Genomic DNA, 252,469 nt, shown 5'->3' with positions numbered 1-252,469 from the left:
CAAAAACTTTGTTTTTAAAACTATTTTTTCTTGTTTAAAGAAAAATACTCTAAAAACTGAATTGTGACTTTTTGTCCTGTGACTTTTTTCTGTGACTTTTCGTCCTGTGACTTTCTGTCCTACATTCGTTGGATCATTCCAGAAATGTTGATTAAAAAAATGTGCGCACTTGTCGACGTATCATTTATACGCCCGGATAGAAAGTTACAGAACTACAGCGCAATTTAAAATATATACATGTATACATTGAACATAAGAAAGAAACATACATTTTGTGCAAATTGGGGTAAAAGTTTTGTAAATAGACTAGTCCACGTATACTAACTATACAAATCCTTGCGTATACTAACAGTATGTAATCATCCAATTCGATAGACTATTGTATACCAAAAGAAGAAGAAGAAGAGGACCAATTTGATTTAAATACAGGTCGATCTATAACTTGCTTTGGTTCATCGAAGTTATGAACATAGTAAAATCACAGATTTATATATCAATTAGATTGTTCTTGAATAAAGAAAGAAATTCGTCATCACCACAATTGTTCCGACATATGCAACTGGACGTACACTAATAATCCCCGAGGGATGTGAATATTTTCTAGGAAAGCTATTGAGTATTAAAGTTTCAAATCATTTTCGGGATTTATTTTCTTTCTTGATATTCAATGACAGCAAATTTAAAGAATAAACTGCTTTTCAGATATTTGTCCGCTTTAGGGGTATTCTTGCCAGTTGAACAGACTTATAATTACATTCAAAAATAGGGAAAGATGACATTAAATTCGTTGTCTTTTGTTTTTAAACATCTTTGGTCAAATAGTTATTAAGTATTATACGTTGTGAGACGAAGACTATTTTAATAAGGACGTCCCCGATTATGATTAAATTTGGTTGACGTTTTTCACACTTGATAAAGAATATCTATTCGTAATTTTTCGATTCCATTCCAAGAAGACCTTAAATTTGCTGTCAATTTTTAAAAACTTCTCAAGTAGAAAAATATTTTTTCTTTATTCGTTCATATTATATTCCGCTTCGGTAGAGTTATCTTCAGTGAGTTCCAGTTATTAATTTATACGTGGCTTTTAAAAAGTCTAAATCTAAGTGTTCTCATTCATTTATTTGCCTAATAAAAAAAAAAAAATACTTTGGTAAAGCTATTTATAATTCTAAGTTCTTTTTATTAGACATCAATCAAGGACAAAAGGTGTAAATCATTTCAATCGGACATATGATTTAAGTTTCCCGTCTTTAACCGAAAATTGTGTATTTCTTAGTAAATTAACTTATTTGAATTAAAATAAATAATAGCACCAAACATATTTAAATAATTCCACGGCGATCAATTTTTATTTGTCACCAACTTGAATATATATTTTAAATATGTATATTGAATGCTCCCTTGTCTTATAATTCACTGATCCGAATAGACAGTCACACCTGGCAAGATGTGCCCGAGAGGCGTGGTTAAATACCGAAGTGCAAATAACAATTTACCTTTCAACAAGCCATTTACGAGTATTGCCACAGAACCGTGAATACACACATCATATCAACCAAGTCATAGCAGAGATAGTAAAGGTCAATAAGAGTACACCAACATATTATTTTTGTACTTTGTTCTCCTTATCAGTCCGAAAATATATTAATTAAAAAGAAAGTACTTCTATTTATCAGCAAAAAAGACAGATTAAAAAGACGATCGATACTTCAAAATCCTTTGGATTTACTTTTTAATAAATGAAGAAGCTTCTAGCCAAAATTTCACGAGAGTTTGACCATGGAAGTATGATATTGATAATATCATACTTCCATGGTTTCAACTTTGACCAAACTATTGATGTCTTCTAGTATGACCCTTTATAAATAAAAATATGTAAATATGTGGAAACACATTTCCTTGATTACAAAGAAGCTTCTGTTTAATTTTCATACATGAATATTTGACAAATTTAGTTATTGTCTAAAATAGCATACTGATGAAAACGCCGACGTCGCAATATAGGTACGATATTTCTAGACTTGACTACTTTTATCGCAGACGAGAAAATTAATTGGAAGATATGCAATCGTTTGAAGATTTCTGACTTTCGAAAAAAACCAATAGTGAATTATAAAGTCTTGTTTCCGATTGCCGTCAGCTTGTTAAGTGTTTGTCGGGTCTGCGGTACACGATAACAAAACATGTTGAACTACCAATTTCAATTGTGTATTTTATTTAAAAATAATAATGGTTGTCGTACAGGTCATCTACAAAGAAACCATAAATGTGACAAATCCAACTGTAGTTTTTAAGAAATATTATTCAATTGATTCACCTCTGTTCTTTCGGTTGTGTGTACTTTAATATATTTTGCTTTCAAATTTTCTTAATTAAATTAACTTATTTCCCATTTTTATGTGTTCGTTGGTGTTCTTTATTTATTAAATTTTTGTCAACCTATATACACTTATTTTCACGAGGATGGGGAAAATGATGAAAAGAGGGATATGCATGAAATGAACAAGATTACATAAAATGATTTGAAATAGAATTGTACTGCTTTTTAAAATACAAGTCCTTACATTTTTCGTTCATCCTTTGCACATAAATTAGGCCGTTAGTTTTCTCGTTTGAATTGTTTTACATTGTCATTTCTGGGCCTTTTATAGCTGACTATATGCCGCGGTATGGGCGTTGCTCATTGTTGAAGGCCGTACAATGACCTATAGTTGTTTATTTCTGTGTCATTTGGTCTCTTGTGGAGAGTTGTCTCATTGGAAATCATATCACTGTTTTCTATTTTCTCTGAAGTGGTAGTGTATATTACAGATAAAAAAGAAGAGACGTGAAGAATAGCACATCTATCAACTATCCATAAAAGACTATAAAAATACTTATAAATATTGAAGGGACCCAATGTTTTCCTTGCAATTATTTTCTGAATTCAACGTATGAGTGTAGTTAAAATTCAAAAGATCCATGATTTTTGTTGGGAGAAAGGGGGGGGGGGGGTGTAATTTTATAAAACTGTATAATTTATTATTTTTTTGGACGATTTTATGATAAAAATTATATGAATTGTGGTCTTTAATCATTTGTGTTTTTGCAAATTCTACTACCCCGCTAGATCCGCAAGCCAACTAAAATCATTTGAATAGTTAGTTATAAATAATTATCGACAACTGACACCCAGGTTAAAAAACAACCGTATTTCCGTTTTTAAGTAAACATAAAATGTTTTAACACATACTCTATATATGTTTATCTTTCCGATCTAGATATATAAAGTTTTACGTAGTCATTCAGTTAAGACCACAGGAAGGTGAAAATGTTTTTCACACAGAGTTACAAAAATAATCGCCATATTCAAATGATTTCATCGGAACTGAAGTAACACAATATCTAAACAAATGTCGACTGAGGAAAAACAATGCCCATCTCGGATATGTACGAGTCCAAAGAGAGACACAGCTATCGTCCTTTCTTTAGGATTAGTTTGTGTGTGTTCGTATATTTGTTATTCGCTACCAGCACCGTTTTTCACAATTAAGGTTAGTTATTTTACTTCTTTTTTTATATATTAAGAGGAAGGATTTTACAATAGTCAAACGGATATCAGCATTTGCCGATTAAAATATGTATTTTACTTTATTTTATATCTGTAGTTTTTTTATATATGATATGAAATCATATTAGTTCAGTTTGTACTAAAGCAGTCTGGAGACAGCCTTGACAAGACTATGATATGGGCATGGGTTGAGAAGGCTGTCACGCTAGTGTAAGCATCCCCTTTTGTAAAGAAATACTCTCGGAAATACTGCAGCAGTTGAATGATATACTTGTAATCGGGTGTCTGATCTGATATGTCTTTTCGTAAGATTGTTAATTATTTTCTTTTTACAGGCAACCGAGAGGGGGATTTCCAAAACTGTTATTGGTATTCTGTTCGCGATGTTCGAGTTCGTGATATTCATTTTATCGCCATTGTTTGGAAAATACGTAAGTTTACTACAAACTAAAAATAAGGATGCTAATCAGACATCTCTCTCTATTTATGTATATCCACCAAAAAAATCAAATGAAGTGATATAAACAAACACTATAGGCAAATGTATGGCCGTCAACAATGAGAAAAAAGGCATATCGAATAGTATGCCGTGAAAGGCACCGATGGAAAAAAATAACAATTTAATTTAGAAAACTAATGGAAAAATCGTGACAAAACAATTTACGAAAAAACAAATATGACAGAAATGAACCACCAACGACAACCACGGAACTACATGTTCCTTACTTAAGACAGGCACATATAAATAGAATGTGTAAACTTGTCCACCATTCCATCTATATCTTCGCACCGTCAGTGTAGCGATAAGTGAACACAACAGGGGTCCAGTTTAATAGAATGTGATGGGGTGAAACTTCTTTGAAGGTGTTAACCCCTCCTTAACTAGATTCATAAAACAATCTGCCATATAAAAAAGAAGATGTGGTATGATTGCCAATGAGACGACTATCCACAAAATAATATCCACAGAAGAACACTGCCATATACAGTGATAATTTCACAATGTTTACCTTAAAAAAACAAGTGCAATATAAACAGTATTACCACCTTAAAAACTCATTAGTAACTAATAAACACAAAATTGACAAAGATGCATTCAGATATTTCAGGTTTTATTGTCAAACGTGAATATATAGATTCAACACTTTGATTCAACACTTTGCATATAGATGAATATTGTAAATTGCTTTCAGAAAAATGATTTTTTATTATTTAGTTAACAGAGAATATTATTCTCAAAAACTTCCTTAAAGGAAAACAGCGGGATATATATAGATAAAGGGAAAAGAAAATATAGAATATAGGGAATCGACGGCATACTTACTTATTAATATTACATATAAAAGAGAATAACGAACACATCAAGAATAGAGAAAAATGGTCTAATTAAAATATAGAAAAACAGAAATGAAGGCCCCCTGGTCATCCTTCCTAATCGATACACAGTAAAACACATACCAAAATTGTTGAGAAATTTATAAAATCAAATTGGCTAAAGGATTCAAAAACTGTTATATCATTAAATTGTTATTTTTGAATAACTATTTTGATAAAAAAAAATGTAATAAAATACAAGTACTATTATTTTTCAGCTTTCAACACTGGGTTACAGAAAAGTATTCTTTGTTGGTGTTATATTAAGCGGAGTAAGCACGATGGTCATTGGGTAAGAAAGGGAACAAAAAATTGTTTAAAAGGGACAACACAGTCACATCTTTCAAACACAACTTCATTTTCTAGTGAATGTTTGAATTATAGACCTTTATCACGGTCGATCCCCTTTCAGAATCTCCCCACTGTATAATCTGTTTATTTGTTCGCGTCCTGAATATGCATAAAAATATATTTAACACGAGGCGTTAATACGAAAGCGACATTCAATAAATTGATCGATTCTTTTGCATCTAAACACAGTTTGGTCTTCAGGTCAAACTACTGCTCTTTATAATTCAGTGTATGCTATTTCATTTCAGAGTACTTAATTATATACCGGACAAGACCGTTTTTATAGTTTCTTGTTTTTTTGTTCGTTTTCTCGAAGCTGTCGGATCGGCTGCCTGCTTGACATCTGTCTATGCAATAGTGGCCAGAGCTTTTCCAAAGAAAATTCCGTCCGTTATGGTGAGTTCTGATATGTTTTTGTCATGCAGTAAACACAAATAAAACACTTTTTTTTTAAATAATTTTATTATTTTTTTAATTTCACTATATTTTAATCGGTGTTGATCTGTACCAATAAACTCATTAATAAACCTTAATTTTGTATTTACGCCAGATGCGCGTTTCGTCTACAAAATACTCATCAGTGACGCTCGAATAGAAAAAGTTAAAATGCCAAAAAAATACGAAGTTAGAAGAGCATTGCCTGAGGGCCAATTATTTCTAACAGTTTGTCCAAATAAAGGTAAGGTAATCTATTCCTGTGGTAGAAAAGCCTCAAGTATTCAAAAAGTACTTTCCAAGTTTTTGTTTAAGTGAAGAAAATCTGTTAATTCTACAAGAAAAAAAACAGGACCAAATTTTCCATATGGGAATCCCTAGACTCCCTTTCTAAAAATTGCTGGATCGGCGCCTGAATGCTCTTTCTTATCTTAGACGATAGTTCTCCAGTATTGACAGCCTTGTTAAAGAAACCAAAGCACATTTGTGCTATGCTTAGTTTAATCAACTTCTAGTGCAATCTTATTAAAATTCAGATGTATCGTAACTTGCGTCATATCAGTATAACGAAACCAGATATCTTTAGTTTAATTGGATTGCTTCTAGTGGTGCTACACAATGAAACAAAATTGAGACGTAAACGAAAAGGAGTTTGATAGAAATACTTCACCTATATATATATATATATATATTGTATTTCAAATTATATTGAGGTATATTAGTTTATTATTTTGTTTTCGTGCCTGTGAGTTGAATGCAAGTCATCCCTTCAAAAAATTTACGGACCCTCTTTATACCGTAAGTTGGTTGACCTTTATGTAATTTCTGTTTCACAAATAATTTACGACTGATTTGTTCCAATTACCATAACCACGACCGGCATCACTGAATTACTTATCATCGAGTTTGTATAATAAGACAGGTGCCACATGAGTCTCCCCCTTCCGGAGAATGTGAGATCGCCCCGGTTTTGGTTGATTTCTCGTTGATCAGTCTACAGTTTTCTCAATCTGTGTTGTGTTTTGTGTACTGTTGTGTTTTCGAAATTTGTTATGGCATTGTCAGGTCTTTTTTTTTATTGACTTCTGCGTTTGAATGTCCCTTTGGTATATTCCACATCTCCTTTGTAACCATAAAGTTAAATTTTCGAGGATAAGGCAGATGGTATTAAATGATGAAATTTAAGATGGAATCATTGTCTTAACATGAAAAAGATTATGAAATCCCGTATGGATTAATCAGAAATAGAATGTGTGCTCCTTATAGTTTGAACTTGCCCGAGATTACTCTGACGTCCAACGGCTGTTTTGCCAGACAAGCTGGGTTTGTGTCTGACAAAACAGCCGTCGAACGTCAGAGTAATCTCAGACTAGTTTTGAACTTGCAAACCATTACAAGCATTATAAATGTGTAAACACAAAAGTCAAATTGAAATTTTCTGCGACCAACATATTTTTTTATGAGAAATGTGAGTTATTTGCTATATTAAAAAAACGATCCAATTACCTTTACAGGGTGTTATAGAAATGTGTAATGGCCTCGGCCTGATGATCGGACCAGCTTTGGGAAGTGGACTCTACCAGGTTTGTTACACATGCGCTAAAACATGAACTTTCCCCCTTTTCTGTGTTAAATATCTTTTCAATAACATTTGTTTATGAGTTGTTCTTATTCTATGTATTGTACTTGTTCTTTCTTGGAATTAGCTGAATTGATAAAAAAAAATGTGCCACACCGTGAGTTGTAAATGGGGTGCCCCTTTCCTCAACGCACCTGTTGTAACATGGATTTGTTGTGAATAAAATACTACTTTTTACTCAATAAGAAAACAGCCAGTCTGAGACTAGAGCTATATATATGTCCATCAACTTCACGAACACGATAATCACTATATATACACGATAATCGATATTTCTTCCATATTAGTATAGATAATATGCTTCAGAGTAACGACAAAAACACACACTGTCAGATAAGCGCTCAAAATACTTTTTTAAGATTTTAAAGCCATAAACTTTACATAAGATCAGTCAGGCATTGTCCTTTGACATATGATCAATCCATATGTATATACATGGTATAAAGATTGTCTTTGATTGACAATAATATATTGATCTTGAACTTGCAGTCAACGTTAGCCAAAAAGAAAAGAGAAGATAGTGGAAAATGTTATCCAATTCAACTTGGGCAAACTGGATGAATCAGGAAACGATTGATTTATGGTCTGTTTTTATCCTTGAGGGGTTATCTATTGCTATATATATGTGGACAACACATAATTTTGGCTGACGTTGAATGCAAGCGCAATCCGCTTATTGCTGTATTCATTCGCTGCTCTAACTAACATTTTGCCTCCTCGTTTTGTTCAGTAAGGTGAATCAGATCTAAATTGAATTTATACTTGATGCAGATATCGATTCAGTGCGATAGGTGCACCTGTAACTTCGTGAAATAGTTTGTTATTTTTCGCCGGTTTGATTTTTTTCTCTCTCTTTAACACTGTGTATGACTGAATGCAGAGAATAAAATAATTAAGAAAAAGGAGACATATTATTTAATGTAAAAGAAAGACAGACAATACTACAAAAAAGCGAACGAAATTACATAGAGGACATTTTTATTTGTATTTCAGATTGGAGGTTTTGGGTTGCCATTTTACACAACAGGAGCAATGCTCATTCTAACGGGAATATTTTGTTTCTTCGCAATCCCGAAACCAACAGGTAATCAGGCTATCTTTATATCAGAATACTATAATTAATGTACTGCTGTATGACTATCTTAAAAGAACAAGTAATCGTCATCTTCGCTAGCCAAGGGATCAATTCCCCTCAATTTGAGGAGGAAATTTGAAAAAAGGCAGAACAAGTTTTGAGAAGAAAAAAAAAAGACAGGATGAGACCCTTTGCAAAAAAAGACAGGATGGGACACTTTGTAGGCGGGATGCGACAATAAAAAAAAACCAAGACCGAATAGAGTGAAAAATAAAAATGCAGGACGGACATTACAAAATTACAACAACAAAAAAAGATGCAGGACAAAAAATTTCATCCTATTCCCCCATCCCAATAAATAATCAAATGTATATAGCTCTCTAATGTCTTCATGGCAACGATCATTCTGAAAAAATGTAAAGGACGAAACTCATTTTATTTTATATTGTAAACCAAATAGCAAAACTTAAAACTGCGTTTTCCCCCTTTTTACCTGTTTTGTTTTTCTTTTCATATTTATTTGGTCATATATTTTGTCTGTGTTTGTGGAAGGTATTTCTACAGTTGTTATCTCTTTGCAGATAAAGAAGATACCAGTTCTATGTCAGTGTTCATTCTCCTTAAAAACCCGTCCATAATGATTACAGGATTGATGATATTAATAGCTGCTTCAGGAATAGGGTTTCTGGAACCTACTCTAGCAATTCAGTTGAAAGAGGTTTGTAGCAACCGATCGCAATATCATTTATTCGAATACAAACATTTACAGAAAAATCAGATTGCATGTTTCGCTTTAGACATTTTTCAACAGGAAGGAGCAAGCCAAAATATGGGGAAGATTCAAATTGCATCTTTAACTCGGATAATTCAGCACAAATGCCAAAAGGTTTTATTCCAATTCACCGATTTTATACTTACCATTACAAGATATAAAAATTATAAAATAAGGTATTATTGCCAATGAGCTAGACAACTCTTCACTAGAGACCAAAATGACGTACTACAGAAGGTTAGCAACTATAGAATTGTTTTGTTTGTTTTAGTTAGATTTATCAACAGCCGAAGCTGGTGGATTTTTTGTCCTCCTTCCATTTGTGTATGCACTTTCATCACCGCTGTGGGGATTCATTAACGAGAAAAAGGTAAACATGCATGGCTTTTTTATGATGCTCTATGTTGTTAATTTTAAATTATTATAAAGTTTTAAAGTACAACGAGACAATGATTTCAGCCTTCTGTTAACAAGTGATACAAGTTTAATATGTAAAATATTGAATCTGTTTAACATATACTAGTAGTGAAAATTGGGATTTGAATCAATAGTGGGCATAGGTTAAACTCTTTATTTTGATGATCGGAGATAACAAATATTTATATTTCTAATATCATTACTGCTGCAATTCATTTTTTTCCTCATTTCAATGGGATTTCGCGAATGTCAAAACTTTTCATATTCAATTAACACTGGGCGATTGTGAAAAAAGACTTGAATGTAGTATATTTGTTCATCATCGAAACTTTTTGGTCTAGGCGGAACCAGTAACGACGCAGTCATTCACACGCAGCTAACGTTATATATTACACTTTTTAAATAAATATAAGTATGATTTTTTTAATCTAATAATCGCGTGTCTACAATGTGTTGTTTTAGGACTGTGGTAGATGGATGATGAACATTGCACTGATATTTGCTTTCTTATCCTTCTTGATGTTTGGACCAACCCCACTTATACCATTTATCAAAAGGTAAAACTTTTATTAACACACACCATTCTATTTTCTAGAAATCTAAATCTATAAAATTGTGTATTTTAGATAAAAAAAAATAACATATATATATATATATATATACCATGCACTAAGTCTTTGTAAAATATCTGAAGACAAGTTGAAGGGATAAACCCTCTTTTTTTTTTCGAGAATTCAGTAATTTGTACCTTCTTTTAATATCAAGAATTGGTTGTGACTTTAAACAACATTTGTTTTAGCAATTCAGTACTATCTAATCTCAGTCTAAGGGGCAATAGTATCACTTGCATACTTGGGTGCTACATGTATATCAAAGCTGAGAACCATTAAAGGCTATACCAACTTACAGACCTTATATAATTTTATTTAACACTGAAAAACTGTGATAATGAAGAAAAAAAGTATGTGAAGAAATGTTTTATGCTAATGAGGTCGGGACAGTTAACTCTTTCATACAGATATACAGGATACGTCTTCTCAAAGATTTTATATACGAAGTAAAAACAAAGGTGTTTAAATTTTTATGAAATTGGTTCGAGATTCACTAAGTTTGTCACTCTTTACAGATAAATGCATACCTCAGATTATTGTATTTATATACTACTTCATTTCCTTTTTTGCAGCTCTATAGCACAGCTGACTATATCATCAATCTTGTTTGGAATGTCCATGAGCTGTATATTAGTACCAACGTTACCGTATATACTAAAATCTGTGTCTTTGTAAGTGACATCTTTTATAAGGGAATGACCATTTTTAACTATTAGGAGAATGGGGAAAAAGATAAGCTCTCTACTAAAAAATGCACAGAAAGTGATCACATGCGTTGTCTCTGGTTTTACTGAGAAACGATATAATCCGACAAACTTCAGAAAACCACGTGATCGTGAAAGGATTCAAAATAAGTTCCAAGTGCATTTGACAGACATATACTCTCCAAACAAAATCAATCGAATGATATGCAAACAAATACTGTGAAAAGACCTCATCCTTTAAACAATATAATATGACCCTTGGAATTTAAAAGTGTTCCACGTAGTTGTTTTCACGGGCCCATGCATAGATGGCCTCAGCCAGGTGGCACAACTTTTTGATATTATTTACCGTTTTTTACGGTTTTTCCACAGTGTCATTTTCAGCAAAATTTTCAAAAATGTTCAACTATATATTGTTTTCAACTAAACATCTTTCGAACTTCACAAGTTTTCCCTACCCTTAGGATTGTGTGCATCTGCTACGAATGAATATTGCCTGAGGAATTTCCCACTGTTTGTCCAGTCTTGGCAACTTCGAGTTTTCCAAAAGATGATACCAAAGTTTTCTTTTCAAACCAGATCAGTGAAACACAAAGTTTGAAAACTTTTTACGAATGTGCACCTTTCTTATTTTACAATATTTTATATTTACCCATATTTTTGGAATTTTCATTACAAATCATTCTCCATTGTTTTGGAAAACATGGTTCGGCTCAACCTGACCATATGAGTCTTTGGTCCAATTTCATCCGTTTTGATTCGAGCACCACTAATGAGTTTTATGTTCTGAAGCACTAAATTATATAAGATGGTATCTTGAATGAGTTTTTAGTTTTGTAATGTAAAACATACTCTTTACAAAGAAACGACATATTAATTAACTACTAGAATATTATTGGATTTTTTACAATTTTAGCGAAGGTCATAGCAAAGACGGCATGGCAGTATATGGAATCGTAGCTGGATTTGAATCAGCATCTTTTTCTCTAGGGTAAGTTCAATTGTCTCTGCCCTCTATTTGACGCAACTGTTCGATGTTAAATGTTCTCAAACTTTAATAATATGAGATTAACAAAACAACTTTTTCAATATTTATATTAGGAAATCTGTTTCAGTGTGCACCCAGGTCAGTCTGCAAAGTTGATCGACTTGTAGGTAGGTCGAAAAGAACGTGATCGTGAATTTCTCTCACACCGTCAACGACCCCTTGTGTGTATGGTTTTACTACCGGGTGGGTAGTTCTAAGCAATTTTAATCTATCTTACATCTTATGAACTTCTATAAATATCATTGGTTAAAACTGAACATGTTAGAACCGTCTACCATACTATGATAGTCAACCAATAATTTCGATAACACTGAGTCAACCCTTGACAGAGTCGGATTTAAGGGAGCTCATGTCCCTTTATGTTGCTTCTTATGTGTTAAATGCAGACTTTTTACAAGTATAACACCAAACGTTGGTTTGTAAATCCTCTTTTTAAACTCCTGGGTCCGCATCTGGTTTGGTCTTCAAAGCATTAATACATTAACCTAAGAATCAATATTGTATCACGGTCAGCCTATTTTTTCTCATTACAGTGCTTTTATAGGACCATTACTTGGTGGAATAATGGTGGACAATCTAAAATTTCCAACTGCATCAACAAGCTACGCATTTATGTTTCTGATTGTGGTGAGTAAAATAAAACGTAAGTTGATATACTATAGATGTAAACTGTTATAAGTTGATATAGATATAAATTGATATACGCTTTACTACCTCAGGGATTGAATTCATAAAACTTTGCTCAGTGCTGCATGGAGCACTAAAATCATGTTCGAAACGTGAAATCCAGCATTTTAATATTGGTTGATTTTGGAGTATAAGTACAAAAAATTGACTCGAAAGTTTGATGACTTCAAGGCCAGGAATCAATGTACACATATTACCTTAGCTGTCTTTGGAAAAAAACCATTTAGGAATGTTTGGTCTTCAATGCTCTTTAAATTCGAGCTTTATTTTGGCCTTTTTAAAGTTTTTTATTAAAGCGTCACTGACGAGTCTTTTCAGTGTAGACGAAACGCGCGTCTGGCGCAAATACAATTTCAATCCTGGCATCTAATAGTATGATGAGTCTTTTTTTCAGAATGTTTACTAAATAGGGTTTTGCCAAACAAATCCCATACTTGTCAAATTTTTTTTTTTAGAAATAATAAAAAAAAATGTGGAATGAAAAGTAAAGACGGCACACATTCATATTTTTGTTTCAACTTGAGCGCTCACTTATCTTGTCAACAGCTGTTATTACATTATTAGGTTTTTGAAATTTTACAGGAGTAATAGTCATACTAGTATATTGTTTATTGCATTAGCTGATTATTATCAAACTGTCTAGCAATGGTTAATAATTATAATACATGTAGGTGTATATGTTTCACAAGAATCAGGATGCATTCCAAAATTAGATTTTATTTCCCAAAAATATGCAAAATCCCTAACAATACGTGCTTGCTTATGATGACGTAATTACAATACATAGGGGGGAAATGAAAAAAAATGTAACTTATAAGTTTATTGCTGTGTAAAGCATTGAATGTAGCATGGAATCATTGAATTCTTAAATAATGTATTTTGTAGTAATTATATATTTATGAACTTCTCATTTATCACAGGCCCTTATTGGAGGAATCAAAGCATTGGTTGATAAAATAAAGTCAAAGAAACAAAGCCAATGCATACTTACGAATCTAACCCATATCGATATTAGTGATCGAACAGATATCATAACAGCGACAGTGGATAACAATATCACAGTGGTAACAGATATCAGTGATCGAACAGATATAACAACATCTGCAGTGTATAACAATAACACAGTGGTAACAGATATCAGTGGTAGCACAGATATAACAACATCTGCAGTGTATAACAATAACACAGTGGTAACAGATATCAGTGGTAGCACAGATATAATACCATCTTCAGTGGATAGCGATAACACATCGGTAACAAATCACCATGATCGAACCGATAATTTAACATCTGCAGTGTGTAACAATAACACATCGGTAACAGATATCAGTGATAGAAACGATATAATAACAGCTGTAGTGGATAACGATAACACAGTGGTAACAAATCACCGTGATCGAACCGATAATTTAACATCTGCAGTGCATAACTATGGAACGCCATCACTGCCTTATAAGAAGAAACTACTATGACATGATGCAAATGTTGCTTACATGATGTGAATTCTCCTTTATATGATGTGAATTCTTCTTTACATGATGTGAATTTTTCTTTACATGATGTGAATTCTACTTTTCATGATGTGAATTCTTCTTTACATGATGTGAATTTTTCTTTACATGATGTGAATTCTACTTTTCATGATGTGAATTCTTCATTACATGATGTGAATTCTTCTTTACATGATGTAAAATCTTCTTTACATGATGTGAAAACTTCATTACATGATGTGGTTTCCTCTTTACATGATGTGAACACTTCATTACGTGATGTGGTTGTTTCATTATCTAATCTGAAAGTTTTATTACATGATGCGAAAATTTCTTTACGTTATGTTAAAAAATATTTATGTCGTATTTCTATTACATTATGCCAAAATATATACATCGTAATGTCAAATGTGTATTACGAGGTAAGAAACACATATGACGTTATGTGTACACTTCATTATGTCAAAACATCTTTATAAGAACACGGGACCTCTCGGACGTTATTATTATTATTCAGACTCCTTGGATTTTTTCCAAAGCTATAGGGTAAAATATTTTGCCCCATAACACCAATTTTAATTTTTATAAAAATCTTCAATAGCTAATTTTGAAATCCAATTAATATCAATGCAAATGCAAGGTAAAAGTCCATATCAGCCTTTTCCCGACATTTTTTAAAACTGAAATATCCCAAATAGGGGCTCCATGACCTATCAATATTTTTTAGCTTATTTTGTTCCTTAGCTGATGCTCTTTCGACTTATAGCATCAATTTTAGTTTCTGGATTTTTTAAATTTCAACTTAGTACATTCTTAAATGCATTTAAAGGGAGCTGAATATAAAATTTCTGTAAATTATGAGTGATGCTATACATTTAAAGCTTATATACGCATGGCCGTGTCATATCTAAAATTTTCTTTTTAAGTATACATGTAAGTCATTTTTTTTTTTATATATTTATATAAATTTAGGAACCTAATTCCAAAGAATTTTATATGCAAATAGTAAATAGAAAATATATAGCAATGTTGGCAAACCCCTTCCAAAAAATATTCGAAAATACTTCTCCTATATCATGTATATCCAGAAGCTATACGGTACATGTACAATTGTCTCACTTATACGTTACTTTGTTACATATCTAACTTGCAAATTAATTAATCTATTAACTTAAATTAAAAAAATAAATCCATAAAAAATGGCTAAGAAGTGATACACAAACATAAAAAGTGTGGACAAAGACCAGTATGGATAGTATCCAGCATTCTGAGAGTATTACATGGCAATACAAAGTCCCCTACCAGTTAAAATTCATTATTCTCAAACAGAAAATTTGAATTTGATGTGTAAATTGTAATGCAAAAAGTAGATACCAAATATCAAATCAATATAACGGTAGTTAGACAAGCATGACTAAAACATGTGCAGAACATTGTGTGATTTTTCTAGGTCTAAGGATCATATGAATTTGCAAAATATCACCAAATCAAAACTAAATTTAAACTTGATCTGTAACTTGTAATGGTAAAACTATAGACCAAATTTCAAATCTAAATCTGTAAGTTAATGACAAAAAAATAGGGGAAAATGTATTTCTTGCATTATTTTTCTAAGTTCGAGGACCATTACTTTGCAAACACAATTCGCACTTGGTTTGTAACATGTCATGGTTTTACTAATAATTTTTATGTCAAATTTTAAGTCAATTTCTATAAAAAAAAAATATGTGGAAACCAATTATCTACGGAGTTAATTTTCTAAGTCCAAGGGCCATAACTCTGCAAAAAATCCTCAAACCGTAACAAAATTAAAACTTGATCTGTAACTTGTCATGGTTATATTATATACCAAATATCAAATCAATATCTTCAAGCATGGCCAACAACAGTGTCATATCTCTAGCACGTAAAAGACATCATTGTAGATTTCGAAAACGAATTGGCTAATGCCGCTACAAGGCAGCACTCGCATTCGCAAAGTGGAAAGGGATTTATATAAGTTGCAAAACGTGTTCCCGAATCCACTATAAATAAATATGTTTAAAACTAAAAAAAGCGGAAAGCTAATTTTCCGGACGGACGTTCTTACAGACGGACAAAGTGCAAACCTAAAGTCCCCTTCAACTTCATTGGTAATGGACTCATAAACGTTTAGTATATAATACTGAGGTTTCCTAAAATATAAACCTCATAATAGTGTAATAAATGTGCCTAGTTAATTCCCTTTACTTTTGGATAGAATTATTTGTTGATTCAATGTTTATTTAATTTAAAAATTTTATTTTATTTCAACTCCATAGTGAGATAAAAGTAAGGATTGTTAATTTAACTGTTTTAATATTTAACTTTTGATGTGTCTGTAATGTTTTATAAATATTAGTTTATTCAATTTGTCTTCAGTACCTTTAATGTAAAAGTTATCCGGTTTAACGACAATATAAGGATTTTGATTGTTTTTCAGTCGGAGTCGGCCTTGTACAGGCCTCCAAATACTCTCCGGACTGTATCAGTCCACTTGAGTTTAGAGTTAGTCACCACTTCGGTGCAAGTCGCTAGAGTAAGTCACCTCTTCTTGGTGCAGTTTTACTACTTAAAACACAACGCGAAGCCAATTTACTTTACTAAAGACTAACTCTGGGAACACTTTATTTTTCATTTTACATTTGAAATTACTCTATTTTTGAACTTCATTCAAGAAAGTTTTTTGACTCTCGTTTGTCCGCAATTATTGTACATTTGTGACTAAACATAGTTTCATTTGATTAATTGTATGTTTTTCAGCCATAATCTGACATCAGATCGAATAGGGACACAATACTGGCAACTACACGTCCCTGGAGGTGTCTTCACCGACCCTTCCGTTACAATAACACTACCATAACTAGAGGCTCTAAAGAGCCTGTGTCGCTCACCTTGGTCTATGTAAATATTAAACAAAGGACGCAGATGGAGTCATGACAAAATTGTGTTTTGGTGATGGTGATGTGTTTGTACATCTTAATTTACTGAACATTCTTGCTGCTTACAATTATCTCTATCTATAATTAACTTGGCCCAGTAGTTTCAGAGGAGAAGATTGTTGTAACAGATTACTAAGATCTACGAAAAAATGTTTAAAAATTGACTATAAAGGACAATAACTCCTAAAGGGGTCAACTGACAATTTCGGTCATGTTGACTTATTTGTAGATCTTACTTTGCCGACATTTATTGTTTGTTTTTTTACAGTTTATCTCTATCTATAATAATATTCAAGATAATAACAAAAAACAGCAAAATTTCCTTAAAATTACTAATTCAGGGACAGCAACTCAACAACGGGTTGTCCGATTCATCTGCAAATTTCAGGGCAGATAGATCTTGACCTGATAAACAAATTTACCCCATGTTAGATTTGCTCTAAATGCTTTGGTTTTTGTGTTATAAGCCAGAAACTGCATTTTACCCCTATGTTCTATTTTTAGCCGTGGCGGCCATCTTGGTTTGTTGACCGGGTCATCGGACACATTTTAAAACTAGATACCCCAATGATGATTGTGGCAAAGTTTGGTTAAATTCGGCCAAGTAGTTTCAGAGAAGATTTTTGTAAAAGTTAACGACGACGGACGACGGACGACACCGGACGCCGGACGCAAAGTGATGGGAAAAGCTTACTTGGCCTTTCGGGCCAGGTGAGCTAAAAATACACCACCAAGAACGTTTCTATAAAGTTTTGAACCCTTGAATGGCCTTAAATCCTATATATCCTTAACAAGCCTATGAACTGTGCAACAAAACGTTAATAGTGAATATAGGGCACAGATTTAAGTTAAGGAGTTATGGAGCACAAGAATACCGAAAACGGCCAATTCTTATAATAAAAAAAAACACAAAGCACGCTTTTATCTAGTTTTGAACCCTTAAATGGTCTCATTAAACAATTTACATGACGTATAATTATAAGGTGACGTTCACATCAGGTAATGCAGTTCTAGCATCACGTACTGCAATATTCACATCATACACTAAAGTATTCGCATCATGTACAAGGGTTTTTATTTTAACAGCACATAAGGAAAGTTTCGCATCATGTAATGAAACAACCACATCACGTAAAGACGTTTTCATATCATGTAATGAAGTTTTCACATAATGTAATGAAGTTTTCACATAATGTAATGAAGTTTTCACATAATGTAATGAAGTTTTCACATAATGTAATGAAGTTTTCACATCATGTAATGTAATGAAGTTTTTACATCATATAATAAAGCTTTCACATCATGTAATGAAACAACCACATCATGTAATGAAACAACCACATCACGTAAAGACGTTTTCACATCATGTAATGAAGTTTTCACATAATGTAATGAAGTTTTCACATAATGTAATGAAGTTTTCACATCATGTAATGTAATGAAGTTTTCACATCATGTAATAAAGCTTTCACATCATGTAATGGAGTTTTCACATCATGTAATGAAGTTTTCACATCATGTAATGAAGATTTCACATCATGTAATAAAGAATTCACATCATGTAATGAAGAGTTCACATCATGTAAAGAAGAATTCACATCATGTAATAAAGAATTCACATCATGTAATGAAGAATTCACATCATGCAATGAAGAGTTCACATCATGTCAAGAAGAGTTCACATCATGAGTAGAAGAATTCACATCATGTAATGAAGAATTCACATCATATAAAGGAGAATTCACATCATGTAAGCAACATTTGCATCATGTCATAGTAGCTTCTTCTTATAAGGCAGTGATGGCGTTCCATACATAACGATAACACAGTTATACCAGGTCTCAATACCAGTATACGTGTGATGGCAAAAGACAACAAAGTATTAACAGACAATTGTGAAGGTGCAAATACAAAGCAAATAAATGAACAGATCACGAAAAAAACAAATACAAGCTTCAAAGATAGAACAAAGATTTATAATAAAAAGGTTGAAAATAACAATAAAAAAGCACACAATGATTAAGTTTCCGGAAGCGGTATATATATCTATAGAATGCAAGCAACCAAACGAACATTGCAAAATAAGGATCTATGTGAAAAATATATATTTCCATTGTTTTCCATGTAGTTTTGTCATAATATTTTCTACCAAATACAGATACCATTTTCATTGGTGATATTTTGATCATAAGACATGCATGTTTACATAAAACAATTTTAGTGGCTCGTACAGTGCACAGTTTTAATGCATCTTTCTAACGACGAGCGAGTGCTCTTCATTTTCATCGGGAAACGATCGCTTTGAGGGGACTTCTCAGAAATGATTTTGACGATGTGCCTGAGACTCATAGCACCCTAGGCTATGACAAGCCGTTCTCGCCAACCTATGTTTAAACCTTTTTTTTGCGAAAATTTATACACTGAGAATTAAAAAAGAAAGGACACTGATATTTAAAAAACTAAATTTACTCGCTGAGAATTTGAAATTGCACACTCACTGAAATTTCAAAATTACACACCGAGATTTAAATCAATGAAAAGCACACACTTATAAACTAAGATGAAATAAACAAAAACAAAAGAGAACACACTGATATTTTAATTTGTTTTGCGTGACAAAAGGCAGATAAAGTGTTGAGATCTAGAAAAACTTAGCTTAAGCATTGATCTCATAATTATTAAAGTTAATGTACCGGTCACTGGTAACGATAAATATATATATATATAGTTTCTACGAATTAACTCATCACTTTTAAAGGCTACGGAAAAAGGAGTATGTTGGAAAGGCCAACTGAATATTTCTAGTATATCGAGCTTAGAATTCAAATTGAGATTGATGGCTGTTGTAACAATGAGCCTCGGACATTTTAAATACAACAAGTAGATAAGAAACAATTCTTTGGCACACAGTTTATAGCATGGACCATCTAAATCTCTGCACCGAAGTGTTGCGATAGGTGAATACAACATGGGTCCACTTTACAGTTAGCATCAATTTCTAAATTTCCAAACAAACCCATAGCAGGTCGCTGATTTCCATTCGTTTTCAAACACAACACGGAGCAGAGCTAGCACACACGTTAACAAAAAGATCTTGCAACATTTATAATGGTCATGCCATGATACATGTTATAATAAATATTAATTATGAAAATAATTTCAACTACATGTTTTGATATGATTCCATTGCAACAATAAATACTCGATATCTTATTTTTATTTCTTGTTATAAAGAAGCCTTGTGATTCAAGAAAGGACAATGGTAAACAAAATTAGTCCTCAATTAACAAGAGAGCACACGCTGAAATGTTATATAAACTTTACTACAAATAACACATACACAACTTAACATAATCCAAGCCTTGAAAATGAGGTCAAGGCAAGATAAATCAAACGAGAAAATAATGTACATTTTACAATCATTCAATAAACCAAAATAGTTGACCTATTGATTATAGTTTCTAAGAAAGTTTTAACAAAGAAAACTTAATACTGACCAATGAAACACAAAAATTAGGTCAAGGTCAGATGAACCATGCCAGACAGACATGTCCACCCTACAATCAATATATGCATTAAATATATTTGACCTTTTGCTTATAGTATCTATGAAACAAACTTAATCATGAAAACTTAACATTGACCAATGAACTATGAACATGAGGTCAGGTAAATTATTCCTGCCAGACATACATATAAACCTTACAATGCCTCCGGGTGCGGGAATTTCTTGCTACATTGAAGACCTGTTGGTGACTTTCTGCTGGTTTTTTTTTCTACGGTCGGGTTGTTGTCTCTTTGACACATTCCCCATTTCCATTCTCAATTTTATTCCATACAAAAAATATAGTTGAGCTATGGCTGTTACAAGCCTTACCGAAAAAATCAGCCTCCTGCACATAGTTGCTGCAGGTCTGCTGCGAACTTGCTGCAGACTTGCAGCGAACACAGAGTCTGTGTTTGCAGCGTGTTTGCTGCAAATACGCTGCAGGTCTGCTGCAAACAATTTACCATGCAAATGAGTGTTTGCTGCAGACCTGCTGCAAACATTTATATGCAAATGAGTGTTTGCGGCAGACCTGCTGCAAACATTTTTATGCAAATTAATCTTTCCCCTGCATGTTTGCAGCAGACCTGCTGCGTGTTTGCTGCAGACCTGCTGCAAACATTTTTATGCAAATTAATCTTTCTCCTGCATGTTTGCAGCAGACCTGCTGTGTGTTTGCTGCAGACCTGCTGCAAACATTTATATTCAAATTAATTTTTCTGCTGCGTGCTTGCTGCAAACTTGCAGGAACTACATAAATGATTATACAATACTAACCAATTAAGTCATGTTGTGTATACACATCACATTATCTTTATTACACAGTAAATTCTGAAAGTTTGGTTACATACATACATGTACATACAATATTTTGAATAATTAATCATTTGCATAATTATCATAGTAAAGGTTTATTCCTTTAAAAAATAATTTTAAGATTTTTTGTTGTTGAAGTACGTGCTAAAATGAGTTGAATGCATATCTAAAATACGAAAAATTTATTTGAAATTTATTTTGTAACATTTTAAAATAAGTTATAATCTCCAAACATTCTTGACTCATGTACTGTATAGTTGATACGTGTTTGGAAATGTTTTTCAAAACTTAATGCAGGTATGAGGGGACTAATTTCATATATTTACACGTCTATGAAGAATCAATTCTTACCACAAATGTCTTTAATTTCCAATCTAAAATACTCCCTGAATACTAATACATTGTATGAAAACATGACTCAAACACCTTCAACATTTTCAAATTTCAAATCTGTATCTTCCAGGAAGTTACCAATGGGCATGCTCATTCGTTTTATGTAATTCTTGCAATGTTCTTGCAAACATTTAGAATTATCAAAGATTCCTGCAATCTTGCTGCGAACATCCCTTAAATTGTGGAGTTTCCTGCAATCTTACTGCAAACATAAAAGTTTCTGCAAACTTGCCGCAAGCTTGCAGCAAAAAGCTGCAATGTTTGCAGGAGGTTCGCAGCTAGCTGCAAACTTCTGCAAACATTATTCAAAGGGTTCCTGCAAGCTTTTTGTTTGCAGCAGACCTGCAGCAAGTATGCTGCAGACCTGCTGCAAACATTTCAGTTCTGTAAGGGATATCGATCAACCGCGAACGGTATATATATGTTTATTCACATGTGCATGTATACGAGCTATAAATTTGGAGCTTGTACCTGATTTGTCATTGAACACTTTTATTTTAGCATTTAGACGTTTGATCAGTCGAAATTAATTAATATTAATACACCAATAACGCCCCTTGTTTTTTTCTTTTGTGCAATACACTGTTTAGAATGCCACCCCACATGTATTTTGCTTTTGTGTTATTTTCTGTTTAGAATGCTACCCCACATGTATTTTGCTTTTGTGCAATACTGTTAAGAATGCCACCCCACATGTATTTTGCTTTGTGCAATACACTGTTGATAATGACTGCCCCCCATATTTGAAGAAAAAATTGTCTCCCCCCAATTTTCACTCCCACTCCCCATCTTCAGACGAAGACGACGTGATGCAAATATATGACAACAAAATGTTTTTGCTGTCGTATAAAATTAGAAAAAAAAGAAAATTTCTAGATACCATTGAATGATAACTATCAGACGGACATGTACACCTTAAAACCATTCAATACACCAAATATAGTTGAACTATTGCTTAAAGCACTTGAAGAAAAAGACCAAAACATTAATTTTTAACATTGACCAATGAACCATGAACATGAGGTCAATTGAAAACTGCCAGACAAATACACCTTATAACAATTCCACACACAAATGTACTGGACTAACAGACCAAAACACAAACGCTTAACATCAACCAATGAACCATGCCATAAGGTCAATGTCAGAAGAAACCTGCCAGACTGACATGTACCCATTAGTCATTCCATATATCACATATAATTGACCTGCTTATAGTATTTGAAAATCAGGCCTTATCATAAAACTGCCCCGGAATGGAAATGTGGAATGTGTCAAAGAGACAATAACCATACCAAAGATCAGAAGACAGCTAAACGCCACCAACGAGCCTTCACTGCAGTGTGAAACTCATGCATCCGTCCAAAGAGCAGACAACAGCCAAATGCCAGCAGTGGGTCTTCAATGTAGAGGGAAACTCCCGCATCTGGAGACATCTAACTTTAAAACTTGATCAATTTCAATAGTCTGGTCGGGTGACCGCTGTCGAACGGACATGTAGACGTTGCAAGGAAACAATATACCGAATATGATTATCCTATTACTCATAATAAATGGAAATTTACACGACATAAAACTGATTTTCAAGCAGTCGCTGAGCCACGAGAGGTCAAGGACATTTGACAGACACCTTCATAAAAGATACAAAGCAATCAGGTCTTCTTTATGAAATATAAAGATTTTAACAAATAATTCACGCCACCAGATAGTAAAACGTATTGCAACTTTCAACGCAGGAGAAACAAGGTTAAGGACAATAGATATAAGATATGACAGTCAGAAAATTTGTAGCTTAAAGTATCTGCATACTGCGTATTCTACCTTCTGGAAAAAGTTCAGGTTCTTTTTCACCGGATTGCATTTCCCCATACTTCCATTCAGCACCTTTCTTCACAAGAGAGAGAACATGTGATTTTTTGGGGTTATTTGTATTTCCACTTTTTTTTATTACCGGTAGCCATTGTAATAACCCATTACAGTAAACCTATTATTACCAATGAGGAAAATTCAGCAGAAAAACAGTCATTGTTGGTTTTTTGCAAGCTCTTGTCTATCAAATATCTGATCATGTATAGGCTGATAGAGGATTAAAGGTTTGAATTTTAAAACTTGCAATGGAAAGAGAAAAGCAGTTTAATACAGAAAGTTTTTGCACATTGTCTTGTGTCAACCATTATCCATACACAACTTTACATCTTTTCGAATGAACTAAATCAAGTTCCCCAATCACAACAGATGACTGGATGCACCATTCAAATATTTACTATATTTTTTTTTGTACATATACATGATATATAATGTTATTAATTTTTTCTTGAGTAGTGGTGTTTTTGTGTAAACACCTTTTCACTATAAATTTAAATGTCCAATTGAATAAACTCTGCAGAGAACAATAGCTTTTGTATTCATCCAGTGGGATAGTTTAACGTGAATAATTTGAATAGCATTGAATTGATCCTGGGGAAAAGTTTTACTCCTTTTGCATTCAGCTTATAAAGAACATTGCTCTTTTTCATTCATTCTCTGATTTCAAATAAAGTGCAAGACATTCTGCAATGATTAAGACAATAATCTCTGATATTGAAAAGTAGACATTTCAATAAAAACTAGTTATCGCTATTTTGTGCATTTTTCCTTTGATCTTTTTTGTGATAATTTTCATATCATGCTTCTCGCTTGATATGTACAAATTATCGCTAGAAACCAAGGAGGCCATGTGGCGTTGCTAACGAAATTGACATTGAAATAGACAACGTCGTCATAGGTAAAGTAGCGATAAACAGATTATCATTGGTCATCTCAACTCGCTTGCTTTTCTCACTTTCGCTGTACCAGCTCAAGCGAGAAAACCAATCTCGTTGAGATAATCAACGATAATCTATAAATATCATTGAGATGGGAGCCATCTCTGTGGGCCCTGCTGTCAATAACGTGGGGTAAATAAGTTGTATGGATAATCTGATATGAAGCATTATTTGAAGTTATTACATAGTCTCATGTGTGATTTTAAGTTAAAACTGATAAATATTCTCATCTTACTTTCATAGTATAATAGTGATATGCTGCAAGAGGTGAACTCATTGTTGACTACTCCAAGGTGACTTCTGGATATATGGATTGATGTTTGAACAATATGTTTAAAGGTGCTGCCCAATTGATATTTGTCACATATTTTTAGAATTATGCCTTCAATATATTATGACCCACCAAGTATAAAGTATGAAATATTAACGGTTCTCGGGAGGTAGAGCGGACACAATTTGTTAAGAACAAGGAACGGATGGACAGACCGACAGACTGACCTTAGACCTAGGATGCATACATTATGACACATTCTCTGGTGTTGGTTAATATATATGTTAAGTTGAAAATGTTTGTCAGGTATAAAGTATGAAATAATAACAGCTGTCCTCTCAAAATATAGTGTGGATCAAATTTGTTAGCGATGGACAGACCTTTGACCTAGGAAGTTGTACATACATCATGACACGCCCTCTGGTGGTTGTTAAAATGGATGTCAAGTATAAACTTTGAAATCATAATGGTTATCTAGATATGGAGCGGACACGATCTTCACCACAGGACACAGGGTTGTCAACTGAAACTTAAGTTTTTGACCTTGACCTTTGACCTAGGAAGTTGTACATACAACATGACACACCCTCTGGTGTTGGTTAATAATCATGTTAAGTATGAAATCATAATGGTTCTCTAGACATGGAGCGGACAGACTGATCACTATAGGGCGACCCGCCTAAAGGCTGGGCCCTAATTACAGACAAAAAGAGGATCAAACAATGACCATGACAGGAAAACATGTTCATAGCATCAACAAACATAGGTTCTTTTTGGGGGGTTGCTGATCATTATCTACATTTATTCATATAATTTTGGAAAGTATCTAGAGACGTAAAAGAGAGAGATGTAAAGCACCATATCAGGCAAATTTTTCTACATCTTGTATGTGTATACATTATTATTTTTAAGCACTGTAAATTTATAATGTATATAATTGTTCCAACGGTTACTTAATGAAAGAATCATCTGTAAAACAGGATGTCAACAGTATTGCATTTAATGACGAAAATTAACATACCAAATTTTAAGGTTGTCTAGCACTGAAAATATTGAGATTTCATTTTTATTTTCAGTTGTTTTCAAGTTCTGGTCTTACAGCTTCTTAATTTCAGACTACATTAAGTGTAGCACAAAATTAAACATGTATCAAAACAGAGTTTTCAACAGATGACAATGTTGACTTCTGTATAAAATTCATTTTAACCAATTTCTCTTTGAATATGGCTATCCCACTTTTATATAATACTGGCTGTAATAATGACAATAGCATGAAATAATTGTCCATAGAAGTTTTATTTAATTTGGTCTGTTTGGACCACTAAATCTCTGGACTGATGATACTGGCTGGGTGACCTGTAGTCCCTGGAGGTTGCCAAAGTCCTGAAAAATAAATAAGCACTCAATAACACAAAAGTACATAGTTTGTAAAGTTTGTTATGTTTCTAACTAGAGGCTCTAAAGAGCCTGTGTCGCTCACCTTGGTATATGTGAATATTCAACAAAGGACACAGATGGATTCGTGACAAAATTGTGTTTTGGTGATGGTGATGTGCTTGTAGATCTAACTTTACTGAACATTCTTGCTGCGTACATATATCACCATCTATAATGATTGGCCCAGTAGTTTCAGTTGAAAGTGTTAGTAAAAATTTACAAATTTTATGAAAATTGTTAAAAATTGACTATCGATTTGTCTGAAATTTTAAGGGCAGATAGATCTTGACATGATAAACAATTTAACCCCATGTCAGTTTTGCTCTTAATGCTTTTGTTTTTGAGTTATAAGCCAAAAACTGCATTTTACCCCATGTTCTATTTTTAGCCATGGCCGCCATCTTGGTTGGTTTGACGGGTCAACGGACACAATTTTTAAACTAGATACCCCAATGATGATTGTGGCCAAGTTTGGTTAAATTTGGCCCAGTAGTTTCAGAGGAGAAGATTTTTGTAAAAGATTAATAAGATTTACGAAAAATGGTTAAAATTTGACTATAAAGGGCAATAACTCCTAAAGGGGTCATTTGACCATTTCGGTCATTTGACTTATTTGTAAATCTTATTTTGCTGAACATTATTGCTGTTTACAGTTTATCTCTATCTATAATATTATTCAAGATAATAACCAAAAACAGCAAAATTTCCTTAAAATTACCAATTTAGGGGTAGCAACCCAACAACAGGTTGTTCGATTCATCTGAAATTTTCAGAGCAGATAGATCTTGACCTTATAAACAATTTTACCCCTGTCAGAATTGCTCTAAATGCTTTGGTTTTTGAGTTATAAGCCAAAAACTGCAATTTACCCCTATGTTCTATTTTTAGCCATGGCGGCCATCTTGGTTGGTTGACCGGGTCACCGGACACAATTTTTAAACTTGATACCCCAATGATGATTGTGGCCAAGTTTTGTTTAATTTGGCCCAGTAGTTTCAGAGAAGAAGATTTTTGTAAAAGTTAACGCCGGACGCAGGACGACGACGACAGACGCCGGACGCAAAGTGATGAGAAAAGCTCACTTGGCCCTTTGGGCCAGGTGAGCTAAAAATAGAAGACTTAATTTACAATTTGTAAAAAAATACTATACCGATTTGAGTTATCTCCCTTACGCATGTTATTTTACAGATATTTTTTATTAGTGTATGTGCATAACTATTTCAAAAAAGTAGTTTAAAATATATTTAATATTTTTTTGCCTAAAAAACAAACTTCATTGTTGAAGGCTGTACGGTGACCTATAGTTGTTGATTTCTGTGTTATTTTGGTCTCTTGTTGAGAGTTGTCTCATTGGCAAGTATACCACATCTTTAATTTTTATATTCATAACTTGGTCATCTACAATTGATTCAATTTCAAAAATTCATACGTGTAGGAATAACAGCTACCCCTTTACATAAATCTTCATACTCTCAGAAATGACAAAAGTTCTATAAAACTAGTCAAAACAAATATTTGATTTCTGCATTTCCAACAATTTCTAATTATAAATCTTCCAGTCAATAAATTCTTAATTTCATGTATCTAAGTAACACAGTGTCAAATCTGATCTGTGATGGTATTTTTATTAGATCTAAGGGATTTTTTTCTTCTTATTTCCCATAAAATTCATATCAATTCAACTGACATTGAAATAAACACAAATTTCTCCAATCTCATATGCTTTATTGAAATGGAGATCATTTGCAGCTGTGCCTTGTGTGGGCAAATGAACATTTAGAAGTTTGCACAAGTGAAGATGAATAAAAGGATACTAATTGTGGTTCAAAATTCCTCATACAATATTAAAATTTGCTGTTTTGGACTACCATTTTAGATTTGGTGATATTGCTTTGAAGTATTTAAACATGTCTGGCAACAAATTTTTGTTTTTTGGGTTCTGTGCAATCCTTATGAAATTCAGACACAAAATTCATTTAAAGTTAATTTTATTGTCTAGTTGCTCTAATGCCTAGAAATTCTAAAGGTAAATTTAACTTACCAAAGCCTTCAACATCTCCTTGGTGTCTGGGTCAACTTCAATGATGTCATTCTGGTCAATGAAAGAGATCTGCAAAACAAAAATGTTTTAACATCAATTCATTAAACGAAAAAAGTGTGTGCACATCTGCACTAGTTAAAATATTGTTTTTCATGATAACTTACAAAGATGTATAACTGTTGCAAGTAGTAGTTCAATAGATGTTTACTTATTATCCAGTGAGAATTATTTTCTGATATCCAGGTTAAAACCAAATGAACGATAAATAAAATGGTAGAATATGGGGGCAAGTATTTATTACAACAAATCTAGATGTATTTAAATATCATACTATTTTTGTGCACTTTTGCGTACACATGTACAATGTATCACAAACATCACTTTTTAAACAGGACTTTTAATTGTTTGTGTGTCTGGTAAAGTCTGATCATTCTAGCAATATCACACAACAGTAGGAAATACCAACTGAATCATTTAAAGATCTTAACAATTGAACAAATATCAGATAAAAGAATGTAATTTTTAATATTTTATTGTCCTATCAATAGACTATCGGTGTCCCTTTTAAATCATTAAAGAATATTTCTTCCATTTGAAAATATTATAGTATACCAAATACAAATATTTTAATGGACTCAAAAAAATACAAATAAACAAACTCACTTGACAAATTTGATATTGCAATAGCAAAGGTCTTCATAGGTATAGCTAGTTTTATTGTTATCTTACCTCTGGTACATAGTTGTCTCTCCTTTCTCTCTCTTCCTCCTGAAGTTTGATGGAGATACCACGTACTGGGCCTCTCTGGATACGCTTCATTAAATGGGTTACAAATCTACAAATAAAGTTCAATAAATGACAACTTAATTCTTTTAAAATTCTTACAAGCTTGAATATCTTAGAAAATGACAACTATATAAGATCAACATACCTTAATATTCATTACTAAGAACTAATCGGGGCAAATTTCATCGATCTAACAGATAATTTTTATATGAAATTATTATTCTCAATAGCAGGTGACAGAAAATGAACATTAAATTTGGTAAAACTAATTTTAAAATCTAAATGCATTTAAAAAATTCTTGTTTGCTGAATTATATACGTTGAATCTATCAATCTCAAGTGCAAACAAACAAGGCATTTTTGTTAAAAAAAAATATCTCTGCAATTGTTCAAGTACATGCAAGATATTTTTTTTTAGCAAATTCGTATACTACAAAACACGATATTTTTAGCAACTGAATGACTACACTTTTAACAATTACTTACCCAGCAACTTTGTTCCTTAGCTTCTTGCTAGGTAAGATGGCAATCTCCTCACATACCCTTTTGTTTGTATGAAAATCTTGTGTCAACTTGGTGTAATATTTCTCAATAATGACACGTGCAGCCTTTTTGACCGTCTTTGTCCTGACACGAGCCTGAAAATAATAATGCAGTTACAGTATAAAAATCATTGTATTATGACATAAGACATTATGTCATTATACCAAATACTTGTTATGTAAAATTGATAAAATTGTAATGTAAACCACATTGTGATAAGAATGTACCAACTAAAATTTTACCAAGTCAATATACCTGTACCTCTTTATTTATGAAAAGTACTGACTACAGTACTTTTTTAATTTCATATACTACATATATGTAGTTTCTTTTTGTCAACATTTAATATTAGTTAAGTCCGAGTTTGTGATACACTGATCTGTAGCCAGAGACAACCTGAGTCTTCCCAGTCTTTATTTAGTCTGAGATTACTCTGACGAGCATGGCTGTTTTGACAGATAAGCTGGGGCTGTGAGACATAACAGCTTATGGAGAATCCAGCATTTAAACTTTTTTTAAGTGGACGTCAAGTTAAAAGAGACTTTGCACCTTTGAGATAGAAGTTTTGCAAATATCTAAAGCTGATTTTAGCATGTTTAGTATAGAACATTTAGTAGCTAACCATGATAACAGTTGGAACTCACTCAAACATTCAACTTGTTTGTATTGTAAATTAACGAGGTGTTACATTATGTATCCATGACATTGATCATGTTGATATACATTATGCCTTCCATTTTCTTGTTTATCAATCTTTCAAAATGTAAGTAAAAATGCTAGAACCAGTGGGTAACTGTGAAAACACTCCAAAATATAAGAAAATAAAAGGTGACAGGTAGATGAAACATGCATAAATAAAGAGATAAATGAACAAATAAATGCCTGAATTATGGACCAAAGGCTGTCAGTTGGCTACATAAGCAAAAAAATCCAATTTTGGACCGGCAAATAACCACTTTCTGATATGGGATGAGCAAGCTCCAACATCCCCAGCTTCTCTAGATCTGGCAAAACAGGTGTTGGATGCAGAGTAATCTGGGGACTACTATTTACAGTAACTGCTTTTGTTATGCATTCATGTTTTGATGATTTATAGTTTTTTTCAAATAAAGAAACCTTAGTTAATATAAAGTGTCAATAAATCTTCTTGGTGACAATGCTAGGACTTTTAATCTAGCTTTAAAATCATTGACATTGCTGTCATGAGTTAGGACGTCGTTTGATACGCCATATGAATGAACTATTTGGTATAATGCAAGTTACAACTAACGGTTTCAAGAAAAACAAACAATAACGTGTTCTTGATGATACTTTTAAGGGTTTATTTATACTACAAGTAAGGGAAGCAATTGTTTTCATACACATTTGTAACTTTCGAACAGTAGTGGGTATATATTGACATAAATATGACACATTACGATATAACATACTTTCAATTTAGATTTTATATAAACTAGTAGATTTCTTTTATTTAATTTAAACAAAATTCTTTACTCAATTCTCATTTAATAGGCAGATGAAAGAGGATAATATTCGTAACATGATTTTTTACTAACCATCTTTGATTTTAAAACGGAAAAGGAAGTTCTCGATGGTAAATAACAGCAAATCTATTCCGGATCATTTTCCGGTTATGTTTGCCAAAGATGTCCCAGCACAAAATTATGTGAGGTATTTTCATGGTATTTTATTTTATATGTAAACACGTATGCATTTTTTTTTATTTTATAGTTTGGTTAAATTTGACCATGAACATATTTATATGCAATAAAGCAAATTAAAGACTAGGAGTTTTGCGTAGAAACATCAGAAATCAATTTCATCAACAAGTCTGCTTAGAAGTTAGAGCCAAGCTTATATTGATATCATAGTGTATATATATACCACAATTAGAATATGCCTCAACTGTTTGGGACACAGCCACAAAAGAATCTTCTAGTATCTACAAAATAGACTGGATACAAAGAAGAGCTGTAAGGATGATAGACTAAAGATCAGCTACATGTACAATTCGTCACTATAACAAATTATTAATCAAGGGAGGAAACTAGACTAGTGATGTTCTATAAAATAGAGCATAATATGGTAGCAATATTGAAAGAAGGTTTATTACATCAGCATCTCTCTTATTCTCAAAGAACTTCACATTTAACTCCCCCTCGAGCTCAATATCAAAAGACTGGGTAGGACTAACGACAGCAGGACGCAATTCGTCACCAATATCTACTTGTTCCTCTGGTGTTAATAATGAATACAACCATGAGATTGCTGTCTCGTCCATACTTGCTGAAATGATAACTGAACAACAGAAATCGTTGTATCTAAATTTGGTATTTAAAATCACTTCACGGAAGAGGAAAATATTAGATAGTTATCAAAAATTTCAACTGAAAATTACAAATCTATATATATTCAAAACTAATGAAATAGTTGATCGACGCTTCAACTATATATAACTTCAAAAGTTCAAATCTCTAAAAAAAATTCCTTAAAACTATCGAAATCGTTGATCGACGCATCAACTCTAGCTCCAAAAATTCAAATCTATAAATATTTTTCTCTTAAATCTATCGAAATCGTTGATCGACGCTTCAACTCGAAAATAGATACAATTTATATATATAAAAGAACTAAGTGTTTACCGTGTGAAAACCAATCTTGAAGTGAAAATTGCAGGTATGTAATTTAACAGGTCAATGCAAGTGAGTAGATATCAACTGATTTTTAAATCATAAAATATATAACTGAACTTTGGTAAACAATTTCGAAACAGCGAAGTAGAATAAATCTTGCAAGAAATTAAATTCTTTCTCAGTAATTAATCATTTTTATTAAAATAAAAATTTCCACACATACAGTGTATTGATGCACACAAGCCTGTCACTGGTAGAAACAATATGTGTCTTTTATTTTTAAGGCCTTAGTGTCAAACCTCTAAAGCTTTGACAGCTCTTATTTTAAGCCAGTTTTAAAATTGCTATTTGAAGTTCATTTCAAATTGTATATATTGTTTATTCCACTGGATCACAGCACAAAGATTAATTGTTTATAGAGGTCTTCTCCTGCAATTGGAACTTGTCAGAAATATATAAAACAGAATCTTCAATTTGTTGAAGGAGGCTATTACCAGACAGACACAGAAACAGAAACAAAATATTCTGACTAGAACATAGAAAAGTTTATCATACATGTGTTTGTTACATAAGACCCATGATGGACAACCGTCCAACAAAATATAAAATATAATTTAATACCACTTTTAATTATATTATATTTACTGATACTGTGTAATATTGTAAATTTATAAATGTAGTTAATTCCTTCTTTCAGTCTTAATAAAAAAAGACAGTGACAAACAGAATCTGTGGACCTAAACATGAAATTGTACTACAAGAATGATGTAAGTATATTCTGCCTATTGTATTGATATAGATTGTCTTCACACTGAAAGTTCAAAATATCATAATGATTCACAAGCCAAAGGTCACTCTCTTACATGTAGGCAGAACCTTTAAACATTTTGATAAAAATGGATGTGTGGAAAAATAAATCTTCAAATTGTGTTAAAAATTTGTATTACAAAATGTATGTGTAGAAATTATATCATTTATATGTGATCTTCAGATCCGGATCCAGGGGCTGATCCAGTCTGAGAAAATAAAAAAAAGATTTTGTTGATCAATTGCACCTCCAAGGGCAGATTTGCATATTCTATTTTAGTGGTATGCCTTGTTATTTTATCATCCAGAAAAGGAAAACTGTCTGAAATATTTATAATGTTTATTTCATCAATTACAGGAAGTACTACCATTACAGAATACAAAACCAAAATCTGCATTCCTTGGTTTGGTGCAGTGGACTTGTATGCTGATTGCTGGGTAACTGATATTGTGAACACTAATTTAACCATATCATTATCAAATTGAAATCCTCTTTAAACTGTAATTTATGTTTTAAAGCAGACACTACTAAACAAAGTATATCCATAAGAAATATTATGAGTTTTAGACTGTAAATTTAATTTTGGCAAAAGAAATGAAACTCTTCCACTGAGAATCATTTGCAGTGTATCTATCGTTTTAAACCTTTTTTTTTCAGTTCTCTTGTCCCATTGAATAAATACAAAATATTCTATTGTTCTTTGTGTAGTTTTCGCTGGAATCTCTAAATCTTCATTGGCGGATCCAAGGGGGGTGGGGGTGGGGGAGTTGGAACCTCCTTTTTTTTTAGCCAATCAATGCATTTGAATGAGGACATATATTTTTTTATTTTTTTTGGATTAAAATCAGTTATAGTTTATAAAGGACCTTTTCAATATATATAATACATGTACTTAAACTGATAGGTTAACATATATACATAGAATAATCATACATTGTCTCAAAATATCAATTTTATTTGTACAAGGCTTAGAAACAGGTAGAAAGCAAGGCTGTGCGGAGTACAAATAACATTGATATTTCAAGACAATGTATGGTTATTCTCTATATACTGCAGCTCTTATAACTGTTTCAAATGAAGCATTTTGGGTAAAAACCTTCATTTTCTATTTACAACATAAAATTTCCGCGAACCTGTTTTTTTATTGACGTCATAAATAAAACTCCACGGAAACAGATTGTCAACGTCATAAACAAGGAGATATATGATCAGTGACTGTATATCACATACAAATATACAGTCAATGCAATTTGACTACTCTAATAGCACAGCTGCAGTATATGTATCTTTCTTCATAATTTTTTTTTATCCTACTTACAGCACATTAGCATATGGAAGTTACACAATTTTTGTCCATCTATGCGAGGTAGATGGTAGAATTCCCTTCAGTTCTGCATCATCGACTCTCATGATAGAAACATCAAAGGTGAGAGAATTATTGTAATAATATTGAATTGCATAACAAACATTATGACTCATAAAACATAAAACATAAAAATTTGGTGAGAATCTTATAACATAGTTTTCTACAACATTTAAGGAAAACAAAAGGAATGCTTTTTAAACATGTTAAAGATTATTAAAAGTATAAGGAAGTGATTGATGTGTATGTTGTGTTACTTAGTGAGAATATTGCCAGACATCCTTTTCAAAACAGGCACTGTGGCCAACACTATCCAGTCAACACTTATAGGTTGTGAGTTCAAATCCCACACACATCAATCCTAATTGACAAGGATTGTAAGTTTTCTTACGGATGGTTATTCTTTATTGCCTACAATGTACACCACCAATTAAAACTAACCGAGACGAAATATCCTTATAGTATTGTTAAAATCCAATCAATCATCAACTAATCCTTAAAATATGAAAACAGGAATGCCGGCATAGACATGATAATAGCCACTGGATGCAAATTGTGCAAATGCAATATTTGAACCATAATAAGACTTGGAATTTATTAATTCTATATATATATAAAACTGCCTTTCTAGTACACAACTGGCAATCTAATCCATACATACCAATTGAATAAGTCCATGCAACAATCTACAGAAAGACTGACATATCATCCTATCTAGACACATTATTCAGACCCTTAGTCAATTTGCCCTTGCTCTTACTCTTAACGAACAAGCCAGTTTTAAAACTTTTGGTTGGACTTTAATAGAGAATAGTAACAGAAGGTGTTCAAATTGGGTATTGCAATTTTCTCTATTTATGTTATCTTTAAAGAAAATCAACCTCATAAAGTCAGTGTTCTCCTTTTAGCATCATGGTAATGTGATGGTATATTGTTAGAATGTGATGGGATTTTGAAATGATTTTCTTATAGATAGTAGTGTAATGGATGTCAGATGCTATGATTTTTAGAAAAAATATATAATTTCATAATTTCCTATTTACCAGGATGATATAAGAAATTTCTAAGGAGAACATTGAATTGCAGATGTCTTTACAAATGTTTTCAACTGTTGCTAAAATTAATACCTAGCTTTTTTTTGAAAGAACATATTTGATCATTTTTTATTTGTTTATTTTCCAGCTTGTGACTTCATTGAGTAAATTTTGATTGGTTTATTTTCAGCTTGTGACTTCATTTTTGATTGGTTTATTTTTCAGCTTGTGACTTCATTGGTGCTTTACTTACAACAGACATCATGTAAACCAATCAGCATTCCTAAATTTACATTATGGCTTCCATTCTCAATACCAGCAATATTATATGCTATAAATAATAACATGGCAATACACATGCAGTTACACATGGACCCTACGTCTTATCAGGTAAATCATTATTTATTAAAGTAGTAGGTCCGGTAAGGACCGATTTTGGTCTCAAATTTCAGGTTCATCTGAGGAAAGATTTTGACCACTTTTTAAACACTTAAGTATCTATTTCATTTGAATCTATTAGTTTATGTAAAAGATTTTAACTGAGTTAGACATTAAAAACAATCCGATTCAAGCTCAAATATGAAAAATCTACCAAATATGCCAAAAAATGTCACTTTTCAGATGGTTTTTATCAAAAATGAAAGTGATCCGTTTTCATCCAAAACCTTTAAACATGTTATGTATTATCATAAAATACAACTTACATTTCAATATTAAGGATGAACACGAATGCAGCCACTTTCGTTTTACACGAAAACCGTCTAAAATTTAATTAAAATGCTAGAATTTTGAAGATTTCAGTTATTTAGCATGACTTTATGGTGCTAGTACCCGATATATGTGCATTGTATTGTCAAAACAGCCAATATTTAGTTAATGGACCTACTCCTTTGCTTGCATAATAACCTTGAAGTTGACACTAACAACGATTACAGGTATCCTGTCAACTCCTGAACAAAATGATACTGTATTCTTGACTACATCCGCGTGCCACAGACTGAATTTTAATATAAAAGGTCGATATGGAAAAGGCCATGTTTATATCGTTTTATCATATAGTTCGGACAATTGATTTATGTAAGGCAAATTAACAAAAAAAATAACTAAAACAGTCAAAAACTTTATATAAAAGTTAAATGACGAATCCAACAAATACACTATAATTGCCCGACAATTACATCACCTCCTCCATATATAATTGTTACTATTCCCTATAGAAGCATTTTGAAACATTGAAAATTTGGAAGAGTATTATGATCATTATTACTCCATGTTTGCTGTACTATAAAATCATTCATATAAATTGCCAATGGCATTTGTTAGCATGTACTAAACTATCCCCCCACAAGAATTCAACCGATACATAAACACTGGAAGTTACTTGCATGAGAGGCACTAATATGAGTTTTGTGCTCGAGGGGGGGAATTATGGCTTGTGTACTTCCGCTCATTACACATATGCAAAAGCTATCATATCAAAGCTAAGTATATAATAAATTGTTATAGTGTATGTTAAAACCAGTTAGATATATAGACATTGCGCCTGATAACATATATTACCAACAAAAATACCAGTTGTTACATACACACTGTAAGAGCGCTATTAGTCTTATCAAATACACAAAGGAGTTACTTAGGAAATGACACCTTTTATTGTAATATTATAGAAATGGTAAGATCGTAACTTTTTTTTCTCAGGTTCTCAGCAATATGAAAATAGGTGTTACAGCAGTATTATATAGAATCATTATAGGCAGGTAAGACAATTATGTTTCATAATTTCTATGTGAAATACAGAAATGATTGGATGCATTTATTATTGCATTTTTGAGGAATGGACGTTAAGTTTTTTTATACAGGTATATTGTATTTTCAGGAACATCTACATAATTATTATCAGAAACTGAGTTCTTATTATTTGGATACTTAACCATTCACATTAACAAAAAAACTTGTTATTATTTCTGAATCTATAGTGCATGTTCTACTAAAAATAATGGGGATGACTATTTTACCATTAAGATTGCCAAGACTCTTTGAAACCTTTTCACTTACTGTGGTTATAACTTTATATTTCAGACGTTTGTCTAAGATACAATGGTTTGCATTAGGAATTTTAACAATAGCAGGGCTTTTTGATAGGTTAGTATAAACTTCTTTTGAATTAGAAGTTATCTGTTTGTGACACACAGCTTTATTTTCCTAAAATCAAAGTTTTTTTTATCAGTGTTAATTTTTTTATTATTTTTTTATTTTGAATTGATCCCTTAACAATAAGGTCAAGTTTGTTAAAATGTAAGATTTTTCTAATCTTCAGCAAATATATTATTGTAATTTTGTATGGTTTAAAATCTTTTTATAATTTTCAAACATGTTTAAGAGTTGAAGGCTCTGACAATAGATTACCTTTACATTTGTTAACTTTCCAGTATATTTCCTATGTCACATTGCTTATATAATTATATCACAGAAAGAACTTATTGTTTAATGACATCATTTACATCGATTTAACTGCTTTAACTCATTCTTACAAAACATTAAAATTGATCTCTACTTTTCTTTTACAGCTATGGAGGGTATTCTAGTCAATCACGGTCTGTAACAGAAATCCATATAACCCTGACTGGGTTAATTATGATGATCTCATATTGTTCTATCTCAGGGTTCGCTGGGGTCTACTCTGAGTATATTCTCAAAAGACATATCAAAGTGAGTATTAACATGCATGTCATTTTGATATGGATGTCTCATTTGGTAATCATACCACATTTTTTATTTTTAAAGGATAATTCTGGCTGGTGTCTAATGGAATGTAACTTGTCTTAATCAAGCCATATGCAAGAGTACCAAAAACCAGGCTGAATCAAACCAAACTTTGATTTCAAACTAATAAAAAAAGACATAAACATCCTGGATTACTGCAAGGAAAAGATTTTTTTCTAGTCTACATGATTTGCTTTGAATTATTTAAAAAGCTGTCTAAAGTTCTAAACCCAATATTGAATTTTCCAAAAGCCTGTCTAAACCAAATTTTTAATTACTGTGGATTCATTTATTTTCTTTGTTACCAATTTTCGTGGATTGAGGAAAACTAACATGTTCCTGGATATTTGATTTCATGGTTTTGCCGAAGCCTGCATACAAGCCATGAGAAAATTTATCATTCGTTGAACATTTAATTTCGTGGTTCAACTGTTCCAACGAAATTCACAAAAATTGGTATCCAACGAATAATAATGAATCCACAGTAACCAAAAATCTGTCTTAACCCACCTTAAAGTTACCAAAAACCTGTCTCAATCAAACTTTGAAATAACCCCAAACAATAAAACTATAGATAAAAGTGGTTTGCTAACACAGATTTTATTTTCTTGGTGTATATGGAGATGTATATGATGCAGTCTACCGGTATTTGGTTCCTTTGTACATCATAATTTTTAAAATCATTTTTGATTTTGCAGATGTCCCTTCACTTACAGAATATGTTGTTATATATATTTGGTGTGTGTGTCAATGGTATAATTTGGTTTATACATGAACTAAGTAATCCAGAAATAGGTTAGTAAAAAGTAATTATTCAGGAACTTTTATACAGGTCATAATATTATAACTTAATATATTACATTTTTTTTTATAGTTAGTCATCTCTTCTAAACCTGCAGGACACCGTTTGAATAAAAGGAGATGTTGGGTATATTTCAAAGAAATAGCAACCCAGCAACACAAATTACCAAAAACATTAAGAGGGCAACAAACACCACCAATAGTCTGATATCTTTACAATAATTCAAGCTGTAAATAATTATAGAATATCTAATTGAAGAGTTCAAATAGAGAAAAATATTCAACGAGTGACCGAACAACACATTAATTCACGAATGCGTATAGCGCTGCCTAGCGCATGAGTTAATTATCAGTAATGTTTGGTCATGAGTTGAATATTTTTCAATATTTGAATTCTTTAATTAGTAATTCTTTTTATTACATTGGCAAATGGCTTTTTTTTTAGAAATTAATGTAAAACATGTAAGGAACTATATCTTTTTTCTAGGCATTCACTATTTGTTTTGATCCGCCGATATCGATGTCTTGACAACGCATATTGTTGTATGATGTCAGAAAGTGAAATTAACAGTTTTTATTTAAGTGGGAAATCAATGTTATTCATTGCAACCAATGTAATAATATTTAGTAAACAAAGCTGGGAATATTAAATGGAATATATTAACTATCATCACCAAATTCTCCAAATATCAATTTATGTCAAATTGTGTTAGGAGATTTGATTATCCTTCATCATCATCTATGTTTAATTTTATTTTTTTAGAGGATAGATTCTCATTGTTTAGAGGATATACTGGTTTAACAGTTGTTATCATTTTATCACAGGTAAGAAATAGGAAATGATAGCTATTACATCATTTTGTGTGTCGGTATGGTTGAAAAAAAAATCATATTTGATAACTGAATATTTACAAAACAATTTTGTTAGCTTACAAATTAATGTTTACAAAACCAAGAAGGGAAATTATCAATTTGTAAATTTTGAGTTTTTTTATGATTTATTAACGAAATTCCAACTTACTTGCAAAATTGGAATTATAATCGTTTGTTATTTATTTACACGAAAACAAGGCTTTATTTTCTGTTGAATATATGAGATACTTTTTTTCTTTTCAGGCTTTAAATGGTTTGATCATGTCTTCCATAATGAAGTATGCTAGTAACATTACACGACTATTTATTATATCCTGTTCAACATTGATCACAGCTGTTCTGTCTGTACTAGTGTTTGGTACAACGTTAAATATGTATTTTGTTATGTCTGCTGTTTTAGTGTGTGTTGCTATTTATATTTTTTATATGAAATAGACAAACAAATGTTTTTTAATTATTTATTTATTTATTAGGTAAAAATCAGTTAAGTTTGTATGTTGTTTTTGTTTAGATTGACATGTTCACTATTTCAAATTGACTCATAATGTTAAGAAATGCACAGGGCCAAGAAATATAAATGAAAAACATTAAGAGTTTTATCTGATGACGTCACAATTACGTCATTATATGTACTGTTTTCACGAAACGATGAAAAATACAGAATTTATGCAGTTTTCTATCTCTATTTCCGTTGTGGAAACATCTTGGGCAGCCAAGAAACAAAAAAATAATTTAACAGAAGCTTTATTATAACTATTGATATAATTTCACCAAATATAAAGTTGTTTCTTGGATGTGCACATACTTTTTCAATCTAAAATATACTTTCAATTTGATGAAAACAAAGAAAATCACAAAATTTGGGAAAATATGCAAATTAAAGCTTTATTTGTTGCCATGGTAACTTTTTCAATGACAAATTTGTTTTGTTTTTCTTAATACCTTGTATCTAAGTCAAGTTTGCAGTAGTTTAAAAATATGTATGATAACTTAAAAATTTGCAGTAATTTTGGGCCAAATAAGGGCCTTATTGCCCCTACTCCTTTGCATATCTGTTAAATCATTTGCAATTTAGGAGAACACCAAAAATTAATTATTTAATACTAAATTAGGGTTGAGATAATGTTGCCACTATTGTAAGATTAAAGTACTTTGTTCATCTTTTAAAAATGGAAAATTTTACAGACCATTATAGCTCATGATAGTTCACTGTATTATACATGTCTTCCTTTTACAATTGCTCAATATATTTTTTTATATCAAAAAAGAAAACCATTGAATATAGGGTGTAAAATTATCTGCAATAGGTATCTAGACATTACTGAATTTTAATACAAAATAAGTAATATATGAAAACACTTCTTATTATTTACGCAGTTGATGTCCTAAAGCAATATGGATTGCTTGAGATCAATGTTTATGAAAGTGGGTCACAGCTGTTTAATTTATATTTGTTGTATAATTGTGTGGGGATGTTGTTGTAGTTATTGCTGTCTATTATAATATGTCCTATAGAAAAACTTTATGGGTTACATATATTTATATCTATATTTTGAATAAGAAATCCAAAGAGTTTTGTTAGATATAAGCATTATACCTTTACTACTGTTATTTCAGAAATTAATGTGAGCATTTATTATTGCACATTAGCCAACAATGGGAAGTCTAATTAATGTGATTGCAAAAAGTTATAAAATTACTTCTGAAATTATGAATGCAAGTATGAATAAGAATAAAGAATAAAATTGTTTATTATAGTGTCACATATTGATTGAAACAAGGCATTCACACAATATTCATATACATACAAACAACAATCATTATCCAGCCAAAAAAACGACTTATAAGACACTGATCCTATTAATATTATAGGGTTAGTGCATGAATATGGGGGGAATATTGTCCCGAGTAGAATTTTATATTGCACGAGCTTGCAAGTGCAATATATGTTCTACGAGGGACAATATCCACCAATATTCATGCAATAACCCTTTAATTGTATAGCAATATAATATTTGAAATTGGTTTAAACAAAGATTTAAAAGTTGATGAAGTCATGAATTTTGAAGATTTATTGCACTAGTGCAATATTAGAATTTATTGCACGCTAACTTTTGGTTACGTTCTGTGGGAAATATCATATTGCCATACAATAATAATGCTTATAAGGCTCTTAAGATAATATTAGTAAATGTATTTACTTACTTTATTGTTGGTTATGCAATAATGAATGAACACATAGTATTATGATTTTTTTCTCCAGTACTATTGAATGTTTATTTTTGAATGTTAATGTGATAGAGTATTTTGACTGTGACTGCATGTTAAAAATCAAAACCTTCCATAGTTTACAGCTTTATTTTTATTCATCAATATTGTTTACATTTTTATAATTTCATACCTGTATATCTTTAGATGATTTATATTATATATTTTACTTACAAATAGATTTAAAAAATCAATCTCTGTAAATAGGAATTGACAATACTTCTTTTTATACTAAGAAAGGTTATCTGAAAATTGTTCAATTCTAAATTAATCATCAGTTATTATTATAAATCTTTAGTTTTACAATTTGTTTAGCAAAAATGTACACATTTAGTTGCTGCAGTCTCCACAAAAAGTCAGCCAAACATATGTTAGCCTGTAATGGTATTTTTACCAATAAAAAAATGGTAAATATTTCTATAAATTCCCAAATTTATTTATGTATTGTGCCAATGTAACGTGAAGTTGTAGATCCATCTCTTTATTGGATTGGTTGATTGATTGAAGATGTTTTTGTGTCAGTCTGCCTAAGAATCAGGCAGTGGTGAAAACATGACAAAAAAAACCCACCCAATTTGACATTGATTTCAGTTCCTAAAATGTAGTTATGCACAAAAATAACATTTACTTCCATTATCTGTTCTGGTAATAGAAGATACCATTTGGTTGAAATGCACTAGAAATTAACGAATAAGGGGAGATCACTCTGTAATTTGCTATAATTTGCTATCATTCTAACCAATTTTCTAACCAAGTTATTTGATATTACCAGACACACACAAACGAAAGACCAATTATTTTTAACTCAGGACAATGGCTAGTATTAAATAGCAAGATTAGCTCGGTGGGTTTTTTCTGATCATGTTTTAATTTTTCCCTAAATTGCCTGATTCTTACAAAGACTGACACTTAATGCCACTTTCAGCAGTCTTGGTTGAATATATATAGTGTTTTAAAGTTTTTCATGGTTGAGAATGTGCAGTGCTTGGAGAGAATCATGACCATTTGGCAAGAAAATTACCATCCCAGTCAATTAAGATCCAAGTTACAGCACCTGCCACATTTTGGGTTTGAACTCAGAGACTAGTTATCAACAGGCTATTAGAGATTGCTCTAGATGAGCTACTTAATAAACCACTCACCCATTGAGATCCTGTTTGAATTTTATTTTTGTCTTTCCATTAAAAAAATTCTAAAATGCTTCAATTTAAATAGAAGATTTGTACTACACACTTGTTCTTTATTTTTTTCAGTTGATTTTATGTCACAAGCATAAAAAATGATACCTTATATGGGTTTTTTTAACAAATAATATTGAAGAATAATATCAGACTGATAAAATTTAGTTACTTATCAATAGTTATAATTTTTAGATTTACACATAGTGCCACATCTACCTCAACACATATGGGCATACACACTATAATGTATAAAGTTTAATTCAACTTGATAAAAATGAAAAATGTACAACAAATTTAAAAACCTTGTTGGTTTTTTTTTACAATTGCTAGACTTGTGTAAGATAAGGAGAGTTGATCTCTTGTTAAAGATCATAAAAGAATATTTGTGCACATAAAAAGAGTTAATTTTTGTGTAAATGCAATACACAATGTGAGTAATTGGCTTTCAGCTGGAAAATATGAGAAATAACAATTGCATACACATTGCATGATAATTAACCTTTTTCACATTCATAAAATGATTTTACCTAAAAGAATGATAATTTTCTGTTTTTATGAAGTCATTTGATTCATGTATTTTTCAATAGTTATTTGTTTTGAGAGCTTGTTAGAGCTTGTTATATAATAGGGATTGTTTCTCATTATTGAAGGCTGATGGAAATACAGGGACTTTTTGGTGTTTAATTTATTCCCTTTTCCCACCATTATATATTTTGAATGGATGCTTCTTTTTTAAACTATTCCAAATCTCTTTATTTTTATATGATAAGTTTCCTAAAAGTTTTAACATATACTGTAGTAAAAAAGGGAAATATTTAATACATTTCTTTCATACAAAATGAATAGATAATGACAGACAAATGCCTTTATATACATGCTAAAATATATCTTGTACACTACCGGTAGTAAAATTGTTATATATGCTGAAAACAGTTATATATTTTGCATGAAACCATCAAATGTTGACTCAATAAACAAAAGGGTAAAAGAAGTCTTTTTCAATGTCTACTTTAATACTAGTTAAAAGTATTAAGAACATTTTATAATGGTAGCTTTTTTTTTAAAGAAATCTGCAATAAATTTATTTTGAAAAAGTATTGTATGTTGTCTATTTTTAATTTCTAAGTGTACCAATGAATTATACCTTATTTGTTTACACTTCTACACTTCTTGTGTAATTAAAACTCATAAGAGATTTTTTATCATGTGTTTTAAAGAAATACTGTGGATTCATTTATTTTTGTGGGAACTAATGTTCGTGCATTGAGGAAAACTTACATGTTCGTTGATCTTTTATTTCATGGTTTAGAAGATACTGCATATAAGCCTATAGAAAATTTATTATTTGTTGTACGTTTAATTTCATGGATCACCTGTAACCACAAAATCCACAAAAATTGATATCCAACGAATAGTAATGAATCCACAGTAGCCAATAAAGCTTTAATTAAGTAAATAAGGTGTATCCTTATAAGAAATGGGAAAGATACCAAATCAAAAACAAACTGACAATCACATGGAATAAAAGATCAATTGCTCTAAATAGCCTGTGTTGCTCATCTATGTTTATGGTCATATTCAACAAAAGAACTCCAACAATTTAGATGAGAAAATAATTCATGTTTATCTTGGTTTGCTGATCGTTTTGTATATAGATATAGGAAGATTTTGTATGAGTGCTAATGAGACAACTCTCCATCCAAGTCACAACGCCTAGTTTCTGTCCATCTTCTTTAGTTTTTGTTCAGAATACATGAGAGTAAAATTAATCCTAATTTAACGGCAATCACTCCTAAAAACAGTCAAACTCTACTAACTATATCCACAAAATTTAATTTAAATGTTAGTAGATCTTGCCTTTTTGATCATTTTTGTCCCGGTGAGAGTCGCAGTATGCGAAGCATTGGTATTACTACAGCAGGGAACCATAACTATTTGTTTTGATGTGGTATGAGTGCCAATGAGACAACTCTCCATCCAAATTACAATTTATAAAGGTAAACCATTGTAGGTCAAGGTATGGCCCTTCAACACAGAGCCTTGGCTCACACTGAACAACAAGCTATAAAGGGCCCCAAAATTACTAGTGTTAAACCATTCACACGAGAAAAACAACAGTCTTATCTATATAAAAAAACGAGAAACAAGAAACACGTATAAATTACATAAACAAACAACAACTACTGTACATCAGACTCCTGACTTAGGACAGGTGCAAACATTTGCAGCGCGATTAAACATTTTAATGGTACCAAACCTTCTCCCTTTTCTGAATCAATAGTATAACATCACACAACAGAGAAAAACACACGATATCCATCAGAGAGTAGATATAGGAAGATGTGGTGTGAGTGCCAAGGAGACAACTCTCCATCCAAATAACAATTTAAAAAGTAAACCATTATAGGTTAAAGTACGGCCTTCAACACGGAGCCTTGGCCCACACCGAACAACAAGATATAAAGGGCCCCAAAATTACTAGTGTAAAACCATTCAAACAGGAAAACCAACGGTCTAATCTATATAAACAAAACGAGAAACACGTATATATTACATAAATAAACGACAACTACTGTACATCAGATTCCTGACTTAGGACAGGTGCAAACATTTGCCTAACCTTGTCATCATTTTATTGATCAGTGATCAAGGTTGAAGTAACGTGATTTATAGGTCTGTTTCTCAAATAATATAAGCAGTAGGTCAACCATATGTGACATATATAATGACTGTAATGGGTACATCTCAGTCTGGTAGGTTTCATCTGAACTTGACCTCATTTTCATGGTTCATTGGTAAATGTTGCGTTTTTGTATTTTGGTTTGTTTTTCCAGTATTATTAGCACTAGGTCAATTATAATTTGTGTTTACAAAATTATAAGGTGTATATGTCTGTCTGACACCATTTATCTGACCTGAGTTTCTGTGATGATTTTAGTTAAACCTTTATCTTTAAGACTTTAGACATAAAATCAATAGTAAAGCAGGAAAGATATTTCAGCATGTGCACCCTTGTTATTTAAATTTTCTATTAATTCATTATAATCAGTATCAAGTAAATCAAAAACACAAAAACAAGTAACAGCAACAATTTGCAGTAGGATCTAATTGGGTTTTTTTCTCCAGGAAATCAGATGCAAGGTCTAGAGACCTATTATGTGTATATAATCCATTATAGGTCATTTTATGGCCTTCAACTGTTTCAAAACCCATACCCTATACATGAATATGGCATTTATAAAAAAATCCATAAGACTTAAATTTATCATTAGTCAAAATGTTAAGGCCATACAAGTACTTTTCTTTTGAGATTATTAGTGATTATGGTTGCAGAAAAACCTTTTATTAATGATTGAGTCCTGTTTTAAAACAGTATATATTGCTTGTTTGTATGAATATACACCAATTCAAAATGTATGTATATTTACCCAAATTTTTAAGTTTTCACAGGTCTCTAAATCTCTAAATATTTTACCATAAGTTAAAATTCATGAGACACATGCTGACATTATTGGAAATCTACATTTGCATTACCAGCATCATTGACTGTCTCTATTACAGGACCTGCCAATTGTATTTTTTGTTAATTGGTTCTCATTCTGAATATGCATCAAATATTTGCCACTGGACAATAAGCAACCAACAATCAAGACCACTTTCGGGTTCATCAGTAACCGAAAAAAAACTTATCAATTATGTGTGCCATTAAGAAGTCATTTACCAAATAGAGGGGATCGCCTGTATCCATGTACTATTAACGTTCATCAAGTGTCTTAGTGATCGTCATTGTGCAGTATATGTCACGAAATAGAAGTTCCTTCATAATATAAGTTCCAAATTGAAAAACTATTCTGGAATATTATTTCCACAGGAATAACAAGTGAAACTGAGCTACTGCTCACTGATGATACCCCTGCCGCAAGTGGATAATAGTAATAGTGTAAAAATATGCAAGTGTTCGGTAAACAGGAAGTTGTCGAGTGATGTATCTGAAAACGCATCACACGGTATAGCTGACTTATATAAATCCTAAAACCAAATTTCAGAAATCCTTGTATTGTAGTTCCTGAGAAAAATGTGACAAAAATTTTCAACTTGGCTATCATGTGTAAAATCATACAAGTGTTCGATAAACATGAAGTTGTCAAGTGATCAATCTGAAAACGCATCACACGGTATAGCCGACTTAGATAAACCCTGAAATCAAATTTCAGAAATCCTTGTATTGTAGTTCCTGAGAAAAATGTGACGAAAATTTTCAACTTGGCTATCAAGTGTAAAATCATACAAGTGTTCGGTTAACAGGAAGTTGTCAAGTGATCAATCTGAAAACACATCACACGGTATAGCTGACTTAGATAAACCCTGAAAACACATCACACGGTATAGCTGACTTAGATAAACCCTGAAACCAAATTTCAGAAATCCTTGTATTGTAGTTCCTGAGAAAAATGTGACGAAAATTTTCAACTTGGCTATCATGTGTAAAATCATACAAGTGTTCGTAAACAGGAAGTCGATGAATGATGAATCTGAAAACGCATCACACGGTATGGCTGACATATATAAATGTTGATACCAAATTACAGAAAGGGTGGATGTGTAGTTCTTGCGAAAAATGTGACGAAAGTTTAATGGGACAGACTGACTGACGGACGGACTGACAGACGGACTGACGGACAGACAGAGGTAAAACAGTATACCCCCCCTTTTTTAAAGCGGGGGTATAGAAAAATGTGACGAAAATTTTCAACTTGGCTATCATGTGTAAAATCATACAAGTGTTCGATAAACATGAAGTTGTCAAGTGATCAATCTGAAAACGCATCACACGGTATAGCCGACTTAGATAAACCCTGAAATCAAATTTCAGAAATCCTTGTATTGTAGTTCCTGAGAAAAATGTGACGAAAATTTTCAACTTGGCTATCAAGTGTAAAATCATACAAGTGTTTGGTAAACATGAAGTTGTCAAGTGATCAATCTGAAAACACATCACACGGTATAGCTGACTTAGATAAACCCTGAAACCAAATTTCAGAAATCCTTGTATTGTAGTTCCTGAGAAAAATGTGACGAAAATTTTCAACTTGGCTATCATGTGTAAAATCATACAAGTGTTCGTAAACAGGGAGTCGATGAATGATGAATCTGAAAACGCATCACACAGTATGGCTGACATATATAAATGTTGATACCAAATTACAGAAAGGGTGGATGTGAAGTTCCTGCGAAAAATGTGATGAAAGTTTAATGGGACGGACTGACTGACGGACAGACTGACGGACAGACAGAGGTAATACAGTATACCCCCCCTTTTTTAAAGCGGGGGTATAGAAAAATGTGACGAAAACTTTCAACTTGGCTATCATGTGTAAAATCATACAAGTGTTCGATAAACATGAAGTTGTCAAGTGATCAATCTGAAAACGCATCACACGTACGGTATAGCCGACTTAGATAAACCCTGAAATCAAATTTCAGAAATCCTTGTATTGTAGTTCCTGAGAAAAATGTGACGAAAATTTTCAACTTGGCTATCAAGTGTAAAATCATACAAGTGTTAGGTAAACAGGAAGTTGTCAAGTGATCAATCTGAAAACACATCATACGGTATAGCTGACTTAGATAAACCCTGAAACCAAATTTCAGAAATCCTTGTATTGTAGTTCCTGAGAAAAATGTGACGAAAATTTTCAACTTGGCTATCATGTGTAAAATCATACAAGTGTTCGTAAACAGGATGTCGATGAATGATGAATCTGAAAACGCATCACACGGTATGACTGACATATATAAATGTTGATACCAAATTACAGAAAGGGTGGATGTGTAGTTCCTGCGAAAAATGTGACGAAAGTTTAATGGGACGGATGGACTGACGGACGGACTGACGGACGGACTGACGGACTGACTGACGGACGGACTGACAGACAGACAGAGGTAAAACAGTATATCCCCCCTTTTTTAAAGCGGGGGTATAAATACAGTAGATGTTCCTAACGGAATAAATAGTATAGAATATTTGTTCCCACAGGTACAGGTATTATGACATTGTTTATAATAAAGTTTCCACTGGAACTTCTGTTAGGTGGAACAAATATACGTTGACAGATAAACTAGCAATTATGTGTATCTGTAGTTACTTTATATCAATTCCCTTATGATACTAGTGCTGATGGTCAATTATTAGAATTCAAATTGCCGAATAATTCATGCAATATAGCATCATAGTTTTCCAACCACTCACTCAACATGGGAAGGAAGTGATGATGTCCCTAAACACACAAGTGATGTTCACTAAAACCAAAGTGTTTGACGGAAATGCATCAAACTAACAGTTGTCTATTATTCAATCATTCAGTTCCACTACAAACTCAAATTTAGCTTAATATCTAAAATATGGACAAACTTTGGATCACTTCATGGAAAAATGGAGTGTTACAATGTGCCAGGTCCACAGGCACTTGTCTCAGAAAAAAAAATTCCTATATACCTTATTATAATAAGGTATATAGGAATTTTTTTTTCTGAGACAAGTGCCTGTGGCCAGGTCACTGAAATGTGAAGGATAAATAAATCAGTTTACTATATCAATATTTATTTCATATCAGCATTTTTAAAATACTTTCATTAATATACACATTAGTGTCAACAGCAATCAGAAAGATACATAATGCCACTCACAAAATAAATTAGTGTGCATTACATACAAAGCAGTCTGCAAGTTTCTACTATTTGTAAATGACTGACAAATGTTTTGTGAAGTACATTTCCATGTGGATAAATAGACAACCTGTCAATCAATTACTGAATTACAGAAAGTTGTTAAATCATACTATGAAAACCAAATTCTTACTATTTTTATCAGATAAGGCATGATCAAATCACCCTGTGTGTGTGTGTAAAGGGAGGAGAGAGCATGTTACTTTTTTGTTTTCAAATTGTTGAATTTTTTATTGAAAAAGAATTTGTTTCATGTTAAAAAGGAAATGAAAAAATCAAAATTAATAAACAAAATATCTGTTCCTGGTGTCTGATGAATTTATTTGAATTTTTAAATGTGTTGTAGCTCTACTAAAACTAATGTCATACAATTTTGAGATCTCTTTTGCAATATCAACATGAATTCTTAAAAAAATCAACCGGAACACACCTACAATAAAATGCTTCGCTGAGCACAGCCTGATACAACCGCAGAGGTTGAATCCTGAACAGTTGGGCCTAATTTGGACACAATATTCAAGCTTGATACTGTCTGAATTTGGATTTTTATCAATTATTTGACATTTGACATTCTGACATAAAACAAATGTCAACATCTTACAAATCTATTGTGCAATACTGTGCAATTAAAGATTTCTTCTTGAAAATTTATAAAATTTTAAAAAAAATTTGCTTTGGAGTGAAAACTGAACAGCTGTGAAAAATTTTGTAAATTTTATTGATCTCATTGAAAAAATATGTTTCTGAACTCAAATGAATGTAATTAAGAGCAAAATTCCTTTTTTGATTGTTATCTTTTAATACAGAGCTCATTAATTATGCAAAGATGTAAAGTCACTTCACAAGCCATGGCATAGTATGTCTAAAAGCAGACATAAGAAAAGTAATTATAACTTTAATTTCACATCAGCATTCAAATTAAAATTAAAATACTGTTTAAACTAAACTTTATTAAATTGAAATCAGTGGAGATGTCTTACATATTCTATCATATGCCTTTTGCCCAATCCAATTTAATTTATCAGAATAAAATACTGTTTAAACTGAATTGATTTTCTTTGCCTGATGAATTCTTTTTTTGACAGATTATCATTATCGATTACTAGAATTATCAATTTAAGTTTCTTTTCAAATTTTTATTATTTTAAAAATTTCTTCTTTTAAAACTGTCATAGATAAAAAATAGTTTATAAAAATACAAAAATGCACATTTTACATGCAAATACTAATAATGCATATAAAATAAGCTGTCAGGCTATAGGAAAACCACAGGATTGGGATTAAAATGCCGTTACACTTTTTGAATTATAACACTGTATACACTTTTGTTTCAAATCTTCTTGAAGATGTTTTTACAATAAAGACATTTAATATGGTTCCTAAGATAAACTTCCACTAAACATAGTAAGAAAATGTAAATATCAAACAGGTACATATTATGCCAAAACATGATCGAGTACCATGAGAAAAGACTCATAACCTTATGCCAGCTATAAAATGCCCCCAGTTAACCAAAAGTATAAAATTCAGGAGATAACTTTTTTGTTCTTTAATGAATTTCATGTTGATCACAATTCTTTGATACTCTCTTTTTAATTCATAAACAACTTCTTTTCTTTCTTGACAATTTTTTTTAAATACTTTGTCTCAAAATAATGCCATAATTTCCAATATGCTTTAATTTACTTCTATTTGCTACAACCCATGAAAACTCATTTCTGTTCCAACAACAAACATGAAAAAATATGTACTGTACCTTTAACGTTTACCAATCTCTAGATGTTTATTTGCTTTAAAATTTTCAAAAAACAACTTTTAACTTTTAAAGCAAGCTATAAAAAAATCAAGGTTTGAGCTTCTTAAAATATGCATAATTTTTATGAACTAAAATACAGTGCATACTTAATATAAATAAAAGCAGATGTGGGGTACATGTATAAGTCAATGAATCAAAAATCAAAAACATAACAAATATTGACAGTTTCTCACAAATCACTTTTTAAGGTAATAAGGACACACAGCAAAACAATTAGTTAATATGCATATAAAGTATCTTACACCTTCTTCTGGAGGACACCCATCTATAGACCCTCAATTAGATTGAGGAAGGGCTTATTCACCATTAATTGTTAAAAGTTGAACTTGAATAAATGAACGAACTCTATTGTCATTTTGTTAGCTGGAGTTAAGATAGACATGTTGATGCAATCAATTTATATGTAACAATCCATTATCAATATCCCCATTTAATATTTACAGTTCTGACTTTACATTGTCTTTTGTCTCTTTCCCATCCTGAGATGTTTGTGAAGTTTGTTTCTTGTCCTCTGATGGAACTGTCTCTTGTGACATTGTTCCTTCTTTATTAGTGTCTTTCAATTCAGAAGTTTCTTGACTTTCTGCATCTTGCGACATTTGCGATTCTTCATTCACATCTTGCAACATCTGTGAATCTTCTGTCATGTCCTGAGACATAGGTGTTTCTAGATTTTCTGTATCTTTGGATGAATTATTTTCATCAGCTTCCTCTGGTGTATCATCAAAGCCTTCTGGCAGCGGTGTTCCTGTTTGCTCACAATATTTTTTTGTTATAAATTTAAATATAGATTTCATACTTGTGTATGAGGTTAATTCATGCTTGTCTGTCCCTGTTTAAAAAAAAAAAAAAAAATCTATTTAGAGAACAAAAAAAAATATAAAACAAATGTGCAGTCGATATAATAAGAATTTGTTATTTATCGCTATTTTGTGCATTTTTCCTTTGGTCTTTTGTTTGTGATGATTTTTCTTGAGATGGAAAATAATTGCTAGAAAGTAAGGAGGCATGTGGCGTTGCTAATGAAATTGACATCAAATTGGTAAAATAGCGATAAACATATTATCATTGGTCATCTCAACTGGATTGCTTTTCTTGCTTTCTCCGTACCAACTCAAGCGAGAAAATCAATCTCATCGATATGATCAACTATAATCTATAAATCTCAAAGATTAAAACATATCACATGAACAAAATTGTAATAACATGAATGTATCATGTCAGGAGTCTTATCAGTGGTTATCAAAGGGCAGGAGCCTCATTAGTGGTTATCAAAGTACAGGAGCCTTATCAGTGGTTATCAAAGGTCAGGAGCCTCATTAGTGGTTATCAAAGGTCAGGAGCCTTATCTGTGGTTGTCAAAGGACAGGAGCCTCATTAGTGGTTATCAAAGTACAGTAGTCTTATCTGTGGTTGTCAAAGGTCAGGAGCCTCATTAGTGGTTATCAAAGTACAGAAGCCTTATCTGTGGTTGTCAAGGTCAGGAAATTTTGTCACATTACAAGTCTGACACTTGGGTTTAATGTGCAAGTTCCCTCTCAGTTGCTTAGCCAGACAAGAAGCACTTTAAATGATCTGGAATGTTCTTCTTTAGATTAGGCAATAACAAATCTGCATAGATTTATAACAGCTTAACGCTAAATATAAATTGTTTAAGGTTCTAAAATAAGTTTGAAAAACATGTTAAGTACTTTAAAACTTGTGATAGTTTCTTTTTTCCATTGAACAAAAGTATAGTATTTAAAATAAAATATTCCAAAAAGGAAATGCTTCATCTACTTTGATAATCCAAAGCTGAAAACCACAAATTAAAAATGAATCAAGGTTTTAACCACAAACCATGAATATTGAAGGTCACAAATAAAAGTACTTTCAATTTCTATTATCTTACCTGCTGAAAGAGTTGGGGTATAATCTACATGTGTCTTTAACTTTGTGTCTAATTTATCATAAGATGATGCCCAATTTACACCTCGCTGAAATAAATTACGGCATGGATAAGAAATTCAATGAAACAATACACAGAATATAAACTGCTGAAAAACAAACTTCAAAATGAAAACAATAATTTGTTATAGTTTATATCAAGCTTAATAAAAGTGTATACATTATGTTCTTTTAGAAGAATCACATTGTAATCATTTTACTGATTTGTTTATAATACCTAAACCTCAACATTATGAATCCTTTCTACTGGAATCAAATGCATTGTGCATTACTATGCTGGATACTGTGGATTTATCATTTTTCGTTGGATACCAATTTTTGTGTTTTTTGTTGGAACAAGTAAATCAATTCAACTAATGGCATATTTCTTATAGGTGTGCACGCAGACTTCTGCAAAACCACGAAATTAAATATCAATGAACATGCACCTTTTTGTGAATCCACGAAAATTGGTACCCACGTAAATTAATGAATCCACAGTACTAGTACATGTAATATATGTGTTATAAAGATGGCAAATATCTTATGGAAAGGTGAACAGACACTTAAAAATGCTCAATCATTACAATGCAATCTAGAAATTTCAAGTTTTTTCACATGATTTTTTTTCTACCTTCCCCCCCTTTTTATAAGTATGTCCCTGTACCTTATAATATTGCTAATAGGGAGCATAAAAACCTCTAACAATCATTAGGAAATAGTTCTTTTTCATTAAAACTGTTATCATACCTCAACAAAGAATTTAACAGTCTCCTCTGTTGTTTCTTGGTGTTGAAAACTGTGGACAGAATCGGTAAAGGCCATAGCAAACACTCTCGCCTGAAATTCCTTCAAGAAAGTGTTCACCTAAAAAAGAAAAAAAAATGCACATCCTTTTATTAAAGTTAGGAAAATACTATACTTTTCATGCAGTTTTTAAGGCTTGTCACACAGTATTTGCTTGCTAATATGATGATGCTTTAAAACAAGAGTTGTATTCATCAAAATATGCTTGTTATATTTCAACAATTATATTTTCCCCAGTCCATAGTTACTTTACTTTTCCCCATTATTTTTTTATATAATCACCTAATGTTGACATGTTCTCAACTTTCATTTGTCAAAATTCTTTTATCTAATGAAAACACTTGCTATTCACCATTTTTTACATTCATGAAGCCTTAAAACTATTGAATTTTCAAATTTCACTTCTTTGTCCTATTTGTAATTAGTGATAATTTTTGAATAAATATCAATATATTCTACTGTTAATTAAATTCATTTTGATGCTAATAATACAGTTGTAAACATGTATCTATTCCTGATATGAGGAATGCTCTTTGGCTCAAAGGGGCATTATCTGTCCAATTTCTGTTCACTGATTTGACCTAAATTCTAATATATTTGATTCATAGCATACTAAAACATGTATCCCAATTGTGATAGCTCAAACAGAAACAACTTACAATGCATGGGCTTGTTATAATGGATCAGTATGTTGTGTGTACTTGAATATAGACAACATCTAATAAACCATCGAGATGACCACGGAAAAATGCTGATTCTTATATGACTAGACATTAACATAAAGATAGATATAATACACAGCCAGGCAAGTGCAAGCATTTAAGTATTTTATTTGTGAGGTCTGATTGTTTCAAGTCATTGATTAAAAAATATTTAAATCCTCATTTTTCCTGTTAAAGAATAAATTTTGGGTGCAGAACCAATCAATGAAATAGGCTTCCCCTTAAGTTTCACTTTCTAATGAGGACATTCTTTTCTTTTTAATGACTGAACATTCTTTATGTTCTCATAGCATTGGATGAACAGCTCACATGTTATTGCAAAGAAAAGACACAAAGTGTCATTTTCAATCTGTATAGGACCACTGGAAGTCACGGTTAAAAATCAACAAAGTCAATCCAGTACTCTGCAAGACTGCATAGGTTAGTTGAAAAAACTTACCAAATTTAAAACACACACACCACCATAACTGTGAGCAACAATGGCTATGTTCTTAGCCTGGGCAGGCTGAACAAATGTTTCCCATAAGTATGTAGTATGTTTTTCTGGACTCTCACTTCCCTATAAGATAAAATGATGACCGTAATATTGATCAGTTCATCTAAAGATTATTCTATAATTTTTTTTAACATTTTCACTATATTTTACAATAAAAATAGTCATTAGCTGTCCAGGAGTCTGTTTCACAAAAAAACTTACAATTAAGATTGATCGTAAGTATACTGAATTGTTCTTAACTTACGACAATCATGAGTTTTTTTGTGAAACTGACTCCTGAACCTCAGAAAAATTGGTATCTATTGAAATATATGAAACAAGGTAAATAGTTTTAATATTTTCTATACATGTACCAGTATACATGTACCAAGTAATTTAAATTTGCGGAGACTAAATTATTTATCTTTCATACCATACGATACACTAACAGCTAAAATACAAACCCTTATTTTCTTTTTGGTTTTGCCTACTTTGGCAGTGTTAATATTGGTATTAGCTACTATTACACCATAGCCATTGGACATGGCCCATTTAATATATGGAAGCTGTGTACCACTTTCCAGGCAGTCATTCATTATCAATCTGTAAATGGTAAAAGCAGTGAAATTTACTTTCAAAGTACATTTTAATAGTTTTGTTGTAGAAAAACAAAACTTATGGCAAAAATGAGTTAACCATCTCCAAATTTTCCTTTCAAACCAGTCAGTTAATTAAATTCACTTCAATTTCTATCAACAGCTTTATTCTAAAGACTTTTGCGAGTACAAAAAAAAGCAAACATAAATCGTTGCACAGATTTAAAACTTGGATCTTTCCTTATCTAACTACATTAAATGAATTTGAAAATCGTGAAATTGAATTGTTGTGAAATAGGCTAGAAAGGGCTAAATGCAAAATGAAGTATCCACAAAAATAGGTTGCTTTATAGAAGTATATCTTTAGAGTTGATGTCCTCAATTGCTTAACAACTAAGACATAATATCCCTCATAATAATAAAGCTTAGAGTTGATGTCCCAAAAAGCAAAACAAATACAGCATAATATTCCTCCTAATAATTTAGCTTAAAGTTGATGTTCCAAATAACAAAACAACTACAACATAATACCCCCTCCCCTTCATAAATAAGGAATACTACATAACACTTTACCTTCTTGCCCATTGTCCAGCTTTCACTGGCCCTGAACCATGGATTAATATCAATAATTTATCTGTATTACTCTGTGCATCTTTTGATTGGAAGAAGAAGGAAGTAGGGTCATCTGCTTCAGCATCTAACTACAATAAAGTACATTTGTTTGTAAACACAATTTTATTTTGTATCCAGAAAACTCTACAATCTTTTAATCAGTTTAATTAAGGTCTGGAGCTGGTATGTCACTAACTGCTAGCAGTTCTTTGCTAACTTATGTATCATGTCATTTTGATTAGTTTCTTTTGCTGACATAGGACTGTGGGTATTGCTGTGTGTTAGTTTTTCTATATTGGCTACAGGTATATGGAGGTTTAAGATCTCACAAAGCATATTTAAGCCTGCTGCATTTTTGAACATGTCCCAAGTCAGATGCCTCTTGCCTTATTTGATCTTGTATGTTTTTTAATTTAGTATAGGTCAGTGATATGTTTTGGACATACATTTTCACTGAACTTTTTGTTTATGAGCCAGCTAAAGCCCCACCTCAGGTGCAGGATTTTCTCGCTGTGTTGAATACATGTTGGTTGCCATAGCCTGTTTTTTGCTCTTAGGTTGAGTTGTTGACTCTTTGACACATTCCCCATTCAATGTTCAATTTTAGGTTATCTGCACTTTAGAAAGATACAGTGACACAATAAAAAGCCATTTACATAGCTTGGTAAATTTAGTTTTGAAAGCTATACATTCAAAACTCTTATGATATCACAAAGTTGTCTTTAATTTTAGTATAATAATGAAACTTTTGAATGACAATCTTGGAAACTCATTGATGTCCATCACTTGTTTTACTTACTGGAATGCTAACTCTTTCTAAACCTTCTTTTTCTAGAAGTTCATAGACATAGTCTGTTATGATCTGTAATAAGAAATAAAGGAATGGTTAATGAGGAAGGATGACCAACATTAGGGCTGTTCCATAAAAAAACATACATGTGACCCAGGGAGGGCAATTATGGGTAGATGCGAAATATTGTGTTGTATGCAGGACTTTAAATGGCTTCTATGGATGGTCGTTCTGTTTTCAAAATGCCTTCCCTGGATACAATGTACATTTTAATGGAACATCCCTTAACAAATATGGTAATCATTGATTTTTTTTGGTTTTGAACATCACATTCAACACTGTTGTCTATTTCATGACATCCTGTTTTTATTTGATGGAAGAAGCCAGATTAGAAGGAGAGAATCAGTGACCTTAAGTGTTATTCAAACTCACAACCTGGGTGGTATATATGTAAGGGGTACAGTAGATGAACTTCTTATACCATTTGGCAACCGAGGCCACCTGTCATGAAGACAGCTATTTCACAGTCAATATAATATTATCTAAAAGCTTGCCAAGACTTGTGATGACTTAGAATTATATGTAATAATGGTGTGTGTCTTCCATTGTAGACTGTGTGTATTTGTTGATTTTTTAAATAATTATGAAAAATATATAAACAAATAAAAGACTAACATCACCAATAGCCTCATATCTTTTCTGGTTATATCTATGGTTATCTTCTTTTTCTACAAAGTTATAGCCATTGCCTGTTTCTATATTCCTCAACTGTCCATCTGAAGAAGAAAAATAATTCATTAGTTTAAGATTCACAAATTATCAGTGTGTGTCTCATTGGGATCTAATAAGCATGACGAAGGATTGGCTGATTTTTATGTAAAATGATTTGTGAAAGTCAAATTATCAAGAGAGAAATCTGACAAGACAATAAGCTGAATCTTAGATCAGTATATATAAATTTTCCTGTTAGCAGAAAATGATATTATTTCCAACCCAGTTGTTTGAAACTTTGTACAGAAAATATTTTCAATGTTTTACAACAAAATTTGTAGTGAAAAGATCAAGATTCTTTCTCAGGCATAGTAAGCCCAGATTCTTCAGCTTGGTTTAACTCTACGTTATGTTCCGGCTCTTCAGTGTTTGTTTTAGGTTTGCTTACTACAAAAAATTTACCTCATGCATCACAACTTTTTATTTTTTTTTTTCCTTTAAATAATATTTCTAGAAAAAAAGGACCATTACCTTCATTGAAATGGTATCCAAATCCTTCTAATGTCGTAGGAAAGTCATAATCTGCTAAAAAAAATAATAATTAAAAGAAAAAAAAATCATATTAAAGAAATTTTATCTAAACATTCAATGGTATTTACATTAATTTATCACGCTCTAAAGATACAAACACTAGAACTTTGCAATCTATGACTCTGGAATGTCTCAACTCTACATACATAATAAAAATGTAAAATGAAAATGAGGATTTTTTGGGGTATTAGTTTTCATGAAATTTGAAATTAATCATGAATTTTAAGGAGGTCTGCTTATCAATTTTTCAATTCTTTCCTATCATTTACTAATTTTTACTGCTGAGGTTCTCATTTTGTAATGCATTACAATAACATTTCTGCATTTATTTGTCAGTCCCAAGTCAGGAACTCTAGCTCTAGCCTTTGTTAATCTTGTGGTTTTTTTTATTTGTTAGTTTCCAGTGGCGAATCCAGAACTTTTCCTAAGGGGGGGCCCGCTGACTTAGACTGACCTAAGAGGGGGCCCACTCCAGTCATGCTTCAATGATTCCCTATATAATCAACCAAATTTTTCCCACAAAAGGGGGGGGGGGGCCCTGAGCCCCCCAGGGCCCCCCTGGATCCGCCTATGGTTTCAGAATTTTAAGTGTGGCATCTACTGTCGATTCATTTATTTTAGTGGGTATCAATTTTTGTTGGTAAAGGAGAACTTGTATGTTCAATGATATTTAATTCCTTGGTTTACCAGTACCCACGAAATCAAACGAATAATAATGAGTCCACAGTATTTTAGGAACTAGTATACATTATTGTTGAGAGGCAAGCTGAAGCGCGCCTCTTGGTTGGGGATTTTGTAGACCTGTTAATGGCCTTGTGCTGTTTTCTGCTTAGCTCTTTGATCTGGTTGTTGTTTCTTTGACACATTACCCATTTCCATTCTCTATTTTTTGTATGTTAAATACTGGTATATTTACCTTCTTCTTCATCTTCAAACATTTTCTGTAAATAAAAAAACAACACTTTTTTAATTCAAAGCATAGTCATGTCTCATGTGCCTGTCTTTTTATATTATTTTTTTTTAATTCTGATACTATTTAATTCAGAATGTCTAAAATTGCTCTCCAGGCTCATCTAGAATATGGAAGTCCCTGTTATTCTTTATCTGCATGTATACCTATATCACTAATTAAATTTTATTTAAAGTCATAAGAAACCTCAAATTAAAAAAAAAATATGCCTATGTTTTTTAAAACTCAATTGATAGTTTTCACTATACAACTTATGTACATATACTTTTTTCTGAGGAAAATTCTTTAATTTGTCCACATTTAAAAGAAGTTTACTTCTTTTTAATTGCTTGCTTCTAGAAAGCAATTCACCAACATATTTTCCATATGCATAGTGACCTGAGCGTAACCCTACTCGTAAAAATCCGGTGATCGCAATACGCATGGATCTGTTAATGTATCTGAATGCACATGTATGTTAAACACATGCTCAATACCCATGTTTTTTGTACTTTGTTTACTACAAAGTGACAATTGGTAAACTTTAGCTTCAAAACACAGCATTTAATGAGCAGCCATACTTGTTAAATCAGACAGAGAGAAAAAATATTGCAATTATACTATATTTTGCGTAAAAAAACATGCACAGAGGACTAAGTTTATGATACATACATGCATTGGTTCAAGAATTTGATAAACATTATTTTTCACCACTCATTCGTTTCATATTACTTTAATTACAATGTTCATTTGTACATTAAAAATACATTGTGCATGTGCCAACAAAAAAAATAGTGTTAATGCATGTTCAAATTTTAATGACAGCTAAATTTTAGTTTCAGTTAATGTTAGTTAAATCTCAATTTAAATTCAATAAGTCACTTTTCTAAGAATCCTTAGATTTTGCTTCATAGGATAGAATGTTAAAAGATCTTAAAAAACAACCTACATGAACTATAGACTTTTGATTTACCCTTAAATAAAAATAAAATCTTAAGAGACTGATAATCATAAGTGTATATAGCTGTGGAACCGTAGCTCTTAGGTCCTTATGTTATTGTTTACTATTTGCGGACCATAGATATGGTCCGCAAAATCAAAAAAAATCATAAAGGACCATAAGAGTTACGGTTCTGCAGCTAAAGTTTATAATGGTACCAAAGTTGTGTGCAAAATTTTACCAAAATCTGTGACAAAGACTATTTACAATTCTTTGACCTGAATTATAACAAAAAAAATATTTGATTTTTATTAAACATCAGTTTCAGCCCTACTGTGCTAATTTGTGGCTGTCAGTTTATATTCATGATATTGGTGGAGGATGTCAGAGTGCCACTAAAAAAACATGACCTTTGAGGGGGGATGGATCTTTATAGGGACTTCAGGATCCTTCAGAATTATTTTTTTTTTTGGGGGGGGGGTATTTTGGGATGATGGAATTTTAATTTCTTTAAATTCAGGACCTTAGGATTTCATGTTTTTAAAGCCTGGGATTTCAGGATCAGGATCCCTATGAAATAATATTAGGTAAAGCACACACTTTCTAAATATATATGCTGGTTACTTCTTATAAATCTGTCCTAGCATTAAGAAAGTGTGTGCTTTACCTAATATCATTTCTTTTTACTATATATAATTCAATACATGTACATATTATTAACAAGCTATATCCTTTAAACAACAGTTCATCATCTTTGAACTGGTGTACAGTAACAATATGCATGTATAATATATTCGGGTGGGGAAATAATTGCATATTATAAACTAAGGGTGAAAGTCTGTCCAACTTTGCATAAAATATTTTGAAATAAACTTTTCTATTCTAAATATATTTCACCTACATGCATACATTAATACAATATATATGCTATTACATTTCATATGAAAATCCTGTCACATGACATAAGTCACACGATCATATGTTTTCCCCACCAAAAATCTAATTTTTCATATGCTACATGTATCTTATATCACAGATATATCTGTAAATGTATTAGACCTCAAACTCAACTGTGCCAAGCAATGATCTAAAAACTTGTGTGACAAGCTGCTTGACAAGTTTTTCAGCCTCAAAAGTAGAAAGATAGAATTCTATATGGGCTAATGATGTTGTTCTTGTATAACCTGTGATTCAACGAAAAAACACAATGTTTGATTAATATCTTTTATTAAAACAATGCCCTTTTCATATTATCATATCACACGTTAAATGCCCTTTTTAAGGATTGGCACCCTGCCCTTTTGAAATCCTAGCTGGAACACTGTAATTACGAGTCCAGTGCATTTTTTGTAAATTTAAACTGACTGACAAATTAAGTTGAAATATTTGTTTATTGCACCGACATATAGAATTTGGAATTGTTGGGATGAATGTTAGCTATATTTTTTATGAAGCATGATTTCAAAGCAAATCAGCAGATATAAAATTATAAAATAAATAAAAATAGTACCTTGGTTAAGAACGAGTAAAAGCTACCCATAGTCAACTGTTTTAACTGGTTTAATCCTACAATAAATATTTTACAAATTCTTAGTTTAAACTACATAGAATGCAAATTTCCTTTATAAGTCAAATTAGTCAACACTAAAAATGTACAAGTTTGAAAATGAATACCGCATCATTAGTTAAATAGTTTTGAATAATGTGAATTAACAGGAATACTAAGTTATTCTATTAAAGGACAAATGGAAGAGAATGTACATGATTCATGGCATTAAAAAGAAGATAAATCTACCTTCTTGACAGTAATGACAATGGTGATTAATTTTCAAATGTTTAAAAGGCTTCACTTCTGGTTTGGGTGTAAACAATGTTTTGTCATACTTACTATTTACTTTTTTTTTAAAAAAGCTTTCCAGAAGTTTTAAGATAAATGTGATGAGGGTGAGCAAAGAAACCTTCATGAAAATAGTTTGATACATTGTACATAATTAAATGACTTTTTACAAAAGAAAATTTAACATTTTTTCGGAGACCACTAGCACAGCCTCTGTATGAATCAGCATACAATTTACAAACTGTAAGTGTAGGACATATTCAATGTAAAATTTACTATGTGCTATCAGTTAATTATCTTAAATTAGAAGGTTCATATAATTAACATATGTTTAAACAGAAATAGTTATAATGCATAGCAATAAATCTTTTCAAATGATTATTATTCTATTATAGTTTCATTGATATTTTGGCAAAGCATTGTTTTCTTCTTACATTAGTACCAAAATATAAATACTTTTCTTGCTATAAAATGTCAAAGTCTTCACTCACTAATGGTTCAATGAACATGAGAGATGATTGAACAATGCATTTTCCTTTTCAATTTATAGTTTCCCTACCTGCTTTTTAGGGAGGGGGGGGCTTAAAATGTATATATCTTATTGGCATTTACAAATAACTTTCCTACCTTATATTTGACAAATAAGATACATCTTTACTACCCTAGGGGAAATGTCCAATCCCTCCTGTTTTAATTGGAAAGGAGCATGAACCTTTTTTATTTGGTACTTTCATTAAAACTGCAATTTGTTAGGTTGTGAATACCTATAGCAGTTTGGGCTAGAATAGCTCAATCTGGCTATATACATCTAAATGTACATGTAAAAACAGATTACCAAAAAAAAAAGAGCAGAGTTCGATTGTTCCCTACTTCAAAGTTTTTACAAATATCTTAGAGAAATGAAGGCTTAAAATCCAATAGAATGCAATTTCCAACATAATTAATATTTCAAAGAGGCATTATATATATACTTGATTGTCACTAATTTTCCTTGAGGCCCTCACACTCCACTCACAATGCAATTCACACAAGTTATGAAGAAATTGTGTGAATTGCATTGTGAGTGGAGTGTGAGGGCCTCAAGGGAGAATAGTGTTTGTACTAATTGAGCATACCCTCTTGAAATAAAGATTATTATTATTATTATTATTATTATTATAATTTCTAATGTGTCAGAGACATTATTACCATAAACCTTTGACATATTTGATATAGAGTTGACAAAAATTGTATACTTTAGAAATAATTGATGCATGCTATGCTTTATTGTAGTTTTAACATGGGTAAGCATTATATTCATGATTATTTTCGCCCGATCGATAGTGAGGGCTAAAATAACACAAATATAATAATAATGCTTACCCATGTTAAAACTACAATAGATTATAGCTTTCATCAATTATTTCGATTCTGATAAGGACAATTAAGGAAGTTTCTATGTCTGATTTGTATAAGTTCAGAGCGTTTGTGTAGGCTCTTCCACAAATCTCCCTTTTTTGTTTGTACATGTTGTAAACAAGCAAACAACTGGCAATGGTGATTTTTCAGAGGGAGGAGTTTTAAAAAGCCAGCATGAACAGCTGTCATATAAAGGTCAAATTTTCAATTGCAAAACATTACAGCCATATTAAATGTATATTAAATGCATGCCAATTTGATAAAATTTATTATTCTGCAGTAGTCAATACACGCATGTGAAAACAAATTTTATTGGAATAAGAGCATGGGTTTATTCATAAAGCAAAAGAAGCGCATCAAATAAGAATATTAAATAAGACTGAACCAACAGTCAGGGGGAATTTCTATGCCCCCTACATCACATTGCACTGGGGACAATTAATTTATCCCTATGCCTTTAGAGAAAAATGTTCATGAATTTTGGAGATCTCCATGTTAAGAGCCTTTTCTTAAAGATGTTTTCCTTTATCTAAATAATGGATTTTAAAAATTGTAATGGATATATACATAAAATAATCCCAAAATCTACTTAAAAACATTGAATCATCATTTATTTAAAAATTTGCAACTTACAGTGTATAGAACTTAAAGGAGCACTAGCTACGATATATATAAAAAAAATAAAGTATATTTTTTTTAGATTAATCATTAATTAAATTGGAATAATGAAATAATAATTTACTTTTAGCAATCAATTTGCTTTAATTTTGTTGAAATATGCGATTATACATAATTTTTGACTGATTCACTTGCAAGTGAAAACGTCATCATCATTCTAACCGGTATTCATGTGAACTTAATTTAACCCCCTAGCTAGAGACTGACCACGCATGCATTGTACGTGAACTGGTTATTTAAAGAAAAAAAATGTCAACAATGAAAGTGAAACTACGGTAAATCATTTGATTGCTAATTCGATCCACATAAATCATTCTTATACGGTTAAAAACAATGAGAAACTTATATTTTTAATCTATAAATTCAAATCAAACAGACCTATAAAAATCCAATTGCACGTGCTGGTTTAACCTATTCATATCTTTATTTGTGTTTACATCGCTTATATGGTCATCTGAGGTCAAATGATAGTTAATTAGATGGCGTCTGGATTTAAATACACACGAAACGAACCTACATATCATCTACTCCATGCTCTGTAAACTGTTTATTTTAAACGTTTGATAGATTGGATAAATGTTTTATATTGCTATTAATCAAATATGAGAATTTGAGTCAAATTGGTGACCATGAATTTGACAGCTAGTGCCCCTTTAATATGTGTTTTGAATTGTGCAAAATGCAAAATTTTCTTAAGATAAACATTGTGTGTAGTTGAACTTTATAAAAGTATGATTTCTGTTACGGTCAAATATCCAAAATCTAAATACATGGCCATGGATTGATTCAGTATATCAAAGAATCCCAAGAATTTAATTTTTGATGAAACCAAACAAAGTTTAAGTTTGGACCCTTTTGACCTCAATGTGGACCAATTTGATAACAGGGCCCAAAAATGAAAAATCTAAATACATGGTTAGATTTAGCATACATGTATCAAAAAAACCCGTACATGTCCATTCAAATTTTGTTGAAATCAAACAAAATTAAATTTTGGACCCCAATTTGGAACCAACTTGAAAACTGGGCCCATAATCAAAAATCTAAATACATGATTAGATTCAGCATATCAATGAACCCCAAGAATTCATTTTTTGTTAAAATCAAACGAAGTTTTATTTTAGACCCTTTGGACCATAACGTGTAGACCAATTTGAAAATAGGATCCAAAATTCAAAATCTAAACACATGGTATTAATCCACATATAATTTTTTTTGATGAAATCAAACAAAGTTTAATTTTGGACCCTTTGAACAAATGTAGAACCTCATGTGGACCAATTTAAAAACGAGGACCAAATTCCGAAATCTTAATACAATGTTAGATTCAGCATGTTTAAGAACCCAAAAAAATCAAGAATAAAACCCCATTGAAATTGGTCAAGAAATAAGCAATTTAAACAAAGTATTAGAAAACTATAGTTTTGGCCCTTTTTTTTACCCGATTGATATAATTTCAAGGCCTTTCGTTGGCACCAGAAGCGACAAAGCAGCACATCTATATATAAGTAGGTCATTTCTGGAATAATGTCTTTCACCAGAAAAGATCGTCAATTTCGCACGCCTTTATGACGTCATTTACCAGAGAGAAGGCGCGCCTATATCCCTGCTCTATCAAAAGTTTCCAGCACTTTCATAATCGTCATTCTGTAGGGTAGTATAGAAATAATTAATGGTCCATGAGTACATAATCATGATTGCGGTATGAATGAATGAGTTTGTTCAACATATGTTGGAAATTTCTATGCATATATTTTTGTTATGTGGTGATGAAAGTCACATGACAGATTTGCCTGAAACCCGTATCCCAGAACTGGTATCGGGAACGTTCGCCCTAATAACATGTTCGCCCTGGGTACGTTCGCCCTTAGTTCGTTCGCCCAGAGAGTCTGTTCGCCCTACTTAAAAATATTGATATTCAGGGCATTGAATTTGAATAAACTTATTCAGATTTTTCTATGGTATGTATTCTTGAAATTTATGGAAACAGGGAAATATCTAAAAGTTTATGGCTTGTTTAGGATCATTAATTGTTCAATGACAAAATAATTCGGATCACTGATTATTGTGAAACTTGTCTTTTGATGGATTATTTATAAAATTCAAACGTTTTGTTTTGATAAAATATTCAGCTTGAAACACATACGAACTGTAAATCATGAAACGGATTTACAAGTTCATTTAAGAAATAATTCCTTCGTGTCATGCTCTATGCTCATTTTAACATGGGTTGGCATTATATTTGTCGATATTTTACACTGAGCGTTAGCGAGGTGTAAAATGTGGTCAAATATAATGCCTACCCATGTTAAAATGAGCATAGAGCATGACACGAAGGAATTATTTCGATTCTAATAGGACAAATACAGTATTTTGATAGGTCGAAGCGTACGAAAATACCATAGAAATGTTTGGCTTTTCCCGTTTCCTCCCCGAGGAGTCTGTACATTACATTTTATATTTGATAAGTTTAAAAACTATGAGCAGGGTAAATATATGTTGTTTTATAAAATATATATAATAAAAGTTTATGCTAGCTGCTTTTATGTATACATTTTAAAGGATAACGATGGAAATAACCTTAATACACACAGTAAGTTCGTGCGCATGTGTCAAACATATTTTTTATGCTCATTAGAACACGGCTTTGTTTACAAAGCGTAATAAGGACATCATATTAGAATTATTATTATACTGTGCTACTAGTCTCAGTTATACTGCATACATTCATGATTGACCGAATACAATTATTTTGTTATCAAATATCAATAAAGATAAATACATTGTATATTAGTATTCTACTCTGTAAATCAAAGAGAAAATGACAAAATGATTGCGGCAATGTAAATATTCTGTCACAAACTGTAACATATTTTGTTCAAATACTTAAAATTATGCGACTGGACAACAAATAGAAAAAATAAAAATTTGGTTGAATGGACCCTGGGCGAACAGGTAGCATGGCGAACGCGAATCAGGGCGAACGGACCCGGATTCCCCAGAACTGGCCTATTGGACAGGGAAATATCCACTTTTTGATATGGGACAAGCTCTGACATACCACGGCCCCCGCTTGTCTGGCGAAACAGCTGTTGGACGTCAGATTAATCTCGGACTACCTTTATTTAAACAAGTATTCGACAAACATGACAAGTCTGGATGTTTAAAGACAAATTGAAAGTAATGAAAATGAAAGTAGTAGTATTTTGTTGAGATTTTCTTCTATTCCCAAATACATACAGTTTGACATTACTAGCTTGGACGAGACAATTACTCGTTTAACAAATTTGTTTGCCACTTACACATTTTATTGTCCCACAGGATGCTAATAATGATGTAAACAACAAACACAGCAATTTCATTAGTTGGGAGAGGTATATAATATACAAGGTTATAGATATTGTAACCCGGACTGTAACCTTGTATTTGTGCGCATGCGCGACCGGTACTGGGCGGATCCGGTAATTTCTACTTTCACTTTTTGAAAAAAAATCTTCTATGTGGAGATAGATTTGTACGCTTTTATTTACATTTATCTGCGAAAGAAAATACACGTCGTGCTCAGTTGTTGAAGTGGCTCTCTTCCCAGTACTTCAGAGCACACATAACGTCTAAAACGTAAAAAAAACATGTGAAAGGTATGCAAAATAATGCATTGTAGCAATGAAAACATACATGATCAACTTTAAATGCAAAATAACATTTAAAACTAGGAAAGGAGGCTAACCCCCCCCCCCCCCCCCCCCCCTTCTTTTCCTTTTCCAACTAAAAAATGTGATTTGGTTCAAAAGAGTCCGACAATAAATTCTTTTTATGTGTATTTATCATGTCAGTGTGCATAGGAGGTGACCAAATGATTTCTTGCGGCGTCAAGAAAGTCTTAAAAAAAATATTGTTATGGATCGTGCATGTATGAGGGGGGATAGGGCCTTTATCAGGACTCCAGGATCTGGTGTTTTTAGGCTCAGGGTTTCGGGATCTATTAAGAGATACAGGAATTCTTTTTTTGAATTACTAGTACTGGATGTCCGAATTTAAATTTATTTAAATTCGGGATTTCATGTTTAAGGGATCAGGACCCCTCCTACCCCTGGTCATGTATGAGGGTGATACTTGTAATCCCTGGAAAATCGGGAAATCACAAATAACCGTTAAAAAAAATTGGCAAATGACGTTTATAACAGTAATTTTTGGTGCATGACTATAAAAAAGTACACATTCCTTTAGGTGATATCAAAATTAATTAATTTTGACACTGTCAAGAGTGGATAAATATCGTATTGCAAAAGATTATGTGGTGAAATCTGTTTCTCTGTCTTCATGTCGTCACAATGGGAATTTCAAATAATAGCCTAGATAGATAGATTTGTGTTAGGACTTGAAACTTGAAACCTATATGGTGAAAAATGTAACAAATCTTGTAAAACGAGAGTGGTTTGATGTTGATGGTAATTTTTCATACATCTTATCAGGGGCGAATCCAGCCATTTAAAAAAGGGGGGGTCCAACTATAAGTCACCATTCCAATGCATTGATCGTTAAAAAAAGGGGGGTTCCAACCCCCCTGAACCCACCCCTGGATCCGCCACTGCACCTTATCACTATGTGTCCACCATAACTGGATATCACACAGGTTGTAGTAAAATTTTGAAGTAAAAAAAAAACTGAAGCCACAAAGGAAAAATGATTGTCATGATTGTTGTATTCGTCATAAGTTCTATGCAGTCGGGTCAGCCAGGATTACCAATAATTAAGGTGTATTCAATATGATAGATAATTGCTATATATCTAGGACCTCACTTGATTTATCTCTTCTGTCACTTTATGATATTGATCGAGGGTGATGCGGCATGTGATACGGATTTTGCCATGTTATATACGCTTTATCATATATTTCACCAGTATTTATATATATGTCACCATACTTTATATATCTGTCACCACACTTTATATATATACATATTTATGTCACCAGACTTTATATATCTGTCACCACACTTTATATATATATGTCACCAGACTTTATATATCTGTCACCACACTTTTTATATCTGTCACCACATTTTATATATCCGTCACCACACTTCATATATCTGTCACCAGACTTTATATATTTGTCACCATAATATCTGTCACCACACTTTATATATCTGTCACCACACTTTATATATATATGTCACCAGACTCCGTCACAACACTTTATATATCTGTCACCACACTTAATATATATCTGTCACCACACTTAATATATATCTGTCACCACACTTTATATTCTGTCACCACACTTTATATATCTATCACCAGACATTATATATCTGTCACCACACTTTGTATATCTGTCATTACACTTGACATATCCATAACCACACTTTATATATCTATCACTACTTTATATATCTGTCACCACACTTTATATTCTGCCACCACACTTTATATATCTGCCACCACACTTTATATATCTGTCACTGAACTTTCTATATCTGTCACCACACTTTATATATCTGTCACCAAACTTTATATATCAGTCGTCACACTTTATATATCTGTCACCATACTTTATATATCTGTCACCACATTTTATATATCTGTCACCACTCTTTGTATATCTATCACCATACTTTATATATCTGTCATTACACTTGACATATCCATCACCACAATTTATATATCTATCACCACTTTATATATCTGTCACAAAACTTTATATATCTATCACCACACTTTATATATCTATCACCATACTTTATATATCTGTCACCACACTTTATATATCAATCAGCACACTTTATATATCTGTTACCACACTTTTTAAATCAATCAGCACACTTTATATATCTGTCACCACACTTTATATATCTATCACCATACTTTATATATCTTTCACCACACTTTATATATCTGCCACCACACTTTATATATCTATCACCATACTTTATATATCTTTCACCACACTTTATATATCTGCCACCACACTTTATATATCCATCACGTCACTGTATATCTATCAACCCACTTTATATATCTGTCACCACACTTAACATATCCATCACCACACTTTATATATCAATCACCTCACTAAAAATATCTATCACCTCTCTTTATATATCTATAATTACACTATATATCAATCAACACACTTTATATATCTATCACCGCTCTTTATATATCTGTCACCACACTTTATATATCTGTCACAACACACAATATATCTGTCACCAGACTTTATATATCTATCACCACACTTAATATATCTGTCACCACACTTAACATATCCATCATCACCCTTCATATATCAATCACCTCACAATATATATTTATCACCTCACTTTATATATCTATCATTACACTTAATATATCTGTCACCAGACTTTATATATCTATCCCCACACTTTGCATATCTGTCACCATGCTTTATATATCTATCACAACACTTTAAGTATCTGCATCAAACCTTATATACCTGTCACCAGACATTATATATCTATCACCACACTTTATTTATCTGTTACCACACTTTATATATTTATCACCACACTTTATTTATCTGTTACCACACTTTATATATCTCACCACACTTTATATATGTGTCACAATATTTTATATATCTGTCACAACACTTTATATATCTGCCACCACACTTCATAAATCTTTCACCACACTTTTAACATCTGTGACCACACTATATATATCCATCACCACACTTTATGTATCCATCACCTCAATGTATATTTTTCTATCACCTCACTTTATATATCTATCACTACTTTATAAATCTATCACCACACTTTATATATATGTACCATTATTTATATATCTGTCACTACACTTAACATATTCATGATCACACTTTATATATCACTCGCCCCACTATATCTATATCTATCTACTCACTTTATATATCTGTCACAACACTCTATATATCTGTCACTAGACTTTATATATCTATCACCACACTTTATATATCTGTCACCACACTTAACATCTCCATCACCACACTATATATATCAATCACCTCACTATATATATCTATCACCTCACTTTATATATCTCTAACTACACTCTATATATATGTCACCAGACTTTATATATCTATTCCCACACTTTACATATCTTTCACGACTTTTTATATATCTATCACCACAATTTATGTATCTGTCACTCCACTTTATTTATCTGTTACCACACTTTATATATCTATCACCACACTATATAAATGTGTCACCATACTGTATATATATGTCACCACACCATATATGTCTGTCACCATACTTCATAAATCTTTCACCACACTTTTTATATCTGTCATCACACATTATATATACATCACCACACCTTATACACATCACCACACCTTATACACATCACCACATCTTATATATCTATCACCTCACTTTATATATCTATCACCATACTTCATAAACAAATCACCTCACTTTATATTTATCTGTCACTAAATTTTATACATCTATCACCACACTGTTCATTTGTCACTATTCTGTTCATCTGTCACTACACATTATATATCTGTCACCAGACTTTATATATCTATCACCACACCTTATATATCTGTCACCATACTTTATATATCTATCACTACACTTAACGTATCCATGATCACACTATATATATCCATCACGTCACTACATATATCTATCACCTCACTTTATATATTTATCACAGTAACTACACTTAATATATTTATCACCAAACTAAATATATCTATCACCACACTTTATAAATCTATCATCACACTTTATATATCTATCATCACACTTTATACATCTATCACCTAACTGATCATATGTCACAACACTTCATATATCTATCAACACGCTGTATATATGTCACCACACTTTGTATATATATCACTTCATTCTATATAAGTAAGACCTCATTTTATTAATATACCACCTCTGTTTATATATCTATCACCTTATTCAATATATCTATCAATACAATGTACATCTTTCACTACATTTTATATCTCTATCACCTCACTTTATACATATATCACCACACTGTGTATCTGTCACCACAATGTGTATATCTGTCATCTCACTTTATATATCTTTCACCTTTATCTTTCTCCTCATTTATATATGTATGACATCACTGAAAATATTTTATTGACCTCACTGTTGATATTTTTTCACCATATTTTATATATGTATCCCCTCCACATATGTATCTTTTAACTAACTGCACTGTTTAAATCAATCACAAGACCATTGATATATATATATATATATAGACGTACTTATGAATATAATTATTTTCTGTGACTGTATCTTACATTAATTTGTAGGATCCTTTACTATAGATAATTTAGCTGATCTGTAAACAATCACATCTTCATGCCTTATATATCATGTACTGTAGTACGCCGCTAGATTAAAACTGACGTGGAAAGGTAACATATGCCCACCGAAAGCTCTTTTTTGAGAGCCCAGGTGGTCGTGTGGTCTAGCGGGACGGCTGCAGTGCAGGCGATTTGGTGTCACGATATCACAGTAGCATGGGTTCGAATCCCAGCGAGGGAAGAACCAAAAATTTGCGAAAGCAAATTTACAGATCTAACATTGTTGGGTTGATGTTTAGACGAGTATTAGAACTTCTGAGTCAGTGACAACTCTACAACAGATGTATCCATCGGATCGCTATCAATGATGGTGATACATGGCTGTGTACATAATGTATATACAACTCGTCTAAACATCAACTCAACAATGTTAGATCTGTAAATAACATCTTCATGCCTTATATATCATGTACTGTAGTACGCCGCTAGATTAAAACTGACGTGGAAAGGTAACACATGCCCACTGAAAGCTCTTTATTTGAGAGCCCAGGTGGTCGTGTGGTCTAGCGGGACGGCTGCAGTGCAGGCGATTTGGTGTCACGATATCACAGTAGCATGGGTTCGAATCCCGGCGAGGGAAGAACCAAAAATTTGCAAATTTTTGGTTATATCATCCTTTTGTTTATATATCATCACACTGTATATATCTTAATACTGTTCTGTGTATTCTTTACCTCACTGTATATACACATAACCCCACTATAACTAATTTCACACTTATCACCTATCTATATCTATTTATCACCATCTTATCATATTTATAGTAACACAATGATTATATCTATCATCATTCTGTATCTATTTTTCACCAGACTGTATACTATAACTTGTATATTCTATAAGTGAGAGAAATATACTGGTCAATGTATAATTTACTGTGAAAGGAGATATGCAGATATGCAATGTCTACTGAAAAATGTTTGTATAAGCGTGTATACTTATCATGTAGCGATTCTCAAATTCATTATTTATATTTTTTTTCTTCTTACAGAAATACCAAACGACATTTTGCAGGGATTTAGAGGTCATTGCTGAAAATGAAAGAAAGAACATGGATACATCTAATTTTAAATGAAATAACAAGAATAGTTAAATGATTTACAACCAAGCAGCACTCAGTTATAGTGATGGTAAAGTATTTTTAGAAAATGATACTTGAAAAAAGATAACTCGAAAAAAAATATATATAGTGTGGAGGTTTATATATTCCTCCATTGCTACAGTCGCTGTATTCATCACCACACTCTCCATATATATCCCAACAGTCTCAATAGGTACCCCCATACTATGATTATCTATCACTACAGTCTCAATAGCTACCCCCATACTATGATTATCTATCACTACAGTCTCAATAGCTATCTCCATACTATAATTATCTATCACAACAGTCTCAATAGCTATCCCCATACTATGATTATCTATCACTACACTCTCCATTCCGATGCCAACAGTCATTATGTATATATCATAATAGTCTCTATGTATATATCAGGATAATACAAAAGCTTCCCCTTTACTTTATTTATCAATCACCTCACTTTATATATCAATCACCACACTCTCTATATATATCCCCATACTCTCTATATCTACCCCAATAGTCTCTCTGCATATCTCCACACAATAAACCCCTATCATCTTACTTTATTTCTCAATCACCACACACACACTCTCTATATATCTATCCCCAACTCTCTTTATCTACCCCAAAAGTCTATCTGTGTATCTTTCCATAATAAACACCTATCACCTCACTTTATTTATCACTAACCTTACTGTATATATCAATCACCACACTCTATATATATATCCCCAACTCCCTATATCTGCCCCAAAAATCTCTCAGTATATCTCCACACAAAAAACACCTGTCATCTTACTTTATTTATCAATCACCTCACTTTATGTATCAATCACCACACACACACTCTCTATATATCTATCCCCCACTCTCTGTATCTACCCCAAAAGTCTATCTGTATATCTTCAAATAATAAACACATATCACCTCACTTCATTTATCAATCACCTCACTTTATATATCAATCACCAAACTTTCAATGTATATCCCAACAGTCTATGTTTATGACCACATCATAAATACCTGTCACCTCACTTTATTTATCAATCACCTCAGTTTATATATTAATCACCACACACTTTTTATATCTATCCCCATACTTTGGATATCTATCCCACAGTCTCTATGTTTATGACCAAATAACAAACACCAATCACTTTACTTTATTTATCCATCACCTCACTTTATATATAAATCACCACACACTTTTTATATCTATCCCCACAAAATAAACACCCATCATCTTACTTTATTTATCAACCACCTCACTTTATATATCAATCACCACTCACACACTCTCTATATCTATCCCCCACTCTTTTTGTCTACCCCAAAAGTCTCTCTGTATATCTTCACATAATAAACACCTATCACCACATTTTATTATCAATAACCTCACTTTATATAGCAATCAACACACTCTCTATATATATCCTCATAATCTCTGTGTCACTCACCACACTGTCAATATCTATACCCACAGTCTCTATGTTTATGACCACATTATCAACACCTATCACCTTACTTTATTTATCCATCACCTCACTTTATATATCAATCACCACACACTTTCTATATATATCCCCATACTCTCGATTTGTATTCCCACAGTCTCTATGTTTCTGACCACATCATAAACACCTACCACCTTACTTTTTTAATCAATCACCTCACTTTATACATCAATCACCACACACTCTCTATATCTATCCCCAAACTCTCTATATCTACCCCCATAGTCTCTATGTTTATGACCAAATAACAAACACCAATCACTTTCCTTTATGTATCCATCATATAATTTTATATATCAATCACCACACACTTTCTATATATATCCCCATACTCTCGATATGTATTCCCACAGTCTCTATGTTTATGACCACATCATAAAAACCTACCACCTTACTTTTTTTAATCAATCACCTCACTTTATACATCAATCACCACACACTCTCTATATCTATCCCAAACTCTCTATATCTACCCCATAGTCTCTATGTTTATAACCAAATAACAAACACCAATCACTTTTCTTTATTTATCCATTGTCTAATTTTATATATCAATCACCACACACTCTCTATATCTATCCCCATACTCTCGATATGTATCCCCACAGTCTCTATGTTTATGACCACATTATAAATACCTATCACCTTACTTTATCTATCCATCACCTCACTTTATATATCAATCACCACACACTTTATATATATATCCCCATACTCTCAATATGTATCTCCACAGTCTTTATATTAATGACCACATCATAAACACCTATCACTTCATTTTATTTATCAATCACCTCACTTTATACATCAATCACCACACACTCTTTATATCTATAACCACTCTCTATATCGACCCCAACAGTCTCTACTGTATATTTCTACATATTAAACACCTTTACTTTATTGATCAATCACCTCGCTGTATATTTTCACCTCAATTTATATTTTATTTCTATCACACCACTGGGTATATCTTTCAAAGCCCTATTTATATCATTTTAAAAGTAGATATGAGCATGATAATAATCCACCGTTTTGTACAGAAATCTGTTTATGTTTATTTAGATTTTAAACTTAAAATGACTCAATGTGACACCTCACTGTTATTATTTTTTTTCTTCAGAAAAATGAAACTAGATTTTTGAAAGATAGAACATAGAAGAAAAGGAAAAGGTAATCTTCATTGAAATTAAAAGTATTACTCATAGTTATCAAAGGTACCAGGATTATAATTTAGTACGCCAGATGCAAGTTTCGTCTACATAAGACTCATCAGTGACGCTCATATCAAAATAGTTAAAAACCAAACAAATACAAAGTTGAAGAGTATTAAGGATCCAAAATTCCAAAAAAATGTGTAAACAGGAAATTTATAAAAAATTACCAAATAATTGATATTCATATCAACACCAACACTTTACTCTTTACATATGTATGTAAAGAGTTAATTAGCAAAGTATTATACATATGATGTAAAGAGTTAATTAGCAAAGTATTATACATATGTATGTAAAGAGTTAATTAGCAAAGTATTATGCATATGTATGTAAAGAGTTAATAAGCAATTAAACAATCCTGGTTGAACTGAAATAATTTAAAAGAAATTATTTTTAAAGAATAGCTGCTCCAACATATCGTTCAATATTTTATGTAAATATCATGTCAGATATCTTTTCAATAAAAGGAGCAAATATGGTATACTAACTGTCAGTCAAAGATTCTAACATTCAAGATGAGTAAACCTTAAAAATATATTGTGTCAGTGTTATTGTACTTGTAACTAGGTCTACATAATACTTCTGCTGGCACACACATAACGTATATACCACCACATATTATATATCTAGTATAATTATGGCCACATATAATATATCTACCGCCACACATAATTAATCACCACACTACATAAATCATTCACCACAGTCTGTGTATTTATCACCACAATATTTTTGTCTATCACCACACTGTGGTCTATCACCACACTATTGTCTTTCACCACACTATGTTTGTCTATCACCACACTGTTGTCCATTACCACACTATTGTCTTTCACCGCACTATGTTTTTCTATCACCACACTATGTATGTCTATCACGACACTAAGTCTGTCTATCACCACACTATGTTTGTCTGTCACCATGTCTATCACCACACTTTGTTTGTCTATCACTTGAGTATGTTTGTCTATCACCACACTCTTGTCTATCACCATGCTTTGTTTACCTATCACCACACTATGTATGTCTATCACTTCAGTATGTTTGTCTATCACAACACTATATATTTTAATCATCACAGTTTACATATTCACCAACACATTCTTATTACCAATACTTGATAAAAAGAAAAAGTTATGATGAAGCCTTGTTTTCTCTCACATTGTCATTTCATAAAACAAAAAGGTAAATCATTTGAGTCATGGTTCTGTGTAAAGTCATTAGTAAAGAAAAAAATAATTTTAACTTTTCATTTAAATGATTGGTCTTACAAAAGAATTGTATTTCTGCATTACAAATTTTACAATTTGATACAATCTTGGGATTATGTTCTGTTTTTGCACTGATGAAACACTCCTCTTTATTCTTAGATGGAAAATAAATAACAACTGTTTGAGGCATTGAAATTCTGTATTGTATTGGACTTATTATTTATTCAACTGAACCATATATTATTTTGTAGGTTAAAGATTTAGTGCCGGCCTCACAATTAAGAAAGAATACGAACAAGCATTCTTTACAGAACAGGGGAGACTATTTTACTGTGCTTAGATCTGTGTTTTTGTTATAATTAATTAATATTGTAATTTGTTCTTGGATAAATATCTGCAATGTGGAGGACAACTGAACTGTGTTCTTATATATTGAAGACGTGCAATGATTTAAAATGCATTTAAGATGAACTTTTTACTACTCGGAAAATGGTTATCATTAAAGTAACAAACATAGAATTCATTTACAGGAATACATTTTATATTCTATGTATAAAATGTTATATCTAAAAGGTGAAAGTAAACAGATTCCTGGCTGTTTAAAATCAAATGAAAACAGTTTTATTGTGTAGTTAAGAATGTATATACGTTGTTCATGCATTTATGTATTGGAATATCTAGAATTGTACAATGTATTGAGTTTAGTGGATCTTTCGTTCTATGTTATTTAAGTTTTATTTTCATAAAATAAAAGTTCTAAAATTTAATCAATACTTTTACTTTGTATCAATGTGACAATTGTCCAGCAACAATCCTATATGATTGCTTTTCTGTATATATAATGAAATTCCTCATCTCTTTATTGACAAGAAATAAATATTGTGTCTATGATGATGATAAGAAAATGTAAACAGTCTTATGATATGGAGACTTGGAAAATCTTGAAATAATTGTATATGAAGCTCATAAAATAGAGTCATTGGTTTCCGAAAATATTCAGATTATTCCAGAGGGAACATCTACAATCTTTTATATGCACATTTTATATGTTATCGACTGTTAGACATGCATAGGTACTCTAGTCAGGGTGAAATATATCCAAAAGACACTTATAGAGTAGGCTGTATGTGTTGAAATTCTCCATGAAAATTTATTCAGTAGGCTGCAAGTGTCAACCTTTGAGGACATCTACAATGCTTCATACACATTTGATATTTTACTAACTGCAAGGGATATATAGGTACATTGGTAAGGATGAAATCTTTCCACAAACATTTATACAGTAGGCTGCAAGTGTTGATATTTGAGAGGGAAAATCTACAATTCTTCATACATTTTTGGTATTTTCCCAACTGCAAGAGATATATAAAAGAGGAACGAAATATACAAGAGGAACAGTCAAACTCATAAATAGAAAATCTGAAGTACATTAGTAAGGATCAAATCTTTCCATAAACCTTTATGCAGTAGGCTGCAAGCGTTCATATTTGAGATAGATAATCTACCATCCTTCATACACATTTTGTATTTTACTAACTACAAGACATATAAAAAACAAATATGAAATATTTCCAGGAAAATTATAAAGCTGTGGTTTGTGCTCATAGTTGAAGGCAGTATGGTGACCTTAAGTTGTTATTTTCTGTGTCGATTTGGTCTCTTGTGGAGAGTTGTCTCATTGACAATCATACCATATCTTCTTTTTTTTTATAATTAGGAGGATGTAAGTGTTGAGAAGGAACATCTACAATCCTTCATATATAGATATAACAAGATGTGATATGAGACAAATCTCAATTCAAGTCCCAAGTTGAAGAGTAACCAATTATAACATGTTTAAGTCAAAGTTCGGGCTTCAACACAGAGTTTTGGCGCACACCGAACGGCAAGCTATATAGGGCCCAAACTCATTAGTGTGAACCATTCAAATGGGAACACAAACGAATTTATCTAAATGAAAAAACGAGAAACACTTATGAACCACGTTAACAAACAACAACCACTGAACATCAGGTACCTAATGAGGACAGGCGAATAACAAATGCAGCGGAATTATTTTTTTTGATAGGTACCAAGCTTAACCCTTAACTTAACAACAGTGTTACATCACAACATAGAAAGACTCACTATGAAATATGAATTAAAATGGGTTAACTTAATCAAAAGACATATAACCACAAACTTGAATGTATACACTGAACGAATGAGTTTGATATATGCCACAATGATAATACAAAATCATTATAATAAGGGATTATATGTTAAACAATTTCACATGGATAACCATAACCTTTATTGTAAAGGATCACTGTTGGGAGTTTACCGACTACAGGAGCTATATAGATACTTGGGTATAACTGAAATCTATCAATGTACATTTATACAGTAGGCAGTATGTGCTTGAATTCGAAAAACAACACCTACAATCCTTTGAGTACATTTGATATAATACAAATTGCAGGATAATGGTCAGAATTTGTACAGTAGGCAGTATGAGCTTGAATTCGAGAAACAACACCTATAATCCTTTGAGTACATTTGATATAATACAAATTGCAGGATTATGGTCATAATTTGTGAATCTGCACAAACTATCGTATCGTTTATGTTGGCACCACCCACAAAACGTAAATCGTTAGTTCTTTATCTGTAATTTTATCTTCAAGTTGTCTTTGTGTTTACTTTTGTAGGACATGTATCTGCTCATTATATTACTCGTTGTAATTATCACCATCTACTCTAAAACTCCTAACCGAAATGAAATAATCTTTTGGCATAATGTTAACTTTCTAATGGTGTAGTGCAATTTATATTGTAGTAGATTTTTGGGTCAGCATTGTATGTGGGTTCCATTACCGAAGCATGAACGTATTTTACAATTATAGGTTTATTTGAGAGATACACAGTGTTAAGGATTTGTATAGTGAGAAGGATTTTGCGGTTTATACACATTCTTGCCAATATTTATCCATAAATTCTGAAAACCCTTTATTACAATAATTTATACCTTCTCATAATCTTAACCATCTTACCATATAATCTTTAAGCATCTCATTCTTTTATCAGATTTTTATAGCGTATACTTTATGCACTTGGAGAAACACTTATATTCCCATGAAAAGCCTGAAATTAACAGATACGCAAGCTCAAAATATAATTGTAGTTATCTTTAAGGTAAATTCGTTTTGGCATGACTTATATCTCAATTATTATATAAATTAGGTTAAATCTTAAGTAGTTAATATACAGTTACACGAACGGCTGTTCTCTCAGTCGTATTGATTTAAATCAAGAAAGGATTTGTCTTCAGAATAACCGATATTGCTTCAATTTAATACGCCGTTTCAGACTGTGTTCCTTTTTTGAATAGCAGGTACACTTGTTCCAAGTTGGGGAGTAATTTTTAATCAATTATGCGACAGTTATATCAGTTGTCCATATAGTACTTAACCCTTTTTCACCATGGTATTGAAAAAGTCCAACATTATAGGTGTAAATCATATGTTAGCTGGTGTTCGCACATCAAACTTCAAGATCATTTAAGATCGACAGGTTATAGTTTTTAAAGTATCATCATTCATCGAAACATTTAACAGAGTGTTGTAAGCAATTAAGATATTTTCTTCATTCCATTGTAAAATATGTTATAAATCTGAACATCGGACAGACGCTAAATTGATTTTTAGTCAAACAAATGTGTTAATGCTATACCTCCATTTCTATGATTACTGATAGAATAACTGAATGCAAACAAACAGAAAAATATATTGAAAACTTCTTCAAATCTTGTATCTTGTATGTTTTAACAAATAACAAAGTTTATTCATATATTTTTTTTAAAGTTTATTCACATGTATCATGACAAATGTACACGTATCAAGTTCAACTTCTAACTAATTTTACTACTGACTTCTGTGCGTGAAAGATTCGTCGCTGGGCGTTGATCATTTATTCTAAAAACAGTTGTTGGCATGACACGTATTGAAAATGCCTGTACCAAGTCAGGAATATGGCAGTTCTTGTCCATTCGTTTTTGATGCGTTTTGTTATTTGATTTTGCCATGTGATTATGGACTTTACTAATTGATTTTCCTCTGAGTTCAGTATTTTTGTGATTTTACTTTTTATGTTCTTCTCATATATGTTATGATGGTATGATACTAAACCCCTTACGGGAAGGATTGTGCCTGATGTTCATATGATGAAATCATAATCATTCAGTCAGTTTAATCGAAGTCTGGAACTGGGATGTCAGTTAACTGCTAGTAGTCTGTGGTTATTTATGTATTATTGTCCTTTTGTTTATTTTCTTTGGTTACATCTTCTGACATCAGACTCGGACTTCTCTTGAACTGAATTTTAATGTGCGTATTGTTATGCGTTTACTTTTCTACATTGGTTACAGATATAGGGGAGGGTTGAGATCTCACAAACATGTTTAACCCCGCCGCATTTTTGCGCCTGTCCCAAGTCAGGAGCGTCTGACCTTTGTTAGTCTTGTATTACTAGTATTTTAATTTTAGTTTCTTGTGTACGATTTGGAAATTAGTATGGCGTTCATTATCACTGAACTAGTATACATTTGTTTAGGGGCCAGCTGAAGGACGCCTCCGGGTGCTGGAATTTCTCGCTACATTGAAGACCTGTTGGTGACCTTCTGGTGTTGTTTTTTATTTTGTCGGGTTGTTGTCTCTTTGACACATTCCCCATTTCCATTCTCAATTTTATGCAACAGGAATCAATCAATATATATACCATAAAAAAAATCAAGTACTCAGAAAACGTGGAAAAGTTGTTCCAGCGAATGATTTAGTAACAAACAAATATGGTAGTCGGAAGAGGTAATACTTAATTAAATTCCATAAGAGTGAAATTATCTTCATTCAATAGCAAGTTACCTCTGTTAAGTAATTTTATATCACAACCAGATCTGAGCTTAAATCATGCCTTGAACATTCAACGATCCGTGTATATGAGAGAGTCGACAATTTGCTTAAATAAAATGACTATCTTCAGTTAAAAACCAAATCCTCTAGATATTTGCGGCTTCTGGTTGGTACTCCACAACATATATATTTTTTTTATCTTTTTATCTTCATTTCTATTATTAACAAATATCAGTCTTTTTCAATAATTCTAAACCACCCACGGAGAAAGATATGTTTAGTGAAGATTTTTGGTGTGGTTTGTGTTGCTAAGTCTTTAGATTTTTTATGTTTTTTTTAAACTGTTGTTTGTGTTTGTGATTTGGTCTTTTTCTTTTTTATCTCTGGCGTTGTCCCTTTATTTTCTACTTCTCAGTTTGTAAGTCCCTTTGGTATCGATCGCCTCTCTTAAGCTTAACTTCTGCGAGGTTTTGAATAACTGCATGCATCTGCTGTATGTTCCCTTCAAATCGATTGATAGTTGTGACTTTTTGAATCGCTATACTACTTTTTCAATCAAATGGTAGAAGTTTTTTTTTTATAAATAGCCATTTATTATCAGCAACTAATAATAGCATGTCCTCTTCGGTCAGGAAAATGATGAATACGGCATATATACGTGTAAAGAACTATGACGAAATCATCTTAGCTGTATATTTTCTCCATAAAACTGTATATTAATGTTCGGCAAATAAGTTAAAATGCATGACTGTAGTTTTTCGTATTTTTCGCCAGTGTCCATAGATTTGTTCGTGTGTTGTGAACAAAAGTGTATTATCAAGACATTTTCTTCATGAAAACTGTATATCAATGTTCGGCAAATAAAGTTAAAAACGCATGACTGTAGTTTTTTGTATTTTTTTCCAAATTACCCTTAGATTTGTTCGTGCACATGTGTTATGAACAAACATGTATTATCAAAAGACAGCAAAGACCGTGTAGATTCCATTAACTACAAACAAGTTAAAAATATCTACCGGTACCTTTATGATTTTTTTGCTTTGAATAATTAAGACTTGATTTTCTCAATGCTAGTATGAAGAGATCAACTCTTTCGACTAATGTCTTTCTGGATTAGATATTTCACCTTATAATAAATTTCCAAGTATTACCCAAATCATGAAATAACGTCTTTTGAGTAACAAACAAGTTTTAACTAATTAACTGTGTAAATTCTTCAATGGTTTCAGTACATACAAATATACAAAAAAATACTGAGAACCACGGCTGATACAAACTGGTTCCTAGAATTCGGAACAATACCAACTGCCTATATCTCATAACCATAAACAAAACATATACAGACTGTATATGGGATTCACAGACAATAAAAAGACTAGATGTATCTTACAACCACAGAAATACAAAGACTGTTTTAAAAACCACAGACTATTTACATTCAGATAACTTTAAAGAACCAAAGACAATACATTCACGTACCTAACAATTAGACAATACTAAAGAATACATGCAGCGCTATAAAACCAGGTTAAATCCACCATTTTCTGCATTTGAGAATGCAGGTACGACATCAGGAATATAACCGTTGTTGTTTATTCATTTGATGTATTTCATCATTTGATTTTGCCATTTGATTGCTTTCCTTTTTGAATTTTCTTCGGAGTTCAGTATTTATTTATTTCACCTCCTATGCATTATGTTTGATGTGTTTGAGCTTTTGATTTTGCCTTTGATCCGGGACGTTCCATTTCTGCTTTTCCTAGGAGCTCTGTAATTTTTTATTTTACTTCATACAAATCAAGCATATTCTTTTTGCTCTGCATGTTCTTTTTTTGTGTCATGGAAGAATACCCATATCATGTGTTATTCTAATACATGAAGAAAATCTTGAAGTAATCTTTCAATTAAACATTGTTTCACACATGCTTAGGACTTAAAAACTTGAAATGTGGTATGATTATCAAGAAGATAACTATCCAATGGAGACTTTCAACAATGGCAAAACACATACCATATTGTATAATGTAGTTCAAAAGGAGAAAACCAACCATGTCATTAGTGTAGACAACACATTCAGAAAGTGAGTAGGTTAAAATCAATCCAGTTTAGTCTGATGTATAATCATTCTGTAATTGCCAAAAGTGCATTTGATATAAAACATTGTATAAGGCAATTTCCTATAAAAATTTTATTTCCAAGGGACATTACTCATGGTGAAATAGTGGATTTGAAATGAATTTCAATCTAACCCTAATACTTGCTAAGATAAACCTTCAATATAAATTTCGTAGCAATCCTATGAAAGATGTAGATTTGAAAAGGCTTTCCATGCAATTTTTCGTATAATTTATATTTCCAAGGGGAATAGCTCCTTCAATAATAATTGTTTGGCACTGAATATGACTCCCCTATAAAAGGAATACTAAACACTAACTTTCCTAGGAGCTACATTACGTTTAAGGGTTATCAAGTATAAAGGTATATTAAAACTGCTTCTGAATTTACTAGTTGTTACAGATACACATGTTAGAAAAAGGTTAAAAAAGATATGCATTTGTCACTTTACTAAGAGTATCCCATGTTACCAAAGAACCCCAAGCATGAGAAGGAGAATTGACATAAAGTATTTTTAAAAGAACATAATATAACAGGATTTTTTGTACATAACTCTTTAATACTAATTGAATATAACTAAAACACAAATCTAAGTGCAGTACAAATAATCTCCTCTGTTCTGTAAACATTCTTGCCTCTAATTCTTTCTTAATTGTGTGGCAGGCACTTAATCTTGTTTAACCTAAAACATAACAATATGGTTCAGTTGGATAAATAATTATTCAAAACAATACAAAATTTAAAAGCCCTAAAAAGTTGTTATTTGTTTTCCATCTAAGGACAAATAGGAGTGTTTTATCCTTGCAATGGCAGAATCCCAAGACAATATCAAAATGTAAAACTTATAGAAATAAAATTCATTTGTGATACCAATCATTTAAATGAAAAGTTCAAATCATTTTTTTCTTGGGTAATTACTTTTCTTTGCTTTACAACTGTGATGATTAAAATATAATGTGTGGTGATAGACAACAATAGAGTGATGAGAGACAAACATAGTGTGGTGATAGACAAACGTAGTGTGGTGATAGACAAAGATAGTGTGGTGATAGACAAACAGTGTGGTGATAGACAAACATAGTGTGGTGATAGACAAACATAGTGTGGTGATAGACAAACATAGTGTGGTGATAGACAATAGTGTGGTGATAAACAATAGTGTGGTGATAGACAAACATAATGTGGTGATAGATGTACACAGTGTGTTGATTGATTATGTGTGGCGGTAGATATATTATATGTGGTCATAATTATGTAATGTGTGGCAGTTGATACATAATATGTGGTGGTATATACATTATGTGTGTGCCAGCAGAAGTATTATGTAGACCTAGTTACAAGTGCAATAACACTGAAACAATATATTTATAAGGTTTACACATTTTGAATGTCACAATCATTGACCCACAGTTAGTATATCATATTTGCTACTTTTATTGAAAAGATACCTGACATGATATTTACATAAAATATTGCATGCCATGTTGGAGCGGTTATACTTTAAAAAACATTTCTTTTAAAATATTTCATTTCAACCAGGATTGTTTAATTGCTTATTAACTCTTTACATACATATGTATAATACTTTGCTACCTAACTCTTTACATACATATGTATAATACTTTGCTAATTAACTCTTAACATACATATGTATAATACTTTAAATTTCAATGAAGATTACCTTTTCCTTTTCTCCTATTTTCTATCTATCAAAAATCTTTTTTCACTTTTCTGAAGAAAAAAAATAATAACAATGATAGGTGTCACATTGAGTCATTTTAAGTTTAAAATCTAAATTAACATAAACAGATTTCTGTACAGAAACATGGATTATTATCGTACTCATATCCATTTTCCAGTTGGAATAAATAGGCATTTGAGAGATATACCCAGTGGTGTGAAAGACATAATGTATAAATTGAGGTGAAAATATTAACAGTGAACTGATAGATATTCTGAGTGAGGTGATACATATGAAATGAGCAATTGATTTACAAAGTGAGGTTATTGGTATTTCCAGTAAGGTGATATGGTATATTGTGTGGAGATATACATAGAGAATTTTGGGTAAATATAGAGAGAATGGAGATATATATAGAGAGTATGTGGTGATTGATATATGTAGTGAGGTGATTGATAAATAAAGTAAGGTGATAGGTGTTTATAATGTGGTCATAAACATAGAAACTGTGGGGATAGATATGGAAAGTATGGGAATATATATAGAGAGTGTGTGGTGATTGATATATAAAGTGAGGTGATTGAAAAATAAAGTAAGGTGATAGTTGTTTATTGTGTGGAGATATATACAGAGAGACTTTTGAGGCAGATAAAGAGAGTTGGGGATATATATATAGAGTATGGTGATTGATACATAAAGTGAGGTGATTGATAAATAAAGTAAGGTGATAGTTGTTTATTGTGTGGAAATATATACAGAGAGACTTTTGAGGCAGATATAGAGAGTTGGGGATATATATATAGAGTGTGGTGATTGATACATAAAGTGAGGTGATTGATAAATAATGTAAGGTAATCTAAGGTGTTTATTATGTGGAGATATACTGAGAGACTTTTGGGGTAGATATAGAGAGTATGGGGATATATATAGAGAGTGTGGTGATTGATATATAAAGTGAGGTGATTGATAAATAAAGTAAAGGGGAAGCTTTTGTATTATCCTGATATATACATAGAGACTATTATGATATATACATAATGACTGTTGGCATCTGAATGGAGAGTGTAGTGATAGATAATCATAGTATGGGGATAGCTATTGAGACTGTAGTGATAGATAATCATAGTATGGGTATCGCTATTGAGACTGTAGTGATAGATAATCATAGTATAGGGGTAGATATTGAGACTGTAGTGATAGATGGTCATAGTATTGGGGTACCTATTGAGACTGTTGGGATATATATGGAGAGTGTGGTGATGAATGCAGCGACTGTAGCAATGGAGGAATATATAAACCACCACACTGTATATATCTTTTTTTGAGTATAATTTTATAAAAATACTTTACCATCACTATTGCTGAGTGCTGCTTGGTTGTTAATTATTCAACTATTCTTGTTATTTCATTTAAAATTAGATGTACCCATTTCCTTTCTTCCTTTTTCACTAATGACCTCTAAATCCGTGCAAAATGTTGTTTGGTATTTCTGTAAGAAGAACACAAATATAAATAATCAATTTGATAATTGCTACATGATAAGTATGCAAGCTTATACAAACATATCTCAGTGGACATTGCATATCTGCATATCTCCTTCCACTGTAAATTATACAATGACCAGTACATTTCTCTGACTTATAGGAGATACAACAAGTTATAGTATACAGTCTTGTGAAAAAAAGATAAAGAATGATGATAGATATAATCATTGTGTTACTATAAATATGATATGATGGTGATATATAGATATAGATAGGTGATAAGTGTGGACTGGGGTTATGTGTATATACAGTGAGGTAAAGGATCCACTGAATAGTATAAAGATATATTACAGTGTGATGATATATAAACCAAAGGATGATATATATATATATATACATACTGTGTGGTGACATATATATCAATGGTGTTGTGATTGATTGATTTAAGCAGTGTATTTAGTTAAAAGATACATATGTGGAGGGGATACATATATAAAATATGGTGAAAAATTATCAACAGTGAGGTAAAAAAAATATTTTCAGGGATGTCATATATATATAAAATGAGGAAATAGATATATAAATTAAGGTGAAAGATATATTAAGTGAGGTGATAGATATATAAGGTGTGGTAATGTGTATAAGGTGTGGTGATGTATATATAATGTGTGGTGACAGATATAAAAAGTGAGGTGAAAATTTATATAAAGTGTGGAGACAGATATATAAAGTGGGGTGACATATATATATAAAGTATGGTGACATATATATAAGGTTTGGTGATATAAAAAGTGTGGTGATAGATAAATAAAGTGTGGTGACAGATAAATAAGGTGTGGTGATAGATACATAAAGTCTGGTGACAGATATATAAGGTGTGGTGACAGATATATAAAGTGTAGTGACAGATAAATAAAGTGTGGTGATAGATATATAAAGTCTGGTGACAGATATATAAGGTGTGGTCACAGATATATAAAGTGTGGTGACAGATATATAAAGTGTGGTGACAGATATTTTAAATGTAGGGATAGATATTTAAAGTCTGGTGACAGATATATAAAGTGTAGTGATAGATATATAAAGTGAGGTGATAGATATATATATAGTAACGTGATGGACATATAATGTCTGGTGATGGATATATAAGGTGTGGTGACAGATATATATAGAATGGTGATAGATATAAAAAGTCTGGTGACAGATATATAAGGTGTGGTGATAGATATAAAAAGTATGGTGACAGTTATATAAGGTGTGGTGACAGATATATAAAGTATGGTGACAGATATATAAAGTCTGATGATGAATATGTGAAGTGTGGTGACAGATATATATAGTGAGGTGATTGATATATAAAGTCTGGTGACAGATATATACAGTAAGGTGATGGATATATAAAGTCTGGTGACAGATATATATAGTGAGGTGATTGATATATAAAGTGTGGTGATGGACATGTTAAGTGTGGTGACAGATATATTAAGTCTGGTGACAGACATATAAAGTGTGGTGATGGACATGTTAAGTGTGGTGACAGATATATTAAGTCTGGTGACAGACATATAAAGTGTGGAGATGGATATATATAGTGAGGTTATTGATATATAAAGTGTGGTGATGGATATGTTAAGTGTATTGACAAAAATATAAAGTCTGGTGACAGATATATAAAGTATGGTGGCAGATATATATAGTGAGGTGATGGATATATAAAGTATGGTGACAGATATATAGTGAGGTGATGGATAAAAAAAGTGTGGGATAGATTTATAGTCTTGTGACAGATATATAAAGAGTAGTGATAGATATATAAAGTGAGGTGATAGATATATATATAGTGAGGTGATGGATATATAAAGTGTGGTGATGGATATGTGAAGTGTAATGACAGATTTTTAAAGTATAGTGACAGATATATAAAGTATGGTGACAGATATATATATAGTGAGGTGATGGATATATAAAGTGTGGTGACATATATATAAAGTATGGTGACAGATATATATAGTGAGATGATTGATTTATAAAGTGATCAGGTTATAGATATATATAGTGAGGTGATTGATATATAAAGTGTGGTGATGGATTTGTTAAGTGTATTGACAGAAATATTAAGTCTGGTGAAAGATATGTTAAGTATGGTGACAGATATATATAGTGAGGTGATGGATATATAAAGTATGGTGACAGATATATAGTGAGGTGATGGATATATAAAGTGTGGGATAGATTTATAGTCTTGTGACAGATATATAAAGAGTAGTGATAGATATATAAAGTGAGGTGAAAGATATATATAGTGAGGTGATGGATATATAAAGTGTGATGATGGATATGTGAAGTGTAATGACAGATTTTTAAAGTATAGTGACAGATATATAAAGTATGGTGACAGATATATAAAGTGAGGTGAGAGATATATATATAGTAACGTGATGGATATATAATGTCTGGTGATGGATAAATAAGGTGTGGTGACAGATATATATAGAATGGTGATAGATATAAAAAGTCTGGTGACAGATATATAAGGTGTGGTGATAGATATAAAAAGTATGGTGACAGTTATATAAGGTGTGGTGACAGATATATAAAGTATGGTGACAGATATATAAAGTCTGATGATGAATATGTTAAGTGTGGTGACAGATATATATAGTGAGGTGATTGATATATAAAGTCTGGTGACAGATATATATAGTAAGTGGATGGATATATAAAGTCTGGTGACAGATATATATAGTGAGGTGATTGATATATAAAGTGTGATGATGGACATGTTAAGTGTGGTGACAGATATATTAAGTCAGGTGACAGACATATAAAGTGTGGTGATGGACATGTTTAGTGTGGTGTCAGATATATTAAGTCTGGTGACAGACATATAAAGTGTGGAGATGGATATATATAGTGAGGTTATTGATATATAAAGTGTGGTGATGGATATGTTAAGTGTATTGACAAAAATATAAGGTCTGGTGACAGATATATAAAGTATGGTGGCAGATATATATAGTGAGGTGATGGATATATAAAGTCTGGTGACAGATATATAGTGAGGTGATGGATATATAAAGTGTGGGATAGATTTATAGTCTTGTGACAGATATATAAAGAGTAGTGATAGATATATAAAGTGAGGTGATAGATATATATAGTGAGGTGATGGATATATAAAGTGTGGTGATGGATATGTGAAGTGTAATGACAGATTTTTAAAGTATAGTGACATATATATAAAGTATGGTGACAGATATATATAGTGAGGTGATGGATATATAAAGTGTGGTGACATATATATAAAGTATGGTGACAGATATATATAGTGAGGTGATGGATATATAAAGTGTGGTGATGGATATGTTAAGTGTAATGACAGATATATAAAGTATGGTGACAGATATATAAAGTATGGTGACAGATAAATAAAGTCTGGTGACATATATATAAAGTATGGTGACAGATATATAGTGAGGTGATGAATATATAAAGTGTGGGGATAGATATATAGTCTGGTGACAGATATATAAAGAGTAGTGATAGATATATAAAGTGAGGTGATAGATATATATAGTGAGGTGATGGATATATAAAGTGTGGTGAAGGATATGTTAAGTGTAATGACAGATATATAAAGTATGGTGACAGATATATAAAGTATGGTGACAGATATATATAGTGAGGTGACATATATATTAAGTGTGGTGACATATATATAAAGTATGGTGGCAGATATATATAGTGAGGTGATTGATATATAAATAGATCAGGTGATAGATATATATAGCCAAGTGATTGATATATAAAGTGTGGTGATGGATATGTTAAGTGTATTGACAGAAATACTAAGTCTGGTGACAGATATATAAAGTATGGTGACAGAATATATATACAGCCTTTTACAGAGTGGTGATAAATACAGAATGGTGATAAATATATACAGCGGTTTTAAATATAAACATATGTTGATAGATTTATAGAGTGGTGATAAATATATAGCATGGTGATAGATATATACAGTGTTGTAAAAAGTGGTGATTAATACAGAATGGTGATAAATATATAGCATGGTGATAGAGATATACAGTGTTGTACAAAGTGGTGATTGATACAGAATGGTGATTATTATACAGTGTGTTGATAGATTTTTAGTGTTGATAAATATACAGAGTGATGTTAGATATATTCAGTTTCGAGATTTTAATATATTGGTAATATATAGTGTAGTGATAAATAAAGTGAGGTGATAGATATTTATATTGGTGATATATATAAAAACAGTAGGATGATAGATATATACATTGGTGATAGATGTTTGTAATGGTGATATATATATACAATGGTGATATATGTTTACATTGGTGATAAAAAATAAATATTTTTTTTACTATGAAGATTTTTTTAACTCGTTTTATGGCATTCCCGACCTGATGATTATTTTCATTTAATCTAGGTGTGGTTAGTTTGATCTTAGTTGTTCATTGGTCAATATTTGATTATGACGTCAAATTTTCAGGCTATTATCTGAAATTCCCATTGTGACGACATGAAGACAGAGAAACAGATTTCACCACATAATCTTTTGCAATACGATATTTATCCACTCTAGACAGTGTCAAAATTAATTGATTTTGATATCACCTAAAGGAATGTGTACTTTTTTATAGTCATGCACCAAAAATTACTGTTATAAACGTCATTTGCCAATTTTTTCTAACGGTTATTTGTGATTTCCCGATTTCCCAGGGATTACAAGTATCACCCTCATACATGACCAGGGGTAGGAGGGGTCCTGATCCCTTCAACATGAAATCCCGAATTTAAATAAATTTAAATTCTGACATCCAGTACTAGTAATTCAAAAAAAGAATTCCTGTATCTCTTAATAGATCCCGAAACCCTGAGCCTAAAAACACCAGATCCTGGAGTCCTGATAAAGGCCCTATCCCCCCTCATACATGCACGATCCATAACAATATTTTTAAGACTTTCTTGACGCCGCAAGAAATCATTTGGTCACCTCCTATGCACACTGACATGATAAATACACATAAAAAGAATTTATTGTCGGACTCTTTTGAACCAAATCACATTTTTTAGTTGGAAAAGGAAAAGAAGGGGGGGGGGGGGGGGGGTTAGCCTCCTTTCCTAGTTTTAAATGTTATTTTGCATTTAAAGTTGATCATGTATGTTTTCATTGCTACAATGCATTATTTTGCAAACTTTTCACATGTTTTTTTTTACGTTTTAGACGTTATGTGTGCTCTGAAGTACTGGGAAGATAGCCACTTCAACAACTGAGCAAGACGTGTATTTTCTTTCGCAGATAAATGTAAATAAAAGCGTACAAATCTATCTCCACATAGGAGATTTTTTTCAAAAAGTGAAAGTAGAAATTACCGGATCCGCCCAGTACCGGTCGCGCATGCGCACAAATACAAGGTTATAGTCCGGGTTACAATATCTATAACCTTGTATATTATATACCTCGTTGGGAAATCTAAAAAGGGGCTTTCCCAAATATCTATTACTTCCTGTCTCGTTAATTCTCGTTGATGTGGGGTTTCACTAAAATAATGACTAGCGCCCTGAAAAGACTTGAATAGACCATAAAATAGACGATACAACATTATTTAATTTCCAATAATTTTTCCTCCATCCGTATTTTTCTTCGTGTTTAATCGATTTTAAGTTAAACTTTTAATAAGAGAAAAACATATTATAAGAAAATTGACGCCACTGAAAACTTGGACCTGAACTGAGTCAACTGAGAAATGTAAAGACCTGAACAGACTTGATAATATAGGGTCAGATTTAATTTAATTTCAATAACTTTTTTTTCAAAGAATTTTCTATATTTTGATAACATTTTCTGTGCATATAAAATCAGTCTAAGTCCTTCTTTTGTAAATCAACTTATTTTTGCACAACTTGAAATACTTTAAAACTGGCGTTGAATACGAAATAGTTCTGTCATTTTAGAAGGCAAAGGTACTATTTTTTATAAATAAAAGCATCCTTGTATATTTTTTTTTAATTAAAGCTAACATATATACAACATGATGAACTTTTTGATTTTAAACCTATTCATGTTGACACTGTGGAACATCTGAATAAAAAAAAAAGGTACTGGAGTAGATCAGATATCATCGAATTTATAACGAGAAAGTGCACCAATACTGACTGTGACAAACATATAACAACACTTATAAATAATACTATAGAATCCAGTGAATTTCCAAACATACTTAACTTGCCTGCTAGAAGCTGAGATTGTACCACTACACAAAAAAGAACGATCCACTGGATAAAAAAAAACCTTATAGACCTGTGAACATTCTATAATTTCAAAAGTATATGAAATGGTTATGTTTAACCAGTTGACTGAATTTTTTGAAAATATATTTCATACATTTTATTTTTTTTTTAATTCAGAAAAGGTCATGGATATCAGATAACTTTCCTGTCCTTAAACTCCTTGAAGATTGGAAAACAGTTCTGGTATTAAAAAAAATGTCGTATGTGGCAGCTAGACCTATAGATCTTTCGAAAGCTTTTGACTGTCTTCCAAATGACATTCTTTTAAGTATTTTTAGTAAAATATCTCTACGAGTTTTGTAAATTTCCATTCAGATTTTATTATTTTCTCGTTCAATTAGGATGTTTAGAACATAATTGTCTATCATAAATGCTGTTTCTATAATCAAACGAAGTTCACAAGTGATTGGCAAAAAACTAAAAAATGAAAGAACTTAAATAAAGCTGACCTTAAATTTGTAAAGGTCATTAGAGTATCTGTTCAAGTTCGAATTTTGACACAAAAACAAAGTTTTCCTTATATTTTCAAATTTTACTTTTCATGTAACATAATGTAAACGCAACATAATCCATTGAAAATTAAAATAGTAATTGATGCCATGATAAATTTGATCAGAGAATTATCTAATTGAGTCTGTACAACTAAGTTGCTGCTAGAATTGTATCTCGGAATCGAAAGGAAACACTTAAATAGAGATTATGCAAGGAATAAGATTTGGGATTTCTTCTTCTTCTTCTTTAGTTACAGAAAACCATCAACATTTTGAAGATTACATTCTGGCGCTTGCCTGATTGAGGTTGCTTTTTAAAATTAATTTCAATTTTTCTTTATTTTTAGGCTTTACAATTTTTATTGAACTTTTAATTTTTTTTGGCCAGAATAGACAATATTTAAATAAAATCATTTTTTCTTCCTATAACCATTTTCTGGAGATATTCAAATGCTGCTGTTGTCTTGTCGTATGCAAACACTAATGCCTAGTATGGCATGAGAAATAAAAATATTTACTACTCCTCAGTGTCGAACCACAGCCTATAAGATTGAACAGGTTTATTCCAGATACTCTTGAATAGTGGCATTCGCACGATGTCGAAGCAAAAAGTATTATACGCCAGAGTCGGATCCAGTCATTTTTAAGATGGGGGCTCCATGCCCAGGATATAAGGGCGGTTCCAGTCATATAGCCCCATTCAAATCATTCAAGTGCGTGATTGTCTTAAAAGGGGGTTCCAGGATCCAACACTATAAGCTTTACAGGATTCAAAAGAAAGCTGATTAATGAGGATGTTAGTCCCTGTCCAGTTTTCCGAGGCTTTTCCATTGATTCACCAAAAAACATGATACAATTCACTGCAAGATAAGAACTGAGGATAGTGTTCTAAAACATCACCCCCTCTGTGATCATTTGTACGAGTTCAGTATGTGCCTGATAGATTTTTTTTTTTTTTTTTTTTTTTTTTGTACATTTTACATTTATCCGAGATATGAGCTCTTTCAAAAACTGAGGATACTTAAAACAACTTGATTTCAATCTTGATGACCAACTACAGGGTTGTTCAGGTTTGAATATTGACGAAAACACGAGATATTTACATTCATATGTGCCCAACAATTTATTAATGAAACTGGAAGATTTGTATAATATTTGATGTGATAATATAACTGTTTAGTCTATAACCACATTTACCACTCTTTAGTCTGACTACGAATGATTAGAAATATATTATATAATATAAGATTATTAAATCCATATGGGAAATTATTAAAGTATATTTTGAAGATGAAGTCATGAAGAATTTCAGGTCTTTTCATTTCGAGTCTTGGCAAATAAATTTTTTATTTGTTTCATTTTTGTTTTCTTTTTATTCTTTAATTAAATGTTTAACTTAAGATTTGGTAAAATTTAAATTAAAAAAAAAATGAAAACAAATAAAATATTGAGAATTTGAATGCAGCGAAACATATTTTAATTCGGGTCTTTTCAGGGTCACCTTCAGGTCTTAGTGTTACCCGTTGATTCTGTCTCTTGTTCCGGTTGTCGCTCTCTGATCACAAGGATCAGCATGAAGGTAGTTTACAACTCAAATATTCTATGTATCTACTCAAATAAAAACATAAATAATATCCTTTTCTGATTAATTGTATATAGCCTCTTAGTCTGAGGTACATTAAAGCACCACCCAATGGCCCGAAAGCGACAGATGAAGATCGATTCCATTTTCTGGTAAACTCGGAAAGATGGTACCTAGACGAAACAAATTATCAATTTAAAGCGTTTTCCAATTACAATCATTATTGAATTTTGACTTTGCAGAATGTGCATGTCGGGGCTAGTGTTTGAACTGTTACTTGAGACGCCAAAACTGAAAATGACACAATCCCCCTATTTAACAAAACTTAATTGACAACATGTACCTTAAAATTTGCCGACAGAGAGAGAACTATAATACAATATGATACTACACGTGATTTACTTGCATACATTTTGTTTTAGGCATTGTATACAGTCGTAACGTTTGTTTTCATACCTTTATACCTACATTTGTATTTAGTCTTTTGACCCCCCTCTTTTTTAAGAGTCTGGGGTACACTGTCTAGTGAGTGATGTGGCATGTCGGTTATCTTCAGTTCAAAACAGCACTGAAATCATTTTAAAAGAGTTATTCACCTTGGAAATATGCATTGTTACAGCCCTCTTATGTTTACAATTCTTGTCAGATATTTATGAAACTTAAATCATAGGTTTTTATGAGCAGAGTATTTCTCACTTTTGAAAACAATGTGGTAGACATTGAAACTATTTTATTGTATTTAGACTCAAGAATACATCTCTGTCTTGTTGCATTATTTTATTTCATTATTATTCTTTTGTAGCTCAACATTTCTTTCCCAGCCACTGGCTGTCAAAAGCTTATAGAAGTTGATGATGAAAAGAAATTGCGACCGTTTTTTGATAAACGTATGGCCCAGGAAGTAACTGCTGACAGTCTTGGTGATGAATGGAAGGTTTGTAATCACGTCATGAAAAAAATCTATAACTTAAACTTTCAAAAAAAGGAAAAAACTTGCAGCATCCCCGTCTTGTAAGCTCAAATGGCCAGTAGAGATTGCTTTGTTGGACACCAGTGTCACAATTTCAATTTTACCAGGCAACAACTTTTACAAGATGCCACTTCTGAAATAGGGGTCACCAAATCTCCGATAAAAAAAATACAACAATAATTGAATGATCCTATTTCGATCAGCTGTCCGAGCACAATTAGTTTCTTAATTTAAATATAAGGAAAAAGAATCATGGTTTCTTTTGTCCAAATTATGCAAGACTGATTTTCATTTCTTTCTACAAGTTTGAATTATTGTTAGTCAAACGTCCAGTTGATCAGTTCAAATTTAACAAGTTTTTCATGTAGAAATTTAGAATTTACTACATTGTAATTAAGGTATATTCTGATTTTATTATTTATATGGGAAATTTTTAAGAAATAGAAATTTGAAAACTAGCATTGAAAACAGCAGTTGTACTAATCACATTATTTATGGCTATGAACTGGAAAAAAATGAAGCACCATGTCAGAAAATTAATGCATAATAAGATATCCTTATACATGTAACGTTTTCCTTTCTGTATGAATTTAAATTTTATCAACAGGGATATGTAGTACGTATTTCTGGAGGCAATGACAAGCAAGGATTCCCCATGAAGCAGGGAGTTCTGACTAATGGCAGAGTACGTCTTCTGTTGTCTAAAGGTCACTCTTGTTTCAGACCAAGAAGAACTGGGGAAAGACGCAGGAAGTCAGTCCGTGGATGTATTGTAGACAGTAATTTGAGTGTTTTGGCTTTAGTTGTTGTCAAGAAAGGTAAATTGATATTGAATCATTTAAAGATTTAAACTCGCAATTATTCTGCTATTGTTCTAGAGTTATATCCCTTTAGAAATGAAATAATTGCTGTATTTTTCATTCCCTGCCTTGAACTTGAGTTTGACTCTACAAATGTTTTAAAACTTATGCACTGCATATTAATATACAAACAAGGATGAAGATTGAAATCAAATGACATGACTTTTACTGTTCTAGAGTTATGTCCATTGCTAATTGAAAAATTGCTGAATATTTGGTTTTGAGTTCTCTAACTTAAGTACGTCTTAACCAGATGTTATGAATCTTATACACAATGCTTATAACAAAAAATAAAACCCAGATCAACTTTGAATTTGAATGCATTACTTTGTTGTGCCCCTTTCAAATGGAAAAATTGCTGAACTTTTCATTTCCCTTCTCTTAACTTAAGTTTGCCTTAACCAAATGTTATGAATCTTATACACAATGCTTTTTACCACAAAATTCAGACCAATATGAATATCGCAAGTGTCACATGTACCATTCTTGAATTATGTCCCTTTACAACGTTTATTCTAATTTGTTGAGGGCTATTCCAGAAAAAAATATATGGGGGGGGGGGGGGGGGGGGGGGATGGAAGGCAGTTTTTGTCAGCACCTGCCACCCAGACAATTGTAATTGAGAATTATAGTGTGAAAAGTTGCTCTGATACCCATTACCCATGTTTTATTAATACAATGTGCCTTCCAACCCTCCCATACATTTTTTTCTGGAATAGCCCTAAAAAAAAATGTCTTTATTGTTGTGTGTTTATGATTTTTTCCCCCCTTTGATGAAAGATTTGATATGTATTAATTTACTCATGGTTGTTTTGTCTGTATTTATCAAAGATTTCAATAAATTTTATATGCTTCTTAAAATATCAAAGTATTTATAGCAAGACTTTATATGGTCTTAAAAATGTATAGGCACAAATCTTCAAAAATGTAGTATTTAAATGGAAAGTAGACATAGTTGTTTTTGAGCTTCTTTAAGTAATTCAAAGATATGTTTTCCCAGGAGAAAAAGACATCCCCGGCCTCACTGATACAACCATCCCAAGAAGACTTGGTCCAAAGAGAGCCAGTAAAATCAGAAAACTCTTCAACTTGTCAAAAGAAGATGATGTCAGACAATATGTCGTCCGCAGACCACTTGCTGTGAAAGAAGGTTAGTTTTCCCTACATTGTACATTGTGGCATTATTTTATAAGCATAACTTTTTGTAAATATGAATTTAAAAAACAGTAGATGTTGGAAATATGTAAATAAGATAGCGACCCAATGAGACACAGTTTTCACTATATAATTTGAAGGAGAGTTTCTGACTTGTAATTTTTGGCTTTGCCAGTCAAAAGGCAAAAACAAGAAATTTTATTGCCATTTAATTAATTTTTTTAGTCTTCCTTACAAAACAGTTTTTAAGCTTTTGTTATTAAATGATATGTTTGATCAGTTGATACAACATTTTTTATAATCTTGATGCATCTTAGGACTGACTTATTTTTGAAAATTATCACGATTCCAGAACTTGTGTAGGAAAATCCAGTTTGCTGTCCTTGTTATTTCATGTTTTGTTTCTATAAAGTCAGATTTAATGTTCTACAAATTTATTTGAATATAGTTTTCAAATTGTATTGTTTTAGGAAAGAAAAAATTATTATAAAAATTAAAAAAACAATGTTTTTTGTTTTTGCAGGAAAGAAAGCTCAGTCAAAGGCTCCCAAAATTCAGAGACTTGTAACTCCAATTGTACTACAACGTAAAAGACACAGATTTGCCCTCAAAAAGAGGCGTCACGCTAAAAGGAAAGATGATGCTGCAGAATATGCTAAGCTCTTGGCCCTCAGACTGAAGGAGAAGAAAGAAAGAAAAAGGAGTCGATCTAACAGTAGAACATCTGTGTCACAGTCACAATCTAAAGCATAGACTATGGCCATTGCTGATCCAAATTAAAAAAAATTTGAAAAGATATGGTTTTCATTTTATTATGTTCTAAAGAGAAAAAAAGATGAGGACTATTTAGACCAATGCAATAGAAACCCTAAATCAAAATTAGACCGAAAAAGTGGTATCAAAAGATCAACACAATCTTCTTCTTTTTTAAATCTTTCACTTGTGTCATATTCCTGTCGGACATTATAAACACAAACAACAAAACAAAGTCAACCATTGAACAATTTTATTTCAAATTAGTGGTATGGAGTTAAAGTTGCCGTAATATAATCAGTTCATAGATTACTGACTGCTTGTCTTGTGCAAAAATCATCTCCTTTAAACTACAGCTTTTAAATCAGAGCAAAACAACCACTTGTTAAAAATCAGGGTAAAATGAAAGTATTGGTGTTGTCTGATGTCCTGAAGTCCAATCTACAATACTGAATTAACAAGGTCCAAATCAGACATTAATCATAACAGGGTTTGACACTACTATTCAATCATTGTCACATGTAGCTTTTGGTTGTAAAAAAAAACCCAAGATAGATAAAGCAAAGATTTTGAAACCAGAGAAAACGGTGCACAGTATAATCAGCATGACTATCAGATGACAATACAATAACTTAAAACACTGGCTGAAAAAAAGTATGAGCACTTTCCAAATTATTTGCAGGCAGTATTTACTAGCACGAAAAATCAGACTTCAACTTTATACATGTATTATATAAATAAAGAACAATGGTGCATGTTGATTAAAAACTATACCATTCCAGGCTCTTGTTTTCTACAATTAATTCAAATAGAAAGATTAAGGTGGTATGGGAGTCTAAAATAAAAATGATAGAATTTGTTCATACTTTGCCAAAATGTAGTATCTATTGATACATGTTAAAAAATATTATAAAAATGATAGGTCACCGTGCATTTTTTCAAGCTACGGGTCGTGACAAAATGACACATTTTGTATGGATTATACAGGAAAAAACACCATTTTGTGAATAGAAACTAAACGAAATGATAGAATTGTAAAATAAATTAGGAAAATATAGCTTTCAAACAATGCTTTGATAATATCAAAAGAAAAGATAGGGTCACCGTACGTTTTTTTCCAGCTAAAATACAAAGTAGGAAAATTCCATGAACAATCCAACAGAAAATGCACTGTTTTAGAGTTACCTCCCCTTAAAATTAAAATTTCAAAATATTTAAAAACAACCAAAAATAATCTACACTTGTACATATATTTATATTTATAAGTTATATTCTTATAAATTGGATCTTTTAAATGTAAAAACACATGAAATATCTGCATTCTTGCATCAAATTTTGCTAATTTGATAGAAAATATGGACCTTAGATTCTCTGTTTTTTACAATCCAAGATGGCGAAAGACACCCATACCACCTTAAGTAAAGAAAACTGTACCTTAATTTAATCAACATGACATCAGACAACAATAAAAACTCTCCAGGCTAAAACTTACCTGTGTGAACTTCGACTTTGTATCAACCATGAGATGTCCCAGTATGTTCTATGAAGAAGAAAACATTCCATTGCAACATTTATATCGTCCTGTTCTTTTTACTCCATTTTTAGCAGAGGGGGCATTTAGTTTTTACCCTTGTCTGTCTTTACATCCCAGACTTGGTGTCCATTCTTAAACATTAGGTAGCACTCCACAGTTAGAAAATAAAATTAAAAATGAGCCCCAAAATGTTTTATCATCTCCTATTCCTGGATTTCTAATACATTAATCTAACTGTTTGTGTTGTACATGTGCATATGTATGTAATCAGTATCTTCCATAGATTCAAGTTTCAAAAGTTAAAAGGATGAAAATTAATTCCTTTTATGTGTATCCATGGCAACATTCTGCATTTATTTACCATAAAATATTGTAAAAAGGAGGGTGAACATGTCATATATCCCCCCAAAAATTGGATCAAACTAGAATTTCAATGCCTTTGAGTGATACCTTTTTAGAAACTGTTTTCTTAAATCTTCCTAATGATCAAATAAAAAATGGGTGTCTTTCGCCTCATTTTTTCGTAAAATCCAATCACAAAGTTCGTGCGATAAAAAGTTGGAAAAAAACATTGCAATAATTGCCGGACCAATGTATGGTATGGACATGCAAATACGGACTGTCATACAGAAAACAGCCTATATTACATACATTACATAACCTTGATGTTCATATAAACCCAATACAAAGGCTATTTTAATACTCAGCTATCCAAAAATGAATTTTATTGCACACTAGCTCTCATATTTGAAAAATCCACCGGGGCCAAAATGCGAAACTACACACCTAACTGTGGAGTGCTACCTTAGAAAGCCCCAACCAAGTCTTGTGAAACTTATCGATAATTTAAAAAAGAAGATGTGGTATGATTGCCAATGAGACAACTATACACAAAAGACCAAAATGACACAGACATTAACAACTATAGTTAATGCTTTACAAAATAAGCCAGATGAGGCAGAAATTTCTTATCTAAAACCACTTATACATTGATCATAAATTATTGATAAATCTGTCAGCATCTAACTAAGTAGCCACACATTGCATGGATTATATTTCATATTATGACCCAAATCTAGGTTTCCCCTCTATGTATTTTTATCTCCAGTAGTTAGATGATATATTTATAGTCACAAAACAAAAGATTTAGAAAGAATGGTTTCCTGAAAATGAACTTAATTAAGGTAAGAATTTATAATTTTATCCAATTAGAAGTACTTTAAACCTTCAGTTTTTACAAAAATATATAATAATGGGTCTTTATAATGTAAAGATATCTGCAAATACATATACAATGTACATACTTTTTGTATGTAAAATAAGACATATCTATAAAAAAAAAAACTAGAATACATGTATAATTTCAACTAGAATAAATTCATATCTTTCTTAACTTATTAATACTGTCTCTAAAAGATAGATTTTTACATCTTAAACAATACTTTCACTTTTTTTGAATATTTAAAGAAAATTACTTCAATGTCAAGGAACTTTGAAAAACTAAATAAAAGTACCATTAAAGCAAGAACTATAAGACAAAAGGTATACGAACATTTCCCCCCCCCCCTTTTTTTAGCTCACCTGGCCTAAAAGGCCATGTGAGCTTTTCTCATCACTTGGCGTCCGTCGTTGTTAACAATTTTTCAAACATCTTCTCCTCTGAAACTACTGAATGGATTTGAATGAAACTTAGCATGATTGTTCCTTAGTATATCCTGCACAAAGTGTGTGCTTCGATTTTTGATCTGTCAAAAAACATGGCCGCCGTTACTTAAAATAGAACATAGGGGTCAAATGCAGTTTTTGGCTTATATCTCAAAAACGAAAGCATTTAGAGCAAATCTGACATGGGGTAAAAATGTTCATTAGGTCAAGATCTATCAGCCCTGAAATTTTGAGATGAATCAAACGAACCATTGTTGGGTTGCTGCCACTTAATTGGTAATTTTAAGGAAATTTTGCAGTTTTTGGTCATTATCTTGAATATTATTATAGATACATATAAACTGTAAACAGAAAAAATTATCAGCAAAGTAAGATCTACAAAAAAGTCAACATGACCAAAATGGTCAATTGACCCCTTAAGGGGTTATTGTCCTTTAATGACAATTTTTCACAATTTATTCATCATATTTGCCAACTTTAAAAAATCTTCTCCTCTGAAACTACTGAATGGATTTGGATGAAACTTAGCATGATTGTTCCTTAGATTATCCTGCACAAAGTGTGTGCTTGGATTTTTGATCCGTCAAAAAACATGGCCGCCGTTACTTAAAATAGAACATTGGGGTCAAATGCAGTTTTTGGCTTATATCTTAAAAACGAAAGCATTTAGAGCAAATCTGACATGGGGTAAAAATGTTCATTAGGTCAATATCTATCAGCCCTGGAATTTTCAGATGAATCAAACAACCTATTGTTGGGATGCTGCCACTTAATTGGTAATTTTAAGGAAATTTTGCAGTTTTTGGTCATTATCTTGAATATTATTATAGATAAAGATAAACTGTAAACAGCAAAAATTATCAGCAAAGTAAGATCTACAAAAAAGTCAACATGACCAAAATGGTCAATTGACCCCTTCAGGGGTTATTGTCCTTTAATGACAATTTTTCACAATTTATTCATCATATTTGCTAACTTTAAAAAATCTTCTCCTCTAAAACTACTCAACCAAATTCAACCACACTTCAACTGAATGATCAGTAGGGTGTATAAAATAAAATTTGTGCTTTATTTTTTATTTCGTCAAAAAACATGGCCGTCATGGCTAAAAAAGAACATAGGAGAAATTGATTTTTTTTTGCTTTGAAGAAAATAGGACGATTCAAAGAACATTTAAATAAATTGAAAAGCAAAAATAATCATTGATGAGAGATTTAACCAAAAAAATTCAGGAGCGATTCAGGCTCTTGAGAGCCTCTTGTTTCTTTTCTTTTCTACATTAATCTTTGTAGTGTAAAGAAAATATCTGATTCAGAGTTAAAATCTATTTTTATCTCTGATCATGTTTCATCGAATGAAGCTGTGTACCTAGCAGCATGGGGTTAATATAAATGACATGTTAATTTGAAGTTATGCAGTTAACTGATAAAAATACTGATAAGGTGCCTAGTCAAAATGACAAGGTTTCACTGGCTTATTTTAGGCAGCAACCATTTGATTTTCGGGGGGGGCTATGGTTTTTTTTTCGCCTTCGGCGAAGAACAATCTATTTTTTTAGAGACAAACCGAAAACAATTTTTTTCTTTCAATTTTAGCATTACATATAGTGGCAGCTGAGGGTGAAACAAACAATTTGTTTTTCTCAAGGTCCAAAACAATTTATTTTTTTCACCAAAACCTTGAAACAAACTTTTTTTTCCAAAAAAAAACCATAGCCCCCCCCCCCCCCCCCCCCCCAGAAAATCAAATGGTTGCTGCCTTAGAGAGTGTATTAATACAAATTTTGGTGGTGTCACTTGTATTGTTCTTCAATTATGTCCCTTTGTGTGATATGCAAGTGTGTGTCCCATCAACAAGTTCCCCATTTAGTGTTTTTAACAGTACTTTTGAAGGAAAATTGATAACTGATTCAAATCGAGGTATTTTGTTTCCATCACTAAATGCAGGTCATGATTCTCGTTGAGTTATTTCCTTTTCCAATAGTTAAAAGTAGTACTTATTTAATAATTGAGTTATTTCCCTTTGAACAAGAATATCCAAAATTAAATTCTTGGGGTTCTTTACTGTACTAATTCTAACAATGAACTTATGATTTCGGATATTTACCATAATAGTTAAATGTCCAATTTCAAATTTGTCAGTTCTTTGACCATATTCTTTTTGTGTCGCAAACCTATGCTGTGTCAAATATTCAATCACAATCCAAATTAAGAACTGCTTTAAGCTAAACATGTTGGTGCTAATACTTGCTCAACTGTTCTGGATTTAACCTCTGCAGGAAATTCCGGTTTTCTGTCGTTGCCTATTATCTTGATGAGAAAACTGAATGATTGAAAAACAGAAAAAGGCTGACAATCAAAATAATCAGATATACAAGATCTTCATGGCTGCAATTGTCAGTCAACTCTTCATAAGAGTTGTTGCTCGTTAGCCACAGTATTATCACCAGAGACAATGGCAAGCAATTTATATAAATAAGGCCGTTAGTATTCTTGTTTGAATTGTTTTACATTGTCTTATCTGGGCCTTTTATAGCTGACTATGCGGTATGGGCTTTGCTCATTGTTGAAGGCCGTACGGTGACCTATAGTTGTTAATGTCTGTGTCATTTTGGTCTCTTGTGGACAGTTGTCTCATTGACAATCATACCACATCTTCTTTTTTATATGATCAGCTTTACAAGATCTGCAAATTTGCACCATGATCAAAATCATCAGTAGACTCCTTATGAATAAGCCCTTCAAATTTTTCATTTTAGCTTGGACCATATTACGCATCCCCCCTATCACTTGTCCATTAACTGTTACAAAAATCTTCTTTGAAACTACTGGGTCTTATGATTTAATATCACGTCAACATGGAAGAAATTGTAAGTTTTCCCTTTAAAGGAGTTACTTTCCTTTGATGATAAATTTAACAATTTGATGCTTTTGCATAATCTTGAAAAGTTTTAGAGAAACAAGAAAGCTCAAACTCATCAGCTGAACACAAACTGAAAGTCTTGCTAGATGTTTGAAATCGTCAGTCTATGATACCTTCCACTGGAAGGTTTAAACTTTTATATTTTTTACAATATTTGATTTACATGTATTCTCATTGTTTCGCAAAGTTAAAACAGGCTCCTTGTAGACACTAGTTTTGAATTTCTGACAATAATCTTAAAAACTGTATTAAAGAATAAATGTAAACAGCAAATCAAGATCTACGGTAAAATGGCTGATAAATTTCGCTATAGAAGTAATTATGGTACATATCTTGGAACAGAAACCAAATTAAAAATGATGTTATAAAAATAAGACTGGTAAGTAGAAATAGCAAGACCAGATCGAAACGAAGTGAAATGATGGAAATCTTAATTAGGTCATTGTGTGATAACTGTTTAAAATAATGCAGAATGCTATATTAAGGTGGCAATTAATACAGCTCAACACCATTTCAGACACGATACTTCATATCGTAGAATTGAGAATGGAAATGGGGAATGTGTCAAAGAGACAACAACCCGACAATAGAAAAAAACAACAGTAGAAGGTCGCCAACAGGTCTTCAATGTAGCGAGAAATTCCCGAACCCGGAGGCGTCCTTCAGCTGGTGCACATGTTTATAAATGTCTTTATGTTCTGATGTAAGCTGTTTGTTCTTGATCTCACTTTGAAGGTAAAGCAAATTTCTAAAAAAAAAAAAAGGTTTTGCCTCCCCTGGACTAAAAGACCTTGCGAACTTTTGCCATCACTTGGTGTCTTGTAATAAACTAATTAAACGAATCAGAAACTGCTGGGTTCAAGTTGAACAAATCTGATCTCAATTTTCTTTGACGAATTCAAGCTTGTTTAACAAGAGTGCACGCACTGAAATGTATCGCCTTCTTGACTAACCATTGATATAATATGTTGATAGTTCTAAATATAAAGCTTTACTTCAACTATCATACAAAATTGCTCCAAGAAAATGAAGGCAAGGTCATATAAACCAAACGAGAAAAAGCATGAACACCTTTCAATCATTCAATACACTAAATATAGTTGACCTATAAACCTATTGCTTACAGTTTCTAAGAAACAGACTTCACCGAGAAAACTAAACTTTGACCAATGAACCATAAAGGTCAAGGTCAGATGAACCATTCCTGGCCTTGAAGGCATAAAACTTTGCTCAGTCCTCTGACCACCGTGAGGCCAGGCATACTGACATATACAGCTTACACTCCTTCCATACAACAAATGGGCAGAATCAATTTGCGCCAATTGCAGTTTTGAAAAGGTATTAATTGCGCCACTCTCTTTTGTTTTGATGGTATTAATTGCGCCAATAAATGAAATGAAATTGCGCCACATTTACCTGTAATATTTTTCACCTATATCATACCTGTACATGTTTTACCTATATCATACCTGTACATGTTTTACCTATATCATACATGTACTTATAGATTATCGTTGATCATCTCAACGAGATTGATTTTCTCGCTTGAGCTAGTACAGCGAAAGTGAGAAAAGCAATCGAGTTGAGATGACCAACGATAATCTATTTATCGCTATTTTACCTATGACGATGTTGTCAATTTCATCATGTTCATGTCAATTTCGTTAGCAACGCCACATGGCCTCCTTAGTTTCTAGTGATAATTATTCCATCTCAAGCGAGTAGCATGATATGAAAATTATCACAAAAAAGATCAAACGAAAAATGCACAAAATAGCGATAAATATACACTATATGCATGTTGTCGGAAAATATAAAATTTATTTGTATGAATTTTAGAAAAAGACGAAAAGCGAGGCTCTGTCGAGCTTTTCTCCTGTTTCGTAGCGAGTACAAATACATTTTAAATTTCCGGCAATGAACATATGTTATATTTCCTATTTTGCGAATTCGGAATTTCAAAAAATTCCGAATTCGCAAAATAGGAAATATAACACATTATATTGTTTTTATCCTGAAACTACTCTCAGCGTGACTTGGAACTTTAGTTATCGAAATTAATATCATTGTCTTTTAATTTTGAATGGAGAATTAGATCATATTCATGAAACAAATGTTCAGAATAAAATTAACAGTACCAATTTTCTTGCACCAGATGCGCATCTCGACAATACATGTCTCTTCAGTGATGCTCGTGGCCAAAATATTTGAAATCCAAAGCTTATATAAAAGATAAAGAGCTATAATTCAAAAAGTTATAAAAGTGTAGGCAAATCCGTGAAAGGCTTAGAAATTAGAACGTCAAATGTTGATAACCGCGTGCAAAAGAAAAGCAACCGATATGTTGTCAGACCAACCTTCAAACATAATACATTCAGAGCTCTTCAAAATTGAAGGAAGAAAATTTAGAAAAGAAAGATTTAAAATATGTGTGTCAGTCGATGTATAGAGAGAGAAAAGAAAACTGCATTTGACTAAAAATCAAGCAGAATTTCACAGAATATTGGATGATATTGGTGTTGTTACAAACAAAGATGATGACTTATGTATAAAATTGGCGCAATTAGATGATTATTTTATTGGCGCAAATGATACCTATAGTTTTGAAAATTAGGTGACCAAAAGAAGTATTGGCGCAATTAAGTTGTGGCGCAAATGAGTTACTTTTTGGCGCAAAAAGATATCGCCCCAAAAAATATAGTTGACCTGTTGCAAACAGACCAAAACTCTGACCTACTGTGCAATGAACCGTAAAATGAGGTAAAGGTCAAATTCAACCTGCGAGACTCAGTGACATGTTCATCATAAAATATTTCCATACACCAAATATAGTTGAACTTTTGTATAAAGTATTAGAAAAAAAAGACCAAAACTCAAAAACCAAACTTTGACCCACAGGCACTCGTCTCAGAAAAAATATCTATATACTAGTACTAGTATACCTTTATAGCATTTTTTTCTAAAATGAGTGCCTGTGCCTGTGCTTTGACCACCGAACCATGACAATGAGGTTAAGGTCAGATGACACCTGCCAGTTGGACATGTACACATTACATAGACCAAATATAGTAGACCTATTGCATACACTAATAAAAATACAGACCAAAACACAAGAACTTAACTATAGCCACGGAACCATGTAAATGAAGTCAAGGTCAGATGACACTAGCCAGTTGGACATGTACACCTTACAATGCTTACATACACCAAATATACAAGACCTATTGCTTAATATTATATCTGAGATATGGACTTGACCACCAACACTTAATCTTGTTCACTGATCCATGAAATGAGGTCGAGGTCGAGTGAAAACTGTCCGACGGGCATGAATACCTTGCAATGTACGCACATACCAAACAAAGTTATCCTAATACTCAAAATAAGAGAGAAATAATTGAACTTTTTTTCGTCACGGTCGCTCACTCAGATGACCCTGTATGACGGGCTTGTACACCTTATAATTTTTTCATACACCAAATCATCAAATATAAAATCATTGAATTATGTATAGCATCATATAGATCTAATAAAAGACAGAACCAGGAAATCGTTGACAATCGAAATATGAAAACAAGGTTAAGTGTACGCGGCAGAACCCTGCAAATAGACATAATTATTGCTAACATCTCATACGTCTGTCTTCATATACAATATGTATACTTTGGCGGATATAGTTGTCTCACTAGCAATCATACAACTCTCCTTATTTTATATCATGTACACCTGATAATCTTTCCATTGTGACGGGGGTGGGGGATCGACGTTCACAAAGAGACGTTTGAACGGATTAGTCTAGACTTATCATAGAAATATGACAGTTAATATTATGTACTGTATTTCTCTGCTTCAACAAACATTTAAAGGGAAACTAGCTGTCAAATTCATTTTCACTAATTTGTCTCAAATTCTCAATTCATCACAATGTAAAACATTAATATCCAAATTATAAAAAATCTTAATAAACAATTTACAGGCCATGGGTTCAAGAACATGTAGCTTCGTTTCGTCTATATTTAAGTCTAGATGCCATCTTATCACTATCGAGTTGACCTCCGAAGACCTCAGATGATCATTCAAGCTATATATACATAAATTTAGATAAAAGGGAACCCGTGCACTGAGTTAGCCTGATTTTTCGATGTCTGTTTAATTTCCTATTATAGATTAAAAATCATCGTTTGTACCTGAAGAGGAATGCTATTTTGTGGAACGAATCAATCAATCAAATGAATTACATTTGTTTCACTTTCTCAATGTTGACATTCTTTTCCTTTAACTAAATTCAACACTTAACAGTTCATGCGCGTTCCATCTCTAGCTAACATGGTTTGAACTGAAGTTCACATGGATGCAGATTCAATGAGGTCGAACTATCTACTTGTAAGTGAATTATTCATAACAATGTTTCTTAGCCTATTTTGACAAAATTGGATCATATTCTGGTCGCTAAAAGCGATTATTCTAGATTTGTATCTAGTGCCCCTTTAAGAACTGTGGCATTCTGCTGGTTTCTACGCTATGGTCGGATTATTGTCCCCTATTCAGTCTATTATCATGATTTTATTCCTTTAATTGTAAGAGGTAACTTTCTATCGACTGAAATCAAAGACATGGTAGTACAGATATATGCAAGCTCTTGAATATTGTATCAACTAGGAGATATGTATACTCGTAATCGTATGTACAGTGTCAATAGAATTATCATGGGTGACATATACAATGGATAGCTATATATAGTGGGCGTTAGAAAAAAATATTCTATTATGCCATTGAAGGAAAATCGGATTATACAGTATATACGCATAAAATCTTACTCGTTTTTATGGAACGCCATAGCTGTCTTATGTGTCTTTTTTATTGCTTTTCTATTATAACATGGTGCTTTTCTATTATAAGATGGTGCTTTTCTATTATAAGATGGTGCTTTTTTATTAAAAGATGGTGGTTTTCTATTATAAGATGGTGGTTTTCTATTATAATATGGTGGTTTTCTGTTATAAGATGGTGGTTTTCTATTATACGAAGGTGCTTTTCTATTATAAGATGGTGGTTTTCTATTATAAGATGGTAGTTTTCTATTATACGAAGGTGGTTTTCTATTATAAGGTGCTTTTCTATTATAAGGTGCTTTTTTATTATAACCTTATAATAAAAAAGCACCTTATAATAGAAAAGCACCATCTTATAATAGAAAACCACCATCTTATAATAGAAAAGCACCATCTTATAATAGAAAACCACCATCTTATAATAGAAAAGCACCATCTTATAATAGAAAAGCAATAAAAAAGACACATAAGACAGCTATGGCGTTCCATACGTTTTGATTACAATTTCAAGGAGTTTTTCAACATATTGTCTAACAAGCTGGTTAATGTATTATATACCGATATAGAAAGTCAATGTGACTGCACATTGCTATAGAAAACAAAGCAAATATTGATGCCAAGGCAACGTTGAAAAAAATAATAGTGTTTTATAAATAGACAGCAAATACAAAAACAGATTTGAAAACATTGATAAATTTGTCAAGTCACAGCTTGACTTATTACGAGTATTAGAATTCCTTCATTATATTTTGTGTATTGGATCCTTGCAACGTCTACATGATAAAAAAAAAAAAAAAAAATGTGGTATGATTGTCAATGAGACAACTCTCCACAAGACTCCTCCAAAATACGACCTCATTTCGTGGATCAGTGGTCAAGGTAAAAGTTACATGATTAAGTCCGTTTATATAAGAAACTCATAGCTCATGTATATATGGAGTGTATGGAATAATTGTATTAAAGGGTACATGTCAGTCTGGCAGATTTCATTTGACCTTGACCTCATTTCGTGGTTTATTGGTCATTTTTTTATGTTTTGACCTGTTTTTTAAATGCTTTAAGCAATAGGTCTAATTTATTGTGGAACGATTGATAGGTGAACATTTCTGACGTTGATCTCATTTTATGGTTCATTTGTCAATTTTAAGTTTTTCTGTATTGGTCGTTTTTCAAGTAACTCAAACGTCATGTATTTCTATTATACTGTTATGATTGTAAGGTGTACATATCTTTTAAACTTTTAACATATAATCAATTTTTAGTAAAGCAGGCCAGACATTCAGTGTGCACTCTTATGTGATATTTGACTGAGCCGACTTATAGGTTGATAAGTCAGGATCAACAAGAATGTGTCCCCAGTTCACGAATGCCCCACTCGCAATATTATTTTCTATGTTCAGTGGACCGTGACATTAAGGTAACAACTCAAATTTGGCACTAAAATTAGAAAGATCATATCATAGGGAACATGTGTACTAAGTTTGAAGTCGATTGGACTTCAACTTCATCAAAAACTACCTTGACCAAAAACTTTAACCTGAAGCGGGACAGACAGACGAACGGACGAACGGACGCACAGACCAGAAAACATAATGCCCCTCTACTATCGTAGGTGGGGCATAAAAACACAAACTTTAGTCTAGATACCCTATGGATCCTTTAGCAAACTTTTGATTGAATTTGTTCCAGCAGACTCAACAGATAAGATATTTAAAATAAATGGGGAATTTGTCCTTGGGACATAGATGATGCCTCCACTTGCATATCATGAGTTATGAAGGGACATAACTGAAGAACAGTAAAAGTTCTGCTACCCAAATTTTTCCTTGATCTGAGTTTTGTGGTAATAAGTATTGTGTATAAGTTTCATAACATTCTGTTGAGGCAAACTTAAGTTAGAGAACGGAAACAAAAAAATAAATTATTTTTTTTCCATTTATAAAGGGGCATAACTCTAGAACGGTTGAAGTGACACCATCTTAATTCTACCTTCATCTGTGTTTTGTGGTGATAAGCATTATGTGTGAGATTCATAATATTTGATTGAGGCAAACTAAAATTAGAGATTGGAAACAAGAAAATCTGCATTTTTTCCATTTATAAAGGGGCATTACTCTAGAAGGGTTTTATTGACGCCATCTAAATTCAAACTTGACTCAGTCTGTGTTTTGTATCAATAAACATTGTGTATAAGTTTAATAACATTTGGTTGAGGGAAACTAAAGTTAGAGAACAGGAACAAACTTCGGGACATACTGACATCGAGAAGAGGGGGGCTTAAAAATATACATTTAATATTGACAGGCACAAAGTGATGGCAATAGTTCTCATGGTCAATACGATAAAATTGGCTATACTGCACTTTCTTCGTTTGCCCATCCAACAAAAACCAGATGCTCCGCAGGGCGTAGCTTTATACGACCGCAGAGGTTGAACCCTGAACGGTTGGGGCAAGTATGGACACAACATTCAAGCTGGATTCAGCTCTAAATTTGGATTGTGATTAAATAGTTCACACAGCATAGGTTTCTGACACAGAATGAATGTGTTCTAATGAACTTAAATTTTTTTTTTTTCTCTTAGAGCAATTCACTATGCTGTTGAATATTAATCCTCTCAAAAAAATGTTTGAAGAAATTTTCTTTTTATTTATGAAATTTCAAATGAGAAAAATTGAACCCAATTTTTTAATCACATCCCCCTTTCCCTTATTCCAAAACTAATCTCAATTAAAATATTCTAATGGAGTTTGCAACAATAACTACTCATTTAAATACATCATAAAATATTAAGATGTAAAAAAACTGCTTGTTATCACTGAATGGTAAAGATTATTTAAATTTATCAGTTGGTAGTAAAAAGTGTATTGTATATAACAAAGATTTAATTGATTCTGGACAAAGAAAGATAACTCCAATTAAAAAAAAATCTTGCAATAAGATATTTCTTGCTTACTATTCTGGACAAAGAAAGATAACTCTAATTAAAAACATTTTTTGCTATTTCACAACAATGTGAAATTAGATATTTCTTGCCATTGCACAATACTGTGCAATTGAAAAGACTTGCTATTGCACAATACTTAATATAATAATTTTAGATCCTGATTTGGACCAACTTGAAAACTGGGCCCATAATCAAAAATCTAAGTACATGTTTAGATTCAGCATATCAAAGAGGCCCAAGAATTTAATTTTTGTTAAAATCAAACTTAATTTCATTTTGGACCCTTTGGACCTTAATGTAGGCCAATTTGAAAACGGGACCAAAAATGAAGAATCTACATACACAGTTAGATTTGGCATATCAAAGAACCCCATTTATTCAATTTTTGATGAAATCAAATAAAGTTTAATTTTGGACCCAGATTTGGACCAACTTGAAAACTGGGCCAATAATCAAGAATCTAAGTACATTTTTAGATTCAACATATCAAAGAACCCAACCGATTCATTTTTTTTCAAAATCAAACTAAGTTTAATTTTGGACCCTTTGGACCTTAATGTAGACCAATTTGAAAACATGACCAAAAGTTAAGAATCTACATACACCCATTAGATTCGGCATATCAAAGAACCCCAAGTATTCAATTTTGATGAAATCAAACAAAGTTTAATTTTGGACCCTTTGGGCCTCTTTTTCCGAAACTGTTGGGACCAAAACTCCCAAAATCAATACCAACCTTCGTTTTATGGTTATAAACCTTGTGTTTAAATTTCATAGATTTCTATTTACTTATACTAACGTTATGGTGCGAAAACCAAGAAAAATGCTTATTTGGGTCCCTTTTTGGCCCCTAATTCCTAAACTGTTATAACCTAAACTCCCAAAATCAATACCAATCTTCCTTTTGTGGTCATAAACATTGTGTTTAAATTTCATTGATTTCTATTTACTTAAACTAAAGTTATTGTGCGAAAACCAAGAATAATGCTTATTTGGGCCCTTTTTTGGCCCCTAATTCCTAAACTGTTGAAACCAAAACTCCCAAAATCATTACCAACCTTCCTTTTATGGTAATAAACCTTGTGTTAAAATTTCATAGATTTCTATTCACTTTTACTAAAGTTAGAGTGCGAAAACTAAAATTATTCGGACGACGACGACGACGCCAACGTGATAGCAATATACGACGAAATTTTTTTCAAAATTTGTGGTCGTATAAAAATCCTGTCCTATTCTTCTCAGCTTCTACTGAACAGAATCACTTAATTTTTAGTCATCAGCTTGACTAACCAGCACTCTTTGGATCAGTCAGACAACAACTTCTACTAGCTCATACTTTGAAGAATTTAATATAATAAACATGTTGAAATGAACTCAACATTTTTGTCATATGTTCGAAATTTCTGCAGTAATACTTGGAGATTGATTTCATATTTAATCAGCAACATCTCTTTAAAAAAGTTTGTTACATCTGTCAGACATCTTCTTCCTGTTTTCTGATATTGTTTAATTGAATACTTGGTATGACAGTGTGTGTGGACTCTTACACTAACCTAATCACAAACTTTTAATATTTAAACAACGCTAAAGTTTCAATGTAAATACATGATGCCCAAGGGTCAAAGAAAAATATAAACCACAGAAATAAGATGCCTAAATACAATGTAACTGTATACCAAATATCATTTACCTTCCCTTTTGGTTTCCCTCAAACTGACCGAATGACAAATAATACATTGTTGACTCTGCCCTCATCATTACCAGTGAAACAAGACAGTTTTAAATGATTGTTACAAACTGGCCAAAAATTGTTCAGAATCCTTTTTATACCAGTAGATTAGGTTATCATGGTAGAATAAAATAGTTGTTAGAATTATGAAAATTAGGTACTCTATAACTGAAAAGGCAACATAATAAAGGCAATTATATAAATCTTATATATTTTAATGTCATTGTAAGTATATCTGATAACAATATAATATACATAAATATATCAAAATTATCTTTCTTAGCATTCAATTATTGCTTACAAGAGTAACATAATTAAACAATGTGAGACAAAATCAGGTGCTCATATAGTGAATAAACTAGTGAGATTTTATTACCCATGAGAAGGAGCAATGACTAAACGTTAATGTATACATAAATGAGCTAGCAACCCAATGATACAATAAATGTAAATTTTGAAAAGTGGAAATGTTTCATAAAAGAAATATTATGTTATCTACAAAGACGGAAAAATACACTACCCATGCAACTTTAGATCGCTGGTACTTTTCATAAATATCTGTTGAAGCAAATAAAAAGAGTTTCATCAACAAAATGATGACTATAAAGAGTATATAAAAAATGAAAAGGGCATAACTCAAGGATTTTTCAAACACCAGTCACTACTGCATTACATGTTTAAACATGCTTATAAAAATAAGGAGATGATGTTTGATTGCCAATGAGACAACATGTTTGTTTAAGACAGTCAAACTTTGGATTGTTTACATATGATTTCTTATATTATTTTATATTTTAATAATAGGAAGATCTGATAATAAAACTAAGTCTAAAGGGGAATCACTCAATATATGCACATCTTCAATGTAAAAACTTTCATGAAAATTTGATTAAGCACAGTGTCGAAAACTTAAAACATTCTTACATTTAGGGGTCATAATTTCTGAAATACTTAACATAAGACAAATTGATACATCAAAATCTATAATTGCATGAGGGTATAATTAAGACATAAATGTTTGTGGAAGTATAAATGAATAAAATCTCAAAAACAAAAATGATCCTCACATTTTTTTTCAAACCAGACATAATAAAGTATTGAGATTCATTGCAGGAAGCCATTAATATAAAGCACATGCTTAAGCCTGAGAACAACAACATTTCAGTTACAACATAGAAAAGGAAAATAAATATTATTCGTTGTATAAGTTAGACCAGAAATAATAGTTAAAGTCATATAAAATACGATGTATAATAATGAAATATGTAATACTAAATATATTTTTGACATTAAAATGACATTTAAAATGACTATCACATTTCTGCAAGTTGTGGAATGATTTACATATTCTTCTGCTCGATTTTTTAAATTTCTGCTTTTATTTACAGAACAAGTAATACAAGTTCTTTTTCTATTTTCGTTTCTATATCTTATCAAAACTATATGAGCACAGGACTTCAAACTGATAAAGAAACCACTACTCTGAACTCTGAGACCTAAACAACCATTAAGGTTGCTGCTATAATCCCCTTACAAAAAATCTGTTTTGCAACTTTAATAATCATCAGCCCTTTTCAACTTTTGTTTAAAATATGAAGAACTCATTGAAAAAACATTCCATTAATGTACACAAGGAATTCTTGGCAGATGAATTATTATATAACTACGAGGATACACAAATTCAAGCTATGTTTACATTTAATGAACTGTGTAGTGTTAGACTAATCCTGCTAGTTATAGTTGTATCATATGTCACTTATTAACTAATAAACATTTATTTTAGAATTAGAATGATTTCGAGTAGATAGTGATCTTGTTCAAATTAAACTTGGGTGGTTGAATTATTTTAAGTGTTGGATCATGGATGTATTGCAATCAATAATCACCATTGTATAAAATTACTGATACGTCGTTAAAAAGGATAAGCTTTAGTAAATCTGACAAATATCTCTTCACTCATGCAGTTTAGTCATTTGGGTGTATTTCATCATTTGACTGAGATTGAAATTACAACTCAATATTTAATTTTCTAATTCTAAATTCTGATTAATCTAAATTTTCTATGACCTTAATTTGGTAAAATTTCTTTTCAAATATGTGTTGAAGGATATTAATTTCAAGAATATTAAAATCTTAAAATTTCATCTTTTAAATTCAGTACGTTAGAAACAACTAATAATAAAGAACAAAAAAAGAACAAAAAACAATTTTTCTAACAGATTTTTTTCTTAAAGTATTTATAAGTTTTAGTATGAGGATAAATATTATGCCCTTATCTAACACAGATCCTTTCAGTCGACTAGAAATCTTTAAACATAATCATAAATATTTTTAAGATAACAAATTTGAGAACTGCAACAGTGGAACTTAAGCATTCATGTTCGGAGTAACTATGGTTACATGAAATAATGTGAAACTTGTCTGAACACCAAACCATTATTTCATAGATAATATGCCTTATAAGGCTTATTGAGGTCCATATATAACTAGTATTTTATACATACAGAATGTATTATATTATTATAATATGGTGCAAACCTTAAAAGTTGAAATCTATAAATAATTTCTCACGTGAATACAAGATACATTGCTTAAAGGTGAAGAGAATATCAATTGTGAATAAAAATCTTTAAATTAGCTCTACAGTAAATGAGTACACCTTTCAGTTGTTTAAAGACAGCTGATATCAAAACCTACTAATACCAACAACTAAACCATTTTTTTACCACTTCAAAAAATATTTAATGAACATTATCAAAAAAAGCTACACCTAAATTCACCATTATACAAGTACAAAAAAAAATCGATGAACATTTGCAAAATTACACTTAAAAAAAATAACATGCAGAAGAACATGCACTTATAGATAAATAAATTCTTATAATCATTTGTATATAAAGGTAAGTAAAATTACATACTACAGACTTAACATGTGTCAAACCTGTTTGATCAAGTACTGAAGTATAAGTATACAAACGAAGTAATATATAAACAAAAGGAGAGAAAGCACTATATATAAATAACATTTTAACATTTTGATTTTATCACAAAGAGCCTATAAAAACTTTTATACATATGTATTTTGGCATCAGAAAATAGCACCAGAAAAAGAAATAAGTAACAAGCCATGAAACTACAATAAATTAATCATCTTTAGATGTGTGTTTAATTCTTTTGAGGTCTTACATTTTGTATACTTTTGGCAATAAAGGATACTGGATATCTGAGAAACACTAATAAACATGAATAAGTAACTAAGCAGACACACTTCTAGTTTGCCACAAAAAAGGGACCACTGGGAAAGACAACCCCTTTGTCCTGCTCCCTACCACTGTCAACTGAACTTAAAAATAAATATAATAGCAAATGTTTTAGAAATTTTAACAATTTTGTAATGATATTTTAATAAATAAATTTACATGATTAATGAACAAAAAAAGACTTTTTTTAACATATTCTATTAAGCCTATCTTGAATTTTCTAAAAAGAAGGCAATCAGAAGAAAAAAATAAAACTATATGACAATTTTTTTTACAATTGATTGATTGTTAGTTGCTGAACTTCACACTCATAAAAAGCTTATTATTTTATTGTAGCATGAAAGAAAAAGAAAACAAAGAACAATCTCTGACTGGGATAACAATAACAAACACATGTATCACAATCATACAAAATGTTACACAGCACACTATTAGTAAAGAATGAATTGATAAAAAGCTAATAATTGATAGCACTGTCATATTGATGAAGGGAATTGGGCATTTATAAAAAGCTATACATTTCATATTCACTACTAAATACCTACTCTCAGCTAAAAATAGCATATCAGGAAGCTCATTTTTTAATTCGGAGCAATTAATATCTTAAAATACACAGCAAAAATCTTTATTTCAAATTTCAAAAGTGGTGAATTCCCATCACCATCTTGCACCTCATACGATTTGTACGAAATTTACCGAAATTAGTAAACATTTATATAGTATAAATTTTATTGCTAACAAAAATATAGTTTTTAAGTACAAAATATGTTGTTTTGAATACAGAAATTTTGATTTATAAAAATTCTTTACAATTTGATTTATAAGGGGAGATAACTCATATTTATCTTATTTTCATAATTGTCTGTAATGTTAATCTACTTACTTTGTTATATAACAATAAACATGTAAGAAGGCACAATTTTCCCTTCAATTTTTTTTTTAAAGCAATTGCCTAATTTTTTAATTCCAAATTTTATTTTTGTTCCCCTTCTGGTCACTTAATTATGTTTTGGCCAAAATAAGACAATTTTTCATATTCTGCAGCTTGAAAACAACCCTGTAACATTTACTTTAATAGTCTAAGGGTTGGAAATAGATTGATAAACTACATTTAAAAAATCAAACAAATCATGTACAATGCAATTATTTTTTAATCATGATTTTACTTGGCCAATTTTGAGGGGATTAGATTAAATGGTCTACAAATGTACCAATAACTTTGAGGAGCTGCCATTTTGAAAACAGAAACTCAATGGTATGAGATGACCAAATAAGCAGACAAAGCATCTGAAATTTACATTTTCATCAAACTGTATTTTGTTCTGAAGCATATATTTGGCCAACAAGTCTGGTGTTTGATAAATGTTATACATGTTTAGCTTGGCCTACTTTGTTTTACTGACACAAATATCCATTTACTGAGCACTGTCCAAAAACCAATGTTAGGTTTTCGAGCTTCAATACAATGCAGTTATTTCCAAGATATATACTCCAATGGTGCCCATTCTACCTTTAAACACAGAAATACAGCTTCAAAACTACATTTGATTTAATACAGGTTCCCATTTTAGTTCATACTATTGTATATATGTTTGTTCTATATTTACAATCGTCTACCATACATGCAAAATATAAGTGTGCATGCAATTCATAAAGCCAATAATATTGTTTTGTTTCATTAATGGAAGTTTCATCATAACCACATTTACCTAAGGTAAATTCAATAATTAACTTTTTTAGTTCATTCTGTGAGCATTTAAAAGCTTACTGAATAAATTAATAACAAAAATTGGAGAACTTGTCTCTACCCTAAACAATATCAACCATTTCATAGAAATATTACCAAAAGATTGTTAGAAAAATACATGAATTATGGGGAAAACTATCCAAAATTATTTTAGAAAACAAAACAAATTCTATATTTTTTCTCTTTAATTTCTAGTGAACCTACAATTTTGTTTGCAATAACAGTAAGAAAGAAAATACAATAAAATATTTGGCAGTGGTTTGTCTCGTAAAAAAATCTATTCCTATTTAATATTTAACAAGTGTTTACAAAAAATATATAAAATTTTTTAAATAGTAAAAAATATATAATTGTTGTTCTTGAAAACTTCATAAGTAATAAAATTTTATTTAGAAAAAAAAAAGTTTCTAGAAGACATGATTTCGAGTTAGACAGCTTTTTTGAAAGGTAATACTTGATCACAGTTGATGGTGTTGATTAATGCTTTAAAAAGCTAAACATTAAATTTTTTCAGCACAGGTGTTTCTTCATGAAACTTCATACAATTAACCACCTATGACCATGATGACGATACATTAATCTGCCAGTTTTCAATATAAAGTGTCCCTATAAAATCATGTTTTCCCATGTTGATTGAATGTATTGTAAAATGGACAATGAAAAAAAATGTGGAAGTCATTAACTGCTTTTTACATCTGTAATTATAAGAACTGTACAGATAATCAACAGACATGACCAGTCAATCTTAAGAAATGCTGCATACAATTGCATTTTTTCATAAAGCATATCCAAAGATGTATCTATACACCATCTACTATAATTTTATTCTTAAAACATCTTCTATGCTTCTGCATTTAAAATCCTTATCGGTCAAAAAATGCGACTGGATTAGGATCACAATAATAAGAACTTTCTATCTGATATTTTATACATCTCTATGCAGATTTTCAAGGAATCCCATAATAAATCTCTTATTTTTATCCATTCTATAAAAATCACAGTACCTTTTGAATTTACAGTAAACACTGATCATCTTTCATAGAAGAATGACCATTTCAATATTTCTATCATGGTAAGTGATGTTGATAATCTATAATGAATCTAACATGGTTTTCCAAAAATGGAAATCACAATTAAAAGGGCACTCTTTGATATAATTAAGGCACATTTTAGCTTCATTGTGCAAACAGCTGTAAACATGATATCATAAACAATTGATTGGAGAGCAAAATGCTTCATACCAATTCAAATAGTAATTGTAATGGCCGAATGCTTCAATTATAAGGCTGAAAGATTCAAAAGTTCTTCAACACTTAATGACCATTGTTTGTTCTTTATCTTGTACAAATCTAAATACTTGATTATTTTTTTATTAATTTTAATAATACTTTTTTCTTTCCAAAACTAGATATCCCTATATAAATCTGTCTTTAAGGGCTGAATCAACTTTGATACAAAATTTTTTGATGAAAAAAAAGCAAAGCTAATTGATGCTGTAATAATTTTGAAATATTGCTATATATAAGGATCAAGGAATGGGTTATACGATATACTTCCAATCTTAAAATTAAGGTTGGAATGTTATGAATATAATACAGTGTACCTCCTTTACATATATATTGCATACAAAAAATGTTATTGCATAAGATCTATAAATAACTATTTCAGATCATCAAAGATTTCCGTCATCCATCATTTTATGCATGTTCCGTACAACAACATCCATATGATCCCTATATTTCCCACTAGAATCGAAGATCTGATCCATAAGTTCCTCACAGTTGAAGAAGTTGAATACTGTGTCAGCGCGTACTTTCGATTTGTCCGTTAGATGTCTACTGATCACAGTCTGTAGCAACTGTCTACATTCCTCTAAACTGGTTTTCAGGAAAGCTTTATCGTATGTAAAGTCAACTTCATGGAAGCTTACCATAGTCATAGATAGGGAATGAAACTTAGATTTAAATGTTTCCACTGTTTTTAACTCCTCAGCATTGAATTGATCATTCCTGTATAAAATACCAACTTTTATAACTGTTTTAATGATATATTTCATGATCTTCTTGGCTTCTTCCTTGTTTTTGAAGTCTTTAATAATAAGAAAAGCTTTGTCTAAGACTTCACTTGTTGTATCGTCAATAAAGTGTTTGGCAATTTTCTTGTTGGACATTTTTCCAAGAAGCTTTTTTTGTAGACTGAGCCCTAGTCCTTTGGAATCAAAACCTGCTCCTGGTTCAGCCACTGAAAAATATGCATTAACATATATAAAAGTCAGTACATGTCTGCCTTTGTAATTTAAAATGATTTTTTTTAGTATTGTTTTTCTGCACTATACACAAGGTGGTATAGTTAGTTCAAACATATTTTATTGTACAAAACAAATGGATTAGACACAATTTTTTCAACTTAGTTCCATCTTCTCCATAATGATACAGTTAAATTGTTTAATTGAATCACTTTAAAACAAGGTGAGTGCTGGTGATTAAATGTATCATACAATACTTATTTTTTTTACATCACTTGGTCCATACCACTGCTGTTGGACTATCAGTCCAAGAGGGTATCATTAGCTCAGTTGTCAGTACTTCGGTACTAGCATGATTCAAAAAACAAACCTTTCTAAAATTTTCACTTTTGAAATAACAAAAAATAAGAAACTTGCCCAGGCAAAGTTAAACCAAGATGGACATGGCTTTTAGGGCACTTTTTAGCCCTATAGTTGAGCTCTTCAACTTTTCAGTTCTTATACATCCTTGGCTCTCAAATATTTGGCTTTCGAGTGTTCACGATGGGAGTTAATCCAGAAAAGCGCTTCTGATGCATGAAACTTATAAAGTTTTGTTTTAATTCTTTATGGAATGTACAATTTTTTTTTAAAGTATGTCAATTACAATGACCCAGTGTGTACCAGACAAGGTAATTATGGTTGATAAAACATTTCTCTTTTATCTTATCATTTTGGGCAATACAATGTAACTTTCAAGCATTTGTATTTATTCATACACCAAATACATATGAAACCAGAGATCATGGTGTTAGAAACAAATGCAAAATATAAAAATATTGAAAATGTACCGAAATAATGCCAGAAATTTTCTTAATCTACAGACTGCAATCAAAGAACTGTCAGATGTGACTGTTACATTTGTATATAATGACTAGCACGTACATAGATGATGATGTCATTCAATACAGTTCAAATGAGAAATTATTCCTTACCAACATTTGCAGTAAATGAAAATAATTTTTCAGGCATTTTGTTTTTCTTTTTCAAATTATCTTTTTTTTCTTTCAATCAAATAAATGTACCAAATTAAAAGGATGACTAATTTAACTTAAAAAAAATGCAGTTTGAACAAGTCTAAAACTTCTCCAAATGGGCAAATTTCCATGAAAATTACTTATTTCTGAAACTAAAACTAAAGCTGTTATCTTATAGTAAAATTCTCCTCTTTTCTATGAATTTGTCACATTTCAAGGAATTCCTCGAATCTTTCCTACAATCATTCCTTTTCAAATACACATTTTGTACTTTGATAATATCCCACATTCCAGGGATTATTACTCATTTAGGGATCTCTCTGGTAGATTGTTCCCAAACTGTTAGACATAGTCTGTACAATGTACTTACTTTTTTTAATAAATGTTCTCTACCAGCTGCTTCAAATAAGTTCACTGTTTCATATCTCTATATATTTCACTGGCTTCCTGCTGAAATAAAATAAAAATACCTAATTAGCAAACAAAAAATCACTTCTAGTTAGCTGGAAAAAAGTGAAAACTATCCATAATTACAACAATTAGCACTTAATGACAGTCTGAATACACATCACTGAGGAAATCAATTGTTTGTCCATATAATGCTGGTGGCTCTATGTACACATGAAGGCCAGGTATTGAAGCACGATATTAGATTATTGTATGATAAAAATGTGACAACATATCATCTTTACACACTTAATCAAAATTTAACTATCAATTTCCTAATATTTCTATTTGAGAAAAAATTGTGTACGGTGTGAAAAAAAACCTTAGTTACTTGCAACCTGTAGTTATATACAAATCAAATCGTTCAATTTAAAAAAAAAAAATAGAAGGGTCCTCTTTTTTTCATTTTTACAGAATGAACACCTAAAATAAACCAATTCATTTTTCAAACAGAAAAGCAGTGATTTCCAAATTGTCAAAATAAATATAGCAGTGGAAGCTGCTTTAAAAAGATGAAAAGAGACTCAAATTTGTCTTACATTACATGTTCCAAACACTATTTCATCTATGATTATGATTAAATGCATTTTATATCCAGTGGCAAATATTTCAATCGTATTCTGGATAAGTTTAGCTATAGTGACTGCTGAAAAAAACCTAGTTTAAATCATCTGAGACTATATTTCATGATTAACTACATAGTATAACAGTTTTAAAATACTCGGTTAAACTGTAACAGAAATACATGTTAGATAAAGAAAAGGCATAGCAACATAACAATGAATGTGTACACTGCAATTATCTCAAACTCAATTTATGTTTCATGGTCAAAAACATGACAAGATTGGAATAAACAATACATAAATTTTTGTAACATCCACAAACTTAAACAAGAATGGGGGGAAACATGGAAATATCAGACTTTTTGAGGAGGATGCTTTCAAATTGGTTATAGACTATACAAATATATTAAAAATATATACATACATTGACATACATCTATGAATACTTATTCCTTCAAGCAGTTAGATTTTAAATAAATTCATTAGCTATTTCTGTTTAATAAAAAAATAGTTATGAATACAAATTAGAACAGTTTATACTCTAAAAAAAGATTACCTTCATAGAAATACATTACACTTTAAAACTATTGACAGGAAATAAACCACCCATCAATCCATCTGTTGACAAAATTCTTACAATACCACAAAATCACACCTTAAGATTTATATCTTTGAATATACAATCTTTTAAGTCTTCTATATTAAATATGCATGGAGGTTATCAGATACAAAAAATACCTTAGTTAGATTAAATCCATCATTTAAACTTCTAACTACTGAACCAAAGGTCACATACTCCTGTGTAATTACAAGGACCAATTTATAAACATGGGGAAATTTCTTTCTACAAGGAAATAATTATTTTAGTTTTAACTAAACATTATACCATCTAGAAGATTACTAATTAAACAAATATGAAACTGGAAATTAAGATATGATTGTTTTTGATCACTTAAGATTTCATCCAAAATTTGGACATCTCCTCGAGAAAAGCACCCCCTTCTGGTACCCCATTCATTCAATGAACACTTACATGAGTGAGATTTGTTGGTCAGGAAGTTTCAAACCATTGACATTTACATGTACAATAAATGTCTCCTATACAGTCAGTCAGAGACATGCTTCATTATACATGTGTGTTAATTTAATCACAGGAATTCAAGCAGTAAAATACACATATATTTGACATGTTCTACATTTGCCTTGAGGTGACAATCTTTACAATCGAACCAAATATAGAAGACTTTTGTTGCATTATGCTACTATATCTATAGGTTAAATAAGGCTTGCTAATAATTCAATTTAAGAAAACTGTTGAGGGATAAATTTGTTGGCAATATCAAGCCTTCAACATCTTTTCTCTTTCTTCAAAATTTCACAGTCGATCAACATTTAAGTTAGAACTGGATTGACCAAATTTGTTAAAGGTGCTTTAAAACAGAGTGCCAAACCATAATGATCATATCCTTTAAAAGAAAAAAAAAACCATCAGACACATAATTTCTGCCAAATTATACCATGCAAAAGGGAGATAGAGCAAGTCTCAGGTCTATTTGTGCAATAACTTAGGTTTCATATCATTATGAAATATTGATATGCATTGTAATCTGAAGCTTAAGATATTACAAGACAGTATAATTATAAAAAAAACTTGGCTCAAACTGTAAGTTGGACATCAGAACAATCACTACACTCAACATCAGTGTTTTTTTAATGTCAAGTATGAAGGTCATATTTTACTACAAGAACTAAATTGGTCAAAACACAGATTAATGAGGGGGGTTAATGAGTTGGGGGAGGGGGCAGGGGGAGCCTTTCTGGGAAAAATTTGGTTGATTATATAGGGAATCACTGAAACTTGACTGAAGTGGGCCCCCTCTTACCCAGTTATATATATAGTGGGCCCCATTTTTGAAAATTTCTGGATCTGCCGCTGCAAAAGCTTTAAAATGATGATTGATCTTAGCTTTTCTGCAGACAAGACAAAAATCATATTTCCCATTACTCTGCTGTGCATTTTGCTTTTCATGCCTTTTGGAGTAAGACCATGAATCGATGATATAGGCTTGCTCATAGTCAGAATGTGACCTTAAATAGTATCTTGCAGCAGACCATTACCTAGTAAGCTAGCATGTTAAAATTTTGGATAACCATGTGAGTTAAGTACAAAAAAGGACTTGTATTCATATACATATTCTCATCCTTGAAAATTACCCACTTAAAATGTTACATATAATTTCATAAGTACTTAATAGTTGATAGTCATCTGATACATACAGAAATTTGTATTACCTACTAGTACTGAAGGTCATGTGAAATGTTGGACAGATTTATGCTTATTGTATCATGCTGTAACACATTTCCTACTTTCAATTTTAAAAAAAATACGAAGAAAGAGATGATTCATGAAAAGAAATAATCTCAACTTATCATTGGTAGTTTAATGTACCAAGTACATGTGATTGATGATAGAGTGCAATGGCAAGTTCAAATTCAATGGAGGTTCAGGATAAGAACATGTTTATATGATATGAATATAAGTCTTATTCTGTACAAGACTGATACATTGAGCCAGATTTTTAAAGTGCAGGTTTACAAGTTCAATAGTTCGCAGGAAAACATGTCAACCTATTTTGTACACATTGGTTTCACCCAGAGCTTGCCTTTGCTCAAAATGCCACATGCTTAGCAAAGAAGAGGCAAATACCAACTTTTATATGTTTAAGTTTAAAATGGTCTGCAATCAAACCCACAACCTCACACAAGACCACAAGAAGTATCAAATATAGAGCATTCATTTTGGGCATTTTAAAGCTCACTATGGGGATAGGTTTTGCATCTTGTTGACAGTTGTACTGTTACCTTGAGTTTTTTTATTTCTGTGCCATCGGTCTCTAGTGTATAGTTGTCTCATTGCCATTGGCATTCATACCACATCTTTTTATTTCTATACTGAAGGATATTCTGTTAAAAATCACTCTTTTCAGTGAATTCTGATGATTTGTGAGTAACTCACTCAGAAATCTCTTTATGTCTATTCAATAAGTAAAACATGACAGAGTAATACATGACTATTATAATACTGTCACTCAATCACCAGAGGTAAAGTGATTCACTCATCACCAGGAAGAGTGATTTCTATCTTATCAACCTTGTAGTTATACATTTTTTGTTTGTTTGCTGAAAACAAAACCTACTTGACATTCTGTTTTTTACGATATAATCTTTTTGGTAGTGATTAAAATCACAAATAAAATATTAAAGATAAACAGACAAGGAAGCAGTCAAGGAAGAATTTAAATATTTTAAACTTTTAAAAAGTCAAATATTTGAGATTTCTTTATTTCATAATTTGAAAAAAAAAAGTTTTTACTTTTAACATATATACATCATAATAACTGTATCTCACTCTGCTTGCAAAAACATAAAAGCACGATGTAGATGTAGATACTGTAAAATGCAAAGTCAGCAAAAATACTCAATGAAGAATTTCTTATCTTTGCAAACAATGGAATATACTTAAGCATTTTCAAGCATTCAGTTATTTTTCAAACACAGAAAATATTTACTTAACCTGCAAGTTATTTTGATCTTACTTCATATATTTGATGATAATTCTCATTTCATTTCATTTGATATTAAATGCATTTACTTACCCATGTTACCTAAGTTTCATTTCTAGTCAATTTGCATTACTTAAATTTATACCGGTAAAATGTTTCCAAAAAATTTGTAAAAATAAATAAGTATAAAAGAATATATATATGTAATAGTAAACAAACCTGTTTTACTTTTAACGCTTATCCCTATTACAATTTAAATCCGTTGTATATTTCCTTCTTATTATCCATGTGAAACTGATTAGCTTAAATATAACAAAATGCTTTTAAGTAGATTTTCCTCTTTGAACATGTGAACATCTTAATGAGCGTTCTATGTATTTAATACTACAGAAATATACCAGGTCTTTACAAGAGGAATTAACTGTGACACCAATAGTCTTGTCTGTTTCTACTTATTGTAAACAAGAATATATATCTTAAACATTTGTATAGTTTATATATACTCAACAACTGAAAAAACACAGCATTTATTAAACATTTGCTAGTTTTATAAATACTTAATTTTTGTTTAAATGGATTTTTTACAAAGTTTAGCCAATAAAAAAGTATATAGTGTTTAGGGTTTCCTTCTTTATAAATCAGAGTTGTTGATAGCTTGAGTGTGAATTCCTTTTTTTAAGCAATTTTCTAACTCAAGAGTATATAAAAAGGATATCTGGTATTTTGTCACCATGTTTTGACCATACATTTGTAAGTTTAGATAAAACCGTAAGGCAAATTTAGGTCATACATATTGTACATGTTGTAGATAGGCAAGGAAACCTTGTACAACTAATCTTTTATATTAAATTTGAGCTGATAGAAGAAAAAAATAAATTCAAAGGGATACTTCAATCTTCGAGGAGCTTCACTCCAAACCTGAATTGTAACCTTAGACTAGCAAAGATGAAATGACAGTGGGTGACATCTAGCCATTTGGTGTTCAATATATATTTATCTAAGAAATATATTGGCTCGGTAAATAAGCCATATAATTCCACACAAATTCTGCAACAACAACTACATGTAGCTCAATACTTTAGCTATTTTAGAACATGCACATCTCCAAATAAATGTCAAAAGGACATTGGCAATCTAAAAGAGGAAAGCATTTATCACATCTATTTCAGAAATTTCCAGAAATAGTTTGCCAATTTGCACACCCTAAAATGTCAAACCTATTTTTATGACCATTTTGAATTCTATTTTGAATTTTGTTAGGATGAAAGTTTTACTATGCAGCTATGCCATTTTGATCAAATTACCAATGCCCCATAAAATTAAGGTCATGGTCAGATGAAACCTACAAGACAAACAAATAAGAAGGAGTCCAGAGTGCACAGGAAAATTTGGTTACATGTATTTAGAGAATCACTGAAGCATGACTGGAGTGAAAGTCAAAAGGTTTGAGATGATTTGTGATCTTTAAAAACCTTTTTTACTGTTTTACGTAGAAAGTCTGTTGGGCTTTGACAAAAAAAATAGAAGATGTGGTACGATTGCCAATGAGACAACTCTTCACAAACGTCAAAATGACACAAAAATTAACAACTGTAGTTCAGCATTCAAAAATGAGCAAGCCACTAACACATTGTCAGCTTTAAAAGGCCCCAAAATGACAATGTAAAACAATTCAAAAGAGAAAACTAACAACCTACTAAAAATTCAGAAATTATTGCGATGTTTTTGTAATGGCAACAAACGGTTCAGGGTAACATGTATAATCGCAATGAGTTGAACATGTATTTCGATATTTTTTATAAAAATTATACCAGATTTTATTCAGTATCAAAGAAATCTAAATTGCAGAAATTTAAATCGCAATAATAAAGGCATGCAATAATTCCTGAATTTACAGTAATTTGTCCAAATAATGAACACATACATACAGCTTGGTTGAACAATGGTCAAAACTTATGCAGAAAGGTTGTCATATTTTTTCATTTAAGATATCAAATAGACATGGGTCAAAATTAAAAATATGTTTGTTTCCTCTCCCCCCACCTGGATCAAAAATAAGCCCCCGGGTCAAAAAAATATTTTTCAAAAAAATCGAAATTATTTTTTTCCTGAAAATAATTTGTTTCCGTTTTTAGAAAGTGCTTGAGAGCAGAAGGGTTGATAATCTAAATAAATACACTCAAATTGAGCACAAACAACTGATAAGTGGCCTGGACTGGACAAGTCAAACCATTCATGTGACCATGCTATGACAATCACATCCAGTTAAAAAAAAAAAAAAAAAAAAGGAACCTGCCTTCCTGGTCTGTTTACAAAGGGTAGACCCGGGGATAGGAAACAGACATTCTTTTAAATGTGGCCTGGGAAAATTAGAAGAATTCAACCAAAGTAGAGAATTTGGAATCCTCATTGATCAATGAACTTCGTACAAACAACATGAGCAATGTTAAAATAATTTGTAGCTTCAGTGTTTCCTTCAACTTTTTATTAATGGTACATTCATACTGCCTAATAATAAAATTCACATAAAATGCATAAACATTTCCTATCATATATCCCTTCAAGCATCTGTTACATAGGTAAAATTTAACATGTTTTTATGATTTTCTAAACTATACTATAGCATTAGCATGTATAGTTTACCTACATACAGATGTATAAACAGGGTGCTTATGGTCTCTGTATTTCATCTGAATGAGTCTTATATCATGAATATTTCAAAATATTTGTTCAGGTTTCAATTTATTCATCTCTCACAATGGTGTATTTATAAATGATAAAATGCAATTTCTAGACTAAAAAAATGTAGGTTTCTTTGATTAAAGTGATAAATCAACACAATTTCAATAATAACTGAAATTGCATTTATTATCAATATGGGAATATAAATGAGGAAAAAATCCATGGAAAGGTCTCCTCTTGTATAATCTATATTTGATTATTTTTCACAATGATTTATTAGTTTTGAAGATTCTATATATTAACAATAATAATTGTTTCTATCTAATCAAATATTTACTAATTAAAAGCACACACCAATTTAAACTAAAAAGAATTTACTTGTTCAAATTTTCAAGTCTAGCAATTTACAATGTGCATAAGACATTCAAAATTTCAAGTACATGTAGCAATTAGTCTGCTGCATGTCAAAAAAACATCAGCATAAAGCACCAAACAAAACAAGCATACATGTACATGTATTTGTCCATAGAACACCATCCCACAACAGCAACACACATTCACACCAACACATTCTCATGTTCAGTGTAACTCAAAATTCAGGTCAAAAATATAATTTGATGTACATGTTTATACCGGTACTGAGTTTAAAAAAGGTTCACATCATAATGAACATGTATACTTAATTTTAAGTTGGTTTTACTACAATTTCATGGTAAACTTAAAGGGATGGTGAACAAACAGATGCAGTTTTGAAGGGGCCTTAGCAAGGCTTCCAAAATTAGTCATATTTACCAGACAAATGTAAATTTATCGCACATTGTATCACTGGGCCAAGCATGAAAAGGACATCCTAGGTAGGTTTGACATTTCAACCTTTGGATGCGATTCAGAAAAAATAAAGCATTTTGATTTGACCATCCTGTCATTCAACGTAACAGTACTCTTTAAACAAGACCTGCTATAATCCCCTCTCATTACAATCAAGGTAAATTTAGTGTCTACCAGGTAAGATTTACCCATGATCACATTCACTTGAATCAGGTAAACTATTTGTGCCAGACATCAATTAAACATTTTCAAAATTTTGCTCTGTATGCCATCTTTTGGTCATATAAAAGCTTCCCCCCTTTTATAAAAAAACCATTTAAGAATTTAAGATAAGACAAAGTTATTGATGCTGAAAAAAAACTTTAACCATATAGACTGAACCTAAAAATTGAAGCCACTGCCGATAGAATCTAGGATTGTAATGTCACGCTTTCAGAACAAAAATGTTACAGGTTCCAGGAAAAGATAATCACGGTTGCAATCCATGAGAGGAAACATCCTGCCAGGTGTTATGTTTCTAGGCACAATAGTTGATGCTAATACATGTATAGCCCTTGGTGGAAATGTACATGTATTAATATTATTCAAATGGAAATGGCCCTGAAGTTTTAAACATTTGAGTAACATATGTGCAGATTGGTATGTTATATATATACCAGTGATATTTAAAATAGTCCAATATACGAATTAAGATGTAAACACTACAATTAAAGCTATCTAGACATGTATGCATTTAAACCATGTTGTCACTAATTTGATATCCTGCATCTCAAATTGAAATAATGAGATCAAATTGCTGAAAGATATCTCTTCTAAATCATTGAAAGGAATCATTTTACATTAACATGATTGACCAGAACTTCATGGTGACAAATAAGGTATTATTTTCAACTATCAGGCTTACTACCAGTGGCGTAGCTGGGTTATTTTAAAGTGTACGCCCGACCCTTGGCAAGGGACATGAGGGGTGCCAACCGCTCAATGATAAAGCACCTGCTGGTAGTGTGTTCGAAAAGGACGAAGCCCCCGAAAGCTATCGAGAATGAGATACCGTAATGATTCCTGTTAGTAAAAAATCATTGATAGCAACATACTTTTGAATCTAAATGGTTTATTTGTTTTGGTTAAATTTTGTAATATGTTAACTTTATATTCATCGTATTAACCTGGAAGGTAGCCTAATGGTCATTGGTTTTAGAGAAAACGTCCAAACCAATATCACTTTTAAATAAGTTTAAAAGGTGCCGTGAGTGAGTATACAATCGACAAAAGCCCCTTTTAATGAACACGAAAACTGAAATATCTAAGAGGGGAAATATAAAAAAAAAATCAGAATCACCTAGGATTTCTTGACACAAAAAGTGAATCAATTTATCGTTCCTTTAAAGGGATTTAAAAAAAAAATCTAAAATTTTCGTTTGAAGATTTTTTTTCTTGATCTGGAATATTTCACGACAATCTATGAACGTTTAGAAATTGAGCATGTGAAACAATTGATTGCGTAAAGAAGAGTCCGGCTATCTGTCTATCAGAAAAGAACAGAAAAATGAACGGAAACAAATGCTTTCAAAATTTCAGCTTTAGACATTTGGCATTTTCATAAAATTCGTTGAAGGTTCGACAAGTAGTTAACTGCATGTAATTGAGAAAATAACAAAATGTAAGCCAAAACGGCGACCACTTATTAATTGCTGAAAGAAATACATTTTGTCCTTAAAATGCGGGAAAATTAAAGATATAAGTGCATAATTACATTGCTCTGAATACTCTTTTGATCATAAACAGTTTTTGTCCATCTTTCGTAAAATTTCAGTCATTCAAAAGACTTTATCCACATTCGGAACCTAAATATTGACCCCGCTTTGTCTCGTTTTTGGGACATAAATCACAGGCTCGACAAAAATACAAACAGCATATCGAATCTGAGCAGATAGTGAATTGCTTTTTAAAAGTACGTAGAATTCATAGTAGATTCAGACTTTTACAAAAGATTCGAACAAATATATTAAATTATCTATTTGAGTAAATTTAGTCCCTTTTTATTCACAATTACAATCCATTGAAAAAAGAAGCACAAGGCTGGTGTGCTTTTGACCAGTTTTTCTTATTCTATGTCGATTATTTGTTTTATTTTCAAAATTCAAGTGTATGCCCGGGCGTTTTGACGTAAACGTAGCTACGCGCATGACTACTAGGGGAAATCGAACATAGCAGCAAATCTAATACAGTTTTTGTCCCAATATTTGTAATTTCCAATGATTATTGTTTTTAATTAATCCATGTTAATTATAAGTATATCTAATTAACAGCACAATTTATGATGTAGTATACTACTTTAGGAAAGTTAAAGCTGGTCTGTATGACGATAATTAAATTTGCATAGTATTGTCAATTCTCACATAAAAGTTCTCTACCAAAAAATGATGTCTCTACATCATAAATTGTCATACACTAGTGAATACTTTCAGTTTACCTTCTTATAAATCAAATAAACCCAATTATCTATTTTTTATTTCATTAATAACCTTTCATACTTTTATTGCTATAAGTCAATCTAAACATGCTAAATATCCTCTAATTTCAGTGTTGATTGATGAAATCATAAATATTTTATAACCCTTAAGGAGCTTAATAGGTCGGCCAGAGATGGAATGTATATTGATATAAATGACGTTGATATTGCTAAAACCTGGAATATGACTTAATCTTAATACAGTATGCAATTGCATGAAAATTATCCTCCTAAAACCAAGATAACAAGAAACTATCCTTTTTTCTTCTTCTAACAGGTTGAATTATTATTTTCAAGACACTTTATGACATGTACTTATTTAAGTTTGAACTTTATCCATTGCAATGTTTTTATTCTGAATAAGAGGCTGTCAAAATAACAGTAAACTGGGTTTTAAATACATTTATTGTTCATTACTGAAAGGCCACAACTTCTGATCAAGTAAAATTTGTCAATAATACATGTAACAGTTACCTCCGACTAGTAAATGGTTTAAATGTCTATTTATCATTTATTACCATCATACCATGATTACTGGCTACAGAAAGGACTCCTCATCTTTTTGAGAATAGAATTTAGGAAAGACATTTGTTATGCCCCTCTTCTTGCCTACTTGTTTCTTTATTATTATGAGGCTGACTTCATACAGGAACTTCTTAGGAAGAAAGATAAGAAGGTAGCAATATCCTTTAACTCTACTTTCTGCTATATAGATGATGTTCTTTCACTAAATTATTCAAAATTTGGTGACTATGTATCGACTAGAGATAAAAGATACACAGATACAGTAAAGTCGGCCTCACATCTTGACTTACATCTAGAAATTGACAATGAAGGTTGGTTGAAAAGAATACTTTTCAAAAAAAGAGATGATTTCAGTTTTCTAATTGTGAACTTTCCATTTCTAAGTAGCAAAATTTCAGTAGCACCTGCATACGGGCTATATATTGCCCATTTGATTATCTCATGCTTGCATTTCCTATCATGAATTTCTTGAATAGAGGGTTGCTGTTCACAGGGAAGCTATTAAACCAATTACCAAATGGTGAAGTTGAATTCATCCCTTCATAAATTTTACGACACAAGTTGGTTGACCATTATTGAATTACTGTTTCTCAAATGATATCGAATATGTTTCTTACGTAATAACTACAATCCCCTCTTTCAAGAATGTGACCTACCGAATTAGACTTTTTACTGGATTTGTTATGATATAAGCAACACTACAAGTGCCACATGTGGTGCAGAATCTGCTTTAATACCCTTCCGGAGCACCTGAGATCACCCCTAGTTATTGGTGGGGTTCATGTTGCTTATTCTTTAGTTTTCTATGTTGTGTCATGTTGACTATTGTTTGTCTGTTTGTCTTTTTCATTTTAAGCCATGGCGTTGTCAGATTGCTTTGATTTATGATTTTGACTGTCCCTCTAGTATCTTTTGTCCCTCTTTTAAGGTTGATACCAAGAATATATGTAGATTATACAGTATAAATGCCTAAAAGTAGTATTAACTGGCTAAAATTTAACAACAGTTTGAGGAAGATGCTCACAGCATGCTCAGATTTGCACTATATATATAATGGATTTTGACATTTATTTTCTATAATTGAAAGTTGAGTTTTCATTTAAATATATCTGGAACTGTTTCACAAAGTACAATTTAATTTATTTCCACTCCAGAAACTCAATTGTAAAGCTTTTGTGATTTGTTTCTTCTATCGAATGATTTGGTGGGCCTTATAAATATATCTCTATTAAAAAAAAAGTCTGCCATGTATATATAATCATAATGCAATATTGTTATACAGGGAACTTTTTAAAAAATTCTGCAAGTTTTGTATATCATCAATTTTTACATATATCCCTATTGGTAATTCAATTTTCCCCAAATTAAGTTAAGAAGGGTGTTGGGGGTCAGTGAAAAAACTATATGTGAATTAAGTGTTTTATCGTATATTGAACTTTTGATGTCATCCCTAACCTGTATTCATGGCTTAAGACCATATTATGAAAAAGGCTTGTACAAGCACAAGTCTGGGAAGTTTTACACTCCTTCTACTCCCTATTTGGAAGAAGAAGAAGTCCAAGGGGCTTTGGAATTTTTAACAGTATTTGTTTTCATGGATTCAGGGTACCAAAACGTCAAATTAAATACAAGTCTAAATAATTATGCCGTCTAAAAAGGCTATTTTTGATTTTGCTGTAAGAAGGTTTTTAAAAAAAATCAGATTATCAAAATTAAAAAGCTGTTCAAAAACAGCAAAATTATTTGGCCTAGTACAATACCAAATAAATGAAAGATGATTTCCATTTTAGCCATTTAACTTTTTACCAAATTCTACATCTACATTGCGAGATCTACATCTACATGTACATCCTACGAAGATCCATCATCACTTTGATAACTATACGTCGGCGCATCGCAAACAGTCACTTAATAAAATTATAATAATAACCAATGAGTGCAATAATTCAAAAATAATTTTGTGCAAAAACAAAACAAAAATTAACACATTTACATATTTACAAACAGGTTGGATATCTGGATCAGTATTTTAAACTGAAAATTAAAGTTTCATGTAAATCATTTTATTTGGTGTGACATAATGCATAAAATACGCCTGCTTAGCCATACGGTGATATATGTCCGTAAAATAACAGTTGCTCTAAAAAGAAAAAGAAAATTCGGTCTACAGGCTACATCATGTAATACATGTAGAATATAAAATTTGTACTTGTACATCATTCTACATTGTACTAGTATATAAAAAAATCTTCTTAACTTCAGAAAGCTTCCGTGTACGATGTTCTGATTGACATGCCATTTCATTATCACAGATTAGTCGTTTGTGAGTCGATGTTGCATTTTTCATTCATGGCCTTCACTTATTTTACTTATTTAGTATTTGTACAAACTTACAAAGTAGTTTAAAACCCTGTGAATTTCTTGCCTAGTGACGTCAGTTACCGGAAGTTATAGTATTTAGCGGAAGTGTATAGCATGAGGCTTCAAATGGGATACATAATGATTGATCAAGGATTTCACACGTTTAAACAGTAAAACCCGCTGCATCATCATGCATAACTTCCAGAGTCAAATATTTTTAAATACATATTCATGAAATTAAATGATAATGAAAAAAGAAAGAAAAAAAATCAGGATATTTTTTTTTACAAATGCCCCCCCCCACCATATTTTTTTTTAAGGCAGTGGCTATTTGATCGGCACCGGCAAAATAGCAAATTTGCTATTTAGCCGACACTAAATAAAACTGTCCATTGATGTGATTAGTAGAGAATTAAAAAGCTCAATAATAATTTAAAATCATTTTATCACAATATCAAACCTTAAAAATACAATACAATAAAAAAAATAAAAGATTTTCATAAATAAATAATTTATAACTTTATAATATCAATTAATAGAATAAAAACACATTTGTAAAAACATTATTAAATATATTTTTTCTAAAATATTTATAACAAAATGTTAATTTTCAAATTTAAATCAGTGTAAAATCTATGGTTGAAATATTCTGCCAGTGATAAAAATAGTTTTATGCAAAACTACATCATATAAAATCAGATATGAAAGACAATATTAATAGTTGTTTGCTATGAATTTCAAATAGACACACCATTTAACATTTGCAATTGTTACAAAACCATTTTTTTGCCTTTAGAAATTGTTTAGTCTAGCACAAGGTAAATATTGCCACTCAAAACAGGAACTACACATTACTAGCTTCCTTTGAATCTACATCTTGTGTGCATATGTAACACATGTAGATAGGGTAAGTCATATTGCGAGGGGTCTTGGGGCCCCTCAAGGCCCCTGGAAGATTTGATGTTAATAGTGAAAAATGTTGCATTCTCGCAATTTCCTGGAACTTAACATGACCTCATAAAAATCCTATAATAATTTGAAGAAAAAAAAATAATTAGAGAAAAACACTCACACCACATCTTTCTATATCTATTCTAATATGTGTTGGCGTAGCTAGGCTATTTTTTAGTGTACGCCATAACCTCGGCGAGAAGTTTGAGGGCCCCAATCGAATCCAAGTTATAACATATACTAGTTCACTGTTGTGGGTTCGAGTGGAATCCACTTTCTGACATTAAAAACTAATCAATAGCAAGTTGAACATACTTTAGAGACTATGTTTCTAATCTTTTATGTTTAAATTGATGCCTTGTGTTGATTTAGAATCTAATGGTCCTTGGCGTTAGAGGGACATTAAGAATCTAATGGTCATTGGCGTTAGAGGGACATTAAGAATCTAATGGTCCTTGGCGTTAGAGGGACATTAAGAATCTAATGGTCATTGGCGTTAGAGGGACATTAAGAATCTAATGGTCATTGGCGTTAGAGGGACATTAAGAATCTAATGGTCCTTGGCGTTAGAGGGACATTAAGAATCTAATGGTCATTGGCGTTAGAGGGACATTAAGAATCTAATGGTCCTTGGCGTTAGAGGGACATTAAGAATCTAATGGTCATTGGCGTTAGAGGGACATTAAGAATCTAACGGTCATTGGCGTTAGAGGGACATTAAGAATCTAATGGTCCTTGGCGTTAGAGGGACATTAAGAATCTAATGGTCCTTGGCGTTAGAGGGACATTAAGAATCTAATGGTCCTTAGCGTTAGAGGGACATTAAGAATCTAATGGTCCTTGGCGTTAGAGGGACAATTTTTTTTGCAATCAAACTGGGTTTAGTTTCCAACTAGTTTACAAAACTATTCGTTTATTTTCATAAACCAGTTTTCTTGTTAATCTCGTGTAAACTAAATTAGTTCTTGGATTTTAGCAAACTACTAGTTTGGTTTCTGCAACAAATATGGAGACGTCGCAAAAAAATTTGAGACTTGAATTAGAAGATACAGAAAAAGTGCGGTGAATATGTGACCAACACGATAAAGGTGGATAAATTATGAATTTTATGATGATATAATTAAACATGAGAACATATGGCATGATTGCCAATGCGATCTTTAGTTACCTGCCAGAGTTTGAAGGAAGTGGCTGTAAGTAAAAATGTCAGCTATGGAGATCGACCACAAGTAACAGGTTACTTTTGTACATAATCCCAAATCTCAACCATATCAATTTTCAACTTCTGATTTTCAACTTCCGTGCCCTTGTGCTGAAGTGTGCATACAGATAATTTCCATGTTACAAAATTGGTAAAAATGTCCTTGTAAAATATTTCTTATTTGTGAGAGAGAGATGGACCGAATAATTTTTTTTATCGAAACAACACATACACTAAAAATGCATTGTATAATTATTGTTAAAGTTGTCACAGAAAGAAGTAGACTAGTGCTTTTAAAAATTGTGCATCAGCCACTGATTGATTTTTCCTATGCTGTTTTGTAAAAGAAGACAAAATGATGAGTTTATTTCCATACAACAAATATAGTTGACCTATTGCTTATAGTTCAAGAAAAACAGATCAAAACACATGAACTTAACACTGAGCAATCAACCGTTAAAATTAGTTCAAGGTCAAATAAAACTTGTACGACTGACATATAGATCATAAAATATTTCCATACATCAAATATAGTTGATCTATTGCATATAGTATAAGAAAATAGACCAAATCTCAAAAACTTAACTTTGACCACTGAACCATAAAATTGAGGTCAGGTCAGATGACACCTGCCAGCTAGACATGTAAACCTTACAATCATTCCATACACCAGATATAGTAGACCTATGCATCCAGTATAAGAAAAAACAGACCAAAACACAATAAATTAACTAAAACCAATGGACCATGAAAATGAGGTCAAGGTCAGATGACACCTGCCAGTTAGACATGTACACCGCACAGTCCTTTCATACACTGAATATACTAGACCTATTGCTTATAATATCTGAGATATGGACTTGACCACCAAAACTTAACCTTGTTCACTGATCCATGGAATGGGGTCGAGGCCAAGTGAAAAATGTCTGACGGGCATGAGGACCTTGCAAGGTACACACACACACACACACAATAAACTTATCCTATTACTTATAATAAAAGAGAATATAATTCAAGTAGTCACTGACTCATGAAAATGAGGCCAAGGACATCGGACATGTGACTGACGGAAACTTCGTAACATGAGGCGTCTATATACAAAGTATGAAGCATCCAGGTCGTTCACCTTCCAGAATATAAAAAGATGTTAGCTAACGCCGCCGCCGCCGCCGCTGGAGTACTATCCCTATGTCGAGTTTTCTGCAACTAAAGTCGCAGGCTCGACAAAAAAATGTGTGGTACGAATTCCAAAAAAGGGCAATGTTTTACTCTCCATCCAAAATATAGTGTAGTGAAAGTAAGCAATTAATGTCATAGTAACATGGAAAACATATTTTATATTTCTGTTCATTAATCTTATTTATATTCATATATACATAACGGAAAATGTTCGGTTCATGCAGACTTTGTATGAGGAATCCAACAAGAACAACATTGGTTTTTGTCAGAGCTTAAACAACACCAAGACAAAATAAAGAAAGAGAAAAAAAAATGGAACTTATATGTGATAATGTTTCCCTTTTGAAATGTAATCCTTATTGATTCATCAATAAATATTACTAGGAATGTGATATTTTGTATGCTTTATATTAATTGATTTTACAAAATTGATCGTCTATATAAAAATACAGTGTTAATTTCCATTGTTTAACGCTAGCGTGCATAGAGTAAGATGAATATGGTTCCTTATTTGTGCATTGGGATTAATGATTCGTATGTATCATTACTTTCATTTGTTTCCAACTCTGTCTTGTATTGTTCTGGTCGTACTATTGCAAATATTCAATTTCATGACTGCATCGTGTGTTTCTGTCAGTTTACCATAGTGCTATCACATAGTTAGGTTATTAATTAATGGTAATCCCTAGTTTTAAGTGTTTTAATGTCTAATCTTACCGTTTTAATTTATTGACATAACTGCACGACCCGATTTTCAATTAACAGTTGTAAGATAATCGTTGCAAAGAATCCTGCTCAAATTTTGTGCAAGACGGTTTTAACTTTAAAGTGTTGTGACAGTTTTTGTTCTATGTTGAAGGCATTTGTAGTGAACTGCAATACAAGTACCGTTCAATTGAATTTAGTTATATATCTTCTGTTTCTGTCCCTGACACATGTTTTCTGTATTTGGCATGTGTAGTGCATCATGACATAAGACATTGTTACGTGTACCATGATGAGCTTTCGTGCAGGACTGCTTTGTGTATTTTTGACATGGAACTCTTGACCAGACTATGACTTTTTGACTTTTGACCTATGCACTTTGGGTGTGGCATCATGATACTGTGTGTTCCTTGGTATATTACCCTGAAACTAAAAGTATAATTTTCAATTGACCTTGCTTCTGAATATGTGGCATGGAGATGTATTGTCGTAAGATGGTATATCTAGTGGCACGAGAAACTTCATATGAACTTTTTACCTTTGCCCTCAATGTACAACTTGTATATTTTGTTTGAATTATGTGGAGAATTGTCTGATTGCATTCATACCACATCTTTTTATATCTATATTAGATATATAGATATATTTGTTCAAGAATTATAAGAACATTATTTTTCACCGGTCACTCGTAGTCTTGAGATTTATTACGTTTGTTGGTTGAAGGAACCGCATTTAATTATAAACAGTGCATTTCTGAAGGAATATACATGGAATTTTTCTATTTTGTATTTTAGCCAGAAAAAACGTACGGTGACCCTATCTTATCTTTTGATATTCTCAAAGCACTGTCTGAAAGCTATCTTTTTCTAACTAATTTTACAATTTTATTATTTTGTTTAGTTTCTTATCACAAAATCTTGGTTTTTCCTGTATAATCCATACAAAATGTGATGTGTCAATTTGTCACAACCTGTGGCTTGAGAAAATGCACGGTGACCTATCATTTTTTATTATAATTTTGAACATATATCAACAGATACTACGTTTTGGCAAAGCATGAACAAATTCCATCATTTTTATTTTAGTCTCCCATACCACCTTTAACATATGAACATTAAACAGACTTCGTTATTAGTCAGTATATTTAAAGACCGGCAGTAGTGAGATTATATTAATAGATAGTTCCCTATACTAATGTTAAAGGGGCACTAGCTGTCAAATTCATGGTCACCGATTTGACTCAAATTTTCATATTTTATTTATAACAATGTAAAACATTTATCCAAATAATCAAAAGTGTGAAATAAACAGTTTACAGAGCATAACGTCAATACTATGTAGTTTCGTTTCGTGTGTATTTTAGTCTAGACTCCATCTAATTAAATATCGAGTTGACCTCAGATGACCATATAAACGATGTAAACATAAATATACTAATGATTAGATATAAATAGATTAAGCCAACACGTGCATTTGAATTTTTATAGGTCTGTTTAATTTTATTTTATAGATCAAAATATATATGTTTCTCGTCGTTTTAACTTTTAAAAGAAAGATTTTTAGTGGATCGAATCAGTAATCAAATAATTTACCTTAGTTTCACTTTCAATGTTGACATTCCTTTCCTTCTAATAAACAGTACACGTACAAAGCATGCATTGTCCATCTCTAGTTAAGGGGTTAAATTGAAGTTCACATGAATACGGATTTAATGAGGTCGACTGTTTCACTTGCAAGTGAAACAGTCATTATCAATATTATTTAACTTAATTTGACAAAATTGAACAATTTTGGCTGCTAAAAGCGAATTATTATTTCACTATTTCACTTTTATTATTGATTGAACAAAAACAAATCATACATTATTTTTGTATGCATCTCGTAGCTAGTGCTCCTTTAACGTGCAAGATGGATTAGATCCCGGATACATAGATCCAAAATACACAGAACAAAGACCCGTTAAGCCACACTTAAAAATATTTTGGTTTGGCGAAATTGCCAAAACCCCACCCAGAGGTTGAGACAGTGGGGGCTGTGGGTGGGTAGGTAGGCATTTTCTTTCTTTTTTTTTTTACAAAAAGTAAGTATATATAATAGGAAACTGTACGGACTTCAACAATGAGAAAAAACAATACCGTATATAGTCAGATGATAAAAGTGCGGTCCAGTGGCGGAGCAAACACTTTTCATTAATGGGTCATACTTCAGTGATTCTCTATAATAAACCAAATTTTCCTCACAAAAGGGGTGGCCCGGGCCCCCAAACACCCCCTTGATCCGCCGATGGGACCCAACATGAAAAATAAGAAACCATTATTATAGCAAAACAATTTACGAAAAAGAAATACGACGACTTCACATACGGCAAAAGTGCGGGTATTTTATTCATAAGCTAAATCACGTGACCTATACCAAATCCACCCCTTTGTGCGAGTTATCTCCCTTTAATCTACTAAACAAACTCGCATGCCAAGCACAAGTAAGAGGAAAATTGATTTCAAGCGACTTGTCGACGGAAACTACTTAGTGGCACTTACCGTACAGTGACAGAGACAGTCTTAACTGAAACATATGATGTCGAGCGGATAATTGCATGCCGCAAGCTGAAAATGGTATGTTTTTCTGCCAGGTTCTGATATTTATGACCTTGAGTGATCTTGAGTGAGTCTGACTTAAAATTAACCCATTGTTGTTAGGTAATAGCCTTTTGTAATAAGTTGAGACCGCATCGTTTCTTTTTTTTTTTATTACAAGGTATGATGATGATGATGGATGGCTACTAAAATTAAATCCAGAGACAATTTGGTCCGCAAATAGTCAAAAAAATAAGGACCTATGAGCTAACGGTTCCGCAGCTATGTTTTAACATGCGAGTGCTCAACTTCGCTTATTTTATGTGAGACACCAGGGGCGGATCCAGCCATTAAAAAAAGGGGGGATTGAACCGTTCCAACTATATGTCCCCATTCAAATGCATTGATCGGCCAAAAAAAAAGGGGGTCCAACCCCCGGAACCTCCCCCCTGGATCCGCCAATGGACACTATGTTTCCCTAAACGTTGTAAGAATAAGACCTGAAGGACATTGGTTTTGCATTTTGAACATTTGGATAGAGGGGCTGGATTTCATTTCTTTTACTGAAAATCCGGCAGGAGGGGAGGTGTGAGTACTTATGACATCATTCAAGGCTAATTTTTTTTTGGGGGGGGGGGGGGCAGCTTTATAGTAAAACAGCTGTAAATTTTGCCACATGATGTCTAGCATGAAATTGGTTGGAGTGGACAAACCTCTTGAGAAAACAAGAAAATCGTAATCAATTATCTTATATTATATAGTTTTCAAGCCGGATTGAGTCAGTCAGTCACTTCTAAAAAAGAGGGTGTTCTAACTTGTAGTTTTTCTTTAGAAACGGAACTTCTCATTGACTGGCAGCGATGACAAAATTACAGACGCGATCTCACCATATACGTGACTCAAACAAATTAACTACATTTCACAAATTAAAAAAAATAGAAATTCATGTAACGAATGAAGAATATAGACATATACGTGAACAAATTAAGAAATTATGTTTATATATCAGAATTTGCATTTCACAAATCAAGAATTGAATAATTATTGTGGATATTCCATTCGATTATACAAGCGCTTTTTAAAAGTTGGGGGACCTCCGGCTATGCTAGATATTAATCATTTATGTAAGCAGTCAAATTGTAGATGTTAAACCAGATACCTCGTGTAGGGAGAATGTCCTATTCTCTGCACATTAAACCTTTGTAGCATTTCACTCTTTCATGGTGCCATTTTATTTCGGAAGGCAACATGTTTTTAAAATTTCAACGACTTTTATTTAAAACGGCCCTGTTACATAAAAAAAAAAATAATGGAGATCGAAGAAGTTCTTACTGAAGTCATATAAAAAAATCAGTCTGTACTAGCTCTTTATTTAAAAAAAAAAATTCCAACTAGTGTTAGTCCCGTCTCGTAAATAAACGTTAAATATTAGGTCCAATCCATCATTCCCGGTACGATACTAGTAACCTATCTAGATCTACAGTATTCATTCTTAATTCAAATAATGCGTGAAATATTTAGCAATCACGACCACTGGACATTATGTCTCCTGTGTGTGTGTCTTAAGTGAAGCTCGAAACCTAAAATGTGTTAAAACAAAGCTCTGATAACCAGTTTATAATCTGAAGAGCTTATAAAATACCCGACTGACTTGAAAAAGGGCGCCAATTCTGCTCGAAGCCAATTCTGCTCGAAGCCCGCCGTGCAAAAAAAATAACACTTCTGAAGAACAACGTCTCTATGGACGTTATAAAGAAAATAATAAATTGGTCATATATATGTTATTCATGTTTTTCTATGCTTTACACGTATTTTTCATATGTTATATTTTTATTATTCATCATATCACACTGATGCTAGAAGACGCATGACAAATTCAAAATCAAGCACACCTTTTTACCTGCATGCTTTCTAGTTACCGCCAAAAAATCCGTGCTTACCTGTAATATATTTTCATACCTGTATATTTATATTCAGTCGTTGGATGTGTTTCGCATTTACAGAAAGGTTCGTTAGTAAATCGATAGTTTATTATAGTGTCATAATCTAATATGTATACATCATCATATACAATATAAAAACCTTTAGAACCATATTAGATACAGAGGTCTTTAGGACAGATGAGACATTTTCATCCTTTTCCAAAAAAAAATATATGTAGGACTCTAAAGTGCGATGGTTTCGCTTAGTAAGATGGTCTACAGCTACGCTAAAGTGCGATGGTGTCGGACACTAAAGCCATTGGGGGGATCCTGGAGGGGGGGGGGGGGGGGTTCCGGAGTTTGGACCCCCCTTTTTTGGACGATCAATGCATTTGAATGAGGACATGTGGTTGGAACACTCCTCCCCCTTTATCATGTTAGGATCCCCCTTTTTAAAATGGTTGGATCCGCCCCTGAAAGTGCGATGGTTGTTTGCTTTTTAAGTCCGATGTTATGACGCGCTAACTTCTGAAGGCGTAATGTGGATGTAATTCAGGCAATGGTTTTCTTTTATTGCTGAGTTCCTATTACATTTAAAATTTTGTTTTTTTCATTTAAAAATTGAATGCTTCTTTTTGTAACTTTATTGGGGTGTAAAAGCGTTAACCGAAGAACATTTTGTATGAAGGCGCTTCATTCTAAAAATGTGCGAACGGTCAACACTTTGACAACCCTATAAAGTTACAAAAAGAAGCATTCAATACTTATAATTACATTTTTTAGCTATGATCATGAAAACACGAATTTAATAAATTTTTTTTAATTAATTCACCTGTGCACTTTTTTTTGTGGAACCACGTGTTATCACGAATGATAAGTTTTATTGAGTGATGCAATTGCTTCAGTAATAACACGTGATGTGCAGTTAGCCAATCGGAATAAAGTATTATAGTGAAACATACATCAAATGTAATTATTTATATATGAAGTCGTTTACGGTTTAGTCTTTCTCTTTTGAATTGTTTTACACTGGTCATTATATAACCATATATGCTGCATGGACGGTGACATCCCATTAGTCCGACAACCATTATTCCGACAGCCAATTATTCCGACAGCCCACTATTCCGACAGCCCATTACTCCGTCAGCCCACTATTCCGCCCACTATTCCGACAGCCCATTACTCCGTCAGCCCACTATTCCGACAGCCCATTACTCTGACAGCCCACTATTCCGGCAAAGCATGTCTTATGTTTATGGGTAAATTTTCTCTAAAAAGACCAACTCCGTTCTCTTTAATATTCTAATTTGTGGTTGTCCGTTTTGATTCCAACTATTCTTTCCATGTGGTATATTTGTCTCAGTATATTAGAGTTGACACACATGCTTATTGCAACTGCTCAGTCCTTTCCCTCGTCCCTCTTTCGTTTTACGTGTCTGTCTTTATATATTTCACCGTTTGTGCATGTGATCACTGTCAGTCTGTGATGTTCTAGTTCGTTGTTTGTTGATGTCTTGATCTACCTTCTTTCACTTTGATTTTTTGGGTTCGTGTATCAGGGGAATGAGGTTTCACCACTATAAATTACATACATGAATATATCGGACACTACCTGCTCTCCTTGTCTTTGGTCGGAACACTTTCTACCCTTGTGTCAATCATCTGAGTTTTACTTAAATTGATTTTGTCGCAGAAACAAGGGACTAATGTAGCGTCAAAATGAGAAAAAAACAAAGAGACAAATACATACCCAGATCTTAAAAAAATGGGCAAATAGAGGCTTCCCGATTTGCTACTTATCAGGTACGGTTGGTACGTAACACAACCGTTGGTGCTGCTTTGGAGGTATCATTTAAAGCATGAGATTATTGTATCCATCAATTCATGATGAAAATAAAGAAATCGAATTGCATATCAGCGATAAAAATCTTAATCTTTTACTTTTTTACGATTTCACTGCTTCTAGAAAACCTTGCTCGTGATTTTATACGACAAAATTTATTTTGTACACAAGGGAATGAATCAAATAGTCCTCACTAGAACTGAGTTGCATCGACCTTTCTATTCTAAATATAGATTTGCGTTTCTGTATGGCCAGTATGTTTTTGTTTTCTGTATATTTACAAAAAGATAAGAATAAAGAATGTTTTCTAATATTTAAATATAAATTGGAATAATTAGAAATTATTTATTAATAATATCTTACTTGTACCTTACTAGTGTCGTTATAACTGCATAGACGGATCCAAAAGGGGGCTTGGGATCCGCCCTCCCCCTTTTCGTGGGAAAAATTTAGTTGATTAAAGAGGGAATCACTGAAGCATGGCTGGAGCGCCTCACCCTTTTAGTTCAGTCATCGGCCCCCCCTTATGAAAAGTTCTGGATCCGCCACTGAACAAGTCGCGAGTAAATTTGTGTATTGTACGTGCCTGCAAGTAGTATAATATAATCTACGAGGGGTAATATCCATTTATCCTTTTGTCGTACAGCAATGCTAGAAAAACTTCTTACAACACATCGTATTTTGTTCACTGATTACGGCAATAATTTGACGCTATATATCTAAACTTAGTCTAATACAATATGAATATATATGTCTTTATAACTCTTCGTAATGCTCTACGAAAAATTCTATGTTGCTATATAATGTCTTTTGCACCATTTACAACTGATTTGTTGGCTCAAAATTAAGGATCATTTTCATCGATTGGTAAATGTTTTTATGAAATTTGTCCAGGTTTATATGTACTAGTATCATGAATACGATATTACTTAAAATAGTTAAACTCAAGTCTTTCTAAGTTTTCTCTCTCGGTTTACTGCGAAAAAGATATATGAACAGTTGTGTTTTAAAAAAGGACATATTTCTAAAATTTATATAGCATAGTAATTTTTGGAGGTTCTTTTAAAAAAAAACTTTTAGCCCGAGGGTAAAGATAATTGTCCAAAAAGGAAGGATGTCAAGTAAATATGATATCAGTCATAGCTCTATGCATAATTGTTAATAATGAAATTTTAAACGACCTTGCCTTTCTTATAACTTCATTCCAGACGATCTTGACTAGTTTAACAGACCTTGCACGGACAGTCTGAAATTAGATTTGGGTTTAAATTTATTTTATCATTATTCTTTTTTTATTTTGTTGAAATACATGTTTTCTAAAAACTTACCATATCATACCACATCTTCTTTTTTATATTACCATAATAAATACAAAACTTTAACATTTTATAATGATACATAAAGTTATTACGAACAAAATTTATGCAGGCTTTAATTTGTATTGTAATTTAGATTCTTTTTGTCTATGTACAATGTAGTTTCACGGGGAAGTAACTCTTAACTATAAACCTTACGCACCAACGGTTACTTGCAATGGTTGCTTGAAAGCATATAATCGAGTGCACACAATATTGTTTCCTATGAATACAAGAAGTAACCACATGAAATGAGTCCCAACTTACAGCTAAAAAATCTCAAAACAGTTCTGCATATGATTCCTTAAACATTCGTTGATATTAAGTGTATACATCAATAATTTCCAAAAGTTAAATGACGGCTCCCACTTCGTACTACGGATGGTATGGTAGCAAATCGAGAAACCTCTAATAGGACGAAATATGTGCTCTAACGAAAAACAAATAAATAAATAATATATCAAAAATGTATGTATCTCATTGCTTTTAACCGTATAAGAATGATTTTATGTGCATCGAATTTGTAATCAAATGATTTACCGTAGTTTCACTTTCGTTGTTGACATTCTTTTTCTTTAAATAACCATTACACGTCTATGCGTGCGTTGTCAATCTCTAGCTAGGGGTCAAATTGAAGTTCCCGTGAATACGGATTTAAAGAGGTCGACTCATTCACTTGCAAGTGAAAACCTAATAATCAAGGTTTCTTAGCGTAATTTGACAAAATTGAAACTTTAGATTTTTTATATATATCTCGTAGCTAGTGCCCCTTTAATTAAGAATCGGTGCTCACCTTTTACATTACAGGAATTGAAAATGTCAGATACTCCAAAAAATTCGTATTGTACAGCTCATAAAGTTGAGGAAGAGCGTCATTTTTCAATCGAATGCTTTACTACATAATAATTTGAGGGATGAACTCTTTTAGCATATTTTTAGCATTTGTCAGAACTTTAAATAGTTAGATAAACATGTCAAATCTGCGATGTCAACACAAGAAAACTTTACTATTATGGGAAAACTGATGATTTTATTGTTAGTTCTTTTCAATTATGTATAATACACGTCTTGATACTGACTCTGCTTTTGATATCAATCAACGAGTTAGTTTTTTTACTATTTTGTTTTGGCTCCATTTGTAACTGTGGCTAATGGTGAAATAAAGATAATTATATCATTTTAGTATTGTAATGTCTTAATGTTGCATGACCTAATCATTATACCATCGCTTCGAAAAATCGGGGATACTGTTAGTCGGTCCGTCAGTTCGTCCGTCCATCCCATAAATATTTTCGTTGCATCTTTTTCACGAACTACATAAGTACAAGGATTTCTGACTAGATCTGGTTTCAGGGTTTATAGTCGGCTATAGTATATCGTGTCGGATGCGTTTTCGGATTCAGTACTCAACAACTTCCTGTTTACCGAAATATTTGGACGCATTTTGGTAATATCATCAGTAGCTCGCACCATCACTGGTTGTTCTTGCTCTTTATAGACCCTGTAATTTGGAAAATAAAATATTCTTTTCTATTCCGTCTATAAACAGATTTCGAATTGAGTATATAAGGGTGGGGGAATCTGAGATGCCTGTGGTTATAAACCTTAAGGTCCATTAATCTTTATAAAATAGCATGCTGTGTTAAACAATGCTCTGTGTTAAAAATCATCAGTTACGTACATCAATGACATTAGGTCGTGACTAGAGAGTTGTTGAAATGGTTATGACGTTACGCACGATACTGGTGTCACTTCTTATTTTGACGTGTATTAACATTTGGATGGCGAATATGTACTTCAGTTAGTAAAACAAAACTGTATCATTATATACCAAAATATTCCGTTTTAATTGTATTTTATCATTATCAAATTAGATAGTCGTTTTATAAAATGTGTGTTTGTCAATCCGCCTGTTTAAACCAAAATTGTTATGAAAATAACTTGTAAGATGTAACAAAATTTTACCGTAATCACTCTAGTAATCTCTTAAAAATATTGCAAACATTGCATAAATTCCGCAAATTTTACTCAGTAACGTCATAACTAACAAATTAATTGTGACGTCTTTTTTGGCGAAAAAGTCATGTCAATAGGCAAAATGGTGGCGGAAAACAATAAAGGTAAGCATCGTAATCATTTGATTTTAACGTCACTAGATTTACATATAAAAGTTTCTTCTCTAAATAATTGCAATATTTTAAATGACTAACACTATTTAAAAATATAGAAAGACGGCTCATAAACTATACTTCAACGTATAAAAGTTTGCTCAAAATCGTGTTTGTTTTGAAAACCAAACAAGCCATATTTCTCAGTCTTACAAAATGTCCCCTTATTCTACATTCAACGTTTCCTTACACAATTTCTTAGATTGTGTCATCTCAGTTCAGAATGCGTAAAATTGACAAAATGAAATTGTATAGAGAAAGGAAAAAACAACAAAAAAGTGAGAGAAATAAATTATACTACGAAATGAAACAAAATGAGAGAATAAAAGAATACAAAAATTCCATAGCTGCTGTAAAAAAAAAGAGAAGACAAAGGGAAAAACACAACTCACTTAAGCAAAAAGCTGAAGCTAGGAGATTAAAAAACTTGCATAATGTCAGAAGGTTTAGGGAAAAAAGAAAAGGTGAAGAAAATCTTGAAATAGTAGAAATTGAAGATGTAACGAATTTTACAAATAGAATGCAAAAATCCAGAGCAATGAAAAAACTTAAGAGAGCACTTCCTTAGACTCCTAGAAAAAAGGCTGAACTTTTGATAAACCTTTTGACGGGGAAAAAATCCAAGCAGTCACCTATATTACAGAAAAACAGGACCTTTATCGTAGTTTAATTAAACGTAAAATTTTAATTGTGAGTGTCAAATCTGTCTTATATGTAACAAATGATATTTTGACGGACTCCGTAATTGATTTGTCCTTGGCCATTCACGAAGAAATAATTGGACTGGCAGAGCAAAGCAGTTTATAACAGACTATTCGGAATAAAATTGAACGAGTTATTTTGTCTTTGAATTGAACTTATATTTTGTATATTTCTTAAAAAGTAAACAAACAAACATTAAAAAAAGACAAACTAAAGAAACAATTAAAGTAAACTGAAAGGGAAAGAAACAAAACAAACATACAATCGAATTAAAAAACATCAAATTCAGTCTTTCAATGCCGTCGTTTTTCAACGTTTCATTTTTCCATGTAGAAAACGTCGTAATTCGTCCATATATTATGATGATGATCTATTCATTAGGTCGCTGTCTATAGTTGACGTATATTCCTTATTTAACATTTTACGTGGTTTTTTTCCCTTCTAGTTCTTAGTTTTTATGTTCGTTTGTGATATTTTCGTTAAAGGGGTACTAGCTATACAAGGTATATATATAAAAAATCTAAAATATGTTTTTTTTTTTCAATCATTAATGAAAGTGATATAGGGAAATGGTCCTTCGCATTTTAAATTTTAGCCGCAAGTCTGCTTCAATTTTGTCAAAATAAGGTGATAAACATTGATGATGAATAATTCGACCTCATTTAATCCGTATTCATGTGAACTTGAATTAACCCCTTATCTAAAGATGCATAACAGAGGAATTGAGCGTGTAAAGTTATTCAAAGAAAAAAGAATGTTAACATTACAAGTGCAACAAAGGAATTTTTTTTAATGACCGATTCGATCCACAAAATATCATTCGTATACAGGTTAAAACGAGGATTAACATATATTTTCAATCTATAAAATGAAAAATTAAACAGACCTTGATCTAAATAATTGCACGATTTCGACTAGACTAACTTGATAACACACAAAACGAAGCTTCGTATTATTGAACCCAGGTCTTGTAAATTGTTTGCTTTAGACTTTTTATAATTTGGATAAATGTTTTACTTTGTAATAAATCAAATCAGAAAATTTTAGTCAAATCGGTTAACACGAATTTAATGGTTTGTGCATTGGCGGATCCAGGGGGAAAAGGGGGGGGAGTCCGGGGGTTGGAACCCCCTCTTTGGTCGATCAATGCATTTGAATGTGGACCCCATCCCTCGTTTGTCTTGGGTTGGGACCCCCTTCTCATAATATACAAACTGAAACAGCAATTTGTAAAGAATTAAGGAGATTTTCTCCATTTCATCATTTACTATAGTAAAACTACACCAACATTTTATCATTCACATTTTATTGGTAGATCCAGAGACATATAATACAATATTGTATTATATGTCTCTGGTAGATCGGAAATCATCCGAGTTCTCCATAAATAATGCTATTTGGTGTGGTATGCTTTAGATTTAACATCATCTTGTAAAACCGCAAGCATACTTTTTTTAAAACAACTAAATTTTCAAAACACCAGACCTCTGAATTGGAAAGTAACACTAGCTGGTAAAATGGCTTTATCAAACATATCTAATTGACATTCAACATTTGTTTTAAAATAAACTCTACATTGCTCAACTTCGCTAGCCAAGGGTTACGATCCACTCCCGCTAGAGAGCGGGACGGTGGATCGTTACCCTTGGCTAGCGAAGATGTAAATTGCTATTTGTTCCCTGGTATCTTAAATATTTTTTGTTTGTTAAAACGACCCAAAAAATACAATAAGATACTTTAACAATTTCTATTTCTCTATTACAAAATTGTTATTTTTCTGAAAGTCTACCTCGAGAAAATATAAGAATTTACGTTCGTTTTTTCAATACAAGTGTGGACACAGATCAGTGTGGATAGTATGTTTGGATGTTTGACAGTGTTTAATGACAAAAGGAGTTCTGTTTCCTACAACACCTATGATTTAAAACAGAATCTTCGAAATTTCCTCGGCAAAACAAAACAAAATGTTAACAAACACTAACCACTATAAAAACTAATTCAGTATATGTTTTCCTTTATGTTCTTATAGCTCTTGGTCATATGCTTAGTAATATCTAGTACATTTGAGAATTAAGCTGGAATAAGAAAATGTTCAATGACGTTTTTCGTTGACTTAACGGCTGAAAGGTAGTTTTATAAGTAGACATAGCTAAAAATGTCTAAAAAATGTGAGATAATTTTAACATCTACCAAAAGAACAAATATTTGCCTCATTGTTCGTGAGTTCAAAAATTGTAGATTCTATAAAACCATCTCTACACAGTCGTTTTTCAAGCGGTAGCCATTTTGTCCAAGTTGATATCTCATTTGTCCAAGCAATTAATGCGGGTTTTTTACCTGATATTTCAATAAGTAATTTATAATTTACCAAAACAAAAGTTAGATACACGAAAAAAACATAGTCTAGATTCTTTTTTTATTAACTGCATGTTTGGGTCTTACAGGAATACAATGCTACGAAACATTACAAAACGGTAGCCATTTTATCCAAACGTCGAAAAACATAAAAAAATCCAAACAAACGGTGTTTTTTTCGACGTTACATGTGCAAAATTTGTTCCATTGTATATTCCTGATACTTAAAACGAATTGCGTGGTGAAATTAAAAAAAAAAAATCCTGGTTGTCGGAAAAAAATCCCCACGGTGCATGCTACGGAGGTAACTGAAAGACTTATTGGAAACAGCGACAAAACAGTTTCATTGAATTAATGCAACCCCGTATTATACGGACGATTCAGGAGAAGATTAGTACATTTTCAAAGCAAGCAACTTCAAATGACTGGGAAAATAATTTTCAAGATCGGGTTATAATAAATTTATTTAATGGTTGTGTTTCGACAATTTATGTGTTTAGTAAATTTTTAGTACAATTCAATTCAAATTTATCAAGGGTAAATATGTTTTTATTTACTTGCAGATTGTCGGATATATTTGTATTAGGGTTGAATCAAGATATGAAAAATTTACAATGACAGATGATAATTTTTTTATGCACCATGCAATTTTAGCAGCCTGCGATTAAAGTTTTATAATAATTCATTTATTGAAAACCTTAAAGGTAAATAAATTCATGACCGGTAAATAGACATCACAAAATTAAGAGACAGATTTAGAATCAACCAACTACATAAAAAAAGCAAATGAAACTTGCAAATTGAATAAATCAAATTAAAAACCGATCTCTCATCGCACCCGTTTTCTGATATGTCGCGTGTCAGAAAACGGGAGCGATGAGAGATTGGTTTTTAATTAGATTGTGAATAAATGTACGTCAAAAGTTTCAGAAAACTCTCTTTGACGTCGTGTTGAAGGAACATCGTGCGCAACGTTAGTCACGTCTGGTCGGAATGGGGATGTTAAATCCGATGACTTGTGTTAAGAGAGTGTCACGCTCTTTGCACGTTAAGAACCCTTGCAAACTTGAACTCTTTAAGGGGTCCGTAGGCGGCCTGTTGCAAGGCAAAATTTCTGTCCCTATATATATATATATACCTTCATTTTCCAGTGGCAGTCCAAATTTCCCCGACCATAATCCCAATGGCCTCTATTATGAAAAGACCTACCTATTGTATTTGTTGTAAATTCGTTCTCGTTTTGAAAATGCATGAAATATTTGCCACTGGACGCTAAGCAACCATCAATCAATCAGTCGATTATGATAAATTATGTACCACATCTTTGATTTTGAATAGCATGGAGAGGAAAACATAAGTAGATATAAAAAGATGTGGTAAGAGTGCCAATGAGACAACTCTCCATCAAAGTCACAATTTATAAAAGTAAACCATTAAAGGTCAAGGGACAGCCTTCAACAAGGAGCCTAGGCTAACACTGAGAAGCGAACTATAAAGGGACCCAAAAATAACTAATGTAAAACCATTCAAACTGGAAAACCAACGGTTTAATCTATATAAAAAAGTTCATTTCTGCATGATTTTTGTTTTTTCAATACATGTGTGGACACAGATCAATGTGGATAGTATGTTTGACAGTGTTTTCTGACAATAGGTCCGAGACCACAATTGTCGTCCCTTGATCACGAATATAGTCCCTAGTGTTGACAGTGGGCTAGTTGCCAATATTTTTCATACCCCATCCAAATTTATTTCTCCATGTTTGATGCCTCAAATTGGAAGTAGGGGGGTGAAATAACACTGTAAAAAAAATTGGGTCCAGAATTTAAAAGAAAAGTAGTGATTTCCAGCTGAAAAAGGTTAAAAATGAGCACTTGGGAAGCTGTCAAAAGATTTCAAGACGCCCTAAACATAAAATTGTCCATATTTTTAGTTAGAGGCGATGAAGTTTTCTATAATTTTGATACAATTTGTCCCAAAAGTAGTACAACACACTGTAAAAATTTCATTGATAAAGCTCAGGTGGGATTTTTTTAATTTTCATTTATATTCTAAAAGAAATGCACTACAAAATTAATTGTGGTCTCGGACCTAAGAGGTGAATTCTATAAATATAGAATCTGTACTTTGGCAACTTCCCTTAATTATTTGATGATGATAATTTGTCAAATAGCATGAAACTAAGGGATTTTAAGTTTTACTTTATAGAATTTCTGCCAAAATAACCAGTTTTGGTATTTTATGGTCAAAATACTAGTAGGCATTTTATAGCTTTTTCAATGTTGATGCACAAATGGCATCCTGACTTTCTATCTGACAGATTTTTATGTGTCAATATTTGTGTTTTTATGCCTTTATCCAGTTCTATTACTTCTTTATGAACTCTGAATCTACAGAAAAGAAGGTTTAAATCTCCGAAAATATGTACAAAATGTGTTGTATAAATGACCCTTGTCTAACGCCCTGTTTGGAAGAAGTCAACAGTGGGGAGCTTGGTACATAAAAGTTGAAGTCCATGATATAGACCTCACTAAATTTGTATAAAAAGCACTTTACAATGTCTATTGTACCTGTTTCATTTCACAAAATATTTTTATTTTCTTCTGTAGAATAGCAAGTGGTTCAAATATAAGCCTGTTGAGACTAAAATTGCATGCAAGTTTTTCACTAAAAAGGCAAAAATCTTTGTATCAGACCATACTGTCTGCAAGAAAAGTTAAATGCAAGAGTCTTTTTGTGCTCAGATTTGTTGTATCATGTCACATGAGTATAGAAATGATAAAAAAAGACACATTTTTTATTTCTTATAGCCTCAATATTCATTTTTTAATGTAAATATGTGGCATGGCCTAAATTGACCCTAAATTATTTCCAGTCTTACTTGACCTAAGACCCTTTTATACTAATATAATATGTTATTTGTAACTTTTCTTTCCATTTAAAGTACATTCAATACATATGTAAGGATTCTTTATAACCAAAAAGCTTCACAAATTTAAAATTGCTGGAAAATATTATATCTTCATGTAAGGCCCCCCTTCATTGAAAACCCTCAATTTTTAGGGGCAGGCTCATATAAATTTGACTTTTGAATAATTATGCTAAGTCTGACAAATCAAATGAGTACTCTATTGCATTAAGTACATGATAATTGATATATTAAGGCATTTAAAAAGTATAAGTTTGCAATATTTAAATTTTTCTGTGGAGTCTGCGCAGTGGCAGTCTGGACCCCTCTCGTCTTGTCTGTAGGTCTGTATCTGCAAGAAAAAACCAAAGTGCACGTTAGTTCCACATTAATACGACAATTTTGGAAAAAGGGTCCACTAACATTAAGGTCTACTTAACTTTTGAGCTGTGGCGTCTGCGCAGTGGCGGTCTGGACCCCTCCCGTCTTGTCTGTAGGTCTGTATCTGCAAGAAAAAACCAAAGTGCACGTTAGTTCCACATTAATACGACAATTTTGGAAAAAGGGTCCACTAACATTAAGGTCTACTTAACTTTTGAGCTGTGGAGTCTGCGCAGTGGCGGTCTGGACCCCTCCCGTCTTGTCTGTAGGTCTGTATCTGCAAGAAAAAACCAAAGTGCACGTTAGTTCCACATTAATACGACAATTTTGGAAAAAGGGTCCACTAACATTAAGGTCTACTTAACTTTTGAGCTGTGGAGTCTGCGCAGTGGCGGTCTGGACCCCTCCCGTCTTGTCTGTAGGTCTGTATCTGCAAGAAAAAACCAAAGTGCACGTTAGTTCCACATTAATACGACAATTTTGGAAAAAGGGTCCACCAACATTAAGGTCTACTTAACTTTTGAGCTGTGGAGTCTGCGCAGTGGCGGTCTGGACCCCTCCCGTCTTGTCTGTAGGTCTGTATCTGCAAGAAAAAACCAAAGTGCACGTTAGTTCCACATTAATACGACAATTTTGGAAAAAGGGGCCACTAAGATTAAGGTCTACTTAACTTTTGAGCTGTGGAGTCTGCACAGTGGCGGTCTGGACCCCTCCCGTCTTGTCTGTAGGTCTGTATCTGCAAGAAAAAAACAAATTGCACATTAGTTCCACATTAATACGACAATTTTGGAAAAAGGGGCCACTAACATTAAGGTCTACTTAACTTTTGAGCTGTGGAGTCTGCGCAGTGGCAGTCTGGACCCCTCCTGTCTTGTCTGTAGGTCTGTATCTGCAAGAAAAAACCAAAGTGCACGTTAGTTCCACATTAATACGACAATTTTGGAAAAAGGGGCCACTAACATTAAGGTCTACTTAATTTTTGAGCTGTGGAGTCTGCGCAGTGGCGGTCTGGACCCCTCCCGTCTTGTCTGTAGGTCTGTATCTGCAAGAAAAAACCAAAGTGCACGTTAGTTCCACATTAATACGAAAATTTTGGAAAAAGGGTCCACTAACATAAAGGTCTACTTAACTTTTGAGCTGTGGAGTCTGCGATGTGGTGGTCTGAACCCCTCCCGTCTTGTCTGTAGGTCTGTATCTGCAAGAAAAAACCAAAGTGCACGTTAGTTCCACATTAATACGACAATTTTGGAAAAAAGGTCCACTAACATTAAGGTCTACTTAACTTTTGAGCTGTGGAGTCTGCGATGTGGTGGTCTGAACCCCTCCCGTCTTGTATGTAGGTCTGTATCTGCAAGAAAAAACCAAAGTGCACGTTAGTTCCACATTAATACGACAATTTTGGAAAAAAGGTCCACTAACATTAAGGTCTACTTAACTTTTGAGCTGTGGAGTCTGCGCAGTGGCGGTCTGGACCCCTCCCGTCTTGTCTGTAGGTCTGTATCTGCAAGATAAAACCAAAGTGCACGTTAGTTCCACATTAATACGACAATTTTGGAAAAAGGGTCCACTAACATTAAGGTCTACTTAACTTTTGAGCTGTGGAGTCTGCGCAGTGGCGGTCTGGACCCCTCCCGTCTTGTCTGTAGGTCTGTATCTGCAAGAAAAAACCAAAGTGCACGTTAGTTCCACATTAATACGACAATTTTGAAAAAAGGGGCCACTAACATTAAGGTCTACTTAACTTTTGAGCTGTGGAGTCTGCGCAGTGGCGGTCTGGACCCCTCCCGTCTTGTCTGCAGGTCTGTATCTGCAAGAAAAAAACAAATTGCACATTAGTTCCACATTAATACGACAATTTTGGAAAAAGGGGCCACTAACATTAAGGTCTACTTAACTTTTGAGCTGTGGAGTCTGCGCAGTGGCAGTCTGGACCCCTCCTGTCTTGTCTGTAGGTCTGTATCTGCAAGAAAAAACCAAAGTGCACGTTAGTTCCACATTAATACGACAATTTTGGAAAAAGGGTCCACCAACATTAAGGTCTACTTATTTTTTGAGCTGTGGAGTCTGCGCAGTGGCGGTTTGGACCCCTCCCGTCTTGTCTGTAGGTCTGTATCTGCAAGAAAAAACCAAAGTGCACGTTAGTTCCACATTAATACGACAATTTTGGAAAAAGGGGCCACTAAGATTAAGGTCTACTTAACTTTTGAGCTGTGGAGTCTGCGCAGTGGCGGTCTGGACCCCTCCCGTCTTGTCTGTAGGTCTGTATCTGCAAGAAAAAACCAAAGTGCACGTTAGTTCCACATTAATACGAAAATTTTGGAAAAAGGGTCCACTAACATTAAGGTCTACTTAACTTTTGAGCTGTGGAGTCTGCGATGTGGTGGTCTGAACCCCTCCCGTCTTGTATGTAGGTCTGTATCTGCAAGAAAAAACCAAAGTGCACGTTAGTTCCACATTAATACGACAATTTTGGAAAAAAGGTCCACTAACATTAAGGTCTACTTAACTTTTGAGCTGTGGAGTCTGCGCAGTGGCGGTCTGGACCCCTCCCGTCTTGTCTGTAGGTCTGTATCTGCAAAATAAAACCAAAGTGCACGTTAGTTCCACATTAATACGACAATTTTGGAAAAAGGGTCCACTAACATTAAGGTCTACTTAACTTTTGAGCTGTGAAGTCTGCGCAGTGGCGGTCTGGACCCCTCCCGTCTTGTCTGTAGGTCTGTATCTGCAAGAAAAAACCAAAGTGCACGTTAGTTCCACATCAATACGACAATTTTGAAAAAAGGGGCCACTAACATTAAGGTCTACTTAACTTTTGAGCTGTGGAGTCTGCGCAGTGGCGGTCTGGACCCCTCCCGTCTTGTCTGTAGGTCTGTATCTGCAAGATAAAACCAAAGTGCACGTTAGTTCCACATTAATACGACAATTTTGGAAAAAGGGTCCACTAACATTAAGGTCTACTTAACTTTTGAGCTGTGGAGTCTGCGCAGTGGCGGTCTGGACCCCTCCCGTCTTGTCTGTAGGTCTGTATCTGCAAGAAAAAACCAAAGTGCACGTTAGTTCCACATTAATACGAAAATTTTGGAAAAAGGGTCCACTAACATTAAGGTCTACTTAACTTTTGAGCTGTGGAGTCTGCGATGTGGTGGTCTGAACCCCTCCCGTCTTGTATGTAGGTCTGTATCTGCAAGAAAAAACCAAAGTGCACATTAGTTCCACATTAATACGACAATTTTGGAAAAAAGGTCCACTAACATTAAGGTCTACTTAACTTTTGAGCTGTGGAGTCTGCGCAGTGGCGGTCTGGACCCCTCCCGTCTCGTCTGTAGGTCTGTATCTGCAAGATAAAACCAAAGTGCACGTTAGTTCCACATTAATAAGACAATTTTGGAAAAAGGGTCCACTAACATTAAGGTCTACTTAACTTTTGAGCTGTGGAGTCTGCGCAGTGGCGGTCTGGACCCCTCCGGTCTTGTCTGTAGGTCTGTATCTGCAAGAAAAAACCAAAGTGCACGTTAGTTCCACATTAATACGACAATTTTGAAAAAAGGGGCCACTAACATTAAGGTCTACTTAACTTTTGAGCTGTGGAGTCTGCGCAGTGGCGGTCTGGACCCCTCCCGTCTTGTCTGTAGGTCTGTATCTGCAAGATAAAACCAAAGTGCACGTTAGTTCCACATTAATACGACAATTTTGGAAAAAGGGTCCACTAACATTAAGGTCTACTTAACTTTTGAGCTGTGGAGTCTGCGCAGTGGCGGTCTGGACCCCTCCCGTCTTGTCTGTAGGTCTGTATCTGCAAGAAAAAACCAAAGTGCACGTTAGTTCCACATTAATACGAAAATTTTGGAAAAAGGGGCCACTAACATTAAGGTCTACTTAACTTTTGAGCTGTGGAGTCTGCGCAGTGGCGGTCTGGACCCCTCCCGTCTTGTCTGTAGGTCTGTATCTGCAAGAAAAAACCAAAGTGCACGTTAGTTCCACATTAATACGACAATTTTGGAAAAAGGGGCCACTAACATTAAGGTCTACTTAACTTTTGAGCTGTGGAGTCTGCGCAGTGGCGGTCTGGACCCCTCCCGTCTTGTCTGTAGGTCTGTATCTGCAAGAAAAAACCAAAGTGCACGTTAGTTCCACATTAATACGACAATTTTGGAAAAAGGGTCCACTAACATTAAGGTCTACTTAACTTTTGAGCTGTGGAGACTGCGCAGTGGCGGTCTGGACCCCTCCCGTCTTGTCTGTAGGTCTGTATCTGCAAGAAAAAACCAAAGTGCACGTTAGTTCCACATTAATACGACAATTTTGGAAAAAGGGGCCACTAACATTAAGGTCTACTTAACTTTTGAGCTGTGGAGTCTGCGCAGTGGCGGTCTGGACCCCTCCCGTCTTGTCTGTAGGTCTGTATCTGCAAGAAAAAACCAAAGTGCACGTTAGTTCCTCATTAATACGACAATTTTGGAAAAAGGGTCCACTAACATTAAGGTCTACTTAACTTTTGAGCTGTGGAGACTGCGCAGTGGCGGTCTGGACCCCTCCCGTCTTGTCTGTAGGTCTGTATCTGCAAGAAAAAACCAAAGTGCACGTTAGTTCCACATTAATACGACAATTTTGGAAAAGGGGCCACTAACATTAAGGTCTACTTAACTTTTGAGCTGTGGAGTCTGCGCAGTGGCAGTCTGGACCCCTCCCGTCTTGTCTGTAGGTCTGTATCTGCAAGAAAAAACCAAAGTGCACGTTAGTTCCACATTAATACGACAATTTTGGAAAAAGGGGCCACTAACATTAAGGTCTACTTAATTTTTGAGCTGTGGAGTCTGCGCAGTGGCGGTCTGGGCCCCTCCCGTCTTGTCTGTAGGTCTGTATCTGCAAGAAAAAACCAAAGTGCACGTTAGTTCCACATTAATACGAAAATTTTGGAAAAAGGGTCCACTAACATTAAGGTCTACTTAACTTTTGAGCTGTGGAGTCTGCGATGTGGTGGTCTGAACCCCTCCCGTCTTGTATGTAGGTCTGTATCTGCAAGAAAAAACCAAAGTGCACGTTAGTTCCACATTAATACGACAATTTTGGAAAAAAGGTCCACTAACATTAAGGTCTACTTAACTTTTGAGCTGTGGAGTCTGCGCAGTGGCGGTCTGGACCCCTCCCGTCTTGTCTGTAGGTCTGTATCTGCAAGATAAAACCAAAGTGCACGTTAGTTCCACATTAATACGACAATTTTGGAAAAAGGGTCCACTAACATTAAGGTCTACTTAACTTTTGAGCTGTGGAGTCTGCGCAGTGGCGGTCTGGACCCCTCCCGTCTTGTCTGTAGGTCTGTATCTGCAAGAAAAAACCAAAGTGCACGTTAGTTCCACATTAATACGACAATTTTGGAAAAAGGGTCCACTAACATTAAGGTCTACTTAACTTTTGAGCTGTGGAGACTGCGCAGTGGCGGTCTGGACCCCTCCCGTCTTGTCTGTAGGTCTGTATCTGCAAGAAAAAACCAAAGTGCACGTTAGTTCCACATTAATACGACAATTTTGGAAAAAGGGGCCACTAACATTAAGGTCTACTTAACTTTTGAGCTGTGGAGTCTGCGCAGTGGCGGTCTGGACCCCTCCCGTCTTGTCTGTAGGTCTGTATCTGCAAGAAAAAACCAAAGTGCACGTTAGTTCCTCATTAATACGACAATTTTGGAAAAAGGGGCCACTAACATTAAGGTCTACTTAACTTTTGAGCTGTGGAGACTGCGCAGTGGCGGTCTGGACCTCTCCCGTCTTGTCTGTAGGTCTGTATCTGCAAGAAAAAACCAAAGTGCACGTTAGTTCCACATTAATACGACAATTTTGGAAAAAGGGGCCACTAACATTAAGGTCTACTTAACTTTTGAGCTGTGGAGTCTGCGCAGTGGCAGTCTGGACCCCTCCCGTCTTGTCTGTAGGTCTGTATCTGCAAGAAAAAACCAAAGTGCACGTTAGTTCCACATTAATACGACAATTTTGAAAAAAGGGGCCACTAACATTAAGGTCTACTTAACTTTTGAGCTGTGGAGTCTGCGCAGTGGCGGTCTGGACCCCTCCCGTCTTGTCTGTAGGTCTGTATCTGCAAGATAAAACCAAAGTGCACGTTAGTTCCACATTAATACAACAATTTTGGAAAAAGGGTCCACTAACATTAAGGTCTACTTAACTTTTGAGCTGTGGAGTCTGCGCAGTGGCGGTCTGGACCCCTCCCGTCTTGTCTGTAGGTCTGTATCTGCAAGAAAAAACCAAAGTGCACGTTAGTTCCACATTAATACGAAAATTTTGGAAAAAGGGGCCACTAACATTAAGGTCTACTTAACTTATGAGCTGTGGAGTCTACGCAGTGGCGGTCTGGACCCCTCCCGTCTTGTCTGTAGGTCTGTATCTGCAAGAAAAAACCAAAGTGCACGTTAGTTCCACATTAATACGACAATTTTGGAAAAAGGGGCCACTAACATTAAGGTCTACTTAACTTTTGAGCTGTGGAGTCTGCGCAGTGGCGGTCTGGACCCCTCCCGTCTTGTCTGTAGGTCTGTATCTGCAAGAAAAAACCAAAGTGCACGTTAGTTCCACATTAATACGACAATTTTGGAAAAAGGGTCCACTAACATTAAGGTCTACTTAACTTTTGAGCTGTGGAGACTGCGCAGTGGCGGTCTGGACCCCTCCCGTCTTGTCTGTAGGTCTGTATCTGCAAGAAAAAACCAAAGTGCACGTTAGTTCCACATTAATACGACAATTTTGGAAAAAGGGGCCACTAACATTAAGGTCTACTTAACTTTTGAGCTGTGGAGTCTGCGCAGTGGCGGTCTGGACCCCTCCCGTCTTGTCTGTAGGTCTGTATCTGCAAGAAAAAACCAAAGTGCACGTTAGTTCCTCATTAATACGACAATTTTGGAAAAAGGGTCCACTAACATTAAGGTCTACTTAACTTTTGAGCTGTGGAGACTGCGCAGTGGCGGTCTGGACCCCTCCCGTCTTGTCTGTAGGTCTGTATCTGCAAGAAAAAACCAAAGTGCACGTTACTTCCACATTAATACGACAATTTTGGAAAAAGGGGCCACTAACATTAAGGTCTACTTAACTTTTGAGCTGTGGAGTCTGCGCAGTGGCAGTCTGGACCCCTCCCGTCTTGTCTGTAGGTCTGTATCTGCAAGAAAAAACCAAAGTGCACGTTAGTTCCACATTAATACGACAATTTTGGAAAAAGGGGCCACTAACATTAAGGTCTACTTAATTTTTGAGCTGTGGAGTCTGCGCAGTGGCGGTCTGGACCCCTCCCGTCTTGTCTGTAGGTCTGTATCTGCAAGAAAAAACCAAAGTGCACGTTAGTTCCACATTAATACGAAAATTTTGGAAAAAGGGTCCACTAACATTAAGGTCTACTTAACTTTTGAGCTGTGGAGTCTGCGATGTGGTGGTCTGAACCCCTCCCGTCTTGTATGTAGGTCTGTATCTGCAAGAAAAAACCAAAGTGCACGTTAGTTCCACATTAATACGACAATTTTGGAAAAAAGGTCCACTAACATTAAGGTCTACTTAACTTTTGAGCTGTGGAGTCTGCGCAGTGGCGGTCTGGACCCCTCCCGTCTTGTCTGTAGGTCTGTATCTGCAAGATAAAACCAAAGTGCACGTTAGTTCCACATTAATACGACAATTTTGGAAAAAGGGTCCACTAACATTAAGGTCTACTTAACTTTTGAGCTGTGGAGTCTGCGCAGTGGCGGTCTGGACCCCTCCCGTCTTGTCTGTAGGTCTGTATCTGCAAGAAAAAACCAAAGTGCACGTTAGTTCCACATTAATACGACAATTTTGGAAAAAGGGTCCACTAACATTAAGGTCTACTTAACTTTTGAGCTGTGGAGACTGCGCAGTGGCGGTCTGGACCCCTCCCGTCTTGTCTGTAGGTCTGTATCTGCAAGAAAAAACCAAAGTGCACGTTAGTTCCACATTAATACGACAATTTTGGAAAAAGGGGCCACTAACATTAAGGTCTACTTAACTTTTGAGCTGTGGAGTCTGCGCAGTGGCGGTCTGGACCCCTCCCGTCTTGTCTGTAGGTCTGTATCTGCAAGAAAAAACCAAAGTGCACGTTAGTTCCTCATTAATACGACAATTTTGGAAAAAGGGTCCACTAACATTAAGGTCTACTTAACTTTTGAGCTGTGGAGACTGCGCAGTGGCGGTCTGGACCCCTCCCGTCTTGTCTGTAGGTCTGTATCTGCAAGAAAAAACCAAAGTGCACGTTAGTTCCACATTAATACGACAATTTTGGAAAAAGGGGCCACTAACATTAAGGTCTACTTAACTTTTGAGCTGTGGAGTCTGCGCAGTGGCAGTCTGGACCCCTCCCGTCTTGTCTGTAGGTCTGTATCTGCAAGAAAAAACCAAAGTGCACGTTAGTTCCACATTAATACGACAATTTTGGAAAAAGGGGCCACTAACATTAAGGTCTACTTAATTTTTGAGCTGTGGAGTCTGCGCAGTGGCGGTCTGGGCCCCTCCCGTCTTGTCTGTAGGTCTGTATCTGCAAGAAAAAACCAAAGTGCACGTTAGTTCCACATTAATACGAAAATTTTGGAAAAAGGGTCCACTAACATTAAGGTCTACTTAACTTTTGAGCTGTGGAGTCTGCGATGTGGTGGTCTGAACCCCTCCCGTCTTGTATGTAGGTCTGTATCTGCAAGAAAAAACCAAAGTGCACGTTAGTTCCACATTAATACGACAATTTTGGAAAAAAGGTCCACTAACATTAAGGTCTACTTAACTTTTGAGCTGTGGAGTCTGCGCAGTGGCGGTCTGGACCCCTCCCGTCTTGTCTGTAGGTCTGTATCTGCAAGATAAAACCAAAGTGCACGTTAGTTCCACATTAATACGACAATTTTGGAAAAAGGGTCCACTAACATTAAGGTCTACTTAACTTTTGAGCTGTGGAGTCTGCGCAGTGGCAGTCTGGACCCCTCCCGTCTTGTCTGTAGGTCTGTATCTGCAAGAAAAAACCAAAGTGCACGTTAGTTCCACATTAATACGACAATTTTGAAAAAAGGGGCCACTAACATTAAGGTCTACTTAACTTTTGAGCTGTGGAGTCTGCGCAGTGGCGGTCTGGACCCCTCCCGTCTTGTCTGTAGGTCTGTATCTGCAAGATAAAACCAAAGTGCACGTTAGTTCCACATTAATACAACAATTTTGGAAAAAGGGTCCACTAACATTAAGGTCTACTTAACTTTTGAGCTGTGGAGTCTGCGCAGTGGCGGTCTGGACCCCTCCCGTCTTGTCTGTAGGTCTGTATCTGCAAGAAAAAACCAAAGTGCACGTTAGTTCCACATTAATACGAAAATTTTGGAAAAAGGGGCCACTAACATTAAGGTCTACTTAACTTTTGAGCTGTGGAGTCTGCGCAGTGGCGGTCTGGACCCCTCCCGTCTTGTCTGTAGGTCTGTATCTGCAAGAAAAAACCAAAGTGCACGTTAGTTCCACATTAATACGACAATTTTGGAAAAAGGGGCCACTAACATTAAGGTCTACTTAACTTTTGAGCTGTGGAGTCTGCGCAGTGGCGGTCTGGACCCCTCCCGTCTTGTCTGTAGGTCTGTATCTGCAAGAAAAAACCAAAGTGCACGTTAGTTCCACATTAATACGACAATTTTGGAAAAAGGGTCCACTAACATTAAGGTCTACTTAACTTTTGAGCTGTGGAGACTGCGCAGTGGCGGTCTGGACCCCTCCCGTCTTGTCTGTAGGTCTGTATCTGCAAGAAAAAACCAAAGTGCACGTTAGTTCCACATTAATACGACAATTTTGGAAAAAGGGGCCACTAACATTAAGGTCTACTTAACTTTTGAGCTGTTGAGACTGCGCAGTGGCGGTCTGGACCCCTCCCGTCTTGTCTGTAGGTCTGTATCTGCCTGTATCTGCAAGAAAAAACCAAAGTGCACGTTAGTTCCTCATTAATACGACAATTTTGGAAAAAGGGTCCACTAACATTAAGGTCTACTTAACTTTTGAGCTGCGGAGACTGCGCAGTGGCGGTCTGGACCCCTCCCGTCTTGTCTGTAGGTCTGTATCTGCAAGAAAAAACCAAAGTGCACGTTAGTTCCACATTAATACGACAATTTTGGAAAAAGGGGCCACTAACATTAAGGTCTACTTAACTTTTGAGCTGTGGAGTCTGCGCAGTGGCGGTCTGGACCCCTCCCGTCTTGTCTGTAGGTCTGTATCTGCAAGAAAAAACCAAAGTGCACGTTAGTTCCTCATTAATACGACAATTTTGGAAAAAGGGGCCACTAACATTAAGGTCTACTTAACTTTTGAGCTGTGGAGTCTGCGCAGTGGCGGTCTGGACCCCTCCCGTCTTGTCTGTAGGTCTGTATCTGCAAGAAAAAACCAAAGTGCACGTTAGTTCCACATTAATACGACAATTTTGGAAAAAGGGGCCACTAACATTAAGGTCTACTTAACTTTTGAGCTGTGGAGTCTGCGCAGTGGCGGTCTGGACCCCTCCCGTCTTGTCTGTAGGTCTGTATCTGCAAGAAAAAACCAAAGTGCACGTTAGTTCCTCATTAATACGACAATTTTGGAAAAAGGGGCCACTAACATTAAGGTCTACTTAACTTTTGAGCTGTGGAGTCTGCGCAGTGGCGGTCTGGACCCCTCCCGTCTTGTCTGTAGGTCTGTATCTGCAAGAAAAAACCAAAGTGCACGTTAGTTCCACATTAATACGACAATTTTGGAAAAAGGGGCCACTAACATTAAGGTCTACTTAACTTTTGAGCTGTGGAGTCTGCGCAGTGGCGGTCTGGACCCCTCCCGTCTTGTCTGTAGGTCTGTATCTGCAAGAAAAAACCAAAGTGCACGTTAGTTCCACATTAATACGACAATTTTGGAAAAAGGGGCCACTAACATTAAGGTCTACTTAACTTTTGAGCTGTGGAGTCTGCGCAGTGGCGGTCTGGACCCCTCCCGTCTTGTCTGTAGGTCTGTATCTGCAAGAAAAAACCAAAGTGCACGTTAGTTCCACATTAATACGACAATTTTGGAAAAAGGGGCCACTAACATTAAGGTCTACTTAACTTTTGAGCTGTGGAGTCTGCGCAGTGGCGGTCTGGACCCCTCCCGTCTTGTCTGTAGGTCTGTATCTGCAAGAAAAAACCAAAGTGCACGTTAGTTCCACATTAATACGACAATTTTGGAAAAAGGGGCCACTAACATTAAGGTCTACTTAACTTTTGAGCTGTGGAGTCTGCGCAGTGGCGGTCTGGACCCCTCCCGTCTTGTCTGTAGGTCTGTATCTGCAAGAAAAAACCAAAGTGCACGTTAGTTCCTCATTAATACGACAATTTTGGAAAAAGGGGCCACTAACATTAAGGTCTACTTAACTTTTGAGCTGTGGAGTCTGCGCAGTGGCGGTCTGGACCCCTCCCGTCTTGTCTGTAGGTCTGTATCTGCAAGAAAAAACCAAAGTGCACGTTAGTTCCACATTAATACGACAATTTTGGAAAAAGGGGCCACTAACATTAAGGTCTACTTAACTTTTGAGCTGTGGAGTCTGCGCAGTGGCGGTCTGGACCCCTCCCGTCTTGTCTGTAGGTCTGTATCTGCAAGAAAAAACCAAAGTGCACGTTAGTTCCACATTAATACGACAATTTTGGAAAAAGGGGCCACTAACATTAAGGTCTACTTAACTTTTGAGCTGTGGAGTCTGCGCAGTGGCGGTCTGGACCCCTCCCGTCTTGTCTGTAGGTCTGTATCTGCAAGAAAAAACCAAAGTGCACGTTAGTTCCACATTAATACGACAATTTTGGAAAAAGGGGCCACTAACATTAAGGTCTACTTAACTTTTGAGCTGTGGAGTCTGCGCAGTGGCGGTCTGGACCCCTCCCGTCTTGTCTGTAGGTCTGTATCTGCAAGAAAAAACCAAAGTGCACGTTAGTTCCACATTAATACGACAATTTTGGAAAAAGGGGCCACTAACATTAAGGTCTACTTAACTTTTGAGCTGTGGAGTCTGCGCAGTGGCGTTCTGGACCCCTCCCGTCTTGTCTGTAGGTCTGTATCTGCAAGAAAAAACCAAAGTGCACGTTAGTTCCACATTAATACGACAATTTTGGAAAAAGGGGCCACTAACATTAAGGTCTACTTAACTTTTGAGCTGTGGAGTCTGTGCAGTGGCGGTCTGGACCCCTCCCGTCTTGTCTGTAGGTCTGTATCTGCAAGAAAAAACCAAAGTGCACGTTAGTTCCACATTAATAAGACAATTTTGGAAAAATGGGGCCACTAACATTAAGGTCTACTTAACTTTTGAGCTGTGGAGTCTGCGCAGTGGCGGTCTGGACCCCTCCCGTCTTGTCTGTAGGTCTGTATCTGCAAGAAAAAACCAAAGTGCACGTTAGTTCCACATTAATACGACAATTTTGGAAAAAGGGGCCACTAACATTAAGGTCTACTTAACTTTTGAGCTGTGGAGTCTGCGCAGTGGCGGTCTGGACCCCTCCCGTCTTGTCTGTAGGTCTGTATCTGCAAGAAAAAACCAAAGTGCACGTTAGTTCCACATTAATACGACAATTTTGGAAAAAGGGGCCACTAACATTAAGGTCTACTTAACTTTTGAGCTGTGGAGTCTGCGCAGTGGCGGTCTGGACCCCTCCCATCTTGTCTGTAGGTCTGTATCTGCAAGAAAAAACCAAAGTGCACGTTAGTTCCACATTAATACGACAATTTTGGAAAAAGGGGCCACTAACATTAAGGTCTACTTAACTTTTGAGCTGTGGAGTCTGCGCAGTGGCGGTCTGGACCCCTCCCGTCTTGTCTGTAGGTCTGTATCTGCAAGAAAAAACCAAAGTGCACGTTAGTTCCACATTAATACGACAATTTTGGAAAAAGGGGCCACTAACATTAAGGTCTACTTAACTTTTGAGCTGTGGAGTCTGCGCAGTGGCGGTCTGGACCCCTCCCATCTTGTCTGTAGGTCTGTATCTGCAAGAAAAAACCAAAAATGCACGTTAGTTCCACATTAATACGACAATTTTGGAAAAAGGGGCCACTAACATTAAGGTCTACTTAACTTTTGAGCTGTGCAGTCTGCGCAGTGGCGGTCTGGACCCCTCCCGTCTTGTCTGTAGGTCTGTATCTGCAAGAAAAAACCAAAGTGCACGTTAGTTCCACATTAATACGACAATTTTGGAAAAAGGGGCCACTAACATTAAGGTCTACTTAACTTTTGAGCTGTGGAGTCTGCGCAGTGGCGGTCTGGACCCCTCCCGTCTTGTCTGTAGGTCTGTATCTGCAAGAAAAAACCAAAGTGCACGTTAGTTCCACATTAATACGACAATTTTGGAAAAAGGGTCCACTAACATTAAGGTCTACTTAACTTTTGAGCTGTGGAGACTGCGCAGTGGCGGTCTGGACCCCTCCCGTCTTGTCTGTAGGTCTGTATCTGCAAGAAAAAACCAAAGTGCACGTTAGTTCCACATTAATACGACAATTTTGGAAAAAGGGGCCACTAACATTAAGGTCTACTTAACTTTTGAGCTGTGGAGACTGCGCAGTGGCGGTCTGGACCCCTCCCGTCTTGTCTGTAGGTCTGTATCTGCCTGTATCTGCAAGAAAAAACCAAAGTGCACGTTAGTTCCTCATTAATACGACAATTTTGGAAAAAGGGTCCACTAACATTAAGGTCTACTTAACTTTTGAGCTGCGGAGACTGCGCAGTGGCGGTCTGGACCCCTCCCGTCTTGTCTGTAGGTCTGTATCTGCAAGAAAAAACCAAAGTGCACGTTAGTTCCACATTAATACGACAATTTTGGAAAAAGGGGCCACTAACATTAAGGTCTACTTAACTTTTGAGCTGTGGAGTCTGCGCAGTGGCGGTCTGGACCCCTCCCGTCTTGTCTGTAGGTCTGTATCTGCAAGAAAAAACCAAAGTGCACGTTAGTTCCTCATTAATACGACAATTTTGGAAAAAGGGGCCACTAACATTAAGGTCTACTTAACTTTTGAGCTGTGGAGTCTGCGCAGTGGCGGTCTGGACCCCTCCCGTCTTGTCTGTAGGTCTGTATCTGCAAGAAAAAACCAAAGTGCACGTTAGTTCCACATTAATACGACAATTTTGGAAAAAGGGGCCACTAACATTAAGGTCTACTTAACTTTTGAGCTGTGGAGTCTGCGCAGTGGCGGTCTGGACCCCTCCCGTCTTGTCTGTAGGTCTGTATCTGCAAGAAAAAACCAAAGTGCACGTTAGTTCCTCATTAATACGACAATTTTGGAAAAAGGGGCCACTAACATTAAGGTCTACTTAACTTTTGAGCTGTGGAGTCTGCGCAGTGGCGGTCTGGACCCCTCCCGTCTTGTCTGTAGGTCTGTATCTGCAAGAAAAAACCAAAGTGCACGTTAGTTCCACATTAATACGACAATTTTGGAAAAAGGGGCCACTAACATTAAGGTCTACTTAACTTTTGAGCTGTGGAGTCTGCGCAGTGGCGGTCTGGACCCCTCCCGTCTTGTCTGTAGGTCTGTATCTGCAAGAAAAAACCAAAGTGCACGTTAGTTCCACATTAATACGACAATTTTGGAAAAAGGGGCCACTAACATTAAGGTCTACTTAACTTTTGAGCTGTGGAGTCTGCGCAGTGGCGGTCTGGACCCCTCCCGTCTTGTCTGTAGGTCTGTATCTGCAAGAAAAAACCAAAGTGCACGTTAGTTCCACATTAATACGACAATTTTGGAAAAAGGGGCCACTAACATTAAGGTCTACTTAACTTTTGAGCTGTGGAGTCTGCGCAGTGGCGGTCTGGACCCCTCCCGTCTTGTCTGTAGGTCTGTATCTGCAAGAAAAAACCAAAGTGCACGTTAGTTCCACATTAATACGACAATTTTGGAAAAAGGGGCCACTAACATTAAGGTCTACTTAACTTTTGAGCTGTGGAGTCTGCGCAGTGGCGGTCTGGACCCCTCCCGTCTTGTCTGTAGGTCTGTATCTGCAAGAAAAAACCAAAGTGCACGTTAGTTCCACATTAATACGACAATTTTGGAAAAAGGGGCCACTAACATTAAGGTCTACTTAACTTTTGAGCTGTGGAGTCTGCGCAGTGGCGGTCTGGACCCCTCCCGTCTTGTCTGTAGGTCTGTATCTGCAAGAAAAAACCAAAGTGCACGTTAGTTCCACATTAATACGACAATTTTGGAAAAAGGGGCCACTAACATTAAGGTCTACTTAACTTTTGAGCTGTGGAGTCTGCGCAGTGGCGGTCTGGACCCCTCCCGTCTTGTCTGTAGGTCTGTATCTGCAAGAAAAAACCAAAGTGCACGTTAGTTCCACATTAATACGACAATTTTGGAAAAAGGGGCCACTAACATTAAGGTCTACTTAACTTTTGAGCTGTGGAGTCTGCGCAGTGGCGGTCTGGACCCCTCCCGTCTTGTCTGTAGGTCTGTATCTGCAAGAAAAAACCAAAGTGCACGTTAGTTCCACATTAATACGACAATTTTGGAAAAAGGGGCCACTAACATTAAGGTCTACTTAACTTTTGAGCTGTGGAGTCTGCGCAGTGGCGGTCTGGACCCCTCCCGTCTTGTCTGTAGGTCTGTATCTGCAAGAAAAAACCAAAGTGCACGTTAGTTCCACATTAATACGACAATTTTGGAAAAAGGGGCCACTAACATTAAGGTCTACTTAACTTTTGAGCTGTGGAGTCTGCGCAGTGGCGGTCTGGACCCCTCCCGTCTTGTCTGTAGGTCTGTATCTGCAAGAAAAAACCAAAGTGCACGTTAGTTCCACATTAATACGACAATTTTGGAAAAAGGGGCCACTAACATTAAGGTCTACTTAACTTTTGAGCTGTGGAGTCTGCGCAGTGGCGGTCTGGACCCCTCCCGTCTTGTCTGTAGGTCTGTATCTGCAAGAAAAAACCAAAGTGCACGTTAGTTCCACATTAATACGACAATTTTGGAAAAAGGGGCCACTAACATTAAGGTCTACTTAACTTTTGAGCTGTGGAGTCTGCGCAGTGGCGGTCTGGACCCCTCCCGTCTTGTCTGTAGGTCTGTATCTGCAAGAAAAAACCAAAGTGCACGTTAGTTCCACATTAATACGACAATTTTGGAAAAAGGGGCCACTAACATTAAGGTCTACTTAACTTTTGAGCTGTGGAGTCTGCGCAGTGGCGGTCTGGACCCCTCCCGTCTTGTCTGTAGGTCTGTATCTGCAAGAAAAAACCAAAGTGCACGTTAGTTCCACATTAATACGACAATTTTGGAAAAAGGGGCCACTAACATTAAGGTCTACTTAACTTTTGAGCTGTGGAGTCTGCGCAGTGGCGGTCTGGACCCCTCCCGTCTTGTCTGTAGGTCTGTATCTGCAAGAAAAAACCAAAGTGCACGTTAGTTCCACATTAATACGACAATTTTGGAAAAAGGGGCCACTAACATTAAGGTCTACTTAACTTTTGAGCTGTGGAGTCTGCGCAGTGGCGGTCTGGACCCCTCCCGTCTTGTCTGTAGGTCTGTATCTGCAAGAAAAAACCAAAGTGCACGTTAGTTCCACATTAATACGACAATTTTGGAAAAAGGGGCCACTAACATTAAGGTCTACTTAACTTTTGAGCTGTGGAGTCTGCGCAGTGGCGGTCTGGACCCCTCCCGTCTTGTCTGTAGGTCTGTATCTGCAAGAAAAAACCAAAGTGCACGTTAGTTCCACATTAATACGACAATTTTGGAAAAAGGGGCCACTAACATTAAGGTCTACTTAACTTTTGAGCTGTGGAGTCTGCGCAGTGGCGGTCTGGACCCCTCCCGTCTTGTCTGTAGGTCTGTATCTGCAAGAAAAAACCAAAGTGCACGTTAGTTCCACATTAATACGACAATTTTGGAAAAAGGGGCCACTAACATTAAGGTCTACTTAACTTTTGAGCTGTGGAGTCTGCGCAGTGGCGGTCTGGACCCCTCCCGTCTTGTCTGTAGGTCTGTATCTGCAAGAAAAAACCAAAGTGCACGTTAGTTCCACATTAATACGACAATTTTGGAAAAAGGGGCCACTAACATTAAGGTCTACTTAACTTTTGAGCTGTGGAGTCTGCGCAGTGGCGGTCTGGACCCCTCCCGTCTTGTCTGTAGGTCTGTATCTGCAAGAAAAAACCAAAGTGCACGTTAGTTCCACATTAATACGACAATTTTGGAAAAAGGGGCCACTAACATTAAGGTCTACTTAACTTTTGAGCTGTGGAGTCTGCGCAGTGGCGGTCTGGACCCCTCCCGTCTTGTCTGTAGGTCTGTATCTGCAAGAAAAAACCAAAGTGCACGTTAGTTCCACATTAATACGACAATTTTGGAAAAAGGGGCCACTAACATTAAGGTCTACTTAACTTTTGAGCTGTGGAGTCTGCGCAGTGGCGGTCTGGACCCCTCCCGTCTTGTCTGTAGGTCTGTATCTGCAAGAAAAAACCAAAGTGCACGTTAGTTCCACATTAATACGACAATTTTGGAAAAAGGGGCCACTAACATTAAGGTCTACTTAACTTTTGAGCTGTGGAGTCTGCGCAGTGGCGGTCTGGACCCCTCCCGTCTTGTCTGTAGGTCTGTATCTGCAAGAAAAAACCAAAGTGCACGTTAGTTCCACATTAATACGACAATTTTGGAAAAAGGGGCCACTAACATTAAGGTCTACTTAACTTTTGAGCTGTGGAGTCTGCGCAGTGGCGGTCTGGACCCCTCCCGTCTTGTCTGTAGGTCTGTATCTGCAAGAAAAAACCAAAGTGCACGTTAGTTCCACATTAATACGACAATTTTGGAAAAAGGGGCCACTAACATTAAGGTCTACTTAACTTTTGAGCTGTGGAGTCTGCGCAGTGGCGGTCTGGACCCCTCCCGTCTTGTCTGTAGGTCTGTATCTGCAAGAAAAAACCAAAGTGCACGTTAGTTCCACATTAATACGACAATTTTGGAAAAAGGGGCCACTAACATTAAGGTCTACTTAACTTTTGAGCTGTGGAGTCTGCGCAGTGGCGGTCTGGACCCCTCCCGTCTTGTCTGTAGGTCTGTATCTGCAAGAAAAAACCAAAGTGCACGTTAGTTCCACATTAATACGACAATTTTGGAAAAAGGGGCCACTAACATTAAGGTCTACTTAACTTTTGAGCTGTGGAGTCTGCGCAGTGGCGGTCTGGACCCCTCCCGTCTTGTCTGTAGGTCTGTATCTGCAAGAAAAAACCAAAGTGCACGTTAGTTCCACATTAATACGACAATTTTGGAAAAAGGGGCCACTAACATTAAGGTCTACTTAACTTTTGAGCTGTGGAGTCTGCGCAGTGGCGGTCTGGACCCCTCCCGTCTTGTCTGTAGGTCTGTATCTGCAAGAAAAAACCAAAGTGCACGTTAGTTCCACATTAATACGACAATTTTGGAAAAAGGGGCCACTAACATTAAGGTCTACTTAACTTTTGAGCTGTGGAGTCTGCGCAGTGGCGGTCTGGACCCCTCCCGTCTTGTCTGTAGGTCTGTATCTGCAAGAAAAAACCAAAGTGCACGTTAGTTCCACATTAATACGACAATTTTGGAAAAAGGGGCCACTAACATTAAGGTCTACTTAACTTTTGAGCTGTGGAGTCTGCGCAGTGGCGGTCTGGACCCCTCCCGTCTTGTCTGTAGGTCTGTATCTGCAAGAAAAAACCAAAGTGCACGTTAGTTCCACATTAATACGACAATTTTGGAAAAAGGGGCCACTAACATTAAGGTCTACTTAACTTTTGAGCTGTGCAGTCTGCGCAGTGGCGGTCTGGACCCCTCCCGTCTTGTCTGTAGGTCTGTATCTGCAAGAAAAAACCAAAGTGCACGTTAGTTCCACATTAATACGACAATTTTGGAAAAAGGGGCCACTAACATTAAGGTCTACTTAACTTTTGAGCTGTGGAGTCTGCGCAGTGGCGGTCTGGACCCCTCCCGTCTTGTCTGTAGGTCTGTATCTGCAAGAAAAAACCAAAGTGCACGTTAGTTCCACATTAATACGACAATTTTGGAAAAAGGGGCCACTAACATTAAGGTCTACTTAACTTTAGAGCTGTGGAGTCTGCGCAGTGGCGGTCTGGACCCCTCCCGTCTTGTCTGTAGGTCTGTATCTGCAAGAAAAAACCAAAGTGCACGTTAGTTCCACATTAATACGACAATTTTGGAAAAAGGGGCCACTAACATTAAGGTCTACTTAACTTTTGAGCTGTGAAGTCTGCGCAGTGGCGGTCTGGACCCCTCCCGTCTTGTCTGTAGGTCTGTATCTGCAAGAAAAAACCAAAGTGCACGTTAGTTCCACATTAATACGACAATTTTGGAAAAAGGGGCCACTAACATTAAGGTCTACTTAACTTTTGAGCTGTGGAGTCTGCGCAGTGGCGGTCTGGACCCCTCCCGTCTTGTCTGTAGGTCTGTATCTGCAAGAAAAAACCAAAGTGCACGTTAGTTCCACATTAATACGACAATTTTGGAAAAAGGGGCCACTAACATTAAGGTCTACTTAACTTTAGAGCTGTGGAGTCTGCGCAGTGGCGGTCTGGACCCCTCCCGTCTTGTCTGTAGGTCTGTATCTGCAAGAAAAAACCAAAGTGCACGTTAGTTCCACATTAATACGACAATTTTGGAAAAAGGGGCCACTAACATTAAGGTCTACTTAACTTTTGAGCTGTGAAGTCTGCGCAGTGGCGGTCTGGACCCCTCCCGTCTTGTCTGTAGGTCTGTATCTGCAAGAAAAAACCAAAGTGCACGTTAGTTCCACATTAATACGACAATTTTGGAAAAAGGGGCCACTAACATTAAGGTCTACTTAACTTTTGAGCTGTGGAGTCTGCGCAGTGGCGGTCTGGACCCCTCCCGTCTTGTCTGTAGGTCTGTATCTGCAAGAAAAAACCAAAGTGCACGTTAGTTCCACATTAATACGACAATTTTGGAAAAAGGGGCCACTAACATTAAGGTCTACTTAACTTTTGAGCTGTGGAGTCTGCGCAGTGGCGGTCTGGACCCCTCCCGTCTTGTCTGTAGGTCTGTATCTGCAAGAAAAAACCAAAGTGCACGTTAGTTCCACATTAATACGACAATTTTGGAAAAAGGGGCCACTAACATTAAGGTCTACTTAACTTTTGAGCTGTGGAGTCTGCGCAGTGGCGGTCTGGACCCCTCCCGTCTTGTCTGTAGGTCTGTATCTGCAAGAAAAAACCAAAGTGCACGTTAGTTCCACATTAATACGACAATTTTGGAAAAAGGGGCCACTAACATTAAGGTCTACTTAACTTTTGAGCTGTGGAGTCTGCGCAGTGGCGGTCTGGACCCCTCCCGTCTTGTCTGTAGGTCTGTATCTGCAAGAAAAAACCAAAGTGCACGTTAGTTCCACATTAATACGACAATTTTGGAAAAAGGGGCCACTAACATTAAGGTCTACTTAACTTTTGAGCTGTGGAGTCTGCGCAGTGGCGGTCTGGACCCCTCCCGTCTTGTCTGTAGGTCTGTATCTGCAAGAAAAAACCAAAGTGCACGTTAGTTCCACATTAATACGACAATTTTGGAAAAAGGGGCCACTAACATTAAGGTCTACTTAACTTTTGAGCTGTGGAGTCTGCGCAGTGGCGGTCTGGACCCCTCCCGTCTTGTCTGTAGGTCTGTATCTGCAAGAAAAAACCAAAGTGCACGTTAGTTCCACATTAATACGACAATTTTGGAAAAAGGGGCCACTAACATTAAGGTCTACTTAACTTTTGAGCTGTGGAGTCTGCGCAGTGGCGGTCTGGACCCCTCCCGTCTTGTCTGTAGGTCTGTATCTGCAAGAAAAAACCAAAGTGCACGTTAGTTCCACATTAATACGACAATTTTGGAAAAAGGGGCCACTAACATTAAGGTCTACTTAACTTTTGAGCTGTGGAGTCTGCGCAGTGGCGGTCTGGACCCCTCCCGTCTTGTCTGTAGGTCTGTATCTGCAAGAAAAAACCAAAGTGCACGTTAGTTCCACATTAATACGACAATTTTGGAAAAAGGGGCCACTAACATTAAGGTCTACTTAACTTTTGAGCTGTGCAGTCTGCGCAGTGGCGGTCTGGACCCCTCCCGTCTTGTCTGTAGGTCTGTATCTGCAAGAAAAAACCAAAGTGCACGTTAGTTCCACATTAATACGACAATTTTGGAAAAAGGGGCCACTAACATTAAGGTCTACTTAACTTTTGAGCTGTGGAGTCTGCGCAGTGGCGGTCTGGACCCCTCCCGTCTTGTCTGTAGGTCTGTATCTGCAAGAAAAAACCAAAGTGCACGCTAGTTCCACATTAATACGACAATTTTGGAAAAAGGGGCCACTAACATTAAGGTCTACTTAACTTTTGAGCTGTTGAGTCTGCGCAGTGGCGGTCTGGACCCCTCCCGTCTTGTCTGTAGGTCTGTATCTGCAAGAAAAAACCAAAAAATGCACGTTAGTTCCACATTAATACGACAATTTTGGAAAAAGGGGCCACTAACATTAAGGTCTACTTAACTTTTGAGCTGTGCAGTCTGCGCAGTGGCGGTCTGGACCCCTCCCGTCTTGTCTGTAGGTCTGTATCTGCAAGAAAAAACCAAAGTGCACGTTAGTTCCACATTAATACGACAATTTTGGAAAAAGGGGCCACTAACATTAAGGTCTACTTAACTTTTGAGCTGTGGAGTCTGCGCAGTGGCGGTCTGGACCCCTCCCGTCTTGTCTGTAGGTCTGTATCTGCAAGAAAAAACCAAAGTGCACGTTAGTTCCACATTAATACGACAATTTTGGAAAAAGGGGCCACTAACATTAAGGTCTACTTAACTTTTGAGCTGTGGAGTCTGCGCAGTGGCGGTCTGGACCCCTCCCGTCTTGTCTGTAGGTCTGTATCTGCAAGAAAAAACCAAAGTGCACGTTAGTTCCACATTAATACGACAATTTTGGAAAAAGGGGCCACTAACATTAAGGTCTACTTAACTTTTGAGCTGTGGAGTCTGCGCAGTGGCGGTCTGGACCCCTCCCGTCTTGTCTGTAGGTCTGTATCTGCAAGAAAAAACCAAAGTGCACGTTAGTTCCACATTAATACGACAATTTTGGAAAAAGGGGCCACTAACATTAAGGTCTACTTAACTTTTGAGCTGTGGAGTCTGCGCAGTGGCGGTCTGGACCCCTCCCGTCTTGTCTGTAGGTCTGTATCTGCAAGAAAAAACCAAAGTGCACGTTAGTTCCACATTAATACGACAATTTTGGAAAAAGGGGCCACTAACATTAAGGTCTACTTAACTTTTGAGCTGTGGAGTCTGCGCAGTGGCGGTCTGGACCCCTCCCGTCTTGTCTGTAGGTCTGTATCTGCAAGAAAAAACCAAAGTGCACGTTAGTTCCACATTAATACGACAATTTTGGAAAAAGGGGCCACTAACATTAAGGTCTACTTAACTTTTGAGCTGTGGAGTCTGCGCAGTGGCGGTCTGGACCCCTCCCGTCTTGTCTGTAGGTCTGTATCTGCAAGAAAAAACCAAAGTGCACGTTAGTTCCACATTAATACGACAATTTTGGAAAAAGGGGCCACTAACATTAAGGTCTACTTAACTTTTGAGCTGTGGAGTCTGCGCAGTGGCGGTCTGGACCCCTCCCGTCTTGTCTGTAGGTCTGTATCTGCAAGAAAAAACCAAAGTGCACGTTAGTTCCACATTAATACGACAATTTTGGAAAAAGGGGCCACTAACATTAAGGTCTACTTAACTTTTGAGCTGTGGAGTCTGCGCAGTGGCGGTCTGGACCCCTCCCGTCTTGTCTGTAGGTCTGTATCTGCAAGAAAAAACCAAAGTGCACGTTAGTTCCACATTAATACGACAATTTTGGAAAAAGGGGCCACTAACATTAAGGTCTACTTAACTTTTGAGCTGTGGAGTCTGCGCAGTGGCGGTCTGGACCCCTCCCGTCTTGTCTGTAGGTCTGTATCTGCAAGAAAAAACCAAAGTGCACGTTAGTTCCACATTAATACGACAATTTTGGAAAAAGGGGCCACTAACATTAAGGTCTACTTAACTTTTGAGCTGTGGAGTCTGCGCAGTGGCGGTCTGGACCCCTCCCGTCTTGTCTGTAGGTCTGTATCTGCAAGAAAAAACCAAAGTGCACGTTAGTTCCACATTAATACGACAATTTTGGAAAAAGGGGCCACTAACATTAAGGTCTACTTAACTTTTGAGCTGTGGAGTCTGCGCAGTGGCGGTCTGGACCCCTCCCGTCTTGTCTGTAGGTCTGTATCTGCAAGAAAAAACCAAAGTGCACGTTAGTTCCACATTAATACGACAATTTTGGAAAAAGGGGCCACTAACATTAAGGTCTACTTAACTTTTGAGCTGTGGAGTCTGCGCAGTGGCGGTCTGGACCCCTCCCGTCTTGTCTGTAGGTCTGTATCTGCAAAAAAAAACCAAAGTGCACTTTAGTTCCACATTAACGATCAACGACGGCGGACGACACCGGATGCAAAATGATGAGAAAAGCTCACTTGGCCCTTCAGGCCAGGTGAGCTGAAAAGTTGATCAACCACCATTTTAGAAATAGTTTGATATTGCTGATAATGACAAAGTATAAATTTTATAAAAATCTGGCAAATATTGTATCCATGAGAGCACTAACGAGGCCATTTTCCACAAATTCAATATTTCCAAGGGACATAACACTTTTAAAAATTGTTTATCTGCCCCAATTAAAGAGCTTGTAAAAATAGACAAGAGGCTCTCATGAGCCTGAATCGCTCACTTTTATTTTTAGGCATTTATCTTCCGTTTAAGAGTGTAAGTGTCCAATTTCATCATAGTTTTTTTTTTTTTTTTATATACATTGATAAGTGTTTGAAAATGTAGTTTTTTGTCATACTTTCTTCAATTTGGTTGGAATTGGTTTAGTAGTTTTAGAGAAGATTTTTTAAAGTTAGAACACATGATAAAGAAATTGTGTAAAAATTGTCCTTAAGGTTCCACTAAAGTCAAAATATAGGACACTTCATAAACATCTAAACTTTGCCTGTATTTTTCAACCTATAATGAATAAAGTCATAAACTATGAGAACATATGTTCATTTAAACATACTTTACATATACACATTGTGTAAATTGTAAATAAACTTGAAATTGTTATGTTGTGGCCAAACCGGTTCTTGGGGTGAACATTAAATTTTCAAAAAAATCTGCAGGCCTGCAAGACGACTTAATTTGCTTAAAATTGATATGGACGAATACTATTACATATAATGCAGGGCAAGCGAATGTTGATTTTTTATAAAATGTATTGATTTTCGAGTTTCAGTTAATTTCATGTATCTAAGTGAACGAATATCGAAGGTACAATACAGAAATTGGACAAATATACCATTAAAACATTTGTATGTGACAAATCAGCATTCACTTGCCCTGCATTACATGTAACAGTATTCGTCCATACCAATTTTAAGCAAATTAAGTCGTCTTTCAGGCCTGCAGATTTTTTTGAAAATTAAGTGTTTACCCCAAGAACCGGTTTGGCCACAACATAACAATTTCAAGTTTATTTACAATTTACACAATGTGTATATGTAAAGTATGTTTAAATGAACATATGTTCTCATAGTTTATGACTTTATTCATTATAGGTTGAAAAATACAGGCAAAGTTTAGATGTTTATGAAGTGTCCTATATTTTGACTTTAGTTGAACCTTAATGAACAGTTGGGACAAGTATGGACAACATTCAAGCGTTATACAGCTCTGAATTCGTATTGTGATTAAATATTTTACACAACATAGGTTTTTGACACAAAATGAATGTGTTCCAATTGAACTTAAAAAAAAAATTAACCTATTATGGTCCAATACCCAAAACTTAATATATATATGGTAAGTTTCAGTATATCAAAGAATCCCAAGAATTATTTTTTTGATGAAATCCAACAAGGTTTAATGTTGTGGACCAATTTAATAATGGGGCCCAAAAAACAAAAGTCTAAAATTAAAATACATGGTGAGATTTAGCATATCAAAGAACCCAAAAAAATCATTTTTTTAAAGAATTACTCTAAATTAAATTTTGGATCCTTTGGACCTTAAAGTAGATCAATTTTAAAAAGGACCCTGGGCCCAAGATTAAAAATCTAAATACAGTTAGATTCAGCATATCAAAGAACACCAATAATTCAATTTTTAATAAATCAAACAAAGTTGAAATTATGGACCTTTTTGACCTCAATGGGGACCAATTTTATAAAGGGGCCCAAATATCAATAACTAAATACATTGCAAGACTCAGCCTATATTCAGTTTTTGTTGAAATAAAACAAAGTTCAATTTTGGATCCCGATTTGGAATGTATCTCCCTCATGCAAAGCTCTGATTCCTTTCACGAATCTGGCTATACTTTTTGGACCTTTTGGAGTATAGCTCTTCATCTTTTATATATGCTTTGGATTTCAAATATTTTGGCCACGAGCATCACTGAAGAGACATGTATTGTCGAAATGCGCATCTGGTGCAACAAAATTGGTACCGTTGATTTTATTGGACCAACTTGAAAACTGGGCCAATAGTCAAAAATATAAGTACATGTTTAGATTTAGCATATCTAAGAACCCCAAGAAATCATTTTTTGTTAAAATCAAAACTAAAGTTTTATTCTAGATCCTTTGGACCTTACTGTAGACCAATTTTAAAATGGCACCAAAAAGTAAGAATCCATATACATGTACATGGTGAGATTTGGCATATCAAAGAACCAAATACATTTTAATTCAATTTTTTTATGAAATTCAAACAAAGTTTAATATAGGACCCCAATTTGGACCAACTTGAAAACTTGGTCCAAAATAAAAAATCTAAGAAAATATTTAGATTCAGCAGATCAAAGAACTCCAAGAATTCAACTTTTATTGAAATCAAACTAAGTTTAGCTTTGGACACTTAAGACCTTAATGTAGACCAAATTGAAAACGGGACCCAAAATTAAAAATCTAAGTAAAAGCTTTGACTCAGCATATCAAAGAACTCAAATAATTTCATTTTTAATGAAATCAAACAAAGTTTAATTTTTGACCCTAATTTAGACCAACCTGAAAACTGGGTTCATAATAAAAAATCTAAAAACATGTTTTAGATTCAGCATATCAAAGAACCCCTAGAATTCAACTTTTAATGCAATCAATGGACCCTTAAGACTTTAATGTAGACCAAATTGAAAACGGGACCCAAAATTAAAAATCTGAGTAAAAGCTTTGACTCAAATAATTTAATTTTTAATGAAATCAAACAAAGTTTAATTTTTGGACCCCAATTTGGACCAACTTAAAAACTGGGTCCATAATAAAAAATCTAAAAAATGTTCCAAGAATTCAACTTTTATTGAAATCAAACTAAGTTTAGTTTTGGACGCTTAAAAGACCTTAAGGTAGACCAAATTGAAAACGGGACCCAAAATTAAAAATCTAAGTAAAAGCTTTGACTAAAATAATTTTAATTTTTTATGAAATCAAACACAGTTTAATTTTGGACCCTTTTAACCTCATGTGGACCAATTTAAAACGGGGCCCAAATTCCAAAAACTTAATATACGATTAGATTCAGCATATTAAGGAACCCCAAGAATTCAAGAATAAAACCCCATTGAAATTAGTCAAGAACCAAGAAATTTATACAAAATATTAGAAAAGTATTGTTTTTGGCCCCTATAATTCCTAAACAAATTGGGCTGTTACACCGAAAAATTAATCCCAACCTTCCATTTTTGGTATGATACCTTGTGGTTCAATTTCAGAAAGATCTATACACTTACACACAAGCTATTGTCTGGAAACTGGAAAAATGCTTATTTGGATCCCTTTTTAGGCCCTTAATTCCAAAATTGTTGTGAACATAACCCATAAAATCATTCACTTAAACTTAAGTTATTGTCTGGAAACTTAAAGTCTTTGGAAAACAGACAGCTACAATGTTATACCAAAATTGTTTGCTGTCATATATAACAATCTGTCCAAAAAAATTGCTGTAAGAGCGCTAATGCAGCCATTTTCCATAAATTTGTAATTTCCAAGGGGTATAACTCTCTTCAAAAAAGTTGATTGGCCACCATTATAGAAAATAACAGTAACCCTAGTTATTTGAGATCTCTGATGATTTGTGATTAGGATATTTTGACAAATCATGACACTTACTCATTAGTATGTAGTAGCAGAAAATGAATGCTTGACAACTGAGTTAAAAAACATTTCTATCCTCTTATATAAGGGAACAGCAAGTCTCATAAAGTACATAAAATTCAAAAACTGAAGTGAGATGAAAATTATCATGAAAGTCAGTGAAGTTGAAAATTTAGTAAGAATGATGTTTTAAGAATGAAACATATTACTGAAGCCAAATTAAAATCTGTGTGGTTTCAGTTACCCTACCTATTTTACATTTTAGTCTTAATAAGAGCCTACCCTAAAGATTTAATGGGGGGATTTTTCATTAAGTCTGAATAATTTGCTCCTATAGACTCAATGTAAAATAAAAATAAAAAATCCCTACCTATCTACAATGTACCCTACCTTTTGCTTAGATGTAACAAGTTGGGGTCAATATAAAGAAGAAGATGTGGTATGATTGCCAATGAGACAACTATCCACAAAAGACCAAAATGACACAGATATTAACAACTATAGGTCACCGTACGGCCTTCAACAATGAGCAAATCCCATACCGCATAGTGAGCTATAAAAGGCCCCGATAAGACAATGTAAAACAATTCAAACGAGAAAACTAATGGCCTTATTTATGTAAAAAATTGAACGAAAAACAAATATGTAACACATAAACAAACGACAACCACTGAATTACAGGCTCCTGACTTGGGACAGGCACATACATAAATAATGTGGCGGGGTTAAACATGTTAGTGGGATCCCAACCCTCCCCCTAACCTGGGACAGTGGTATAACAGTACAACATAAGAACGAACTATAAAAATCAGTTGAAAAAGGCTTAACTCATCAGATGGACAAAAATACAAGTGGACGTGGCCTGGAACTTATACATCCCGACACAAAAAAGACACAATAAACAGATCTGAGAGTACTCACAGTTATCTGACAGCTAGTTCAAAGCCACTAACAACTAATAAAAAAAATCATACAACTAAGACTAAACTATCAATCCGTACACATCCAACATCCAATGGATTTAGTGTAAAGAGGTCATAAACAGCCAGAGAAAAAACATGATCTTGTGCAATGCCAAGTTACAGGTATCAACAGATGGTCCAAGGACACAGTTATCGTCCTTTCCATTAAGTAGGGGGATGCAATTACATGTTTAAAAAATGTGGGTGCTGAATCTTTTATGTTAAGTAGTGATTCGGTCAAGTTCCAAAAGGTCAAATTTTATCACGTCTGAAGCTGTCAAACTGAATTTTACACCCCCTTAACACAAAATTGTCACTATTTTGAGTTAGAGCTGGTAGAAGTTTCTATAATTTTGATATTATTTGTCTCACTGGTAGTACACTACACTGTAAAAATCTTTGTAAGAAAGAGCAGGTGCGATTTTTTTAATTTGAATTTATTGTCTAAAAGAAATGCACTACGAAATAACTGTGTTCTCGGGCCAGATTGTAGATCCATGAATATGTATTTACATATAACATACTAGGAATATTTAGTTAGCTTTTAATTTACTGATAACAAAATCAATATTTATACCAATAAAACAATATTCAATGATCTCATTACAGTGTTAAATAGGTAACCTTTTAGAATAAGTTTATTTAAAGGAGCGACAAGTTTACATGGATCATTTCTAAATTTCCGGGCACGGTTAACAACATTTCCGTAAAAATGAGGATGTGCTATCCTGTTGGAAATAGTAAAGGTTTTAAGTAATTTATGGTATAGATATCCCTGGTTTAATAATTTACCAGTAATACATGGTCAAGTCAGAATAAATAGCTGTGCCACGAGTGCATGATATGCCCTTTGTCTTGTGTAAGAAGTTTTATGCAATAAGCAGAAATAGTTTCTGAGATACAGCACGACATGTGAAAAAAGGAAACTCAATAACTCTAAAATAAAATTTTGAAGCATCACCAAAAAATATACAGATCTTTAGATTAATATAACTAAGATGTGTGTAAAGTTTTAAGCAATAGTCATTAATGGTTTTTAAGATATGATGAAACATGTGAAAGTCCCACTTCTTTTTACAAAAAACTCAATAACTCTAAAGTAAAATTTTGAATCACCAAAAAGTAAACAGATCTTTAGATTGATATAACTAAGAAGTGTGTTAAGTTTTAAGCAATAATTATAAATCATTTATGAGATACAAAGTGACATTAAAAAACCAACCCCCCCCTTTTATACAAAAAACTCAATTACTCTAAAATAAAATTTTAAATCATCATCAAAAAGTATACAGATCTTTTGATTAGAATAATTAAAAAGTGTGTAAAGTTTAAAGCAATAATCAGAAATCATTTTTGAGATACAGCGCAACATGTGAAAAAAACACACCCCTGTTTTAGTTATAGAGTCCCGTAACTCAAAAAGTTTAAATCTTATTTTCACCAAAAAGTATAAAGATTGTTTGACCATCATAAGAAACAACTATCTTCAGTTTCATGAAATTTGGACAAGGGGTTCTCAAGTTACAGTGCGACATGTGGATTCTGGACAGTCAAAATAGTAATACAGTAAGGGACAGATGGACAGAGGGAAGCCAGACATTTGTATACCATTACATATCACTTCAAAACTTTGACGTGGGTATAAAAAGTGGGGTATTCCCTGTTTAAGAGTGTACAAGTGTTTAGAAAAGGTATACAGGGACTTCCTTTTCTAAAATTTATGGTATGAAATGTACCTATGAGCATTTTCAACTACATATCAGTTGTATTTGTAAATACTTGAAGCATTTCAGGAACAACAATGCATGATTAACTGAAGCATTGTTTTTTTCTACAACTAATAAAATGCAAATCTTTTATTTAGAAATCAATTGATCAAGCTACATGCTCCAGGTGTTACTGACCAGAACTGAATTATGTTCAGTTCTATTGAAAACAATCTATTCGTTGAATTTAAATGCCTAAGTGATTAACTATCTTTTTGTCATCTCATAATTGATGAAAGATGAACCTTCTTTCCTATTGCTTCTTCTGCTTCTGTCAGATAATAGCCATAATCAACGAACTGTTTATATTGCCATGGTTTTGGTGCGCATATCACACCACCCATCTCCCCAAAAAAATTTAAATTTGATTCAGCTTTGTCATATGATACATATATATGCCTCATACATTTCAGATCTTTTCATTCATTTCAATGTTAAGAAATGAAAAAGTTTTTAAAGTGTTACAGAACATTATAGATCCAAAATGTAGACAATTATGTTACAATCTCCATTGTGAAAGGTAGACTGTTGCAATTAGATGATATAAAGAAAAAGAAAAGAAAGTAGATAATAACAATTTATGAATCCTAAGTGTCGATTGGTTGTCTACTCTTACTCTTAAACAGTGATATCTTTAGATAAATATTTTAGATTTTAAAGAATTTAATGAGTTGATGATATTGACATTAAGCCCAATTTTATCGTCAAGAATATGATGTACAATGTAAATAGTGTATAGTGATATTGGTGGAAGATATTTTTATTCATGTTGTGAAAACCAATACTCGGAAGAGGTGTGCCTACATTGGCAGAATATATATTACAGATTACAGATTCATTTATTAATACATAAAATTGTGCAACATCTTAAACTGTCTTTTAATAATGTTAATAATTAAACAAAAAAATGACAATAGAGTGGATTGAGGGTACCGGTTTTTTTTTATTTTATATTAATCGGTTAACTTTAATCGTAGTATTTACCGGTCTATTCGACTGATTTGAATTTGTCAACTTTGGCATGAGAAATTTGGACTTGAAATGAATATGGTGGATCGAAGGTAACAATAAACGACATTAATCTAGCCATTAACAGAAGGAATATGAAAAGTCTGCTTAGCAAAATACAGGTTAAAGTCCCTAAATATACTTAAATTTCGTTCTTCTTCTTTTTGTGGTATCCAGTTATCCATCAGATTGTTTGGTGTTTACTAACTACTGCGCATGCGTACTAGGATAAAAAAATATTTATAAAAGAATAGTACCAGCAAAAAATAAATAAATCCTAACATGACACGTGGTTTAAACTATTTACATATCTACTTAGGTTTATTGTTCTATATTGAAGATAATTGTAGGTGTCAACTTTTCTCTAAAATATATTTAGTGTTGCGGAAATTAACGTGGGAAAAGGGGGGGCGTGGAGGAGGAGGTCATATTTGGAAGCAGTTAGTTCCATTGAGTAATTGTTAAAGGAAAAAAGGAATAATTCTAACAGTATTTTTTATGGCACTGCGACAATATGGTCACGTGAACAATTCAAACGAGAAAACTAAAGGCCTTATTTATGTCTGAGACTACTATAACACATTATAGTAATCTCAGTTTATTAAGTACATTATGAGTTTAGTTGGTGTTTTTTTTAAGTCTGCGTTGTTGTAATAAAGGATGGCCATTTAATTGTATTTAGCATGCCTTAATGATAAACGGTCATACCTAGTCGCACTCCGGGTCATCTCAAGTTTATTGTATTCACGTTCACCAGTATGAGGGTTCCAAACAAAGCAAGCCGCATACTCTAGTTTGGTCGAGCATGTACAAGTGTCGTAAGTAGGTATTCCTGAGACTTAGTGACGTCCTGTATGTTTGGGATAGATGTTTTTATATTTCTTTGAACCGTTGACAGTCTATGCTTTTGTTTGCATTTGCAATAATATTGTTTGTGTGTTGATCAAGTCCATTTTAAATCAGGTTGAAGAGTAAGTAAGATGAAGAGATGATTTTATACAGTATGACTGCGACGAATGTAATTATGTTTGACGATAGCTTTCTTGTTTGAAGCAGTTAGAGCTTTTTCCTAAAGCATGTAGTTTAAAGGTTTGATTGGCTTAGATTGCTTTTACTCAATCATCAAATAACATGAACTTTGTGACAAGCTGCAGCCCCACCTATATTTTGAGTGCAATGTAAATCTTAATTATAATGTTCGAGCAAACAGTTATACACACAAATCAAGAAAGTTCATATTAAAACCTTTAAACTACATGCTTTAGGGAAATAGCTGTAACTCGTTCTCGACATTCAAGATCACTGAACCTATATATATATATACATATAAACGTTTGCGTGTAAAATTTAAATTCCGCCTTTAGTTACAGCTAGGTCGTTTTTATGGTACCGGCGAAGAAAAAATAAAACGATTGATAATATAAGGAAGTTCCAATCATGCTTTTATAGTAAAATAAATAACCATTTACCCGTCAAATACAATACTACTACCAACTAATAGATAGCCGGTCTTTATTAACCATGAATCGGGAAATTACAATCTAATTAAAATATTGATCTCTGATTACGTGGGAGAGATCCGTTTGCGCCAAAAATGCGTCCTTTTGCGCCACAACATTTTTTCTTCAATGCTACGTTTGCGCCACCTGTTTTTAAAATTGCATGGTATCATTTGCGCCAAAAATAAAACATACGATTGCGCCAATCAGAAGAAAAATGACTTCCCTCCTCCTTTATTCGGACTTGGAACCAGCAGTTAACACGGCAACTGATTTTTTTTTTTTTCTGAAACATACGTTTTCTTACTGCTGTTGCATGGATTTTTCCAAATTTAATGTATGAAATAGCTTGTAACTTCATTTTATTGCCAAAAAGACGAACATTGAAGGATGAAATAGAACTAAACAGTTCATAATAATTCCGGTGGAATGCTTCTGCTCTATTACTGCTACGTCTTGTGGTAGATAGAGTTTCAGCCCATACGGATGGTGTGATCAAAGCACTGTGTCAACATATCTGAATAAAATATACTCAGCAAAAGCTTCCTTTTTCTTCTCTTTTGGCATATCTTGTAATAAATATTCAGCAAAGCAATAAGTTTTCTTCGCTGTCTGTACATGGACTGTCTAATTCATTCAAGTCATTTCATTTCGCTCCAGATGCTCATCTTCATATCTTCGAACATACGAAACTTTTTTAGCCAAAAATAAATATTAATCAATAATATTAATGGTAGATATGTGTACCGATAAATTGGCGCAAATGAGTTCCGAATATTGGCGCAATTGATATATTTTAGAAAACAAAATTTGGCGCAAATGATACCCCTAAAAAATAGAAATTGGCGCAAAAGGACTGCTGCCGATTACGTTATATATGCAGTATAACGTAATCAGAGATCAATATTTTAATTAGATTGCGGGAAATTAAGGACGAAATATAAAACAGGTCTTCACTAAATCTTTAAACTGGGACTAAATATTGAGCCATAGACTATAACTTAATTCAAAATTAGTTTGTCAATAGTCTAGGTCGACTCAATGTATTCAAATAAGAGGGGGGACATTACACACGGCTTCCGTAAGACAGGTAACGGTCAATGATTTGGAAAACGGTCCTCGGACAATCCAATTTTGAGATTGAAGTGTACATGTGAAACAGATACGTGTTAAAGAGTTTGCAGATGTGGATTTAAAAGGGGGGGGGGGGGTCATATTGCCCGTCCCGTTTTTATTGTGGGGGAAAATGGTTGATTATTCAGGGAATTACTGTCAAAGCATGACTGGACCGGGCCTCCTTTTAAGCAGTCAGTAGGCTGTCAACGTATATTTGTTCCACCTAACAGAAGTTCCACTGGAAACTTTGTTATAATCAATGTTATAATACCTATTCCTGTTGGAAAAAATATTCTATATACCATTTATTCCAGTAGGAACATATACTGTAAAGTGTAATATTTATTCCTGTGGATATTCCAGAATATTTTTTCCTTTTGGAACTTTTATTATGAAGGAACTTCTATTCCGTGACAAGTATTGGTCAAAACTGTGAGACGTATTCTCTCATATAATTTTTCATAAATATAGCATATGGAATATCATATTCAGCGCATTTTTAAACATCCTGGTCTAGACATGTGTTTCAAGTGATGTGAATATGAGTTCGCACCGAATGAAAAACACTCCCTGATTTAGAATAAAATATCAAATCCTGACATCCCTAAATTCGAAAAAAGTTATCCTTGACCCCAGTGTGTCAATCCCGAAATCCCGAACTTAAAAGCACCCGATCCTGATGTCCCGAAAAAAGGTCCTGCCCCTCTCATGTAACTTGCGTCTAAAAAGATGACTGAACTTTAAAATATCCCTCCTAATTTGCTACCCTTGAACTCTATTTGGCCCCTTCCCCTACCTCTTCCTCTACATTTGTTTAAAAGTCATATATACTTTTTGGTCCATTTACAGTAACAGCTGTTTTGTGATTTTGATTCGGTTTCCATGTATTTGTGTCTTTGTGTATTTGTATAGGAAGGAGGTTTTATGTCATGTTTTCCTAAACATCTTATTGCTATTTGTCTGCCATGACTGGACATCACCCAGGTTCCTGTAAAATTTTGACTTCACAATAATACAAAATTGATAACTGATGCCACAATGGGAACGGGATTGTTGTATGACATCAATAGTTAAAGTGGGACAGATCATCTGGTCAGCCGACAATAATAAGTGATATTAAGTGACTTGAATCTAAGAATCATTTGCTTAAATCAGTTCCAATAATGCATTGGACATACATTAAAATATGTACGGTTTTTCTGTTGGTCAAATGACAATTTGTATACGACAGCAAAAAATGTTTTTGCGTCGTATAATGGTATGATGTTGTCGTCTCTTCGTCCGAAGACACATTTAGTTTCCAGACAATAACTTTAGTTTTAGTGAATGGATTTTTATAAATTTTAAACAAAAGGTTCAATACCACTAAAGGAAGGTTGGGATTGATTTTTGGGTCGTATAAAGCTACACCCTTGCGGAGCATCTGGTTGTAATATGTACAACAATCAAACATCAACCCACACCAAACTGAATGTAATTGAAAGACATCTAGAGGTCAATATACAGTCAATATTTTCAAAAGATATATTGTTTCAATTTTTTTAGTTTTAGGTTCCACGTAGCTACCATTTTAGAAATATTGGGATTTCAATGCTAGTCTATTAGAGGGATATTTGATTTTCATTGGTTGTACATGTAGATATATATGGAATCTAATTTTATCATGAAGTCAGATTTGAAAATGACTTGAGAAATGAATTGTCTTTAAAGACCGAATGTCAGTTTTAGTTTTATATATACTTTAAAATTTTAGTCTTACAAGTATATAATTATGTGTACATATATCACTGATTCAGTGGCAATGGTAAATAGACACTGACAAGTCTTGGATAACATTTTATAGTTCTGAATGTTTGTTCATCAGTTGACTAAAATTAGGTGGAGGTGTGTTCCTATTTCCAACAGAGGGGCACTCAACCTATATCAATTTGTGCATGAAGCAAATTGAAAGTTGCTATAGATACTGAATGTTTATACCACAAGAAAGTTTTAACCTGTGCATATATACTTAAAATACGATAAAAAAAAATCTTGTCTTTTTCAGGACTTCTGATCCAACCATGTAGTATGGAATGTTTTTGAGATATGGTTTTGGTCGATGGATATTAATGAAGGACCTGTAGTACAAAGTATATCACTGGATTTAGCTCTTTGTCCAAGTGTATTATTAAAGTACTTTGCTTTGAGCTCAGTTCATTGTTATGCAATTTATTCTTTGTGAAATAAAGATTTGACAGACAACTCTCATATACACGGATTTGTCAAAGAAGTATCACCTCTATGTATAATGTAAGTAACAAGGAGATAAAAGCATTCTATTTCGATTTTTAATGGATATGTACGTTGCTACATCTAAAGTGCCGGTTGTTGCACTTTTGCATTTTAGATTTCAAAATTGTATATAAATAAGTAAATAAATATAAATGAGAGTATATAATAGAAAAATGAGAGTATAAAATAGAAAAATCATGAACGATATTGTCCTCGATCAAAACGTATGTTTTGTTACATAAAAATAATCAGTGCCTGAGGTCTAATATTTTAGCAACTGCATGGTGAACACCTTTTTTGTGCAGATGCTGATAAAGATATATGATATCTTTTTTTAAAACTACAACTGTTTTAATGGCAATGCTTTTTAGGGTATTAATGCTTAGTTTTAAATTTAGACCAATCTCCTGTTTTTTACCACCTTGTTTTAACCAAGGTACATGTATAGTACTTCTTTATTTGCTAATTTATTATGTGTAACTCTTTTAATTTTGATTAGATTAATAATTATCTGTGAAATTTAAGTTGTTTTTTTACATTTTGCATTTTGATATCATTGAAACATTTATACTTATATGAGTGTTTTATTACAAATGTCTATTATCTTAATTTGCAAATTACTTGTCTTAATTTAAAAAAAAATCAATGTGCATAACTTGTTTCATCGCCGGGCACAAAGTTGTCTCATGCCAATAAAATATCTATATAATTTCCCCCAGGCGCCTTTTCTTTTCCTCGGGCGCTATTTTTCTTCCCCGGGCACTTTTCAGTCTTCACCCTGGCGCTCCCGGGCGCAATTTAGTAGGATCCTTATCACTACACTTTCATACCACAACAAATCCTGTTTTGGTACATTTATCACTTATATTTGTATCCATATAACAGAAAAAAATGAAAAGAGAATAAATTTGCATAATCTTTTAAATATTATTACTTTTTAAATATTTAGACATATTAAGACTTATGAAGCTGTTGATAATATCCACTTGACATGCTTGAAATTCTATCAGATTATTTTTGGAGCAGTTATGAGTCTTTGAAGCATGCTCACAAAGGTTCTTTTGGTGAAATCATTGTCACATTGGTCAGATTTGGAGGGGATATTATCAAATAATTGATAAAAAAATCAGCACATAGGTTCTCTTCCTTGATCATATAGCCCCAAGCATCATGTCAGGCATTGTCATTACTTAAGAATTGAATGCTTCTTTTTGTAAATTTATTGGGGTGTAAAAGCGTTGACCGAAGTACATTTTGTATGAAGCGCTTTTGCACTTCTTCTAAAAATGTACGCAGGGTCAACGCTTTTACAACCCTATAAAGTTACAAAAAAAGCGTTCAATACTTATAATTACATTTTTAAGCTAGTATCATGAAAACACGATTTTTATCCAGTTTTACCTAATTCACCTGTGCACTTTATTGTGGGACCTCGTTTCATCATGCATGATAAACTTTATTGTCTAATGCAATTGTTTACGGAATAACATGTGATGTACAGTTAGCCAATCAGAATAACGTATTATAACGAAACTTACATCTAATGTAATTATTAAAAACCAATAAATGTATTCTTATATGAGGAACATTTTAACAAAAAATGTTACTAATAATACTGATGATCCACCACAAAATAATATAAATAGAACCATACAAAAAGTAAGCAAATACATATAAAAAAGATATGATATGATTGCCAATGAGACAATTCTCCACAAGAGACCAAAATGACACAGAAATTAACAAATACATGTCACCATATGGCCATCGACAAAGAGCAAAGCCAATATCCCATTATCAGCTACAAAAGCCCCCGAAATGACAATGTAAAACAATTCAAACGAGAAAACTAGCGACCTTATTTATGTACAAAAAATAAACAAAAAGCGAATATGTAACACACAAACGACAACCACTGAATTACAGGCTCCTTTTACATGTTATCAAATCTATATATCATCTCCCATTTAGAAAAAACACATGAACAACATATTCGTTCTTTCATAGCTGCATTTTGCCGCCGTAGTTTATATAGTTTGATTGCAGTCAATCAAAATTTGTGCTTTGCTTTTCAGACCTTTGTTGAATTTGAAAATGTAGATAAATAATAAATAGACGGAACATATCTTATTTAAAGCAAACGATGTGTCTACTCTTAGCAGTACTGTATTTGCGCTGAAGCTTAACTTAAACGGTACCACTAATAGTCGAGAACTATATAAGTCTAATTAGGTTTTACACATGAAAATGGCGAGAAAAGATGGCTATAGTGAGATTTCAACAATTGAAGCATATCCATAGTTATTCATGACCCAAATATATCCATAACTGTCAACCCAATCTTAACGACTTCTGCGTAAACTGTTAGAAGTGGTGACTTCAACTTCGGCACTATGGCCACTTTGTTCAAACGTTTCATTTTACAAGAAATACTTTATCAAGTGAATCCTTTTAGGAAACTTAACTGGATGTATATGTATGTCATAGACACTAGCTGCAATTACGTTAAACACTTTAATTGCTGAAAATCACCAAAACTTGCACCAAATTTTGACGACAGCTTCTAAATAGCAAAAACCCAAATTCAAGATAAATGCTTGCTTCTTTTTAATTTTCATGAAGTTATACCCGTATACAGAAATTGCTAATAAGTTGAGCTTTTATCATCCATGTTAGTTTTTTTTTGTTAGTTTCCATTCTTCAAACCATTCAAAACTAACCTACATCATTGCTCATATAAGCTTTTTCAAAATGACATGCCCAGTCATGTACTTCCTGTAAATTTAAATTCAAAGCATACAATAATTGGAAGGAGATGGATATGAAAAATGTTAAGCCCTATATTGTGCTATTTGAAGAAAATGGCATTGTTGAAATCTGATAAAACCAGTGTGGCTGTGATTAATTATTTGTAAGTTATCATTAATTCATTATGTTCATTTTTGTGTAAGATTTTGAAATATATTACAATCTTAGTCCTTTATTTTAGTATTATTTTGCAGATTGCTTCAAATAGGTATTACATGTATAAAGACAATTCCTTTTAAAACTTTCTGAAACACAGTACTTAATCAAAGTCATTCAATATACTAAAAGTCCAACCATTGGTTTTAAAATGTTATGTTATGTTTTAGTCATCATGGTTTAAGTAATCAAACAAAATAATAAATATAAAAATCATAATTAATTGACAGTAATTAAAGAATAACACTTAACGTGATGTGCCAGTTATTTTTTTTCTATTTAAATAATTTAAGATATTCCTTTAAATTTGAAAAATATTCCTATTTGAAGCAGCCATTTTATTGAAGGGTGTGTCACTTCAATGTAGCGTGATATGGATTGGCCCCTGGAATAGGCATGAATTTATTATTAACGTTGCCAATCAGCCTTAATTGTTGTGTCTGTTAAAAGTAGCACATTCTAAACCCGACTGAAAGTGTCTTTCTAATACAAAACAGGGTACATATAACGTGTTGTCGCTCTCATATGCACATGATATTTGTCACTGGACGTTAAACCATAATTCGTCAGCTCTAAAGAAATAACTGGAAAGGAGCGAATGCAGCTTCGTTTATTTATCTTAAGTTTTAATTCATTTTATTCAGTTCAGTTCTACATAAGTGCAGAGGATAACTGCAGTTGTCCGAATGTAAACTTCTAGCATTTGTCACCAATATGAGTACATCGCAATCCGTTATTGTTTCAACACCCATGGATGTTTCATATCTGTATTCTTAAACAATTATTATGCTTTCTCTCTTGTTTAGCAATGCATCACTCTCTACTGTCCTTGTCTATTATTCTATATTCTGCGTCTCCATCCAGATTCTCGTGTACACCATGAGGGTCCGGATTGGGAATGTTGTTTATTTCTGTGTTCTTTAAATTTTATGCCACTTTTCTCAATATTTCATTACTCATTATTCATTCTCTATTTTTTATATTCTAGCATCCCAATATATTTTACTTACTAATGTTTAGTTACATTACGACTTTTCTCTTTGATATAAATACTGGTCACCAATCTAGATGACAAATTGGTGACATTCATGACAATTAACCAGAATCCACATGATATATGCCACCATTCTCCGATGAAATCAATATTACTATAATATTACACTCTTTGAAACCATTTATATCAACTTTTAATTTCCATTGTCTAAATTGTTCATTGTTCATGTGTTGTTTCCGTATATTTTATGTTTCATTGTTCACGTGTTGTGTCCGTATATTTTATGTGTCATTGCTCATATGTTGTTTCCGTATATTTTAACAGACCATTTAACAGACCGGGTTTTATACATTCGACCTATTAACAGACCAGGTTTAAAATAAAAATTGATTAATGTCACCTAAGTACAGATTTTCGTGTAGATTTTTCACACAATGATATTAATATGGTTAACAAACATAATGCCTGTCTTTTTACGATGTTCAACATATTGCATGTAAGTAAATTAAACCAACGTTTCATTTTGTGTACATGTTGTGTGTGTACAAAATTGATGAGTAACCCGCCTTTGAATTTTATAGATCGTTTATCGAAGCTAGAAAAAAAAAGAATTACCCCACTGAATTCAGTACATTGAATTGTTTTGTCAGACATGAAGAAAATTGATGGAAGACAGGATTGCGTAAGAACTTGAAGAATAATGTGGTAGTGGAAAGAAACTAATAGAAAGTCAAAAGCAAATGATATGGGGTATCTCATCTTCGAAATTTTTAGAAACACAAATGATATGCTTGCGGCGCCGGTCAAGAGAGACGGGGGAAGCGAACCATAACCATTGGCTGACGGTGATGTGGGTTTCCATTCATGACACAAATTCAATACATCGACAGCAAAAAACACACACAATAAAGCAAAGGAACAGCGCTTGTATTGCTTCATCTCAAAATCACAGTATAAGGTCTTCCACACGGAACAAAAGAAACTCCCACTCATTTCAATTTACCACTATAGCACCGGAGAAGCCGCTAAATGAGAAAGTACACAGCATGTTGATTAAATAAAGGTGGAAGGATGAAGAGTATAGAGAAGGGAGAAAGTTAACCCTTGTTGGTCAATCTTAAAGTATTGTTAGAACCTTATAATTTTTTATATAAGTACTTTCAGATATGCAGATAAGATAGAATTTAAATAACTTACTTTTAACATCATAAAAGTTTCTAGAATAGAGAATTGAAACGGAAAATGTGTCACAGAGGCAACGCAAAAACAACCCCTAAACCCCCGTGTTGTTGTCTTTTTGACACATTCCCCATTTCCATTTTGAATTGTATTCAGAAGGCCTTTAAATCAATAGTCCCCTCAACAATGTATACTAGTTCATCGAATCATACAAATGAACCAAAATGAGAGAGACAAACATGAGTAACAAAGGTGTTCGTATATATATATATGTAGTACTCAGATTTAAAAAAATATATAGAGGATTTGATGTTTCGAGTACACATTTTCGATTTTAATTCAGAGCACTGAGTGAAGTTTTTAAGTCAAATCTCATAGAACAGCCAAGGACTTAAAATAGACGTCCCTGGAACAGCATTTATTCCAGACCTGCCAACTATCCCGATTTTCGCGGTATCATCCCGATTTTTACCCCTCAACCCGAATCCCGATATCGGGATCGTAAAATTAGCCAAAATCCCGATTTTCAACAAATATACCCAAAAAAATTATTGTTTACCGATTTTTAAGTTTTTCTGATCAATTTTAAAAAATCAATCATTTTACCTGGGGACATATTATGACAAGTTAATGACCCTACGCTAATCAACAGTCACAACAGGTGTCATAATTAGTGGTTGAATGTAATCAGATTACCTAATGGGTCGTAACAATCCTCAAAATTAATTTGTATACACAAATTTGGTCAAACAGCCTTTCAATTTTAATCAATTTATCATACAAGCACAATTTGCAACATTTGCCGTAGTTCCACAGCAAAATCAAAAATAATTGAAAGATGATAACTGTAACTGTAAAGTTCTCTCAAGAAAACATCGTTTATCTTGAAATTTGTTTAATTTTTGAAACCAGACATCGTGTGTCTGTTGATTTAAAATCGACGCCATTTTTGTATACACTTCTACTGTGTCACTGTATAAGCCTCCGCCGGTAAGAGCACCTCTGAATACAAAGAAAGATAACTCAAATTTTATCCATTTTCTCATTGAAACTGATAAGACCATAAGATAGACTAAAACAAAATCTGTCTTCATCCTTCTTACTTTAGGACATGTTGTTTTAGGTGTTTTGAGTCAAGGTTCATAGATGAGAAGGTCTTTGGAGGGGGGGAAAGGGGTGTCTCTACTTTGAATCCTTTATTTTTAATGCCATTTTCTCTATTCCTCAGTTATTTTGCCAATTTTATAATTTAATAGTACAAGAATCATGCAAATAAAAGAAATCAAGGCCTACAAGCTCATCATTAGTATACCAAAAGAAAAAAGAAGAGAACTTGGACTATTTTAGGAGTAAAAAACAATGCTCACAGAAAAGTTGCTAAAATTGTAACCCTTAAAAATCTTGTCGCGCGCTAAATCCCCCATGGAGATTTTCAAAAGTTGGCAGGTCTGTTATTCAAAAAATACAAATATATTCATAAATCAGAATTTTATTAGACTAATATATGTAACAATCTTCGAAATAGAATGAATTTAGGATTTTCTTTGTACTATTTCTGGGACATATTCATTAATCATAGTTGTAGCCTGAAAAAGAAAAAAAAGAAATTTACACAGTGAAAATTATAGATCACACATGAATAGGTTAAAACACGCAATTCTAAAATTGATCCAAGGGCTGTTATAAAATGATTACTACATAAAAGACTAATAAGTGTTGGTGTTAAAAATATGTAAGATATACACCAACACTATAGATTCATTCTGTCATTTTGATCGACAAAGTAATCAGTTGATTGGTAAATTGATTGCACGGGTTCGTTCGTCCGTTCGCTTTACGTTTGACTGATTGGTTGGCTGTTCTTTCCATACGTTTATTGATTTATTTATCCATGAATCGGGAACGTGTGCCTCGGTTACAAAACACAACATTGAATGCAAAATAAAATTCTTGTCATAAAAAAGACTGAATGTTTTCCATCTGAGATTACTATAACACATGTGCTATAGTATTTTCAGTTTTCGTGAACTACGTAAGATCACGAACTTTCTATACTAGTAAGTACATTGTATGTGGTAAAGAAAGTAAGATATACACCACAATTAGATTCTATCTGATTGATTCAGTAATCGGTTTATTTGTAAATAATTATTGATTGATTGCTCGTTGGTATGACTGATTGATCCACCATTTTGATTGATTGGCTGATCATTCGATGCTTTGATTGATTGACTGCAACATTCGATACTTTGACTGGTTGGTTAATCGATGAGTTTTTAACTAGTGTATTGGTGGTGTCGGATTGTAAATACAAAGTCACAATCTTTTTTGCTAATATGACCAACCTTACCGATTATTTACTTTTGATATTGCATTACGCAATAAAATGTATCATTCATAATGACACGAGGTCCCACAATAAAGGGCTCCGCGCATCATACAAAATGTACTTCGGTCAACGCTTTTACACTCCAATGAAGTTACAAAAAGAAGCATTCAATTATGTATTAAATGTTTGAGAAAGTATAGTGATTGGAATAAAATGTTTTGCTATACTTGCCCACTGATAAAATGTTGCAGCACCAGAACTGGCTATCTGGACGGATTCCAAGTCATGTTTTGAAAGAATAAGTTTTGCTTTTTGAAGATTTGTCGTTTTTATCTTCGAAATATTTATATTGGTTATCTTTCTCTTCAGACCTTCTTTTCCCTTTTTTGATATGAGTCCTTGGATGGTGGCCCATTTCTTAAAAAAAAAAAGGAAAAATGTTAATTTAATATCTAAGTTATATAGATATAAATTGTAGTACAGTACTTGTAATACACATGAAAAATGTTGTTATAGCAACTATTAATACACGTAAGATGCTTGTCAAATCCACGGACGAATTCAGGATTTTTGTAGGGGACATAATTGTCGAAACGTAATATTTAAGAAAAAAATGTGACTGAAATCTATAATAATAAAGAGGAGAAACAACTTCTCGACAGCTTTCCCCTGAATCTACTCTACTGTTAACAACGGGAAGTAAAATGAATATTAAGGTAGCGTCTAATTGTAACCCATCAAAATCCAAAAAGAAAGCATGGCCGTTGATCGCAAACAGTGTTCTCGCATGAAACTTCTCATGTTGGTTCGACCGGTTAAAGGTTTCAGCTGTCTATTTTAGAGGTAATTATCCTCGCAAAAGTATTTAGAAAATGCATCAGTTTTAGATATGTTACATTCTATTTTGTTTTTAAAAAAAAAGAACGGAAATCCAATTAAAAGACCTTTAGCTCTCCTTCTTTATGACCCAGAAGAAGAAATGTTGCTGCCATTACACCATGAATAGGCTTTGGTGGCTTAGGATAACTTCTTAGTTCTGATATTGTTTTCTGATCCATGTCTAACACAGCATGGTGTAATCTTTTTAGCTTTCTCAGCCTCGATCTCAATTCTTCTGCATCTTGATAAATCAATCCAAGATCCTTTTTCAGTGAAGTTTCACTTAGGTTGTGCATAGTTTTATCTAGCTTTACCAAATCCTTGGTGGCTATAGCCTCTTGAATCTCTGAAAGGAAAGTGGATATGAAAAGTCATTGTTATATTTTTTCAGTTTGGTCGAAAATGCATTAGTTATTTTCACTACCATACGGAGTATTTTTTTACTGGCTCAAGATGGCACAAAAGGAGCCAGAAAAAAAATGTATTAAACAAGAATTAGATGTATCAAATATAAGATAAGATATACAAATCAATGTATCGAAACATAAAACGTTTCTTAATTACCACCTTAACTGTCGATGTATTTTATCTCTTATTTGGTCTTGGCTATGGTGAAGTTTTTTTTAGCTTTTTAACCTTTGCTATACGAAGTGTTTTTAAATTTTAGAGCTGTTATTTCCTAACACATGGAGAGTAAAACTGGCTTGCTTTGTTTGTATAAACGTTTACTCAAGCTTTGTAAGATTGACATTTTATAACAATATAAATAAGCGTAGTTTAACCTGTATATATTAGATTTTAAATTGGTTGAACGTACAATGTAAAAAAATATAAAATAAAGCAAACAAGCTAACCAAAGTATTGATCTACATGCATTTTGGAGTTAGCTCTAATTAAAAGTTTTAATTCCATTGCCTATTACTGACAAATGCAATTTTCGTTATCTTTTTGTTACCTTTATTAAGCTTTGTTAAGAGAAGTTTTCGCTTGGCCTTTGTGTATTCTCCTTTGTCTTTAAGACCTTTTGATTCAAATTCTTTAAGAGCTGCTTGCAAATTTGCTGGTGAGCCACTGTTTACTGCATCTAACAGCAATTTTCGGGTTTCTGCCATTTTAGGGTCCTATTTAATACAAAAATATATGTTATTTCTGGTAGAACATGATTTATTCATAAACTGTGATATTGGTTTTAAACTAAAGCTTTCCGTATTTGTGAGTACTCTTAGATGCATTTGAGACTTTTTTTTTTACTTCTGTACGTTGTTTTGTGTCTTTCGTGCCAATCTGATGGGTTAAACCATTCATTTTCAACTCATTTTGCAGTTTGCTCTTATGTTTTGTCATTGGTGTATCACTATCCCAGGCGAAGTGGGTGGAACGTTTACAAGCATGTTTCATCCTCCATATTCCTTATTCGTAATGTACCAGTCCCAAGTAAGGAGAATGTAATCGTTTTTATCAGTGAAGGAAGCCGGAGTGCCCAGAGGGAACCACTGACCTTTGAGTGGGAAACCGACAATCCTGTATTCAGATTGGAGTCAGACGCACATATCCCGTGCGGGATTCGCTCTCACAACCTCAGTGTTGACAGGCTAGTGATACAGTAAATGACTGCTCATACCACTCGGCCGCCGACCTCCCTTGTAGGTAGTTGTCTAGCTGGCTATCATAACACATCTGCTTATTCTCTTATTTATCGATAAATTAATTCCCAATGAAAATGCCAATGATGAACCAATTCAGGGATAAAATAGCAAGTTTATGAAATTTCTAGTTCAACAAAATATCTAAATATCTAAAGCTGCACATCTGTAGTTTCACCTTACCTTTATGCAATCTGTAATAACCTACTGTGGATTCATTAATATTCATTGGATACCAATTTTCATTGATTTCGGTGGCACAAATATAAATGTTTCACGAATTACAATGCTTTCGAAAGAAATGAATTCAGACTAAAAATGCCAATAACACGAAATTAAATACCCACGAATATGCAAGTTTTCCCGCACAAACCACGAAAATAAATGCATCCACAGTATTTTAAATAATGCATTTACAAAAGTTCCAAAAGTAAACAGATGCAAGCTTTAAATGAATCCTTTTGAATACACATCTCAGACATAAACATGCAATATTTAAACTTAATATCAGCAAAATGAATTTTAATATATCAAAGATCTGAGAGCACTGTAAAATAGAACATCTTACCTCAATAGCTGCAGTCCGTTCTAACAGATAATTACAAACATTTTCATACATCAATGTTCCGGTATCTTTACAAAAGATTTGAAGTGCATATTCCCCTTCTTGTGGTGGTTTCACTTTTACAACAACCTCGGCCTTATTCTTTGTCACTTTTACAAAGTCTGATAACTCTAATTTTGTTTTCGTTGATTGAGAGAGCTCTGCGTAAATATCACTGTCAGGATCAGAATTAAATTTGAACAATGTCACTAGGGATTCATCGATGTTGACTTTTCCAGATGTTTCCGATAAAGCTATCAAATTGTGTTTTTCTAAATAGTCCCCTCTTGCACCCCATCCTATTTCCGGCACTAGAGGAAGAGGAAGACATTCCTCCATGCCACTTTTACATGCCAAACAAAAATCACAGATCCATCCTGAATTGTTATGTTCGTGTTCATTAATGTCTACACAAAAGATTTGCATTTTGTAAGTGCCAACAGCAACAGGCGGGAATCTCACTTCAAATATAGTTTCATTTTTCGAATAGTAATGCAAAACAAACTTATCTAGAGAGGGGTATGTATATTCACCCTCGTCCTCAGGGTACCTTTTTCTAAAAAGCCTATAACTAAACTTCAGCCTACTTTTATTTTTTTCTGACATTTGTATTACAATTTTTATTTTTCCATCATTACACACAACTTCACAAGATTCTGGTTCAATGATTTGTAACCCAAGTTTGAAAAAATGGGGTTGTAAAAACAGATTAGTTTCAAAAGCAGCCTTTGAAATAGGATCATCTAGTAGCTGCCATTTAACATCGTTTGGCAAACATTTGATAATAAACATTTCTGGATCTATTAAGAAATAAGAATCTTTGATCATAGGACTGACAATGTATGACCGGCTTCCTATCCTATCGCCTGAATGAAACTCTTGACAGTCCACCACTGTCCAAGCCCCCGTCTCATATCCATTCGAAGTCATTAATGACCAATGAGGATGAACGAATCTCCAGTTTCCATCCACAAATACGGCATTCCAAGAGTTCTTCATAGTGACGGTATCAATTTTGTCTCCAACATTATAGTTTACACCTTTCGCAAGACCGTGTATTACTACACAAGGTAGACCAGCTTTCCTGAAGTAGAAAGAATAAAATCGCAAATAATATTACAAATTACTCATTCGATTCTCAACGTTTATGAACCAACTATTTGACACAAATTGTTACAAACTGTTTTAAAATCTGTATGATTAATTAAAGAAATAAAGGATATTTAATCAAACAATCTGATTAAAGTCTAGACCTACTACATGTATCACAACTCACGTATAATCAGGAAAACGAATTCGATTTCGGCCTGAGATCTATACAAAAAGTAAATAAATACCTTTTTATGTTTACCTGTTTTGGCCTTTTTCAAGGTGTTGTAAGCTGTTATAAATTTAGAATGTTAACTGTTTTTCAACCCATTGCTGTGTTAACTGTTATCAGCATTTTTGCATTTGTTGTTCACTGTTTTTTGCCAAAATCGAGATGTTGTTAACATATTTATGGACCCCTTTTGCCCCTCCCCCCTCATTGATAGCAATTGATTTTGTCAGTTCTTATGGACCCCTTTTGCCCCCTCCCCTCTCATTGACAGCAATTGATTTTGTCAGTTTGTATGGACCCCTTTTGCTCCCTCCCCCCTCATTGATAGCAATTGATTTTGTCAGTTTTTATGGACCCCTGTTGCCCCCTCCCCCTCATTGATAGCAATTGATTTTGTCAGTGTAATGGACCCCTTTTGCCCCCTCCCCCTCATTGATAGCAATTGATTTTGTCAGTTTTTATGGACCCCTTTTGCCCCCTCCCCCCTCATTGATAGCAATTGATTTTGTCAGTTTTTATGGACCCCTTTTGCCCCCTCCCCCTCATTGATAGCAATTGATTTTGTCAGTGTAATGGACCCCTTTTACCCCCTCCCCCCTCATTGACAGCAATCGATTTTGTCAGTTTTATGGACCCCTTTCGCCCCCTCCCCCCCCCCCATTGATAGCAATTGATTTTGTCAGTTTTTATGGATCCCTTTTGCCCCCTCCCCCTCATTGATAGCAATTGATTTTGTCAGTTTTTATGGACCCCTTTTGCCCCCTCCCCATTGGTAGCAATTGATTTTATCAGGTTTTATGGACTTCCTCTTTTAGAATTTGCCCTAAAGTTCTGTCGGTATGTTTTACATAATTACCTGCACATTATAGCGAATAACTGAGCATACGTTCCTTTGCGCATCCGTATGGCGTGAAGGTGTCCGACAGGAGTATCCAGGGACGGAATATCTTTCTGGCATAACAGGAGAGGGACTTTCTGTTGTACAATCCAACAGAAAATTGCCCTCACTTTAGCCAAGTCGCTTTCAAGATTGTTTAGTAAATAGTCTAATAGTGTGGAATAATCATTGGCTGCATTCAATGAGACCTGCAATATACAGAAGAAAAGTTGTAGACAAACAGTTTACTAGTATCCTAATGTTACTTAATTTAAAAAGATGAGTTTGTAAAAATCAGATAATTTGAAATTATGTAGCACCTTGCTGGCCATGTGAATAAGCGATCGTTTAAATTTGTTTCTGGGTTGCTTTAAAGTTGACCTTTACCCTATATTCATTCACATTTAACAGTAAAGAAATGCATGCAGTGTAAAAAAACAACAACCACTAAATAAAGAACACAAAAAAACAAACCAAAATAAAACAATCGAAACATGTTGTTGGTATTCTTAAATTTTATTTTACTAATGCTCAATTTTTAGATAAACAAAATAAATCTAGAGGTTTCGGATACCATTTTGTAATTTTCCAATTAGTTAGTTGCAAAAAAATCGAATACAAGATCGATTTAGAACAACGATTGGCATTACATAACTATACAGCACGTTGTTTAGATTAATTACGGTTCTAGAACGTGATCAATACAAACCCCGAAAAAACAGAAGGAAGAACCTTAAATATGCTCCTGTGCGTGTTTTTTGGCTAGATTATTGGCAACATTCAGTTTTTTAACAAAGAGATACTGATGAAGTGACGAAACTAAGGACATAGTTAAGAACGAACAAATATAGAATACCAGTACTCAATATACCTCACGAACATGCTTTTCTATCTCTAGGAATTCTTCTGGTTGATTTATTTGTGATTTGGTTGAAACTGGTGGAGCAGGATCGGGATACGTAAGGCCGTCCTCCTTAGGACCAACCTCAACACCGGGCAGTGTCTGAAAGAATTAATACAATTACAAAATGAAATTCAAATATATTTTTAATCCAAATTATAGGATTTCAATTTATATATGAATCACAAAAAAGACGAAATAATCATAATGAAAAGGATTTGATAAAAAATACAAGCCTTCAACAATTGATTAGTTATGATTTTAATTCCTTTAAAAATAAATAATGTAAACGCAGAATGAAATTGTTAATCTGAAGAAAGATATATTATTGTCGATATAAACAATTGTGAAAATAATTATACTGAACCATTTGCTTTGCAATAAATCCACATAGGGCTTCCTACATGTACGTTTATTGACTTTTCAAGTTTGTCCTTCAAATCATAGATGACGAATTCACGAATCACCGTGTAAGGATATGCATAACATGAAGCATATATTTTGTAATGTAAAGTCTATAAAACTTATGATATCAAGTTAATCGTAAGCTTTGTACACTATACAATGAAAGAATGCATCAATTTCGGTTAATATTTTCCGCAGTGTGTGATATAGTTATAATTACTTATTTCAACTTTTTCAACATCCCTCAGTTCAGTTTATGCTAATGTTTTTTTTAACATTCTTCAAATTTGTCAATATTTTTATCTCTTACAAAGAATATACTTACACTTAAACTAGGTTTAGAATTCACATGTTTAAGTAGCCTTTTTGAACTTCTTTTAGATTTAAGCTGGATTGCTGACATGGCCTCATCTATAATAACAAAAAAAAATGAATTTATCTTTGATATCTCATATAAGTATACATGCAGAATTTAATTCTTTCTGATAAATATTCATGTCTTCACACCCCTAGAGCCAGAGGCGGATTTCGCTTCCCCCTTTTCTGAGAAAAAAAAATGGTCGAGAATCACTGGAGCATGATGGGAGCAGGCCCTCTATTAGGCAGTCAGTGCATCCTACCAGGAACATATAAAAAAAATCTGGATCTGCCACTGGGGTCTATCCTTTTTTGTATATCTATAAATCCTTTGTCTGCTTTAATCGTAAAGATCTTTGTCGTTGATCATCTGTATTGTCGTGGTATAATAAGATGATCGGGTTATTTATGCGGATCCAGGGGGGGGGGGGGGGGGGGGGGGGGGGTTCGGCACCGCCTTTCATGGAAACAAATTTGGTTGATTATATAGGGAATCATTGAAGCATGACTGGAGCGGGCCCCCTCTTAGGTCAGTCAGCGCCCCCCCCCCCCCCTTTTAGGAAAAGTTCTGGATCCGTCACTGTTATTACATGTACCTACACCACATTTAGACACTTTTGATTATTGTGAATACAATAAAAGATGTGAAAAAAGAAAAAAAGTTCATAAAACATAAGTTGTCTGTGGTATTGAGAAAATGCAACAAAAATGCAGTTAGTACCCTAAGATGAAAGACATAATCAATGTCTTACTAAAACAGCTGACCGTTAGATTTTGCATGGTTTTCTCATGTTTTATACAGAAAAAAACTGCAACAAAATGAAAAGGTACATTACTCTATTTATATATTTTACCAAGAAAACAAGCTTTACGGGAGTATACTTACTTGGAACCTACTTCTATCCCATTCTTACTACTTGCCAATTTTATAAGGTGTCAGACTTTTGTAGTTATGCGTTACTATTGTGACGTCTTGGCGTTATGAAATATATAAAGTTCTAATGTCGACGTTACGTCATTTAGATGTAGCCGTTTTTAATTAGTTTTTTTTATTAATTGTATGACTTGTATGTTTTTAACAACATAAGTAATTTTAAAAGTATCAATAGTTTCACACAAAGAAAATACATATACTATAACCTAGTTAGTCCTAGTATATTACTCGTTTCTGAACTTTTTGGCCAGGCGTCGTGGATTCGCCCAACTAAGAACAAAAGGTAGAATTAGTAAAGTTGAATTTGACAGTCGAGACAGACTTGGCAATGTTCTTCGTGGAAATAGCGTGGAAGAAAACAGAATCCCTATTTAGAATTCAAAAGTAAAATTCAACTTGGAATACTATAGCTGATGCATGAAACAAACCTTGATCAGGAAATAGACATTCAAAATCTTGATCTGGAAATAGACATTCAAAACCTGTACAAAACCACCTATGACCGATTCAATATATTCTTATCGTATCTTATTCCGCAAAAATGAATATTTGAAAGAGTTAACATTAAAAATAAAAGTGCTTTATTGTTAGAAGCTACCAAGCGACAGTGTTTTGGAATATGCATGTTGTATGCTCAGCGATGCGTATAAAAATTCGCCGCCCTATGTCTGAAATACTTGCTACTAGACGTTTTAAGCAATCCATTAATTTTCATGTCTCATCGAGAAAGAAAATACAATGTAATGAATATACATAAAACAACAAACTAAATGTCCCATTGGGGTTCATCTTTTGGAGGTGGTATTGTCTTGTAGGATATCGGTAGCTTTCGGTTGATTTATTGTTTATGCAATGGTGCGTGCAGTGGCGGATCTAGAAATTGGAGGCCCACTGCCTGCCAAAGAGGGGGACCGCTCTGTTCATGCGTCAGTGATTCCCTATATGATCAACCATTTTTCTCCCTGATGAAGGGGGCGGGCCCCCTGTACCCTCTTAATATGCCTCTGGCCTGTGAGTAACACACAGGCCTGTAAAAGTAAACAAAAACAGATATTAAGCCAGGATACCAAGCAAGGTAAGGACTAGGATTTCGCACATGGAAAACAGACTTAAAATATCAAAGAAATATTTACCTATATATTACTGCATGACGAAGCTTTTCATCAGTTCAGCAATATTTGATATCTATTTATTTGTTTAGATAAAAAAATAAACATAATTTCATATCAATTTCATATCGATATCAGATAACATTACCCGACGACAAGTGCACTGATAGATATTTACATATAATATATTAACAGTAATGAAACATTGTATATATATATATATATATATATGCTAATATCTGTAGCAAAGAAAAATGCAAAATGTTAACCCGTACTAAGCTTACTCGGAAATTATTAAAAGGAAACTTTGTCGCAAATGATCCAAGAAATGAATAGGAAAAACGTCCAATCAAACACCGTCAATCAAACAGTGTTTAGACGCCTTCATTTTTTGAAGAGGGGGAAAAGACCATGACTATATTTTCAGTGCAAAAGATTAAAAAACAAAACAACGAAGAACGATGAAAGGTAACAGAAAATCTCTCTAATGGCGTAAGACCAGGCGAGCTGAAGCTAAAAATTATCAGACATGTCCACGATTAGGCCTATGAATGAATATTGCAACCCAAACGACAAAAAAAACCCAACAAAAACATATCTTTTTAATTTTAGTCAGTGGAATAAAATGGTACTGTACATAAAAAAAAAAACCCAGCATATATTATATAATATGCATGATGAAACCACTGTACAGAAAAGCTTCCATCTAGGCAAATAAAAAGAATTCATAAAAAAAAAAAAAAAAAAAAAAACTTGACAAAAAACACCATACACACGAGAGCAGTCACGGCAAATGATGTTTTAGCGTAATTCATTTTCTTACATTCTGGCACTGTAAATTTATAGGAGGTGAGTTTCTCGGGCTTTACCTTAAACTCTCATTGGAAAATAATTTTGTTAACTCCAAATCAAAACAAAATGGTAAAAGATACAACAAAGATATTTTAATAAATACATGTCTGATATGATCAGGAGATTTTCAAAAAACGGTTTTAAATTAAACTTTATTGATTCAACAGAAAAGAAAGATATTTAATTTGGGTTAAGTTACATTTGGTAAACTCCTAAGATAAGTCCCCGCTTCTACTCAAATATCTTAATGCATAAAGACAATTTAATTATCTGATTGGTCAATACTCAACTGTGATGCAAACATGAAATTATGCATTATAGAATTAGCTTCCAGCAGCTGCGAGTTTTAAATCGTTACTTTGTGTATTTGGTCTTCTTCTTAGTTATTGTTCTGCCTTCTGTCGAGTCCATTAGTCAAAATGATATACGGTGATGAGGTTTATTGCCCGACCTTTATTGCCAACGAGCCGCGACTAACCATCAGACACCAAATGACATGTATGTTACTTTCCTCCTTGGGATAGTCAGCATACCCCTGCACCACTGGCATCGTACTGAAAATCTTCAAATTTAAATACTTAAGTCTACTACTCAAAGGTGAACAAAAAAACTTACGAAGATTCTCATCCAATTTTGCTTTCTTTTAGAAATTATGTGTTCAGATGATATAGTTTGTGTTGCTTAATGCATGATTTTTACGCAAATATAGGAAGAATCAACTCCTTAGTCTGTCGTTTTCCCATTGAAAATATATACATGTTCCTTTATGTGAACTAAAGTGTTTTCAACTTTATCATACCCCAACACTAACGAAACTCTGTTTTTGTTACATCCATTTCAACTTTGGCCAAAAAAATCAGGACATTTTAGTGATTTTTGTCTCCGCTTTTACCATAAAATCTTTTAAAAATGACTTCGAATTTTTAGCGCATTTCAAGTTTGCGTTTGCGCTAGTACACTAAAAATTACATTTTTAACTAGTCTACAAGTCAGAAGTATTAATTTCATACTATTCTTCAAAGCCATAATTAAATCAATTGTAAATAAATACGATCAGCTCACTGACAAATCCGTTTGATATCCATGTATCCGGAAACTATTCATGTCTATGTCCTGATCCTGTTTTGTGATGTAGAAAGGAGAAACACGTTTTCTTCATCAAAATAGTAAACATTGTATTTTAAAACAGTTTTTGATGGTATACAGAACAAAGAATAGAACAGCATATCGGCAATATGAAGAGGAGACATGTAGTATGAATATTTGGAATTATTCTCGAATGAAATGCATGAAATCACGCGTTAAAGAAAATAGGGGGAGGGTGTCGAAATATATGGATGTGTTACATCCAGCAGGCGATATACCAACCTTTATCGGGACGAAATTAGAAGATTTGTGTTAATTATGAATTCTGGTTTGCTCTAGATTGCTTTGATTATACGATTTTTTTTAACTTCCAGAATTTATTTTAATTTCATTGTCCAGACCTGGATCATATGGATACTCTTGATAATTTTGGTGCATTGCATGCAGATGTCAAATCTTCATTAGCTGCGGAACCGTTGCTCATAGGTCCTTATGTTATTTTTTTACTATTTGGTCCGCAGCTAAATCTTCATCAGAGGAAGCCTCTTTTACAAAATAAAATATGCCCCCAAAATAACCAAGTGTAGAGCCCTGTTCTACTTGTAAGCTTCCCCCCCTGAAATAGACTAAAAACAGAAATATTGTGATCACAATTACATAAAGACAATATAGACAATATTTTATTGGCACAAACACATTTACAATAAATGGCAATGACAGAATGGATAAAAGGGTCAATTCCTGAATCCCAAGCTTAAAAACACCCTTTCCCAGAGTCCTGATAAAGGTCCGATCCCACCTCATGTACGTCATGTAGGGTTTACAGAATAGAGAAAAGTTAAAAAAAAAAAAAAAAAAAAAAAAGTGAATACAGAAAAATTAGCCAATAAATAGAAATAGAAAATAATAGAGAATATAAATAAAAAGATTAACAATGGAATAAAAAAGAATTAGGAAAAGAAATGCTGATTACAGTAACAGAAATGAATGATATACACCCATACATGTATGTACAGAGGGTGGTAAAAGGCAAAAAAAAGGGGGGGGTCTGATACTATTAGATTACTCAAGTTTCTGGAGGTAATATAACACATGTAAATACACATAATCGTTAATTCTTGCAATGATACTCCTTTGAACTGCTTCACTTTTCTTTCAGAAAAAAACACTGAGCATTTGATAACATATCTTTGGCTATTATTGTGTGCTCTCTAAGTCAGCCAAATTTAATACAAAGGAACCATGTACAATGTACTGAGCAAAAGTCAGCACAAAACTTGAAACTCGGAAATAACCCTTTACCTGCAGCCTCTGTACAGAATGAAGAAATTATATAATTATTGAACCAATAGTATAACTTTTCAGGAGAATTTTACAGAATAAAGATTTTTTTTAAAACGAGTTTAAAGAGAAAATAAGAAGCCTTAAAAATTTAAAATATACATATTTTAAGGACCCCATCAACCCTCTTGTGCACACTTTTTTTTAATAGTCCAAATACAGATCTAGAGATACAATGTACTGTAGTGTATGCAGTTTCTGAAAATTTCAATAGTCTTGATTTTTAGCCATTTCAAAGTCAATAAATACTTAATTTGAAAATTGTATGTTTGTAGTCAAATGAAGACAATGGTCCTACAGACGAAGTAGAAGCATTAACAGAGGTGGCTTTGACAGAGGATGTTGTCCCAGAGAAAAAGACAAAGAAAATTGATAAAGGACAGTTATATAAACCACTATCCAGTGATGAACTTCATCAGCTTAAAGATGCTGAAAACTTATTCCATTCAAATGTTTTTAAACTTCAGGTATTTTACGTATTATCAGGAATTCAAACAATCTGCATATAATTTTCTGTAATTTACTGTTGTGAGATAAGCAGTTTATTAAATCCTATTCCACACTATGAATTTTTCACCTGGGCCAAACATTTTTAGAAATATGGAAATGTTTGCTGAAAAAGAACAGTTTTTATTTTATCCCAAATTGCATTGAATACAATTGATTTATATTTATATCTGTACTTCATGTCTTAGATTGATCTTCTATAAAGACAATCATCCATATTTTTAAGTGCTTTAATTTCTTATCACCTCACAATGAGTTTATGGAAAGTCAATGGGATACTTCTTTATTCTGTCAAGGCTACAAATAATAAACAAATCACAACGGTAATCCAGCTTATTACCATGACTTCTGTGAATAGAACAATAATGCATATAAAATGTTATGTTTAAGTTAATTTTTGGAAATATATTCCCTAACTTGAATACATTCATGATTGAGATATAAGATATTTGCAAATAAGTTGATTGCGGGGAAGTATGCTACCAAGAACTTAGTGAGGAAAAGGGTAACTGGAAAAATAGTTTGGTGTACAGCAGTCATAGGGTTACATAATGATTGCCAAGGAGACAAAATGATGCAGAAATTAAAAAAAATATAATTCACTGTACAATGTATGGCCTTCAACAATGAGTAAAACTCATACTGCATAGTCAGCTATAAAAGTCCTGAAAATGACTATTGTTAAAAAAATCAAAGGAAAGAACTAACGACCTGATTTACGTACAAAATGATGGAAAAAAATGATATGAAACAACAAACAACAACCACTATCTAATATATAGAATATGGCAGGATTAAACACCAACCCTTCCCCAATCTGGGACAATGGTGTCAAAGTACAACAAAAGAGCAAACTAGAATTAATGTAAATCAGTTGAAAATGGCTTAACTCATCAGATCATGACAAAGCAGAAATACATCTAACAAAAACACAGATTGGACATGACAGCCGCAGACAGGGCACTTATAGAAATTCTCCAGAATGCAGTTTAATAAAGTGAAATTTATGACTGCTTTGGTAAAATTGTTTTCTCCTTGTATAGATGTATTTTTCTTCCTTTCAGATCACAGAGCTGCTGAATGAAGTCCAGTTGAAAGGGAAAAGAATTACAAGGATCCATGAATGTATCAAGGATCTGAAATCAGTACTATTACACTTGCCGAGAGGAAAAGAACATGATGTAAGTCAATACAAATACTAATTTTTTATTAAAGAAAGCTCAATTATGAACATAATCCTTAATAGCATAGATACAACAAAGAATAACATTTAAACAATCTTAACTAAAATTAATACAACACAAGTATCAAAATATATGTGTTCCAAGGGGAGTAACTCTTGCGTAAAAAATAATTTATCATTTTACATTATAAGCAGCAAACAATTTTCACACTTTAATATATTTTAAGTAAAAAACACATGTTTATGTACTTAGCTATACTTTTACATACATCAGTGTCTTCATTACTTAACAACCACATAAACTGAGAATCAATATTTGTGGAATTAGTAATGTTTTTATTTAAACAGTTGTAGATAAACTCCTTCCTTAAAATTTTTGACAACTTAATAAAAAATGTAACTCATCTTCAACCAAATTGATTACAGTTCTTACAAATCCTGTTATCTATAGGAGTTTTTGGTATTGTGTATCTACCAATTTCAATATGAAGTTTATGACTGCTGGTTCTGAACCTTGTCATACTTACTTTATCATTATCATTATTTACAACAGATCAATATTTTTCAAATTTAAAAATATTCTTAAATAATCTTTATGTTCTCAACTTATCACAAGTTTGTAATTGCTGAGACCACTGTTTATCAAATTTACACTTAAGACACTTTTTTAATACTAACAAAAAATTATTTTTAATAGATTTCGGATTCTTATAAAAGTGTGACAATCCACATTCATTCAAAATACATTTAATACAACTAAGCCAACATTGTTGGTTATTACCTATCATAGTAATATTTTCAGCTAATGCTTCTAACAGTAAAGCATCTTTAAGTTTATCATTATGTAATCTATTCCAGTACTTGACCATTGACATAATAATATCAATATATAATGGAAAACGGCCTAGCTCACCATACAATGCCAGTTTACATGTTTTTCTATTTACTTTCAGCAAATATCTGCACATATTAAGATTAATCTTTTCAATTGGTACAGTGTTAAAAATCTGGTCAAATATATTTTCACTGTTATATTTATTACATTTTCTGGTGTCAAACATGCCTAAAATTTCAGAAGCATACAGTACAACTGGTTTTACAGTATGATCAAATATAAATGTAAAATTTTGAATGTCACAAGGAGTATTTTAAAATATAGAATTTAGGTCATTGAGGGCATGTTTGAAACTCCCATTCAAACTAAATAGAACACCCAGATATTTATATTGATAATAGACTCAATACTCTTGTCGTTTATATAAAATTTTCTAGATATCATTCGTCCACTTTTTGTCTCGCCTTGACTGAGTCAAAAAGCAAGACATAGGTTTGCTGTTTCCAGTGTCGGCGACAGCGATGGCGTCAACAATGTATTAGTTTGTGATTAGCTCAGTTTTATGGAGATCCACTTGTGGTATGTCAATGATAATTGGTATGCAGATGTATTACCATTGCCACTTCTCATTGCTATGGCGATTATTTGGCTCCGCCCCCTCAGTCATGGTCTATTGACTTTGAATGGTTTGCTAACTTTACATGTATTAGTTTGTGATTAGGTCAGTTTATGGAGATCCACTTGTGGTACATCAATGATAATTGGTATGCAGATGTATTAGCATTGTCACATCTCATTGCCATGGAGATTATTTGCCTCCGCCCCCTCAGTCATGGTCTATTGACTGTGATTGGTTTGCTTACATTACATGTATTAGTTTGTGATTAGGTCAATTTATGGGGATCCACTTGTGGTAGGTCATTGATATTTGGTTTGCAATTGTATTAGCATTAATTGGCACAATTCATTGTCAAAATTAAAAAAAGGCGAGACATATCTCTGTGATAACAGTTTATATTAAATATCATCACTTTAGATTTATCATAATTTATTTCTCAAGCCCACAATTTTCACAATAGTTATAAAACTTGTTCATACAATTCTGTAACCCTTCAGCTGATTCTGATACAAGAAGTAAATTATCTGCATACAATAAACTATTAAGGAACTGTGATCCAAGTGATACAGGACAATATGAAGTATCAAACAACTTAGTTAGGTCATTAATAAATACATTAAAAAGACTTGGACTAAGATTGTCCCCCTGGAGCACACCAACACTATATGAAAAAACCTCTGAGAGTGAAGAATTATCTAATTTAGCTCTAAGCTCTATATTGCTAAAAAATTGAGAAAGGAAATGGGGAATGTGTCAAAGCAACAACAACCCGATCATAGAGCAGACAACAGCCGATATCAGTAAGGATAAAAACTTTCCACCCACCTCTGCTTTTATTAATATGAATAAGAGTGCAGGGTATAGGACAGAATCAAAGGCCTTTCTAAGATCAATAAAACAGGCATATACCATTTTTGATTTATTCAAATATTTATCCAGTATAGTCTTTAATTTAAAAATATGATCTGATGTTCTACAACCTCCAATTTGTTCATCTGAAATGATACAATTAAGTTGTAAAAACTTTTCAAATCTGGAATTTAAAATAGAGTTAAAAAGCTTTGACAGGCAACTAGTAATGGTAATGCCTCTATAACTATTTTTTTCAGTTGGATCACCACTTTTAAAAATACAAAAAATGTAACTGCTTGACCAATTTACAAATATATACTGTACATGAAGTAGGATTTTGACAAAAAGACTCTTTATATGGTTAGCTACTGACCCCCTTCATATCCATAGAGGGTTAGTAAAATCAATAACAGGTGAGGCAAAGGAGTTTTGTATAAAAATAAACAATGAAACACAACAACAGATGATGTCACCATTAACAGTAGACATGCCATCATGTCTAACTGGCCCTAATGAAGCTCTACTGGTTTGGGTCCAGCGGGTCAGTGCTTAAGTTGACAATTGAAATTATTGTCAAGTGGTCAAATTTATAAGTGTGGAAATCCATAATAGAATCTGTAGAACTACTAGAAATATGGTTGTCTGAGATTTTTAAAATGTATGCATTTAAAATATACTGTCAATTCTTTTTTATCCATGTGATATCAATTTTCCTGGGTTTCTTGGAAGCAGCTGAACCAAGATATCAAGTGTTCAATGAATGACATATTTTTGAAAGGCTTTGTATACAGAGATTGCCAAATCCATGAAATCAAATATCCAAGAATTTACAAGATTTCAGCAATCCACAAAATTGATACCCACGAAAATAAATTAATCCACAATACATTTGTAGTTGAATTTTGTTAAACAATTGCATTGTGAAAGAAGAAAAAAGATGAAGATATTCAAAAGTATAACTTATACAACTTGTACAATGTTCAACCACTGCATGTAAAGGAAACATAAATCAATCAATACAATGATCAATTTATTTTGTAGCTAGGAGATTGTAGGTGGCTGCCTGACAAAGTAAAACTCCCTTTAATAGATCATGGTAGAACAATAAAGGGAAAATTTAAATTCATTCCTCCTATAGATGTGCAAGAGATTGGCAGTTTCTCTACTGGTACCTGTCTGAGACCAAATCCATCAGTGGATCTACAACTGACAATTCCAAAGGTAATTTGATTTATTTATATCAACTGAGATTTTTTTTATTAAAACAAGTTTTTTTTTCTTTAACAAAAATAGTCTATTGCAGACACAGAATAGGGCGAAGAAATAGATCATATTTTCCTGATTATGAAATTATTGAATTTCTATAAATTAAAGGTTTAAACTCTTAAATTTTATGACTAAAAAATGAGACTCAAAATGTCAGCAGACAATACCATGGCTGCAAGTAAAATCAACAGAAGTTCTAAAAACCATAACAAAACGTCACATAGTACACTTAAGACAGAGCAACACAAACCCTTCCAAATTACCAAAGATGAATGCAGGTGCTCTGGAAGGGAAGGCAGTTTCTGCTCCACCTATCATGTTGATAGTAAACATCTTGTAATAAGTTTCTTTCAGTAATGTGACAATCTAAAAGATTAGGATGGAATTGTGGTTACTACAAGGGAAACATATTTGTAGTCATTTGTAACAACAGATATACTAAAACAGTCAATCAAATTATGATGGTGTTTGTATAAAAGTTAGAAATAAATATCTGACTAAGTTATCTGTCTCAAATACTAAATTTGTTGGAAAAAAAACATCAGGTTTTAACTAATTAAAGACAATGATGAAGTTCCTCATTTAGGACATAGATATAAAATAGGTTTAATTTTATTTTGTTGTTTTAAGTTTTATAACATGAATTTGAGAATTTGGTGTTTGTGTCAAATATTTGGTTATTTTTGCTTAATTCATCACTGATCATTTTGTTGTTATATTTGTTATCTTTTTGTTTAGGACTTTTTTCAACCTAAAGATTATATGAATCACAGATACATTCAGAAACGAGCGTTATACTTGTCTGTCATTGCATTGAAGTTACAGAAACAGGAATCTGTGCAGAATGTGAAGTTTTCCTATCAGAACGGGAACACTCTCAAACCAATTCTTGCTTTAGATTATAAAGGTATTATGTTTTTACAAAAAATTTCATCGCTACAAAAATATTTTCACCACAGATTTGTTGAGAATGCTCATTGCTCAAAATTAATTTTCAGATTTTCATTTGGTATTATAATATTTTAAAGTATATTTTGTCATTGCATTTTTTTAGGTTACTTCATAATTTATTTTTTTACATAGCATAATAAAAAGCAAGAAAAAAAGTTTTTGTTTAAAGTCTGTTTAAGACCCTTTTTTGCAACTAAATTGGAAAGAGAAATTATAACTGTTGAGCTAGTTTGATTTTTAACTTTGAGAAAAAAAAAATGACACTTTATTAATTTGACTGCATTCAAAGCGCTTTTCTGGATTTACCTTCATCAGTTATGCTCAAAGCCAAAAATGTTTCCATCCTCAATTTTATTAAAAAGCAATAAAAGTGTTCTATGGTGTCAATTTAATAAGTTAAAGCTGCACATTTTTTTACATTAATTTATACAAATAAAAAAATGTAGCTAATCAAAATATAAGGTCATATTTATTTACTTTCAATTAAAAATCAAAATGACAGTAATGACAGAACATATAGTATAATAAGTGATACAACACATAGTGGAAAAAAAAATGACTTCTAGGGATAAAGTTCTACTCTATCACCTTCTCAGCTTTGTTTTATTTATATTTTATTTTATGGAATTGATATGGACTTTGCAATATTTTATTTTTAAAATTTTTAATTTTAGGAGAGGGCAAAGAGGTCACAATTCATCTTCATGTTTGTCCAGAAGAAGGGACATTCAAGTATAGCCGTTTCCATATCAACAAGAATAATGTTAGACAGTCATGGTTTAAAGGTCAAGAATCAGAAGGTATATACTTGGACCCCCTAAGAAATTTTGAGAAAAGTGTACATAAACGCTTTATTTTTATGTGGTATTGAAAATGTAATATGAATTTCAATATAAATGTAAAAGTAAGAGAAGTTACATTTCATCATTTAAAGTGCATACAATTTGTATATTATATAATATGTAATGTGAATCTGTTTTCTGTTGAAACAATCTTGAACTATTTCTATGTTTCAAAGTAATGCAAGATAAAACACTTTGATGAATATACATATTATACATGTATGATCACTGGTGCAGGCACCCATGAGACAATGCTATACACAATATTACAATCTCAATTAAACACAATAGAACTACTTTTAACCATGACAAAGCTACAAAAAAAGTAAAGAGAAGCAAATGTAAAATTTTCAATTTTGATAAAGGGAGATAACCCAAAGTAACACTAGATGAAAAGCCAAACTAGATATGTATACATACTTTATAATATCTGCATTGTACAAAGAAAGGTCTAGTCTGATGACTCTGTTCATAGTTACACATGCTTGTTATATACTTATTGTGAAAAATAGTGTCATATTTTTTTATTTACTCTTTTTTTAACTTGTATGCATTTAAATATACCTGTTTACATTTTTAAATATTAGCCATAGTACATTTTCATATATTAGCCATAGTGTCTACATGCTATTTTTCTTTCACAGCAAATGAGATAAATTGTTATTATATAGATAAACTGTCAGAACTTTGTCAAATCTAGGTGATCATTTCTTTTTCTTATCTTTTATAATTACAAATTCTAGTTTTCATAATATGATGTGGAGACATACAAAGAGAGACAACTCTTATTTTCCTAAATTTCCTTGTTCAACCCTAATTTTATCAAACAAAAGTTATTAAGTTACTTTCATTCTTATTTTCTCATTTAATTATTAAACACAACTGACATATTGCAACTACATTGTACCAGATAAAAATTAAGCCTCAGATATAAAATTGATGAATAGATTTTGAAATTATTCATATAATTATTCGTACATAAATGACAGTGCATCATAAGCCTCTAAAGGCTGGTTGGTACAATTATACATGTTTATTGAATGCTTATGTTTAAAACTGCAATATATTGTATTTCATGTATATGTACTAAGTTGTACATTAAAATAAAAATACCTATCTATCTATCTATCTATAGGAACTGTGTAGAACATTACATGTAGTTAATATTAGTAAAAATAATAATTTCAGAAGTTTCTTCAGAAGAACCAGCCACACCCCATTACAACACAGCCATCTTACAAGATCTTACAATGACCAGTAACAACCAATGTATGAAATCAGCTCTACAAGATGCCAGCTCAGTAAAGGAAGGGATAAGTCTGCTCAGAATATGGTTACAGCAGAGAGAACTTGACGTGGTAAGTTTTTATGTGATTTTAAATTTATGAAAAAAATAGTCTGTTTCTACATGTATGGTACTGATTGAAACTTTTCATGTATGGTATTGATTTAAATCATTGCCCATGACAATTTGATTGAAATACAGATCATGTGTTGCCTACTACATGTACATTGAAACCTGGCTATACCAAATCCTGTACACTGAAAACCTGAATAAAGCAAACATGTTTTTAAGCACGGTCATATCAAATTGTATGCTTTGTGGACCTGATAAAACTGAACATAGGCCAAAACTGAACAAAACCTTAAGTCCTGTAGAGGTTCAGTTTTAAACAGGTTTCACTGTACAAGGATCTGAAAATGCTTTGTTCTAATTTCTGTTTTACAGACCTCTCGAGATCTTTTGGTGCTGTCCTAATAACACACACTTAAAACATATCGGAAGTAGAAATTGAATTTGTTAATGTAATTAATACCAGACCAGAAAGAAGAAGGAATACTGTCAGATCCTTATAAGTGAATAGTGGACACAAGACATGTGTTTCAATAAGATTGTTTCTAAGATCATTTCCTTTCTGTGATGGTGGAGTGTGGGATATTTTAAGGTTGTTTGATTTCCTGGTTTCATTATATCTATGACTGTTCTTTTTCAAGAGTATGGTAAATGTTTGTATTTCATTATATTCATGTAGACTCTGTCTCATAAAGTTGGGCGTAATAAACACTTGAGTTGGATTCTATTGGTTTAATAAAGTGATCTTGAATAAACACTCTGTAACATAAAAAATACACAATAAGTCACAATACATATGTTCAAAGAACGATAACTCTTATTATTATCTCCATATTAATAAAATGAAATATAAATTATCCAAGTAGTAAACTTCAGTTTAAATAGAAATATACCACAATTTATAAAGTATGTTTTACTACAAATCATAAGCATTTATACCAAAGTCTATTTCCGGTAACTGTTCAATATGCAATACTACAGATAGCAATAACACCTTGTCAATGATCATTATCTAAAGTAATAGATTCTAATACACTATTCTATCCGGAGATATTTTTAAACTAAACAATAACACATTACAAACACAGACAAGACACACATTAATTAAAACACATAGTACCAATAGACAACAAGTAAATAAATAAACATGTAAACACAAAACACAGTTTACCGTGTATATAATACAAGGGCTGAGCAGTGCTTCTCTATAAAGTTACTGTACTCTTTAATATACTTCACATACTGGAATCTGAATATAAAGAAATATGACTTCATAAGTCTTAATGTCAAAAACAGTATATAATCTAGATAAACTCAATGCAAGACAATATACTATGCTGATATCTAATAACAGCCAAATATGAAAAATAATACAATAACTGTTAAATTCTTTCGTTCTTGCAAATACCAACTTAAATAAAAATATGAACTCTTTCATACTCATGGGAATCAAAGTAGACTTTCAACACATTTTCATAACACATTCATATCTTTTATACCAAGATAAAAATATAGAAATACATGCATCAAATACTAATGTCAAGAATATAACTGACCTGAATATAAAGAATGGTTTCCAGAATAAGTAGAATGAATATATCTAAATAACAATAAAGTGTCAGTGTTCTATATATATCTCTGTGTAGAATTTGAAAAGAGAGCCTCAATATCAAAGGAGTTCACAGAGTAAGTAACCAATTGGAATAAAGAAATAGAAAACCCAGGATGTAAATACCTAAGTGAATAGAAAATCTAAGTATTGTCATACTGTATACTCTGTCAGAGTCAGTCAATAAGTCAATGCATGAACAAATATATACAAATACTATTTATTAACATAAATGATCAAATCAAGCTGAACTTCATTCATGACTTATTTTTTCAGGGCCATGGTGGATTTTCTGGTTTCACAATGTCCATGTATGTTATATATTTATTGTCAAGAAGGAAACTAAACAAAATGATGAGTAACTACCAGATTATGAGGAATACCCTTTTACAGTTAGGTATGTATCATATTTAGCATAGGAGGAGGTGAGATCATAATTAAGGTGGTACCTAACACTACAGGGAGATAACTCTGTAAAATCAGCTTAACGTTTTAATAACGTTGTGTTGTTAAGGGAATATTAAGCTTCTCAATGATCAAAATAAGTTTTTGTCAAACTGCTATATATTTAGTGTAATTTTTCTGATAAAACGGTTGGTTCAAGTTTTTTGAAATTTTTATATTTTTGTTAAAAGGTAAATACTTTGTCAAAATTTTAAGAAAATTAAACGAGCAAAATTAATTTAAGTTAAAGTGTTGGTTACCACCTTAAGGTCTTTAAAAGAACTACAAAACTATGTGAGGTTTGTTAAAAAATAACTGAGGCATTACATCACAAGCAAACACTCAAACAATTGCATAAATTTGATTTTATACATAAATTACACAAATGCTTAATGTTGTCAAATATCTTACAGCAAATAAGTTAATGTTAGTATGATCCAAGGAGATAAAGGTAACTAATTTAAACTTTTTTTTGCAGCAAAAGAAAATTGGACAGAGGAAGGACCTGATCTTTGTGGTGATAAATCGGACCCTAATCAACCAATGACAGATGATTTTCAGCAAATTTTTAACTGTGTATTTTTAGATTTAACTGGTTATGTTAATTTGTGTTCAGAAATGACAAAGTCAACGTTTTTAAGGGTAAGATGTGTGTCAGTAGTACAATCTGGGAATACTGCTGATTCATTTATTTTGATTTTGTTTCCATTCAAGCCTATAGAACATTTGTATATCCTTGAATATTTAAATTTGTGAATCACCTTTACCCAAGAATCAAATGTTTGCATCTTTGGAGAAGTACTGAAAGTTTGATTTACTAACCGAAGGATGTGAATTTTATTAAAAAACATATGCAAGGCATTTTTTTATCCTTATTTTTAATACAAAAAAACACTAAGATTAATCAATTATTGTGTAGGCATATTAGTTTTCTCAAACAAGAATTATTTCCACTTATTCATGAATTATGCAAGATTGTGATCACTAATTTAAAAAAAAAAGACCAGGCCTTGAAGGCATAAAACTTTGCTCAATGCTTGGAGCACAAAAATCATGCTCGTTACATGAAATCCAGCATTTTGATTGATTGATTTTCGCGTCTGAGTACAAAATTCGTGCTCGAAAGTTTTATAACCACGAGGCCAGGAGTGTTCAAAACTATAACTTCTACTCTTAAGAAAAAATTTCAGCCTTAGATTCTTGGCTACCAAATTGTTTTTACACCAAAGATAAGCGTTGTTTCCATATTTTCATTTTACATAAGGCACTCAATGTTTTATACACAAAATTTCTTCTTATTTTTATTTATACCACAAACAATTGATTTCAACATACATAAGGGTTTACAAATGAACAATTGAACATGGGATGTACATATATGCATTGCAAATAAAGTTAACAAGTATGTCTATCATATTTTAAGTAATTGATGAAATTCCCCTTTTGGGATCCTAATTTGGTGTCAAATCTGTGGTCCTTATTCCAACAATTCCATTTAAAAAAACAAAAACAGACATCTTCTGAGTTGAAAAACAAGAAAATAATATATATACACTTCTAAAATATGAAATATCCAGAGTATTTTATTCCTCTCAGTTTTATCATGTAAATTGTAAATTATTTGATGATGTGTTTGTACTGTATTAACATAAGATTATCTTTATATTTTAAGGTGAAGCATGAAGCAGAATTAGCCGTCAAAATTTTAGAAGACAAAACTGTTGATAGTTTTCATGTGTTATTTTTGATGCCTGTCAAATTCACCAGGAAATTTGAACACATTTTTCAGTAAGTTTTTTCAAGTACATATTTCGGGATAGAAACTGAAAATAATTTTTTAAAACCAACAAGTCACTCTTGTCAGTCTTGTCAGTCTTGTCAAGAAATTGTCAATGAATGCTTTATCATAAATGATTTTGTTTGACAAAGATTTCAACAGTTACTTCCCTTTGTAGAAAGTTTAATTATTATGTAGGAATGAATGGAAAATAAAACTTAAAGAATTGTTTTCCTTTAAGAATTAAATAGACATTAAATTGTTGGCCTCAATTTGTAAACGAATAGTTGTTAAGACAAATAGTTTTGCAGCATTCAAAATATTTGTTGTTGTCATAATAAATGTTTATGGATGACTTATTATGAAAAAAGTAACAGCTTTTAAACTCCGACATTGAAATCATGTTTGTATGTTCAGTTGACTCTGATATACTTTAAATCATGATTCAGTATGTTCACATTGTCCTTTGAACAACAGGTTGTTTTTACAAGTTTTGTATAGCTGTTGCTGAATTATGAGCAATCTAAAAAAAATCAAGTTTTGAGAAATTAGAAATTAAAAATATTCTTTAAAATTTTCAGAGTTTTTTTATACCCTGCTTATATTCATTATGAAATCAGTCTATAATTTATTACTTTCAGTGTTACCTGTATAGAAGAGCTTAACAACACTGTGCATAAGTTAAATCTACAGAATAGGCTATTGGACTATGGTGGAAACTATGTACATACAGTTATACCAAACGTTATGTCACTTTTACATAGAGCTTTGAATAAAAGGATTGATCTTGTTCAAATTAAACAATACCCACTCAAACAGGTATGTATAGACATTTTATACATTTGCTGTGCATAAAAAAAAACAATTAGAAAAGGAAAGGCCTTGGTGGCTGAATGATCTAAGAACCTAAACTACTTTTTAAATAGACTGTCAACACTGAGGTGGTAAATTTGGACCCTGCATGTGCCTTGTGTTATCAGTTCCCATCTTTTAATTCACAAGGATAGTCAGTTTTCCTGCCAAATGTCAGAGGTTCTCTCAGGTCACTCTGGCTTCCACCAATAAAAACTGACTGTAACAAAATAGCCAATTGTGTTGAAAGTGCTGTCAAAACACAAATCAATCAATCAATATTAGAGAAGGCTATATATGAGTTCTGCTTTATATAATTAAGATGTGGTATGATCATTGCTAAGACAATTTTTCTTCAAATTTCCACCAGAGGTTGAAGGATGAGGTTGTAAACAACTAGGTCATTGTACAAACTTCAACAATGAGCAAAAAAAGTCAGAAAAAAAGTAGATAGTGAATAAATCAGTAGAAAAATCAAAATTTTTGATAAAAGCTTCACAGTTAAGTTTGTCCCTAGAAATGATGGCTGTATTGAAAATATAAAATTAATGATGGGTGTGCTAGATCCAAAGAATTGTTTTGAATCATTTTGTGTGTGTGTTGTTCTCTTAATTTTGCTTTTGATTTACCTGTTGCTGTAGAGAGGGCAATATTGCATTATTATCAGTTACTGTCAGTTTCAGTTTCAGTTCTATCATTCAAGGAATATTTTATTAGCACTTTTTCAAATACTACTACACAAAATAACTTCATATGTGGTCTTGTTCAATTCATTAATGATTTGTAATGTGTGAGCTATTTTGAATCTATCAGATATCTGCTACCTGTTTTCTGGTAATTTGAATGACAAGTGATGTAAACTAAGCACAAAAACACATGCATCTTCTTGTTGAATTTCACATTTGAACTTAGATTCATTGTCAAATTTTCTACTTTCGATTTGTTATTAGTGTTTTTTATCGTTCATTGAATATATATTTGCAATAAGCTTGTATACATGAAAACTGATTTTTTTCTCAATTTATGAAAACTGGTATAATGTACCAGGTAAAAATGGATGAATCCACAGTATCTGTTATTTTCTATTAATGTCTGTTTCAGTGGCATATTAATGAATCACCACCATCTATTGAAGACCAGAAGGTAACTGTTGGTATTTCTCTGAATCCAGAATTTGCATTTTCATCGATAGATAAAGGGCCACCTGCAGACTCACTTGAGGTAATAATGGATTCTGTAAATTTCATCATTTTCAGTTAGAGGTTATCTCCCTTTTTCATAAATACATTATGTGTGGAAATAATTCCTGCAACAATTGTATGTACAAATCACTAATATTGATGTGATGGGTTTGTTTTATATTCTAACATGACGTCCTTCAAACCCTTTGAGTACACACCCGTGGTTGGGCTATTCCGATTGTACTCCCACGTCATATGATTGTTTATGAATGAAGTACATGACGTCATAGAATGATGACATAATAATTTAATAATTTTACGGGAAAATACACGCTTCTGATAACGAAAATCATCACTAAAAGGTGGTATAAGCCCTTTTTGTTAAATACATAGAAGATATATAAGTAAATTATCATTAAAATTCATCCAAATCTATCTAAATATGTTATTGTAAATAGGTTGAGCATGTCACTAATTCTGTTTGCTCTGTTCTTTACCGCCAATCTAAAAGTGCGTTTATTTATGGGAACGGCAAATATTTGCCTCCACCTAGAGCGCTTTGATCCAAAAGAATTGCAGTATTTGTCTTATTAGAATCGAAATAATTCATGGGGGCTTGAATATATCTAGATTTTACCACGGGTTGTCCCTTTATGCCCATATTTTACCCCTCTCTATCACTCAGGGTAAAATATTTGTCATAAAGGGCCAAGCCGTGGTAAAATCACGATATATATATTCAAGCCCCATGAATTATTTCTTAATTAGATGCTCAAATTAGACTATCTCACCAAACATTTATGCATTGAAATCCTGTTAAAAATATCCATGTTTATCGTGATGAGCTTGTTTATATTTGATGCAAAAATTTGACCTCACAAAATGTTAATGCATATTGAAATGCCTCCAAAAACATCCGTGCTTATCACCAGAGGGTCTTATATGAACATAGCGTTGTGGTAAAAATATGAATTTAATCCAGATTTGATTTGACAGCTTTTTGTGTTCCATTTTCTAAATGTTTGAATGGTATGACATTGAATTACTCTCAAGCTCATAAATTTCTGGCTAGGCTATCATCATTGAAATAAATTTCAAAGTGCATAGATATGTAAAATATATTTTTTGACGTCCTACAATTTTGTTTCTCAGTCTGCATGAGTTCTCTATGCATAAGTCTGACACGTTTCAGATTAAAACTTTGGGATAAGGCAGGTGGTAAGATTTTGGAAATGTAAAATTTTGTCACTTTGTGTCAATATTGTATAATTGTGTGTTTAACCTTGGTAATTTCATCTAAGGTGCCAAAATATAGCTTTGCCAAAATATTCTAATTTCCAGTAATATAATACTTGAAATCTTACATACACAAGATAATAGTTTTGAACATACAGTGATTAGAGACAGAATTAAAAAAAAAGGTAACAAAACGACTAAAAAAAATGTTATTATATACTTTATACACCTCTAGGCTAAAGAATTTCGAGAATTTTGGGGAGAAAAATCTGAGTTGAGAAGATTTAAAGATAGCAGTATTACAGAGGCTGTCCCATGGACAACAGAGAAATCTATGGACAGAAGAAGGATTATTTGTTCATATGTTGTTAAGGAAGTAATGAAGAGGTTTGTATTTTATATTATATTACTTAAGTTTGCCTCAACCAAATGTTATGAAACTTATACACATCTCTTATAACCACTAATAACAGATCAGGTTTAATTTTTTTAGTATGCCCCTATTGTCATTATGCAAAATTATCTTAAAAAATGGTTCTTGGTTGTAGGGATATTTTGAAAGTCCCTTCCTACCCTCCCACATACATTTTGATAGAAGAGCCCATAATATCAAAATAAATAAATTTCAGATGAAATTTCCATCTTTCTTATGATTTGAAATAGATTTTTAAATTTTATTTCATAAAAGCAGTTGATAGTAATGGTTCACTGCAAGTTGGAGGAAAGGTAAAACAATGATGTACAATAATTGGTATTATTAAATGATATGAGCAAATAAGCCCTAATACGGATAAATCAGCATGTGCAATACTGAAAACGTCCCAGTGTCGATATAAATCAAGATTTAATATTGCTCTTCTAACAGTGCCAATTCTGAAAAAAAACAAGGCCAATGCAGAAAAAAGCGGGAAAAAAGCCGTATTAGCCCTAGGGCTAATACAGGATGTTCACTTCCGGTTTTCAGTTTTCTTACGCCATTACTTAACTTTGGAAGTATCGTTATGCATAAAAACATTTGTATAATATTTTTTAAATTAAAGTCATAAAATAAACAGGTTAAATGATGTGCAACCCTACGGGTCTCGAGGCCAATACAGCAAACCTTGAATCTATACCAGTGCCAATACAGAAACAGCCAGTTAATAACACTATATTATAGCCAAGTTACATTTGCTATTGTTCAAATCAACATATTGTTTATAGACCTTCATCATTGTTGACCTTTTTTTCAGATAGTTCAAAGTTTTTCGTATTTCATAAATTGTACATGTATATAAACCTACATCATTGTTGATCTATTTTTCAGATAGGCCAAAGTTTCTCGTATTTCATACATTGTATATAAACTTTCATCATTTTTGATTATTTATTCAGATGGGCTATATTCACTCATATATCATACACTGTGTATAGACCTACATCATTGTTGACCTATTTTTCAGATGGGCCAAAGTTACTAGTATATCATACATTGGAGATCAGCTAGATCAGGTTCTATTGCTGCCCATTCAGTCTTATGAGAAGAATTATGTGTATGGTACTGGTGAAGAACAACATTCAGCTTTGATGCAGTCGTATGACAATTTATGTAAAGTGTTACGTAATCTGAAAGATATGCCATTGACGATAAACTCTATACAGGGAACATCACCTGTATTTAGGTTTACTGAGGTAAACAAATTTAATCATGAAACGATTTGTAGCTTAAGCATAGCTTTGTCAACCAAAAGTTAATATTATATTTAATTTAACATTTTCTGTACACATTATGTAAAACATAAAATTCTTGGACTTTAAGAATAAATATTGCCTTCATAAATAGAAAAAAAGATTTGACAATTTCAGATCTTTACTAAAGTAGTATATACAATTTTGTACATCACACTTTTAAGAAGCAGGTATTATATAGCTCAAATATAGTTCAAGACGAAAAATGTTTGAATTTAAGGCTTAAACATGGAAGTAAGTGAAAAAAAACCTATTTTGTCAAACTTTATCAAAATGCAATCACATTTACAGGCAATAAGCCAAATATTAAAATTTTAATAAAAGTTGACAAAATGTTCTGATCTTCAACCACATTTAGTAGTAATATCAAACAAAATGAAAATTAAATAAAGGTCATATCCAATATAGTCCTTTTAACTTTGACCTTTTGCTTTACTTTGTTAATTTTTTATAGGTGTTCCCAGCATTGCCAGCAACATTCTTCTACCATGCTAGAGTCAGCAGTGATAAAAAAGACCTTAGATTATTACCACAGTCTGATAAACCATGTCCTCCTTACACAGCTGTAACTAAAGGTATGATATATTTCTATTTTAAAGAGCCTATCAACTTATGTATGTTCAACTTAAGCTTGCACCGTTGATTATTTTTTTTATTGATAAAAAAGGTATTGACTTTGTGTAATTTATTTATGTAAGAAAACAGAAATAGCATTTGGATAATGTTATTAACACATCAAGGACAAATTCTAATAGGTGAATTCCATGTAAACCTCTTTAGGAGTTTCTATAGAGTGACCATTTTTTCCTGTCCTTCATTCATTCTGTCATTCCTTTATTCTGTTGTTCCCTTATTCCTTTATTCTGTTGTTCCATTATTCCATTATTCCGTTATTCTGTTGTTCCATTATTCCGTTATTCTGTTATTCTGTTGTTCCATTATTCCTTTATTCTGTTGTTCCATTATTCTGTTATTCTGTTGTTCCATTGTTCCGTTATTCTGTTGTTCAATTATTCTGTAATTCTGTTGTTCCGTTATTCTGTTGATCCATTATTCTGTTATTAAGTGTTCCATTATTATGTTGTTCCATTATTCCATTATTCCGTTATTCTGTTGTTCCATTATCCCTTTATTCTGTAATTCTGATATTCTGATTTTTAATCTTTTTTGCAGTGGTATGTTTATTGGAAGGTAGTGGTCACTGGCCTGATGATAAGAATGCATTCAGAAGAATCAAAGCTGCCCTGCACATCAAATTTGGCGAAATACTCGGTGACCAGCATGATTTACCTGTTGTTATAAATATTGACCATGTAGATGTCAGATTTGTATGTATTCAATGATTGAAATATATTTCTATGAAAATTGTCATGGATATTGATAAATATTTTATAACTTATTTTACATGTTTTAGTTTCAAAAACAAGACCTTGACCATTTTTTTTTATTTTCTTGTGCTTCTTACTTAAAATTTGTGTGCATTCAATGCTTTTACAAATCTATGGAATTACAAAAAGAAGTATTCAATTCATATAATTAAAGTTTTAGGACGACAGTTAGATCAAGATTTTTATATATTTCTGTGCAGTTTTGGATAGCAGATGCATTGATAGTAAATTTTGCTTACTCCAAGAGTGGTGATTGTGTAAATTTTGATCAGTCCAGTTGTTACTTTTAGGAGGATTATGTATTCCGGTTAGAATTACAATACTTGAGAGAAATAGCCTTACTGAAGAAAGTTACCTCCCCTGATGGAATGGTGAAGTTTGTAGACAATGATGAGGCACTGAGATTGGAGCAGGACATAAAACTACTTCCAATTCTTACCAGTACATTACATGGGTAGGTAACACTATGGTATCTTCAAAGTTGCATCGTTGATGCTTGAAATCTTACTGGTACCTTATTTTGTTCCAACAGTTTCATTATGAGGTTGTGTTGAGTTTAAAGTAGATATGATTCAATAATTATCACCATTATTACTGTAAATAGAACAAACTTTAAATAAAAAAGAAATATGAAATAAGAAATCATTAAAGATTGGTATCATATTTTAGTTTATATTCTCTTATTATTAAATGTAAATGGCTGTACACTCAATTAGACATATTTGCTAAACTTTAAATACTTTTAATTTTAAATTTCTGAGGTCTTTCATGATGTGCAATTTTCACTTGATATAAGAATTTAAAACAAAAGTTGCAGTTTCCTAATCCTTCTTAAAGACTTTTAAAATAGTTATAGAAATTGTTAATTTCATTGACAACAGCACATGCACTCTTAGTTTCTTGCAATAATTTTTCATATCACTCTACTGTGATAAGAAAGGAAATTATCAGACTGTACGATCAAAAGTAAGGAAAATTTGGTAAAAAAGAGATAATTCTTCTTCACAAAAAAATCACATACTTCTTCAAAGTATTGAAATTTGATTAAGCATTTTTAGCTCACCTGGCCTAAAAGGCCAAGTGAGCTTTTCTCATCACTTGGCGTCCCGCGTCCGTTGTCTGTATTTTGTCGTCGTCTGTCGTCCGTGGTCATTAACTTTTACAAAAATCTTCTTCTCTGAAACAACTGGGCCAAATTAAAGCAAACTTAGCCACAATCATCATTGATGTATCTAGTTTAAAATTTGTGTTTTTTGACCCGGCCAACCAACCAAGATGGCTGCAATGGCTAAAAATAGAACATAGGAGTAAAATGCAGTTTTTAGCTTATAAGTCAAAAACCAAAGCATTTAGAGCAAATTTGACTGGGGTAAAATTGTTTATCAGGTCAAAATCTATCTGCCCTGAAATTTTCAGATGAATCAGACAACCCATTGTTGGGTTGCTGCCCCTAAATTGGTAATTTAAAGGAAATTTTACTGTTTTTGGTTATTATCTTGAATATTATTATAGATGGAGATAAACTGTAAACAGCAATAATGTTCAGCAAAGTAAGATTTACAAATAAGTCAGCATGACCAAAATGGTCAGTTGATCCCTTTAGAAGTTATTGCCCTTTATAGTCAATTTTTAACAATTTTTCGTAAATTTCCATGATCTTTTACAAAAATCTTCTCCTCTGAAACTACTGGGCCAAATTAAACCAAACTTAGCCACAATCATCATTTATGTATCTAGTTTAAAATTTGTTTTTTGACCCAGCCAACCAACCAAGATGGCAACCATGGCTAAAAATAGAACATGGAGGTTAAATACAGTTTTTGGTTATTACTCAAAAACCAAAGCATTTAGAGCAAATCTGACAGGAGGTAAAATTGTTTATCAGGTCAAGATCTATCTGCCCTGAAATTTTAAGATGAATGGGACAACCTGTTGTTTGGTTGCTGCCCCTGAATTGGTAATTTTAAGGAAATTTTGCTGTTTTTGGATATTATCTTGAATATTATTATGGATAGGGATAAACTGTAAACAGCAAAAATGTTCAGCAAAGTAAGATTTACAAATAAGTCAACAGGACCAAAATGGTCAGTTGACCCCTTTAGGAGTAATTGCCCTTTATAGTCAATTTTTAACCATTTTTCGTAAATCTCCATGATCTTTTACAAAAATCTTCTCCTCTGAAACTACTGGGCCAAATTTTACTAAACATAGCCAAAATCATTATTAGGCTATCTAGTTTAAAAAGTGTGTTTTGTGACCGGGCAAACCAACCAAGATGGCTGCTACGGCTAAAAATAGAACATATGGGTAAAATGCAGTTTTTGGCTTATAACTCAAAAACCAAAGCATTTAGAGCAAATCTAACATGGGATAATGTTGTTTATCTGGTCAAGGTCTATCTGCCCTGAAATTTTTAGATGAAATCGACAACTCGTTGTTAGGTTGCTGCCCCTAAATTGGTAATTTTAAGGATATTTTGCTGTTTTGGGTTATTATCTTGAATATTATTATAGATAGAGATAAACTGTAAACAGCAATAATGAACAGCAATTTAAGACTCAAAAATAAGTCAAATGACCAAAATGGTCAATTGACCCCCTAAGAAGTTATTGTCCTTTATAATCAATTTTTAACAATTTTCATAAAATTTGTAAATTTTTACTAACATTTTCCACTGAAACTACACGGACAAGTTCAATATAGATAGAGATAATTGTAAGCAGCAAGAATGTTCAGTAAAGTAAGATGTACAAACACATCACAATCACCTAAACACAATTTTGTCATGAACTGTCTGCTTCCTTTGTTTAATTCACACATACCAAGGTGAGCGACACCGGCTCTTTAGAGCCTCTAGTTACAGTTTATTCCAGTATATAAAGAGTAGTTGCTGTTTAATTACAGGATACAGCAGAAGTTTAACAGTTTTAGTGGCTCAGTAAGACTAGTCAAACGCTGGATATCATCTCAGCTGTTGGCAGATCATGTTCCTGATATAGCAGTAGAACTAATGGTGGCATACTTATATACAAGTCCTGGGCCATACACTGTGCCATAGTAGGTTCTTATAATAAATGTTAACCATTTAAAATTTATAATGTCAGCCTATCTCTCATCTATTGAAGGGGAATTAATATATCTGGCTTTGTGCTAGATTTCCTTTTGTAATACCAAGCTTTTCTATAAGAGCCTTTGTCTTGTCATCAAAGTTGAGGTTATAAACATTACTCTTCTAATAATAGGACACTGTTTATAATGTCTCTAATAGGGTTAAGGCAAAATACTGATTTTTCGCTATCAATATCTTCAAACACTCAGGTTTATTAAAGTTTTATAAATTTATACAAATGAAGTGGGAGACTGTTATATTGTTTTTATGCCCCACCTACGATAGTAGAGGTGCATTATGTTTTCTGGTCTGTGCCTCCGTTCATTCGTACTTCCGTCCATGTGTCCTTCTCGTCATGCTTCAGGTTTTTGGTCAAGGTAGTTTTTGATGAAGCTGAAATCCAATCAACTTTAAACTTAGTACACTTGTTGCTTATGATATGATCTTTCTAATATTAAAGCCAAATTAGACTTTTGACCCTAATTTCATGGTCCAATGAACATAGAAAATGAAAGTGGGAGTTACAGGTTAAAGTTTGTCAAGGTAGTTTTTGATGAAGTTGAAATCCAAAAAACTTGAAACTTAGTACACATGTTCCCTATGGTATGATCTTTCTTATTTTAATGCCAAATTAATTTTTTTACCTAATTTCACGGTCCATTGAACAAGGAAAATGATAGTGTGAGTGGGGCATCCATGTACTTTACTTAGGACACATTTTTGTTTTTTAGGCAGTTAACCCTGGATTTGTGTGCTACCCAATAAATGCTGAAATACGTGCCATTGTTATCAACTAGCTGGCTACTACATTATTTATAACTTATTGGACAGTTTTTTCATACTTTTTATTCTGGATTACAAAAAATATGACCAGAAAAACCTTAAATGATAATCGATTTTCCCAAAAGTTTTGAGGTACTCAGGAAGTAGAGCACATCAGGAATCCTTATGTAGTTTCATTATTATCCCCTTAGCTTTTGGCTAAAATGTCAAAGAACAAATGTATGAAATATTTAATCGCCGAAAATCTCTAAAGACAAGAAGTTAAGATTTCCCAAATTGCAAAAGTCGTAGGAATATTGTTTGTCATCATTATGTCTACGTAGTCAACTACGTACAACTGATCATGCTGTTGGCGTCAATTTTTAATTAGAAGACGAAATTTTCGTATCTTTTCAATTTGGACGCAGGGGTTCAAATTAGCGGTGGTCCGAGGTCTGCGACCCTCCAATTTTGCAGTCGTACTTTCTACTTGGTTTCTAGCTATCCCCGACGGACCTTGAAATATACTCAGAAAACTTGATGACACCAGCAAGAATGACACGTCAGTTCCATCAACGACGATTTGTCAGATTAGGATCAAGTTCTGAACAAAGAAAACATAGCTTCTTTGTAAGAACCATCACCAACTGGAATGAACTACCGCCTAGCTTATTGGACATTGATGACTATGAGGCATTCAAAACCAACCTCATAGCACACAGATATCCGTAAATCAGCGAAACACATGTTTTTATCTGCACTGGCACCTGTACATATGATTTTAAAAGAGCACATTTTGGATGACACGACTTTAATTTTAATACATTCGTGTGATGAGTCAACCGACTCTTTACAGATTACCCATGTAGATGTAGATGTAGATGAAAGAAAATAAAAAAATAACTTTCTTCTTCTTCCCGTTACAAGTCGCAAACGTTTGCAAACATTTTTACCAAAGTATCCTAATAAACGATCTCAAACTTATTTTTATCATTTCTATTCATGACAGCTATGTTCAATTTGTTCAACTGCGAGCTTTATACAGAAAATCGCCGATAAATAGTGTGTAAATTCGAGTAAAATCGTATCTCACTATCTGTCAAAAACAAAATTAAAAATAAAATGGTTGCCGCGAGATTACAATATCGGATCCTATTCCGGAAGCGGATAAGGGTAATCCCGTTTTTTTTACCTAAAAAAATCCAGACAGGTGACAAAATACATTCTATGCATGGTGAATAAATATAAACACTAGAATTGAAAACCAAAAAATATTTGATGAGACTACTATAACATAGTAGTCTGACTCTCAGATATATGTAAAAGAAAGAAAAAGCAGAAAATATTTTGTACACCAATTTTAATGTCAAAATCCAATAAAATGTGACAGCTGGGAACAGTTTATCTAACAGTTTAATTTTTTTTTTATCAGTGATAAATGTTGGTAATGCATGTTAAATGCTTTTTAAGTTAAACATATTACTGTAATTTCAAGGGGTATTTTTTTCTTCTCAATTTTGATAGGCCAGGTAAAATAGCTGGAAGTTTCTTATATAACAAAAGATGTGCCAATGAGACAACTATCCACAAGAGACCAAAATGACCAAAACTTGTTAACGGTCAAGATCCCTACCCCTAAACCATATATATTCATGTATGGGACAATATAACAAATCATATGAAATATAGGTGGAGTTCGTGAGGCCACTCCACCCCTTTCTGTTTGAGAATTTATAACGGTCGAGATCCACAATTTAAACAATATATATTTATGTATGGGACAATATTACAAATCAAATGAATTATAAGGGGGTCTCTATGGTCACTGTACACCCTCCTGTTTCAGAACTTGGAAAAATTCGATATCATCACCCCTTAACCATATATACTCATGTATAAGACTATATGACAAATCAAATGAAATATAGGGGAAGTCCCTGTGGTCACCCTTCTCCTCATGTTTAAGAACTTTGAAACAGTTGGGATCCCCAACTCTAAATTAAATGAAATATAGGGAGAGTCCCTGCAGTCACCTGATTGAGAAATTGGAAACAGTCGAGATCCCCACCTTTAAATTAAACCATACATATTCATGTATGAGAACTAATCAAATGAAATATAGGGAGAGTCCTTAGGGTCACCCTACCCACTCCTGTTTGATAACTTAGAAACAGATGAGATCCCCACCCCTCAACCATATATATTCATGTATTGGACAATATAACAAATCAAATGAAATAAAGGGGAAGTCACTTGGGTCCCCCACCCCCTCCTGTTTAAAAACTTGATAACGGTTGAGATCCCCACCCATAAACCATAAGTATTAACGTATGGACCATATAAAAAATCAAATGAAAAATGGGGTTAGTCCCTAGGGTCACCCCACACCCTCTTGTGTGTGTTTTGAGAACTTGTAAAAGATTGAGATACCAACGCTTAAACCATACTCATTCCTATTTGTCATTTCAAAAAAGATTGAATGACATACAAGGTCAATCTCATAGGTGACACATATGCATATCACTTTGCTAGACCCTAACACATGTCATTTGATTCCAAACTTAGACATCATGGACTTGGGGTGAAGGTGGGAGTCATTTACATTTATCAGTCAGACCTCACCATTGATCCCTGTAGTAGTAAACATTTGTCTGATTTGTGTCTCATAACTTTTGTACTGTACAACACAAACTCATTTTGCTTTCCAGGGAAGCAAGTCCATTCATACTTTTACAAGCTCGTACTAAAGCCAACTTGAACTACTAACAGTCAACTAATACGAACAATTACGATCAACTAGAAGAACTGCAATCATTGCAAATGTGTTCCACTGCTGACTCATGACCATTCGTGGTCATGTGCGTTGCTATTGAAAACCTTGATAAAATATGAATTATTTGCTTTAATGTTTAATTCATTAATTGAACATAATGTACAATTATATATGAATGTTTAATGTTTGTTCTTTTTAAATCTTTAAAAAAAACCTGAAGCAACACTGCCACATTTTTCATAATTATGTTTGCCTTGGTTTTTGGTTAACTGCCTACAGTGCTTACAGCGCTTTGATTTATTTTTCAGTAACCCTCTGACTGGATTTCTTAGATTTTTACATCTAGTATCTACTTTTGACTGGAAGATGTCTCCTTTGGTTGTCAATCTCAATGCAGAGCTCAAAGGTACAGTTATATTATCAGCACCAAAGTAGTTTGGTGAATAATTTAATAATGTTTGAATATGTTATTTAAATAATGACTTGCTAAGAAATTCTAATATGAGTTTCAGAAATTTGATCAATATGCAAGTACGAGCACAAGAAGAGTTAGTTGGAATGCTAATATTCTGTTTTTAAACTGATCCTGAATTTTATAGATACATTATCAATTGGAAAGTTGAGCATTCTAAAAAAGACAAAGTTTACTTACATGATTGATGACTGATGTTATATATTTAAATATTATAGTTTGTGATCACCCCCCCCCCCATATTTTTTAGAAAAAAATTGTTGATTATTTAGGGAATCACTGAACCATAACAGGAGGCCCCCCCCTCTTAGGCAGTCAGTGGGTCCCCACTTATGAACATTTGTGGATCAGCCTCTGCGGGACACCAATTGCCATTTGCCAAGATAAGTACAAAAGGTGGGGAGACTTTTTTATATTTTGATATTTTGAAACAGTTCAACTAACATGAATCATTAGTCTGTTGCATTTTGGGTTTCAATAATCAAAGCATTGCATTGCAGTACCTCTGGACACATTTGATATACATCATTTTATCATTATTGATTAGTATAGTAGCCCTTTTTTCACTCTGAAACAAACATTTTATTTCGTATCAATTTTTTCTTTTTAGGTGAAGATTTTTCAGAAATCACATCAAATTTTACTAAGTCTAGATCTAGTCATCCAGTAATGTTCATTTCCACACCACAAGATAGATTTCAATCTGTGTGGACCAAAAAACATCCTACACCTATGATTTTACAAAGAGTTGTCATCCTAGCTACTGAATGTCTTCAGATAATAGAAACACAGATTGGAGAAATTGGACCTTCAGTTCCAGATTTTAAGGTAAACATGGTAAATAATTGTGAATGAGTACTATGAAAGTTATATTTCTTAATATCATGTATATGTTTAGACAATATACGTATAGTGTCTTGAAATATGAAATTTATTTGTATGAGGCTTAGAAACGGGAAAATGCGAGGTTCTACCAAGCATTTTCCTGTTTCGTGCCGAATACAAATAAATTTTATATTTCAAGACACTATACGTATATTGTTTTTATACTGAAATCGAAAAAAAATATTTAAAAATGAAAAAAACTATGTAACAAAAATTGTAAAAAAAAGTGTTTGGAATTTCCCTCTTGGGGTACCATTTTGGGGTATTTCCCTAAGAGCGTAGTCCAGGCGGTAAACATTGACATATAAAGGAATTAGAAAGGGGAAATGAACTTAATTGATAACATTTGATAACCATGGTATATAAATAACCAATTTGAAGACATAAAAGTTTAAATTGATAAAAGTTTGACCATTGTTACTTTAAGTTGTCATGGTCGTGACGTGACGTTGTTGATGAAATACAATAACATAATGATGAGAAGGTGGGGCTTATAGGTTAGTTGGGGTCATTGACGTATAAAGCTTACGTTTATACGTATAGCTTTATCTGTATAGTAAAATAGCTGATTGCAGTATAATACACTGTTATACATCATCAATATATAAAAAATTGAGTTATACAGTATTACTGTGAATTCATTATTATTCATAGGATACTATTTTTTTTTGGGATTTAGTTATCACGAATCTGAATGCCAATTATTTACATATTTTCTATATGTCAATAGTGAGGATTATACAAAACCACAAAATCATATATTCATTTTACTTAATTCAAGAAATTGGTACCAACAAAAATAAATGAATCAGCAGTACCTGATTGTTTTAATGAAAGAAAGACCGATCAATTCTCAATGTCCTTTCTTCAGTTTTAGGGATTTTCTAATCAAAATCTTAAGTATAATTAAAATATTGACTGTGTCTATTGCTTTCTCTTTTGTAATTCAAGCTTTAGATTGGACGATTTTTCTAGGTTTGTTAAATTTCATATTATAGATTTAAAATATATAAATGTTGATCATCGTTATATAAAGATGTCTATTATTGAAAACTACATGTTGATCTGTATTTTCCTTTTTGTGTGTTTTATGCATAATATCCCATGAGTTAATTTCTATATCAATTTGTTACCACGATGTTTTTTGCTTTAATAGAATAATGTGTAATCAACAGCTGTATACTACTGTTGTCTTTATCTTTAGATAGTTTTAGTTATCTGTGTTTTGGGTGCTGACATTGGAATTTGCTTTACTTTGAATAGTTAGTAGTTAATATTTGTTATTATTCATGGTCCCTCTAACAAATGAGGATGTTAAAAATGTTGAAAAAGAATAAAATATATGTTTGTTTACATGCATAAGTGTTGTTTTATATATATTTGTATATTTTTCAGCAAATATTTCGCCCAGCTGTTGATGATTTTGATGTTTTGATCCACCTTCGAGGAAAACAACTTGCCTGTGACAGAATGATGATTGACAGACAGAAGAAGTTATTTAACCCTCCATTGGGAGATAGCCTTGACAGGAAATATAAGAAAAACCTGCCAGTGTATGATTACGATCCGGTGCAGAAATATCTACAAGAAATCAGGGTAACTTGATATATATTCTATTTTTTTATAAAAAAACATTATCACTGAACTAGTATACATATTTGTTTAGGGGTTAGATGATGGATGCCTTCCAGTATGGGAGTTTCTCCCCGCATTGAAGACCCATTGGTGGCCTTTGGTTGCTCTTTGGTAGGGTTGTTGTCTCATTCCCCATTTCCATTCTCAATTTTATATACATAGACAATACAGGTAACTGGTTAGTGTCTTTAAATATCAGCTATATTTGTAAAAGACTAAGAAACAAATGTTATGTGAGCTTTAGCGAGCTATTACTCCTATTTCAAGTCGAGTACAAATACAACTGATATTTAAAGACACTAACCAGTTATTGTCTTTATCCTGCAATTAATTCTGTATATTGTTTGTCCTTTGCGAGATACAAAACTCAAACTTTTTGCATTTATTTTTGATTTAAAATCCATTGAGGCCCGAATCGCGAATAGTCAACAATAGTACGTCGATCAAGGTGAATAATTGTCTATTTTTAACATTACTTCTAATTTCAACAGTAAAAACAAATAACTAAATATTGTCCAATTTGAAACAGAAGTGTACCAGTTGTCTTACGCTTCAGAATTTTGAACTGAAGTTGACAGTCACTTAACATGCATGCTTGATTTGACATGGTGGATTTTGTTACACATGTATCAAAACCTAAAAATTCAAGTTTTGAAATCGATGGGCAGAGCTTAAGAGCGATATCTGTATAGTATATAGATACAGCATAGTGATATCTTTAGGGCTGTATCTGTATAGTAAGACACCGAACTGCAGGATAATAATGTGTTTTCTGCTCATGATGAATATATGTCCACGGCTTGTTTTTATTACAGCACTACTTGTTGCCTAATTAACTCTTAAATTAATGTTATATTTTTGTTTTCTGTTCGCAGGAGAAGTACGGCAACTTAGCCCTGTTTTTCTATGATAGATATGGAGGCCAAGTAATAGGTGTACTCTTCAATCCAAATGCATTTCAGCCAAAAGAATTTTCAGTAAGTGTTTCAATAGCACAGCACCTTTGCTTTTGGATAATTTTTATACAATCTATAACAATTGAAGAAGTAATCTAACTTTGGTTACAAATTTTGAAGTTTTTGAGGAAAGGTTACCTTCTTACTAACCATCCATATAATAGGTAATGTTGTCCACCAGGAAGAAAAACTGACAATAATTCTGATGCAGGATTTGAACCATAGATATATTTACATTTTGTATTTTATAAAAGATTGGGAGTTAACCTGATAAATTATTTTTTGATTTATATAAAACTTATATGAATTCAAATACAAAGAATTTCATCTTTATTCTTCTGAATTTTTCAAACTTGATGAAATTTTAATTTTTGTGGGTATTCATTTTGAAATTTCATTTTGTAGGTAAATCACATGTTCTGCAGGAAACCAGAGACAACACAGAATGGTCACACAGAAGTGATAATGAAACCAAATATTGCAGCAATTAGAGAGGATTTTGCTATTATTGGTGAAGGACTTGTTTCTAGTGTTCAAATGTTGAAATCTGATTTGAAATAAGTAATAAAATGTGCAAGAAATTTGCACAAGCAATTGAAATAACTTATTTATGTCTGAATTCCTTTTCCACTATGACTGCATTAAGGTCATACTAAAAAGTGAAATAACAAAATACTGATACAAAAGTTTGGTTTTCAGTAAGTAGACATCATTTTTATAGTCGAGAGTCAACTTAATTGGTAATGTTATCTTTCTTTTTTTCTCCTTAGGAGCCTCTGTATAAATTATTTCTGATATGAATAAGGGGACAAACTGACGCAGTAGTAAGACAATTATATTCTCCATTTTTAAAAAAGAAACATTATGATGCCATTCTCAGAAAACTTTTAAAGTTTTTTTACAAGGTATGATTTGACCCTTCCAAAAACCTTAAATGTATATATTTACATTGGCAGGTGTATTTCATATAGCAGAGTAGGATTTTAATGTACAGAATCTATGTATAACTGTTAAATTATTAAGTCAGGGATTTTGTTGCCATCAAAAAATAAACTTTTACAAAATTGGGTACATTTTACTTGTAAAATCAGGGCTATAATGATCTGTTATTAGTGAATAATTGAGTCGTATCTATCAGTGATTGACTTAAGACAATAAACAAAATTGCAAGAAATTCTTCTTTGGATGGAGAGTTGTCTCATTGGCACTCATACCACATCTTCCTATATCTATTCAATCATAATGGAAAGTGTAATACTACAAATACATAATAAATGTATTAGAATTCAAAGTTGATAACAGCTCATTGAATCCTATATTCCACTTCTGCCTTTTGGTCGCCGCCATCATTTCTGCCACTTTTGGTCAAACTATATGGGATGGAATGTCTGCCATAATTATACTTTTTATAATTTATAAATTTCAATTTTTGAATTTGGAGCATGCAATATCTTGATTTCTAATATGTCATTTCTTAATTTTCAACATGTATTTTACCCATCCATTGCATGAATTTCTATATTTCTTGATTTGCGAAATTGTTAAAATGTGTTAATGCAAATTCAAAATTGGTTTTGTTAACTTATTTTTTTGGTGAATTAAGGGGAGGACATGTCAGGCAGGCCTCCATAAATTTTGCAAAGCATGGGTTGTCCTCATCTTCCAAAAAAGAAAATATTTTGATATTTTTGCCTAAAAAAAAATCCTGGTTACATAAAACTTTACATTTCTTAATTTATTAGATGTGAATTCTTTGTTTGAATCCTGTTTAGAAATAATGATTGTGTCATTGTATTTGACTACTACCAGCCAATGCATGAAAAGTTCAGTTTCTCTAGAAAAACAACAAATTACAAATCTAGAAGTTTTAAATAAAAAATGAAATAGTTTCACAACAATTTTAACAAGGTCGTTGTCAATCCATGCAGTCAACTTGTACCCAATATTCACAACTCATGCTTCTACCTATTCATACTGCTACTAATTTGTTCTTTTACAAACTTGTAAAATATTTTATTATTTATACACATTAAACTTTTCTTGTTCTATTACATAATGTACACACTACAATACAGTACAAGTTAATTGATTTATAATTACCTTATGCAATTTGTTTATGAATCACAAATTAAAAAATGTACAATTTCATGTAACCAGATGGTAATGAATGAGGAAAATAAAATAACTTATTGAGAAATTGCATTTACAAATTAAGAAGTTTCATTTCACAAATCAAGAAAATTAAAAATTTATGTGATGGATGACAAAAGTACAAGTTATAAATTAAGAAACTGCATGTTACAAATTAAGAAATTGCAATTTACCAATTAAGAAATAAATAATTATGGCAGATATTTCCATCGATAAAACTGCCGTGTTAGCATACCCTTATTTGCAAGATTTACAAAACAGACAAAAGATGCCATATACTAGTAGATCAAAATGTGTGAGTAAAAACAAAAGATTTATAAAAATCAGATAACTGAGTCTTGAATATTCCAAGACGCTGAGTCATATTTAATTGGTTGTAAAGTGTCCAGTGTCCTCACCACTTCATATCTGCAGCATAATTCTTTGTGGCACCCTAGATTCTACATCTATGTATCCTGATGATTCTACGACTGCAGCTTGTTTCCAGTTTATCAGGAAATATTGAATCCAAATGTTAGTACTGTGGATTCATTTATTTTCGTGGGTACCAATATTCGTGGATTGTGGAAAACTAACTTATTCGTGGATATTTAATTTCGTGGTTTTGACAAAATCTACAATCATTCTATTAGAAAATTTGTAATTCGTTGAATATTTGAATTCGTGGTTCTCTTGTACCTACGAAATCCACGAAAATTGGTATCCAACGAATATTAATGAATCCACAGTATTCACTTTTATACTAAAGTTGTCAGTCAAATGTGTAACCAGGCTGTGGGACACTTTGTGGAATGGCCTTTGCTGAAATCCATAATTAAAAATCTGTTAGTTGACCTAGATCCAAGTTTTTGAGACGTCATCCATGAATTCCATGAGCTGGATGTTGCAGGTTGACCTTTACGAAAAACCATGATGTAGTGGATGAAAGATCTTATGTTGAACAACATGAGTCATGATGTTGCTAGTGACAATATGTTCCATATGATGTTGCTGGTTACAATTTGTTCGTTTAAAAATTTGCATTGACACTGGTCTATATACAAAGTCAGCAGTAGTATACCGCTGTTCGAAATTCATAAATCGACTGAGAAAAAACAAATCGGGGTTGCAAACCAAAATAAGGTAATCACATCAACTCTAAGAGGAGAACGACAACAGAAACACTAAAATGCAGCACACACATGGGTTGAACCTGGTTTTGTGGCTAGCCAAACCTTCCGCTTTAATGGCAATGATAAATATAACACTAAAATGACAACATTACATGACAGGACTACAATACAAATAAATGGAAGAACAATGAGGAAATTTTTTAAAAGCTGAGACATAGATTTACTAATCTTCATATATGTGGCACTTCTACAGTATTGTATCACTCTAAATATCAAAGTTAGGATAGTTGATACCTTAAACAACAGTTCATTAAAAGTTCTAGGAATTTGGATGTCTGCTTTGTGTATATAAACTCACCATAGATACCAGGACTGAAATTTTACACTTATGTTTCAGTTGTTCAGTACTTCGGGGGGAGGGACTTCTGTGATATTTATGTTAGGAATAATCTGATAATGGAGGAAATTACTGTCATCTTACATTTGTCTTTGAACTCATTTCTGTTACATCTTCACTTGTTGAAAAAGCTTTAAGGAATTGGAAATTTAGAATGTCTGCCTTATCTTTTGAAGGATTCGCTCTGATTTAAGGGGAGGGATGCTGCTATTATCAGTTCTTTCTGTTTGATGTTCGTCCAAAAAATTTGCTTTCTATCTATTAGACGTTACACCTTTTACAAAAAGGAAATCCTTTTCAACCAATTCCCAAGGACAACAACTTGCCTTGCTTGCACAGGATATCAAAATTTCACAAACCCCAACTAATATAGTTTAGATTCATTTACTTTTCAAAATATGTGTCAGTTACTTCATCACAGAAGTGAATTCTAAAGAGTCTTCAAAAATACTGTGATGTTAGTTTAAAAATTGGTGTTGACCAACTATGGATGTTGGAATTGTTCAATAAGCTATAGATCTGAAAGAAATGAAACACATAAGGCCACACTTCTCGTTTAAATCAAACAATACACATTGTATCACCAAACAGAATTTAATATTAATAAATAAAATATCACATATCAAGCACAACACAATTAAACATCAATGTGTAACAAAGAGTTATAATTAAGCAAACATAATAAACAGCTTAATACAAAAAAGCACCTGAATGCGTTTAAGCACACACATAATATGAAAAGCAGATACTATAAAGAAAACACAACGAAGAAGGTACAATTATAAAGAACACATAAAACATTAGATAAACAGCACAGCACAGCATATATTTCCAACACATCTAGTCCGAAGTGTAAAACAAAAGAGGAAATGTGTAACCTAACTGAAAAGCACTAACTATCTGAAGATGATCTTTGAGTTCTCATGTAAACGTTGATAGGATTGTGTGTGTGTTTTTGTCGCACTCCCCCAGATAGGTACACTTTGTGATCTGCCTGCTTTTCTTTTTTTTTCGGTAATATGTTAGGTTTGGTCCTTTGATGGTCATTTTCAAGCTGTTGTTACATCCTTCGAGTAGGTCATTCTGTTTGGTAATAGGAAGTTCTATAGCTGCATATTCATATCCATTCAGTATCTTTTGACTTTCTCTTAAATGGAGTGGTATTTTCTGTGGAATCTGTTGAATCCGAGTTTATTATGCAAGTGACAGAGGAGGAACTGTAAGGTATAAACTGACGACTGACTGGTTCTTCTCAATAGTTGGGACGAATCCCGATGACTGCACTTACACATTAGGTAAAATGAGAGACTTTTATTAAAAAGGAACTTCTGGAAAAGATGATCTGGAAGAATTCTGGACAGCATCTTAAAAATCAATAAAGAAAGTTGTTAGGTTCATGTGAATCTGACTTTTGGTGTAAGTCGTCTTCAGCAGTGCAATTCATAGTGTTAAAATGATATCTGACTTACCAGATAAAAGAGCAAAGACTAGTAAAAAAAACTCTCGATAAAAAATGTACGTATAGCGGTCCTACTAAAAAGCGCCCTGGAGCGCCCGGGTGAAGAAAAAGCGCCCGGGGACAAGAAAAAGCGCCCGGGGAAGAAAAAATAGTGCCCGGGGAAGGAAAAAAACGGCCGGGAGAATAAAATAAAAATATTTTATAACAACAAATGTTTTCCTGAATAAAAAAAATCCTTGTTTTTTTTGGGGTCCTTAATATATATAAATGGAATATATACAATACTACATCTAAAGTGTGTAGATAGTGTTGTTGCACTTTAACATTTTAGATTTCAAAATTTTATATAAGTAAGTAAGAGAGTAAATGTTATAAACAATAGTAAATAGAAAAAATCATGAACGATATTGTCCTCGATCAAAAAGTATATTTCGTTAATTAAAAATAATAAGTGCCCGATGTCTAATATTCGCAACTGTTTTAACTACGGTTCATGTATAGTACTGCTTTATTTGATGATTAAATTAATATTTATCTGCGAAATTCAATTTTTTTTTGCATTTTTCATTTTTATATCGTTTTTTAAAAACATGCCTTTTGATGTCTTACATTTTATAAAGCTTCAACATAAACTGTGATCCATTATTATCTGTTTTTCGAAATCGTATTCATGTATTATTGTTAAAATCGAAACATTCATGCATACTTGTTTTTGTGCTTTATTATAAATGTCTATTATCTGAATTTTCAAAAAAAATCAATGTGCATAACTTATATCCTCGACACAAAGTTGTCTCATGCCAATGCAATATCTATATATTTTCCCCGGGCGCATTTTCTTCTCCCGGGCGCTATTTGTTCTTCCCCGGGCGCATTTTCTTTTCCCCGGGCGCTTTTTCTCCACCCGGGCGCTCCCGGGCGTTTTTTAGTAGGACCCACGTATAGTGTTTACAGTGAAAACAAGTTTTGTTTAATTGAATTAATTATTTCTGGAATTATTTTAAAAAAAATTAGAAAAAACTTTAACTACGGTATTGATATTTGTTAAATAAATAAATGTAACATTATAGATATATTTCATTACTCACTTATAACCAAAAGTGCATGGATTTGTTAGATTTAAAAAAAGAATCATATTTGTACTTTTATAAAATGTATATTAAATAATAGTTTGAACATGCAATAAACAGGAAAACATGTATATTGATCAAGATGTTGCCTGTCAAGATGTTGAGTGTCACGAAGGGTAGAACCAAACGTCTTAAAATGTATGCATGCATAATTAATAAAGAACATGTATAAATGATTAGCAGTTACATCAGATTCATAATTTCATGTTCTTAGATATACAGGACTCATTCTATAACGACGGACAGAGTAAAGCAGTGAACAATATGTCATCAATGAAGATAAAAGAACTGTCAATTTTTGTGACGATGCTGTTATGTACATCAGGTTAGTACTGGTTCTTAAGTTTCTATCAAAATTGAATTTGGTCACATTCATTTGCTTTTTACTAAACTTTACCGATTCAATTTGTTTTTGGGCAGTTAAGCTGCCTTATGCTAGCACTGTAAGACCCCTGAAAACCTTGATGAAATATAAATTAATTTGCTTCAATAATCAATTCATTGAATAAATATAAATGTACAATATACGTTAATTCTTTCAAATCTAACAATACATAAAGTTGAAGCAACACTGCCACATTATTTCATTTGCCTTGTTTTTTTTAGTAATTGCATACAGCGCTTATAGTGCTTTGATATTGCAAAACTGGCGTTTTAAATTCGAAATAAATACAGCTTTGAAAAGCTTTGACGTATGGTTTATAGGACGCACATGTATCACATTGTTAATCATTCCACATCTAACATATCAATAAACCTCTAAAAATATGATGACTACTACGACAGAAAAATGTGAATTTAAAAATATTGGCATTACTGTATAAATATTCTAGTGCACTAGTCAGTATTGCATAAACCTTAAAATTTTTGAAACTATATTTACCGATATGATGTCATTCCCTGCTCTTATTATTATCTAGGAATATCGCACGTTCACATGGTGTCTTTCTCCTATTTCCACTTTTCACAAATAATATTCCTTCTATTCCCACTTGCAAATAACAATAGATGTTTTGATAAATAATTTGTTTTTATCACATTCAATATTAATTAGAATTTCACTTAAGATTTACATGTATTTTTTTACAAAGCATAACATAATTGATACAATACCTTGTTTATTTGTCATATTTTTCTTTTTCATCAAAGAAATACTTAAAAATAAAGAAAAATTATGATTAATAAATTGGGGTTAGATTCATTTTTAAAATTTTGAATTTGTACTTAAAAATATAGAAAAATTATGATGAAAAGAATCGAGTCAGATTTATATAAAAAAAAATCTGTTGTACAAATAAAATCATGATATAAATAATATTATATGAAAGTATAATCTTCAGATGTTGGATAAAAGTGTACTTTAAAAATATAATTACTTGGACCAATAATCAAAGATATAAAATAATGTGTGGACACAATATTCATCAACTAGTAGACCGTGTCGCTGTACTTCCACGAACACCCTTTGATAAGGTTGAAAATTTGTGGTTTAACAGATTGATCCCAACATCACCTACAAGCCTTTAGACTATGTAACAACATACAGGGTTGAACAGAACAGCCACCTTTGGGACCACTACTTAACACAAGGGGGGGGGGGGGGGGGGGAGAGAGGCCCCTAAAAAGAAGTATGTAGAAATCAACAACAGATAAGACGAACTTAAGGTTAGACACCGCAACCAGGAAATCACAACAGAAGATTTTGGTGAAGCAGACCTTCTTCACGTGGAATATCTTGACAAACTTCAATAGACTTGTAAACAGTGATTGTCCAATGTTTGTGCTAGAATGTGTGATTTGATTTAGTGCTGTTATATAATTTGGGTTTTCTTATGCTTGCTTCAATCTACAGTTGAATTTGCGTTATAAAAGTAATAAAATAATTTACTTATATTTATTTTAATTTCTTTCATATTTATTTTGTTAAAAAAAACCCAGAATTCATACAGATGCAAAAAAAACTTTTTACCTGTTCTAATAAAAAAAAAACACTGATTAAATGAAATGGAAAATGGAAATGGGGAATGTGTCAAAGAGAAAACAAACCGACCATAGAAAAAAACAACAGCAGAAGGTCACCAACAGGTCTTCAATGTAGCGAGAAATTCCCGCAGCCGAGGCGTCCTTCAGCTGACCCCTAAAATGATTTTACAGTATTATCCCTCTTTTGCACAAGTTTTCCTCCTATTCCCACATTAAATTTTAACTTTTCTTACCAGATTTTTAAAAGTGGGAATAGAGGGAATGAACCGTTCACATAGAGATATCGTTATATATTGCAGTTTTTTATAAGGAACCAACTGAACACAACTTCTTCAATAAAAAATATGTAGTACGCCTTTAACAACATTTTTCAGATTTTAAAATTATTTACCGTTTAAATTTGGATTTTTATAATCAACTAAACAGATAAATAAATGGTTTAGGTAGCGCTCATTAAATCAAAGACATTCGTGTGTGTTTCCCTCAGTTCCGATGTTATCGAAATAATTGCCTTTTCAGAGTTTTAATCTTGCGCTTAAGCATGTGCTTGAGAGATTTTTTTTGTTTCATTTTCTATTGCGTGCTCTGTTGTCTGGAATACAGTTTGATTGAGACATTTTATGTCTTGTAAGAAAGTCATTGATTAACATAAGCATTTTAAAATTGTTATATTATATATGAATTCACATGTAAAAAACCAAGAGCCTGTCACTTGCCGAAGACTTATATTTGATTCTGTTTCTCTCTCCAAAGGAACTACTTTCAGCTGAAATTTATCATTAGAAGTATATTAAACCATCAATAGTTATAGGTGCCATTCAAAACCCTGTCCATGCATGTATTTTGTCTAGATTTGTTTAAATTACATGTTGTGTATTTGTAATTTGCAAAGGCTAAAATGTTGGCTTGATGTGTAACAAAAATGTGTTTTTTTATTACTGTTCATCAGACAACTTATGAAATTAATTTGACTTTCGATTGGTTCAAAAGTAAAATCACAAAAAAAAAATGAAATCCGGGGAAATTTCAAAACGAAAACTACTTAATAAAATGCTAAAAATAAAAGCTCAAACACATCATACGAATGAATAACAACTGTCATATTCCTGACTTAGTAC

At 33.1% G+C, this 252,469-nt stretch overlaps 8 protein-coding genes and 1 long non-coding RNA gene across 22 annotated transcripts; 5 read left to right on the top strand and 4 right to left on the bottom strand.

The window, feature by feature from the left end:
• Positions 1–5,151: 5,151 nt before the first annotated feature.
• On the top strand, positions 5,152–14,138 carry LOC134716596 (MFS-type transporter SLC18B1-like). Its single transcript, XM_063579608.1, has 11 exons — positions 5,152–5,219; positions 5,527–5,674; positions 7,228–7,296; positions 8,346–8,436; positions 9,009–9,145; positions 9,471–9,569; positions 10,079–10,173; positions 10,800–10,898; positions 11,848–11,922; positions 12,513–12,606; positions 13,587–14,138. The coding sequence occupies exons 1-11, from the start codon at positions 5,209–5,211 to the stop codon at positions 14,136–14,138; spliced, it is 1,470 nt and encodes a 489-aa protein (XP_063435678.1). The 5' UTR covers positions 5,152–5,208.
• Positions 14,139–26,224: 12,086 nt separating this feature from the next.
• On the bottom strand, positions 26,225–29,855 carry LOC134716595 (small ribosomal subunit protein eS17-like; the record flags this gene model as incomplete). Its single annotated transcript, XM_063579607.1, has 4 exons — positions 26,225–26,330; positions 28,426–28,494; positions 29,155–29,260; positions 29,698–29,855. Coding segments are annotated over 4 exons (417 nt in total), but the record flags the coding sequence as incomplete, so codon positions are not given.
• Positions 29,856–31,371: 1,516 nt separating this feature from the next.
• On the top strand, positions 31,372–41,915 carry LOC134715271 (probable UDP-sugar transporter protein SLC35A4). Of its 2 annotated transcripts, none has more exons than XM_063577348.1 (11): positions 31,372–31,425; positions 33,085–33,154; positions 33,553–33,632; positions 34,516–34,621; positions 35,818–35,982; positions 37,291–37,349; positions 37,672–37,734; positions 38,160–38,301; positions 39,054–39,150; positions 39,920–39,981; positions 40,273–41,915. In XM_063577348.1, the coding sequence occupies exons 2-11, from the start codon at positions 33,131–33,133 to the stop codon at positions 40,462–40,464; spliced, it is 990 nt and encodes a 329-aa protein (XP_063433418.1). In that variant the 5' UTR covers positions 31,372–31,425; positions 33,085–33,130; the 3' UTR covers positions 40,465–41,915. The 2 variants fall into 2 exon arrangements, with proteins under 2 accessions (XP_063433418.1, XP_063433419.1); XM_063577349.1 differs by having other exon boundaries at positions 31,390–31,420.
• An 8,147-nt stretch (positions 41,916–50,062) lies between these two features.
• On the bottom strand, positions 50,063–94,154 carry LOC134715269 (cotranscriptional regulator ARB2A-like). 4 transcript variants are annotated; one of them, XM_063577345.1, is made up of 13 exons: positions 94,104–94,152; positions 68,355–68,423; positions 62,650–62,705; positions 60,167–60,191; positions 59,191–59,244; positions 58,624–58,724; positions 57,958–58,020; positions 57,120–57,247; positions 56,415–56,553; positions 55,915–56,034; positions 54,697–54,813; positions 53,912–53,996; positions 50,063–52,852 (listed from the first exon to the last, which is right to left on the bottom strand). In XM_063577345.1, exons 3-13 carry the CDS (start codon positions 62,677–62,679, stop codon positions 52,458–52,460), a joined length of 1,257 nt encoding a protein of 418 aa, XP_063433415.1. In that variant the 5' UTR covers positions 62,680–62,705; positions 68,355–68,423; positions 94,104–94,152; the 3' UTR covers positions 50,063–52,457. The 4 variants fall into 4 exon arrangements, with proteins under 4 accessions (XP_063433415.1, XP_063433416.1, XP_063433414.1 ...); XM_063577346.1 differs by having other exon boundaries at positions 59,191–59,241; XM_063577344.1 differs by lacking the exon at positions 62,650–62,705 and having other exon boundaries at positions 59,191–59,241; positions 94,104–94,154.
• On the top strand, positions 68,544–79,204 carry LOC134715270 (uncharacterized). 2 transcript variants are annotated; one of them, XR_010106645.1, is made up of 4 exons: positions 68,544–68,690; positions 74,403–74,541; positions 77,133–77,182; positions 78,689–79,204. It is a non-coding gene; the product is annotated as an uncharacterized LOC134715270 (long non-coding RNA). The 2 variants fall into 2 exon arrangements; XR_010106644.1 differs by lacking the exon at positions 68,544–68,690 and adding an exon at positions 69,392–69,500.
• A 2,759-nt stretch (positions 94,155–96,913) lies between the features above and the next one.
• Positions 96,914–100,778, top strand: LOC134715267 (small ribosomal subunit protein eS6-like). The gene is made up of 5 exons (XM_063577342.1): positions 96,914–96,994; positions 97,800–97,931; positions 98,575–98,785; positions 99,828–99,977; positions 100,506–100,778. Exons 1-5 carry the CDS (start codon positions 96,989–96,991, stop codon positions 100,733–100,735), a joined length of 729 nt encoding a protein of 242 aa, XP_063433412.1. The 5' UTR covers positions 96,914–96,988; the 3' UTR covers positions 100,736–100,778.
• Positions 100,779–118,428: 17,650 nt separating this feature from the next.
• LOC134715266 (tumor necrosis factor alpha-induced protein 8-like protein 1) lies at positions 118,429–138,210 on the bottom strand. 9 transcript variants are annotated; one of them, XM_063577334.1, is made up of 3 exons: positions 138,146–138,210; positions 125,002–125,081; positions 118,429–123,611 (listed from the first exon to the last, which is right to left on the bottom strand). In XM_063577334.1, coding segments are annotated over exons 2-3 (570 nt in total). In that variant the 5' UTR covers positions 125,003–125,081; positions 138,146–138,210; the 3' UTR covers positions 118,429–123,042. The 9 variants fall into 9 exon arrangements, with proteins under 9 accessions (XP_063433404.1, XP_063433409.1, XP_063433405.1 ...); XM_063577339.1 differs by lacking the exon at positions 138,146–138,210 and adding an exon at positions 138,009–138,124 and having other exon boundaries at positions 125,002–125,078; XM_063577335.1 differs by lacking the exon at positions 138,146–138,210 and adding an exon at positions 129,424–129,644.
• A 62,526-nt stretch (positions 138,211–200,736) lies between these two features.
• Positions 200,737–209,560, bottom strand: LOC134715265 (hillarin-like). Its single transcript, XM_063577331.1, has 9 exons — positions 209,468–209,560; positions 208,550–208,635; positions 207,790–207,921; positions 206,898–207,127; positions 204,685–205,804; positions 203,429–203,594; positions 202,539–202,819; positions 201,826–202,011; positions 200,737–200,851 (listed from the first exon to the last, which is right to left on the bottom strand). Exons 2-9 carry the CDS (start codon positions 208,625–208,627, stop codon positions 200,798–200,800), a joined length of 2,247 nt encoding a protein of 748 aa, XP_063433401.1. The 5' UTR covers positions 208,628–208,635; positions 209,468–209,560; the 3' UTR covers positions 200,737–200,797.
• A 3,036-nt stretch (positions 209,561–212,596) lies between these two features.
• On the top strand, positions 212,597–243,713 carry LOC134715264 (nucleolar protein 6-like). The gene is made up of 23 exons (XM_063577330.1): positions 212,597–212,729; positions 214,179–214,370; positions 215,475–215,591; positions 218,941–219,120; positions 219,904–220,072; positions 220,791–220,916; positions 222,147–222,316; positions 224,198–224,318; positions 224,844–225,007; positions 226,038–226,153; positions 226,784–226,961; positions 228,096–228,215; positions 229,647–229,798; positions 230,854–231,082; positions 231,594–231,714; positions 232,313–232,467; positions 232,818–232,981; positions 235,432–235,584; positions 239,480–239,577; positions 240,254–240,471; positions 241,924–242,124; positions 243,039–243,140; positions 243,525–243,713. Exons 1-23 carry the CDS (start codon positions 212,712–212,714, stop codon positions 243,678–243,680), a joined length of 3,420 nt encoding a protein of 1,139 aa, XP_063433400.1. The 5' UTR covers positions 212,597–212,711; the 3' UTR covers positions 243,681–243,713.
• Positions 243,714–252,469: the final 8,756 nt, after the last annotated feature.

This window comes from Mytilus trossulus, chromosome 4, assembly GCF_036588685.1.
Source record: "Mytilus trossulus isolate FHL-02 chromosome 4, PNRI_Mtr1.1.1.hap1, whole genome shotgun sequence".
NCBI classification, from domain to species: Eukaryota; Metazoa; Mollusca; class Bivalvia; order Mytilida; family Mytilidae; genus Mytilus; species Mytilus trossulus.
The sequence above is the reverse complement of the archived record's forward strand: the minus strand, read 5'-3'. Positions and strand labels throughout refer to the sequence as shown.

What these genes read in the sequence shown, in the direction of transcription:
- LOC134715267 (XM_063577342.1), top strand. An exon ending in GTCTTGGTGATGAATGGAAG is followed by an intron (nt 97,932 to 98,574) that starts GTTTGTAATCAC and finishes TTTTATCAACAG; the next exon opens with GGATATGTAGTACGTATTTC. An exon ending in TTTAGTTGTTGTCAAGAAAG is followed by an intron (nt 98,786 to 99,827) that starts GTAAATTGATAT and finishes ATGTTTTCCCAG; the next exon opens with GAGAAAAAGACATCCCCGGC.
- LOC134715271 (XM_063577348.1), top strand. Translation starts at nt 33,131, where the DNA reads ATGAAATTGTACTACAAGAATGAT. An exon ending in TCATGATAGAAACATCAAAG is followed by an intron (nt 34,622 to 35,817) that starts GTGAGAGAATTA and finishes TTTATTTTTCAG; the next exon opens with CTTGTGACTTCATTGGTGCT. An exon ending in TTGTTATCATTTTATCACAG is followed by an intron (nt 39,982 to 40,272) that starts GTAAGAAATAGG and finishes TTTTCTTTTCAG; the next exon opens with GCTTTAAATGGTTTGATCAT.
- LOC134716596 (XM_063579608.1), top strand. An exon ending in GATTCATTAACGAGAAAAAG is followed by an intron (nt 9,570 to 10,078) that starts GTAAACATGCAT and finishes GTGTTGTTTTAG; the next exon opens with GACTGTGGTAGATGGATGAT. An exon ending in CTTATACCATTTATCAAAAG is followed by an intron (nt 10,174 to 10,799) that starts GTAAAACTTTTA and finishes CCTTTTTTGCAG; the next exon opens with CTCTATAGCACAGCTGACTA.
- LOC134715265 (XM_063577331.1), bottom strand. Translation starts at nt 208,627, where the DNA reads ATGTCAGCAATCCAGCTTAAATCTAAAAGAAGTTCAAAAAGGCTACTT. An exon ending in ATTCTAAACCTAGTTTAAGT is followed by an intron (nt 207,922 to 208,549) that starts GTAAGTATATTC and finishes TAATTCTTTCAG; the next exon opens with ACACTGCCCGGTGTTGAGGT. An exon ending in TAGAAAAGCATGTTCGTGAG is followed by an intron (nt 207,128 to 207,789) that starts GTATATTGAGTA and finishes TGTATATTGCAG; the next exon opens with GTCTCATTGAATGCAGCCAA.
- LOC134715264 (XM_063577330.1), top strand. An exon ending in CGAGAGGAAAAGAACATGAT is followed by an intron (nt 215,592 to 218,940) that starts GTAAGTCAATAC and finishes TTTATTTTGTAG; the next exon opens with CTAGGAGATTGTAGGTGGCT. An exon ending in AGCAGAGAGAACTTGACGTG is followed by an intron (nt 222,317 to 224,197) that starts GTAAGTTTTTAT and finishes TTATTTTTTCAG; the next exon opens with GGCCATGGTGGATTTTCTGG.
- LOC134715269 (XM_063577343.1), bottom strand. Translation starts at nt 68,414, where the DNA reads ATGAAATTGCTGTGTTTGTTGTTTACATCATTATTAGCATCCTGTGGG. An exon ending in TGGATACCATTTCAATGAAG is followed by an intron (nt 58,725 to 59,190) that starts GTAATGGTCCTT and finishes TTTCTTCTTCAG; the next exon opens with ATGGACAGTTGAGGAATATA. An exon ending in CTGTTAAATTCTTTGTTGAG is followed by an intron (nt 53,997 to 54,696) that starts GTATGATAACAG and finishes AATTTATTTCAG; the next exon opens with CGAGGTGTAAATTGGGCATC.